Consider the following 259412-nt stretch of genomic DNA (forward strand, 5'->3'; position numbering starts at 1 on the left):
GACTGGTTTATCTTGGTTGTAAATATGGCTTTAAATGCACATTGTATAGATTCCTTGAATAATGGTATTAGACTAGATTTTAACTTGTGACATCGAAAGCAACGTTCTAATGAAGAGCGATAAGAGTGACTTCCCCTGCAGTGCCATTCAATGGGTTTAGTCAGAGGTATTCCAATACGTTTTATATTCAAATTTTCCGCGAAAATAAACTATCGGAATATCTCTGATTAAACCCATTGAATTACACTGCAGGGGAAGTCACTCTAGTCGCTCTTTACGAGGACGTTGCTTTCGATGTCACAAGACAGAAAGCGCCGGTAATTTTGGATTAAAATACTGCGTTTGACTATATAGACATCGTTTATATGCTTTTGCATGGTATGTGTGTGATTATGGATTATCGGAGGACTGATGCGTGACTATGACTCTAGGAAAAAAGGTATACTATTGTGAAAAAATTAACTTTAATCGAGGTGGGGGTAAAAAATCCAATATGGCGACTGTCGTCCCTTTCTCTGTTTTATAGTAAATACAGAAGTATCCCGATTTTTTAATAATTTTTCAAATCTCGTATTTTTTTTTTAAATCACATGACTGTCATATATAATCATCAGCCCATCCTCCAAATACATCCATTTTCATTGAGTTGGCCCCCTGTGGTATGGACATAAATTGTGAAAATGTGATTTTCCCCCCAATATTGGGCATTTGTTCATTGAGAAACCACACAGAGTGAATCTATGAACAAATTTGGATAGCCCTCCAGATGTGTTTGTTATTACAATGTATTCTCAGTATTGATTAAGTTAGTTTAACATCGCGGACTATTGCTTCTTAGATAAAAAAAAAATATAAAAAAATAATAGTGAAAAAAATGGGGGGGGGGAGACAAAAACCGACCAAATATTCAAAGTTTTTGTATAATTAGTATGGTTACCATGGCAACTAAAGTTGCAAAATAAAAAAAAAAAAAACTTCCTTTATAATGGCTGGTCGTCTATCCGTCCGTTTACAAGCGTTGTTACCTCTACTTCTGATAAAGCAGTAAACATGAAATGATCATTATGAAATTTGTGTCGTAGATTTCCTCGCCCCAGTTTCTTATTCTGTATATTCCATTTTGGGTGTGATAAAAAAACAACATTGTGTTTTATAAATAGCCTAATAGGGACAAAATATTTCTATAAGATGATGGCTTTGAATGGTGATTTTATTTCGCCTGGTAGAAGAAAATGGGAGTATCTATTTGATGAAATTGAATTAATTGGGACAAAATATATATAACAATCCTTTCAAGGTTGCTAACAACACAAAGCTACAATGGTTTCAATACAGGGTAGTTCAAAATATTTTAACAAAATTCTCATTTTTATATAAAGTAGGATTAGTTAATAATCCAATATGTAATCTCTGTAATCTTGAAAGTGAGAATATTGTTTATATTTTATAGGAATGCAGGGAAACTCAGAGATTTTTACAAACTATATAGAGACACTTTTAGATGCTTTGTATATCTCATTTCAATATAATAAGCCAAAATTTCTTTTTGGCATCTGTCCTGAATGATAGACCTTCTCCAACAAATAGACTAGTCAAGATACTATCAGCAAACTGTCAGGGTCTGTCGGATAAGTTATCAAGCGTAAAGATGTCTTTGCATATTTATAAGAGACAAAAGTTATAATATATACTGCATTCAAGACACACATTTTACCAAAGAAAAGGAAATACTAATACGCAATGAATGGGGTTATAACTGTCATTTCAATTCTTTTAAATCTAACTCACGGGGTGTTGCTGTACTAATTAACAATAATTTTGATTGCAGGATCAAAAAGGAAAAGATAGACTCGTCTGGTAATTTTTTAGCATTAGACTTGGAAATTGAAGGTAAAAATATAACATTAATCAATATTTATGGTCCAAACTCCGATTGTCCTGATTTTTTTACAAGAGTGGAAGATACTATCCTTGACTTTAATAATGATAAATATATAATCTGTGGTGATTTTAACTTAGTTATTGACCCTGAGCTGGACTATGACAAAAGCTATAAAAAAATCAATAATCCAAAGGCTAGAGAGAAAGTTTTAAATTTAATAGAAAATTTAGATATGGTAGATGTTTTTAGGGAACAGCATACAAATTTGAAACGTTATACATGGCGAAAACATTCACCTGTAAAACAATCAAGATTAGATTTTTTTCTTGTTTCTCGAAATATATTGTCAAGTGTTTCTGAAGCAAATATTGATGCAGGGTATAGGTCTGATCATTCTTTTCCAAAGATTGTTTTAAAATTTTATGACTTCAAAAAAGGTAAAGGGCTTTGGAAATTTAACAACTCATTATTACATGATCAAGAATATTTGAACCTGGTAAACAATACAATTAAATCTGTAAAAGCACAGTACTGTCTGCCAATATATAATCTTGACTCTATTGATAATATTCAGGATAGCAGCCTACAATTTATAATAAATGATCAACTCTTTCTTGAGACACTTTTAATGGAAATAAGAGGAAGAACAATATCATATTCATCTTTTAAAAAGAAACAAAAGAATTTAAGAGAAAACAATCTGAAAGAAGATATTAGTAAACTTGAAAATCAAACTACTGTTGATATAGATCTAGATGAATTGAATAGAAAAAAGAAGGAATTAGAAGAGATTCGTTTGGAAAAACTTAAAGGTAGTGTAATTCGGTCAAAAGCTTTATGGATAGAGGAAGGGGAAAAGCCTACACAATATTTTTTAAATCTAGAAAGTAGAAATTATTTTTCGTTGTTCGTTCTATTAATTATGGGTACTTAAATGGTCAACTTTCAATCACACAACGTCAGGGCATTATCACCTGTATTCCAAAGCCAAACAAATCAAAATACTTTATTAAAAACTGGCGTCCAATTTCTTTATTAAACATTGTATATAAAATAGCTTCTGGGACAATAGCTAACAGGATTAAAAATATTTTGGGTAAAATTTTGAATTCAGACCAGACAGGTTTTATTTCTGGACGATATTTAGGAGAAAATACAAGATTAATTTATGACATTATGCAATACACTGAGGAATATGATATCCCTGGAATGTTGTTAATAATTGATTTCGAAAAAGCTTTTGACTCCGTTTCCTGGAAATTTATTGATAAAACTCTAATATACTTTAATTTTGGAAATAGTTTAAGAAATTGGATAAAAGTTTTACATCATAATGCTAGCTCTGCAATTAATCAAGGAGGTAATTTGTCTTCATTTTTTAATATTATGCGCGGTTGTCGTCAAGGCGATCCAATCGCTCCTTATATTTTTATCATCTGTGCGGAAGTCTTAGCTATTCGTATTAGAAATAACAGAAACATTGTTGGTATAAATATAGAAAATTGTAGTATTTTAAATTCTCAATATGCTGATGACACTTCTCTAATACTTGATGGATCTGAAAACTCTTTGAAGGCAGCTGTTACAGAATTAAATATTTATGCCAAAATTTCAGGACTTAAAATAAATACAGGAAAATCACAGGTTATTTGGATAGGCAGTAAAAAGTATAGTAATGATACACTTATTCCGAACTTGAACTTACAATGGGGAGTTACTAAATTTACACTTCTTGGTATTGACTTTCATGTTGATCTTCATAAAATACCAAAAATGAACTTTGATAAAAAATTATGTAAACTAAAAAATTTAATACAAACATGGAACAAAAGGAAAATATCTCCTATTGGTAGAGTGTGTATCATAAAATCTCTCTTAATTTCTCAGTTAAATCATCTTTTTATTTCACTTCCAAATCCAGATGAAAATTTTGTAAAACATCTTAACACAGTTCTTTTTAATTTTCTTTGGAATAGCAACTCAGATAAAGTTAAGCGAGATGTAGTTATCCAAAATTATATAGATGGAGGTTTGAAAATGATTCATCTTTCATCGTTTATAGACTCGTTAAAGATAGGGTGGATAAGAAGAATTTTTAGATCAAATGGTAAATGGCAAATGATTCTAAAAACTAAAGTAAACTTTCTTTATCTGGCAAACTGTGGAAGTGAATATCTGAATAAAATTTTTCTAATTGTAAGAATGATTTTTGGAAGGATGTATTTACAGCATGGTTCAAACTAAGAATAAAGGATAATCAATTAGAAGCGGAAAAACACTCTGTTCTTAAGACACCAATTTGGTACAATAAAAACATTACTGTTGGAAATAAAACGATTTTCTACCAATCATGGTTTAGAAAGGGAATTTCAATTATACAAGACCTGTTAAAAAGTGTTTCTCCATGTTCATTCCTAACATATGATGAATTTTGTAATAGTTATGGTGTAATAAGTAATTATCTTCAATATAATGGACTGATATCCAGCATTAAAAAGTATCTGAAGAATATAAATTTACCAAATGAAATACTATTTTATCCAATTATTCCTTTTAGTCTTGAAATTATACTGAAAAACATTTGTGGAGTCCAAGATTTTTATAGAGCACTTGTCAAAAACAATACTGTAATAACTGGTCAAGCTAAATGGGGAACCTCTTTTGACTACGATCAAGAAACATGGAAAATATATATAATATACCCTTCATCTCTACCAATAATACTAAACTTCAGTGGCTTCAGTTCCGAATCTCCCATTATATACTAACAACTAACACTTATCTTTGTAAAATTGGTCTCTCTAATAATCCTTATTGTTTGTTATGTGCTTTAGAAAGGGAGACAATCACTCATCTATTTTGGGAATGCTCTGAAGTTCAGGATTTTTTAGCTAATTTTGAAAGTCTTTTAGATATTCTGTTTATACCATTTGCAATTAATAAAGAAACTATGCTTTTCGGAAAATTTAATCATAACGGAATATATCAAAGAATCGATAATGAAATTGTTCTTTTTATCAAACACTATATTTATAAAACAAGATGTTTACATGGTTCTTTAAATGTGACAGCTTTTTTAAACTGTATTAAAGACTATTATTATGTTCAAAGATATATAGCTTATAAAAAAGGAGAAAAAACTTTTTAAAAATTTACCAAAGACTGGAAAAAATGGATAAAGCTAATAGAACTCGCAAATCCCTGACAGTTGCACATATCTTATATTAAAATAGAATATATATTTATTTGTTGTCATACATACATGTGTCATGCTTGCTTTTGATCAGGATGTTGAGCAGTAATTTTTAATTCAATTGTAACTATCAAATATAGAATGACTATCTAACTCCTTGCCTCCTTCTTCTTTTTTCTTTTCTTTTTTTTTCTTTTTTTCCCCTTCTTTCTTTTTTTTTCTTTTTTTTCCCCTTCTTTCTTTCTTTTTCTTTCTTTACTTTTTTTTTTGTTTTAATCGTGTTTTCATTTAGTTGATTCATTATTCTTCATATAAGAATATATCTACATTTAAATATTATACTTCACGATCTCTCGTTTCTAGTTCATCCCATTATCCCTTCTTTCCTTCCCAATTCTTTGTTCTTTTTTATTTTTTTTCTCTCCCTCCCCTCTCTCTATAAAAAAAATCAAACAATGAAATTATAATGATGAATGAAAGAATGGCAGAGTGAAAGATGTGCATGGAAGATAACTATATCAATAATTCATGAATATGTGATTGATGTAAAACTGATGTATTGTTTGACAAAAAATAAAAAATTACAAAAAAAACAAATAGACTAGACAATGACATTTTAATTATAATAAAATTTAACATATATAAAACAAGATTTCTACATAAAGCTTTAAATCCACATGCACTTATTAATTTAATCTTATGAGCATTATACTTCTCAAATGCATATTGCTTGCAGCAATGATGAAACTGCACATCAGAAATGTAAAAATGAATGGAGGAAATGGGAAAAACTCATGGATTTCCTATATATTTTTTGTATGATTATATACATATACCGGTATATATTATTGCATAATTGTAATATATAAGAGCAGGCATATTCATTTTCTTGATTATTATTGATCTAAAATTCTAACACATACATCTTATCAATTCCAAGCAAAACTCATGTTCACCGAGCATAAATGCCACATTAATGGAAAAATACCAAAGGCTATTTTTAAATATTTTTTTTGTCCTAGCCCAGTCCCTTTCTCTTTGATCTCTGTTCTCTTCCTTTCTTTCTCAATCTATTGTTTACTACTTTATCTATCTTTTCCTTTTCTTGTTTCTTCTAATGTGTATGTATGTGTGTAAAGTTGAGTATGTAAGTGAGGACTTCTGACTATTCTTGTTTGTGAGAATACCAGAATACATGTACGTGAGTAGATGTATGTGCGAGTAGGTGCGTGTATGTGGTGTAAGTGGTATGAATACTGTGTGATGAAAATAAGGATGATCTATATATGATGATGGTGAATAATGATAATGATGATGAATGATGATAATGATATAATAATAAAGATGATGAGGATGATGATGAGCGATTACAGCATTGATGATGGGTGGCCATGATGATGAGGATGAGTGATGAAAATGATGAATTACGGTAAAAATTATGAGTAAATATAAATGATGAAAGGATTTGATTGGTGAAAGTGATGATGAATGGCTATGACTTATGAGAATGATTCTTTTGTGATGAGGATCAATTATGACTGATGAGTATGACCTTTTAAATGTGAATGAAAATCTGGTGAGAATGATAATGATGATAAGAAATAATGTGCATGATTAAAAGGAATATGATAAGCAATTTAAAAATAATTAATTTAACTGTTTTTGTCGGTATATATTACTGCTTTTTAAAAAAATAAAACAATTACAAAAAAAACACAAAAAAACAAACCCCAACATGGCCGACAGACGGTCATGTCACTGGTATTCTCAAAAAGTTACCACGGGATCTTTCTAAATTTTGACATGTAGGTTTCTCTCTAAGTTTTAGTGAGCATATTGCATTTTCAGACAGATGCGGCTTATATAGCGGATAAGCATTTGATGAACCAGAGTTACTTTCCTTTTTTTATCGCCCGCGAAACGCGTTTGCCGGGAATATTATTTTGGGCTCCGTCCGTCCGAGATCCTTTTCTGGGCTATAACTCAAAAATCGTTTAACGCGCCTCCTTGAAACTTTCTGTATACATCAGGCAAGTGCCCTAGTTGTGCCTTTTGCTATTGCGGACCTTCCATTTTTTGGAATTTTTCCCATTATCATGGAAACTTAATAAAAAAAACCCAAGTTACTGTTTCTTTTTGTTTCCAGGGTATATCTCCAAAACCGTTCAACGCAGCTCCATGAAACTCTCTGTATACATCAGACAAATGCCATAGTTGTGCTTTTTGCTATTGCGGACCTTCCATTTTTGGAATATTTTCCGTTACCATGGAAACGCTTAGTCAAAAATACCAAATTACTGTTTCCTTTTGTTTCCGGACTATTACTCTAAAACCGTTCAACGCAGCTCCATGAAACTTTCTGTATATATCAGACCAACGCCCTAATTGTGCCTTTTGCTGTTGCGGACCTTCAATTTTTGGATTTTTTATCTGTTACCATGGAAACTCACTCAAAATAACAAATTACAGTTTCTTTTTGTTACTTGCTGTTATTTTTTTTTACAGTTTTACAATACTCGCATACATTTAAAGTTATGCTTGAATAATTGTTACTTTGACCTTGATGTGTTTTGGTTTTATTCCAACTGCGGGGCGCGGGGGATAATGCCACGCTTTGCGGCTCCTTGTTCACTCACTCAGTGCTGTAAGTCAACTCTGGTTAGATCATATGCGGATAGACAGATAAATAGGTATGTAGTTTCAAGACTTATATCGACAGGTAAGATAAAATATGTTATAGCCGGTGTATGTGCCTATTTCGGATTTAACAATAATTAACTCATCGTTGTTATACCATTAATCTGTGACTACTGTTGACATATGATCTACTAATACTAACCCCCTACATACACACACACAACCATAATCCCAAATGCACCAGTGCATTCTGACGCCCTCAACCCCACTAAAGATGCTCTAGAATGGTATTTTTTACATCAAAAACAGGAGCAGTTAAAAGATTAACACCATTGAAAAGTTTGAACTTCTTATTTTAAATCAAGATGAAAATATTAAAACTAATTAGTTGCGTCCAGATAAATTCCATGCCCTATATGGAATTAAGTACTGATTGCACATACACCAAAAGCAAAATAATTTAATATGTTATATGCATTTTGTGTTAATTAGACACATTTAAACACGACTATACCTCAGATATTGTTCAAATGATCAGATTGGCATCGTTTATGCTCTGTCGGCGGTGGAACATCTTTAACATTATTTTTATTGTGAAAACTCCAAATGTACCAGAAACGTGAGATTTTATGCAAAAGCAGATACCGAACACGATACACTGTGAACGCTCATATTTTGATGCAATCGTTTTTATGCAATAACTCGCGCAATCACCATTACGACTATTTTTACAGTAATTTATCTCAACATTATTTTCATTTATAAATCTTCTTAGATGTACAAGATACTGTCAATTTCATGGAAATCGTTTTTAGTGGATTCGATCTGGAAACCTTTGGATACACACACTAGTATTGTAGTAATTGGTACATGTGCGTAAGTTAATTAAGACAGGTTGTAAACAGAGCTCGTCACGGTAGTATGTATACAGTAGATATTATTAATCATTTATTCAATAAATAGAAAATAACAAATACACAAGAATGAGACAAGAACTGATCATAGGCTGAAGAGGAATTCTTCAGAATGGTCTGACGATCTGAAAAATAAAAACAGATGACACACGATTATTGACTGTCGCATGTGATTAAGTTATATTAACATGCAAAATGTCAACAAAGTCATAGGTTCAGGAAACGATAAAGCTATTATTTAACAAAGACTAATTAAGGTTTAAGACCATTGTGTTGCTATGAAGTTGGGCATCGATCTCTGTAATCTTTAAAACTAGTCTCTGTATAGTATAGGACCGGATTTTTTGTTCTCCTGATTTACATTCATTTTCAGTGTGACATAGTCCTGGGGTGCATGTAATCACAGTGATATTAACCCATGGAATATCGAGGATGGTGATCTTACAACTGTGATATTAACCCATGGACTATTGAGGATGATGCCCTTTTATATATCTTAATCCAATATTAGCTAATCTCAATCCAGATAATGCTTCACTGTGACATAATCAAGAGGTGAGTATTAAGACAGTGATAGTAACCACTGGAGTATCGAGGATGGAATTCTATATACAGTTTAGACGCTGTCACGTGACAACTTTACCTGACTAATGGTCACCATGATGGAAACACCTGCATTGACCGTCCACACAGTGATACCTAGCGAAATGGCCATGGCAGTCATTGCCGCCACAATCAGACTGGGTTACACATCCTAAAACAAAATGGAGGCCGTAAGTATGATCAAACGAAATGATTTTCATTTACGCGCATCAACAACTGACAAAATAATGTAGAAGACCGCAGGATTTCATATGCATTTAACCACTGCCTCCGCTAAAGTTCGAACTCACCGGAAGATTTAGCATTTAGTCGCACTGCTCAAGCGATCGAGTTAAAGAGAAGTTTTCCTATATCAACCACAGGGGTTTGGCTCTGTAGGCATTTTTCTCTCTATAAATATAATACTGTGACAGTATTAGATATATATAGAGAAAAATGTCTACAGAGCCAAACGCCTGTGTATCAACTGAACTAGAATTCGAAAGGGTTAAAAGAAGTATTTAAAGGAACAGTTGTCAAAACAATATAAATAATCAATCTTTAAGGGTTTTTTTAATGTGTTTATAGATAAATTAAATGTATATGTTGACATCTTTCTTAGCCTAATCGCAACATCTGGAAATCTTCGGAAATGAAACATGATAATTTTAATTAAGTTTAATTTCCGAAGATTGCCGAAAATTTCTACGAGATATTGCGATTGGCCGAAATGATTTTCTCTTGACTCTAACTAACTTAGCTTCCATGTATGCAAATATCGTATCCAGTCTTCTTTTGTTCGTGTTTTTTGTTCTCCTTCAATCATGCCCCGGAAGAATGCGAAATCAGATAATCGTAATTATTCGGCAGTGTCCGTGAAAAGGTAAAAAGAAACGGCATTTACCACTTCCGCTGTTGGAGGTTTGGGACTCGCAGTAACAGGCATCGTTATGGCACGTGAGGGCATGGTTGGCTGAACATATCGTCAGACCGTTTGCACAGTCGGAATTGGTTTGACACCCTTCAGAGTGGACACATGCTGAAAGGAGCAGAAAGGAGAACATGATGAATATTTGATGAACAACAACAACAACAACAATCAACAACAAAAACAGCAGCAGCCACAATTAATGCACGGAACAGATGCATGAACAAAGAAACACCGCCACAAAACGATCACCAATCTTTAAACGGTCGCCGGCAGCCGGGATCGAACCCGCGACCCAGGACTTACTGGTCCGCCGCTCTACATACTGACTGACCTAAAGGGAATTCAGCTCCACTTACTTCACAACCCCCTTCGAAGCGAAGCTTAAAGTCGACCCTATCACTATTAACAATTTAAAAACCTCTATTATGAAATGATAATCTGAAAGCTGTCTTTGGGAACAAAGAATTACCAATACTTTTATTATAATATATTGTTTAGAACAAAGGTTTACGGCGCTCAAAAACTAAAAATACTATATATTTTTTGTGCGCGCGTCGTAAACCTGTGTTTAGAACAACACGCGTGTGCCTGCGGTCAAAATCAACGATTTATGTAGTATTTTGAATAGTATTATAAATGACATAGAATATTAATTTTCAAAAGGTTGATGAAACACACAGGAAAGGCTTATAGTTGGGGCTCGTCGCGGTGACGCCTATAAATTACTACAGAATCAAGACTTACCAATGACAGCAGCCAAGATGGCGAAAGCGATCAGAGTCCTCATGATGTTTGGTAGGTATTCTCGTCAACAGAAGTTCCAACAATTAGCGATGTTGTGTTAGTGGCCAGTTTTATAGTGGCCAGTTCAAGGCTTGATAACAAAGTCACGATTCTCAGGTCTTATCTCTTGAACACGTCTGACTAGCGCACGATTTAGGTGGAAAATATCTCGTGATTTAATGACCATTTAGGGTCAGTGGTCAATCTGAGGTAGTCGTTAAACGTAAAAAAGGATCTTACATGAGTGGCTATGTGATATGAAATTTATCAAATTTATCAATAATTTTATATAACACGAGCCTATAGCCTGAAGGCGAGTGGCATATCAGATTATTGAGCGATTATTTCATATCACATAGTCGCGGGTGTAAGATTCTATTTATCACATAAATTTAATTAATTGCGATATAAGTAAAAACGTCATTATAGTGTTATTACATACGTGTCTTACGATATTTATGGCATGGCTTGATGGCCCAGTTATGTAATAATTTCATCTTAAAAGACGACGAATGGCATTTTTCTCTAACAAAACAGGAGCAGACGAATTAGTATTTTTCTTCAGTTGCAAAAGTTACTTAATTTACTACATTACCAATATTTAATAAAACCTTTGAGCTTCTTAGATTATTTCAAGATAAAAATGTTAAAAAGAATTAATTGCGTCCAGAAAAATAGCATTTTTTGTATTAATTACAAATATTTAACATGACGCCAATTAATGTTGACGAGAGTCGTGCTCTGTCGGCGATGAAGCATCTTTAAAAGTTTGTTTGTATACAGATTTTAAGCCTGGGTTATATCGACAAAATGCTTTGAGACAATAAAAAAAAGAAAATATTTACAATATAAATGTTTATTTATTTTAAACAATGAAATTAAGGAAAACTATGGTAATAATAATGATATAACAACAGATTGAAAAGTGCAATTAACAAAAACAATTAAATACCAACATCATAAAACAGTTCTATTTAGTCTCCGTATTTTAAAATTGATCAGATGATCGCCATGCACGCAAAGAATAGTTACCATACATCGGGGCGCATATAGCGTCGATTATGGTATATAGGTATACATGACAGGACAATACACCTATGCCGCCAAAACAGTCGTATAATTGGTTGTTTATGTTGGGTTCAAACAAATATACTTCTATTCTTGGATTTGTGTTTGGTCCAGTCATTCCTGAATCTATTCCTTCTACTTGTTCAAATATCTTATTTGGATTATAACAAAGCAACTTTATCAGCAACTTCGCTAATGGTCCTTCTTATAGATATGACTGGTGCCGTTATTATATATATATATAACAATGCCCCAAATCCCAGAAACAACCTTTCCAAGCCCGGTCATCAGGTTACTGAAAAACCCTCCTTCGTTTTCAATTTCTCGCCGTGTGTCTGAGCGGTATTGTCTTTCCATTATTTCAATCTTCTGTCTATACACATGCAACACTGAATCGACCATTTTTGTGTGTTTCTTATCCATTTCCTTCTTCTTTTTATCTATAGCTGCATCTACAGCTTGCTTTATTCGTTCCTGAATCTTCTTTTCTTTTCTACATCTTATTTGAGTAACTCCTCCCTCCATTTGCTGATGTGATTTCAGCAACAACTTTGACAAGTGCCTCTGCATCTCGTTCACGCAGATGTTTTGATTGGGCGTTGTTAAACGAGAGATATCTCTGCCCACATTTCTCTAGGATTTCCTTAAGCTTTGGTGATGCTTTTTTCTACATAACTTTCTATTGCTTTGTGTTTCCTATCGAAAGCATCCCTATGAGTGAAAACCACTATCATATAACTAAACATGTCTTCCCCAAACAAATCGGAAAACTTTTTGACCATTTTTTGTTCCTCATCTGTAAATCTTGATATCAATGATAATACAAGGACAAGTGCATGCGGCCCTGGTGACGTCATTCCGACGCATTTAATAATTTCCTTTGTGACTTCAGCTTCGGTAATTCAGTATCGAAAATCCCCGGAGTGTCGACGACTACAATTTTCTTCCCGAAACGATCTGCTTCTCCCAAGCTGCATGTCTTTGTGACTGATTCGTCACTCAGTTCCGATGGAAACTCTTTCGTTCCGAGAATTGTGTTCCCCGTTTCACTCTTCCCTGAACCAGTTTTCTCGATTAGAACCATTCGGAGCTCATTTGTAAGCGGTTCATCTGAAACAATGAGAACATTGATATTTAACTCATTCATCCCTGAAATTCCATAATGGACTGGTCCAGTCTTTGATATAGAAGAGTCTAAATGTGTCTTCAGGGGTGAATGAGTTATAAAGTTTCATTTTTTTTATTCTGCATCTTCTAAACCCTATCTACAGAACGTATATGTAAGAATTATGATAATAATCCAGATATTACTACCATAGCTGCAATATTGTAGCTCAAAAGACTTTTACACAGAAAATGATGTCGTGAAAGGTATATATAGTAGGCCGGGTACTATATTCGTTCTATTACTACCACTGACTTTATATTCACCCATGGACTATGCCATAGCAAAACTGAATGTTCTATGGGCGACAACAGATGATACATGTAGTTTGGCCCATTTATGTACATACAAAATAACGGTGCACTAAGTTGACTGTGTGGCTTTGAAGTTGTGTAATCTTTAAAGGAAATAACTACAGGTCTCATCCTCGGTACTCTAGGGGTTACTATCACTGTCGTTATATCTACATCCTCGATACTCTAGGGGTTACTATCACTGACGTTATATCCATGTCAGTTAAAGTAACCCGTGGAGTATCGAGGATGTTGCAGGACTGTGCTTGGTCAGTTTTCCTCCTGAAATGCCTCCACTTAACGACAGTGATAGTAACCCCAGGAATATCGAGAATGTAACGACAATGATAGTTACCCCTGGAATATTGACCTATATCATATGCTGTATTGCATTTGGAAAATAAAAAACTTGAAAACTTGATAATATAACAACAGTGATAGTAACCCCTGAAATATCGTGAATATAACAACAGTGATAGTAACCCTTGGGGTGTCGAAAATATAACGACAGTGATAGTAACCCCTGGAGTATCGAGGATATAACGACAGTGATAGTAACCCCCTGGAGTATCAGTCATGCCACAAAAACTTACAATGATCGGGAGTAGGTGCACGTGGCTGCCAGACATCCTCTGGGCCGAGTACCTTAATTAAGGACAGTGTTAGGTTTTAGTGTAGGCTAGGGACGTTGACCTCCGACCTCTGCACCATCAAGCAATACGAGCATGATATCATCCTCCCGAAACTCTTTCCGACCTGGACAGAAAATAATCACATCAAATTTAATTTTAATTTTAAGCATTTTAATGAGTGCTTCAAATAATTATATGGTAGAAAAAAAAAAAAAAAAAAAAAAAAAGCATGTAAATTTCACATGAACACTGAAAAATATGATAAATTTCATTTGAACGAGAAAAGTTATCTTTGTATGAATCTAATTAAAAAATTGTGAAATTCACATTTAACACGTGGAATTATTAAACATTCAATCAGTTTCCAGACTGTTCTAATCGCACCTACAGCGCTATTTAAATAACTATTTTAATTAAACATATTATTTCAGTTACTTTGCCTTTGTGCAAAACTTCATTTTTTTGTGTCTAATCACATACATATAAGTATTATGCATTTGCATATTACAGAGTTTTTTGCACTTGTAGGGGCGGATTCAGGTTTTGAGGTTAGCGGGGGCGTGGGAACACATTTCCCAGAACATAATTTTCATGTCTAGTGTCATATTTTCATTTTAAGCTTTAATTTAATTTTCCCATTTTATTACTTACAGAATTGCAATATCAAAATTTTAATATTTACATAGACATAAAGCGAAGAAAGGCGGGGGTCTGGGGGCCGCGTAGGCCCCCAAGAGATCTCGAATAAATGCTAATAAATCTGAGAACTTCATGTACACATTTTCCAGAAAATAATTGAAGCCATGTAAACATGTTAATTTATTATTTTTGATGTCTAATGTCATATTTTGAATATAAAGTTACAGAATTGCACTTCCTAAAATCTGAATATTTATAGAGGCACGAAGCAAAGAAAATGATGGGGGTCTGGTGACCGCCTATTGTAGGTTTTTATAGGACTAATAAAAATGTGTGGTCCTATCTTATAATATTATCTGTGGCACCCTGTTATCTTTAAGGCGGCACAGACAATGGGGACAACCTACGTCACCGGAAGTGATATCGGGAACACAAAAACAATGAAAAAACGCCCGCTTCAAGATGAAAATCGGGTGAAATTATGACATAAAAGCAATGCATCCTCTAAACCTATCGTGCGTCAAAGACAGTGTATTGTTTGAGACTCTGTGAAACTATAAGATATCGTCAAACTAGCTCAGATTATGCAAACACCTCGACACAATATATTTTACTCACTAAAACATTATCAATTGCAAATAAATAAATTTTGCTGCCACAAAACTGTCCCGTTTACTAATATGTAATAAATGACTGTTGGAAGAAAATATTTCATTCATTATATCTGATAGTGGAGAATCATATACGTTACTTAATTAGAAATTATGAAAGTGATATCGGTCACACTTAGAACTTTATGGGTAACGGTCACATCCAAAGTTACGAAAACTGTGGATAAGGCGCCAAAATACTTTTATTGAATTTATCTGATCTTGAAAGACGACTTTTTAACCCCCTATCAGCAATTGGTTCACGAGCTATTGAAATCGCTTTTCGTCTATTGCTCATCATCCGTCCGTCTTTTTTCCCAAAGCGTGGCTAATATGTCAAGTGTATTTTTTTTTAAACTTTATTGTTATTTACTGATATAAAATACCTTCTATTTCAAGTATACCTGTATAACCTAGTTGGTGGTTTGTTGTTTTTAAAAAGGATGTCGTTCACAGGGTAACGGTCACATCCAAAGATTTTTAAATGGTTTGTCGCTTCGTAAAGATTGCTGAAGTATTGCAGCGTTGTTTTCCCTAACTAATCATTCAGGTAAAGAGGAAATACTACCGAGATACATGATACATCATTAACTATTATCGTAACTATTTTTTTATTTTTTTTTTGCTGAATACTTTGGTTATTCGTACACTGTATATTGTTTCGTTTTTGTCTATACATGTATTTGTACACACCCTTTGTTCGTTCTTGCATTGTCTTTGCGTGGAATGTTTGCTGAAGCAAAGTAGAACTGAGGCAACCCTTACCAAGTAGACAAATTACATCTCCATGGAGTACCATTGTACTATTTTGAAGTACGTATCTGTGTTAAAGTAATTATAATTTAAAAACTTCGCAGTGACAATATACAAGAAACTACATAAAACTTAAAGATGTAAACAAAATGAAAAGCACACTGATCTATAAGCTACAGAAATGCGTGAATACATGATACACAGGATCACTGAGGGTTCTTAGCTGATAGCGTTAGTACAGTTCTACATGTCAGATCACTAATAATTTCTACACAGACTTAACACACAATAACGATTGAAAAGGTACTTAGAATATAACTTAACAACAATAGCACAAATGATCATATGCAACCAAATTATAAAAGCAAATCAGTTGATAACAGGAGGGCCAAGAGATATCGTGACGTTTACCATTGTATTTACAAATCGGTCAATTTAACATGTTGGTCCAATATCTTTAGCGCTTCATGTTGAATTAACAGATGTCCAGTTGGCATTCATACTCCCCTAATTGTCAACTGAATGCAATTTAATGAATATATTTTCATTTGATAACACTTATATGATAACATCCCAAGATATTTGTATCTATAAAGAAAAAAATCAATATCGTCAAGGACGAAACAGCCATTTCTGTGATCGATGGCACAAAAATTATGACATCACATAAAAATAAGCGGATAGCAGATCATGCACCCCTGAATGTCAAATGCGCTTGGTAAGTATACATATTAGGGTTGCAGTGAAAAAGTAAATATATGTATATGAATGCTATAAAGCACCGTGGTAGTCAAATAATTTCAAGATAGCCAAATATTCATTATTTTGTAATCTTATCTGTCTAAAAAAATGAGCATTAATAAATACAATCCTATGTTAAAAATGCTTATCAAAATGTCTATATCGAACAAGATATTTGATAAATTGTATGTCTACATGGTAACGAACTTCAAGTTGTCGACTACCGCGTTTTCCATTGGTGCATTATACACAACAAGAGTAAAGAGAGAGATACATGTAGTACTTATAAAATTCCAGAAAGGTTAATTAAGTATGAAGCTCACATGTTGAATTTGAACCACAGCAACAAGTCCATCTATTAGAATCAAGAAAGATGACTTTCTAAACATGAAATTTGAAAAAGATCCTTAATACTCTCTGGCAAATACATGTAACGGTATCGAAATAAATCGATTTCGGATTGATTCCGAAATATATTATACATAACTGGATCTACATATGAAACCCCTCCAGTACTTTCAGAGAAATAACAGAAATAGCGGACCGACGGATGACGAGCTGTGGGGGAAGGCTTTTTAAAGCTCGCCAACCATTTGCTGATGGTGGTTTAAAAAGATAAATTTAATAAAAGTATTTTGACGGGGTATCCATTTGAGTTGCATGAATTCGTAAATAACGACTACATGTACAATGCTGTAATATTCAGTTTTCGTAACTTTGGATGTGACCGTTACCCCTACAGTTCTAAGTGTGACCGATATCACTTTCATAATTTCTAATTAAGAACCGTCTATGTTTCTCCACAAGCAGATATAATGAATGAAATATTTTCTTTCAACAGTCATATATTTCATATTAATAAACGGGACGGTTTTGTGACAGCAAAATTTATTTATTTACAACTTTTAACGTTTTATTGAATAAAATGTGACCGATATCCCTGCTGTCGAAAAATATTGTGCCGAGGTGTTTGCATTACCTGAGCTAGTTTGGCCATATTTAATAGCTTCATAGAATCTCTAACAATACACTGTCTTTGTGTCGCACGATAGGTTTAGAAGATTCATTGCTTTTATGTCATAATTTCACCCGATTTTCATCTTGAAGCGGGCGTTTTTTCATTGTTTTTGTGTCCCCGATATCACTTCCGGTGACGTAGGTTGTCCCCATTGACAGAAGTGACACGAAAAATATTTTTTTAATGTAGGACAAAAAAAAAAAGGTTTTATGTAGGGTGAAAATTTTTCTTTTTCTTTTACGTGCTCACGTAAAACTTATTACGTGAGCACGTAAAACGTTTACTTGCTCACGTAAAACACTTTGTGTAAGACAAGAAATATTTTTTTATGTATGGTGAAAAAGATTTTTTTATGTAGGACGAAAAATGTTTTTTTTAATGTAAGACAAATTTTTTTTTTTTTATGTAAGGTGAAATATATTTTTTTCTTTTACGTGCTCACGTAAAACTTACTACGTGCTCACGTAATACTTATAACGAGAGCACGTAAAAGAAAAAAAAAACTTTTTGTCTTACATTAAAAATCATTTTTCGTCCTACATAAAAGAAATATTTTTCACCATACATAAAAAAATATTTCTTGTGTTACACAAACTGTTTTACGTGAGCTACGTGCTCACGTAGTAAGTTTTACGTGAGCACGTAAAAGAAAAAATATTTTTCACCCTACATAAAACCTTTTTTTTGTCCTACATTATAAAAAATATTTTTCGTGTCACTTCTGTGCCGCCGTATATCTTTGATTATATTAATTGTGTTGGTTTTATTTTATGGGTTATATGTTCGTATCCCATGTTGTTATTATCCCCCTTTTGATACGCGCTTGACTTGCAGGTAAGTAATTGATTGTGACAGACGTCACGTGTTTGTGAGCGTATCGTCATAATTTTTAGGAGACGTAAATTGCGCTCACGAAATAACGACGTCACAATGGATACCTACTCGCAAGGGAGCTAACTCTTTAATATCCAAAGAGGATTACAGTCAAGCACACCTGTTTCTGAAATCGATCTCTCAACATCTGCATATAAATGCCATTTTTATGTTGTCCATTTAGTGTCCTTCATACATATGTTGACTGTATATATATATATACAAATAAAGTATGTTTGATAAAAATGCACCGATGGAAATTTTTTTTAAAATGAATACTCACAAATAGTAAGACATTCTTGGTAACTAGAGCACGTGATCATCTTCGCGATGGGCTGGTCACATGACACTATTTTCAGTGTCTTTAGTTTGTAGTTCTTTCTACCAGCCATAATTAATTCTGGACTTTGTTTTATAAAAATAACAATGTCAACAAATAAAGACATTTCATGTTGAATTATAAAATCACAAGAACTTAAGGGGACAGTTAAGCATTAAACAGAGGCAAATTCTACATTAATTTTTGCTTCTGTCCACTTGGCATTCATTTTGGCTATGAATACCAATTGGATATACTTCAATGCTTATATTTACATTTGGTCACTTTATGATGAAATCCCAAGGGATTTTCACTGAATATGTATAAAGGGCATATCATCCACAATATTCCAGAGGTTACTATCACTGCCATTATATGCACCCCTGGACTATGTCACAATGAAAATAAAGGCAATTACGGATGAAAACCTGACCGATCTCAGGCCTGTACAGTATTTCATTTGAAGAATACAGAGAGCGATGCCCCGTCATTCGATTATTTTGATCTGTTGACGCAAACAGAGTCTTCAGTGTAACTATGAGATTGTCCCGAGGTGGATCATCCTCGATACTCAAGGGGCTCTGATCACATACGATCTCTACACCACTATCTCATAGTAAAACTGAATCAACAGAATAGAAGAGGTAATTTGGTCATTTCATGTACATCAAATGAGCCGTATAATGGTAAACTGTGTTTGGCTGTGTGCTTTTCAAGTGTGTGTCACTCTCTGTAGTCTTCGCTAATGATAATGACACCAATGATAAAATGTAGTAACCCATACATTATTTCGAGGATATGCAGTTCAGGTGTTTTCATTATTTCCACCTTGGTCTTATAAATACAGTTCAACTTCAAATCCAGTTCAGTTCAATTTATTTTTGTTTCATACCAGTTAATCCTAGTTCCAGATAACAGCTGTTAAGCTTATTAATGTTATACAATATACATTTGTTAATATTTCGAACAAGCAATGTTTTAATCAGAATTTATATACATGCTCGGCCTACTCTACCATTTTTACCATCCTTGATACTCCAGGGATTACTATAACTGACGTTATATCCAAACTATTTCATAGTAAAACTGGAGGCAACAGAACAGATAATTAAATCGTTGGATGTACATCAGAAGAGCCGTATAACAGTACACTGTGGTTGACTGTGTGCACATGTCTTTGAATATGGGCGTCTCTTTCTCTCTCTGTGCACAGGTTTTCGACCCGCAAAAAAAAAAAAAAAACAACTAAAAATACTGTATTTTTAGTTTGTTTGTTTTTGCTCGTCGTAAACCTGTGCTCTGTGTAGTCTTCAAGGGAAAATTTTTGAAGGCTTATGATTGGTTCAGATTTTTCTACCGAGCTGCCTTCATTTTTACAAAGAAATAGTCCAAGCGTGAATATAAAGTGAGATAGTAACCCCTGGAGTATCGAGGATGTTTAATTACTGCTTAGGAAGTCTTTGACTACAAGTACACTAATTGTTTTCAGATAATTGTTAAACACTAGCTCTTATCTTATTGATGATTGGAATGATGTTTAGGCTAAAAGCAACTGTTTCGTTTTCTAAATCGGTCAACATTTAGCAAATAAAAAAATTAACCACACGCATTTAAAGTCAATAATTGTGTGTCATTCATGTTTTTATTTTTCAGATCGTCAGACCATTCTGAAACATTCATAGCTGGCCTATGATCAGTTCTTTTATCATTCTTGTGTATTTGTTATTTTCTATTTATTGAATAAATAATACAAAACATCCACTGTGTACATACTATCTTTCTTAGCTTGCTCTTATTTTAGAGATGCATACGAGAAATCGGTAACCAATCACCAACACTACTGTGTAACCAAATGTATGGAAAGCCATAGCTGCCTTATATTATAAATGTCCATTATATAAAGATACGTTCTCATCATTATATGATACAAAATCATCATTATATGATACAAAATCATCATTATATGATACAAAATCATCATTATATGATACAAAATCATCATTATATGATACGACTTTATTTTTATATGATACGATATTGTCATTATATGATACGATTTCATCATTTTATGATACGATATCGGCATTAAATGATACGACATTGTCATTATATGATACGATATCGGCATTAAATGATACGACATTGTCATTATATGATACGATATCGGCATCATATGATACGACATTGTCATTATATGATACGACTTATCATTAGATAATACGAATTTATCATTATATGATACGAGTTCATCATTATTTGATGCGATATTGGCATTATATGGTACACGTTGTAATTATATGATGGGATATTTACATTATATGATAGGATACTGTCATTATATGATACGATATTGCCATTATATGATACGATATTGCCATTATATGATACGAATCCCCCATTATATGATGCGATATGATGCGAATTTAGCGTTATATGATACGATATCATCATTATATGACGGGTTTTCATCATTATATGACGGGTTTTCATCATTATATGATACCATTTCATCATTATATGCTAACAAAATATGCTAATGAGAAGCGTTCACGTGGCCAGGGCCGGTACAATTTTTCGGGATAAATTCACCTGTGCACCTGCATCAGCCTCCGGAGACAGAGGCGGCTCGCCTGACAACTGAAGTTCTCGGTCTTCAACTTTTTTTTTAAAATGATCATCATAAATTTGTTAAAGTACTTAAGAAATCTTTGACCTTGATAATGAATAGATGCCATTAAAGCTATTGCAGAGGATTTTTTCTCAATCAACTTGATAAATATGTTTATATCATTCAAAATATTAAATTAAATTCCATGTTCATATTAACAACATAAATTTTAAATGGAAATCTCGGGCATAAATTAACGAATTAGTCAAATCAAAGAGTCGGATTTCATGGGAAAAGTACAGATTACAAAAAGGAAGAAGGTTGCTAAAGCTGAATTTTTATTGCAATATCACTTATGATACATTATAGTTTTGTGTGTATTCAATTCTCTAATTTATGCCAAAGATTTCCATTCAAAATTAATGTTGTTGAGTTAAAGATGTTCCACCGCTGACAAATGGTATTTTTTTCACTATCAAAAACAAGAGCAGACGATTTAGTATTTTTCTTCGGGTAAAAAATTTGCTTATCACCATTAAAAAGTTTGAGCTAATTTTACTGCAACTTAAAATAAAAAAAAATAATTGCATCCCGAAAAAATTCCGTGGCACTATATCTTATATGGAATGAAGTAATGATTGCGAATGCATCAAGGGCGAAATCGATTATTTTATGTTATTTTTTGTGTTAATTAGGCATATATATACACGATTAAACACCAATTTTTGTTCAAATGATGAATATCACTTATGCTCTGTCGGCGGTGGAGCATCTTTATTATTAACGCAATAGCCATAATGGTATATATACTATTCATTATCAAGGTCATAAGTCAAAGATTTTTTTAAGTATTTAACAAATTTATGATGATCATTTAAAAAAAAGTTGAAGGCCGAGAATCACAACTAAACTTACCAACTTCAATTGTCAGTCGAGCCGCCTCTGTCTCCGGACGCTGATGCAGATGCACAGGTGAATTTATCCCGAAATATTGTACCGGCCCTGGTCACGTGAACGCTTCTCATTAGCATATTTTGCTAGCTTATAATGGTGAAATGGTATCATATAATGATGAAATCCCGCCATATTATGTCAGTTTATCAGAATGACGAAATCCCGTCATAAAATGATGATATCGTATCATATAATGGCAATATCGTATCATATAATGGTGAATTCGTATCATATAATGGCAATATCGTATCATATAATGGTGAATTCGTATCATATAATGGCAATATCGTATCATATAATGGCGAATTCGTATCATATAATGGCAATATCGTATCATATAATGGCGAATTCGTATCATATAATGGCAATATCGTATCATATAATGGCGAGTTCGTATCATATAATGGCAATATCGTATCATATAATGACAGTATCGTATCATATAATGACAGTATCCTATCATATAATGTCAATATCCCATTATATAATTACAACTTGTACCATATAATGCCAATATCGCATCAAACAATGATGAACTCGTATCATATAATGATAAATTCGTATCATATAATGATAAGTCATATCATATAATGACAATATCGTAATATATAATGATGATATCGTATCATATAATAATGATTTTGTATCATATAACGATGAAATCGTATCATGAAATGGACATTTATAATATAAGGCAGCTATGGCTTTCCATAAAAATGCTTCCAGTTCGAAACCATTAACATCAAATGTCTGTGGAATTAATGCTTTTCACAGTATCTTTTGCATTCCAAAATATCTATAAACCAAAATATTGATGAGATAAATTCTATTAATATTGTAAAAAATAGTCATTGTGGTAATTGCGAGTACGTCCACAGTATAAAATCTTACGTAAGAGCGAGGCTGGGAGAGCTGAAAACATTATTTTTGGGACAATTTAAATAGTGCTAAAGAGGAGGGGTATATATATATATATATATATATATATGTGTGCATTGGTAAAAGTAGTACATTGGTAAAAGTAGTACATTGCCGAATACCTCTAGTACATATTTACTGTGGCAGTCTTAACAACGTCCTCAATACTTAAGGGGTTATTATCACTTTCTTTATTAAAACGACAGTGATAGTAACCCCTGGAATATCGAGGGTTATGAAAATGGTGTTAAATGAGAACTACATGTTATATTGACACAAGTCAATCATTGTCGATTTTCCTTGGTACATACTTAGTGTGGCAGCCTAACCTATGTTGATTCGCTTTTTCGTTGTGTCTTCTCGCGAAACACTTAAAGGCCCACTACCTTTCCGAAACGGCTTTTGATTATTAAAATGAAAATGTAAAACGAGATCGATAATTTTATAGTGTCGCAAAAGTTATTAACTTACCGTTAATATTACACGTATCATCACCTTCATAGGCCTTCGATATATATTTTCTGATGTTACTTATCTTTATGTTTTGCTCAGGAAAGGTAGTGGGTCTTTAAAGGGTCAATTCTATGAGGCTAATTCTGTTACATAACCACAAAGCAAAATATGTATAAATGTATTCTTCTGCATTCCTTATGAAAAATGTAACAAGAAATATTGACAAATTCCATGACATTGTTAAGTATTTTGATTATCGTTGAAATTCAAAATCGTTGATCAATACGAGTAAGCAGGTATAACATGTATGCTGTACCCATACCCGAGCCAAAGTCGCGTAAGTTAATCAGATACAATACATAACCACTGAGGAGTTGGTGAAATTATATTTAGACAAGAACATGCACCTAACAACGTAATCAAACTACTGTAACGGCGATTTGAGTAGTTCTAGACAACAAATCTTTACTACACTGGCAAGGGTCAGGGTTTGGCATACAAGATGTCCAACCACAATGTGTAATGGAGGACAGCGAGCGAGTTTGAACATTTCAAATACATTTCACTACAGTAGGCTTTTCTGGCTTATCACAGTAAAACCAACTAATCTAATTTCTATTAGAACTAGTTTGTTTCCTGTATATATACAAATTGTATTGTATTTTTAGACTTAATTGCCCCTTTAATAACAAGGAAAATACATATGAATTCTACAAAGCGGTAACAAACTTAGATATAATATCCTGAGATTGTCGTATATCATGGGTATAATCTCTAAATCTTGAAAATGCATAACGGTATTTGATCTATCAGAGTTCGCAATATTCAAACATGTAACCTGGATGGTATTTCCATGCAAATCTGAGAAAAATGCGTGCGAATATGAATACATGTATATCTCAAGATATCGGATGCATTTCTTTAAGGTAAGATGTTGAATGAAGAATTAGAATAGAACAAAAACTATCTATCACTTCAAATTTATCATAAATACATCCTGTGTGCCATAATCGATGATGTTTAGTGAACATATTTAGACTATAGTGCACGTGTTTGGTACGTACAAAATTCCGGTTTGATATTCATTAGTATACGGTTTGGTATAACAACATGGTTAAAAATTTGAATCACAAATAAAAACATAGGATAACTTGGACGGTATTATCATTTCGGGTAGTCAAATTAACATATTACACCCCAAAAGCCGATACATAATTACCATCATAGAAAAAAGTTAAATTTATATACATGTAAGTTTGTAATCCTGGTGTTTGGTAGCTGTTATATATATATAAAGTATGTAGCTTCGTCATATCAAAGTATATATCGGGGAAAGCCGAAAAAAACACCACACGCTATAAAAAGTATGCAACAATTAATTATTAAGCATTGTAAATACAAATCATTCTTAGACACCTTTATATTTCCATACTCATGCGTAATGTTTACTCATGATAATTTTGGTTACTATGTTATTTTATTCACCCACAGGGGAGGAGACACATTATATTTGTGTTCTATTTACAGATACGCATTTTATTACATATAAAAATAATATTGATGTCCTTATATTTTTAAACCAATTTATTAACATTATAATCTCTCCCGTGATGTTATCTACAGGGCGAAACAAACGATGCTTATTCAAGTGTTCATTTTTATGAAACAGCTTATATCCAACTCTCCATATATACTGGCTGTGGTGTCATTTCAGTTGTTCGACTGCCCTACATCTATTTAAACTAAGGGCGTATATGAAATCCTTGGAAAGACTTAGCATCAGGAATCCCTCAAGGATCCGTGCTGGGCCCACTACTGTCCGTAATATTCATGAACGATCTACCAGAAATGTATATTTATCTGCTGATAATGCTAAAATATTCAAAATTATTAAATCATAAAGAATTTCGTATGAAAGTAGTCTGGTCAAACCAAAACAAAAACAAAAACAAAAACAAAAGATTTTTTCGAGAGACCTTTTTTGCTTGTTCGTTACTTTGAACGTTTGTTCGTTCCTTCAGTAAATCAGATTTTATTATCCCATGCGAAACGCGTTTTCTGTGTATATATCAGACAAGTGCCCTATGCTAGTGCCTTTTGCTATTTCAAACCTTCCATTTTTGGTATTTTTTGTAGTCTTGGAAACTAGTCAAAATACCAAATTACTGTTTATTTTTGTCACCAGCTGGGTTTTTTCTTCAGTTTTACAATACACGCATTAATAACTCTTAGTTTGAGCTTGATATCTGGGTTTTCATACCATCTGTGAAGCGTGGGGATTATGCCACGCTTTATTTGCGGCTCCCTGTTTGTGATTAATATTTAACTAGCTTGTTATACCAAACCGTTACTACTACACTAATACACAAATGGATATACCAACCGTACACAAATGGATATACCAAACCGTACACAAATGGATATACCAAACCGTACACAAATGATATACCAAACCGTACACAAATGGATATACCAAACCGTACACAAATGGATATACCAAACCGTACACAAATGGATATACCAAACCGTACCAAATGGATATACCAAACCGTACACAAATGGATATACCAAACCGTACACAAATGGATATACCAAACCGTACACAAATGGATATACCAAACCGTACACAAATGGATATACCAAACCGTACACAAATGGATATACCAAACCGTACACAAATGGATATACCAAACGTACACAAATGGATATACCAAACCGTACACAAATGGATATACCAAACCGTACACAAATGGATATACCAAACCGTACACAAATGGATATACCAAACCGTACACAAATGGATATACCAAACCGTACACAAATGGATATACCAAACCGTACACAAATGGATATACCAAACCGTACACAAATGGATACCAAACCGTACACAAATGGATATACCAAACCGTACACAAATGGATATACCAAACCGTACACAAATGGATATACCAAACCGTTACACAAATGGATATACCAAACCGTACAACAAATGGATATAAACAAACCGTACACAAATGATATACCAAACCGTACACAAATGGATATACCAAACCGTACACAAATGGATATACCAAACCGTACACAAATGGATATACCAAACCGTACACAAATGGATATACCAAACCGTACACAAAATGGGATACCAAACGTACAAACAAATGGATATACCAAACCGTACACAAATGGATATACCAAACCGTACACAAATGGATATACCAAACCGTACACAAATGGATATACCAAACCGTACACAAATGGATATACCAAACCGTACACAAATGGATATACCAAACCGTACACAAATGGATATACCAAACCGTACACAAATGGATATACCAAACCGTACACAAATGGATATACCAAACCGTACACAAATGGATATACCAAATACCAAATGATATACCAAACCGAAAAATGGATATACCAAACCGTACACAAATGGATATACCAAACCGTACACAAATGGATATACCAAACCGTACACAAATGGATATACCAAACCGTACACAAATGGATATACCAAACCGTACACAAATGGATATACCAAACCGTACACAAATGGATATATACCAAACCGTACACAAATGGATATACCAAACCGTACACAAATGGATATACCAAACCGTACACAAATGGATATACCAAACCGTACACAAATGGATATACCAAACCGTACACAAATGGATATACCAAACCGTACACAAATGGATATACCAAACCGTACACAAATGGATATACCAAACCGTACACAAATGGATATACCAAACCGTACACAAATGGATATACCAAACCGTACACAAATAGATATACCAAACCGTACACAAATGGATATACCAAACCGTACACAAATGGATATACCAAACCGTACACAAATGGATATACCAAACCGTACACAAATGGATATACCAAACCGTACACAAATGGATATACCAAACCGTACACAAATGGATATACCAAAACCGTACACAAATGGATATACCAAACCGTACACAAATGGATATACCAAACCGTACACAAATGGATATACCAAACCGTACACAAATGGATATACCAAACCGTACACAAATGGATATACCAAACCGTACACAAATGGATATACCAAACCGTACACAAATGGATATACCAAACCGTACACAAATGGATATACCAAACCGTACACAAATGGATATACCAAACCGTACACAAATGGATAATACCAAACCGTACACAAATGGATATACCAAACCGTACACAAATGGATATACCAAACCGTACACAAATGGATATACCAAACCGTACACAAATGGATATACCAAAACCAAATGGATATACCAAACCCGTACACAAATGGATATACCAAACCGTACACAAATGGATATACCGAAAACCATACACACAATGGATATACCAAACCGTACACAAATGGATATACCAAACCGTACACAAATGGATATACCAAACCGTACACAAATGGATATACCAAAACCGTACACAAATGGATATACAAACCGTACACAAATGGATATACCAAACCGTACATAAATGGATATACCAAACCGTACACAAATGGATATACCAAACCGTACACAAATGGATATACCAAACCGTACACAAATGGATATACCAAACCGTACACAAATGGATATACCAAACCGTACACAAATGGATATACACCAAACCGTACCAAACCGATATACCAAACCGTACACAAATGGATATACCAAACGTACACAAATTGGATATACCAAACCGTACACAAATGGATATACCAAACCGTACACAAATGGGATATACCAAACGTACACAATGATATACCAAACCGTACACAAATGGATATACCAAACCGTACACACAAATGGATATACCAAACCGTACACAAATGGATATACCAAACCGTACACAAATGGATATACCAAACCGTACACAAATGGATATACCAAACCGTACACAAATGGATATACCAAACCGTACACAAATGGATATACCAAACCGTACACAAATGGATATACCAAACCGTACACAAATGGATATACCAAACCGTACACAAATGGATATACCAAACCGTACACAAATGGATATACCAAACCGTACACAAATGGATATACCAAACCGTACACAAATGGATATACCAAAAACCGAACAAGGTACACAAATGGATATACCAAACCGTACACAAATGGATATACCAAACCGTACACAAATGGATATACCAAACCGTACACAAATGGATATACCAAACCGTACACAAATGGATATACCAAACCGTACACAAATGGATATACCAAACCGTACACAAATGGATATACCAAACCGTACACAAATGGATATACCAAACCGTACACAAATGGATATACCAAACCGTACACAAATGGATATACCAAACCGTACACAAATGGATATACCAAACCGTACACAAATGGATATACCAAACCGTACACAAATGGATATACCAAACCGTACACAAATGGATATACCAAACCGTACACAAATGGATATACCAAACCGTACACAAATGGATATACCAAACCGTACACAAATGGATACAATACACAAACGTACACCGTACACAAATGGATATACCAAACCGTACACAAATGGATATACCAAACCGTACACAAATGGATATACCAAACCGTACACAAATGGATATACCAAACCGTACACAAATGGATATACCAAACCGTACACAAATGGATATACCAAACCGTACACAAATGGATATACCAAACCGTACACAAATGGATATACCAAACCGTACACAAATGGATATACCAAACCGTACACAAATGATATACCAAACCGTACACAAATGGATATACCAAACCGTACACAAATGGAATTACCAAACCGTACACAAATGGATATACCAAACCGTACACAAATGGATATACCAAACCGTACACAAATGGATATACCAAACCGTACACAAATGGATATACCAAACCGTACACAAATGGATATACCAAACCGTACACAATGGATATACCAAACCGTACACAAATGGATATACCAAACCGTACACAAATGGATATACCAAACCGTACACAAATGGAATGGATATACCAAACCGTACACAAATGGATATACCAAACCGTACACAAATGGATATACCAAACCGTACACAAATGGATATACCAAACCGTACACAAATGGATATACCAAACCGTACACAAATGGATATACCAAACCGTACACAAATGGATATACCAAACCGTACACAAATGGATATACCAAACCGTACACAAATGGATATACCAAACCGTACACAAATGGATATACCAAACCGTACACAAATGGATATACCAAACCGTACACAAATGGATATACCAAACCGTACACAAATGGATATACCAAACCGTACACAAATGGATATACCAAACCGTACACAAATGGATATACCAAACCGTACACAAATGGATATACCAAACCGTACACAAATGGATATACCAAACCGTACACAAATGGATATACCAAACCGTACACAAATGGATATACCAAACCGTACACAAATGGATATACCAAACCGTACACAAATGGATATACCAAACCGTACACAAAATGATATACCAAACCGTACACAAATGGATACACCAAACCGGATTTTTTTTGCGTCCCAAACACGTACACTATTGTCATAACATGCTCACTAAACATCATCGATTATGGCAAAAAGGATGTATTTACGATAAATTTGAAGTGGTAGATAGTTTTTGTTCTATCCTAATTCTTCATTCAACATCTTATCTTAAAGAAATGCATCCGATATCTTGAGATATGTTCATATTTTCACGCATTTTTCTCAGTTTTGCACGGAAATACCATCCAGGTTACATGTTTGAATACAAATTGAGAGACTTTATTCTCATTTTCACATACAATGCTTGGACATATTCAAATTTTAAGCTTTCACTGTTCTAATTTTTGATAGGTTACAATAAACAAATGAAATACTATAGAGATTTAAAGTGATTTAGCACGTACCCCTCTCATTTATTTAGGTACGATTTTCCCGGAAGTAGATACCAAACAACCTGGGCCGGATCTCGTTACCATACAGTGTTAACGTGAAAACAAGAAACAAAACAAAGCAAATAGTAATTTACAAAATATGTACAAGTTCAAGTCTAATAATTAGTAATTAGTTGAGATTACTCAAAGCAATAAGGATCGCATGCTTTCAGGAGTCTATACAAAAAAGACACATTTCCTAATCTAAACTCCTCTAAGGCACTATTTGAGAAATCGTACGCAAATTCTTTACCCAACAAGGTGTTACATAAATCAAAATCTGTTAAATTGTGAATCGACGACATGAATTCTAATCCAAAATTATTCACCAAAAAACCCCAGTACTCGTCACGAATTTCGCTATTTTTATCACAATGCAAAATAATATGGGTAACATGGTCATTAAAAAGCATTCCACAATATTGACATAATTCTATACAATTTGATATTCGTGAGTTTACACAAACATTCCAAATACAATGTACATGGTTATTATACTGTGGGAACTTTACAGCGAGTTCCCAAAGAAAGTGCAACATATTATTAGGATGAATACATTTGAATCTAATAAAATCTATATCATTTGACATACTTTCTAGACATGATCTTTCATCGAATTTGTAAACATTTTTATAAACAAGTTTTCGCCAATATTTTTTACTAGGAGAAGTACCAGATTTGACATAATTAGTAAAAGAATCATACAATGATTATTTTCGTAATATACTTATGATGTCTGGTATAAAACCTTGTTGTTTTTCTGCATTCAAAAAATACGTAAAAAATCTGGTGACAAAAATTTTGTTAATCAAGAATCCACTATCCATGGCAATAATTCTTCTTATAAACAATAATTTTCTTATGTCAATATACGATTCAATGTAACCCACCCGAGCAATGAAATACACATGTCAGTCCTGGTCCTCATCCTAAAGCCTTGAACACATTTGGCAATAAAATTATGCGCTCGTTCTAGCATATTTATCTCTGAGTTATTAAGACGCCACAACTCACATACTAATAGAGCAGGTGGATAGATCTTAATTTTGACCAATTTGGCAATAGTTGCAGGGTTAAGAGCATTAAGATGAGCACCTGACTTTAGAAGTGACATAATACCAGTGTTTAACTCACAACATGCCCTTTTAGTTCTTTCGACACTATTTCTATAGTGATTTACCAACGTGTTTGATTTCAGTAACTACTGGTAGAACACAATTGTAAAGTAAAATATTAGATACATTATACTTTGTGCGTTTATTGGAAAAACCATAATATTACTTTTAGTTGAAGAGAACGTAAACCGCCACTTCCGACTATAATTTTCACATATGTTAACCATGTCTTGCAAACTTTAATAGTTTTTACTTAAAAGACACAAACCGTCTGCTTGAGTGAGTATTTTAACTTTCAAATCAACAATTAATGTGCCTTTACCACATTTTTCTATTTCGTTTAATAATTCATTTATGAAAATCAGATACATTTTGGAAGAGAGCGACCCCCTTGTAAAATTCCTCTCTCCATTAAAACACTTTTGGACATCAAATTTTTATACATTACACACCTCTTAACATTGGTATACATTTCCTTGAGGATAACCCATATTTGCCTATAAGCCCCATTTCATGAATTTTGTAGAGCAGACCGGCGTGCCACACAGTGTCAAACGCCTTGTTGCTGTCTAAATATGATACATAAACATTTGAATTGTGCTCTAAATTGTAATTAATACATTCATGTAAATTAAAGGATGTACATAGACTACATAACTGGCTTTGGTACGCGGACTGTTGTCTGTTTGGAAAGCTCTTCGAACATAAATCAGAGCTTTTTCTGTCCGACACTATCACCTCAAACAACAAATTCACTGGTAATAATGTAATGCCCCTATAACTGTCCGGATTTTCTTTTGGCTTTCCTTGGCCCTTATATAAGGTAATAATCAAACCTTTTTTGCAATGGTTAGGTACATACTCGTTATCTATTACCATATTAAATAAACATGCAATATAATCAAAGAGTTTTTTGCCACCATATTTAAAGTGTTCGTAAACTATGCCATCATGCCCTCCAGCCCTGTTGGTGTTTAGTTTTTTTTACATAAATTAGATATTTCTACACTTGTAACAGCGGAAAAAAACATTCGTTCTCAGCTTTGACATTAGCCGTTATATTTTCAACTTTTGTATTGATAAAGTTTGCAAATATAACATTAAATAAATGACTATGATTGTCTTTAAATATTGTGCTAAAATGTGAATGCAACGCATCTAATATATCAGAAGGTTCCCTAGAGTTTTTCCATTATAATTCAATTCTGTTATAGTATGCGTTGTTTTCCGTGCTTTTCTATTGTAAAGTTGCCAAAATAGAGTTTGATTTAACTCGCCACATTTATCAAGTTCAGAAAACTGTGTTGACATATACTTATCGAATGCAATTCGTAAGTGCCTACGGAAAGTACATTTGCTTTCTTTATAGCTTAAGAAACCAGCGTCATCTGATCTTGGCCTACCATTTGTAATCCAAAGTTTCCTTTTAAATGTCATGATACACAACTTCATATAGATTCATGTTTTGTATAAAATATATATAGAGATCGCCCAAACTGTCAAATTTGAATATATTTCAAATGTTATGATGAAATATTACATGTGTAGAAACGTATGTTTAAACAAAAATTAATTATTAGATTTAGATATCAATAAACTGACAGTACAAGCCAATTAGACTCATCAACACGGCCCGTGTATGGATCGATTTCGCAAATTTGATTGACCAAATCGTCCCGATCGCACAGCTGTGTATGCACGATGTGCGAACGCAGTTTTTGGAACGTTGTGCGGTCAAACAAAACTGTAGAACTTAAATCAAATATGCGTTTTAATTGTACAGTAATAGTTTTTTTCAATCCAGCTTTGTTTTACTGCTGAAATAATTTGTCGTCGGAGAGCGTTATTAATTTCATGACCCCTAATTATATAACTCGTGTAAGATAATCTATTTACGTTTAACGGCTACTTCAGATTTACCACTGACCCTAAATGGTCATAAATTTACGTAATAATTTCCACCTAAATCGTGCGCTAGTCAGACGTGTCCAAGAGATTAGACATGAGAAGCGTGACTCTTGATCTGTTATCATTCCTTGAACTGACCACTATAAAAGTGGACACTAACTGACCATCGCTATTGTTGGAACTTCTGTCGACGAGAACACCCACCAAACATCATGAGGACTCTGATCGCTCTCGCCATCTTGGCTGCTGTCATTGGTAAGTTTGTAGTTGTGTTGTGATTCATCCTCGATACTCCAGGGGTTACTATCACTTATGTTATATTCACCCCTGGACTACAAAACTGGAGGCAAGACACAAGCAATTTGCTGCTTTGATGTACAGTGGTTGACTGTGTTGCATAGAAGTTGGGTGTCACTATGACTCTCTGTAATCTTCAAAGGAAGTCTCTGCAGACCTGTGATTGCTCAGTATTTTCTTCTTCTGAACTGCCTCCAGTTTATACAATGAGATAGTTTCAATTGCACATAGTGGCACTGTCGACTTCTACCTTTGCTTCGCTATTAGCTCAGTCAGCACGTAGAGCGCCGGGCCAGTAAGTCCCGCTGCCGGTGTAACGTTGAAAATAGACCTTCGTTGAAAATTGTTTTCGACGGCATTCTTGGTTATTTTTCAACGTTGAAAAATGACCCAAGGTCAGTTTTCAACGGGGATCCATTTGCAACGTTACACCGGCACATTAGTCATTTCGTTATGTAACACACATGCTCGTGATTTTGACCGATGATCGTTTTGTTGCGACGTTTCTTTGTTCTTGCATCTGTTCCGTGCAGCTCTTGTTGACTGTTGTTGTTGTTGTTCATCAAATATTCATCATATTCTCTTTTCTGTCCCTTTCAGCATGTGTCCACTCTGAAGGGTGTCGAACCAATTCCGACTGTGCAAACGGTCTGACGACGTGTGCAGCTAACCATGCCCTCACCTGCCATGAGAATGCTTGTTACTGCGAGCCCCAAACAACCAACACCGGAAGGGGTAAATGTTGATTCCTTTTACCTCGATCGGATCCCCTTGGAGAAATTTCCGGTAATCTTCGGAAGATTGACGGAAATTACACCGAGATGTCGCGATTGCCGTTTACTGTTTCATGGAAATTGCCGAATAATTACGGTTATCTAATTTCGCATTCTTCCAGGGCATGATACCAAAAGAACAAAAAATATATACAAAAGAAAATTCGATACAATATCTGCATACTTGGGAGTAAGTTAAGTGACCTGAGACGATCATTTCGGCCAATCTTGAAGAAATTTCCGACAATCTTCGAAAATTATCATGTTAATTTCCGAAGATTTCCAGAAGTTGCGATTAAGCTAAAAAATGTCAACCTATGCATTAAATTAATTTATTTTAACACATTTTCAAATACCTTTAGATCAATCATATTGTTTTGAACACTCGTTGTAACCCTTGTGAGATTATCTCGATCGGTTGAGTATACGACTACAAAGCCAACGATTCAGGGTTCGGTCCTTACCAGAGGTAGTTTTTATAGGAAATTGTGCACTCTGTCTTTTGTCATGCAATTGTTGTTGCGCGTGAAGGGAAATATTTTCACTAGATCATGTCGCTGTCATTGGTTACGGCCTCCATTTTGTTTTAGGATGTGTAACTCAGTCTGATTGTGGTAGGAGCGATGACTGCCATAGCCATTCCGCCAAATATCACTGTGTGGACGGACGATGCAGGTGTTTCCGTCTCGATGATAACTAACCAGGTAAAGTTGTCAGGTGACAGCATCTAAACTGTATGTAGCATCTCATCCTCGATACTCAAGGGGTTCCTATCACTGTCTTAATAACCACCCCTGGACTATCTCAAAACAAAAGAGGAGGGAATGACTGGAGATTAGCTTATATTTGATTTCGCCTGAGTATATCTAAAGGGCATCACTCTCATTATCCCGGGGGTTACTATCACTGTCGTAATCATATTCACAAATGAAATATGTCATAACAAATTCAAAGATTTAAGTACTTGACTGGATTAATATGAGGCTACTATAGCATATTGTATTTTCACTAAATATGTATAAATGGCATATCATCCTCGATATTCCAGAGGTTAGTATCATTGCCATTATATGCACCCCTGGACTATGTCACAATGAAAATAAAGGCAATTACGGATGAAAACCTGACCGATCCCAGGCCTGTACAATACTTCATTTGAAAAATACAGAGAGCGACGCCAAACTTCATGTTGTCACACAGTGTTCCGTTATTCGATTCTTCTGATCTGTTGACGCAAACAGAGCCTCCAGTTTTACTATGAGATAGTCCCGCGAGGTGGATCATCCTCGATACTCCAGGGGTTCCGATCACATGCGATATCTACACCCCGTGCTATCTCATAGTAAAACTGGAGGCAACACAATAGAACAGGTAATTTAGTCCTCTGATGTACATCAAAAGAGCCGTATAACGGTACACTGCGGTCGACTGTGTGGTTTTCAAGTGTGCGTCGCTCTCTCTGCAGTCTTCAAAGAAAATTTTGCTGACCTGTAATTGATTGGTTCAAATATTTTCCCCTGAGCTGCCTTCAGTTTTAATACGAGATAAGCCAGTGGTATAGAGATAGTATATGGAGTTTCGAAGATGGAGGTGGATATTACGCCAATGATACAATGTAGTAACCCATACATTATTTCGAGGATATACAGTTCAGGTGTTTAATACAGTTCAACTTCAAATCCAGTTCAGTTTAATTTATTTTTGTTTCATAAGAGTTAATCACAGTTCCAGATAACAGCATTTATGTTAATTAATTTTATACTATATACATTTGTTAATATTTCGACCAAGCAATGTTTTAACCAGAACTAATATACATGCTCGGCCTACTCTACCTTTTTTACAATCCTCGATACTTCAGGGGTTACTATAACTGACGTTATATCCAGACTATCTCATAGTAAAACTGGGGGGCAACAGAACATGTGATTTAGTCGTTTATACATCAGAAGAGCCGTATAACGGTACATTGTGGTTGACTGTATGCACATGTCTTTAAAGATGAGTGTATCTCCAGATCTCTCTCTGTAGTCTTCAAGGGAAATATTTTGCAGACCTGTGACTGGTTCAGATTTTTCTACCGAGCTGCCATCAGTTTTACTATGAAATAGACCAGGATTGGATATAACGTCAATTTTAGTAACACCTGTATCGAGGATGTACCTGCTAGTAAGTCTTTGGCTACAAACTACAATATTGTAGTCAGATAATCGTTAAACACTAGCTCTAATCGTATCGATGATCGGAATTGTGTTTAGGCTAAAAACAGCTGTTTCGTTTTCTGACTCGGTTAATATTTGGTAGGTTAATAAAAAAAATAACCACACGCCTTGAAAGTCAATAATTGTGTGTCCTCTGTTGTTATTTTTCAGATCGTCAGACCAATCCGTAGCAATCATTGCCGGCCTATGATCAGTTCTATTCTCATGCTTGTATATTTGTTATTTTCTATTTATTGAATAAATGATATAAAACATCTACTTGAGTACATACTATCTTTCTTAGCTTGCTCTTATTTTAGAGATACATACGAGAAATCGGTAACCAATCACCAACACTACTGTGTAACAAAATGTTTGTAGCTCGAAACCATTAACATCAAATTTCTGTGGAATTAATGCTTTTCACAGTATCTTTTGCATTCCAGAATATCTATAAACCAAAATATTGGTGAGATAAATCCTATTAATATTGTAAAATATAGCCATTCTGATAATTGCGAGTACGTTCACAGTATAAAATCTTACGTAAGAGCGAGGCTGGGAGAGCTGAAAACATTATTTTTGGGACAATTTAAATAGTGCCAAAGGGGAGGGATATGCATTGGTAAAAGTAGTACATTGTCGAATACCTCTAGTGTATATTTACTGTGGCAATCATAACTACATTCTTAATACTTAAGGGTTAATATCACTTTCTTTATTAAAACGACAGTGATATTAACCCCTGGAATATCGAGGGTTATCAATCTGATTAAAACACAGATCCGTATAACCACTCCGTTCAAAAGAGGATCTGACAATATCCCATAAGGGTTCACGTCCAGATGACCTTTATACCACGTGTACTTCAGAGCAAATGCAGTTTCTACACCTTACAGCATTAATTGAAATCGTCTTTTCGCCCCAGTATAATTATACAATTAGCTTTGCTGTGCCCAGTAAAGATTCTGGCAGTGCCAATTTGATTGGCTATTTCAAAAGGTCATCTTGACGTGACCCCTAATGGGATGTTCTCAGATCCTCTTACCCAACGTAGTGATAATAAGGATCTGTATTTAATCCGATTGGAGGGTTATGAAAATAGTTTTAAAGGACAGCTACAGAATATATTGGCACAAGTCAACCATTGTCGATTATCCTTGGTACATACTAACCTATGATTACATCATAGTATACCACGTGTCTTGATTCGCTATTCGTTTTGTGTCTTCTCACAACACACTTTAAGGCCCACTACATTTCCGAAACGACTTTTAATTTTTAAAATGGAAATGTAAATGGAGACTGATAATTTTGTAGAGTCGCAAAAGTTATTAACCTTTACGTTTTGCTCCGGAAAGGTAGTGGGCCTTTTATAACATGGAAAAATACATATGAATTCTACATAGCGGTACCAAACTTTGATATAATATCCTTAGTAAATCGTATGTCTCTAAATCTTGAGAATGCCTAATAGTATTTGGTCTATCAGAGTTACTTACCTTCGTTTCAAAGGGAAGTAACTCTGATATTTCAGCCAGATACACATTCGCAATGTATACATGTAGTTGCATCCGTCCAAAAAATGCAACGTGCACACCAAGGCTTAGAGAAAAACCTACGAGTCAAAGTTATAAAAGATCACTTCGTAACCTTTTGGAGAATATCGACTACAAACGTATGCTGTAAAGATTAACGATGACCGCCTGTCAACCATGTTTTGATTAGTCCGCTAAACCTGCCTATATTATTAGGCTTTTTTTAATTTTTTTTTTTTTTTTTTTTGCCTAATATATAGTCAGCTCGCGGTACCTCTTAAAAATGTGAAATCGTAGGCCAGATTTGGCCTACGCTACGTCAGCGGCATATTTCTAATATATCGTCCATGCAATGCCGGGAAAACGTACACATACCTTTATATTAGGATCTTATGTACTCCTTTGCCCCCATGTTACATCCCATTTATGAAATTAAACAACTGTGTACAATGAAATACTTCCGAGACTCTTCTATTTCACACATTTGTAATGGCCGCCGTATACACATTTAGAAGAGCAAACGGCAGCCAATCAACTTCGCTTCCGGTTTTATTTTTTAAAAAACCACGTGTAGTTGAAAGATAAACAAAATGCTAGCCAGTTAGAGTTTTTCTGTAAAAATCATGGTCGACATACACGACATGTTGTCAAATATTCAAATTGAACACGACTATTGCTGGTACCGCATCACTTTCGCGATATTCACGTTGCATATACATGTAGCATATACACGGTAGAATTTTGTTTATCTTTCAACTACACGTGGATATTTAAAAATAAAACCGGAAGCGAAGTTGATTGGCTGCCGTTGGCTCTACTAGATGTGTATACGGCGGCCATTACAAATGTGTGAAATAGAAGGGTCTCGGAAGTATTTCATTGTACACAGGTGTTTTATTTCATAAATGGGATGTAACATGGGGGCAAAGGAGTACATAAGATCCTAATATAAAGGTATGTGTACGTTTTCCCGGCATTGCATGGACGATATATTAGAAATATGCCGCTGACGTAGCGTAGGCCAAATCTGGCATACGATTTCACATTTTTAAGAGGTACCGCGAGCTGACTATATATTAGGCAAAAAAAAAAAAAATAAAAAAAGCCTAATAATATAGGCAGGTTTAGCGGACTATGTTTTGATTACTCCGAAAAAGGAATATACACTACAGAACTAAGACACGTGGAGCGGAAATCTACGAATCGAATTTTATAATGATCATTTTGACTGCTGTATCAGAAGTTGAAGTAACAACGATTGTAAACGGACGGCCGGACTTGTAAAGGGACGGTCGGACAACGAGTCAACGGCGATTTAATATAGATCATCAGGTGATGGTGGGCTAAAATAATAAAAGAAATGCACGACCTGATTGTTTTCATATATATCACATGTTTATTCTATAATCTCCATATCAGTAAAAGCAACAGAACATCATGTACAAATTGTGTCTTTTCTGTAAAATTCTAAAAGAATTAAAATTTTGCAATGAAGATAAAAGATCGATCAAATATGGAGCAAACACTTAAACATATCACGTGATTGAAGATTTCAACATTTACATTGTTCGTATAAAATAATTGTCATCGTTCTGTTAAAATATTAAATGTAGTAAATAAATATATGTTTATCTTTGTACACAATATACATGTCATTTTTGTAGTTAAAGCGAGACAATTAATATCAGATATGTGAAAGCAAAACTTTCGATTTGACGTAAAATAATGGTAAAAATATTGTCTTTGATGCATTAGCAAATTTCACTGTACAATGAATACACTCACTGTGTAAGCGTAAAATTAGCACTATATAATAATCCGAAAGTCTCAATTCCGAACTTAATGTCCGCTCCATTCGGAAGCCAGCGGCATCATTGGATCATTTCCTTGGATAGCATAGTAATTTCCGGGATAAGGATAGGCAAGGTCATGGAGTGCAGGATACATCACGTGACTAGACTGATACGGCGAGTAGTACGAGCTGTAGGAATCCGAATAAGACTGTGACGTCATCGGAACAGGGGAAATACGTAGCAGATTCTGTGTAGATGCCAGCAGGGAAGGTGGCGGCGAAGCTCCATGGTTGGACAAGGGAGACAACTCAAATGGACTCACGTGACCAAGATCAGGCAGTTCTGGCGTGACCCGACCTGAACTTTGGTACGAGGGCAGGAATGATAGATATGATGAATTGAGATTCTGTTTTGGTTGTTTCCAGGAAAACAAATCCGAGCCGAGATCTTCTGGACTAGATTCCAGTGTCTCGTGTCCACTGTCATTGACTGATATCGATAATGTGCCCGACGATTTAGGAGAAAAATCGTCATCAGTTGAGGAATTTCCGGTTTCAGAAGATTTTTCATCTTTAATCTTTGGAAGGAAACTGGAATCAACTTCATATCGTAAAGGAAAACTGTCTAAGCTCGCGTCGCCAGAACTAGAAGTCACATGATCCAGCACTTCCGGTGTCACGACAAGGTCAGGTTGTGGGATGACTTCCGGTAGAGAGCATATCTGAAACTAATGAACAGAGAGAGTTGTTTAAGACTAGTCTTTTTAATTTGAAAAAGAGTGTTTCTATCAGTATTGTTTGCTCCTACGTATTAAGAAACAAAAGCGAGCAAAAATATAGTGAGTATACGCGTGATGCAAAATCAATATATCTCTTTCACAAGAGCAGAAATATCTGCATTTAAAAACAAAAGTTCTGAGATAGTATGCATTATAGTTATTTCAATTTCCACGCCATATTATATTTCAAAATAAGATGGAATGCTTAATAGTCTAAAATTTACTAACCTTAACGATTTGTCTCGGGTCGTTACTATTGGAAACCATTGTTCGGAAGCTCTCGAATTTCTTCTCTAGGTATACCGCCACTTGGCTCCAGAACTGTCCAGCGTTCACTTTATAGTATCCCCATCTCAGCGTATTCATGCCGCTTTCTTTGTCTACAGACGGCCGGTAGTCTCCCCTGGCGAAACTGACGATACTGTTTGGCATTATACACCAAAGAAACGACGACCGGTTTGGCAATCCCGGAATTCCATGTCGTTTTCCGACGGCAATTTTCGTGAAGCATTTCGTCTTTGACAAGCTGTGTCTGACGGCATTTTTCCAATGACTTCTCTGTGAGTCCCGGAAGAATGTGAATCTGCTTTTGATGTATCTGTAGATTTCTGTAATGGGGAGACAAAAGTTCGGCGATCTCAGAATGGCCAGGTACACCAGTTCGGTATATGAGTAGTTCGGCTTCTTTGTGGGATCATCGCCAACGTCAAGCTTCTCATAGACTTGGACGAAATCGTCCATGACCTTTCTAAGGTCAGACTCGATTTGTTGCATCGATGCCGGAAGTGAACCATCTAATGCTGGGAGGTCATGACCCGGAAAATGGACAGGATCTTCTGTAAAAGCATTATAATATGTTTATAAAAGATCAAGAACATGAACACATGCAAAATTATATTGCAGATTATTATCATCTGAAATAAACAAGTAGTAGACGTTGTAAGTAAAATGTATTACTTCGTGATTCAGTGCTCCTGATAATTTTGGAAGATGACTCGATAAACAGGGTTGATTTTGACTTTTGTCAAAATTATCGTAAAAACAGAATACGTTTAATTCGTTGTCTAAATTACATAAAGTGAAGATAAAACTGTTGAGAAAACCTGTTTATCATTTTATAAATGTATAACTTTCAAGTTTTATTTTATCGACATGGCCCATGTTTCATTATTTGTGTGATTAAAAAGGTCGATGACAGGGATCAGGCATGTTTCCCCTATCATTTAAATCGACCTCTCCCCAAAATAACTTTCAATCATACCGAAATATATAAACATGTACAATGTATACTTGCGTATAACGATACTTGTATACCTTATTTGTCTGTCTTTTTATTGTTCCTTACTAGCCAAGGGTTTCACATCCTCGATGCACCAAGTGAACGATAGTGAAAATAACCCCTGGTGTTCTGAGGATGAGGGTTACAGCACAGTCATCTGATAATTAGTTACAGGTTATATCAATATGGACCCACGCGAATGCCCGAATGAGTCCATATTGATATAAACTGCCACTCATTATCAGATCCCTGTGGGTTTCAGGAGAGTATCGTAGTAAAATACGTAGTTAGCAAAGTTGATACGACGATCACGTATTCTTATTGTCATTTTGTTTTTTATTCTGAAAATGGACCTGGATAATTTCAGTGTTGTTATTTAGTATACAAAACAAATTACTCAACATTTACAACCACCAACTAACAAATGCATGTATCTTAGATAAGTGTGCTATACGATGATGGACGAAGGGAGGTAATTCTTGTTGAGAAAGACGCATTTAAAAATAAATTACCGGTTCACATTATAAAAAGGATTTTTTCTTGTATAGGGTGTTCTGCAGCTATTTATTTTAGCAGTTGGAATGTTTCATCGAGTTTAAATCTAAACCAGCCTATATGGTTTTTAAGTATTTTTGGTTAAATATTGATTCAGAATATTAGTTACATTTTGTATTTAAGATAACATCTTTACAGATACTTTTGATAATTATTCAATCTATCTAAAAGACCTAATCAGTATAATAGCAATGAATTTATGATGAGATATAAGTAATATATATTTACACTCCTGATATTATAAAAAATATTCAATTTATACACTGTATTGTAAATTGTAGTTTGTACACAATTTATTTTAAATCGTAAATTATTAAACAAAATTAGTTCTTACAAATTTTTATATCGGTTTGCCATTTTCTGAAACTTTAAAACTTCACCAAAATGCTGCCAAATTAACAGATGATTCCTTTGTCTGTGACGACATTGGAAAGTGAAATAAATCATACTGTCCGTCACACTTAAAGGCCCACTACCTTTCCGGAGGAAAACATAAAGGTTTCTTAAAAACATTAATAACATCAGAAAATTTATACCAGTGGCCTAAGATGAGGTTACAACATCAAACATATGCAAGATTTTCTGCGTAATGTTTGATAACAGCTGTTTTGCCGTCTGGCGCAGTGATAGTCAAGAACCGCGCGGTATTTAGGACAACGGCGGGAAACATAAGACGACCCGCGTTATGAAAATTAACATTTTATTTATTTTAATCAAATTGTTCAGAATGTGATGACATGTGTAGTATTAACGGTAAGTTAATAACTTTAGCGACTATAAAAAAATATCGATCTCGTTTTACTTTCCCGTTTTAAAAATTAAAAGCCGTTTCGGAAAGGTAGTGGGCCTTTAAAACTAATTATAGTCAATAGCGATACAATCATTTTCGCTTTTTAGTTTTCAGTGACGAAAAGATTCGAAATGAGATTTCTTATTCATTTATATATTACATATAAAATCAACATAGGTGACCAAATGGAAAAAAAATAAACTATGTCAAAGTTCACGGGGAAAAAAGTGAACCAAATTACTTTTTAATATTTCTATTCATTCGAGATGTTCATTGATAAATTATGCAACTTATATCCGCATATTTTACCGTAAAAATATGTGTTTCAAATCGATACCAAGACCCAAAATTATCCGGCACTGAAACTGTAGGTATCATGATAGATCCAGTACGTGTAAAAATCGCCTGTTGATAATTTAAAAAATTAAAAAAAATGATGCTGCGATCGCAGTTGTTTCCATTGTAATCGAATATAACCTATGAATGAAGTGACGCATAATACACCAGAGATTAGCATAAAAAATATTACATAAACATTGAAATAGAAATTATAAAAACAAACCTGTGAAGGCGAGTTTCGTTGGAGGTAGATCGCTCATGATTTCTTCCTCGTTTAAATCACACCTCTTTCTCTTTCCCATGGCTGTTTCCAAGAAGATTTCGTATCAAAACTATAAAATCGCTAGAATTCCAATGATGTTTTCCGATGTAAGTGAAAATCGGGAATGTAAATAAACAACAACGTTCGGGTGTATATGTAAATTCAGTTGACACCTTGTTTTTACAGTACCTGAGTTCTCCGATGGCATAGTGAACTCATTTCAATCGCGCGTGAAGAACGTGAAACGAACATCTCTGTCACCTGTGTGACCGCTGAACCTTGACGTAGCAGGGTTCACGACCTCGTGCGCCGGGTCGTGTTGTGATTGGTTTGTTTTGATTATTGATTAACGGAACAGGTTAATTGTCCCCGAGTAAAAACATTCAAGGATTTAGTGAACGAAGTGTGATCATTAGCGAGAGAATGAGATAGGATTTTATGATAATGACTTGAACTTTCCTGCTCATTTCTCTACAAGATGACGGTTAGATGTGTCACCTTTCTGTCAGAACAGTTTTTACTCTTTCTCAATAAAGGCACTTGGTAGTTAGTTCAAATTTGTAATCAAACTTAAGTTAAAAAATATTTTAGCTCCTGAATAAAAATCATGATGTCAACCTTGAAATTGAACTCAGTGGCCATTTATCAAAGTTTTTTTCCCTATTAAATATTACAGCTATGACTTTCCTGAATAAAAATCACGATGTCAACCGACAAATTAAACTCAACACTGGTCATTTATCAAACTTTGTTTTCCTATTTAACATTTTAGCTATAATTTCCCCGAACAAAAATCATTTAGTTATCACAATTTTGTTATTAATATGTAATTTTCCTGGTGTCAGTCAAAAAAAATTGAACTCAGTAGTTATTTCAATATTTAGTCATCAACGTTTTTAATATTCTATAATTTTCATGAGCGGAAATCATGATGCCAACCAATGAATTTAATTTGTATTTCTTTTGAATACTTTAGTTATAATTTTCCTGAGCAAAAATCTTGATGCTAAATGCCAATTTTTGTCACCATTTGCCATGACGATATTTTACTTTATCTCAATGTGGTAGCCAAATTGTTAGTTTAGATTTAGCCTCTAAGAATCATTTTGAAGATTTTGGCATGGAGCAACAGCATCATCTTCAACAATTACATGAAGACACGTAATCGTCCGCAAACAGTTCAGCATTAGTCTTGATTTTATAAATTATATCATATATAAAAACTAGAAAAAGAAATAGACCTAGAATAGAACCTTGTGGTACAATAGCGAAAATTAAACCATTTTATATCTTTCTTTATTTTTTTCCTCGGCCACTAATATGGAACCCCTACCCCCTCATGAAAAAGATTCTAATTTACGTTGAATTACATATGTATGTAATCTTGGTAGGTCGGTAATTTTTATATGCATTTTTGTGTTTTATTGTCTTCAAAGTACCACATAAGTTTTGAATTGTTTCATTAGTATTTGTCTAAATAAGCATCTTCATTTATCTATTTGTATGCATTCTGCCCATGTAAAGACATTGTTACACATGTAACTGGGTTTTATTATATGGCCGTTGCATGGTCATAAAAACTCCTGGAATTTCCAAAGATTTCCGAACATTTCTAACAGATAATTCGTTTGCAAATGATGTACATTATGTATATGTCTACACAAAATAAATGACGTACAGCAGTCTCAGAATATTTTACTTCCAAGGTTCGATTCAAAATATTTTATTGTACAGAAAGATGATAAAAAAGACAGTACTTATAATAATCTTCTCTTGAAGATACTCCAGGGGTTAATATCGTTATAACGACCGTGATCTACATGTCGTAACCCCCGGAGTATTGAGGACGAATGTCTAGGTGCGACAACAAGAAGGAGAACAGGTTATTACTTTCTTAAATACTTGAAAAAGTTCTAATGGATTTCAGAGCGTATTAATTTCAAATGTATGATTTGTGTGTGCGCGAATGTTGATATAATATTTATGTTTGAATAAATGGTGCTCACAATAATACGAAACTCTTATTGAAGCTTTTTTTAAAACTTATATGTACCATAACTGGGAGTGGGGATTCCAGGTACTATTTCTTCGGTAATCTATTGAAAACGATAAGGTTTGATGAAATAAACCGTAAAAATCATTATAATGAACAGTCAAACATATCTGATGCATTATAAACATTAGTTATAACACAGATTTTATTCATGTGTGAAAATCCTTGTTTTTATGCCTTACGCATTTTTGATAAAAACACACCTACATAGTTCTTTAACTAAAACCAGTATGTAGAAATGTGAAATGAAATTGTAGACAACATCTCAACTTCGCTAGCCAAGGGTATTTAGTCCGGTTCTCTTCCTACTACAGTAGTAGAAATATAGCTTAAACTCTTATTGAAGCTTTTTTTAAAACTTATATGTACCATAACTGGGAGTGGGGATTCCAGGTACTATTTTTTTCGGTAATCTATTGAAAACGATAAGGTTTGATGAAATAAACCGTAATAATCATTATAATGAACAGTCAAACATATCTGATGCATTATAAACATTAGTTATAACACAGATTTTATTCATGTGTGAAAATCCTTGTTTTTATGCCTTACGCATTTTTGATAAAAACACACCTACATAGTTCTTTAACTAAAACCAGTATGTAGAAATGTGAAATGAAATTGTAGACAACATCTCAACTTCGCTAGCCAAGGGTATTTAGTCCGGTTCTCTTCCTACTACAGTAGTAGAAAGAGAAACGGCTAAATACCCTTGGCTAGCGAAGTTGACAACACATGTACTCATTTTACTGCACTATAGATGTAAATATGACGATTTTGGCAGTACTGCTAAACCTCATTTCCAGCTCTTATTTGTACTTGTAAAATTAAAACCTATGCATTGTAATCATGTAGAGAAATTCTAAAAATGTTGGTAACTTTTGGATGTGAATAACATATTAAATATTCAAACAACCATTCTTTGGGGAAAACCCAATTAATTCAGGGACTGCACAGATTTCCACGTATATGATATGGAGTTGACAATAATTATAACCCATTCCTTATGTGTATTTTACGCTGGGTTCGTTCCCATAACTAAAATACATGTACCCCACTGAATATATGATAGGTATTCTGAGTGATCTAAATCGTTTGTATATTTTTTATTGCAGGTATATGGTCCTTTTATCAAGCCTTTGAAAACAAGTTTTACATGTATTTCAAGTTATGTGTTTCACAGATATATTTTAATTCCTTTTGATAGCTAATGAGTGCTAGGTTGTAACTTGATATGCGAAAATAACGTCGGTTTCTCTAAAAAAAATCGTAACATTACGCTCACCAATACTAAGTGTTCAATTCATAAACTGTACTCAAGAGAAGATAACTTCGTTCACGCAACCCAATTGCGACATATCGGATTAATTTCCGTCAATCTTCGGAAATATATCACCGGAAATTTCTCCGAGGGGATCCGATTACACGCAAACGTAACATCTCGGAGAAAATTCCGGAAATCTTCGGAAATTCCGAAAATTGTCGGAAATTTCTCTGATATATTTGCAATTGTGTACTGACCAATTGAAACAAAGCGAAATAAACAAAAAAGCATTTTCCCCACCAAGTTCACATTTTAATAAAAGTAGGCTGTAGCGACCTGGTCGCCATGTTCATAAGTGACGTCATAGGATTTGACCGTTATTTGGTGTCCATCCATGTTGAAGTTACAGTTGCTATTCTTTCGGACGAGAAAGCATGTGGTCAGAACGGCGAGGTCAAATTCCGGACTAGTCCCGACAAGAAGGGTGGTCAATGGTTTGGTTTTGTCGAACCAAGTGAAATGGACACCAAGTTTTCGGGGCTGTAAAAATAAATAATCAACGATCATATAGGATAACAGTTCGATAATTTTGTTCGACTCTGCTCGTTGAAAAAAAAACAGTCGTGGTGTTCCACGAATGCGATTTTAACATCACCGGAAATAGAGAATACCAATTCTGAGCCCAGTTTTATTAGAATCACATGTAGTTACAGTAAGAATTATAGATAATATCGCTGATTATTATTTTTCTGGATTTTTTGTCACTTCTCATTGGTCAAAAACATGCCACGTGATCACCGATAAAAAAACTATATTGCACGATTTTTCCGGAAGTAGTTTATAGAAAAAGTATATTGCACGGTTATTTTTAGATAACGTTATCATCTATGTTACCAAAACGCTTCGTGTTCCTGGCGCTATGAAACAAACGCTTTGGTGACCTGAGTTTGAAGCGTAACCATAAAAAGACGACGTTGATTGTTTCGGTTTCTATCAAAGATGATGATGACTTCCAGCTGATGACTACAGTTTAAACTTTTAAATTTCCAACATAAACACGGTAGGAGAGTAGGAAATAATTGAATAACATTCATTAAGCATCTGGAGCCATTGAATAGTGAATACGTTTTATATTTATTTTAAAAATTCCACCTAGACTAGTAACAACATTAGGCATAAGCTAATCCTACTGTATGTATACGATTTTATTTTACAGAATGGAGTACTAAGCGTAAGAGAATGTATCTTCATGTCAATCTGAATCTTTTATTGTATGTTTGGCCTCGAAGTGGATTATTTCAACGGAAAACAAACTATACATTTAATTGACTGTGTCCGACATGGAGCTACAGGTATAATGGAGTACATGTACATGTATGCAATTTACAAACACGCATGCACTGGGTGCATGTAATAAAAGCGTGAAGTGCGTCAATTGATACTGTGTTCATATGTTTTTTTTTTAAACTAAACTTGTTACAAAATTATAAGATTGTAACTGTCTTCACGAAGCAGAATTCACAATGCGTGCTTATTTAGTTTCACGCTCATTTCAAAATGTAAAAAATCCAGAAAAATAATAAAACAATTATAGCATTTTGATTTCGGTCAATACATGGTTATATCGACCACAGAAAAAATATCGACCTCGGACTACGTCCTCGGTCAATAGTTTTTCTTTGGTCGATATAACCATGTATCGACCTCGTGGTAACCCTCGACAAGCCTCGGGTTTTACTACATTTTGTGACCCTCGGGCAGAATATCCCTATCCTTGATATCCTCATATGAAAGAGTCTTATAGTATCGACCTCATCAAAATGCTATATTTGTATAATATAGTGATCTGGACCATTGACCAATTTTAGACGCTTAACGGATCTAGATTAGAAATCGGTAAAATTTGTATTTTACATAGTACCACAGGGAATCAGTTACAGTTTATATAAACATAAGTACATTTGGGCCCACTAGAGTGTCCATAGACCAGTTTTAGACGCTTAAAGGGGATCTAGATTAGGAATCGGTAAAAGTCATGCTCTTTATTTCGCATGATGTTCTCCTATTATACAGCAGGTAGACTATGAATTTTACCGATCTTTGTTAGATCCATACGCCTTTAAATGACATAGAAACACGCTTGTTCCAAATATTTATATATATCTTGTAGTTAATTCTCAGATCCCTGTGATTCCGAGGTTGTTTTTTATTTTATTCTAACTTCTGTATATTTATGTTAAATAAGTGAACAAACTATGTGTGATTCTTAACATCATTCTCATCTCGCAGAGTTACTTCCCTTGATTTCACTTTGGAACGAAGGGAGATAACTCTGATAATTCAAAATGCTTTACACAAAAGTTGAATTAATTAGATTATACAATATGTAACTTTCTAAAAATTATAAGGAGAGAGCTTATATAAGCTATGCTAGTTGTTCAATCCTTTTTGAAATGAAATTTGTTGATTTTGAACATTTAATGAAAAAAAAAAATATACTGAAAATGGATCTATGATCCAGTCTTCAAATTCCCAGACTATGTACAAAAATACTATGTTACCTGTTTGGTGTAGATGTAACCAAGATAATTAACATGACCCCTTTTCTCCTCAAGGTAAAATTGAATCCAGTTATGGAAACCGGAAACTGACGTACTGGATGTCTCCCCGACGAACACGTGCTCGAACCCGTTACTTCCGTAGGAAGTTCCGGAGCGCGAGTACTGAGTGAACCAGAGACTCTTCAGCATATCCCGGAAGTCGGAAGTGGAAGTGGTGTAGCCTTAGATAAGCAGAAATCAAACGTTAAAATGTATGCATGTATATTGGAGATCAATCAAGTTAAATAACTCTTAAGTTTGTTTTGCGAACAAAAATGTATGTTTTTTTTCTTTTGCATTTTTTTAATAAATCATCACCTTGAAAAGGCCTGAATGAATAGCGAAAAAACAATTTTGTACCTCCTGATATGTGATAATACTATTTTGTCACTCGTTTTTAAAGCCACTATATTGATGTCAATCGCCTCAAGGATATATATTCATTGTGTCAACCCCAGAGCTAAATTACGACTAAAATTGAATATAAGGATTATGACACATGAACCGAATGATTTTTGGAAATTACACGTTTTACATACATATGTAACATGGGAAAACAACATTACTAGAATTGCCAACGTATTTAAAAAAAAAACCACTCAGTTTTACAATGGCCATAACTACGGCACAATATTTACCAAATTGGTAAAATTTCATTTGAAGTTTTGACAAGCCTGGTAAAGTTAACAGACAGACTAATACCTTAATATGTTTGATTTTGGTAGGGATCTTGTAAGATACCTTTTCCGTGGAGAAACTGGTAAGTTTCTGTCATAACGGATGTGCGCATTACTTCCGTAATAAATCGGTCGATCTCGGCTGTTTCCGTCGATGTCGTGTGTTCCGAGTGAGCTGTGTTCTTGTCAAAATTATCAAGCAGCGCAATAAAGGCAGAGTAGGTTGGCTTTGTGAAAAGATGGTTTTCATTGACATATTGGAATAACCTGAGACAAAAAAATCAAAAGATATTTTATAATAAATATACAAATATTTACACTATCACGATAATGACAGAAAGGAAAATATTATGAAGATCTGTCGAATATCTTCGAAATAGAAGAGCGACAATAATGACATATTCAATGCGGTTGTATTGCTTCTTCTCTATCGACCGGTTCCAATAAAACTTGAAATGTACGTAATATGTCGAGCATTGACGAAAATCACAATACAAGATGTCTTAAATAATAGAGTAAATTTCATGACAAAATGAATGATTGTAGATATTATACATCCCTGACCTATGATGGGCGTGGTCTGTTGTGGTAGATGTTGACGTGTGTGATTGGATGCTATAAGTGACGTCAGAGTAGCTAGCTCCATTGGTGTCATCTTTCCATATCCCGGTGATAAAGGTCGATAACTCTGCGTTGGAAACGCTACACGAGGCGATAGAGAAATCTACAAACACAAATCATGTTATTAATTTTGCAGACATACAAAAATGTAACAACGTAATGCATTCGTCTGAAGATTTTAACCAATTCAACAAGTAACCTTGACCGACTGAGGTTATTCCTATGTACAATTTCGGTAGCCCATCAGCCCACCATGCCTGTGGTTCAAAACCGAGTCCCTGGGCTTATTTCCTATTGACAACGATTTATAAGTGACAACTAGACTGGTTCCCGCCTCAGTTACCTCCATTGCGTACGCTTCACTGATCGGAGCGCACTCTTGTGGAGAGTAGAGAACTAAGGGAAGGGAACCAGTCTAATCATCAACGTCTTTAGTTATTGACAAATTTGACCCCTGTGACATTAAATAAAGATCAATGACACGTCTTTGAACAAAACTGGTTACCATTTTATCCTAGCATGCTGCAAATGCAATAAAAAGTCTTTAGGCTTCTGTTTTGTTTCAAAAAGAAGTTGTCTAAAGGAAAATATTGATGAGAGCCGACCGGAAGGACGACAAGGCAACACACGGACCACGCATGTCAGTGCCGCGTGTCCTTGAATAGAGACGAATAACTCGACGCAATCAAACGAACCTCTTACCGTGCGTTCGTACCAGTTGTATCGATACGAATGGAACGCACCGTACCAGCAGAACTGTACCGGTATAAGTGGTTCGTTTCACTTGGATCCAAGATGGCGGACTCGAGATTTGTTATTTGTGATAGAAATGTTTTCTTTGTTGAAACCCAGACAGAGGGTATATTCGATGAAATTACTTGGATTATTCGTTTCAATGTATGCCGAAACTATTAAGGTATTATTTTTATATCTGTTCTATTGTTAACACCAAACATACTTGACTTTTATACTTTTACTTTAAACATATTTTATTTACCAAAAGGAAAAAAGGATCTGGCTCAAGTTATGACAACCTTTGAAGCCATCTCCTTACAATATACAAATATTTTATGGATTACTGTGTTCTAGTTCATAATTTTTAACCCCATGTGATGGTAATCATAAATGTTATATTGCATGAGGCCAAAGGCCGAGTGCAATATGACATTTGTTGATTACCATCGCCGAGGGGTAAATATTATGAGCTAGAGCACAGTAACCCATAAAATATTTTTTTTGTCACATAATCAATTAATCACCAGTTTTTTTAGTTGATTTTTGATGAATTCCAAAATCACAGATCAAAATCTTCACCACCATACCGTACGGGAAAGCTTCAAATCAAATTGAAGATTGGCGTCCAGTCCACGTACTTCATGGCGTAACTTCACTTTTCATGTTGTATTGCATTCTTTTAAATTATTAGACCTGTATGCAGCCTTTTAATCCAATACATTCGTCGTGTTGGTCCTCTTCTTGATAAAATGAACTGTCAAGCACAGACAGCAATGTCTATGGCGTGCTTGATCCGAGAGCGCGAAACTGAGCGTGAAGCTTTTTGACGTCATAATGACGTTTATCCCGCCTCAGACAAGAATCTTGTATTCCTATTGGTTAAAATGATGTCACGTGATATTCAATATATAGTCGTATTAGGTTATTAGTAGAAATCATATTAGGTTTGGACGAAAGAGTTATCGTTCCTTGCCCCTAACGTCATTAGCAACAAGATGGCGGTCAAGTAACGCTTCGCGACGACGGCACTCAACGAGATGGAGACAAAATGTTTGAATGATAGCGCTGATGACCACTTTCAAAGCAAACCGAAATCGGGAACTCAATGAGGTGAAAATTGTTTTAAGTTTTGAGTCGTTTTGGTTTCCATACTCAGTACATAATGCATTTTGCAGTTACTTCATTGAAAGGGTCTTCGACGGGATAAATTCGTTACACAGTTTGTTAGTGACCTAATACGGAAAACATTGGGTCTAAAATAAATATGTCTCAGGCTCGGCTTCGCCTTGCCCGATACAAGTTTATTTTAGACCCAATATTTTTCCGTATTAGGCCACTAACAAACTGGGTAACTAATAAACTCACTGTTACGCGCGATTCCTCGGAGGTTTTCTGCAAAACTAGACAACAACGGCGAGGTGTTCCAAAAGCCGTGCAATATAACATCTCGAACCGTGCAATATAACGTTCCAGGGAAGCGTGCAATATAACTTCGAACTGTGCAATATATTGAATATAACAATGTTTAATTGAACGGACGGGATAATAGTTGGAATTGTTATATGACTGTGAGTTTTGCCGTTTTCTGATTGGTCTATACCGCTAGGACAGGTCTTGACAAAATGCAATGTCAACTTGAGACAATGAACACATGTTCAGAGGTTGACATTGCAAATCCGGTAACCTTAATAAACACAGGGAATTCCCTGTCTTTTCCACATTTTTGACCACTAAAAATAGAGCATTGCCAATCATCGGGCAATATAGCCAAATCCAACATGGTAGTCAGCAGTGAGGTAAGATTAGGAAAGATGATTAAACACATTTTAAATGTATCTATATGTTAGAAAATTATATTGTGAAGAAGTACAGCAGAAGTACTAAAAGTACGTTATTATGACGTCACAAAGGTTCACGCTCGCGCTAGTTTTATAGATCTCGAATCAAGCATGTCATGTAGATGTTTATCGAGTAGAGGACTGACACGGCGAATGTATCATATCAAAAGGCTGCATAGAGGTCTAATAATGTTAAAGAAGACAATAAGACATCCAAACCGGAGTTACAACGTGACGTACGTGGGCTATACGTCAAACTTCAACAGAATTTGAAGCTTTTCCGTACGGTACGGTGCTGATGATAGTAGCATAGTTTTATGAAAATATTCAACTGAAAAACTGGTGATTATGTAAAAAACAAATATTTCATGAGTTACTGTGCTCTAGTTCATAATATTTAACCCGAGGTGGTGGTAATCAACAAATGTTATATTGCACGAGGCAACACAGTAACACGTATTGTATATTATTACATAATTTGTTTACACCAATCCATATATGATGAAATATAATATTTTCAACTATTACACCGACCGTTCAATAAAACCTTGTTATATGCACGCTTTCATGGAAACTTTATATTGCACGGTTCGAGATGTTATATTGCATGACTTTCGAACACCTCGCTGTTGTTGTCTAGTTTTGTAGAAAACTTCCGAGGATTCGCGAGTAACAGTGAGTTACGTTATTATGACGTCACAAAGGTTCACGCTCAATTTCGCGCTGGATTTATGGATCTCGAATCAAGCACGTCATGTAGACGTTTACTGTACCGAGTAAAGGACGGACACAATGAATGTATTAGATCAAAAGGCTGCAAGCAGGTCTAATAATGTGAAAACAGACAATAAGACATTCAACGTGACGTTCGTGGGCTATACGTCAATCTTCAATAGGATATTCGGGTTTTTTTCCGTACGGTACGGTGTTGATGATTTTGTTAAGTGATTGTTGTATTCGTTTTATAAAAAAATATTCAACTGAACACTGGTGATTATATAATAAAACAAATAATTCATGGGTTACTGTGCTCTAGTTTGTAATATTTAACCCGGGGTGGTGGTAATCAACAAATGTTATTTGGCCTCGTGCAATATAACATTTGTTGATTAAAAGGCCTCGTGCAATATTACATTTGTTGATTACCATCACCTCGGGTTAAATATTACGAACTAGAGCACAGTAACCCATGAAATATTTGTATAATATATACATTTATGAAGTAAACATGTTAAAATATTCCGCTGGATCATATGAAAATATGCACTTTACTAAAAACATCACAATCTACTTCCAAAGACATATGTTCATTTCCAAACAATAATCAATCAAGAGATAATGGTACATGTAAATCTAAATTATTTAAAGATGTGCGAGCAGCTAAATATGTTTGAGATTCAAAAAGGTAGTGGGAGGCATTTTCACAATAGTTACCGCAGCTTAAACAAATTGAATCTGGGGACAGGTTAGCGTGGTAGAGGTCGTACTTAAGAGAGCTGCATTTATATCTTAATCTGGAATGAAGTATAAGTTTTCTATCCCCATGTACATACAGTATTGGCAGTAAATTTCAACATGTGATGGCTGATTTCATCTCCTCCTGAATATTTTATTTTGAATTAGTGCAGGTGTTACAAAAATGCTCTCGGTCTTCTTTTCTATGAAAGGAAGATTAGAGTTCAAATCATCTAAATTTGTAATACTGTAAAATAAGAATTCAATGAATTAGCTTTTTCTTTATCATCTAACAAATGATCCGATATAGGATCACTTAATGTAGGGATAGTGTGTGAAGCATCAGTACTGCCCATAAGTTTTTTAACAAGTCGCCAATAGTTTTTTGGGTCTGATGAACGGTAAAAGTCTATAAAATTTCCAACAATTTCATAAAAAGGACTTCTTAGCATACTTGTTCATATTGTTGACTTTTTTTCCACTGGATTTGAATTTCGTGATATCCCGTAGATGGTTTATTATAAAATATCCCGATTTTTTAAATAATTTTTCAAATCTCATATTTTCTGAAAAAAATCACATGACTGTCATATATACTCATCAGTCCATCCACCTAATACAAAAAAAAATATGACAATATCCATTTTCATTGAGTTGGCCCCCTGTGCCACAACTGGCACGAATCCGCAAATGGGTCGCGCGGATGGTCTATCACAGGTTTTCGTTTCTAATATACACATGTAAGTATATAAATTATAATACTGGGTCGTACTTCTATTAGAAACGAGAACCTGTGTCTCTACATCCTCGATACTCCAGGGCTTCCGATCACTTACGATTTCTACACCCCTGGACTATCTCATAGTGAAATTGAAGGCAGCTCAGCGGAAAACACTTGACCAATCACAGGCTAGCAAAGATTTCCTTTGAAGACTACAGAGAGAGCGACGCCTAACATCTAAGCCACACAGTCAACCACAGTGTACCGTTATACGGCTCTTTTGATGTACATCAAATGACTAAATTACCTGTTCTATTCTGTTGCCTCCAATTTTACTATGAGATAGTCCAGGGGTGTAGAGATCGAAAGTGATCGGAACCCCTGGAGTATCGAGGATGGTGTCTCTATCAAACGTCACAGTAGGTGACCTAAGGCGCCGTTGATATAATTTAACCTTTAGCGATAACAGGTAATATATTTTATATACGCGTATATAAACAACAGGTAAATGTATGTGTTGACATAATCAGCTGATACTAAATAGAAATAATGTACGTACAAGTCAGACATGGAGAAACCAGGCCATGACTCTGTACAATATGTTAGACTAAATAGCGGTTAAGGCTGGCTATCTTCATGAAAGAAAGCAAACAATAATTAAATAATGAATATGTCCAGAATGTAGTGTACTTACAGTTCAAAACCAGCAGAGCTGGAAACACACGTAAAGCTCCTGCCATCTTGCACCACACGACATGGACCGGACGATGTGTTTCTATATATAGATGGTACGTGTGTGACCTTATTGTGTTATCAACAAATAATTGTCAAAATCTGTCCGTTAGAACAAGGCCCATTAAATATGTCAAGACCTTAAACATAAGTCTAATCTTCAAGAGTAACTTTCCTTCGTTTCACCCCCTCCGACTGTTTGCAATTTGAACCTTGATCTGCGGAAATAATTAAGACGTCTAGTTACACAAATCACAGCTTGTCAAATTGTCTATAGATCATTTTCAGACTTTTTATGGTGGGTTTAATCTTAGATTAAAAATCGTGTATTTGCTGATTATAGCGATCTGAATTGGCGGGAAGGTTTTGGTTTGTGACGTCATGTTTTTGTGAGTGCAGCGTCATATTTGTTGAGAAAACGACGTGATATACACACACGAACTATGACGTAACGATCGGTACCTACCCAAGGAATAGACAACTCTTTAACACATAGAGATTGAACAGTGTTTTGATTGCGTTAAAGGTGGTATGAACGCAATGGGATACAGACATATTCAATGTAGCGCGTTAGCGCTACATGTAGAATATGTCTGTATCCCATTGTGTACATACCACCTTTAACGCAATCAAAACGCTGTTCAATCTTTATATTTACATAAATAAGTCTACTTTTACGTCAAATTTAAAACGGTGATGGTTGCTAAGTTGGGTAACTACGGTAGTCAGGATGACCGAAGATATAGTTCCGATTGTTGAATGTTATAGCTGCAGTTTGATTTGAAATATAACAATGACACCTTTAATTATTTTTAAATTACCTGGTATATTTTTTTCCGATTTGATAATGTATCAATAATGTCCATTTTGAATAAAAATTGAGATAACCGAGGCGGAGCGACTACCGGTATCGTTGTCAGGGTAGTGATGCGGTTCGAAGTGGAGCGAGCCGCCATATTTGATTTTCAACCGAGGAAAGTAACTGCGAAATAGTCTGTTGATCAAATGGTATGACTGTTGAGCTGCTGAATGTTTCTAATGTATGTGTCGGCCTACGTACGCGCTATAGACTAAATTCTTCATACTCACGACTTTTATTTTATTGTACGGATGATAGACGAGTGTTTGCATGGCTTAACTATCCTTAAACATTCCTGAGGAAAGTCCCCGGTTGTAGACCCGACCAGCGATTCTTTGTGTTGTTTATTACCGTTACAATGCTTGAATACATATTCTGTCTTGATGTCAAATACATTTTAATTGGATCTAATAACAACTCTTTATTATTATTTTGAATCCGATAACGATGAAACTTTGTTTACATTTCATACAGTAGGCCAACCGAGTAGGCTAATGACGAGCATGTCATTGTCTGTGCCGCCTAAGGATCAGTCTTGAGACAAATAGAAGACCGAAATCGTTTTTAGTTTATTATTAATTCAAAGCAAATCTGTCATCTGTGAAAAGGTAAAATGTAAATTAAGTAATTATAGTTTATTTAGATTACCATATGACGCAAAATCTTACCGAAGCGTGAACTAGAAATAGGCCTAGTCCGATCTTACTTTGGGTTTGTATTCATACGTCGTTGCGTTTACGCTAATTTGAACGCAACTCCCCTCCCGTTGACTATATAGAGGCATATGTAAATATAGACACATACATAGAAACACGGTTAAGTCGAAGCATCGAGTAAGTCGAATAATTTTTGCCTGAACCCGTTGACTTCGACTTATCCGTGTTTTACTGTATTCATTCACTAATTATGCCTGTAATTCCAAATAATCCAAATCAGCTGATTGTATTCCTTTTTACAACAAAAGCTATTTGAGAACAACAAAGTTCATCAAAGTGATTAATCATACGAAAACAAAACATGTTTGCCAATTAAGCCTTTCGAAATCATCAAAATCCTGCGTTGTACCTCTTAAAATGATTGTCTATATTCATAACAACAAATGTATTCCTATATTAATGCATAAATCAATGTCAAATGTAAAAGAAAACATCAGTACAATTTGGTCCATTGTGCCTCTTTAAATTATAAATTTTTCATCCTTAAAGGTGCTCCACCGCCGACAGAGCATGCATGATATTTATCATTTGAACAGTAATTGGTGTGTATCAAGGACGTATCTCTCTTATAAATCCTTGGTGTGTATGTATTTCTGACTAACACAAAACATTATATGAAATAACTAATTTTGCCTTTGGTGCATGCGCAATCAATACTTCATTCCATATAGGATATAGTGCCACGGATTTTTTTCGGGATGCAATTAATTAATTTTGTTATGTTTTTAACTTAAAGTAAAATTGGAAGCTCAAACTTTTCAATGGTGGTAATGGTGAAAAGTAAGTAACTTTTGTAACTGAAGAAAAATACTAAATCGTCTGCTCCTGATTTTGATAGTGAAAAATGCCATTTGTCAGCGGTGGAACATCTTTACAAGTATTTTTTCAAAATAAATATAGCAAAACTTTAAACGCTTTGCCCTAATCCTGGTTCATTAGGCCTTTTGAAATTCCAAAAAATCAGCATTTCACCCCTTAAAATAATTGTTCATAACCATCACAAAATTTCAATTCTGTATTTATGTAGAATTAAATATAACTTGGTATAATTTATTTTTATTTGTTTTCATACTAAATCCAGCTCTCTGATTGGCATATCCTTTTTCTTCATATACTATGAAGAAAAAATCCGAGAATGGCGCAAAAATCCGCCGTATTCATGACGTCACAATAGATACGTCGACGTTGCGTATAATCTGTCTTTGCATGTTACAGAATTAGCTCCCTTGCGGGTAGGTATCGATTGTTACGTCATTATTTTATGAGTGCAATTCACGCCGTTTTTTCACACAATACCTACCCGCAAGGGCAGATAACTCTGTATTATGCAAATACGGAATTGCTTTAGGAAAAATAATCCATTGGATATTCAATGGAATGTACTTTATGTTTTCAAATAGCAAATACGCAGATTCACACAGTTTGCAAACAAAATTTCTTTCATACCTCTATGAAGTTAAAAAATAGTAACATCAATGCTTAAATTAAAACCGAATTAAACAACTTGCTCAAACACCTTAACAACGTCGACGCCAGGGTGTTCTCTTGAGTCCCCCTCTCTTCAAGAGGCCAGCTAATAAAAACAATACACGTGCGTAAGGTTTATTTTAGTTTTCATTTATTGATATATATTTATGGTATATACAGTGAACGTTTGAAAATATTTACAACAAAACAAGATAAACAATATATCTTATCATAAAGTAAGTCTTTGTTGGGTTCTGAAATCACAATAAAATAGTGTATATTAAAATACAGTCTCGATAAAATGAAATCAATGAACATATATTTCAACAAATAATCAATAATTTGTATTTTAATGAAAATACACACAAAGGAAATTCAGTTATAAGACATATTTGAATATGAATGCAATCCATAATACATTTTTCTGCAATCTAATCCTGACTGGCTCATTCATGTCCCTCCCTGTAAACTCTCGCGCGAACGGACTTGTTTATTTCTATATTAGCGCCAGTTAAAATAATTCCAAACTTTTAAGAAAATTGCAAATTGTGTCATACTTTTTTTACTTAATTGTTAATCTCTTCAGTTGTTGACTTAGGTATCCGCCTAATATTTACGAGAAAACGATTTGATATTTTAACACAGGTCCGTCCGTACATACACTGGCCATCTAAACATCCCATACATTACAACGCGACTTAAAAAATAAACAACCTGGAGCTAAAATACTGATATCATAAACTCTAAAATTAAAATTCATGATTGTATTAATCATGAATTTCCGACAATATTCAGATCACTAACGAACACCGGAAATGTCTCCGTAATATTGCTATAATTTAATTTAAAACAACAAACTACAATCGCCTTAAAATGAGATGAATGAATGAGATTATTAACATAATTAGGGATTATTCAAATAAAATCGCAACATGTCGAAAAATTTCCGCCAATGTTCGGAATATATTTCTGAAGATCATCGGAAGTTTCTCATAGATACAAATATAAACTGACGAGATATTGTGCAATAATATTGTGAAAAAGCCTCTGTTTTTTGTCTAAAAATCAAATACATTTAAGCATACCACAATAAATTATTGCTATAACGAGATCTTTTTTAATAATTCACCGGGAATTGTCATTCAAACCGGGAAAATAAAACTTATAATTCCACAAATGACACTCCAATTTTTCGCGTCTTTTTGGTAAACATTGTAAAAGTATATGCGGGGCTCTTAACATTCATCACTTTGCTACCCGGGCTTCTTATAAAATATTTTGATTGTTATTCTACACAATTCATAGAAAAATGATAATGAATGATGATAATAAAAAACCCAGCTAATTATAATACAACAATACGTTGAAATATACAGTATTACTTATACCTAAAATCTTAAAGTGATGACTAATGTATCAATTGAAGTATATTTCCGTAAACACCAAAACAAATAATATATTTCATCGGACCATTTTACAACATACCGGGTGTGTTTTTAAAAAAAAAATTTCCTGGACAGAAGCTTACTCATTTATCTACCAACAGCTTTACACATGACATATTTAAAATGGTGGCCTGAGTTTCACTGACCAATAGAATAAGATATTTCCGTACCTTAGTTTTCTCTGACCCTATAAAACCATATAGGTAATTCTGGCAGCTGTCTGGTGCAGCCCGAGTTTCCTTTGACAAAACTTAGGCATTCTGACAGACAGACAGACACCTACACCAATAACGTATTCTGGTTTCAAGGTCTGAGGAAGGTTGCGTTTATAAAATCGGTTTAAAATAAAAACAAAAATGCACATGACACAGGGAAGTGAGAGAACACACATGCACCTATTTACCAAACATTAAATACGTAATCAAAATTTCATGTCCCTGTGTATAACGTATAAAATACATACAAGGGAAAAGCACTAATCATTATCTACAATGACAAAAATATATATATTTTCTAAAATAAATCCATATGCATAAGAGTAAATCTACAGATTTAATTAACCATCACCCTCCACCAAAGATGCAGATTTTTTTTTAAATTTCGGCAGATAAACCAGCATGCGGAAATTTGCCGGAATCAGCCGAAGTTATCGTCCAAATTGAGAACGTTCAGAGTTTCGCAAATGATGTTAAGGCAAAACGCTGTATCTAAAAGATTTTTTAAAAACTAAATCGATATACCATCACGGAGAGAGATGTAAACATTCATTATATTTATTTCTCTTTTTCTGGTTATAAATTCAAATATAAACTTAACATGTAAACAATAACAGCATGATTGCACTATACATTTATTCTGATCTAGCAGAGTTACTTCCCTTCATTTGACGGAAGGGAAGTAACTCTTACAGGCAATGACACAAAGGGAAGTAAAGGGAAAGTGAAAATATAGAGAAAGGAAAGTGGTACATGTTAAAAGAGGAGTACACAGCCAAAATATTTAATGCCCTCATCAACCAAAATTTGTTTTACTACATGGAAATTAACTCGTATATAATATATTTTCTCGATTTCTTCACGCATTCAATATATATTTGGATACTTCTTTCTGTAACAAGACAAAATCACGATCTATATCTCTGTGTCGAAACCAAAGTTGTGCCGACAACTCTGTGTCGAACAAATCCGGTTGTGCAACACTTCGAAGGAACGGTCATTTCGAGAAATAATTACCGAAATATCTCCGAAATTGTGCAATTTAACAAGATCGTTTACGGAAGTAACAACAGATTCCGATTGGTTCGAGCGTAAAGGAAGATGGACAATGTGACAGGAATATCATATTATCAAGACAGAGGATAAAAACTAGCAAGAAGGAAAGATTAATCAAATTAAAACCATAATTGGCACGAGGGAAATTTGAATGACGTAATCTGTCGTAGCACGTGCAGTGAAAATCAGAATAATTTGCCAAACATTCAGAATTAACAGCATATACTGAAGATCTTGATTGGTGGGAAATTTTAGAAGGACATTTCAAATTTCTGTGACAAAAATAAAATAACAGAAAATAATCGGCTGTAAATATCAATATACAAGCATTATAAATATATTACATAAGAAAAACATGATGATGACTGTAGTTCATTTCTATACTAAAACAACAATATTTAAACATTAATGATCACAAGTGGCAACAAATAGTAATCAGCAATTCAGCATCATAGTTATATGAAAGACGTCGAGAAAGCGGCTCTCCCTCCATACCAAGAATAGACTGGTCGACTATTCATGCAGATTTATACAGTTGGGCGAGTCTACATCCACAAGGAGGGGAAATGGGTTATGTTTCCCCTGATATCACAATTAAGTGTGTAAAAGTATCGGAAACAAAGGCAGATGAACATTCTGAAGTATATAATATACCAAGTCTGTTTACCTGTATTTGACTACATATACCATGACCAGAATAGGACAGTTCTAAATGAGATCATTGACTGAGAGTATTTTATTTTTTATCATTATTGTCTGTAATTGATTTGAAATGAATTGAGTTTTACGTGCCGTCACGTTATCGTTTCTGGGCACGCGTATTGTCTGTAGGAATCCACACTTTTTAATATTCTTCCTTGAAACCAGGATTGTTCTAATATCAGTCACCCCTAAAACTTTATAGTGAACTATTCCGGCGTTTGAATTGGAAGAGTTCAAATGTGTCTTCAGGGACGATTATCAATGATCGAAGGCAAGACCAATTGGAACATCAAAACATAGTTAAATTGAAGATTAGAATTACGAAAACATCAGCTCGAATGCGAAATCGATAATTTAGTATCATGATGGAGTTACTTAAAAAAATATATCTGATGTCGTTCTAAAACTTTCAACTTCAGAAAAAAATTCTAATAAGACCAAAAACGACATCCCAAAACTTTCGGCAAATTGTCATTACAGATGGAAAACAGACACCGAATTGTTAACACGAAAATAATCCATGTCATCGTATAGAAAAGGAACGACAACTCTCGGAACAGATTGCGATTTGCTAAACTTTGGTTATCGCCCTTGGTGTTTTATAAATGTATTGCGAAACGACAATCACATTGATTGGAAAAAGGGATTTTATCAAAAATAGAGATCCAGGTTATTGACTCATTACCTGAATGTTCTACATCCGTATTGACTCATTACCCGGATGTTCTACATCCGGGCTCTGTGATATGGGGGATGGTGAATTTACAAATGAGGTTCGGCATTGTAGTGCTCAGTGCATAGGTTTATTTTACACTGGTTATTCCCTGAATGTGGTTTTTCATTGTGCGCATGATTCTCTCAATTTGTTTAATATATTCAACCAATGTCCAGACCAATATTCACAACATGATATCAACTGACCAATCAGATTTGAGCTTTCTTATGAAAGACTTGTCTGTATACAATAATTTTTTAAAAGGTACTGTCTGATTGGTCAATAGAATGTGGAATGAAGTCAGCAATAGTTACTTATTCCTTGTCGTTTGTGTCCACAGTTATCGGCCAACAAAATGTGATCTTTCACTGGGAAAGATGTTAAAACGCTTTTGATTGGTCGCAAGTTTTTCACTCCTCAGTCTGAAAATCGAGAGCAGGCTTTCTTCCATTTACACTGTGTACACCACATGTCTCTGTTCTCCATCCCATAAACCTTACGGCACTTCCGGACTTCACTTCGAGGCTTCTTGTGAGACGAGAAAAGGTGAGATTTCGGGGACTGTGCTTGATGTTGCTGCAGACGCTCCTGTGGAGAAGGTTTGGACGAGCGGACAGAAGGAGACATCTGTAATCAAAAACATCAACATTAACGTACATTTTATATGTACTTACTATATCTGGGCCCAGTTTCATGAACATTCCTTAAATCTAAGGAATTTCTGAGCTTCAGATTCTCAATAAATCTAAGTTAAGGAGCCTTCCTTATAATCCGTAATGCTCTCCTTTGGAGAATTTTAAGTTAAGGGATTCCTTGAATTTAAGGAATGTTCATGAAACTGGGCCCTGAAAGATTCGTCATAACAGAAATGCACAATGCTGTTTAATATACGTATGAAAGAAAATTTGTACTAGTAGTTGCAGAATTTTGACAAACGGACGGAACGTAATATATTATAACAGACTATTATTTTAAGTATGTAGTTGATGCATGCACTCGATAATCTTTGGCATACCCTACCCGTAAATTACAGTTATTTTAAGTATGTAGTTGATGCATGCACTCGATAATCTTTGGCATTACCCGTAAATTACAGTTATTTTAAGTATGTAGTTGATGCATGCACTCGATAATCTTTGGCATTACCCATAAATTACTGTTATTTTAAGTATGTAGTTGATGCATGCACTCGATAATCTTTGGCATTACCCTAAATTATCTAAGCCTACAGAAAGTGCCGAAGATTGCCGAGTGTTGTAATAGTCTGTGAATCCTTACCGATAATCCGGATGAAGATGAGGTATTGTTATTTTGCCAGGAGAGTGACCGTTTGATCTGTGGCATAGTGATTGGAAGAGATCCGGATGATGTCATTGGTTGAAATCCACCAGAAGGCACAGAGGAGGCAAACATGTTGCTCACATTTTGTCTGTGTTCCTGTAAGTAAGAAAGGAAAAAACACCATTAAAACAAGCGACCTATTTCCAAAGGTTGTAAGTTTATCCAGACCACTATAAATAGAGTTAAATGCCGTTTGTTTGTTTCGTAGTAGGTCCTTGATTTTCTGTTTTCTAAATTTAAGACATCTTGATATCAAAACCCTTTTTCTTTCCAAATTCACCTGTTAGAGTTATTTCCCTTTATTCATCCAAGAGAGGGGAGTAACTCCGATATATCAAAAGTGAGACACCAAAGTGTGATGAATGTTATCACTGAAAAGAAACATATACATGAGAAAAGATCGACAGAAACTTAAAAATAATTTAAAACTAACCTTTTTCTGGTAATCGTGGTCGGGGATTGGTCTGCCGAAATCAAATCCGGCTGATTCCGGCGGTGATGACGTACACATATCTGAGAATTTCTCTGTCACGTGATCCATCGTAACCTCGATCTCAGTATAGTAAAATTCTTCTTCATGATCAAGAAGGTTGCTATCGCTTTCTGCAAACCTAGAAACAAACAAGAGCGTTGTTTTTATTATTATCTCAAATCTCTACTTTTTGGTTTATCAGTTACTTTGTACGAGGGGGTCATTTTGGAAGGACGGAATTGTGAAACTGTTAGGGGAAGAAGAAACCTACCCAAGATGCGCCGTCCGGACGTGTGCTTCAATACTGGACACCGTGTCGTGAACTCTGTTGCATTTCTTCCACGTACATTTGAAGACAGTCTTTTTGTTCCCCTGAAAAGATAAAATTACTTTTTTTTTATGAATTTACTTTTTTATGACCAAACTGATATGCATAAAAGCAAATTCCGATGAACAACAAAGAATACTCCCCACCCAATCATCCATTCAGTAAAATTTTGAAAACAGTTTACTATATGATAGACAGTATACATGATAGCTCTTCCGCCCTAAGATAATGTACCATTCAATTTTCAAGTTGGAAGTAGATCGTTCTGGCTGCAGGCACCAGCCTAACTGTTTCTATATTAAAGTGAATAGTCGGACAAAGAAAACCAGTCTAAATGCGTTCATTGGCCTTTCAAAAGTTCTCACATATTAATACGACGGTCAAATTCTGCTTTGTTTCCCAGTTCTGACCATTAAAGTAAAGAAAAGTTGAAAGCATTGAAAGCGAGGCTGCGTGGAAATGTAACCTAGGACATAGTGAGCCGGGAGGACGTTTTAGAATTTCCATACTTTAAATTAATTTCTTCGTACGCAGACAGATTTTGACGAGAGATTTTATTTTTCCATTTCATAAGAAATTATACTGGATACATTCACACCATTTTTACCGACTTTAGCCATCCTTGCCCGACTGTTCACTTTAAGGTCTAATTATAGTTTTGTTTCTTTTTAGAATATTAAGTAAATCTTTTCCTTAAAGAGTTATAAGAGCGACATATTTACTCAATTCAATGATAACTTATCTTATTTGTAATCCACTGAAACATTTTCTTTGATTAACAAAATCAGTAGAAGTCAATACAGTGTACATACGGCTAGGTATTCATCATTGAACAAAGACAACACCACACGGTCAAAACCATCTCCTGTCTCTACTTCGTATAAGTAGCTTCAGGCAACAATTAAATGACGCCCCTATCATTTTTATAGAGCCATCCAACCTTATCCTGAGTGTGGTCAACATTTAATCTATAATGCCTCCTATATTGACCATTAATGAGGGGGTGGACAGTGGTCAAAGACCACTTCGGCCATTCAGTCAGCTTAAAACTAGAATGATAATGCTGACAATTATACGCCCTGCTATTAAATGTCTACATCGCTTCCAACTCGACAATCAAACACTCCACCCAAAATCCGAAATCGAAATATTGATCGCTCGAAGTAGCAAAAGAGTAAATCGGAATCGAAATCTAGAGATGAAGGAAAGCGTCTAGAAAACTTCAGAGTAAACATGTGTATACGAGGCATATACATTTCTACGGTGTAACGATATGCTTTATTAATATTCTTTATTTGCATGTTATACATTGTATACATGTACTTGTAGTTTTGATTTGAGGATAAGTATACATATTATTGTTTTAATCTTGTTTTTTCTGTGCCAAATGCCGCCATTTTCTCTGAATATGTGACGTTATGCTCCAAATCAAGTGACGTAACTATCAAGGTCTTCCCACAAGAATAGATAAGTTTAAACATTTTGAAGCAATATGCAAATACGGTGTCTGCATTAAGAATTAAAAACCCATCTGAGTTATTCCCCTTTTGTTTCTAAATAAAGGACAGTAACTCCAATATATCAGTATGGGTTCCTAGGGATAAATGAAATAGGATATAATATACATTACTTTTTTTTTTTTTTTTTGCAATGATTCAGAAACAATGAAAACATTTTTCGCGACTTTGTACTATTTGTCGGCTAGATTTAGATAATATTTGCGGTCATGCATCATGAGAATTCAGTCAGTCACGCATGACAGTTGTTTCCTTATACAGGCCATTCTATAAATAAATACATGGATAAGAACGCTGTTAATTAATACACATAATGATATCGTTATAATGTCTACTTGAACAGCTGTCTGATGACAGCATGGCGTTTTAATATTATTCATTTCCGGTTTGCCGGTTCACACATAACTTTTGATTGACAAATGCGCCCGGGGTCATTTCGGTGTAACATTATTATAACTGGCTTATAACATCGAATATTGGCATCACGTGGTCACACGTTTCTGAAATATTTTATAAACTTTGAATAGAACAGAATTTTTTTATCCTACTTCAATTTTTGTTCTTGCTGAATTAATATATTGTATCAAGGGTTAAATCCTTGATTGTATATACTTGAAAAAATACACATGAAAAAAAGTTTTGTTTACTCATGCTGGTTTCCAATGATACGAAAGTTATACGAATTGTTTTGAAGATAGTAGGAAATGCATAAGTTAGAATATGTTGGTATATATTTATTGCTTTCATCTGTTACCATATTTAATTTTAAGATAATGTCAATATTACCGAGGCAATCATATATATTATTGTTTTTGATTGGATTATTTTATGTGCAATACACTTCCGGTGTTTTAGCTGTTTCCATATCATGTACGTATATTACAGCGACGTAGATGTATTTTTCTATTTTTGAAGGGATTATTTGATGTGTAATATTAAACCACACCAATTTCTTTGTAAATGTACATGTATTCCATTCTATACATCAATTGATTCTTAACAGTTTCCATATCATGTATGCGTGTATGTATATGTGTGTCGGGGAAGTGGTCCTTAGTGATTTCACCTCTGACTAGTGATGTTCGCCACGTGCACTGTGCCGTATTTAAAGCCACACTATACATTACCGCAGGTTGTCGCATGTTGATGTGAACAGCATATGTAGAATCATGCAAACAAGTTTTGTATTGCATAATATACATATGAATAAGCGCCACGGCTAATGTTTCATACACATAGCCCGTCGTCATGTTGAATATCATGAGTTTTATTATTATAAATGGCATTAATGTTTACAAATGAAATATATTGCTTTACACACGTGTCTGCCAGGCAGTTTGGTAATGTCAAAATGTGACAAAATATTTAGATACAAAATAGTGTAATGGGGAGAGGGTACGGATCACCTCCCTTTGCAAAAGTCGTTTCGTTATTTCATTATAAAGTGCAGAGATCGTAAGTGATCGGAACCCCTTGAGTATCGAGGATGCCCATCTATGGATGCGTGTTATGATATCCTCAGACTCTAGGTACTATCTACCCATGGAATATGTCACAATAAAACTGTGTTCAACAACGGATGGGCAGGTATTTTGTTCATTTGATATACGTAATCGGATAACGGTATCGTTTGGCTTTGAAGAGGAGCGTCGTTCTCTGTCTATATAATAAATATCTTCAACAAATTTTTCTGCATATAATGTACAATGTATATTGCATGCATATTGTAAAATGCACCAAGAAAATAAAACGTCGACAGCTCCATCATCATGAACCACAACCCATACCGGCCAATTACAGTAAAGTCAGTATATAAACAACCTGACATTATGTATACCAAAGTCTGGTCAAAAAATTTTTAGAGGAAGCTCGGTGTATACATCCCTGATCCTTGTGAACATTTTATGCGCTAAGAATGTATGTCACAAGAATACAATTGATAAGTTTTAGTAATTCACATGAATACTTGTTTTGTGTTTCAAGTTTTAACAATAGCTTCTTGGCATAACTTCGGCTTGTCGTTAAGTTGTATTCCTGGTCCGAGCGTCTAAGGTTCAGTGATCTCTTCATTTACATGGCCGGCTAAAGCTGTATACATGAACAAGCAGAGCATACCATGGTGTTGGTATTCAATTCAGTTCAACGACCGCAACCTGGTGGTTAGGATCTAGGTTAGTGTGTAAATGGGGCGCGAGCGAGTACATAGCTACAAGAAATAGCGGGAGTTCTAGTTCCCCACGCCGGCCGGCCGGCATTGCTGGGGGAATGACGAACAGTAACGTTCGCCAACTGTGGTGTCTATTATATATACATTTGTATTTTATTTCGCCTAACTGTTTAGCCTTCAGCATTGGTTTATGTTTTGTTCATATCCAGTACAACAATTTAATAATTATCGCAATTAGATACAGGCAGATTTGTTATATTCATTTTGTATCACGATCGACTGGATCACATCAACATATATAGATATATATCATGATAATATTGACAATAGTTTATTAGTGTGTAACTGGTTTAACGTCCTTTCCATAGCCTGGGTTGTGTTAAGGTCGTTTTGAGGGAAGTCGTAGGAGAAAATCACCGACCAGCGGGTCAGTACCTGGCAACTGCCCCACATGGGCTTCGGTTACAGGATATGGGGTAAACATGTAACTATCTAACTCGTACGGATGTCCTCTCGGTTGCTAGGTAACGGTCAGTCCTAGCTGGACATGTGTATTATATATATGCCGGCCGGCGGACTACGGTACATAGACATACACTGACCGGTATTACGTCACAGTCCAGCTGGGGTGTGAATGTTTCCAATCAAATTCCCGGCCGCATGCTGACCACCGGACACTGCCGACTCAGCATGTCGACCCGTCCGGGTTATAGATGTTTTATAAGCCAATTGTAAACGACAGTGGGTAAATTTTATCATTCCCAGGCTTTTCATCAGACGGATTGATTTGCATGAGTTGCTATTTCCACATGTTTCATTCTCACACGCATTAGACTGATTTGCTGGACATGACTAGATTTGCTGTCGTAATCTTACCATCTTCCCAGACTTTTCAATAAAATCCTGAAACATTTCTACTTACAGTTACCGTTTGCACATATTTGACTCTCAGTTACATTAAACCAAAGGACAAAGATGAGAGCGATTTGCATGGCTTGATGCAAGGATTTATAAGTGAGCATATACGTCCTTGCTTGATGTAATATTGATATTTTGTAATTTTGTATGTTTACAGGAAAGTAATTTTAGATTTTCTTCTTCGTATTTGGCAAAATCAATTCTTATAAAAGTTCATTCAGAGATTAAGTGATAATATCTCTATACAAATCCTGAAAATATTTTGTAAAAATCGTCATCAAATGTTAAAACGTGGAAATATTTTGCGTGGCATAGGTTCAAACTTACATGTAGATACCTGTTACTTTGATATTTTCAAGGTCATGGCATAGGTTCAAATTTTCAAGGTCGTATATGCTCAAAGGCTTGGCGCGTAACATTAAAACATATACGACACCAGATTGACCATTTACGAAAATCGTGCAATATTTTGTAAGCTTGAGTATATACGGTCACGTTTATTTAGCAACAAATGTCCGGACCGGTCAGTTACACTGCACTGACCGGTACTTGACCCAAAGTGGACAGTTGACCACCGATATTTCGGACAGGTGTATATATAATACACCCCCTGCTGTGACAGTGTCAATATCTTACACAAACAACATCAACAAGAAATTCGGTGATAAAATCACCACAAAAACTGTCATTTTATAGTTTATGCTCCGGCAAGTCCGTTTGTCCACTTTCGTGCATCCTTCCATCTTTCGTTTGAGATAATGAGATGAGGCTTGCATACCAATTTACAACAATTTGTTAGCTTAAAGTGCTCTCAGGACATAACTTTTTTTTTCAAGATTTGACTAAACTTTTGAAACTTATTCCAAAAGATGGTCACACGTGCATGTCCACAGACTTTGTCCAAATTCCTTTTGAAGTTTAGTGCGAGTTTTAAAAGTCATTGATATCTTCAACAAGTTTAGTTTTCGACATCAAATGATTTCATAAATAATTCGGCAAACAGAACCGTTTTTACGAAGCTGCCTTTGAACGGGAAGCTTATAATAATAGTTAAAGATGCTCCACCGCCGACAGAGCAAAAATGGTATTCATCAGTAGAACAATAATTGGTGTTTTATCTTGTATATAAATATGTCTAATTAACACAGAAAATAATATACGATAATTTATTTGCCTTTGGTGCACGCGCAATCAGTACTTCATTCCATATAGGATATAGTGCCACGGAATTTTTTCGGGATGCAATTAATTATTTTTTACATGTTCAACTTGAAGTAAAATAAGAAGCTCAAACTTTTGAATGGTGGTAATGGTGAAAAGTAAGTAACTTTTGTAACTGCAGAAAATATGAAATCGTCTGCTCCTGTTTTTGATAGTGAAAAAATACCAATTGTCAGCGGTGGATCTTCTTTACTGAACAACTTTGTGATAAATGCATAAGATTGAGAAATATAATTATGTAAGACAGAAAACAAAAAGGACTTTCAAACTTATCGATATATCTTACTTTTAAATAGTGACATGGAGAGAAAACAATACTTTAAATATTTTAGCGTAATGGTGATTCTCTCTACAGATCGTGTGATGAGTGGATGGGTGAAGGAGGTGGTTTGCTTTTTTTCACACTTGTAGATAAACTGTACATCCAATTGTTTAAACTGAATGCTTGAACTTCAAAGCCAAATGACTAAAACTAATAGTATTGTCTATACATATCAGACAAGGGTGATTAATTTTATTTTAATTATCAGAAATAATTACATACATGTTTGTAGTGCCGTGCTTAATTACCATTCGGAACGACGTCAGAACTGTCGGTCGAACGACCAACTATCGTATGTTATGTAAGTTCTGATACGGTTAGACCCTATCATATTGATTTCTTATATAGTTCCCATCCTTGCCTAATCAAATTGACAAACAAAATATTACGCTCGGATTCAGCTACATCTGATATTTGGGGTCATACAAAGTTAACATTCACCACTGAAACACTTTACCGATATAGGGGATTGGCATTTTGTTTTCATACGCAATAACAACGACAGAAAAATGTTGTAAACAAGTCCCTCATACTGCACCTATCACACAGATGGAATGGGGGGATGTCAATTCACGGAACAGCGTAAACAACCGGTAGCTAATAGCCTAATACACATTTCAAGCTGCCCGGCGCTATAAATAGATGCTCTGACATGCGGTCACGTGGTAATGATTGATCTGTGCTGGGCATTGAACCTGCTCTCGGGTCAATTTGCCGACGTCACCGGCTTTATTTTATGGGACACATTATCACAATATTTTACGTACATTAAACAAAGTTTGTGATACGAAAATGGCTGTGAATATTTGAAGGCAATAGGTGTTGGATGTTGTTTTAGAATAAGTGTTTAAGGGACATACAACATACATTAACAAAACAGCTAGTAACGTCAGCATGACCTAGGCTATTAATAGACACATCAGCAAACGATCAGCTGGCGGAATTAGGTCACGAGCTTCTAAAATATACGTATATCCATAGGGCTTATAACAAAACCATGACATGTACTATACACCTGGATTTTTACCTGCGCGCGAGATTGCCTTATACGACCTACTTTTCAGCTTTCGTTGCTGATTGGAAACATATATACGGATCAAGAAACAAAGTAATTTTAGTCAAATATATATAGTTATAAGTAAAGGCAGTATGATATCAAATGCAAAACAATAGGAGGTTAAAGTTCGAGCTGTACTGTTTATGCTTCGTATGGTTCAAAGTCTGTGGCCCATTTCATAAAGCCATTGTTCTCTTATCATGACAATACACACAAAAGGATGAACTCGCCTCGGGCATTTCTATATTTGTGACACCAAAAAACGTTTGACGCTATCATATACCTCTGTTCGCTACACAATTAAAACTGGAATATAACAGTTTACACACAAAGATAATGCTCATAAATTATTCATATATTATTATAAAAATTGCATTTTAAAAGTATTCTTTTATTGGCGATACCGATTCTCATTAAATTTATTTTCATTTTGTCGAAAATCTTTAATTTCAAATATTTTCATTTTTTCGATCTTGCATCAAAGTTTCTTTTCTTGTGATTTATAATATTACCAAGTTTCTTTTTGCAACGAGTTAAACCCGTTCTATTCCAAAGCTGCTTTAAGTGAGGAATGTGCATATTAATTGACTGATCCTTGTACACATTCAGTAATAACTTATCTCAAGGAGAGCATCAGAATCAGCTAGGACGGTTGTATACAAACGTACACACAGAGGTTTTAGGTTTCTGCCAAGCTTGCAGTCTATACCTAGAGGAAGGGATACACTAGGTTCACTATATATATATGTGATGACACAGCGGAATCGCTCCCGGATTTAATTGCACAACAACCCGGCAAAATATCCGGATTAATATATTCTAAATTATATCAGTGCATTGCTGTTAGAGATCAATTAATAATGTCTAAACTCAATCTATGATGGGCAACCAAGTTATTTCGACCTCGAGGAACCTTTGTAGACCGACTATTCAAAGCTTGCAAGTATAGAGATCATGTACCTGAAAATAGAGACCACCAATCATAGCTGTATATAGAGACCTTACCTGTGTATAACGACCGTTTAATTCAGACTAAGTTTGAACCTAATTCAATACTCATTCAAAACTAATGTAAAACGACCACCTTTAAAACTTGTGTAAAGCGACTGTAAGTAAAACCTGTATAAAGCAGTCACTTTTAAAACTTGCATATACCGACCATGTGTAAAACCTGTGTAAATCGACCTACCTCACGCCCGTGACTCTCGACCCTCTTCCGTTTCGGTTCCATATTTTCCAGATCGTCGTATTCATCGTCATTTTCCTCCAGTACAACTCCGTCATCTTTCGTATACGATCCAAAGAACCATTCCCCGGACGCCGCGGGGGCGCTCTCGCTGAGGTTACTGGAGAGTGGGGGTGAGGGATCACTTCTCTCAGAGTGGAAACCGCTACTGGCCACACTACTGGACAGAGGGGCGGGGCTCCTGTTGGTCAGATCTGGCGAAAACAAAGGTGTGGTCAGTTTGGTCGTTCTCTGAACCGTGATCGCAATATGATATTAGCATGAGCCGTTTTTCAATAGGTGTATAAAGATATGAAGCTCACATACAATATACAACGGATGATATACAATTGTAAATGAATAAATATCAATATAGATTATTAAATGAGATACATCTGTCACCAGTGAAATTAACGAACGAAGTACAGTGTACTGGCGTACCACAGACACATTGGATTCGCCATCGATCAGTCCCTATAAAGTATAGGTATTGGCAAAATTTATCTTTATAATTTTTGTCACTCTACAATTTAACTGAATTAGTTTGAGAAATTCTTGATGAACTTTACAATTCGTGGTGATATATAACCACCAGGTCACAACATCCGGGTTTCGAGTTCGAATCCTAAATAGGACAGGTGCCAGTTTATGACAGCAGGTCGGTGGTTTCTCTATTGATATTCTGGCTTTTCTTCACTTCCTTAATCTGAAATGTCCTTAAATGACCCCTGATGTTAATAGAACGTAAAACAATAAACAGTTGTGATATTTCGTCAAAATCACCTGTAAGCTGTGAGGACTGGAACTTGGGCGACTGTGGACTACACGACAGACTCGTCAGTACCATCGCCGCTATCGTCTCATCCATCATCTCTACGTCATCGCCCTCCGTCTGTCCGCCGTCATCGTCGTCGCTACTCGGCCGACGATACCGTCTGGGGGAGGAAAATAAAGGAAATATGAATATAGCACACAGAGTCACGTGAATGATAAACTAAAAAAGCTTGCCCACAATACCGTCTTGGGTAGGGTGGTCAGGGGCGGGTATATATATGTGTCATGAATAGGAATAGACAGTGTCATTTATAGGCCTAATAAGTTCGATCATACTTCAAATTGTTGGGCGGAAAAACGTTATTGCTTTTATTTTTCGATGTCGGTACTATGTATCTCTCTCAAGCTGCATTTATCCTCAACAAGATATGTTACCTTTCAAAACAGAACAGTTCTAGAGATGTAAACTACCATGGGGAAGGTTAACGGAGTCGGGAGGGGAGGGGGTTAGACAGGGACAACTTTGGCATTCTACCACTATAAGAATTAATGAGCTTAATTTATAGTACCATTCAAATATGCCACTAAATTACTTGATTTTCAATACCTACTACAGTGTATAAGTTGTCTTAAAACAACATGGGAAAATCAACCGATTCATTGAGTTCAAAGGTCAAGTTTAATCCATATCTAGATACAATAGTGAGAATACGTAATTACTATTAGTTAATTAAGGGATATTGTACCGAATGTATTACAGTACCGGTACTTATAATTAATAAGGCTATTCAAGTCTAGACCTGTCCCCTGAAAGGGAAATTCATCTTCAATGTATAACAAAAAGAACGATAAACATAAACGGAAATTGCTTTTAAAATGTTATAATTAGGCACTTATTGATGTCACGTAACAACAGTTAATTGGATCTAAGATAAAAGTGATGATAATTAAAAGTTTTTAGTGTTTATATAATTACCGTCGAGTAAGTCTAGTCAGACTGTACGTAGTACGTATATGCCGTACAATTTTCTTTTTCCTTTTCCTCGAATATGACGTTCCTTCCTTTTCAAAACGATGATTAGTTTGACAAAAACGACACTCTTGACATCCAAGCAACATATTTCGTTTTCGTCTGAATAGATAACTTTTTTTAACGTCTAAAATTATCTAACTCGAAATTTCCAAATGGGTTTAAAAAAACAACAACTAATTTTTCACTGTCAACTTTCCTTTCTTGACTTATAAAACTTCGATACTGAATACAAAATAAGAAACTCTCGGTAAGTAATCGGTTGTCCCTTATGACCATATTAGTACAATGTGTACGTATATCACTATGGATATAGGGTCGGAGTCCGCGTCGACGTGCCGGCCGGTGTCTATTTATAGGGCAAATGTAACTAACCGGCCAGGGTTTCACCATACACCGTAACGTATGTATTATGTCATTGATTTTCACCTGAAAAACTCAGGTGTATATACACAGGTAATAAAAGATCATTAACCCCAGGTAAAGAGTTATATATATGGGAATACACGTAATATGTACATGTGACATAAGTAGAGTTTCGACCTGAAAATAGGAATATCCAACTATAGATATAGAAATAGAAACTTACTGCGACTTTGATGGGACATCGATGACGTGAGATACTGTCCTCCTTTTGTCTCCTTGAACATTCAAATCGGCAAGTTTTGAATAGTCTGTAGCCTGATCAACCAATCGGGCAGATTTTCTGCTTTCCATCAGTCGCAAATCGTCTATTTTCCGGATAAGTTCAATCCCGTCCCCGCTCTGTGTGGGAACAATTATAATGACCTCGTCCTGTGAGCGATTGTGTTCGGCTACTGAGCCCTGAACCTCTCGCCCGTTCAGCGTCAGATAAACTTTTTGTCCGTGCTTTAAAGTGATCGATGAAATGTTATTAAATCCTGGTCCCACAATGTCACTGGCCTTAACGTCCCTCTGATATCCGTCATCAAACCGAATCGTGTATTTTGACTCTCTGAATACGTCCCCTTCAGCTGGGTGATTCTGGATACTGCCCGGGTAATATCGGCCATCTTGCCAGGCGGCACAGATTTTCGTGCCTATAATTGAGCGCTTTGCCAGTCTCCGATTTCCAAACATTGTGAATAAGTCACATTAATAACATCCAAAGAATAAGTTCACAAAGTTTCACGTGAAAATGTGCAGTTATTAGGCTGCATTGGACTCACAAATATCAGCTGGTCGTTGTAAACATATGCCGGTATTTTGCGCCGGTTTGTTTTGGTACTAGGGTGGGCGGAGCTTATTTTCCGGTATCAACAAAACCTCGTGATTGCTATCACTGCATTGATTGGCTCGTTGAGACACACCTCCGTGTTTTCATTAGTCGAAGGAATTTTTCGCCAAGGTCATGGCCGAAGATATATTTGACAATTTAGGTAAAAGACATAAACGGGGCAATTTCAAGTATATTCATGTATTCAAATCCCTAAAATATATCCCAAAATATCAAAATTTTTAAACGCCGATAAGAACAGAGACTTACAACACATAGAATCGACAAAAATATTCTGTGTTGACTCGGCGATGAATCTGTCAATCAAAAAAGTTGCATCACAATGTTTATGGTGAGTGTGACTTACATACATCCACCATAGCACGTACACATGACGTGTGCGTTTTTGAAACATTAAGTTTTAAAATGTCCCCTTTTGCCTTACAGTCACTTCAACTTGTAATTATCGAACCCTATCATTGTAAATTTGTATTTATATTTCATACAATAAAACGGGAAACAACGAAGTAAACACCGAGTACCGAGGGAGGATCGACAGTGGATGGAAAGGCCATTGTTTATATCGCCCTAAAATGCGGTTGCCCACGTGACAACTGTCAAACTTGGAGAATGTAAGCAAATCCCACAATGCATTTGTCCAAGATGGCAGCGCCCATTAACAGGGGCCCGTTGTCGACTTCGAATGTGTTTTATTATGTTTTTACGTTGATTTCGCTATATTTTAGTCTAGATGTTGTTGGAACTGTAGCAGATGATATAACAGGTATGGAATTCACAAAATGTCACGTTCGCTATTCACAGTTTTTTCTCACTTTATTGCTAGAACCGGAAACAGGTAAAAGGCATGCAGAAAGATTTTCATGTCATTCAGAATTTGCTAACATGAGTAGATGAAACATGTCTAATCAATTTTCTGAAATTTTCAAAATATTTCCTTGGTGATGTTCACTTTACATTATAGGAATTTAGCCAACTGGTAAGTCCAAAACCAACTATATTACTATATTATAATCCATATTTATTTAAGATGAGATTCTCAAACAGGTTATTAACATCATCATGTTTTTTTCTGCATTTATTAGGCCTAACATATAAACCATATCACATATGGTTACACAGGTCTTAAAACTAGTAGAAACGGAAAATTGCACGGGCAGACAAATAATTACCAGACATTTGAAATTTCCATGTGGGTAATTACCCGTGTTTAAACTTTTAACCTCAATGAAAGTCTGCTTAGTAACCCCCTTATGAAGAAATTGAAGTTTGATTTTTGCATATATATACTGACCTGTTCTTTCTGATGATAAAGTCAGATGTTTGACATTTTGAATTTTATAGACTTTTGACTCGCTAAAATGGCCTAAAATGGGAGTAGTCGCTCTCCAAAAGTTTGCAGACATACTCTCTGTTTAGTATAACACAAAACTTTTGTTGTATGTTGTAATTGTCATATGTAATAATGTAGCATTAGGAGGATGGCGGGACAAAATGGCCGCCTTTGCTGGATTTTTGAAATACATTTTAACGTGAAATTCTTTGGTATGTAGGTATATGGAGTTATTTGAAAAAAAGTATCTTAAATTTGTGTTCATTTCATATGAGATTTTATGAAACTTGTCTAGAAGTTTTAATTTTTGCTTGCCAAGGCTCGCAAAAATAGAAACTTTTTAGACCCGTTTCATAAAATCTCATATGAAATGAACACTCATGTATGATCCCAGATTTATACTATATACTGTGACTGGGTGGGGTGTGTTGCTTGGTGTCTTTGGCGGCTTGCTTCAGTTATATAGCACTATAAAAAAAAAGGCAAGAGTTCCACTATACAAGAAGACAGAAGATGAATATACCACAGTCCTCCCAAAACTTGCACCACACACTTCATACAGTACACGCTACACACCACATACACTTAAGGCTGTCCTTACATGACATTGGCTGTAGTCCAATTTTGCTACATTATAAAAAAAATGTTACCTTGGTATCTGTTGTCATCTCAACTATCAAACAGACATTATGGCAATATCTTCATTCTTTTATTTTCATATCAAAGATTTCTTGCTGTGTCGGAAATGTGGACATGAAATTGTCCGAGCGTCACAATTAATCAACTTTCCAAGCAAAGTGGCCCTCAAACAAAGAAATTCAACTCTAGGTGGTGTTCCAGAAATTCTAATTCAACAATTCAAAAATCCACACGGTATGTATAACGGTTCAAACTTGAGAACTATTATCTCATGTCACAGTTTCAAGAAGAAAATTGTGGCTAATTTTACCTGGAAAATATTTCATGTGTAACACATGTAAGTCTGACATAAAGTATTTCTTTAAGGTGCTTTACGTGCTTCACTGCAGATGAATTGTAATCTTTATTTGTTAAAAACAGGAACAGAAAAATTCATATTTATCTTTCATATCAAAAGTTAATTATTTTCTTTAATTTTCTGTTGTTAATGTTTCAGGTGCACATTTTGAAATTATAACAACAATAAAAGCAGATGTGATAGAAGATTTACAAGTAAGTTATAGGTAACAGGGTCAATGAATCATTGTACAAATTATCTTGTAAAGGCCAAATATGTCTCCAAAATAAAAATTGATTAAAAAATAAGTTTAATAATAAGTTTATATCATTGACAATGATAACACCAGAACATTGATATCAATAGCCTAATATTCTATTATGGCCCTTTCCAGAGGGAACTGTTCTCCTATAGTGTTGTCTGGCGAGGTATAGTCCCCGAGCCAAAGACGAGGGGACTATACCTAACCAGACAACACTATAGGAGAACTGTTCCCGAGGGAAAAGGCCCTAATAGATTTAGTACGTCACATGACATTCATTATGACGTCATATATTTGGTCGCGTGCTCATTTCCGGGGGACTATACTTTAGTATAGTTCCCGTATTCAGGTATAGTCTCTCATAGTCAAGAAGGACAGAGAACTGTCGCAAATTAGACCATGGCTGTTATCCAATCGCATTCCTAGTAATTATCATGTGATGTACTAAAATGAAGTTATAGCAGGTAAAACCAAACAAAAGCATTTTTCCGTGTGAAATTGTAATTTTTATGTTTGTTCATTTCGCTGTACTGTGTAGTTGCTGATATTTGTGTGGATTTTAATAATTTATGGAACTTAAAATCTAGCAAAAGTGTTAGAAAATCATGATTTTGCATGTCACATCGTATCTCAAAATTTAACAACTATACAATACTGACATCTTGATGTCTATGTAGCCTAAGGCTCACTAATAATAGTTCTCGCTTTGTCTTACAGAAATACAGTGATGATACATGGTTTCCTAACTATAGTTGGTGGATCACCACATGTCCACACTGTGGTCAACACACAGGCTGGTGAGTATGGAATTAATAATGATATGATTAGACTGACCACACACCAGACCCCAAGGCCACGAAACAATCGGAAGTCTTAAACAGTAGACTGACCATTAGGCCCTAGCTAAGATCATGACACAGTCTGAAGTCTAAAACTGTCTAATTAGGTTTAGACCTTACTTGTCGTAGATGACGATACAAATAGTTGACTTCATTATTGATTGACTGTAAGTGAAAATAGAGTCTTGGAACAGACTTGTATAGGCTTTGCCTGTTATCCAATGCATTCGCTAATGCATTGTACTTTATTATATTTATGATCTATATTTTAAATATGTCTATATTTTTTGTATTACCAATAAAATATTTTAAAATTAAAAAATAAACTAAAGTCTAAGGCTGTTTTATTGATCCTGTGGCCAGACCATTACCAGGGGTATATGCCATTACTAGATTGTGTCGCCTTAGTTGATATTACTTGATTATCTCCCCTTAGTTTCTATTTCCAGATTATCTCTCATTTGTTGCCATTTCAGGATTATCTCCTCCTTGAGAATTGTCTAGCGGCAAAAATGATCAACCCAAAATTTAAACTATAATGTTAATTATATGTTGACAAGCCTGAGATATATAATATATGATTAGTAAATATATAAGATAGCTGAGCCCTGCAGGTAGGGCGTTAGAATTGAACCTGCTGCCCCTATTGCATGATCGTAAAAGGCGACTAAATTGAGAATCTTATCTTTTCTCTTCTTCCTAACTGACTTTATGTTTCCTAATGCCTCCCTTGGCACCGACTCACTTTTGGCCTTGAGTTGATCGTTCGCCCTTGTGAGAAAGGCTCTGGGTTCTGTCCCCTGGCCGAGACACACCAAAGTCTATGAAAGTGGTAGTTTCTGCTCCTGCTTAGTACTCGACAAACAGGGAGTGGGACGACTGGTTGGCCCGTTGTCAGTATAATGTGACAGGGTGGGATGTGTTGCTTGGTGTCTTTGGCGGCATGCTTCAGTGATATAGCACTATTAAAAGGGCAACAGTTCCAATATACAAGAAGACACAACAGGAACATACTGCAGTCTCCAAAAACATGCACCTTGCACTTCACACACGCTACACACTGCATACATGAGAGGCTGTCCTTACATGACCCTGACTGTTAATAGGACGTTAAACTAATCAAACAAACAAAATAATATAGCTCAAAAGGTGTTCTTCTGGCTGTAAATTGTACAAGTAGGCATTCATCAGAGATTAGCAGAATTTATTGTACTTTAAGGGACCTGCTCTGTTTTGAAATCTGTCTAATTTTGTTGAATTTTATAAATCACCTTCATAGCTTTCCCAACAACAATGCAGTAATAGGAACCATTTTCTGTCAAAAATGGTTACGGGGTGTACGACTTAAATCTTTCACAAATCAACAGAGCTGAAATCTTATACCAGATTATATCACCTACTTTAATTTCTTTAGTTTACTAGGTTATCTTCCCCTAGTAACATTAGGTTATCTCCCCCTACCTAAACTATATATTATCTAGATTTTCTCTCCCTTTGGCAACAAGATTATCAACCCCATAGTCTTAACAAATATATCAGACATGCGGTAAGGACAATAAGTCACCAAGACAAAATTTAGTGAAACATTTAATATTGTATTGGCTGGTGGTGAGTATTTTAAGAGCACTGTGGACAGTTTAATCTACTGGTTGTTGGTTAAGAAATCTTCTCTTGGAACTCCAGCGTTTGACCTCCATCTGGTTCAATGGTACATCGATCATCAAAGCATCCTCCTATATTTCAGGGATTACTATCATTGTCATTATATCCATACCTAAAATATGTCATAGCAAACCTGAAGGCAGTTCAGGAAAACAAAACTGACAAATCACAGGCCTACACAATCTTACTTATAAGAATAAGATTACGTAGACATTAATGTCCAACTTCAAAGCCACACAGTCATGCAAACACATAATATTGTTATCAAATTTGGCTAATGTACGTATATATGTTATACATCAAAGAAACATACTACCTATCTCATCTATTGCCCAACACAGAGCCTTGAGTATTGCTATGACAGTGGTATAGTATCCCCTCAATAGTACTAATGAATGTCAAGGATGTCATGATACATTGTAGGAAAAAATGGTTTTTTAATGCTGGCAATGAAAAATAAAAAAGTACTATAATGTGTGTACTTTTAGTACATAGCATTTAGTATATTATGACAATTTGTGGTTTTGACAGTCTTACAATTAAAAAAAGTACTATAATGTGTGTACTTTTAGTACATAGTATTTAGTATAATATGACAATTTGTGGTTTTTACATTTTTACAGTTAAAAAAATTACTATAATGTGTGTACTTTTAGTACATAGTATTTAGTATATTATGACAATTTGGGTTTTTTACAGTCTTACAATTAAAAAAAACTAAAACAAACAAAATATGTTTTTAGGACATACAGAATCAATTCAAAGGTAACATCAACAGACGGCCAACCAGAAGAATTCTATGGTCTTGTTCTGGACAATCTACTGGATCTACAAGGTATGTTACTTACTCACTCTCATGTTTTCACAATGGACTGTTCCAGGTTTAAAATTTGAAGAATCCAGTAGTGTGATTATGACGTTTCATTTAAATATACATTACAGTATCCAATATTTATCATTGTCGTTTGTCCGCTGTCGTGTGGTGTTAAGGCCCATTGGGCCTCTTGTTTTAAATGAGTGAGCTTGATATTTATTCAAGGTCAAAAGGGTCATATAGCCTAAAATATTTAAACAATTTGTCAATAACTAAAGGACTAACTGTCACATAGAAACCTGCTATTGAATTTGTAGCATGCTCAACAATGAAAGGCTCTGTAGAGACCGCAGAACCAAATGATTTCGCTATATTAGATATATTAAAGATGCTCCACCGCCGACAGAGCATAAATTATATTAATCATTTGAACAATAATTGGTGTTTAATCGTGTATATATATGCCTAATTAACACAAAAATAATATAAAATAATTTATTTCGCCTTTGGTGCATGCGCACTCAGTACTTCATTCCATATAGGATATAGTGTCACGGAATTTTTTCGGGATGCAATTAATTATTTTTCAAATTTTTAACTTGAAGTAAAATTAGAAGCTCAAACTTTTCAATGGTGGTAATGGTGTAAAGTAAGTAACTTTTGTAACTGAAGAAAAATACTAAATCGTCTGCTACCGTTTTTTATAGTGAAAAAATACCATTTGTCAGCGGTGGAGCATCTTTAACGTTTGCCACTGTCCAGGTTAAATGGAGTTTTCAAGTCTGGTCACCTGTCACTAATTTTGAATAATGGCATCTGGCATACCTGTGAATAAAAAGAAATAAAGATCTACCATCTTGCTAAACTTTTATGTGGGGGGTTACATCTTATGTTGAATTCCGCACCAAAAATTGACCAAAATATTCATGAAATTCCAATATTGATTACCTCCCCCTGTCAGACACACACTTGACAGAATTTTAAAATTTCTTTACATATTTTACATCTACATGTATTGCCCAACCCACACATTAAACATTTGAAACTGATGCGCCCTGAATACCCAATCAGCAGGCTCCTAAACATTCACCTCTCTATGAAATCTTGTGCCCAAAAGGGGATTTCCAGGAATCTATTTTTGGTTTGATTCTGCGGTCCCTGTTTACCTTATGTTCAAGGTCACAGGAACAAATACATGTGAAATACATTAAAGTTTGTTTACTTGAATAACCTTGACCCACTTCCAAATTCGACAGTGGTCAAATATGTATGAAAAAATTAAGTGTTTGGTATCTTGTAAATACATTTAACAGTACATGAAGTGATTTAGTTTGTAGTCTATCCTGTCTGAGCTGATATTTATTGGATATAGTTCATATTATCTGATAGAAATTGAGGAAACAAACTCTAGCTCTATTCGTGAAATGGAAATAGCCCATTCCCTCTTTTACATGTATCTATATAACGATATTCATAATCATTTTGGTCTTGTTGCATGAATGCATCCGGTCTTTGCATATTACAGAGTTATCTGCCCTTTATGTCTTTATTTTGTGAGCGTAACATCACACTTTTAAGATAATACAATGTGAATTTCAAGTACAAAAAATGGTATCACAATGAATACCTTCTCACATTGGAGCTAACTCTCTCAAAGGCGGAATTTAATGACTAGAAAACTTTTGTTTTATTAATAGTATTTGTTTCTCCTTTTTGTAGAAGCAGAGTCATTGATCCATTTTCCAAAGGCCTATGGATTCTGAGCAGAGTTAATGCCCCTGGACAGTTGAGCAACAGCTCCAACCCTATGCAACAGAAGGTTCTACAATAAAATGATATGTGATGGTTGTAACATTCTTTAACCTGGATGCTTTTGATATTTCCAAAGTTATTTCACTCCATTTCCTTTTAGTTTTGAGGTATTTTTTTTAATATACTGAATTTATTGTGGTATGACAAAATAAAAAAATTCTTCTAGGCTAAAGAGTGAATTTTTAACTGTATGATTTTATATTTTGGTAGGGCCATGGTAAAAGTTTTGTTGGCATGGAATCATCAAACTGACAAGATCTGTATATTTTTAGGTCACCTGAGACGAAGTCTCAAGTGACCTATTCTAATCGCCTTTTGTCCGTCGTCGTCCGTCGTCCGTCGTCGTCGTCCGTCGTCCCGTCGTATGTCCGTAAACAATTTACATTTTCAACTTCTTCTCCAAAACTACTGAAGCAATTTCAATGAAATTTTGCACAAACCTTCTAAGGCATAAGGCCAATCAAAATTGTGAATTACATGGTCCCCCACCCCCCCCAGGGGGCTGTGGGAGGGGCCAAAAGGGGTAAAATTGAGTAAAATTTCAAAAATCTTCTTCTCTACTCACAGATGTGGTAGAATCAAATACTCTTCATAGATAGAAAGGTCTTAAGGTCCTTTACAAAAATTGTGAATTATATGACCCTGGGGTCTCTAGTTTCCCCTGGGGAGGGGTTAAGTTTACTATACTTTATATTGAGAAAACACATTTTTGCGCATTATTTGGTCATTTGAAATAGGAAATGAGTCAAATGTTGTCAGAATTATCAGTATGAGATGGCCATTTAATCCTGTTAACAAATTTTCTATGACTGACCCCCAGGGGCCTTAGGGGCAGGGTCAAAAGGGGTCAAATAGGCTAAAACTTCAAAAATCTTCTTCTGAAATTCTGGAAATGTTAGAATCAAATACTTTTCATAAATAGAAAGGTCTTAAGGTCCTTTACAAAAATTGTGAATTATATGACCCCTGGGTCTCACGTTTCCCCCTGGGGAGGGGGTCAAGTTTACTATAGTTTATATAGGGAAAACACATTTATGAGCATTTTTTTGCTCAATTTTCATTGGAAACTAGTCAAACTTGATTAGACTTATTAGCCTGAGATAGCATTTTAATATCATATCCACATTGATTCTGGCCGACCCCCTGGGGGCAGAGGGGCGGGGCTAAAAAAGGGTCAAATAGGCTAAAACTTCAAAAATCTTCTTCTGAAATTCTGGAAATGGTAGAAACAAATACTTTTCATAAATAGAAAGGTCTTAAGGTCCTTTACAAAAATTTTGAATTATATGACCCTGGGGTCTCACATTTCCCCCTGGGGAGGGAGTCAAATTTACTATAGTTTATATAGGGAAAACACATTTATGAGCATTTTTTGCTCAATTTTCATTGGAAACGAGTCAAACTTGGTTAGAATTATTAGCCTGAGATAGCATTTTAATATCATATCCATATTGGTCAAGGCCGACCCCTGGGGGCAGAGGAGCGGGGCCAAAAAAGGTCAAATAGGCTAAAACTTCAAAGATATATTCTTTTAAAATTCTGGAAATGGTATAATCAAATACACTTTATAGATGAAAAGGTCTTAAAGTATGTTTATAAAAATTGTAAATTATATGACCCTGGGATCTCCTGTTTCCCCCTTGAGGAGGGAGTCAAGTTTACTATAGTTTATATAGGAAAAACACATTAATGAACATTTTTTGCTCAATTTTCATAGGAAATGAGTCAAACTTGGTTTGAATTATTAGCCTGAGATAGCATTTTAATATCATATCCACATTGGTCCTGGCCGACCCCCTGGGGGCAGAGGGGCGGGGCTAAAAAAGGGTCAAATAGGCTAAAACTTCAAAAATCTTTTAAAATTCTGGATATAGTAGAATCAAATAATTATAGATGGATAGGTCTTCAGGTGTTTTATAAAAACTGTGAATTATATGACCTTGGGGTCTCATGTTACCCCCTGGGAGGGGTCCAGTTTACTTTAGTTTATATAGGAAAAACATATTTGTGAACATTATTTGCCCAATTTTCGAAGGAAATTAGTCAAACTTGATTAGAATTATTAGCCTAAGATATAGCATTTTAACATCCATATCCGTCCTCGATGACCCCCTGGGGGACCAGAGAGGCAGACCAAACAGGGTCAAATTGATTAAAATTTCAAAAAATACCTCTAAGTTCACAGGTTTGATGGAAGCAAATACTCTTCATAGTCTAAAAAGGTCAAATTTATAAATCACTGACCAACTTCAAGGCCCAGCATATAGTGTTTATATGTCTTTAATTTGTTTCATTATTTGTTTTATTATATATTCTAACTCAGGTGACCGTTAAGGCCCATGGGCCTCTTGTTGTGAAATGCAATTACAGTATTTTATCCCATAACTATGCATGTTTCACAATGGAAAAACCATTTGATAAATTCCTTAGCAGTTGGTTATCAGTTATATTTACACACTCCATGTGTGTAAACACCTACGACGCCTCTGATTGGTCAATTCAAAGGTCTCATGATTCTGATTGGCTCTCAACTTCGGACCACTTTTCAAAGCGCATTTTCTTTTAAATAGCATTGTATTCACTGTTAAGCAGGTAGATGCTTAATCAAAGTATCAAACAATTCCAGGTTTCCAAATTTTATCTTTTTTGGATTTGTTATAGATTGCTCATTTTAAATGTATATAATATCCTTTGTTTATGATTATCCTAAATGGGGCTAATATACGAAAGATATATTAAAAGAAATGTTATATCTGATAATGATTCCAGTATAAAAATGTAATACATGTATATTTTTTATAAACTTGCAAATTTTGTGTCTCTATATAGGAACTATGTTTTGTTAAAGTCTTGTTAAGTAGATCATTTGAGAAGAGGTTGTAAAATTATTTAGATGTTAAATATATAGATCTGTGTGTATGTATTGTGCTAATGTCGCATCATGATATTTTGATTCAATGAAATCTAATTTTATTTTTTCAAAAAGTAATGCAATTAATCAAATGGTCAAACCAAAGTAATAAATGTTTTTCAGCATGTATTGATATATCTATCAATCACAGTATATGGTGGTATACTACCTTTGTAGAATTAAATGAAAATACTGATTGTGTAGCCCGAGGTCATTCTTTAAAATTTAACCAGGGTAGTATAACACTATATCGACTGAACCAAAGGTTCTTAAATTCTATATCTGATACCGGTTATGTAGTTCCTTTGACAAATGTATTATCATCTATTGTGCATGTTTTAAATTACAAGAAAAAATGATGGTCATAGAACACCACCCTGAAGAAAGTTTTGGCAATAATGTTAACAAAAAGAATATTGACTTTGTGTTTCTTAAAGAGAACTTTCAAAAACAAGTTATAAGAGAAATCTGTTTTATTTATAATATTGTGCAGTTTATGTTTTATACCAGATATATTATTTCAGGACATAAGGAAATTCATGTTAACTATCTATACTTATTGCCATTTTTTTGACTTTTCCATTTTGCATTAACTCATATAGTCTCTTTTAAGTCAAAGACTAGACCATAATGAAGTTTCAGAGGTGAACGTGTTAACAATCTATCTGCCTTTATGGTAAGTATAGAATTGGAAGTAATTACATTCTTTACTAGTAACTCGTAAGTGAAAATTACATAATGTTACATTCAAGTATCTCTTGAGATATTTCAATTGGACCAATTTATACCTACACACAAGGGCAAAAATACTCTGTAAAGCGAAAATGCTAAAAATGTCAATTTCTAGATACCAACATAATCTTGGTCAACTATGACTTCTTCTCAATTAGTTCCAACTTCCTGTGATTATGATTGCGACATCATGGTATTCTATGATTTTTATGACGTTACAATAACCAGGAGGTGGGACTTATTGATGGTATTTTTGTACATTGTACTTAAAACCCAAGTCGTTCATAAACAATAAATATTAATTACAAACCGCTGTATTGCTAAATATAGATTGATAGATAATTTTTGTTTGTGTATAAAATTGTGTATGAAATGACTAAATGTTATTGGTATTATTGTCTCAGAAATCCATATCTATCGCAATATTATGATGCTGTTAATATATTAATAAATACATATGTCTACAAAAACGGTTTTTGTTTTCAGAAGACATTTGCAGAGTTTTATATATAGTTAAACTATTTTTACAGAATGCTTTAATACACATTTTATCAGTAAAATGTTTTTTTTTCTTTAAACTGTTACATTTTTTAAATGTCAATGGTCAGAGTGTATGTCAAAGAGATTTTTTGGACTTTTGCTATCTAAACTTTCAAATTATTTTTTTCAGGCACCTGAAAAACAATTAAAAAAAATTATGAAAGGAATCCTTTTTGAAGTGCACAATATTTCTTTCTTCTATTTGTTCTTCCGTAATTTGTACAGCTTTTATGAAAAATTTATATAAAAATTAGAAATGTTTGACAAACGTTTGTGTTCAAATGTACATACATGGCATGACTTGGAGTTATCTCCCCTGATCTGATACTGAACTGAGTTAATTGTTGTGTAGATTTTTAGCCTTCTGTGCACTTTTCAAGTTTCAAGATTTCTATATAATCAGCCCACCTGGTTATCAGTTTTTCAGAATTTTCTGTTATCATTGGTTAAAAATCCTCCACCGCCGACAGAGCATAAAAGATACTCGTCATTTCAACAATAATTGGTGTTAAATCGTGTACGTTTATGTCTAATTAACACAAACAGAAATATATAAATTACTTTATTTTGTGTTTGGTGTATGCACAATCAGTGCTTCATTCCATATAGGACATAGTGCAATGGATTTTTCAGTATGAAATAAGGTATTCTTAATATTTCTTTCTAAAAGTAAAATTCTAAGCTCAAACTTTTCAGCGGTGGTAATGGCGTAAAGTAAGTAACTTTTGTAACTGAAGAAAAACACTACATGTACTTAGTCTACGCCTGTATTTTATAGTGGAAAATATACTGTTTGTCAGTGGTGTAGCATATATATAGAAGTTGATGGAATCATAAAAATAATACTCAGTATAGACTTAGATATGGAGAGATCCTATCCTTGTATTACTTCCCAAAAAAAGTTCGAAAAAATAGCTTTGTCTCCCAGAAATTGTATTTTTATGCTGAAAGGGTCAATTGTGTGTGTATTTAATTTTTTGTGTGTGCCATATCATTATCTCCCTTTAATACTGCAATCAATGTTGATGTGTTCATATCTGACCCCATCCTTGATATTTCAGGGGTTACTGTCACTGTTTTTATATTCACCCCTAGGGCTGCATGTCATAGTGAAACTGAAGGCTCTGTGTGAGTCAACAAATGAGACAGATAGTTTGTTACTCTGATGTATATCAACGGTACACTGTTTGATTGTGTGGCTTTGAAGGTGGGTAATGCTGTTTCTGTCGGGCCAAAAGAAATAATATGTCTGCAAAAACAATAATATGTCTGTTTAGGATTACCCAACCGATCTCGATTTTTTACCCCTCACCCTATTTTTTTCCATTTTTATAGGATTTTTTTTTTTAGAAAAGTCAGGATTTCCACCTCAGACTCAGATTCCGGCCATTATTTTAGAGTGAAAGACACATTAAAATAATAAAATGATAAAACTATCAAACTACTGACCCTATTTTTTTAGCCAATGTAACCCTAAATAGACATATAATTTTTTGGCTAATCTTAAAACGAAATCGCTGCAGGCCTGTGATTGGTATATTTTTTTTCTGCTGAATATTCTTCAGGTTTGTTGGCATATAGTCATGGGATGGATATACCGGTAACAATGATGTTGATAGAAAAACCTGGGGTGTGAGGGAGGTTATTATCCAGTAAATTAAAAAAAAATACTTGTTAGGGAATATACAGTTGTTGGTGATAGTAACCCCTGGGGTGTCAAGGAGGTTATTAAACAGTTTTTTTAAACACTTACTAGAAAATATACAGTTGCTTTATTGGCTTCATTGATGCAAACACTCCGTACAAGAATGTATTCAGATTTTGTTTCAGAAAACTGATTGTATTTTCTATTTATATTTGCTCTTGGGCTAATATTCGCTTAAAATATAAAAAGGGTAAGAGACGCTAACAGTGTTGGAGGTTTATTGTGCATTAATTAAGAGTTTCTGTGAATGACATTACTTTTATACGTTCCAAATGCTGTTTTTATCAATAAAAATCATAGGTATATATATATATTTTGATTGAGTTTGTGTTTTGTTGAAAGTAATCATAGATCTAATTGCTTGACCATTCAAAACAAAGGGAGCGATAACATAAGTTAAAACATAATACAACTTAAGACATATTGGAACCAAGATCCCTGTAACAGCAATGTTCTGTAACCAAGGAAATCCCTTATTGAAAACATATTGAAAGTGAAATACCTCTTGTATAAAGATTGTTTACATCTGCGTTTGAAGGCTTGAGGGATATCAACAAGACTGGTCTACCAGGGATGTTCCACAGGGGGCCAACTCAATGAAAGGGATGTTCAAGGCATGGTTATTCCAACAAGGACTACTGACACAGCTACCTTGGCTTTGGTGTTATCAAGAACATATAAATCATTGGTGTTATATACAAGTTTTTCCTATTGAGGGAATAACGAGACGAATGAATAAACATCATTTAAGATGGCTCTGGATTGCTCAGTGCTTCTCACCTAAAAGAACTAACAGTTGGTCATCAAAACTACAGCTTCTGTTAACATCATTAGTGGAGGAGTTCAAGACTGGAAAAGCAAGACTTGTGACACTCAAAGACTCCAGGGACGAGAAAGTAAGACAAGCAGGAGTAGAGGTGAGAACAGGAAGGAGGTGGTCAGCCAGCAAGACTGTATCTGAGGCAGAGAGCAGACTTCTCCACATGCATATTGTTGGGACAGTCTGCATAGGAAGACAGGGGCTGGGAAGAGGTCAGACAACTAGATGGAAAGAAGCCAATGTAACAGAGAGAATACAGCAAGTAAAAAGAGATTAGGCAGAAGGCAGAAAAGGCGAGAGTAAAATGAGTAGAAATGGGAAGCCAGGGAGCATGGACTACATTGTAGATCAGAAACAAAAGAAAGCAAATTGTCTTGGGCAGAGATCTTGAAATACACACTATGGCACTAGTTCTTCTGAGCGATACGCGTTTACTTCTTTCACCAACTAACTTTCACAGATGGGGAGTGATGGGTTCATGCCAGCAGGATGACGATGCTTTAAGCCAAGAACATATGATGTCTTCGTATGAAGTGGGACTGACTCAAGAGCAATCAAATGCTTGAAGGCATGACTAAGTGTTCGGACACCATGGAAAGAGAGAGGAAGAAGACAAAAGGAATACATAAAGAACCAACAGTTATCCACTTTCAAAAGACCAGAAAACACCCGTGAAAACAGAAAACAAGACCAATCAAGACATTCTATGTTGTACAGGAGACTGGGGGATGTGTGTCGGCTTGGAACGGCCTTCCGAAAGGTGATGGAGACAGTACTGTGACCATGCAGTGCTGATACCTATAAGCCAGAAGAAGCTGGTAATGGTGGAATTGGTTGTTCCCTGAGAGATAAGAATCGGTCAATGAGTAGAAAAAGAACAAAATATGCTGAGTTGTCGGGCGAATGTGGAAGAAAAGACCAGCAGGCTTGGAACCTCCGGTAGAAATAGGATGTCGGGTTAATTTCATCCCTTGGGTGGGAGTGGGGGGTAAGAGAATATCAACCCGATGGTTAAGATGGAAAACATGAAGTTTTGGCGTGTGTTTAACAGCTTAAAATCTTAACTCGAAGATTGAGATCTCACGTCTAACCCCAAAGAGCTAAGGGTGAATAATTCGTTTTCTCTTACCCTATGTTAGCACATCCAATATCTCGTGTAGACTGTCTTTAGCCTAGGTTGGGATAGAAAAATCTCACATCTGTAAAATTGCGGATATCGCTGTCCGGGAAAAGAGAATACCAAGTCAGTCGTACTTTAGGATGTTTGGAGCCCCAATAATCACGGGAAAAACGAAAAAGACTGCCGCTAGAGAGTTTGGGGAAGGGGGAGTTGGAAAATTCTGCTAGCTGTGGATACCAATCATCGCAGAGTAGGGATTGGTCGTCCCTAGGCCTATTGACTCACCATACACAGAAAGTTCCAGGATAATGGTTGAAACCCTTGAAGACGGAGGGACATGGCTGATGACGACGACGATTAAGCAGCAACACCAACAGGTCTATTACTATTATGTGTTTGCATACATCAACATGTAAAATCTTACGAGAATTTTTATTTGTTTTATGTGTGACTTTAGTCAAAGTATCAGTTATATCTTTGCAAATGGACAGAGTTATCTCCCATGTACCTCACAGGGATCTGAGTATAAGTTACAGATTATATAACAATGGACCTGACCAGAGTGCCCTAAGACCATTTTGTGATGTACGTTGGTTTAAGGTAATCGTCTTCCATGTGTAGAGTTTGACTCTCCAAAGAACGTTACACTCTGCAGCATGAGGCTGGCAAAGGCAAAAAACACAGTAGGTATAGTATGTTGCGAAATCCGTCCAGACTGTTTGCTTTGGCGGATGATTCTGGAAGTCTGTTCCAGTCTCGGATGATTTAGAGAGAAATGATGTGTTGTAGACATCTTTCCGGGATCATGGTATAATGATGGCATGTCATCTCCTTGGTTTGAAGACCCTCTGTACAAGATAATGCTGTGACGGGATGGCTATAAAAAATGCATGGTGTTATAGATATAAGAATTGCCTGGTGGTATAGGTATAAGATTCGACTAATATTGATGTACAAGATTTATATATATATAAATCTTGTACATCAATATTAGTCGAATCTTATCCCTCCTGATTGGTAGTGATTCTCATCCCAGCTGCTGTACGTAGCAATGATGTCATCATGCCCTGTTCTCTATTTATGAAGTTTCTGGTGGTGATTCAAACTGATTGATTTGGATGGTTGTTGGAGGGTGCAAGACCGACCATGCAGGCATATATATGAATCAAGTGCTGACTTACATATTTGTAAGTTGGTGATAGAACAAATTTTAGATATGATGACAGAAAAAAACATTATATACTCAATGTCTTTGTATGTTATGTGTATAGGTTTTTTGTTTTACAAACTTTGTCAATTTGAAAGTGATGGACAAAGGACTTCCCCTTGGTGTAAACCGCTTAATATTTGAAAAGCAAATGCTCTTTGAATGTGGTTTCTGCATATATATAAGCGCGATTCAGATACAACATATTGATCACTAAGCTTAGACGTTTATCTTTTTAAATGCCTTTTAATCTTTGTTAACTTGGGGATTGTGTAACGTCATTGTACCCAAATTTATACTGTACCCAAATTGATACCTTAATTGAAAAAAATACCTAAAACATTTGTGTTGTTAAAGTTTACCCCATTTCTCAGTGGTGATACCAAAGATGCATCATTTATTGATAATTACGCTTCGTTTTATGTAACTATTTCTGTTATTTTCTCTGAAAAACAACTTTGAAATTGATGACTCTGTCTGAAACGTGTTAATCCCACAGGGGGCCAACTCAATGAAAATGGATGTTGTCATACATTTTTTTTGTATTTGGAGGATGGACTGATGAGTATATATGACAGTCATGTGATATTTTTCAAAAAATACGAGATTTGAAAAATTATTAAAAAATCGGGATATTTACTATAAAACATCCTCCAAATACAAAAAAAAAAATGTATGACAACATCCATTTTCATTGAGTTGGCCCCCTGTGGTTAATCCCTGGAAATGTGGCCGTGCGACAATTATTCTTTGTACTATAACAGTGGTTTTTTAAAGCGTAAGGCCTCCTCAAAGAAAATTTTCTTTAATAATGAAATTTAAGATATAAACACTTAACAGAAATAGATAAAATATAGTTGCCACACATTATTTTTTTATTTAGTCACGTGCAAATTGCTCTTTGTATAGCGTTATTTCTCCATCTTAATTTTTACTAAAACTGACTAGATTCAAGTATTTTGTAACTTGATTGATTCATAATTATGTTTGTAGATTTTTTACATTGAAATTTTATACAAGTAATTAACTAAGTTCGCAAGGAATATGCCCACCTTAAATATTTGTAGCAGAATAAAAATCAAGCACACTGATCCCTTATTCTTATGGCGGTTTATTAGAACAGCAATCCCTTACATTTTGAACTGTAAAGTTTTAGAAGAAAAAAAATGTAAAAAAAAAAGTAAAAACAAAATCCGCTTCGTTATTTGAATCAGGGTTGTGGGGAAAACTTTTAGCAAATGCAGATGGTGCAGGCTGATTTGAAAAAAAAAATATGGAATTTTTTGAGCTAAAGTCCTTGCATTTTATTCACGAAAAACTTGAAGAGTTGTCTATCCCGCTAAAATTTTCCGTAAAGCGTCGCTTGTAATCCGCTCCAAAACGAGCCTGTCGTTGGTCGTCATTTCATTCACTGCGGAGGTTGCATTAGTACAAACAAGATGGCGGACTACGAAGGTAAACAATTTTACTCGCTTACCATTTTTACAAAAAATTGACTCATCCATTTAACAAAATGTTGTCGTAACTTTTAAATACGTACAATACGTAACGGTCATTAATGACCTTTGCAGATTTTGTATTTACTGTGCTGTTTTGTGTTTTATTTCAAAACATGCACCGGGCAAGTTCACATACGTTTTTGACCGGTAGCTAAGGCCACACATAAACATTACCGGCTCAGTGCTGTAACCTATCCCGTGTCATACGTCAGTTTTCTCCAGTTTTTAATATTTGGCCGTTTTTATCTCAAATTTTATTAATGATCTTACATATATTTAATGATAAATTATTTTTATATGTTGTTCATGTTGACAGTTTTGTTCCCAAACGCTAGAGAGATTTAGGCTAGCTTGGTCATGAATTTGCTCCTGATTTAAAATGAAACAATCACCCATTGTAATATGTTAATAGACCATTAAAATGTAGTTTTTCTGGTGTTTCACTGCTGGTATTGTGTATGTATATTGATCAGACTTGACAGTCTTAACTTGCCACAGCCCGCTCCTTAAAAAGAAAACACAATAACAAATTGACATTCCACTGAGGTAACATGTGTGTGAAAATCAATGATTCCCTTATTGTATATGCTTATATGTACATTCCATTAGATATATATACAGTACCTTTATCTGCACTAACAGTTCTTGACACAACTCGATGATGAATCAGTGCATGGCAGGGTATGAAGTTAACACTCACCAACTGGCCAAATGCAAGTTGAATTTTGAAATGGGGAATTGAAAAAATATTGTACTTGCAATTTTTTGACGAGAGGGTGTATGGTTTGTCATTTTCAATAAAGAGACAGTCAGAGGGCCAAAACGCTGTACCATACGAATCTGAGAAAGTGACTTATTATTTCATGGCAGTTATCTAGTCTACATATACGACTATCAATCCAGCTATTCATTATATGAGCTTAGAAATAAGCAAATAAATGATACAAAGTGCCACATTCTGACAATGAATTGTTGTTACACTACACTAAAGTGACGCAAAAATGTTCACTATTTATTGTTATCTACAGTACATGTAAGTAAATAAATTTTGTTGTTTTATAATTTCAAGACGGCAAGCAAATTCTTGATTTGGCGAGTGAAAATTTTACCAACTTGCCAAAAACGGATAGTCTATGGGGGCTCACTAATCTGAAAATATAAATGAAATACATGTAGATTCTGAGATTGAACAGTTGAAAGGAAATATCATAAACAGTAAAATCAAAATGTTGCTTTGAGGTATTCAAGTATTGAGTTCAGATTATATTTGAAAGTTGTACTTAAATTATAGATTACAATTTAGTTAGGATCAGTAAAATATTTTGAATTATCAGTAAACTGAGGTCCTTGAGTTTATAATATCAAGACCTATTGTCGCAGAGGCCTTTGGAATTGAAAATTTTAATTTGTAAATAGTGAAATTGAATACATATACATTCAATTTCACTATTTACATCAATAAGCATGCAGTTACTAAACTGATTTCATACCTAATAGAATCATTTTATTTATAAGTATATGCATATGGTCAGATCTTTTGTGATATTTAATCATTTTAATGCATCAGTATATTTACACCGTACCTGGTAAATTTTGAATTTGAAACATCAATTTGGAAAATTAACTGCTACCAACTGGGAAAACTCATGGTCATTTTTGAATGGTAACAGGTCCTACATAATGTATATTGACCACAAAATTTATTCAAGAATATATACATATGTAGGCCATGAACATACATGTTCAAGTTAACAAAGTACATGGTAAAAACTGTACAATGTGTATATAATTATCATAAATTAGATGATTCATTGTCCAAAATCTTTATAGTTAGTGTTGAAAATGGGACACAAAAAAACACATTTCATTAATCGAACACTCAAAACCACATTGATTATTTATAGTTCAATTGGTTGATGAGGCATCATGTTATGAAAAAAATTAAGAAGGAGTACTGTATATACAGTAAAATACAGTTATAAGGGACTTCTCGAACCAACGAAATTGCTTCGTATAAGCATAATTTGTTATACACTTATTGTATTTTAAGGCCCTATGCAAGGGAATAATTAAGAATTGAATACAAAATAATATCTTCAAGTCCACTTATTTTGCTCCGTCTATTGCTTAGATTACATGATTTGGCAACAATAAATGTGAAATTATTGATTTGATGACAGTTGGCCTAGCCATTTGAAAGATGTAAACCAAAAAATAACAAATAATAAAATACAAATTTACAGATTCTTAATGTTGGTGCTCCACCCTTCTTTATACATGTAATACATCTAAATGTGAATGAATTATTTTGAACTATCAATAGAGACTATTTAAGGTTTCAATCAATTGTCTCTGACATATCTATTGATCTAATCAGATCCATTGATATTAATTTATAGAGACAATTGTCCCAACACTATAACTAGAACAAATTCTCTAAAACTCACTACCAACTGTCAAGAAGTTATATACACTTTTTAAGTGCTTTGGCCTAACTAAGATGCCAGTGTGGAAGGAGCAGATCAGTGTGGGTTGAGTATAGCATTAAATTCAGTTCTTTTTTGGGTCAGTCGAGAGAGCGTTAGTTTATCAATTATTATGCAGAAGATGATCAGGTCCGGGTTTGATTTCTGGTTGGGATACTTGACAGGAAATGTGTACTTCCCTTGTTCCTTTACAAAATGTGTTAGTACTTAACATTTTGTTGCAGATCAACCATTTAGATTACATGTACTTAAAGGGACGATTTTTTGAAGCCAATTTTCACACATAGCCATGAAGCAAATTATCACATGAAACTGTTGTTCAATATTCCCTTTGAAAAAAATCAATCCAATACCACTTTTAAATCATTTTTAAGAAATATAATTGACATCATTGAAATTCCTGACCATGTGCATGTAGCTATAAATTTCTTTTACATAAATTTCACATACTAAGGTCCTTTTCAGGCCTAACTTTTAATTGATTTAATGTAATATGTATGAAATAGAGAAGGCTGCTGTATGACATCACTTAAAAATTCATACAAGAAAAGAGGAAATATTTTAAGGGGACAGACCTATATTTGATTTTTAAAACAACAGACATTATCTAGATTGAGTTCTCCTTGAGTAAAATTATGAAAGGTGAGGCCAAGTACTCTTGGTAATTAATGTTTTTATGTTACATTGAGTGTTAGCAATAGTCAGTCTATCAATCTGATATAATTGATCAACTGAACTTATAGAGAATCATCTTTCAAAATTGCTAAAATGTCAAGACATAAATGGATAATAAATCTATAGTTTGAAAACACTTTTGATAAAATTGATCAGCATGAACTTACTAGATGTAGTCTAGATGTATAATTTTTGATCTTGTATAAAAGCCATGATAAATGGGTTTGTTTGGAAGTGTTTTTATGTCCTCGCAACAGCAAAGGAGCAAACATGTGATAGGGTTCACTGGTAAGGATATGGTAGGGGTAATTTAGTACCTATAAGGTTGAGTGTATAGCTGTGTATATTACCTGGCTTTTAGTTTCACTGATTATGAAGTGGAAGTTTAAAGGTCTGTTTGCCAATGAGATATCGGAGTAGATTTTTTGTAAAGGACATTTACATTGGAGAGTCAATATACGTTCTACTCAACAGATATATACATATTACTTGGGTACATTAACTACTGAATCCGTATTGTCAACTTGAGGGGTTAACAACAAATAATGTCAGTAAGAAAATGGATATGAATTCATTTACAAAATCAACATTTAATTATCTTATATTGTAACTTCTTATACCTGTATATTTTTTTCTGAGACTTTTGGTCATTGTTAAGATGATTAAATTAATAGTAAAGAGTTTATATATTAGCTGAAGAAAACTCTGAAAATAACTGAAATATGTTAAGTAGTTCCTAATTCTTGACATGAGTTTGAGAAAGTTCTGTCCTTCAAATGCATATCTGTGGTGTATATGGATATAGATTAGATCTAAAGTGATTGATGACAATATATAGCATTACCTTTTTCCTGTTTCACAGTGTAAAGGTTGGTTCTGAATTTATTAACAAATGTACATTTAAATCTATAAAACATGGTAAAATCTTTCATATTGTAGCATGTTGGCACATGAAATGTGAAAATGTAAAAATAAAAGGTATTTTATGATAGCAAACTGTCAGAAGCCTGTAACCAGGTACATGTACAAATTGTATATCAATATCGACAAGTAGAAATTTTTGTTGTCAATTTAAATGCAAAGTGCTTTATTATGAGAACCTTACTTTAAACTTGATCACTTTTATGGGTGTGTCCACTTCACATGAAGATTTAAATCCTATGGTAATCTTGTACATTAGTCATATATTTGATTGTATATACATGTTTTTGATAAACATTTATTTTATAGCTGGATCATATTTATTTTGCTATGTTACATTACAAATATTTTCTTCTGCCTATTTTTAGATCATCTGACCCGAAAGACCAAGGGTACTGACATTTGATCTGTAGCATGCTGGGATGCAGGGCTACCAAGTTTGTTCAAATTAATGACCTTGACCTTCATTCAAGGTCACAGGGGTCACTTAGGCTAAAACTTTAAAACAACTTCTTGTGAATAATGAAGAGGCCTGGACACCTGTTATTAAGTCTGTAATATGCTGGGATGAAGGGCTGTCAACATTGGTCACAGGGGACAAATATGCTACAATTTTAGAATACTAAACTTCTTGTCAGTAAAAGAATATATCTACATTTAATTCTTATTCTTTACAATCTCTCCTTTCTAGTTCATCCCATTATCCCTTCTTTCCTTCCCAATTCTTTGTTCTTTATTTTATTTTTTCTCTCCCCCTCCCTCTCTATCAAAAAAATCAAACAAAGTAATTATACTGATGAACGAAAGAATGGTTGAGTGAAATATGTGTATGGAAGATAACTATATTAATATTTCATGATTATGTAATTAATGTAAAATTGATATATTGTTTGACAAAGTAAAAAAAAATATAAAAAAAAACCAAAAACCTTCTTGTCAGTAAGTAAGAGACTTAGGTACCTGATATTGGGGCTGTAGCAATCTGGCTACCTTCACCAAAATGAATGACCTTGACTTTCATTCAAGGTCATAGGGATGAAATAGACTACCATCTTTAAACAACTTACTATGTACTTCAGTTCTACTGTATGATGTATTTTCTAATAGATAGTCAGACAACTGTTCAGGCCCATTTGGCTCTTGTAAAGGGGTAGTGATAGTCAACTATCATTCGGTAATAAGGAGGACATCAGGAAACTTAAGACGACCTGTGTTTTGAAATTATGTATTTAAAATTGTTATGGAAGTGATGATGTGCTAATAGTATTGATAGTCAATAAACAACTCATGAATCTCAACAAAATAATTATCAAATTTGTTTTAAAGTAAGTTCATGAAAAAAAAATGTGTAGTTTCGGTGAAGATGTATTATACCCCGTAACTGTTATAAAAATTATTCTACAGTGTTAAGCATTGGGAAAAAACCTCAGTTATTTTTGTATAGTAACAAAATAATTATGGTTTATGCACATTGTGACACAGTAGTATTCACCACATGTATGTTTGTCTAGTCGATAATGGCCAGGCGCCGTAGGTCGGAAGGTTGAGGCCCAGATGAGGCATAAAATTGTCTTCCTTGTCATTTGTGTTTCTGAGATATGTATAATATATTATATAATATTATATAATAATGTTCACATATATATAACATTATATAATAATAGGACATAAAAATAAACAAACCAAACACATATATATAACATTATATAATATATGATATACACCTACCGTATGTATAATATATAAATATATTTAATATACACTTGGGCAAAGTTCTTGTCTAGTATTCTCAGTTTTATGTATCCACTGATAAAAACAAGGATTTTCTTATTTAGATTTTCATACCAAGCTTAAGAAATACAAAGTTACATTGTGTAGATTTCTGGCTAGGATGAATGCAGTTGAAGCATAAGGCCTTCAACAAAAATAGAACCGTATTGGCCCATATATTGATTTAAGCCCATATGGTACACACAATGAAAGTATACATTTTATATTCTACTGTTAGTAATGGCCTGATGCATTTATTATCCTGACTTGATCTGGCAGGCAGTTTCAGTCGGAAAAAAATTTGGGTGGTTTTTAGCGATCAAAGGACACTTAATTGTCATTGTTCTTCATGGTGCAGCAGTGTACACATCATTAGACAATCAAATGTCATGTGTAAAAATTACATAAGCCATACTCTCCATCCTGAAGAAAATGTGTAAGATACATATAATGTTTCCTGTATGTGATGATCATTGTCTTCAGAGTTACCTACCATGTAGCAATTTCATCCTTGATGCTCAGGTTATTATCATTATTGCATATCCACCCCAGGATTACACAGGCAAACTATTTCTTCACTTGAAATTCATGTAAAGAAATATTTGCTGTGTATGTCATTACTATCGTAAAACTTTCAGGAGGGAAAAAAACCTGACCAATCACAGCCCTGATAAGACTTCATTTGAAGATTACAGAGAGAGACACCAAATTACAAAAGTATCAAAACCTAAATCATAGGGTACCATTATACATTCTTTTGATGAACAAAATACCACAGGTCTCATCTCATGTTGCACGCAGAATCTTAAGTTTTGCTATTAAGTCCAAGGGTGAATGATAGCAATAATCCATGTAATATCGAAATAGAAGTAATTTATGAAGTTTTTTTTTTAGCAGCAATTTGTACTATTTTTAATTTTCTCTTTGTAGCAAATGTCAAAGTTCACCGAAAGCCCTGTAAGATCTGTGGGAGGCAGTTTGTGCCAGAGTCTTTGGTAAGGACTGCATACCTATGAATTCATGATAGACTGGTCTAGTCTTTTACTTAGAACAGCCCAAATTTGTCTTTAGGGACATTTATATTTTTTTCTTTCTTTTTTTTGATATAATGAAAATGTTTTAATGTACAGTTTCAGTAATTTTTTTCAAATATTTTGATATGGATTTCAAATTCAGTATGCAACATTTTTACACCATAGTGGTACGGTTTAAAAAAATTTAGATTTAGGAAGAAAAAAAAAATCAGTATGAAAATAAAGAAAAAATTATCATTAAGTTTTGATATTTATGTAGTGTGACCAGTTTGATTAATTTGGAACTTAAGTTGTAAAAGAAGAATTTCATGTATAGATATCTATATTTGCATATTACAGAGTTATCTGCCCTTGTGGGTAGGTATTTATTGTGACGTAATGTGTTCGCAGGCATTACGTCATACTATCCAGAGAAAACGATGTGAATTTCACTCACTAAATAATGATGTAACAATCAATACCTACTCACAAGGGAGCTGACTCTGTAATATGCAAAGATGAAAGTAGTGTTTCTATCATTAAATCGATATTTCTTTTTCTAGGCCAAACATCAACCTATCTGTGCAAAAAGCGCGAAATCCAAGAGGAAGGTGTTTGATTCTACTAAACAGAGAGCTGAAGGAACAGAAATCAGCTACAGACAAATGAAGCAAGCACAGAAAAAAGTAAACATTTTCCTGACATGATATCTTTTATCAATGGATTTTATGCATATTATCTGATTACAATCATCCTCGATTTTCTAGGGGTTACTCTCACTATTGTTATATCCACCTTTGGATTCAGTCATAAATGAGAGAGAAAAATTGACCAATTACATGCCTGCAGAGACTTATTTTGAAGATTACAGCGAGTGATACCCAACTTTAAAGCCATATATTTGACTGCAGTATGCAGTGATTAATATTTGAATGTTTTGATGTAGGACCAATCTAGTCCTGTCTCATCTGTTGTCATTTGCAGGCCTATGATTTGTCAATATTTTCCTTATGTACTGCCTTCAGTTTTACTTTGACATAGTCCTAATCTAATTTAAATTAGACTTGTAATTCTGCTCCACTACTACCCTACTTTACGTATACGCTCCAATACAAGATCTAACGATGCCCCGTTCGGGGTCACCCCAGCATGACCCCTGTGGTTAGCCAATCAGCATCTTGCCTACGGAATCTTCGGTGTGGTTGATTCGTTTGGAAGTATGAAAGGCTAATACTACGTCCTGAGATGTTCCGATTCTAAGCCAGGGGTCATGTTGAGTTGACCCCGAACAGGGCATCGTTAGATCTTGTATTGGAGTGTAATATAGGGTATCGTAGTGAAGCGGAATTACAAGTCTAATTTTAATGAGATTGACATAGTCCAGGTGGATATTATACAGTGATTATAAGTAACCCATGGATTATCGAGGATGGATCACCAGAGTACCCAGGATACAAAATCTATTATTTAAGCATTATCTGGTAAACTATCTTCCTATGGCATCTATGATCTATATAGATGCCAGAGCTTTGCAAACAATCTTCATAATGTGCGCTAGCGTTATATAATCATTTTAGGGTCTCTGCATTAACATTGTTTAAGCTAGTATATTCGTTTAATTTACTACAATTTTTTAATCCACAAGATGTAACAGCCATTTTGACGGTTATCAGTTGACGTCACCACGACAACATTCGTGAATCATAATGGTGACGTTTTAGGTGTCAGTTATACCGTCATGGTGTCATATACCTCAATTTGTCTTGGGTAATTTATATAGTAGAAGTGACAAGTTAATGTAAATATAACAAATTTAGTGGACCCACAAGAATACGGACACTGATAGTGTGTCTGGAAGTTTCACAATATACCATAAACTACTTAATTAAAGTAGTTCTTAAATGAAAGATTTTTGTTTGATGGTTACTGAATACATTATACATTTCAATGTATGACTAATGTCTCATGATATTGATAACACAGAACCAACACTTATTTCTTCTGTACAGGAAGTGAAACCCCCGAGGTCAAACTGGAGGGCACAGCACCAGGACTTCATTAATACCATCAGATCAGCGAAAGACGTTACCAAAGCTATGGAACGTGGAGAAGCACTGCCTCCCCCACCCCCACCATCTATAAACCCAGGTGTGTTGTGCATAATATCTTAACCCCCCCAACCCCCCGACCCCCATCACCATCTATAAACCCAGGTGTGTTGTGCATAATATCTTAACCCCCCGACCCCCATCACCATCTATAAACCCAGGTATGTTGTACATAATATCCCTACCCCCCCCACCCCCGACCCCCATCACCATCTATAAACCCAGGTATGTTGTACATAATATCTTAACCCCCCGACCCCCACCCCCATCACCATCTATAAACCCAGGTGTGTTGTGCATAATATCTTAACCCCCCGACCCCCATCACCATCTATAAACCCAGGTATGTTGTACATAATATCTTAACCCCCCAACCCCCCGACCCCCATCACCATCTATAAACCCAGGTATGTTGTACATAATATCTTAACCCCCCCCCCCCACCCCCATCACCATCTATAAACCCAGGTATGTTGTACATAATATCTTAACCCCCCCAACCCCCCGACCCCCATCACCATCTATAAACCCAGGTGTGTTGTACATAATATCTTAACCCCCCGACCCCCATCACCCCCCAGGTATGTTGTACATAATATCTTAACCCCCCACCCCCATCACCATCTATAAACCCAGGTATGTTGTACATAATATCTTAACCCCCCGACCCCCCACCCCATCACCATCTATAAACCCAGGTATGTTGTACATAATATCTTAACCCCCCACCCCCCGACCCCATCACCATCTATAAACCCAGGTATGTTGTACATAATATCTTAACCCCCCGACCCCCATCACCATCTATAAACCCAGGTATGTTGTACATAATATCTTAACCCCCCCCCCGACCCCCCATCACCATCTATAAACCCAGGTATGTTGTACATAATATCTTAACCCCCCCCCCCCCCCGACCCCCATCACCATCTATAAACCCAGGTATGTTGTACATAATATCTTAACCCCCCCCCAACCCCCCGACCCCCATCACCATCTATAAACCCAGGTATGTTGTACATAATATCTTAACCCCCCGACCCCCATCACCATCTATAAACCCAGGTGTGTTGTACATAATATCTTAACCCCCCGACCCCCATCACCATCTATAAACCCAGGTATGTTGTACATAATATCTTAACCCCCCCCAACCCCCCGACCCCCATCACCATCTATAAACCCAGGTGTGTTGTACATAATATCTTAACCCCCCCAACCCCCGACCCCCATCACCATCTATAAACCCAGGTATGTTGTACATAATATCTTAAACCCCCCCCCCCCCGACCCCCATCACCATCTATAAACCCAGGTATGTTGTACATAATATCTTAACCCCACCCCCTGTCCCCCCCCATCACCATCTATAAACCCAGGTATGTTGTACATAATATCTTACCCCCCCCCCCCCCCGACCCCCATCACCATCTATAAACCCAGGTATGTTGTAATAATATCTTACCCCCCCCCCCAACCCCCCCCCGACCCCCCGACCCCCCATCATCATCTATAAACCCAGGTATGTTGTACATAATATCTTAACCCCCCCCACTCCCCGACCCCCATCACCATCTATAAACCCAGGTATGTTGTACATAATATCTTAACCCCCCCCCCCCCCGACCCCCATCACCATCTATAAACCCAGGTATGTTGTACATAATATCTTAACCCCCCGACCCCCCACCCCCATCACCATCTATAAACCCCAGGTATGTTGTACATAATATCTTAACCCCCCGACCCCATCACCATCTATAAACCCAGGTATGTTGTTAACCCCCCCAACCCCCGACCCCCCATCACCATCTATCATAATATCTTAACCCCCCCGACCCCCCGACCCCCATCACCATCTATAAACCCAGGTATGTTGTACATAATATCTTAACCCCCCGACCCCCGACCCCCATCACCATCTATAAACCCAGGTATGTTGTACATAATATCTTAACCCCCCGACCCCCTGGACCCCCATCACCATCTATAAACCCAGGTATGTTGTACATAATATCTTAACCCCCCCCCGACCCCTGACCCCCATCACCATCTATAAACCCAGGTATGTTGTACATAATATCTTAACCCCCCCAACCCCCCCCCCCTGACCCCCATCACCATCTATAAACCCAGGTATGTTGTACATAATATCTTAACCACCCCCCCCCCGACCCCCATCATCATCTATAAACCCAGGTATGTTGTACATAATATCTTAACCCCCCACCCCCCGACCCCCATCACCATCTATAAACCCAGGTATGTTGTACATAATATCTTAACCCCCCGACCCCCCGACCCCCATCACCATCTATAAACCCAGGTATGTTGTACATAATACCTTAACCCCCCCCCCCCCGACCCCCATCACCATCTATAAACCCAGGTATGTTGTACATAATATCTTAACCCCCCCCCCCCCCCCGACCCCCATCACCATCTATAAACCCAGGTGTGTTGTAAATAATATCTTAACCCCCCGACCCCCATCACCATCTATAAACCCAGGTATGTTGTACATAATATCTTAACCCCCCCCCCCCCCCGACCCCCCATCATCATCTATAAACCCAGGTATGTTGTACATAATATCTTAACCCCCACCAACCCCCCGACCCCCATCATCATCTATAAACCCAGGTATGTTGTAAATAATATCTTAACCCCCCCCAACTCCCCGACCCCCATCACCATCTATAAACCCATGTATGTTGTACATAATATCTTAACCCCCCCCAACCCCCCGACCCCCATCACCATCTATAAACCCAGGTATGTTGTACATAATATCTTAACCCCCCCCGACCCCCATCACATCATCTATAAACCCAGGTGTGTTGTACATAATATCTTAACCCCCCCCAACCCCCCGACCCCCATCATCACATCTATAAACCCAGGTATGTTGTACATAATATCTTAACCCCCCCCAACCCCCCGACCCCCATCATCATCTATAAACCCAGGTATGTTGTACATAATATCTTAACCCCCCCCCCCAACCCCCCGACCCCCATCATCAATCTATAAACCCAGGTATGTTGTACATAATATCTTAACCCCCCGACCCCCCTCACCATCTATAAACCCAGGTATGTTGTTATACATAATATCTTAACCCCCCCCAACCCTCCGACCCCCATCACCATCTATAAACCCAGGTATGTGGTAAACAGTACCTTAACACATCCCCTCCCCCCAGGCATGACAGGAGTTCCGTTTACAAAAATAATGATCAATACCTTTCCTCAAGGGAAATAACTCTGTATATGCAAAAACGGAATTGCATTATGTTTAAAATTATTGTCTTTTGAACAGACTACATACAGTGTCCCCATTGTGGAAGGAGATTCAATCAGCAGGCTGCAGAACGTCATATGGAATTCTGTAAAAATCAGCAGAGGAAACTTCCTTCAAAGCCGCAACCTAACGCCAACGCTAAGGCAAAGATGGACGCCAGAAATTCGGTAAAAATAACTTAATATTTTGCTCACATCATCGTACAATTTAATGACTTTCTTCAAAAGATAATTATATGTAATTAAAAGTAAAAAATTATTTTTAATTAAAGCTGACATACAGTCTTAGAGAATGGTAAAATTTATGTTATTCTTTGCTTAAAAATTTCCAGCATGGGCGGAGTTTATATACTGTAAGAGTACTTATTTTAGCACAGTCAAATTTTAGCACAATTGTGAAAACTGTAAATTATTTTTTATTGGCACAGATATCAATTAATACAATTTAATGGATTGGCCATTTACAAAATTTAGCGCTGTAGATGAATTAGCGCTTCAAATACAGCACGAAAAGTGTTTAGATAAAACTACCGCTGAAATAATTTTTACAGTATTAGACAGATTTGATTGAAAATTGTTTTTTTCCTTTTAAAGTTTGACTAAAACTTTTAAAACTCTTACTTTAGTACCAGCCACCGAAACTAAAGGGCCGGGGAGTTTCTAGTGGAATGACATCATCACCATCAGGATACAATAGCCCCGGGGCCAGGGGCATGACATCTTCATCAGGATACAGCAGCCCCGGGGTCAAGGGTACTCCAGCTTCTACACGAGGGACACCAGGGACTAAAGCCTCACCTTCAACAGGTAAGAAAGGTCAAGCATGTATAGGGTGAGAAGGTTGCTTGTTAGGGTAAAAGGTCAAATATGGTGCTTTATTTTGTCTTACAGAGTTAGCTCCCTTCCAGATAGGTATCTATTATGACATCATTATTTTGTGGGTGCAATTCACATCAGTTTTTTTTCCACTCGCACACACATGATACATACTACTTGCCAACTTTTCCAAAATTCTCATGGGGGAGAAAGTGCGTGAACGTGGAACGACATTTTCCAACCAAAACAATGTTGTCCTCGCGCAAGGTACAAATTTTAGCATAAATCAAGGGTGAGATAATATTAATTATTAAAGAAAGAAGTTTTTTTTTTTCTATCTAATGCAGTGTATGCAAATATGAATGTTGTTCTGTACTGCTCTTTTTCTTTAAAAATAGTATCTGATAAATATAAGTTAGAAATTTAGTCAAGGCAGAAACTTAAAAAAGAATAAAAATATCATAACTTGATTAAAATTGTATCATTTTTTTAACCAGTTTTTTATTACCGGTAAAGAATCAGTTGTATTGATGGTCCATGGTCCAATTTTTTTTAAAAATTTTTTTTTCTTTATTAAATGTAAAATGCATATACATGTGAAGAGTTAATCTGGCTGATAGTGCAATATCAATGGAACAAATATTTTAGTGTTCCTTTTTTGAAAATTATATTTAACTAAATATTGCATGAATTTTAGATCCAAATTTCCAAAGTAAGCTTATACAATGTAACTATTATTATTAACCAATTAATGTATGTTTAGTTTTTAATCCTGACTTATTCTGAACACAAAATTAACCGAATCACATCACCAGAAAATGATGGAATGTCAACTCCGAGTAAAACTGGGAAAATATCCCGTACATCTTTTTCTTTGATCAAATTTAAAATTGAAGTTGTTTCATTTAAATAATGCATTTAAAATGCTTAAACCAGTCCACCATCAACGATTTGTATGACGATTGGCATGGCACGTTTACTGCTAACAGCTTGTCTTGATTGCACTGTACTGCGATCGATAGTCTAAATGTTACACAGGCCATACATAAATTTTCATAAATTAAAACAGATACCTACAGTCAATGAAGTGTCAGGTATCGTTAGGGGTCCAGTGAACAGGTCATTAGCGGATCAACGAACTGTTACAAACCATGAGCTTAAACGGACTAGTGGTTTATCTCTGGCATCTTACCTAACCGTTGATGGTAGAAAGGGGCCCAATACGGGGGGTTTTTGATATGATGGACTTTACAATAATCGGGAGAGAAATTATTTATTGTCTTTTTGAACAATTCGATCGGGGGGAGGGGGGGGCGGGGAAACGGGAATAGGGAGTTCTGAAATCGGGGGGGGAGGGGGAGGGGGAATTTTCCCGACAGATCATGGAGGGGAGGGAAAGTTGGCAAGTACTGATGATATCACACTTAATTTTTATACACAAGGGCAGATAACTCTGTAATATGCAAATACAGAATAATAGTGATAATCAATTAGTACAGAGACCTCTATATGTCATTGAATGTAGAATAAATATGGTGGTTATATTGCAACACACTTAACATATGTGAAAAAAAGTTTACATATCGAGTATTATTAGATATTTAAAGATGCTCCACTGCCAACAGGGCATGAACAATTCTCATCATTGAACAATACTATTAGCGTTTACTCATGTAAATATATGGCTAATTAACTCAAAAATAATATATAATGTAATGCTTTGCTTTTGGTGGATACGCAATCTGTACTTCATTCCATATTGGTCATAATGCCACAGAAGCTTTTTTGGACACAATGAATTATCTATAATATTTTTTCAAAATAAGAAGCTCAAACTTTTCAATGTTGTCAATGGTGTGAAGTAAACAACAATTGAAGAAAAATACTAATTTGTCTGCTTATGTTTTTGATAAAGAAAAACTACCAATGTTCAGCAGTGTAGCATCTTTAAAGAAGTTGCTGGCCTAGCTGAAACACAGGTAAACCGGCTGTGATCGACAGCGGTGGGGGACCGTCTAATCTTCAGCGACAAGTTCTAATCTTAAACGACAAGTCCTAATCCTGGGTGACCGGTCCCATTCCTGGGTAACCAAGTCCTAGAACTCGTGAATGGTCCTTATATAATAAAACTTGTCCTAGTCTACAGCGGAAGTCCTATAAAATAGGACTTTGCGTAGTAAATTAGGACTTTTCTATCTCCTAGTGTTTACATACCTTTGTGTCTGGGTTGAAGTAGCCCTGGCTTACCCACCAAGAAGGAGGAATATCAATGCTATATTAGGTTTGTGACAATATAGACAAGATAAGTTCCCAATTTCAATAATTAATGACGTCAGACATCCGATTAATTTAATTATGCCATGATTAAAAGGGCACTTGTGCCTATACAGAACAAGGGAGGGTACTAACTATGAGGAATGTGCTTGGATTGTGTAGGTTTAGTGAAAGAAAAAAACCCAGAATTAATGATTATAGAATAGTTGTTATTTTCATTGGAATGCTTACAATGTTGGTTAGTACAGAAAATTCATTCATGTACAATGATACTTGTCACAATATGTCACAGGATTAACTCGGGTCTTGTAGCACACTATTCACAGAGTTATTGCCCTTTATAAAATTTTCAATGTTGTGTATGTAACGGTCATATTCAAATTATGTAATTATTTATGTTTAATCATCCATTTTGACTTTACATTTTATCATCCATTTTGTCAAATTTAAACCCATTCATCCCTGAAATTCCATAATGGACTGTCCCATCTATTGAAATAGTAGAGCTCAAGGTGTGTTCAGGGGTGAATGAGATAATACAAGATGTCCTAGGCTCGATAATAACAGGAGCAAGGATTAAGCCCCATCAATCAATCCATTTTATTATCATATAATTATTTTATAATTTATGTTCAATGTTTGACACATCAATTTCTTGACATCATCAGTCTATTTGAAAATGTTTTAATTGAATTGGTAAGGAAGAAAGTAAGAAATTACATTGATTGAGGAGTTGGGGGAAATTCTCAGCTTTATTTCAAATTCTCAGCTTTATCAGCTTTATTTCAAATTCTCAGCTTTATTTCAAATTCTCAGCTTTATTTTCAGATTACGGTGTTTTTCAGTTGATGGACCTAACTGTTCTATAAAATTTTGTATCGTTTAAATATACAAATGTATATTTAGGTATAAAGTTCCATTTTTTTATGACTTCCATCGAAAAAGAAATTAAATGAATTGGGCAACACTTTAAGGAGTGTCGCTCATGAAATGAAGAGATTTCCTATGAGGACTTAACTCTGGTTGATACCCTTAAAATAAGTCATTTAAAGATTTTAAATGTTTTGATCCCAATGACTACGACCTTGAATGAAAGTCAAGGTCATTTAAAGATGCTCCACCGCCGACAGAGCATAAATGATATTCATCATTTGAACAATGATTGGTGTTTAATCGTGTATATATATGTCTAATTAACACTGAAAATAATATAAACTAATTCATTTTGTCTTTGGTGCATGCGCAATCACTACTTCATTCCATATAGGATATATTGCCACAGATTTTTTTCGGGATGCAATTAATTATTTTAATTTTCATACTTTTAACTCGAATTAAAATTAGAAGCTCAAACTTTTCAATGGTGGTAATGGTGTAAAGTAAGTAACTTTTGTAACTGAAGGAAAATATTAAATCATCTGCTCCTGTTTTATATAGTGAAAAATACCATTTGTCAGCGGTGGAGCATCAAGAATATGGAAATTAATTTTGTAGATGGGAATTTCCATTTTGTAATGCCAACCCCAAAGGATCTTGAAGGAAGGATCACAATAGAAAATACTGATGTATAACCTAATATGTACTCGTCACAAATTCTACATATAGAAACTTCTATGTGGGCTTATTACTGAACTAATTAAGCTTATGATGCTATTCAGCAAAACTACCAACAAAAAAAAATATGAATATTTTAATTTCATGATTGCTTTAATTTAAAACCACAGAGGAAATTTTAAAGCTCAATGAAAATTAATTTCACTTTCCAAATTCAAACATTTTTAATACCAACTTAGCTTCTTGTTTCTGGCAGCTTTATTTTACAAATGCTTGTTTCTTCTATCCATTTTACACATAAAAACAAATTTCCATTGTAATTTTAAATATAATCCTGAAGCAGTTAAGAAGGTAAAATTTAGAAAATGAAAATTTATTTCTTTAAAAGAAATTAATAAATATTTAATATCATTAATAAATATTTAATATCATTACTGGTTTTTTTTTGTAAAGTTGCATTCAGCATCTTTTCTTTATGGATTAGATTATCAGTGGGTCTCATAAATTTTGTTCTGAAGTTTTCCCAAATATTTTCATTATTGATTTAAGAAATCATCAAATATTCAAAGACTTTTGAATAAAAAAAGTTAAAAGAAATGTTTTTTTTATATGTTAAAGAGTAATCTCCCCTTGATTCTGTTTATACTCTGTATCTAGGCAACGAGTCCCGCAGTTGTGCCATCTTATGACAAGGTATCACACGACCTGTGTGTGTAATAACTGATTGGTTTGAGTAACTTGTAGGGTAGATTAAATATTTGGATTCACTCTTTCTGGGACACATATCCATTTACATAAGGCCAAAAAAAAAAATGTCTGTTTAGAGTTACATCACATAAAAAAAAAGGGTTGATAGGGAGGATTTTTTTATCTTTTATATAATTTTTTTAGTGTTTTTCACTCTAAAATGATGGCAGGAACCAGAGTCTGAGTTTGAAATCCTGACTTTTTAATCTTTTTTTTTTTGGTAGAAAAGTGGAAAAAAAATAAGGGTCGGGGGGTAAAAAATTAGGGTTGATCGGGTAGCCCTAAACGGACATATTTTTTTTGGGCCTAATACATGTATGTGAATATTCTTTCTGTAGTGTAATTCTTATTTTAGTGAATTGTATTTCAATTTTTCAAATTATATCATTCTGTATTTGCATATTAAAGAGTTATCTGCCCTTAAGGATAGGAATTTATTGCGACATCATGTATTTGCGAGCATAACGTCATACTTTTCAACGAAAACAGCGTGAATTTGGCTTAAAAAGTAATGATGTAACAATCAATACCTACCCGCAAGGGAGCTAACTCTGTAATATGCAAAGACTGAATATTCCATGGATGGGTACATAATCGGTTTGTAATGAAAAATGTTAAAATTTTAAGTTTGATTTGAATTTAGATTTATGCATAAATCACATTTACTGCCATTTCATGGGAGCCTATGCTGTATGACTGAAATATATATATATTTTTTTTTGAGATTTAAAAAAAGAATCTTTTTTCTGAAATTTGCCCATGAATAAGATCTACACTGAAAATGACTAAAATCTCTTGTCCCAGAAAGAATGAAAAGCTTTGTAAAAGAATGATATTTTACCAGTATTTGTTTTTATATTCTAGTAGGATATATAGTTCTAGTTTCTGTAAACAGCATCTATCTTAAATGATTAACTACTGTAAAAAGTCACATTAGATTTGATTTAAAATAAAACATATAAATACAGTTGTACACAACTAATACAGTTGTAGCACAAAGCTATTTGTGTAATACTAAAAGCTGTTTCTAGATTCTCTGTAGATAGAAAATTTGGTTACCTTAAATATTTAAAATAAGTTACAAGGTAATATATCATTCTATGCTAAAAGAAATACTGTATTTCAAATCAAGTATCATTTTATCCAAATAACAAGGTTTCAATTTCTTATTTTTCACTAATGCTAAATATTCTTCAATAATATGGTAATGGAACTGATCAAGTTCACTAACTCTGTGTTTTACTCAAACAGTCTGTCTTTGTCACTTTATGGTATTGCAGAGTTATGTGCCCTTGTGTTGTGTTATTGGTTGTTACATGATTTATTTTAAACGTATTTTCAGGAAATTAGAAAGAATGTAATTTTCTCACACAAATTAGTGAACAATTGATATTCTTGCTCAAAGCACCTAGCAATTGAATGATGAATTTACAAGGGCATATATCTCTACAAAAGACAGATTAATCATTTTCATGTCAATAATGTATGTGAAATAATTCAGTACAGATACAGACAGATACATACTAACTCTATATTGTAATGAAAGAAGAATCAATAAGAAGAATTGAAATAAATAATGAGACATTTTTGATACCCAATAAACTATAATTGCTAGAAATTGTTTATTTTTGCTACTTGAATATCTTTTCCTTTGCCAGTGTGCTAAAAAAATACATTTATTTTGAAAATAGTCATGCAAATTCTAAGAAATAGAATCTTTAAGAAAGAAACTACACTGTATTTCTTAGGGTATTGAATCATCCTGTTTCTCCAAGTTAGTCATATTTAGACATTAAATGCTGTAACTAGTAAATTATGATAATTTTAAATGCTAGAAAGGAATTGTAAATAAATGAAAAAATCTTTTCATTTATTGTTTACTGCTTAAATATATGCAGCTGATAATTGCTATTGTTATAGATTGTATTGTGTTTTGTTTTTTGTTGTTGTTTTTTTGCTTTAAAGATAATAAATTCATTTCAAAGAATTTCACCATCTAATAATTAATGCTTTTGCCAAAATATTGTTAATTATAAAACAATTTATTTATTTATTTTGATTGATAAATTATGGAAATTAATTATTTGTTTCACTTGCAAGTAGAATTTATAGATACATAGATTTCACAATTTACTATATTTATAGTGATTTATAGGTAAAACACAATTTTATACCTATTTTTGAGATGCCGTCTTGGTGGCAGAGTGGGACAAATGTCTCAACATACTACCACAATTAAGCCCTCTACCTCTGGGTCAAATGTGGGGCAGTTGGCAGGTACTGACCACTGGTCAGCCGTTTTTCTCCGCGGCTTTCCTCCACCAACAATCCTGGCACCTGTTAATAGGACATTACTAAACACAAACAAAATCTTTTGCGAGAGCAAAGACGGAATGGGACATACAATTAAACACAAACAAAATCTTTTATGATAAATTTAACCACACTCCTTCTTTGTTCTATACATTAGAAAAAATATGTAAACTTCAATTACTAAAGTTACTTTGTCGTAAAAGGTCAACTGGGTTATTATTATAATTATTGTGCAAATATATTTAATATAAGAATACATGTCTTTGCTGAGTAATATAGTTAAAGGTGTTTTTAGTTTCATTGGTTAAAATTTGGACACCGAACATATTTAGATATTTATAATTAACTAATTAATAAACTCCTTTTAGACATGGGGTGAAACCTATAACCTTCAATGCAGCTTAATTTATGTAGGTAATCTAAAATGTCAACAAAATTTATAAAATCCATCGTATTGACTTTTCAATGTGTCATACCAAAAGACAACATTGGTCAAATTCAAATGTTGAAAAATATTTTCATTTATCTTCAATGACATATTCATCTGTCGTGCCAAAAGACAAGATCGGTAATAAATTTGAAATCTTCAAAAATTAAAATAAAAAGTATTAAACACCAGATGACTCATTTAAATTTCTTTTGGTTATATTAGTGAGATCAATTTGGGATTTAAAGATATAAAATCAAGATTTGAATTCCTTACGACTTGTTGTTGACAGGAACTGGAAGGACGCCTATTAGTACAACTGGGAGTGGATATGGGAGTGGAAGGACATCTACTGGTGCAACTGGGAGTGGGTATGGGAGACAACCAGCATCAAGGGGGCGTCCTTCACCCTCAACAAATCAGTATCAGGTCAGTGTTTAAACACATTCACCCCTGAATCTTCATAATAGACTGGTCCAGTGTTTGATTTAGAAGAGCCTAATTGTGTCTTTAGGGGTGAATAAATTAGTTACTTGTTTTCCCCTGAAATTTCATGATGAACTGGTCTAGTCTTTTATTTAGAAGAGCCTAAATATGTGTTCAGGGTTGAATGAGTTGCAATTTATATATTAATATACAGTATAACAATTATATTTTGAGCTTTTCCTCTGTGAAGGATGCTTGCTTTAGCATTATATCGTATAGCCAGTGATTTTTTAGTGGGAGTGTACTCGCTCTATTATTTTCCTTGTCGGGTGTAGAGTCTGTGTACATCCGCTATAAGCGCAGATTCCAACTGCGCACGCGAAACCAGAAGTCGGTGTCTCATACTTTTTAATAGATTTGGCCATGATTTTAGTGACACCAACCTTTCAAAAACATGTACTTAGACAATTACTTGGTAGCGATAATCTACTATAAATTAAAAACAGTGACGCATTTGTTTTATGCAAACTTCAAGTGGCGTATCATACAAACTCTTGCATCAGTCAGGATATTCTTAGGATCTGATCGACTTCACAAACTTCCGGAACAATACAATGCAAATCAGGTTTAAATAGTCAATAAAAGAAAGTGACGAAACGGATAACTTTTAGTACAGGCCACATATTTAATTTATTTCATATCATCCTAGTCCTAGGTGTACGTTCCACTATCACTTACTAAATCCTGTGACCACAGTCCGCATTTACTACAATTCTAAGAAATATTTCTAAAATCAACCATCCTTGCATAAGAGAAACAAGAAAAGACAATGTAAAATATCAGTCTGGGTGTTTGAGCTCTAGATCTAATGACCCCAAAAAGACGTTCAAGCGTGGCACAGGTAAGTCACCACGTGCACAGAGACTGGACGGTGTTCTAGCGAACGACTTTTTTGAACAGCAAAACAAGTTTATCGTATCAATATCTATATAATAATAAACACACTTAACAAAGGTCAAAGGTATTTCACATTTAAAGTTCTGATGAAGTAAAGGAAAGTATTTATTACAATAAACCAAGGGCGTAAACCATCTCCTTGCAATAGTCCCAAGGATAATGAGTGAAAGTGCTACGTACACGGGGACCCCTGTTGCCGAGGATGATTTCATACTGGAAATTAAAGTTAGGAAGTACATATGTAGTTAGCGAGCACTTAATATTTCTAGTTTAAAGTTTATGATATTTTCATATTTCACATCAATCTGGGTGTGAAAGTTGTCTTTGTCAATTAATGATTTAAACCGCAATTTTTTTTTTTTCAATGAAAATAGCGATTTTTTTGATCTTCGGAAATAACTGGCTATACCATATTCAATCTATTTTTAGATTGTTATTAATCCCTTCTTTTTTCCATTAACAACCTTAACTATCGTATCTATAATAAGTGTGCTTCTATTGTTTAAATCTTGCTATCTTGACTAACATGCAATTTGTGATGTCTTCTTATGCAGAGTACTGTATTTGACCCAATAAGCGCCCCTGTCCTTATTCCGAAATTGCATATTACAGAGTTATCTGCACTTGCGGGTAGATATTGATTGTAACGTCATGTGTTTGCGATCATAATGTCATATGTTTCGGAAAAAAGGATGTGAATTGTGCTCACAAAATAATGACGTAACAATTGATAACTACCCGCAAGGGAGCTAACTCTATTATGTGCAAAGACAGAATAAGTGCCCCTACTCCTTTTTGAGGCCTCAATTTCACTTGCATTGAATTTAATGCAGACTGAAAATGTAAAAACTGTGTATGTTTTTGTATTGATTTCTTTTGCAATTTGATTAATACCTTACTATGTTTAATGATTTCGTTAAAGGTTAGCCCAAACATTTTCATTTCTTCAATTTTTATAGCACCTTGGGTGTTTATTGGGTTGAATATGGTATTTATTTTCAGATTTACATGATTATGCTTATCATTCAAGTCTTGTACATAAAGAAATTTGTTCAAACTTCATACAATAGTAACATAGGAGAAAAAATAGCTTGGGATTGAATTTGGAGGTCAAAAGGTCACTGTTACTAAAAATAGTTAGTATCATAAATTTTCGTTTCCGGTGATAACTTGTGAGAGAATTTGTTCAAACTTCATACAATGATAACAATATAACTAAGCAATAATAACTGGCCATAGATTAGAAAAAATGTCATTGATGGTAGGGGACGTGTGTTGCTTGCAACACTTAATGTAAGCTTATTATTCTACAAATATTCGTTAACAGTTAAGTTTTCAGTTGCAAGATAATTAAAGATACACAATCGTATTTACATGTAAAAGTAATACAATAATTTGTGTCAAACAGTTATTATTTCATATTCAGACAAGTGAATTTACCTTTCATGTTCCAAAGGAAGGGACAAGTGCATTAAAAGTTAAAGTCGACCTCTGTGTATCTCTATTTAAAATAAAGACAGTCTGAAAGAAATTATCAGCATAGTCTTTCACTTGAAATATACAATGTTTATTTAATAGACATGAATATATTGCGTCTTTGCATATTACAGAGTTAGCTCCCTTGTGGGTAGATATCGGTTGTTACTTCATTATTTTGAGAGTGCAATTCACATTGTTTTCTCCCAAAAGTATGACGTTACGTTCGCAAACACATGATGTCACAATCAATACCTACCGGCAAGGGCAGATAACTCTGTAATATGCAAATACAGAATATTGGTTTGGGAAGTCTCAATGATTATTAGTAGTGATAAGAAAAAATATTGAATATAAGAATGTTTTAGATCTAGACGTTTTGATTAGAATAAAATAAATTACCTGAAAAGTTGATAAACTAAAGAAAGGTTTATAATATCTTAATCATTTTATTTTTATCTATTTAGTATTTACACTTATTTACAAAATCTGTAGCCTTGTAGTATTTCAAAAGATCAAAATTGCTTTTTAAATTATCAACGTATTCATCATTTTTTTAAATATATCAAATAGATATTACCGGTATATTTTGTAGTGGTTTGTAGATAATTTTTGTCTATATTATATGGAGTAGTATTTCATTCTAAAGTTTCTTTTGTATCCAAAAAAAATTTGATTAAAAATTGTAGCATATTTTTTAAACTCTTTCTCATTTTGAAAACGTTGTATTTAAGTGTAAAACTTAGTGTAAATTGACATAAGATTCCTCGATTCCTGGATACTTTGAAATGGGGCTAAATATTTGGTCAATATAGTTAAGTTTCTGGATTGTACAGTTTGTAAATTTAGAAGGAAAATGCGAGACAGTCGGAATAATCCACGAACCACCGATAGTTACTCAATAATATCTGTGTGGGACTGTTGTGTCTATTGGTGATGGAATGACATCAAAAGATCTCGCACTAACGTCATTTCAGCGGAATAATTACAAATAGTTATGTTTCATCACGACTGGAGATATTAGTCCCGCACAAACGCTATCGGGTATCACGTGAATTAATCCCATTACATCAGAATTGAAAGAGATTAGACATTAGGGCCAGTTTGGACAAGTTATACAATACAAAAAATAACAGTAAATACTGTATACAACCCAATTAGTGCCCAGATTTTTTAAAAAAATGAAAAAAAAATATAAAAGAAATTAAAAAGTGTTTAATAAAGCAAAATTATTGCAAACCTAAACAATTTTTATTTATGCCCGGGCAATTGAAATTGAGGCCTCATAAGGGGTAGGGGTGCTTATAGGGACATGGGCGCTTATTGGGTTGAGTTTGGTATATATTTCTGTGTATTTAGTGTCCTTGCTTATAGTTGCTTGTTTCTCTATCACCCTGCTCTATTGCCTTCACCCTAGGCTAGTGACTACGACGATTCTCCTCCCATCGGGTTAGAGGGTAGTGCGGTGGGTCATGCCCCCGCTGGCAGAGTTTTTAGGACAGGGCGTAATTCTGCAGCATACAACGATGCCAAGCGAGGCTCTAGACCAGGTAGCACCGGAATGCCTAAGTCTAAATCTTCCTCGAGTGTCAGGTATTCACTATTTTGATTGTAAAAATTGAGTTATTTAATTTTAATATTTCATGTTTGATGAATAAAAGAAATTCATTTTTCTAGCTGCTGCTGACAAGATTATCAATGTCACTTTGTAAATAAGATTGTCAGCTGGAAACTTGCTGCTTTGAATGAATCAATTTAATTTTCTACTTGGAGTTCAATCAGCGAATCTATTCTTCTCTTAACTGAGTGATCTCCCCTTCGATGTATCTGAAGTAAATCATAAAAGCGTTCCACTTGCAGTTCTGTTAATCTTCCACTTTTCTTTTCTAAACTGAGTGACCTCCCCTTGTAATTGTATTCCATGAGATAATTTCACTTTACACTGTATGTATACTAACACTTAACTAATATTCTAGTATATCACATGTCATCAATAGTTCATTAGTAAGAGAAAATGTTGGTAAAATTACAAATTGATTATAAATTTCTTAGAAAAACAATTGATGCCACCATGAGCAATGTTTGTCTCATCTTTGGCAATAGTTTAGGATGGTACTCAATGTATACTCAAACGTGTTGCCTTACCTGCATCAGTGTCGTCATTGGCATCAACATTTAACCCTTTCACCACTGTAGGCCATAATGGACTCATCCAAATCAATGGATGGTAGAGTCTACTAAAGTTACATAGGGGTGAAAGAGTTAAACCAGATTGACCATCTCTCAAATTAACAGGACTGAAATTGATCATTTAGCTAGATAGTATCAGCTACTTCCAAGGACAGATAACTCTTTCCGGTATAAAGATCATAATTATGAATACATACAGTAAACTGCGAGAAAAAAAAAAAAAATTCTGCAACCTCTAGCGCTTTTGCAGCTACCCCCGCTCTTCAGGAGTAAACTGCATATTGAAGACAGAAGAAAATTTTTAAAAGTTAAAGTTGAAGATTTACTTTGTGATTATGATTTGATAATTTGCTACATGTATTTTAAATTCATTAGATAATAATCAATCAACATTTAAAGTCTTAAGATTTACTTCATATTATGATGTAATTATGTAATTAGCCATATATTTAAATTGATTTTAGTAATTTATTTACATTTCATTGTCTATATTTACAGAGTCGTGGCGGGCGGTTCTAGATCCCCTGGCTTTGGTACAAGTAGCCCGTCAATGCCTTCTGGATTTTTGGGAGGAATTTCACGGGAAAGCGAGTCCGGATATTACAGCAGCAGTTCAGAAAATGAGCTTCATAGTCAGTACGGAAATAAACAAAACGTGTCCCGGTTCTGCCATGAATGTGGTACAAAATACCCAGTCAGTACGGCCAAGTTCTGTTGTGAATGTGGTATAAAACGCTTAGTCATATCGTGATCGAAATATTTACTGTTATAGTACTAGGTTATTAAATGTGGGAACATATTATATAAACTTAGTGTTAATCACACCCTCAATTCTGTATTTGCATATTATTACAGAGTTATCTGCCCTTGCAGGTAGGGTTTGATTGCGATGTGATGTCATGTTAATGTCGTACTATTCAGAGAAAATGACTTGAATTGTGTCTACAAAATAGTGACATCACAAATGGATACCTACCCATAAGCTAGGGCGCTAACTCTGTAATATGCAAAGACGGATTAATTCCAGAGGTTTCAATCACTGTTGTAATGTCCACTCCTGGAATATGTTGTCGGATAATAAAACTAAAGGCATTTCAGGAGAGAAAAAAAATCACAGGCTTACAGTCTTCCTTTGAAGATTATGTAGAGTGTGACGCCCAACTTTAAAGTCATAGACTCAACCACAGTGTATCATTAATCGATTCTTTTGATGTACATCAAAGGACCAAACTATTTGTCTGATCTGTAGTCACCCACAGAGCCTTCAGTAATATACTAAAGCTTGTCTAGGAGTGGATATATAACAACATTGGTAGTAGCCCCTTAAATATCAAGGATGTGTTAATTCAGCACTATTCTGTTTTGAGTCTAAACCAACTCTTAATTTTTGAAATAAGAGATTAATCTGGATATTTTAATAGCAAATAAAATATTTTATTTTTAAACTTTTAGAAAATTCTTCATTCCATTAACTATAGTTACCACCAGTTTCTTGTGTGTTCATATGTTTATCTATAAAAGCTCACTGTCAGATTATCCTATATGGTGTTTAATTTATCAAAACGTTTTCATTTATAATGAATATCCTAAATCTGATGATAATTCTGTGATTGTAATTCACCTTGGTAATTAAGTTAGTCTGTGTGTCTGGTAAGAAGCCTTGTATAATATATGATATTAAGACCTTGACTGGAATGTAATAATATTTAGTAATAAGCCCATATCTGTATGGAATATTAAGCCAATGTCTTGTAATGAGCTCAGTTATGATAATGAGACCATTTCCGGTAAAACAGCCATATTGAAACTACACTGTTCGTGCCATTATATTGCGGCCCAAAAAACTATTACTATAACCGTAAGTGCAACCCAGTTCTAATTCAATAATCCAGGGTTATGATTACACTATTGATATATTGAATGATACATAACATAAATACATATAACCTTGCCACTAGGTAGATTTATTTAAGTTTTTGAGTAACATGTGTTGATTTATTTGTTGCTTTATTCATCACACATATAGATTTGTTCGACAGTAGGACTACACAGTAGAAGTATTGTCTATAATATGGTGAAATGAGAACTACTTGTATATTCATAACTAAGTGCTGTCTGGAACTTATTTACATATCATTCTATTTTTAATCTCCGTCCAATTATATCATGCTTTCAGAAACTCAACACGATACTTTTTCTCTAATATTGATATTGTAAATGTATAAATAGCAATAACAAGTTATCTCCCTTGTTTAAGATTTAAATTCTGCAATTTGAAAAAGAAGATTTATGTGTTAGAGATACTTATTATTAAGTAATTATATTGTTTCCTTACGTTTTCTTATTCGGCTATACTTATTACTGTTTGTTTATGAATAAGATATTGTTATTTACTTGTCGACAAAAACATCTTTGTGTATGGACTGTTTTCTGTACTGTTGCTGTAGATGTCTTCATGTGATTATTTTTAATTATTTTACTTATAAATCTTGTGGGCGAAGTACATGACGAAAAGTTCAAATAAGTAAAAATCTTCACTTACATGTATAGTTGTATTGTTATTTTGAACTTTGGATATTTTGATCGTTTTATAAAATTAAACCCCAAGTATGATAGCTATATATAGATGCATACAACTATTAAAGATTTTTTCTTAATTTTGAACATAAAATTTCTATCAATAAATGTGTTTAATTAAATTTAATTCACTCGTGTAAAATTTCTGTATATGTATGAGTTTGTAAAAACAGGAATGTGCTATGTTTCAGTTAAATGGAAAATATATTCTTGCAATATATATTAATCAAGCATAGATTAGTAACATATTTTTTGTGAAGAGTGTGTCAAAATATGTATAATCGGTTTTCATATATGGTGTGCTACTGTCTCATCAGTTATTGTAATTGTAAATTATTTAATTAATTTCAGTTGTGATGTCTTTTCATTTATTTGTCAGGATAATCATTTGATGGCTTTCTGTTTCTCATCTGCTAAAATAGCAGATTTGTTATTTGATAATGTCTAAAACATTCCAAACATGATGTTATATGTGATTCATATACATAGAGATTGTACAATTGTAGCTAATATCAAAGTTTTTAAAACTATAAAAAGGTATTTCAAGAATTCAGAATAAATATAGAATTAATATGTATACTAACAAAATGGATTTATTAACGACATAATTATGCAAAATTGACCGTCCAAGATATTTTTACAAACTAGTCATTAATTAGTGACGACAGCTGTGATAGACTGGAAAATGAAACTCTTTAGATTGAGATATATGCACATTGTATGGTATAATTTCTAATGATTCAGGTGTATACAGAGTTATCTGCCCATGACATCAAAATGCATAAACCACATTTTCTCTCAAGTAAATACGAGAAAAACATAGTTTTCCAACACAAACAATTGACATCCAAATCAAGAAAAATTAACTCTGTAAATCAAGTAATGATTTTTTTTTCAATGAATCCTACCTTTCTGTCTTTGCATATTACACAGTTACCTCCCTTGCGGGTAGATATTCATTATGATGTCATTCATTATTTCGTGATCGAAACACCTCATTTTAAAAAGTTTGATGTCATACATTCACAAACACATAATATGACAGTCAATACCTATCTGCAAAGGCAGATAACTCTAATATGCAAATACAAAATATGCCAACTCCATTAGATTATATTTCAGGAATAAATTAATTCATTTACATCATCTCCTTATTTGATAAAAAAATATGAACTTTAAATTAGTACAATGTTCATATCATAAAAAATGATATGAAATATTAATTTGATTTATTGATTGTCCCAAGCTTATGGTTATGGTCAAATTAATGATAAAAATATTAGAAAATGTGATGCCTGTCTTAAATTTAGATTTTTCACTCATAGAATTCACGTCATTGTAGGTTATAGCTAGTTTAGTAAAAAATTGTTTGTGTTATATTTATAAATTCGAACTCAAAATGGGTGCTACTTTCAGAATTGCTAATGTTACAGGCATTATTTAGAATTATATTGCTGCAGATTTCAATCACCGTCCATTTTACATACCTGGTATATGTATTTTGGGATTACCTTCAATTTGCGTGTAGATAGTTTATGAATATTTCATACCAAAATTTTATTTTAGTTTTACCTCTTAAACATTCCATTTTATGCAGAGTAGTGTGAAATTATCAATTAAATTTAGACCAATTGAAGTGTTTTGAGAAAATGAAGATTTTTTACAGCATTTTGTCATAAGTATATTGTAAAGGGACCCCAAGCTTTATGTTTTTCGTAAACATGTATTGTGATATTTTTACTGGTAGCTTTTAAGCTTGTAGATATAGTTATTATTTTTAAAAAAAGTGTTGATAAGCAAGTTGCTGCAAATCCTACTTTTATCATTATTCCATTTGTGTATACATGTATTTATGCAAGATTTCTCACATTATATAACTGCACAGAAACTCGTCATGATATTGTGACTTATTGCTTTAAAGCCTATAGGAACATGCTGTCAAACATGTCTACAAAGTACACTAAAAGGACATTCAACATAATGTCCTTTAGAGACAGGTGTCCTTTATGCAGAGGTTAATTATAAAGGTAATTTCACCAAATTAGGGTTTATTTTTAGAGACCAACCAGAATTACTTCCCTTGCTTTCACATCAAGATGGAGTGAAACAAAGGGAAGCAACTCTGGTAGATAAGAATTATATAGACAGCAGACACTTAAACGTATAGCCTCAGTCACAATCTTATTTATTATCACTTTTATTGTTTAATTATAATAATTTAAAATTTAATACCCTATGTAATAAAGTTTCATATGGAGAAAAAGATTTGTTTTGTTTCAAATTTGTTGCATCTGTAAAAATTGAATCATTTATTCTGGTTGTCTGAAATGCCAGCCGCAATTAGCACGGATTATCTCTGCTGCATGTAGGCTGAGTGAAAAATTTCAAAGACAGGTTATATAGTCTTGGTAACCAGATGCTTGCCATCATGCATAATCCCACCTTTGCATATTACAGAGTTAGCTCCCTTGTGGGTAAGTATTGATTGTTACATCATTATTTTGCAAGTGCAATTCACATAGCTTTCTCCGAAAATTATGACCATACACACTGGAAAGCACATGACATCACAATCAATGCCAATCCAGAAGGGCAGATAACTCTGTAATCTCGTATGGATGGATGGACGAGGCCCAATTTAATGGATAAACAAGAGGCCCATGGGCCTTAACGGTCACCTGAGTTAGAATATATAATGAAACAAATAATAAAACAAATTAAAGACATAAAAACCCTATATGCTCTATTGCTGGGCCTTGAAGTTGGTCAGTGATTTATAAATTTGACCTTTTTAGACTATGAAGAGTATTTGCTTCCATCAAACCTGTGAACTTAGAGGTATTTTTGGCGAGGATCACCTCGCCATTGTGATCGTGGTTGCAAAATTCTCTTTCAGTCAATTTCCTCAATATGATTGGCTTAGAACTTGCTCGCAGATACTAGCGCTCCTAACGGCAGTGTATTCAACAACTTTGATTTTACCGGGAATTTTAAATTTAGCAAATTTTGAATGTGAAAGTTACTGAAATAAGCGTATCTGTAATGTTGAAATAGGAGAAGTAGATAACTGCTTTCATATCCTTACCATATACACTATCCAAATGATCTTAGATTGGAAAATTTTCACTTGAATTGTTTACAATGTATCTAGACTTTCCGTCCCGAAAATGTTGTTAACAATGCATGAAGACGTTTCGTCCCGAAAATGCTTCGCTTCGCCCCACGCGTTTTGTCCCTACTAGTGACAATTATCCCGCAACGGAAAAAACGAAATCAATGTTTCACCTCAAACATCAAAATTTTTACAATAATGATTTTTGTAATTTGAATCATATTAGTTCGGGAGCAAATAAATCTCAGGACGAAATGGAGATTTGTTTATCACGGCTGCGTTATGCCACATGTACGTGTAAATCCACAATGGAAGAAAGACAACTCTAAGAAAATTTAGGATAAACTTTGTAAACTGATCAAATAGCGCGTGAGAGACGATGAACATTTTCTAAATGTCCAAGGTGGCGTAATCTTCCAACTTACGGCAGTTAATAAGGTATGAATATTTACCACATCCATAATTATCGATAATTTTATAAGCACATGTATACATTATCAGATTATATATACATATTAAAGCACGTATAGAGGTTGTCACTAAAGACATTTTAGCCACTTTCATCACATGTAGGCCTACAGGAGCTTGACGCTCTGATAATATATATAACGTATTCAGTAAACTACGTAATTAACGAAGTATTTTTGGTCCGAATGACAAAAATCATACATGTTCGTATAACTCGAAGTGAGATTTTCTTGGACTACTTCATTTGTAGATCGATGAAAATGCCGATTTCTTTTTCATAATTCTTCCGTAGAACGGCACTTAAAAAGCTGTTTCAATCTACAACAAACGTGGAGAAAACGGTTAAATGTTTAGCAATTATCCTGAGTTATATTATCAACAATCAGAGATTAGTTATTAAAACTTACATAAACATACTCCCGATTCTCACTTGCATTGTGTGATCACTCGAGCGGAACTAATCTCTACCACCTGGCACAGTCTTACAAAGGGGTGTTCTCTTAACGCCAACATATTTATCAACAACAGGTAGGTGTTGTTTTAGGAAACAATAGGAAGGCAATTATATACTGTTTCATATAAGCTGTCTTTATTTTCACCTGTAAAGTCACTTGAGATTTACCTGTATTTCAATCAGTATCATAGGTAACATTGGTGGGTTTTGGACAAAAATTCCTTCAATATATTCCGTATTATATACAACGTAAATTATTAATCAAAGATAATCAGTGCTTTAATATGCTAAGAATTAATATGGAGCTACATGTGGATTATTAAGAACGATGCATTTTGAGTTCCAGGTGAAATATTTTTTTACAAATCATATCTTAATTTTATCAGAAAAACAGGTTTCTTGATCAGTGTATATTCTAATGTAACAGTATTTTGTTTTGACATAGGAGCTCCAGTAGGGCTACATTCTTAGCCAACTTTCATTTCTTGTGACCATACATAGTTGCGCATGATTTCTCTTATCGCATAGACGTACACCGTGAAGTATTTGGTTAGAAAATGAGTGGAGAAAAAACAATATCACAAAAGTTTAAATTAATATTGTCGGAAATTTTGACCTGTTGATTATAGTTTAAGTTGGTAATCTATTGAAGCCGACACAAACACACATATATGATGTTTTATAAACATTGGTAATAATATATCATTGGGGTTTAATGCTCTATATGTATTTCTGATACAAAATATTTTTAGAAGTCACTTAATAATGTAAAAATACTAAATGAAATGAGATTGAAGACTGTTACTTAGGGTCTTAACCATGTTCATTTTAATACACATTATAGATGTTAATATTGCAATACTGGCAAAATTATTTCAAGTCCATATGTTGAAGGTCTTGTAATTCTCAAAATGTTGCAAACTTTTAGTGCTCAGAATACCAAATTAACAGTTTTCTAATTTTTTCTGTTTAAAGATTATAGTACATATACCAATTTGTATCTAGTAACAATGTTTGACCGAAATTCAACCATAGGAAAGAAATTTATATGTTATTTCTAAAATGCAAAAAAATATATAATTTTACTGCGCTGTTAACGGACAACAGTTTAATTATTGGGTGCTCTTTTGCTATAATGATATACAAATGTACATGTACATTTACATTGTAATGTAACATCACGCTGATCTAGAAATACCATCTTAGGATAAGAAAGCAGGAAAATTATATAATTATGATAAATGATGCATCCTAATGCAACTTTCAAAATATATTGTATGTTCTGTTAACTTAAAAAGGTCAGTCAAGTACAAGTAAAATTTGGAAATCATATTTGACATAAATTCACTTACTCTTTGGTAGGTTATTAACGCAGATGTTACATGTACATGTACTATATATGTATATAAGGTCACTTAACAGACATATATGGAAGACCTTGTGGGAATATATCACGTTTCAACAGGCAAAAGGCATATATTATTTCAAACTTTTAATCAAATTGGTGTTACACTAAGTTGAAATTGGATAATTCCTTTTTGGATTTTTTCTTTGATATTATTGAATGGTAAAGTTACTTCCATGTGAAATCAGTTTCAAAGAATTTTGCTTGATTTTAGTATCAATCTATTGAAAATCTAATGAGAGTTATACCAGAGATTTTAGATATATCAAGGAAATCTTTAAAATTCTTGAAATAAAATCATTGTGAATTTAATTTAATTTCATTCATAGATTCTATTGTTATATTTTCATAGATATTAACAGAAACATATTATGTATATATGTATTTGATATTAAATATGAACACTTATTGAAATGAAAATTAATCAATATACACTAAGATAAGTATCAACACCGGTAACTTTTACAGGTAAATTTACCTGTGGCATTGGGTCTGCCTTTAGGAAAAAGACTATAACCACTGTCACAACAAACTACCCTACAGCTAAATCCAAAATGTTGGCGTTCAGAGATACACCCCTTACAAATGCAATCACACAAAAGCCTACACGATCACTGTTTTTGGTGCGATTACATCTTTGAGTATGAACAATACTAGTTCTTTGAACTTTTTACTCGGGAAAATAAACTTATCACCGTGCCCATGCACACATGCATATGCATATACTTATACTTCTGTGTGCACATTATCAGATACATTATATGACAACTGCTGTATTACAATCAATTTATGAAGGACAAAACTCTAAAGAACAGGAGGACTAAAGAACAACAGAAAATAAATTTCAATAATATTTACTCTAAACTGGTATTGTTATTTATAAAAAAAAGTTTTAATTATATGATATTAGCCTTTTCGGTAATTACTCTGTTAATACATTTATTGTTTTCTATGTTTTACAGAATGTCTACATGCAAGTATCATTTCAATTGGAACCAGTCCAGGAGAAAAATAATGTGTGAACAAAATGAAAGAAATCATTTTCAACTGTGGTAGCTTAATACTGTAATGTATAGTTTTTTTTATAACTGTGATAAATTAATTTAAGCATCTATCTTATTCAAACTCCATTATAATATAATACATTTAATAGTTTTACACACAATTTGTGATCTCTACATAATTTTCCACCCTTCATCCATTCTGAGGAGCATTATCCATATATACAATGACTCTACACTTTATAGTGTTGATGATTTTGTGAATTTTAACATTTCTACTAATGCATCATACTCTGTAGGGGAGGGATGGTTTTTAATTTGTCGTATCGAATCAAAATGGAGGTCTACGATTGCTTGTCAAGGGAGAATAAAGAAAAAATAAAATAAAACATTTTATCATTTATTACACAACATATGTACATTAGTTGTTTAATATCTTATTAGGGGAAAAAACATATTAAGACTTAAATGTTAATAATCACACTAATCGACATCTTCGGCATACTGAGTTCATGTCAAATGTTAAATATATAGATCTATAGATAATTTGAGAGCATATCAGCCCTGGTTTGAGTCCTTATGTTTTTAACCCTCCTTGACTGATTCTAATCTCTATCTCTGCTAGCACAGTTTTTTGTTTTTTTTTTTTTGTTTTTTTTTTTTTTTTTTTTTTTTTTGGTTTTATTTTTTTTGTTTTTTTTTTTTTTTTTTTTTTTTTTTTTATTAATAATCCAGCAGGTCATGGTTAAGGGGGTCACCGGGCCGGTCCGTGAAACATGGGTGATTTTATTACCTTTGTTCCGGTCCCCGGTTCGCACAGTATGAACTGCCCTTAAATTCAATTATATCCAATGCAATGAGACAAACTGTCATTTATTATAACGCTGTACAGGGCAAAATTCTTTCAAGATACAGCTTACATTGTTAATTATTACATTGAACATATAGCGTTGCACAGCATAGGTAGCCTTAATTTATCATCTCCCTTTCCTATTTTCAATATACCTTGATGACTTGGAATCTTATCTGGCGGAAAAAGAATGTTAATTGTCTGACAACTATTGACAAATTATTTACAGATAATATTGAAATGTATCCCAAACTTTTATCATTTTATATGGCGATGACACTGTTCTACAACAAATGTTAAACGGATTTGAATAATATTGCATTACATTATTGCATTACATGGAAATTATAATCTAATATATCAGAAAGATAAAAGTTGTAATATTCTCAAAACGTTAAATTGGCCCAACAACACCAGTTTACGTTTATGGGATATAGAATTATTTTGATAAGAAGGGTATACATATCTATGTATATTTTTTTAACATTAATGGTAGCGTTTTTTAAGAAAAGGAAAAAAACTGCTGAGTATGCGCTAAACACTTCATATCGAGTGTCTCCTCTATTTTAGTATATAAAGAATAACAAAGGAAAATTATTTCCCGTTTCCTGTATTGTTCTTTAAACTGAAAATATTTTACGGATCACTGAGTAAATTCCATTTATGTTTTATCCATCACCATCAGAATCTATGGGGATTAGAAAAGAATACTCATATATTGTTGACAAATGAGCCGATACATTACTCGTATCAGCTTATACTCTATCAGAGTGTTTAAAACAAGTGAGTATAAGAAAACACATTCATGTGTTTTAATCAAGTCGAGCTAGAAAGACATCACCTCAATTGTGCGGAAAGAATATTATTGTTCTCACTAAAATGATAGCTAGAATTAGGATTACTTTTTTTGGCAATAATTGTTCATTACTTACACATGAAAATAGACTCTAAGGTTGGACTTTTTAGCGTTTTTAGCTCGCCTATTCGAAGAATAGGGGGAGCTAATGTTGTCACCCCGGCGTCGGCGTCAGCGTTGGCGTCCCATTTCACGTTAAAGTTTTTTGAGCAAGCTTCTGTTTCGTCAATTGTTTAAGCTTAAGTCATCATAAATGTTTCTGATTTTATTTTCTTAATGTGTATGGATGCTGAACGTGATAATACAACCAATTTTGGGCCCTATAGGTTTTTTTTGAGTCTGTTAATTTGTCATATTTCACGTTAAAGTTTTTGAGCAAGTTTCTATTTTGTCTATTGTTTAAGCTTAAGTCATCATAAATGTTTATGATTTTATTTTCCTAATGTGTATGGATGCTGAACGTGATAATACAACCAATTCGGGGTCCTTTAGGTTTTGTTTTAGTCATGTTAACACTTTAGCGCAGTAGTTACCATGTTATATCAGTTATATATCTGAGCAAACGTTTCTATTTTTGTCAATTGTTTCAAGCATAAAATCATCAATACACAATGTTTATTGATTACTATCTTTCCTAATGTGTATGGATGCTGAACGTGATAATACTCAAACCATATTTTTAGGGCCCTACTAGGTTTCATTCTCTGATTATATAGTTCTGTTAATTTGGATTCATACTTTCCCATGTTTATTCATAGTGAATACTTGAACAACAACTTCACTTCTGAAACTAGGCGGAATTGATCGATTATGGTATGGCTGGTTCTACCCATACGCGACTCGCTATACTTGTTTAGACTAATGGCAGGTAAGATGTTTAAGATATTAGTTCATTCAGAGCTAGTTTAAAATCATGTTTGGTTATTATTAAAACACTTGCTGTTTTACAAAAGACTAATTACATAAACTTGTTAAAAGTAGACCAATTGACCAGTTTATCATCAGAAATGGTATGACTATATTGATAAGTCTTCTAGAGGACTGACATATTCTTATTTAAGACATTTTTGGCATAGAAAAATATGCCTCTCTTGTCTGTCTCTGCTGCAAAACAGATACTTGTTAACTGATACTTTGGTCCCAGGAACTTTATGAGAATAGCAATTCAGAATGGATATTTGAATTGGCATCAAATTAACAAAGAAAAGGTTTTAAAGATGCTATAAAAGTCATTTGGCATATAACACCATAGGAAATATTAGAATGGGTTCCTAAGAGTGTAGTATATGTTTCTTATTTAACACCATTGTGGTGTCCATAGGAATCCTCAAAAGTCCAAACTGGAAGGAACAATAGCAAACTTTTTTTTATTTCTTATTGTCCAAAAAAATTGTTGACTTTAGAAATATATCCTCCAATCATTGAGACCGAGCCATTTAGTACTTTCAGTACTTTGATTTGAAATTTTAATCAATTTGACCCTGTTTGGTCCTGCCCCTCTGGTCCCCCAGGGGGTCATCGAGGACGGATATGGATGTTAAAATGCTATATCTTAGGCTAATAATTCTAATCAAGTTTGACTAATTTCCTACGAAAATTGGGCAAATAATGTTCACAAATGTTTTTCCTATATAAACTAAAGTAAACTTGACCCCTCCTCAGGGGGGGTAACGTGAAACCCCAAGGTCATATAATTCACAGTTCTTATAAAACACCTGAAGACCTTTCCATCTATAATTATTTGATTCTACTAAATCCAGAATTTTAGAAGATTTTTGACAGTTTTAGCCTATTTGACCCTTTTTTAGCCCTGCCCCTCTGCCCCCAGGGGTCGGCCAGGACCAATGTGGATATGATATTAAAATGCTATCTCAGGCTAATAATTCTAACCAAATTTGACTCATTTCCTATGAAAATTGAGCAAAAAAATGCAAACATGTTAATGTGTTTTTCCTATATAAACTATAGTAAACATGACCCCCTCCCCATGGGAAAACAGGAGATCCCAGGGTCATATAATTTACAATTTTTATAAACAAACTTTAAGACCTTTTCATCTATAAAGTGTATTTGATTATACCATTTCCAGAATTTTAAAAGAATATTTTTGAAGTTTTAGCCTATTTGACCTTTTTTGGCCCCGCCCCTCTGCCCCCAGGGGGTCGGCCTGGACCAATATGGATATGATATTAAAATGCTATCTCAGGCTAATAATTCTAACCAAGTCTGACTCGTTTCCAATGAAAATTGAGCAAAAAATGCTCATAAATGTGTTTTCCCTATATAAACTATAGTAAACTTGACCCCCTCCCCAGGGGGAAATATGAGACCCCAGGGTCATATAATTCACAATTTTTGTAAAGGACCTTAAGACCTTTCTATTTATGAAAAGTATTTGTTTCTACCATTTCCAGAATTTCAGAAGAAGATTTTTGAAGTTTTAGCCTATTTGACCCTTTTTTTAGCCCCGCCCCTCTGCCCCCAGGGGACGGCCAGAACCAATGTGGATATGATATTAAAATGCTATCTCAGGCTAATAATTCTAACCAAGTTTGACTCGTTTCCTATGAAAATTGAGCAAAAAATGCTCATAAATGTGTTTTCCCTATATAAACTATAGTAAACTTGACCCCCTCCCCAGGGGGAAACATGAGACCCCAGGGTCATATAATTCACAATTTTTGTAAAGGACCTTAAGACCTTTCTATTTATGAAAAGTATTTGATTCTACCATTTCCAGAATTTCAGAAGAAGATTTTTGAAGTTTTAGCCATTTGACCCCTTTTGACCCCGCCCCTAAGGCCCCTGGGGGTCAGTCATAGAAAATTTGTTAATAGGATTAAATGGCCATCTCATACTGATAATTCTGACAACATTTGACTCATTTCCTATTACAAATGACCAAATAATGCGCAAAAATGTGTTTTCTCAATATAAAGTATAGTAAACTTAACCCCCTCCCCAGGGGGAAACTAGAGACCCCAGGGTCATATAATTCACAATTTTTGTAAAGGACCTTAAGACCTTTCTATCTATGAAGAGTATTTGATTCTACCACATCTGTGAGTAGAGAAGAAGATTTTTGAAATTTTACTCAATTTTACCCCTTTTGGCCCCTCCCACAGCCCCCTGGGGGGTGGGGACCATATAATTCACAATTTTGATTGGCCTTATGCCTTAGAAGGTTTGTGCAAAATTTCATTGAAATTGCTTCAACAGTTTTGGAGAAGAAGTCGAAAATGTAAATTGTTTACGGACATACGACGGACGACGCACGACGCACGACGACGGACAAAATGGCGATTAGAATAGGTCACTTGAGACTTCGTCTCAGGTGACCTAAAAAATCCAGTTAGGTGCGATATGATAATGGCAGATATAGGTTATATATGTGATTGTATCAGTTGTATTGATATCTAGGCTTCTTGTCTGAAATATCACTTTCCTTACATAACAACTCAAAGTTAAGCTTTCACAGCTCTATAAAATATTTTTATTTGGCACCAATATCACAGGTAAATACAGTAAATCAAGGTAAAGGCATAAATGACATAAAAAGTAGAAATAAATTAAAACAACAAAAGCTTCATGTCTGGTGAGCCAGCTCACAAATCAACATGTAGGAAGCACCAATCCTCAGGGTCCACATCCTCTACACTCCAAGGGTTACTATCACCCCTAGACTATATTATATTTCATAGTAAAAGCGGAGAGGCAATAGAAGACACAGGTAATTTGATACTTTGATATACATCAAAGGGATTGTGTATAATGATACGTTGACTCTGTTACTTTAAAGTTGGGGGTCCCTCGATCTATCGTATAGTAAAACTGGAGGCAACTGAAAACAAATTTAGTGCTGTGATGTACATCAAAAGAATCGTATAATGGTGCACTGTGGTTGACTGTTGCTTTGAAGTTAGGCATTGGAAAGTCTCCGTAGGTCTGTGATTCTTCAGAGTTTTTAACATGAGCTGCCTCCAGTTTTGCTATGAAATAGTCCAGGGGTAGATATTGTGTCAGTGATAGTAACCCCTAGAGTATCGAGGATGCAGGGTCCAATGAGAAATAAAACTCTGTCACATAGGACCACTGTATTGTGTAGAATCAAACAATTCTTTAAGGTTACACAATAACGCAGTATTTCATTCTACGATCATTGTACACCAGATTCAGTTTTACACATACTGCGTAAATATCTTTCAAATTTCTAATTTTAAATATCAACTTTTTTGTAACAAGAATTAATGTTCAGCACACAGGGGCTTTAATTAAAAACAAAATAGCACTATGAAATAAACGAAACTCAAAGGTAAAAAACATTTCAGTTTAAAACTGAAAGGTTTTCAAATCTACAAACAAGTTTTAATTCTATTTCAATTCTTCAAATTCCTTCAGATTTAAATAATCAATTAGAACAGACGGTAAGTCTAGAGATCGTGCGAAGGAACAGACCGGTTTCCTAATAGTGGATCGGATTGTATTACGACAGCAATTCTTCAGATTTGTTGGATTGCGAGCAAGCATCTGTAGGGATCTCATTTCCTCAGTACTAAAGTCAGTTTTCTGGGCTGACATTGCCTCCAACATCGTAAACTCATTATCAGAAATGACTGCTCCTGTTACTATAAATAGCGTCATCATCCACACATTGGGATATGGCTGAAGAGCTACCCTAAAGGGAGATAATCCATTCTTTGTTCTTTTGTTGACATCACAGCCAGCCTAAAATGTAAAATCATTTTCGTTACTAAAACGAAATTCCAAATCAGGGAAATAGGTGTTAAAGTGGAAAGTTATATATCAAAGTTTTTCATGAAATTTTACATACAATCAGAGACGCCATTTTACTTGCAGTACTGAGTAAAGTACAGTTGAATTTTCCATATTTCCCTAGCAATATAGAGAAATCCCCCTTAAAAAATTTCGTAAACATCTTTCAAGCACAGGTTCAGTTTAGTTCAGATTGCAAAATTAAAAGGACAATTCAGTGACACTAATTCTGTTACATAACAGGTAACCACGAAGCCAAATATGTTATAAATGTATTGTTCTACATTCCTTATGAAACATATAACAAGAAATATTGACAAATTCCACGTCATTGTTTAGTATTTTGATTGATACCATTGACATTCCAAATCGTTGATCAATACAATAACATGTAAGCAACATGTACGCTGTACCCATACCGGAGCCAATGTCATGCACGTTAATTAAACAAAATAGATACCAACTGAGGAGTTGATGAAATTATTTTTAGACAAGATCATGCATCTAGTAAGGTACAGGTAAACACTATACTACTGTAAGAGCGATTTGAGTAGTTCTAGACAAATATTTCTTTACTACACTGGCAAGGGCCAGGGTTGCGCATATGATGACATCCACTGATTCCAACCACTATGTGTAATGGCAGACAGTAAGCGAGTTTTCAATGTACACTTCACATACATTTCACTACAGTGGGCTTTTCTGGCATATCAAAGTAAAACCAACAAAATTAATTTCTATTGGAACTGGTTTGTTTCTGAAATATGTGCAAATTTTAATGTACACTTATACTGAATTAATTGTCCCTTAAAGTAAATCCCTAAAAAAATTGTTGACATTTACAGGTTACTGCAAATGTGAAATGAAGTTACCTTGAAATAAGTTTAGTATACAGTTATTAAGCAGAATCCCATCTGGACGGTTATTTTTTCCCCAGCACATCGGTTTAATGGGAAAATTTGATTTGCAGAAAATTGAGAAATGGATGAATTATATATATGTAATACCTTTGTAGTCAAATTGCAAATTAAAAACAAGAGGCCTAAGAGGCCTTGATTTACCTGAGTATTGATTTACCTTGATATTATATAATGTCAGTCAAGACCATCATGAACATTTCATATCTAATTGCTATCCAATAAAATGTCTTGTGGACTTAATAAAGTTTACCACCTCCCCAGGGGAGAGACATTCTGCAGGGACCCCAGAGGCATTTACCCGGTAAATCAATTTTGTTTGAAAGGTGTGAGTTTTCTATATGTGAAGGGAATTAGATAATGCTATTTGTTGAAAGAAGATTTTTGAAGTTCAAACAGTTACATAATGTATCACCTATTTGGCCCCTTTTGGTCCTGCCCTTCAGACCCCTGGATGTCAGTCAGGGAAATTTTGTCAATGAAGTTCAACAACCATTTCATACCGATAATTTTGACAACATTTGACTCATTTCCTATAACAATGACTAAATAATGCGCTCAAAAATGTGTTTTCTCAATATAAACAATAAAAAAAACTTGACCCCTCCCCAGGGGAAACCCGCTTGTATAGATCTGGTCCCAAAATGCCATATATGCCTAGGGATCCGTAGGGAACCTACCTATGAATATTTGACAAAGATTCCAGTTACTTTGGCATGACCCCTCCAAGAAGGCTCTGCCAGTCGGCTAACTTGTTGATACCGGCCCTGCAACAACTAGGGAGGTCATGATGAAATTTGAGAGAAGTCAGTACCTTTTGTGAAAATAGCGGGTAACAAACTTTAACTATTCAAAAATATCTTGTTTCTATCGCCAAAATGCTATTACAAATGACCAAATAATGCTTTAACAATCAAAAATTGCCGCCTGTGTCGCCCATGTTGTTTTATGGCACCTGGAGGCTAGAGTACCATAGCGGTACAGTATTTCACAATTTTGGTTGATCTTTGGTCATTGAGAAAAGAAGTACTTTCTTCTGCAAAACTTTGCAGATGACCGCCAGTCTACCATTTGGTCGCCAAAATCAATATGCACAAACAGTAGGAGAACCGTTTTAGAAAGGAATCAAAAAATGTAAAATTGACTACAATGGACAAATGCATTGAATATAACCTGCCAAAATAACCTGTTATACATGTAATATGTTTTTCTCAAAACTATAAATATTGAAGCTTACCTGAACAAGCATATAGACGAGGTCAAGGTAGTGGAAGTGGGTTGCCTTTATTAGGGGCGTGGCTCCGTAGTGGTCAGCGTGGTTAAGGTCCGCTCCCGCGTCTATCAACAGTCGAGCGATCTCTGTTTTCTTGAGTTCAACAGCTTTTAAGAGAGGACTCTTCATTTCATCATTCTCAGTACTTATCTTATTTACGTCGCAGTGATGGGAGATCAGAATTCTGACTGTCTGTAATCAAAATAAGGGTATAAATGCATATATATACATGTAGCTGAAACTTAGCCTAAAATTTCTGAAAGCAAAAATTGAAAGTTTATTACAATACAGGCAAGGTGCAGCAACTCCCTGGGTCTGTTCATAAAATAAAATTAGGGTCAAAGAAGTAATATTAATAGGATTTTCCAGATCCCAGGATCCCATCAAACGTAAGTCTGTAGGATACAAATTACTTCAAATGATAAATATGGGACAAAGAATTCCAACCGTGTGGACAAAGAAAATGTCAAATTTTCGTGGCGTTTTGCCCCTTTATCAAGACACACAAGACGAACCAATGATTACAGTAATATTGATACGAATACATAATATAGCAGCACAATGGAGTGCAACAACATTAGTAGCAATATTTCAGCAGACACACTTACGTGATGAGCAGTGACTAGAAAATGTACCAAAATGTGATCGTTCAAATGTTTTTGCGAAAGTTATATGTAGTGCCCGATTTGTATAGGATCTACCAAACATAGTCAGCCATGAGTTTCATTATACATACAATATGAGCAGTCAATAGTAAAATAGTGACAAATGAACAGTGATCAGAATGTGTAGCAGCACAAGATATTGTCCGTGCCACGTATAGGATACAAAACCTTTCTTCCTACTGGTATGCATACAAACATTGGTCTTATGGTCTAGTAGTGCCTTTTGCTATTTTTAGGTTTTCGTTTTTTGCATTTTTTTCCGTAACCATGGAAACATTGCTGAAAATATCATATTTTTGTACCAGGTTAATTTCCGGAGCATAACTCTAAAACCAGCAGAGATATTCCCACGAAACTTCATAGACACATTGGTCTTATGATCAAGAAGTACCTTTTGCTATTTTAAGGTTTTCACTTTTTGTACTTTTTTTCTGTAAACATGGAAACATTGCTGAAAATGGCAGATTTTTGTGTAAGAATCGTTTCCGAGCACAACTCTAAAACCAGCAGAGACATATTTCCATGAAACTTCATAGACACATTGTTCTTATGGTCTAGAAGTGCCTTTTGCTATTTTTAGGTTTTCGTTTTTTGCACTTTTTCCGTAACCATGGAAACATTGCTGAAAATATCATATTTTTGTACCAGGTTCGTTTCCGCAGCATAACTGGAAAACCGGTTGAGATATATGCACGGAACTCCATAGGCACATTAGTCTTATGGTCTAGTTGTACCTTTTGCTAGCATTTTTTCCGTTACCATGGAAACATTGCCTTTTGCAAAACTCATTGTGTATATAGTCTAATATAAATGTCAAGGCTGTACCTGATTCAACAATTGCAGCCCCGCTCTACTTGAATTATACTACATCTTTCTTTAGCTCAACTTCCTTTTTCCTGTTTTTTTTCCATACACATAAGTCTCCACAATCAAACTTACTTCAGCTTTGATATCTCCATTGGCGGGGGATCTAAATGACTATGTCCTTGTATTACATTACGACAAAATAAGTTATACAACTTTATGCAAATCACTTTCAATGGCCCTTATGTAAGCACGCGAGGGGTTTTAGTGTGGCATGGAGAGACCAAATTGCCCGAGAAAACCCACGTGATAAGGCAGGTGACCCCTTACCTTTTCACGTCCGTGCCAGGGATCGAACCTGGTCTGCTAAGTGAAAGGCGAGCGGCTTAACCACTACACCACATGATCACCCGAGTCTGTTTTATCATAACTATCGGAATAATCTTTGTGTTTTCATAGCTGATTTAGACAGGTAGAATGCTCTGCACATATTTAGTTTGAAGTACAAATTATTACTGCGGTAAAATGTAATTCTTTAATCTTGCATTAACTTAACTAAAATATCATAATAATAATAATAATATATGTCACAGTAGTTTACTAAGTTCCAGATAACTTACAATTTGACGTCCTGCATATAATATTCAGTAACACAAAAGATCATAGACCATTTAATGTTCTAAAAATATACATCAATGATTTGTTTGTAAATTCATGCTTGTTGCAACTACATATTTGATCACCAGACTTTTCCCTTAAGACTTAGTCTAGTAAAATGATTCTAACATAGTGTCAGTGTACAAGGTCCTTAAATATAGTATTAATTAGCTTTCCCATAACACTATATATACATCATTGCATTCTAACCCGTTGCTCAGTAATAAGCCCCCCCCCTCCCCAAGGTCAATGTCAAGAAACAAGCCACACCCTTCCTATTTTCTACTTGTTTCTGTTTTCCATTAGTAATCTCGTTCTGAAAACAGACATGCAATTGACCAATCTATTTAAGATGATCGATCTACGATACGCTCCAATAAAAGATCTAACAACGGTGCATTCCAGGTCATCTCAGCATGATCCCCTAGAATTACTCAATCAGCATGTCTGCAATAAACTCTTCTGTGTAGTTGGTTCTGGCGGAAGTATAAACAGCTAATAGAATGTACGTACCAACATGTTCTAATTCTCGACCAAGAGCAGATAACCCTGAACGTAAAGTTGTTAGATCTTGTATTGGAGTGAATAATAAAGCATGGTAGTGGAACTGGACTATAAGTCAGAATTATTTAGCAGATGATGAAACCAAATTTATATAGAATTCTCCATTCTATCATCCTCGATACTCCAGGGGTTCCGATCACTTCCGTTCTCTACACTCCTGGACTATTTCATAGTAAAACTGGAGGCAACAGAACAGGTAATTCGGTCCTTTGATGCACATCAAAAGAGCCATATAACGGTACACTGTGGTTGACTGTGTGACTTTGAAGTAGGACGTTGCAATCTCTGTAGTTTTCAAAGAAATTTTTTTCGGGCCTGTGATTGGTTCAGAGTTTTTCCTCTGAGCTGCCTTCAGGTTTTAATTACCAAGAGATAGTCAAGGGGTGAAGAGATCATAAGTGACCGAAACCTCTGGAGTATTGAGGATGCCATGCTCTGCACCTTGATTGATCCACTTATGCAGGCGATATGGATTGCCGTTCGATCATTTCCCTGGATCACTGTATCGACGTCCACCCCAGACTCGATCAGGAGTTTGATGATCTCCTCACTGTCACTGGCCGCAGCAAGATGTATAGCACTGGGACCGACACCGCCTTTTACTGCAAACATGTCTGCTCCAGCCCGTATCAGTTCCTTCAATCAAATTAGTAACCAGTTATACACCATCAGACCACCAGGGTGCTTGAACAAATTATTTGTACAATAAGCACATGTACTTTGAATCTCTTCCTCAAAGGCATGCTATTATCAGGCAAATATGAATACCATGTATACGAATTTTACACAAGAAATTGTTATATATCAATATAGTCATGGCTCTACCCTTAAAGCGGCCACGGTGGCCAAGCGTTTAAGATGTCCTGACATATTATTAACATAAGCCCTCCACCTCTGGGTTGCGAGTTCGAATCCCATGTGGGCAGTTGCCAGATACTGCATGATCACTGGTCAGTGGTTTTTCTCCAGGTACTCTGGCTTTCTTCCATCAACAAACCTGGCACATTCTTACCTGACCCTTGCTGTTAATAGCACGTACGTTAAACTAACAAAACAAACTTCTACCCTTAAGGGCCCAAAGGGTCAGCCCACACATTTGTACAATTTAGAATCCCCATCCCATGCTATTAATGCAATATAAGTGCTATCAAATGCTTCAAATATCTTGATCCTTTAAATGCAGATTGGCGACGTTACCTTAGCGATGTTGACATGGCCCTTTAAGGATGCCATGTGTAGGGGTGTTTCCTTCCCGTTTGTCCGATCATTGACATCACAGTCTGGCCGGGACAGGAAGTACTGTACGATGTCCAGGTGTCCATTCAGACAAGCTTCGTGAAATGGGGTGTTACCTACAGGGGTAGATATACTTTAATTATAATAGGATTAATGACCACCTAGATTTTCAACTATTGTTTAAATCAACTTTACCTATACGCTATTTAAACCAAAACTGTAACACCTGTTGTGTTGTCTATAATTGACAAATAAAATACTCAACGCCATCTTCACATGAACACATGTATTGAGATAACTGCAAGACCTGGATGGGATGATACATATTACAAATTGGACAATACATATAGAACGCACTATCATACATACGGAAAGCACTACTATAAACATATACAACATCCCCTTCTTACTAACAAGAGGCCCAGAGGCCCTGTATCGCTCACAAGAGGCCCAGAGGGCCTATATCGCTCTGGATATGTATAGGTTCATTGTTTCATTTCTGAAGGAATTTGAATATTTACCTCTAATTCCCCTATTGGGCCCCATCCCTCCTGCCTCCAGGGGGTCAGAGCCAAAATTTATACAAGTTCTGTTCCCCTTCTCCCAAGGATGTTTGTGGCCAAATTTGGTTACAACCCATGCAGAACTCTAAGACAAGTAGCAATTTATATGATTTACCTCTATTTCACCTATTGGACCCCACCCCTCCTGGCCTTGGGAGTTCAGAGCCACAATTTATACAAGTTCTGTTCCCCTTCTCCCAAGGATGTTTGTGGCTAAATTTGGTTACAATCCATGCAGAACTCTAGGACAAGTAGCAATTGATAGGATTTACCTCTAATTCCCCTATTGGGCTCTGCCCCTCCTGCCCCTCCTGCCCCTTGGGGTCAGAGCCAAAATTTATAAAAGTTCTGTTCCCCTTCTCCCAAGGATGTTTGTGGCCAAATTTGGTGAAAATCCATAGAGAACTCTAGGACAAGTAGCGATTCATAGGATTTACCTTGAATTCCCCTATTGGGCCCGCCCCTCCTGCCTCCAGGGGTTCAAAGCCAAAATTTATACAAGCTCTGTTCCCCTTCCCCCAAGGATTTTTGTTGCCAAATTTAGTGAAAATCCATGCAGATCTCTAGGACAAGAAGCGATTTATAGGATTTACCTCTATTTCCCCTATTGGGCCCCGCCCCTCCTGCCCCCGGGGGGTCAGAGCCAAAATTTAAACAAGTTCCGTTCTCCTTCCCCCCAAGCTAGGATGTTTGTGGCCATATTTGGTTACAATCCATGCAGAACTCTATGACCAGTAGTGATTTAAAGGAAATGTTGACGGACAGACAACGGACGCCACGCCCTTCGGGCCAGGTGAGCTAAAAATTCCCATTTCTACATTTTCCATCATTAATTCCAATCTTTTTTACTATTCCTACGCATGTGTCCCAAGAAAAAACTCTATACTTTGCATTTTATTAAATTCAAATTTTTTGCAAACATTGCATTAATGTAATAGTATATTTATGTAATTAAGATGATAGATTGACACTTTTGCTATAAATCAATTGTATACCCGGTATATTATATTGCTGTATGAAGAATTTTAAATAAAGAAAGTTTAAAATAATGGAAATGTATATTGATGGCCTAAGATGATGTTACAACACCAAATAAATGCAATATTCTCTCCGTAATCTGCATTCACAATTAATGCATGAAGATTCATTTCGCTGTTTTGTCGTCTGACACGGTGATAGTCAACTAAAGCATGGTAATTAGGACGACTGCAGGAAACTTAAGACAACCCACTTTATGAAAATTAACATTTAATTTATTTTAATCAATTTGTTCAGAAGATGATGATGAGTGTAGTATTAACGGTAAACTAATTACTTATGCTACTCTACGAAATTATCATTTATCCTTTTCTATATATATTTATATAATTACATTTCCTTTTTAAAATTAAAAGCTAGCTGTTTGGGAAAGGTAGGGAGCCTTTAAATGCATTTAACTGGAGTTACTTGAAATATTATTATGGTTTATGAAATTCTCGTTTTAAGGGCCATACCTTTCCGAAACGGCTTTTAATTTTTAAAATAGGTATGTAAAACGAGATCAATAATTTTTGTAGAGTCACAGAAGTTATTAACTTACGTTTACTAGCACACTTATCATCACCTTCAGAACTGTTTAATTAGAATAAATAAAATGTTAATTTTCATACGCGGTGTCGTTTATTTTCCCGCCGTCGTCCTAATGCCACGCGTAGTTGACTATCACTGCGCCAGACGGCAAAACAGCGAAATGAATTATGGTTTATTGAAATTCATATGTTTGGTGTTGTAACTCTCTTTTTAATGGAATGTTTCACGGAAAGTAGGGGCCTTAATTATGTCACAAAAATGATTTCAGTTATGTTTTTAAAAGAAAATGTATATAGGTTCTAAAAGAAATGAAGATCATTGATTATGGCACAATACTGATCCGTTCACTTAAAGTGAACAGTCGGGCAAGGATGGCTAAAGTCGGTAAAAATGGTGTGAATGTAACCAGTATGATTTCTTATGAAATAGAAAAATAAAATCTCTCGTCAGAATCTATCTGCGTACGAAGAAATTAATTTAAAGTATAGGAATCCTAAAACGTCCTCCCGGCTGACTATGTCCGTGGTTACATTTCCACGCAGCCTCGCTTTCAATGCTTTCAACTTTTCTTTCTTTTAATGGTCAGAACTGGGAAATGTAAGCAGAACTTGACCGTCGTATTAATATATGAGAACTTTTGGAAGGCCAATGAACGCATTTAGACCGATATTCTTTGCCCGACTATTCACTTTAAGAATCCAAATCTATGAAAAATAATTGAAATAGAATATATTCAAAACGTATTGTAACGAAACGAATCGTATGAGAGCCCTATACTGCAATACAAATGATCAATAGTAATAAGAAACATTAAGTTTTGATTTTAATATTTATTTTGTACTATGTATAATATTTTAATGTATTATAAGTCAACATATGTTACAGTCCTAGCTAAAGTATATACTTTAGTTTATTAAATTGCAAATGCATGTATGTATGTATTTTATGTATTATTAAATATTGATAATTAAAATGATACACCTGTTTCACTAAATGATGTACAGTATATATTCACCTGCAGCATTTCTCAGTGTGGTATTCGCTCCATGTGAAACAAGGAGTTTGACAAAGTCAAGATGTCCGCATCTTGAGGCTAAGAAAACTGGGGATTTTAAGACCCATGCTCCTACGTTGATGTCACAACCATGCTTGATTAACAGTTCCCCAATTTTACAGTTACCAATCTCTGCTGCAGCCCCTAAAAATACAAGTAGAGAATGATGAAAGTGATGAATAAAATTTCAAAGTAGATTTTATAAGTTTTAGAGAAATAATAATTATTTTCATTTCAAAATATTTTATTGATAATAAAAGAATTATCAACTTAAATACTGTATAAATCTTAAAATAATAAGGTATTTAACAAATGGATCAGACAAAATATTAATTAAATAATGATTACGGTGGATACGGTAAAACTTCATATTATACATTCAACATGAGCCCACAAAATACCTGGGGTTTCTTTATCTTTCAGGAGAGGCAGTACAATTGCAATTTCAGGGTGTAGTTTTCTATACTACACATAGTATATTTATGTATAATTTAGCCCAAATCAGGCAGTACCACAGCCATGGTTTAGTTACCAGCAAAAATTATCATCTGGGTACCACCTGATATTGAAACCCCTGAAATTCACACAAATTACCAAGAGCAGCTTTGTTGTCCAGTGTGTAGTTGGGGTCATCTTTCTGTTCATCATTCTGTAAAATCTTATTAACAGCAGTAAAGTTGTCCTCTTTAATTGCCGTGTGAAGTTTATATACCAAGTTTTCTGACATTCAAGATCTTTTACAGTTAACAGCAACCTGTAATATAGCAAACACCATCAATAATTGTTTAAGTACACAAGAAGTAACAGCAGAGACCATAAAAAATACTACATATATACATAGAGATTGGCAACTCCACTACAGGTACTGTATGTGCTAAGGGGTTTTTAGATATACTTTTAAATAATTACATTTGTATATACAGGAGAATTATTGTAACTTTGATATGTTGCAAAAGTTCAGTAATTTTCAGATGGTTTGAGTATGATTTTGGAAAGAAAATATAATATTTTTACTTATGTACTAACAAAACAAAATGCACTTCCAGTTTTGAATGGCTGATTTTGCAATTACTTGAAATTTGGAATTGGGTGTTTTATAATGTATACATGTTCATATAATGTAGGGGTCAAAGAAGTAATATCAGCAGGATTTTCCAGATGACATTGAATCCTATCAAACGTAAGTCTGTAGGATATAAATTACTTCAAATGGTAAATATGGGAAACTTTAAGAAGTAATTCCAACCGTGTGGACAAAAAATGTCAAATTTTCAAGGCTATTTGCCCCTTTTTCAAGACACACAAAACGAACACAATTACATGTAACCCTGGTCAATACTAGCCGCAATATATCGCTTGGCTAGAGACAACTTCTCTAGAGCTCGATCAGTTGACCATCAGACTAGTAATCCAGAGGTCCCGAGTTCGATCCCTAGCAGAGGCAGGTATTAAATTTATTGCAAATCCTGCACCATGTTACATTGGCGCCCATGTAGGGACTCGGGAATGATACTATATAGCTTCACAAACCTGTGAAGGAATCGTTGTGACCCCTGGAAACTACAGGACAAGTTGTTTCCTGGAGGTGGAGTATGAACATGTAATGTCCTTATTGTCAATACTAGCCGTAATATATCGCTCGGCGCATATAGAGGGAATTAACTTCTCTTTAGCTTGATCGGTTGAGTGTCAGACTAGTAATCCAGAGGTCCCAAATTCAATCCCTAGCAGAGGCAGGTATTAAATTTATTGTAAATCCTGCACCATGTTACATACATATTATGATACAAACAGTAATACAGGACAATGAAAGTAGATATTGTCGTGAGACAAACATTATCCTTGAAAGGTCATATAATAATTCAACTTTTAAGGTGCAACTGAAGTTGATTTGAACCTAAAGTTTTTAACACCTGTGACCTTGGATGAAGGTGAATATCAATCTGACCTTCAACGAAGGTCAAGGTCATTCTTATGAACAAATTATTAAAGATGCAGGTCAAGTATCAGATCAAAAAGTTTTTTTGTTGGATGGTTAGAAACTTCAGAACAAACAGTCGGACGATGAAGGAATGGGGGGCTCACCAGGCAGCTGGCCATGGTACACGTGAGCTAATGATTGACCCAGTTAAAGACAACCTCAAGGTCACACATTTGACATAATGTCAAGGTCATTAAATTATATTGAAATGCAACAGCTTCTTATTGCAAAAACCTTGCTCATATCAAATTAGTTAAATTTCACAACTGATTTTCTCTATCATTGTCCTAAGAAGTGAAAGTGTGTTTTTCAACCTGCACTGGTCATGAAACTACCTTCAAGATGATGGGCAATCAAACCGGAAGTGTTTGAAAAATTCCGGAAATGAAAGTACAATGTATTAGGTTCCCCGAAAAGAGTTACACGTTGTGCCCAAGTAGTGTGATATATAACTCTTATAACACGCAAAGTGTTTTGCAATCTTAAAAAATGTTCTTTAATAAACCCCATGATCTGGAAACATTTCAAATAATTGCGTAAAACACCTTACGTAAAGCCAGATTTTTGTGTTACATAAATCCTTCGCGCATGCGCGTTATTCAGTTCCTGTGAAAATGGCCAATGTGTTGAAGCTGTCCTCTCAAACGGCTCACAGAGCTGTATTGAAAAATTTAGTAAGTATGCTTTAGTCTTGATATTGTTTACTGTTTCACATTGTTTTAAAATAACTTTATACATTTGAATAACAAATGTTGCAGTTGACAAAACATGACAAATAGTTCGGACCAAGGTTCCAAACGGTTCGTCGTTTCGTAACGTAAACAAGTGTTTTTTTTAGCAGTCGATGCTTTGATGTTTCTTCCAATTAACTAGATAATAACGCAATAATGAAAGGAGTTATTGGTTGTCATCTTAAATTTTCTGTGGTTTATTTATCAAGGAATATTATATAATACTTCAGAATATCACATTCTTACAGTTTATCCTTAAATTTCAATCTGACCTTGAGGGTTCGTATACATTGTATTTTTTTCCAGATTCCACAGTGTTATCATCTAAAATGACAATCTAATGCATTTTACATATTTAGGTTTTTATCCATTTACTGCCAATGATTATGAATAGTTCATTACTCTACGTGTGCCATGCTTTAGCAATATTGACAACTATTGTATTATTCAGCTGTTATTAAGTTTAGAAAATGTTATCCAGACGTTTCGCCCCGGACGGTTAGCCCCGAAGTTAGTTTGCTTCCAGACAGTTTCCCCCAAAGACACTGACATTTCGCACCAAATTTCAACAAGCATATATGCCATGTTACGGGGGAAATCCAAATGCAAACAGGCTTAAAATCAATGAGGTCTCGTTTCTTCTCATAAGGTTACAGTCTGTATAGCATGTTCATTATCAAAAAATAAAGTTTACTGACGTCTTTCAACTTGCGAGTTAAAATTGGAAAATGTCACCTGGAGAGGGCGCCATTATAAATCATGATGGCCGTGATAATGTTTCATTTTTCAGTGCAATGATAAAAACAGTTGTTTTGTCACAACACAGTTGATGTGCTCTCGTGGCTGTCCCTTTAAATTTGATCAAATAATCAGTCAGGTATAATTGACAGGCATGCGAAGTGTATGGCTCCTACCCCATGAAATATCATTGGCTAGCGAGCTTTCACCACAACTGTCAGTCAATGTAATTGATTCAGGTGATTGACAAGGTGGCCTTCCTCATTGGTTCCTGCACAAACAGACTGGTGTCCCAGCTACATGTATTTTGGAAAATACTTCCAGATTTCTATTACGTTAGAATATGGATATTAGACACTTTCAAACTGATATGTTTCTAGTAAAATAAATGGCATAAATCATGGTTCACCAGAAAATCTATGACTAGAATGTGTGTCCTAATACAGAAAGATATCAGGCAGGTTACCTAGTGGAGGCCGCGATATCTGAAAACTAATATATTTCATTTTTCCTTTAAAATGCTGTCTACATATGATTTATTTCTTATTAAATCCTTGAATTTTACAGTTAATAAACACAGCGACACCAGCAGTAGGCTCAAGTCAGAGAAATCTCCATTTTAATATACAAGGTCGTAACAATGACGCAAAATCCTCAAATGGACAGTCGGTAAGGAGTATATAGAGATAACATTTAACATGATCACCTATTGTCGATAATTTTTTATATATGACTCAACTCTTTTTGAAAATAAAAAATTAAAGTTGATTGCAACATTTAGGTACCTTTGCAGTTACTTTTAAGTTTCTTTTGAGAAAATTAAGAGATAATTTAAATTAGTTAATTCATATATATATCAAATATAATATATTATATTTGATATATATATATCTGAACTAATTTAAATAATTTTTTTATAAATTAAAAAATCATATATAGGTACTTTATGAGTTGAATTATTATTATTCATATTAGTACAATGTATTTATAATTGAACTCTTCAGTCTCATCTGAAATTGTTAAATATTTATAAATCTAAAATAAAAGGAGGGTTCAATTTTTTATGAGGAAATTGGCAGCTGTATTAATATTTTGAATAGATATTAATTACAAATGTATTACAATATTTGATTGGCAGCTGTCCAGAAAATATCCTGTGATTGACCATACGTATGATGCCGTTGTCGTCGGAGCTGGTGGTGCTGGCCTCAGGGCTGCCTTTGGTCTGGCCAACGAAGGCTTCAAAACAGCATGTATCACAAAACTCTTCCCCACACGATCTCATACAGTCGCTGCTCAGGTTTGTATCGAGCTTTCCCATCAAGAATTTTCGATGTATTATATCTCAATGATACTTGTCATGACCATTAATTACTCCTACAGGAATCACCTCCTGTAGTAATAGATAGGTAGAAAATAGAGTTTACCTGTAACAATAGATAATCTATACTGTTTCTGATCGCTGGATATGTTGTAAAAATAGTTACTGTACAGATAGCTTGTGTTTCCTATGTTTCAGAATTTGTGTATTATATTGATTTAAAGATTGAACATAAATGTTTATAATCAATACCTGTTTCTGATCATGTTGTAAAACCAAAGGATTTATTGATTACTAGTCTTGAGTAGGTTGACCTTAATTGGTCACGGGCCTATGTATTACATTAATGATATTGTCATTTCCAGGGTGGTATCAATGCTGCACTTGGACACATGGAAGAAGACTCGTGGCAGTATCACTTCTATGACACAGTGAAGGGTTCTGATTGGCTGGGAGACCAGGACGCCATCCAGTACATGTGTGAGGAGGCTCCTAAAGCTGTAATTGAGGTAAAAATCAGTAAGCATAGATTACTATTTCATATTAAATTATCTCCCTTTAGTGTATGAAGTTGATACATTAAAGCCACACTATACGTAACTATCAACAAAATTTCAAGTTAAATTCGACTCCGACATTGTTAGTATTTGTAGATGTTGTTGAAATTAAGATTATATTGAAGAGTTTATAATGTTTTTTTTTTATAACTTTGATACAACAGTTGACGAAAGTTGATACATGTAAACATGCCTTCATTTTAAAACTGGTCGCCATAGAAGTTACAATTATTGCCGAACGGAAGTCAGAAAGTTCATGACCCGTTTTCGGAAGAGTTCGGACAGACGTTACGTAGTTACGGTAGTCACATGACGTTCTCCGCAACGTTTGACTAAGTGGAACCCACCTAGCAATGTTAAATATTTATATGATTTTTATTAAAATATTCTGAATCATTATCGCTCATCTTGACTTCAATTCAGTCCTGTCTCTATGATTAACAAAAGGATTTTTTTGTCAACATTCTTCTAAGTCATGAAAAAAATAAGAAAGATACGGATATTGGGCCTTTAAAGGGAGATAATTTAATGTATTAAGTTTATACATTTAAGGAAGATAATTTCATATAGATAATTAACCTAAGGCTAATTAAATGTTTTCATTATAGTCCCAAGTTTTGTTTCAAACATTTCTGAAAATATTATTCTCATGATATCTTGAAGAAAGATATGGTTACCAGATAAAATGTTTTGAATAAATATACCTACTTGGGTGAGTGTGTGATATGAAATACAATGAATTGAACTGAATCACCTATTGTTAAAAAAAGAAGCTAGCCTGAAGAACAGATTTGTGAAGTATAGATATTACGGACGGACTGCAGCCCAACCAGTCACTCAAATCTAGAAGTGTAGATATTAACCTTGTTTACAAGCTGAAGACTTATTATTCATTTATTTTAACACTTTTCAGTTGGAAAATTATGGGATGCCTTTCAGTCGACTGGACAATGGAAAGATTTACCAGAGAGCTTTCGGAGGTCAGAGTCTGAAGTACGGAAAAGGTGGACAGGCCCATCGGTGTTGTTGTGTCGCTGACCGAACTGGTCACTCTCTTCTTCACACTCTTTATGGACGGGTAAAATATCTCACGGATTGAGCCTGGTCCGACCCCTAGGGTCAGAGGGGCGGGGCCACAAAAGGGCATATTTTCTTAATTTTAGCTTTAAAATCCTACTCCTCCTTTTAGGTTTTTGAAACATCTTTCCTTAATTTTAAGCATATAAAATCCTACCCTCCCCTCTCAATCCTTCGGGGATGTGATTTCATCCATATTTGGTGGGAAACGTCATGAGGTAATGGACATTCGATTAATCGAGAAATTTGAGATAGGAGTAGTGACCCTTGGAGGCTTAGAGGGGTGGGTTGGGGAGCGCCAAAAGGAGTGCGGAAAAGTTTCGTATTTTTAAAGCTTTAAAATCCTACTCCCTCCTGTCAATCCTTGTGAATCGGATTTCATCCATATTGTGTGTGAAAACAATATTGTATGAAGACCAAATCAAAATTAGGATTAAATAAAAATTGATGCATGGCACGAACCCCAAGGCCTGACTGCGTTGTGGGCCCTCAAAAAGTGCAAATTTTTCTTATTTGTAGCTTTACAAAAACATTACTCCTCTTCATCCATGGTTGGATTTACAAATCTATTTGTGGTGTGAACACCTTCATTTGGGAATGGACATATCATATTTTGAAAATTACATTAGCCTCTGGTCCGAACACACCCTAGGTGTGGTCTGTAGCGGTAAGGCGTTCGCCCCAAAAAGTGAAGGCAAATGGTTCCTTAAATTTAAAGAGACGCGTAAAAATACCGTACTCTCTCATTCTATTCTCCATATCCAATCCTTGGTAGAAGATTTCATGCCATAGTTGTATGTGAAACTTTATTTGGAACGGGACAATCATATTTTATATATTATGAGCGTGCGGTCCAACCACCTGATGGGGCATGAGGGGGTGTGGGGCCCAAAAATTGAGGCACAATTTATTCCCTAAATTTTAGCTTTAGAATCCTACTTCCTCCTTTCATACTTTGGATGGATTTCATTATATTAGTGTAAATACGATTATTGGGGAAGGATAATCATATTTGATGGAAATGAGCATGGTCCAACCCTAGGGGCTGAGGGGTGGGGCCCCAAAATTGGCAAATTTTCTTAATTTTAGCTTTAAAATCCTTACTCCTCCTTCATCCTTAGATGGATTTCATCCCATATTTGATGTGAAAACATCATTGGGGACGGACCAATCATATTTGATATATAAATGAGCCTGGTCCAACCCTAGGGGCTGAGAGGTGGGGCCCCAAATGGGGAAAATTTTCTTAATTTTAGCTTTAAAATCCTTCTCCTCCTTCATCCTTTGGATGGATTTTCATCCATATTTGTTGTGAAACATCATTGGGGAAGGACAATCATATTACAAATGAGCCTGGTCCGACCCCTAGGGGGGCTGAGGGGTGGTGCCTCCAGATTGGGGAAATTTTTCTTAATTGTTTTTAGCTTTAAATAAGTCCTACCTCCTCCTCTACATCCTTGGATGAAATTTTCTACCCATATTTGGTGTGAGAGGCATCATTGGGGAAACACTAATGATATTTTATATATATGAGTCTTGGTGTTTTACCTAGGAACTGAGGGCTGGTCGCCCCAAATGGGCAATATTTTTCTTAATTGTAGCTGACTCACTTCCCTGTTTTTAAAGGTTTTCAAGGTCTCCGATTCTCAATAAAAAATTGGCTATAGGGGTTTTACTCTGATGACGGAACAACATGCAATCATCTTTCGGTATAGATTTCTGGTTATTGTCCACGATAACCGCTGGCCGCACTTCACTGTTGTCTAGAAGGTTTTCATGGCACCGAATCTCATTGATAAGTTGGTTCTATAGGGGTTTTAATTGATGCCGGAACAACATGCAAACATTTTCGTAAAGATTTTGGTATTCCAAGGATGGGGCCCCGGACCCCACCGCTGGCCCCACTTCCCTGTTTTAAAGGTTTCATGTCTCCTGATCTCAATAAAAATTGGTCTATAGGGGTTTTAATTGATGCCCGAACAACATGCAAAACACTTTCGTAAAGATTTTGTTATTCCAAGATGGCCGCTGGCCCACTTCCTGTTTTTAAGGTTCAGTCTCCGATCTCAATGAAAAATTGGTCTATAGGGGTTTTAATTGATGCCGAAACAACATGCAAACACTTTTTCGTAAAGATTTTGGTATTCCAAGATGGCCGCTGGCCCACTTCCTTGTTTTAAGGATTTTCAGTCTCCGATCTCAATGAAAAATTGGTTCTACTAGGGGTTTTAATTGATGCTGAACAACATGCCAAACATTTTCGTAAAGATTTTTGGTATTCCAAGATGGTCGCTGGCTCACTTCCTGTTTAAGGTTTCAGTCTCCGGACTCAATAAAAATTGGTCTATAGGGGTTTTAATTGATGCCGAACAACATGCAAACATTTTCGTAAAGATTTTGGTCTATTCCAAGATGGCCGCTGGCCCACTTCCTGTTTTAAAGTTTCAAGTCTCCGATCTCAATGAAAATTGGTCTATAGTGGTTTTGATTGATTCAGAAGGGGAACTTTAGGTAAGGGACAATCATATTTTATAAAGGATCGAGGATAAGACCCATGGGGATAGTATGACCGTGGTCCTCAAATGGGTGGCTTTGTTATACCAATTTACATACATTACTCTATTTGTATGTTTCACTGTTTTCTTGTGATCATGAGTATAAGTAGTGATTATGATGTCATGTCATTGCAAATATTATATATTACTTTACAGATAGTAAACAATTTCAGTTTGACATTCATAAGATAAATTGATAATGATTTCACAATGGATAGGGGATACCTACACCTGATTTAGATACACCGATTGAATATGTTATCCTAGAGTTAAGTTTGCTGCCCCTTCAACAGAACCAAATTTCATTAAATTATTGCACAAAGTAGGCCATACATCAATTAGCAAAAGTCAGAAAACAAATTGAGGCCTCATTAACAAATTGAGGCCTCAAAAGGGGAGATGAGCGATTATAGGGACGGGGACACTTATTGGGTTGAATACAATAATATCACAAAGTTTTGAAAATAATACGTCTTTTCATTGCGTTACAAAGACCCACTTATCTCAATATGTGTACGTTTTAAGAAGCTTGCAATATGTCTAAAATGCCTACTTTTCCTTTGCAGTCACTGAAATATGATACACATTACTTTATTGAATACTTCGCTTTGGATCTGATCATGGAAGATGGAGAATGTCGCGGCGTTGTGGCCCTTTGCTTAGAAGACGGAACTATTCATCGATTTAGATCAAAGAACACTGTATTGGCTACAGGGTAAGGACATATTTATATCTTAACACCAAGTTCTTGTTTAACATATTGAAATGAATATATTTACTAGTATTTATAGAAATAATAATATGTTATGTAAATGTTGTTGTTGGTAACACCTAGCAACATTTGACATGGTGGCTATTTATTGCTCGAGTGAAAAATAAATTCATGTACCGTATTTACCCTAATGAGGGCGACGGGCGCGCGTAAATGGCCGAGGGGGGGGGGGGCGTTAGTCGTTATTTGAGACCTTTTTTAGATGGTTTTTTTTTTCTGAAACAGACTATAGTCATCTTGCTTTTAGTTTCGTATTTTTCTGAAAATTACTATAACCAACTTACGTTTTGAAGTCAAGTAAGGATTGAAATTACATAATTATGAAGAAGTGTATGCACAAGAAGTATTAAACATTGGTTAATATGTCTGTTTCACGGAATTTAATCATTTCATGCAAGCCTGTTTGTTTACCATGCGGTAAACAAAATGGTGGACGGTGCTTTCGGACGGTGCTTTCGATGGCTGCTTTTGTTTTGTGGTAGATGGGAAATACTGACAAGAGCACACAATAAAATGCTTAGAAATGATAACATTCCTGTTATTTAGGAACCTTTATCATAGATATACAGTAAGTATTCATAAAACCTGTAAAGACATCGCTAAAATGTTGTTGCCAGTTAGTCTTCATCCATCCACGTGTGTGGGGTATTCAAGTGACACATTTTGTTTTGAACATGGCGTTCTCGCAGTTTCTATGTGTAAACACTTGGCAAAGATGTCCTAAGTTGTCCAATGCAAAATCGTCACAATCTGGCACAAAAATTGTATGAAATCAGTTGATTTTTTTCAGCAAAAAACGTGGGGGCGCCCTTATTAGAGGAGGTGCTCTTAATAGGGAAAATACGGTAAATATGTTTATGATATTCCTCTTTAGTAAGACCTAGCTACCATTTTCTAAATATTTCTTTATAATGATTGATATTTTCTGTTTTAAATTAAATTTGAATTATTACAATTCATGTTCATGTTATTTGTAGTGGTTACGGCCGAGCCTTCTGTTTTAAATTAAATTTGAATTATTACAATTCATGTTCATGTTATTTGTAGTGGTTACGGCCGAGCCTACTTCTCCTGTACATCAGCTCACACCTGTACTGGTGATGGTACTGCCATGGTAACGAGGGCAGGACTCCCTAACGAGGACATGGAGTTTGTACAGTTTCATCCCACAGGTAAGTCTAACAAAACAGTCTTAATGGTATGTCGGAATTCAATGGGGGTCAACCTTAATAGTGAATCAACATTTAGATAACGTCATCCTTATGTAACGGTGTGTCAACATTTGATGTTGCCATCCATGCCAAATACTGTAAACCAAATTTCTTTCACATGTTATTTAGCTTATGAATTTTGCAATCCAAGTAAATTTGTGAAAGTTTATCTCTGCAAACAAGCATTTACATAATTGATTGTGATAGAAATTTCTGGACAATTTATAAATCTGTGAATGTGAATCTTTGTGCACCTGTATTATAATGAAATTTGCGGTATTTAGTTGCCGCAAAAGAGAGTTGGTTTACAGTATTGATGGCTGGTCGGTGGTTATTCTGGGGTTTTCTTGCTTTGGCATTTTTGCCACCAATACAAACCTGGTATATATGTTCTTAAATGTGACCCTTTCATTAGACTTAAGTTTTATTGGTGATAAGACACTGAAACACAGACAGGTGCTATTTTGAGTTCAAAGATATTTTACTGAAATGGATTATCCATGATCCATATAATATTTGAAAATGTTATTAATATGTTAATTAACGACATTTCGGGGATCTATTGATTCATATGTTGTAAATATACAATGTCATAATTTAAGGGATCTATGGAGCTGGATGTCTCATCACAGAAGGGTCTCGAGGAGAGGGAGGAATTCTGATAAACTCCGAGGGAGAGAGATACATGGAACGTTATGCTCCGACTGCTAAGGATCTGGCTTCTCGTGATGTCGTGTCACGGTCAAGTACCATTGAAATCCGAGAAGGAAGGTAGGTGTAGGGACCTCTTGCTATTTGCTGTTATTACATATATGAACATGTGTTTTTGCTGTATTTTGACTGGCCTGAGGTCATATAATTTTCTTGTTTTGATAAATTCATGTATTCACATGTGAAAAGGTCGATAAATGTATCTTATTTTCTTTGTTCAATAAATTAATGTATCCACCTGAAAAAAGGTCCATAACTGTACATTATTCAAAGTGTTTTAGTTTACTCTTGGTCTGATAAGTATAGTGCATGGCCTTATTTTCAACTTATTTAAAATGTAAATCTGAAGTTTTCTTGAATGGTTTTTAGATATTTTCCAAGTGCAAGATGGAATTAACTCTGTGACATGGGTGGTGATTTTCTTGCATTTCCTTATATTAACTTTCAGTATATGGTATTTTCATAACTTGTATATGTCATAGTTTCAGTACTACATAAATGCACCTAAAATTGACCTTTACAGACCGTGTGTAATGATAACATCAATCTTTATATATAATCAAAGGGAAATAACTGTAATATATATATATATTACAGAGGGGTTGGACCAGAGAAGGACCATGTCTACCTACAACTGTCACATCTGGACCCCGAGGTGCTGAAGGCAAGACTTCCCGGTATTTCTGAGACAGCCATGATCTTCGCCGGAGTCGATGTGACACGTGATCCCATCCCTGTCCTGCCTACTGTACACTACAACATGGGAGGTGTACCCACTAACTACAAAGGACAGGTAAAATTCCATTTCTGGAAGTAAAGCAATACAGTTGTAATAAGAAAATTCTAGTTTGCTAAACAGTTGTTATTTTGCTTGCGAGAGATTTAATTTTACTATGTTTGCGATAAATACCTTCAAGTAAAGTTGAACTGTAAAATAACCTGTTAAGCTTATATCTTTCGTAAATTCACAAACATTTCTCCTAGCAAATAAGTATCAAAAAGAGAAGCTTGCGAAAAAAAATTCTGCAAAATTAGATTACCTTAACAGTAGACAAAGTATTTTCTACAAACGGACTTTAACCAATTAATCAATACTTGATTTGTATTTGAATGTGTAAATGTTTTAATGACTGTTTAAGTAACGTGATCTCATAGATGATGGGGAAATATTGTCACTATAGTATACAACAGTGTTATGACTGACATGTCACTGACTCTTCCAGGACCTTCCTTATTGAAAGTGAAGCAAACAAAAAACAAAATAAAAACAAAACAAAAAAAAACAAAAAACAAAACACAAAATTGAAAAAATGAAATATTCTGGAGAAAGCCTCTTTAATTTGACAACACAACTTTCTGAATATTTCAGGCGATCTATCAGAAGGATGGACAGGACGTTGTTGTGCCTGGTCTGTATGCCTGTGGTGAAGCAGCCTGTGCTTCTGTACACGGAGCCAACCGTCTCGGTGCTAACTCTCTTCTCGATTTGGTCGTTTTTGGTAGAGCATGCGCCAACACTATCAAGGAAGAAAACCGACCAGGAGAACCCATCGGAAATATCAAAGATGTAAGTATCAGATGGTGTGCCCTGGAGTGTATGCTCTGGTGAGGTAGCACTATAAAGTTAGTGTCACAAGTCTCTGAAATCTAACAGGTGCCAACCTCTTCACTGCATAAGAGTTTGAATGCTTTCAACTGATTACATGAAAAATAGCATCACATGTATTGCTTTTAAACAAATTCTCTACATTGTGGTTCAAAATGCAATTTATATCATTTGGTACACATTTATAGGATATTTCCTAATATTGAGTTTCTTGAATCAGCTTTTCTGTAATATATATAAAATCTGCACTTGTAAATGAGTAATTTTTCATTCAATCTAAATTTTAAAATCAAACAATTTCAGACTGTACTTTAAAGTTAAGTAGGGCAAAGGTATTTCATATAATATGAAGTCTCCAAGTTACAAAAGTTTAAGAAACAGAAAATTAAAGTTGAGTTTAAAAACCATTACCAGATATATTAATAACAGTATAGATAAATGTTTGATAATTATGAGTTGAAATTTTGATACATTGTAGAATGCTGGAGAAGAATCGATAGCCAACCTGGACAAGATTAGACATGCCAATGGAAGCACACCAACAGCTGACTTACGACTCAAAATGCAAAAGGTATTACAGAAGTGTATTTCAGGGCCTGCAGATTTTACCATTCCCACCATACCGCAGGTATTACTCGGTTGTAAAAGTCATCATAAACATGGCGGAATTTCAGGAGGAAAAAACTGACCAATCACAGGCCTACAGGGACTACTTTAGATTTGACGATAACGTAGAAATGATGCCCATCTTCAAAGCCAATACAGTACATGTATTCCATTATACAATGAACTGATTTCTTTTGATGTACATCTAAGGACCAAACTACCTGTCTCATCTGTTGCCGCACACAGAGCCTTCAGTTTTGCTAAAACATAGTGCAGGGGTGCATATAATGATATTGATGATAATATTTGGAGATCTTAATTTTTTCTTTTTTGTTTTATCTATATACATGTTTGTGATTTCTCTGCTATATTACAGAGTTACCTCCCTTGCGAGTTATTACAGAGTTGCCTCCCTTGCGAGTAGGCATCCATTGTGACGTCATTATTTTTTGAGTAAAATTTATGTTGTTTTCTCTGAAAAGTATTAATAGTTACGCTTGCAAACACATGACGTCATAATCAATACCCTACATGCAAGGGAGATAAGTCTGTAATGTGCAAATTCGAAATATAAGTAATGCTCATTGGTAAAAGTGGACAGTGAAATCTTTGTGATTAGTTCATTAATTGAATTAAGTTTACATTTGTTTTTACTTTTTTTTATCATAGGTTATGCAGACTAATGCAGCAGTGTTCCGTGACGGACCTATTCTGAAGGAGGGAGTGGACAAGATGACTGAAATATATGAACAGATGGAAGATCTCAAGGTATCTATCATCTTTGAATGTTACGGAAAAGTTATCATGTCAAGTTCAAGGTTTCAACTAACACAGTTGTATAAATCAGTTTTCAGAGTGGTTCAATAGAGACAAGATTTCCGAAAATATGGTATTAATTTGGATATGTGAGAGTCTTGATGACTTATTTATAATTGCTTCACCATTGACCCACCATTTTGAATGAAAGACACTGTCTGAAACAAGGATATTCATTATTGCTTGCAAACAAACAAATACTGTCAGCAGACCTATTATTTGGTGCAATCAAATTTTAGTGAAACTTTGATTTTACTGTGTTAGCATAGTGACGAATTTGTGCATTCGTTGTATTGCTCTTCTTACAGTATGGAGAACATACTAAAAGCACAATTTAATTTTAATTAATATGTCTTGTGCATAAATTTTTTTTTACTAAAATCTGTTTTCAGCTAAAACGTTTACGTTCTCAGTAAGTTAAACTTTTGATACAACAGTCTGGTATTGAAAATAATAGATGATATTAGCAATGCTCAACAAAGCTGTAATAACTCATTCACCCTTGAAACTTCATAATGGACTAGTCTGGACATTGATTTAGAAGAGTCTAAATGCATCTTCAGGGGTGAATGATAAAGTTAAAGAAGCAGATTTGTCTATCCCAGATTTTATTGTGCATTATTGTAATTTCAGGTATCAGACAGAGGTATGGTATGGAACACTGATTTGGTAGAGACCCTAGAACTCCAGAACTTGATGTTGAATGGCATGCAGACCATCGTCTCAGCTGAAGCAAGAAAGGAGAGCCGAGGCGCTCATGCCAGAGAGGATTTCCAGGTAGTTACAGTGGAACTTATAAAGAAAGATACAAATTTCAAAAAAAAAAAAAAAATAAAAAAATAAAGTTTTCAGTATGACATGTGAGAAAGAGAAAAGAAAGGGTGTAGTTAGTATGGTTTAGCACGGTTCACATCATGTAGGCATGACTATCTATAATCAAATGTCAATATGGGGGTTTCAAGATCCCAAAACTATGTGGGTAAAGTACGATTTACTGTTAATTAGTCCCACCTTCTGGGGAATTTGACGTCATATTTGACGTGAGGTTTGTGACATCACAATTACGGTTGGGTGGGATCAATTGACAGTAAATTATACTTAACTCACATCGAAACAGGAGACATGTATTGCTTCAGCAACAACTAGTGTACTGTTATTTGATAATAAATAAATTGTATATTCTATATTTTTCAGGACCGAATAGATGAGTATGACTATAGCAAAGATGTGGAAGGACAAACACCTAAACCTTTCGAGGAACATTGGAGGAAACACACTCTCTCATACCAGAACCATGAAACTGGAAAGGTAAATTTTACACTTAATTTAGGGATAGTCTTATTTTAATTTTTACTGTTAATTAAGTCTTAATCTCAAGTACATACCTCTACCCAAAGGAAAGATTTTGGTTGGTCAGCACAAGTCATGTCGAGTACTGAACTGCAAAAATCGTTAATGAGGGTTAAGATATACCTTTCATCGTCCCGAACCCATGTAGGGTTATTTCTCTCTCATATTATAAAGGCAGTAGTGATGAGAATTTAGATGAATTTTAGCAGCATTGTCACTGTTCAAAAGCATAGGATTATCATTGTTTGTTTCATTAGTAGACCTCACTGACAATGTACCATTACATTTTTTCTTAGTTATTCTCAAAATTTTGTTGTTTTTAGCATGTTTCAAATCTTGGTTATCCCCTATGTAATAATATAAGACTCTTTCGTATGTAATCATGGAGGATAGGGGTATTCCACCCGAAGGGTCCTAAAATGTGGTAAAACACAAGGCTTGCCAATACTTGAAGTTTTCTTTATACTTAACAGGTTTATCCTACATTTACTCAACCTTTGTGTAACATTTGGCTGTCTACCCTCAGCACCTTGTGTTGACTGGCCAAATCTTAAACATGTAATTGGGTTGATGAACCCTCCATATTCGGGTGACAGACTAAATTATAGATTCTATTTACCATTTTCCTAGCAACTGATGGATAAAGTTTTGAATTCATTTTGAATAATCAATAAATTGCTGTATTTTACAGGTGACGTTGGATTACCGACCAGTCATTGATGATACGCTTGACAAAGAAAAATGTGACACCATACCACCAGCAATCCGATCCTATTAAGTTTTGACATCCCAATTGTCTGTAAGTTAGAAAAAGAAAGATTTTAGAATTGTCTGTAAGTTAGAAAAAGAAAGATTTTAGAATTGTGTATTGTGTTGAAAGATTTTAGAATCACATAAATTCTAAAATATGTTAGAATTGCGTTAACATCCATTTTTGAACATATGCTTCATCAAAATCCAAACTTTTGATGCTATAGTACAGCCCAAATGACTTTTGATTTCTTAAACTTTTACTTTGCCTAATTGAAAAAATGGAACTGAAATTGATGTTAGGAGCATTCAGACTAACTAAAAATGACTTAATTCTAGAATTTATCTATTAAACAGTTTCCTCTAAATTGCATATTAAAGTATTTTCAGTTGAGCACTTGTATAATCTCATTTGGATGCTATTGGATTGCACAAGATGTTTATTAAGAAAATTTAAAATAAAAAATGATTTAGTAATTAAAAAAAAGCTTCTTTATACAAGACAACTGAAATATTGTACCCTAAAAGTTTATATTTAAAAAGATCATTATTTTCTCTTGTTTTTCAGTTTCTAATATTGATGCAAATCAGCAGCACAGATTTGTTTGAAGCATGTTGGCATAACTGATTTTTGAATCTGATATCTGGTTCTATGGAAATTATCATCGCTGCTGTATTGGACCCTTCTGTTCTAGCCTTGGACATTGACACTTGTATCGTGTGATAATCATGTGACCAGCGTGAAGTTTTACAACTTGTACACAGTTCAGGTCACTGCTATAATAAAGTTGTTATTTCTGGTTAACTTGCTCACCCCTGAAATTTCATAATGGACTGGTCCAGTCTTTGATTTAGAAGAGTCTAAATGTGTCTTCAGGGGTGAATGAGTTAATGATATATCCACCAGATATGAAAGGCTACCTCAAGTGGATTGTTCGTTGTTTATGAATACTGCAAAAGTCCTCATTCTATGTGGAATATCAGGTTATTAAAACACAAATACAACACATATGGTAGACAATCTTCATCAAGATTTTTTGGATTTTACCTTTAAATTTAATAAGGTATTTTCTTACATCAAAGATATACTTAAAAAAAATCAGGTTCTTGAAATTTTTCATAAAATTGGAATGTAGGTATGCATATTGATAAATCAGATTTAATTTCATTTTAACAAATTTTATTGACAACTCAAGATGTTATTATCAAAAGGATATTCTGTCTTTCGACGGATCACGTGTAATATATGAAATATGAAATCAGAAATAATTGTCAGTGTTGTTGTGGTATATGTGGATATTACCAAGGACACAGAAAATACTTTTTCTTATCTTTTCTCTGCTACCTAGCATAGGAAAAATAATAATGGTGCAAAAAAAAAAAAAAATCAAAAAAAATCCCAGTGCTTGTAGCTCTACTTACCAAATGCCCATCACCTGATAACATGCTGGGTTGTATGTTAAGCTGCTGCAGTTTATATTGTAATTAAATTGTCGAATTCTTGCTTAGCACAAAACAATGGCTCTTGTATGTTTCACTTGGTAAGCAACAGATAATGGCTAATTTTGTGTTAAATTTTGTATATTTATGATAAATAACTGTGAACTGTGTTAGATTTATCAAATAAATTATGTATACTATGATTTCTGTGAATAGTTTCTTATTTCACAATAAAACGATTAAAATCATTTATTTATACACGTCTCACAATTCCTGTTTTGTTTTACCTATAGAAAGTTGTCTGTAGTTTAAAGATGCTCCACCGCTGATGAAAAGTATTTTTTCTCTTACAAAAACGAGAGCAGACGGCCGATTAGTAACTGTCTTCAGTGACAAAAATTACTTTCTTTACACCATTACCATCACTGAAAAGTTTTTGCTCTGTTATTTTACTTCAAGATAAAAATATCAAATATAATTAATTGCGTCCGGAAAACTATGTCTTTTTGCCCTATATGGAATGAAGTACTGAATGCGCATGTACAAAAAGAAAATAAACTGTGCTATTTAGACACAATTATACAGAGGATTAAACATCAGTTATTGTTAATTTGGTGAGTATCGTTTATGCTCTGTCGGCGGTGGAGCATCTTTAATGTATTACTTTTCCATCTTTTGAGCTGAACCTTAGAAGATGTACACCTCTGAGAAGTCAGAATTTTCTTGTATTAGCTACAATCATCCTTGGGGGAAGGGGAACAGAACTTGTATAAATGTTGGCTCTGATGCCCCCAGGGGCAGGAGGGGCGGGGCCCTATAGGGGAAATAGAGGTTAAATCCTTTAAATCGCTACTTGTCATAGAGTTCTGAATGGAATGTAACCAAATTTGGCCACAAAACATTCTTGGGGGAAGGGGAACAGAAACTTGTATAAATTTTGGCTCTGGTCCCCTGGGGGCAGGAGGGGCGGGGCCAATAGGGGAAATAGAGGTTAATCCTTTAAATCGCTACTTGTCATAGAGTTCTGAATGGAATGTAACCAAAATTTGGCCACAAACATCCTTTGGGGAAGGGGAACAGAACTTGTATAATTTTTGGGCTCTGGTCCACCCGGGGGCAGGGAGGGGCGGGGTCCAATAGGGGAAATAGAGGTATGTAAATCCTTTAAATCGCTACTAGTCATAGAGTTTTACATGGATTGTAACCAAATTCGGCCACAAACATCCTTGGGGGAAGGGGAAACAGAACTTGTATAAATTTTGGCTCTGGCCCCCCCCCCCCGGGGGCTGGAGAGGAGGGGCCCAATAGGGGGGAAATAGAGGTAAATTCTATAAATCGCTACTTGTCCTCTGAGTTTTGCATGGATTGTAACCAAATTTGGCCACAAACATCCTTGGGGGAAGGGGGAACAGAACTTGTATAAATTTTGGCTCTGATCCCCCGGGGACAGGAGGGGCGGGGCCCAATAGGGGAAATAGAGGTAAATCCTTTAAATCGCTTCTAGTCATAGAGTTCTGCATGAATTGTAACCAAATTTGGGCCACAAACATCCTTTTTGGAAGGGGAACAGATACTTGTATAAATTTTGGCTCTGGCCCCCCAGGGGCAGGAAAATAGGGGAATAGAGGTAAATCCTATAAATCACCACTTGTCCTAGTTGTTTTGCTTGGAATTGTGACAAATTTGGCCATAAACATTCCAGGGGAACAGAAAACTTGTATAAATGTTTGCTCTGACCACCTGGGGTGCTGGGAGGGTGTGGCCCATAAGGGGATTTAGAGGTTAATAATAAAATTCCTTCAGAAAAAGTAAACCTCAGAACATTACTTGGCATTTGAGCGATACAGGCCCTCTGGGCCTCTTGTTGTTTCTCTTACAAAAACGAGAAAATTAGTAACTGACAAAAAATTACTTTCTTTACACCATTACCATCACTGAAAAGTTTTTGCTCTGTTATTTTACTTCAAGATAAAAATATCAAATATAATTAATTGCGTCCGGAAAACTATGTCTTTTTGCCCTATATGGAATGAAGTACTGAATGCGCATGTACAAAAAGAAAATAAACTGTGCTATTTAGACACAATTATACAGAGGATTAAACATCAGTTATTGTTAATTTGGTGAGTATCGTTTATGCTCTGTCGGCGGTGGAGCATCTTTAATGTATTACTTCCATCTTTTGAGCTGAACCTTAAGGATGTACACCTCTGAGAAGTCAGAATTTTCTTGTATTAAACTTTTTTTCTCATATAGATTTTTGGAAAAAGGAGTTCATACCATAAAAAAAATGGAAGAAAAAACATATGTCCGTGTGCTCGTTTTTGAGCTTTTGTCACTCAAAGACACCTAGTTGACAAAATATTGGATTTTATGGGAATTTTGCCGTTTTGACCACATAAGATAGAGATTAAAGCCATAATTTCCTAATGAGGTGTTTGATATGTATGAATGTTTGTAGAATTCATTTTCTGGTAGTCTTCTTTAAAATATACCAGTTTTGATCAATTAGACTTATATTTTCCGCAGAATAACAATATGCAACCCTTACCCCTTAATTTTGTGCTACAAATTGCACCATTTTCAGCCATTTTTGCAAATTTAACCCTGTATTAAAAAGTTCTGGTATTAAACTTTTGTTATTATTTTGCATATCAATAGGGGGTTCTTTCTAAAACGGTTGTTCTTTCTAAATCAGGAAGATAAAATTGGGAGTGCTCCACCGCCGACAGAGTGATATTCTTCATTTGAACAATATTTGTGTTCAATCGTGTATGTTACTTAAAACAAAAATAATTCCATATAGGCTTTTGGTATAATGCCATCGGTACTTTTTCCATTTCGGGATGCCAATTTTATTTTTTTCATATTTTTAACTTAAATAAAAATTAGAAGCTCAAACTTTTTAACGGTGGTAATGGTGTAAAGTAAGTAACTTTTGTAACTGAAGAAAAATACGAAATCGTCTCCTGTTTTTGATAGTGAAAAAATACCATTTGTCAGCGGTTTGAGCATCTTAAATGTAAAATAGCGGTAATGATTTTTAAGTAAAAACAATGCGCGCGTTCATTTAAGTAAAAACAATGTCAGTAAAAAATGGTAAAACTGGCTCTACTTAAAGCGAAAAAAGACACAATTTTAAAATGGCCGCCAAATGGGCCATTTCTTAAAATCCCCGTATAAAAAATCTACTAAAATAGAAATGTAATTTTTTGACAAAATTTGCATCTGGCAACTTGCTACAGATACTGATAAATTATATTTGAAAATCTCATAACTTCTTTGGTCTATGTTGAAACGAGACTTCAACGGGACTGAAACCTCAGAAGAATACATCCTTAAAGAGCTACTACATTTCCTAAACAAATATTTGAGTAACAATTATGACGATAGAACTTGATGAAGTTGAAATTAGTGCGGTTGTGTTTTATAATGTTCACAAAGGGTAACCAAACTTAGGCATCTGCTGTTACCCGAATACAAGCATGAATGTGATGCAAAAAAACGCTTAGCCTAGTAAACCGTAGTCTGTTCTCAAATAGACTGGTATTATAACTGACGTAGATCGATATATATTGTGACCCAACCTCTATACTTCAGGGGTTACTATCATTGACGTAATATCCATCCCTGGACTACCTTAAAGTAAAACTGAAGGTATTAAAAAATAAAAAAATAAAAAACGGACCAAATATGCATGCAGAGCTTGAGAGCGATGCCTAACTTCAAAACAACACGGTAAACCACAGTGTGCCTTTATTCGATTCTTTTGAGGTACATTAACTGACGAGATTACTCGCGTTATCCTTAGTTATGGCATATTCCTGGGTTGGATATAACGACAGTGCTAGTAACCCCAGGAGTATCGAGGGTGTCGGAACCATAATGTTTGCCCTCGTGAAACATTTTTGACATCAAAACACGTATGTTATTACGATTAAGTCTTGGATTTTGAAAATAAATCAACGTTTATTCTCAACATTTATTACAATAACATTTTAAACGCTGTCTCGAGATAAAATTATATATATATACAGCACGTACTTACAAATATAACTCAATACCATATCAACGAAAAACGATGAAACAAAACAAAAAGACAATAGTTTTTGGCATCCTAAACCGTATTGACAGTTTCGAAACCCAATAATAATGTTCTCTCAACCACCGGAGGAGTGAAGACACCTGACACTAACGGTCGCTCTCCTTGAAATCCGTAGAGACCACAAGAGCACAGAGCTTCTCATCAGAAAACTGCCCTTCCAGCGCCTCCATATAATAGTTCTCAGAGTTGATCTTTTATGGATAAAGCCTATACTTAGATTATGAGACATTCTATCAACGTACTGGCCGAACGTTTTATCACATATTAAAACTGGTCATTCACAAGGATTGGAAAACACTTAGCCTTAGTATTCGCATATATTAATGTCAATGTGAGTATATCCGTGAGTTTAATTTCGCGATTGGCATGACTGTGTAAACATTTCGCGATTTGCATGACTGTGTAAACATTTCGCGATTGGCATGACTGTGTAAACATTTCGCGATTTACATGACTGTGTAAACATTTCGCGATTTACATGACTGTGTTAACATTTCGCGATTGGCATGACTGTGTAAACATTTCGCGATTGACATGACTGTGTAAACATTTCGCGATTTCATGACTGTGTAAACATTTCGCGATTTGCATGACTGTGTAAACATTTCGCGATTTACATGACTGTGTAAACATTTCGCGATTGGCATGACTGTGTAAACATTTCGCGATTGGCATGACTGTGTAAACATTTCGCGATTTGCATGACTGTGTAAACATTTCGCGATTTGCATGACTGTGTAAACATTTCGCGATTTGCATGACTGTGTAAACATTTCGCGATTTGCATGACTGTGTAAACATTTCGCGATTGTGCATGACTGTGTGTAAACATTTCGCGATTTGCATGACTGTGTAAACATTTCGCGATTGGCATGACTGTGTAAACATTTCGCGATTTACATGACTGTGTAAACATTTCGCGATTGGCATGACTGTGTTAACATTTCGCGATTTACATGACTGTGTAAACATTTCGCGATTTGCATGACTGTGTAAACATTTCCCGATTTGCATGACTGTTTAAACATTTCGCGATTGGCATGACTTGGTTTAACATTTCGCGTTGTTACAATTTTCGCGAAAAATATACCTGTATTTTTTTGGCTTCATATAAACAAGAACAAACATTGCGCGCATTTGCGTGATTATGTATAAATTTCCCCATCACGTATATTTCCACGTTTAGCTTTCATTTCTATCTTTAGCAATATGCAATCTTCACACAATATCCAAGCACAGGTTTACGACACGCAAATTTAAAAAAAAAAACCCAGTATTTTTAGTTTTTTTTTTGTTTTTTTTTTTTTGCGCGTCGTAAACCTGTAATCCAAGCGTGCACAAGAAATTTCGCAATTTAACACTAACTATATATACTGATTATATTCAGACAGCCACCCGTACATGGATAAGAAATAACTTAAAATTGAACATTGATTAAAGGAATTTCGATTGTTCGTGGCCTATATCTTATGACCGACCTCATTTGTTCGTGTCATTCAGTAACTACATTATGCCATGCGTTAAACATCCATGTACATATGCACGAGAAAAAATGACGATAAATCACAGTTGTGAAAACGATAAATGTTTGTTTAAAAACTCCATATTTTTCGGCTTTCGTTAATGAAGATCATTGACTTCGGATAATCTTCAAATCGATGTCTTTTTCTTTGTTGTTTTCATCAGAATCATTGTATCTGTCCTGTCGCGTCGCTATAAAGAATGCAATCATATTTAGGATGAGTGAGCATGCGCGACAACTGACGTCAACGGCGATCAGTCGGTAACGCATGTTTACAATGTCATAAAGGCCGCACGCGCCTCTCACACCACACGTGGATTTCCATATAAGGCAAGTACTGTCGTAAACCTTCCCGAAAGCAATGGGAGTAGGAATAAAAACTGAAATAGACAAAATGATTGAGGTTATTCGTGGCAGCTTTATTTTATAATAAAAGATTAGGATATACACTGATCTTAACATTAAAACAAACAAGTCTATATGAATAGTACTATAACCTTTTAAAGATTTAATTTCTTCATTCTGTTTTTGCCTCTAATAGTCAAGCATGAACATATCTGTTTTTAAGATGTATGGCGCATATCGGCCCGTTTCGACCTAAAGGTGACCGTTTTCAAAATCCAAGCATAAATATAAAAATATTTCGTTTCTGAATGCATGCACCTAGCTTCTGATACATAAATGATGATTTTTTTTTTTTTGGGGGGGGGGGGGGATTTTTGGGGGGGGGATGTGTTGATTACATATGCACACAAGTACACTAGACAATTCATTAAATGACCATAAAGTTGCATCATCATCCGATTTGCGACTTTCAGTGGGGGTTTCCCATCTTTCTCACTTTTTGTACAGAGCTCATCAGAGGAGCAACTTTCGCTATGGTTCATTTTATTTTCCGAAAAAGTGGTCTTTCAAAGGACATTTTAAAACTTACCAATTAAAGCAACCGCTGCCGACAGAATACCTAACGCCAGGGCTCGGCTTTCTTCTGGCACCGATCTGAAACAATGTCGACAGAGTTGTGAGGTTAAACTATACATTTTTATTTGTGGTCTAGAGCCATGTGGCCCACTTAGTTATGAATCTAGTAATTTGTTTAAAGATGCTCAACCGCTGACAAATGGTATTTTTTCACTTTAAAAAACAGGAGCAGACGATTAAGTATTTTTCTTCAGTGACAAATGTTACTTACTTTTCACCATTACCACCATTGAAAAGTTTGAGCTTCTAATTTTACTTCAAGTTAAAACTATAAAAAAAATAATTAGTTGCATCCCGAAAATAAATCCACGGCACCATATCCGATATGGTACGAAGCACTGATTGCTCATGCACAAAAGGCAAAATACATTATTTTGTAATATTTTTTGTATTAATTAGACATATACATACACGATTGAACACTAATTATTGTTCAAATGATGAATGGAGCATCATTAAATGCTTGTTACACATGTTGCTGTTGAGAATAGACTTTGTACCTAATTCCATCGCATGACAACAAAATATGTTTGAACTAAATACAACTTTATTTTTTGCTTTCTTACATCCATACGAAAGGATCGATAGCAACACAGTAGATTAAAACAACAACTTCGACATTTATGAAGTCAGCTTTCCCCAGTTCAAAGGACTTTTTAAAGATAAAGAGGCCTAAATCCTGTAGAAGGTGTAGATCATGAGAGCACATGAGTCGTATCAAATTTTCAAAATCTGTTAGATGATGGTTAATTACATCGTATTAAAGACCTCTTGCTTACCTTAGAAATACGAGGTATATTGGCATAATCGACATAGTGGCAACTAGCGTGGATACCATGGAAGCGGCGACATATGGAATAAGGAAGACACATCCGGTGTCACAGATCCCGGGCCGTGCTGTCTGGTCACCTGACACGTACTGACAGTCACTATAGATCTGTAAATACAATGGACATATAATTCAAAATCTATTCTGCTGGTCAAGAACTTCTCCCTTTGCGTGAAGTATATTTGAATTGAGTTTCTTTGTAATAATGTTACTGTTATCCTTTTTTTATATAGTGAAATGTTGCTGACACATATTGTCAAATACCACACCCTATCACATCATACTGACAGACAACAGACGAAATGGGCTAGTTGTTCAACTACATAAAAACTATGTGCATTTGTGTTTTACGCAAACGAAAAAAATACAAATTCATTGGCAGAACTCTTGAAAGCCTTAAGTTTACAAGTGAACGCTCTAACTTAAAGCCAGACATTTAGTGAGTGTACATAAAGGACGGTAGGCGATGGAAAATGAAAAAAAGCTTCCTTTAAAAGAGATCATTTAATGAATGCTTGCTTAGTAGGATAAATGAACGTCATATTGGCGTCCAGTGTCATATAAGGACGACCACTAATGTATGCGATGTGTAGCGTGTGTGAAGTGCGTGCCTTTGTTGGGAGACTGCGGTATGATCGTGTTGTGACTCAGCGTGTATGGAGTGCGTGCCTTTATTGGGAGACTGTGGTATGATCGTGTTGTGACTCAGCGTGTATGAAGTGCGTGCCTTTGTTGGGGGACTGCAGTATGATCGTGTTGTGACTCAGCGTGTATGAAGTGCGTGCCTTTGTTGGGAGACTGCGGTATGATCGTGTTGTGACTCAGCGTGTATGAAGTGCGTGCCTTTGTTGGGAGACTGCAGTATGATCGTGTTGTGACTCAGCGTGTATGAAGTGTGTGCCTTTGTTGAGAGACTGCGGTATGATCGTGTTGTGACTCAGCGTGTATGAAGTGCGTGCCTTTGTTGGGAGACTGCGGTATGATCGTGTTGTGACTCAGCGTGTATGAAGTGCGTGCCTTTGTTGGGAGACTGCGGTATCTTAGTGTTGTGACTCAGCGTGTATGAAGTGCGTGCCTTTGTTGGGGGACTGCAGTATCTTAGTGTTGTGACTCATCGTGCGTGAAGTACGTGCCTTTGTTGGGGGACTGCAGTATCTTAGTGTTGTGACTCAGCGTGCGTGAAGTACGTGCCTTTGTTATGAGACTGCGGTATGATCGTGTTGTAACTCAGCGTGTATGAAGTGCGTGCCTTTGTTGGGAGACTGCGGTATGATCGTGTTGTAACTCAGCGTGTATGAAGTGCGTGCCTTTGTTGGGAGACTGCGGTATGATCGTGTTGTGACTCAGCGTGTATGAAGTGCGTGCCTTTGTTGGGAGACTGCGGTATGATCGTGTTGTGACTCAGCGTGTATGAAGTGCGTGCCTTTGTTGGGAGACTGCGGTATGATCGTGTTGTGACTCAGCGTGTATGAAGTGCGTGCCTTTGTTGGGAGACTGCGGTATGATCGTGTTGTGACTCAGCGTGTATGAAGTGCGTGCCTTTGTTGGGAGACTGCGGTATGATCGTGTTGTGACTCTTTGTGATAGCGGATCTCCATTTGTAGTACTATTTCACTGAAGCATGCTGCCGGAGACACGGAACAGGCATACAGAAGCTCTAAGTTCTTATCTGCATGCTCATTCGTTACAATACATTTGACATGCAGATTTTTAAACTACAGAACTTACGTTTCCAGTGACATTCCTACAGCCGGCATGACATGGTGTACTGAACGTCCATCCGTCCGACCCACACACAGCCTGGTACGGTACATCGTCACAGTTACATGTCTGGACGGACGTCGGCCTGCAACACAAACGCCTGGAACATTATATACTGGCAACGAGAAAATTTTTCCGTCATTAACTAAGCTAAAGAAATTAAATAAAACTTTTTCAATGTCCTGAATCAAACAGATGACGGGAATCTATACAGATCCGCCACGTCAACATCTTCAGGATCATAAAGTATATCATATAAAGATGTTACACCACCACGAATGGTATTTTTTATCTATTTAAAACAGAAGCATATGGATAATTGTGTTTCTTCAGTTACAAAAGTTACTTACTTTACACTATTAACAACATTGAAAAGTTTGAGCTTCTTATTTTACTTCAATATGAAAGTACTAAAAATAATTAATTGCATCCTAAAGATATCCATGGCACTATGCCATATATGGATTGAGATCCTGATTGCACAGACAACAGATCGAAAACAAAATATTTTATACACTTTTGTATTAATTAGACATATACACGAATTAACATCAATTATTGTCCAAATGATAAACATTATTTGTGCTCATTTGGCAGTGGAGCATCTTTAATAATTAAGTAAGGAAGAACATCGTCATACTTACAGCATATTATCCTTAACTCCAGACCCCCCGATTGGCGGATTTTCACAACCAAAAATGAATTCGAGGCTAGACAGTGCTGTTGTCAAGAGGCTCAAGATGATGACCATTTTCAGACACGCCCGTCTATCCATGCGCATGCGTGAAGTGATGTACCCACCAAGACATATACCGACTATACCTGTGCCTAGCTTTTCAACTCCTGAAAGTAAAGAACACACAAGTGGCTATCCATTGTCATTACAGGAATTCCATGTCGAACAGATTTTCACAATGCCAGACTGCAGTTGGACATTTACGGTAAACCCATAACTTGATCGTTTTTCGTTTCCTGCCTCTATTCGAAATAAAAAAAGTGAAATATCCTTAAAGTAATAATAACATAAGAACATTGATTTCGACGGCCTATTGAATTCTATAACAATAAAAGTATTGAAGAAAACGATGACAAATTACAGGCATCATATATGTTGCTACATGTATTGAAGATGATCAAAATTAACCGGTTTGATTAACATAAAAAATGATAACGAAAGCGAACAACGATCTTAACCTCCAACAAAATGGCACTTTAAAAAGATATTTATGTTTATAAAAATGTATAAATTCTTACTTTGTTCTACGTATACCTACCTAGAATCATATTTGCTTTCCATGTAGGGATGTTGAACTGGTTCTCCAGATATTTCGGTCCAAACGTTGTGTTTCCCATGGCCCCAAACATCAGACACAAAATGGCAACCAGGCAAATGTCAAATACAGCACATCGGAATACCTTATATAAACCCCGTGGTAGGGCTGCAAGTAAAACAAAATCTGGTGCATATTTCCGGATTTAAAGATATATTGATTGGCTTGAGAGGGAGATAGTTTCATTGGTGAATACACCATGATCACCGTAAGGAATGTAGTATCTAGTTCATGCATATATACCGGAATCCTAAAACGCTTTAGTAAGTAAATTGCTTGATGATCAGTTCTGTTACAAACACAGACATCTAGATTTCTAGTTGATTTGTTGATACAAGAATCGCCTGATCATTTTTTTGTATTCACTAATGGTCCTCTTATAGATACACCAATTTCATCATTATGGACACTTTTCAACGAAATATCTAAGACATAGCGAATAGACCTATTACATTATGTTGCAAAAGGTACAATTGAAACAATTTACTATAACGTAAGTTTTATAAATGTACTAATTTGGTAAAGTAATAAGAGCGCAGCTCAGCCGGAGGCCGCGTAGAGCGAAGCTCTACTAACCATAACATTAAATACATTCCAGTACCCCTTGGACTTTGAAATCGTGTGTCCCGCGGGAAAAGTCTTGCGCCTCCATGCAGGCAGCCATGTTTTAATTCTCGTTATCAGCACGACGAGATTTTTCTAAAGACAAAATGTATCACCAGGATACACTTTGAAATTACTGTAAGTAGTTTTAGATAACTACACAAAGCATACGAACGATATAATAAATGTACTTGTCAAATAATATACTGTCTGTGTGTTGTCAAGCGCACCGTCAGCCGTGACGTCAGGAAGCTTGGTGCCAAAGATGACGGCACATATTCCCGCGCTTTTTTGATACATGGCATGTTGCCAAGTTTTCCGCCTTACAGAGAAACAAGAGCGAAAGGAAATTGAACTATTCCAATTGAATGTGCCTTCTGGCCTGTATATGACGACTGTCAATATATTGCTAGACACAAAACATCAATCTATAGTATTGAAGAATAGCATTTAATAAAAATCAATGATCGGACTACAAGTTTAAACAGTTTCAATCTCGTTCTGAGGTTACAATCCTAACTATATTTACATTTTACCATGTAGCTGCGCTCTTATGAGGCTTTGCCTTTAAATTCATATTAAGAGCGTAGCTCTCTACGTAGAGCGAAGGTCTACTAACCACACGTGTGTAGCATATAGATTCAAATACATTCCAGTACCCCTTGGACTTTGAAATTGTGTCCCGCGGGAAAAGTCTCGCGCCTCCATGTAGGCAGCCATGTTTTAATTCTCGTTATCAGCACGACGAGATTTTAAATTTTCTCTGTAGGCAAAACGTATCACCAGGATACACTTTGAAATTACTTTAAGTAGTTTTAGATAACTACACAAGGACAAGAACGACACGATAAATGTACTGGTCAAAATGATATACTGTCTGTGTGTTGTCAAGCGCACGGCACCGTCAGCCGTGACGTCAGGAAGTTTGGTGCTAAAGATGACGCCACATATTCCCGCGCATTTTTGATACATGACATGGAGAAAAACAAGATCGAAAAAATTGAAATAATCCAGTTGAATATTTCTTTCTGATCTGTATATGACGACTGCTAGACACAAATATTGAAGAATATCATTTATTTAAAAAAAAATGATCGTTTAAAACAGTTTTAATCTCATTCTGAGATTATTATCCTAACTATATTTACATTTTTTATATGTAGCTGCGCTCTCTGAGGCTTTGCCTTAAATTCATATTATGATAATGGTTTCGTTGTAAAACGATGGAATGAATGTCTGGCACCTACGTGTACAAAGACCATAGATTTACTAAAAATAGTTAAATATTTATATTTACATTATTTACTCATTTGGATGTATTTGCTGTAACGTTGTTGAGATTAGACCAAGGTAATGGATTATCAACAGTATTTAATCCACATTTTTTATGGTGATCAATAGAGACGCCGTACTGTTTTTTGATGTCACGTCACTTACATTACCACTTCATTTTGCCTCGATAAGTTTATATCGTAATTGTGAAAAAGTAAATGCAAATATTCGTTTTTATACTCACATTTCAACTTGTCAAAGAATGACTCTTCTTTGCTATTTTCAGTCTCTTTCTGTCCTTTCCCATTGGCGTTTGCAGACGAGGCTAAGTGTCGCGGGAAAGTGGCCAATGGCAGTGCTGCAAGCAACGATAAAGCTCCAAACACTAGAAACCCGATCCACCAAGCTCCTATCCATCGGGAGTCCTCGGGCGTCATTGTTGTAGCTGTATAATTCGACATGACATTAATTTTCTTACCGCTTAAATGTGTTGTTAATACTTTGATAAATGGTGCTGCATCCTCGGTATTTCAGGGGTTACTACCACCGTCGTTATATCCACTCATGAAATATGCTATAGCCATACTGAAGGCTGTGTGTGCGACAACAGACGAGACAAATAGTTTGATGTACATTATAAGAATTGAATAACGGTATACTGTGCTTGGCTGTGTGACTTTAATGTCGGGAGTCCCTGTCTCTAAATCTCCAAAGGCAGTCTCTTCAGACCTGTCACTTATCTATTTGTTTTCTCCTGAACTGCTATAACATAGTTAATGGGTGGGTATAACAATAAGTAATTGTAACCCCTGAACTATCCAGGATAGAAGTCGTATTTCACATATAAATGTGTAATAATTTCGAATGAGTGATTCTGTTTTCGTTGGTACCAAAAGAAAATAAACTTACGTTGCAGATCCACTGGTATTTTACCAAACATTCCTCCCAGTATCAGAGCAATGAATGGCCCCATCATCCCCATGGCAGTCGTCACACCTACAAAAGTATTCATAAAATACGTCACGGAGGCGTGTCAAAATTCATCTTGAATGAAGTACTGATGTAGTTTTATTTTGCGTAGTTGTTATGGATAATCAGTGTACAGGATGCATGTTTCAGTAATGTTAAAAGGCTAGGACATTAACTATCTTGTGATAATGTTTAGTTATAAATTTGAGTAATGTTAAAAGGCTAGAATATTAACTATGTTGTGATAATGTTTAGTTATAAGTTTGAGTAATGTTAAAATGCTCGGATATTAACTATCTTGTGATAATGTTTAGTTATAAGTTTGAGTGTTGAAAGCCTAGGACATTAACTATTTTGTGAAAATGTTTAGTAATAAGTTTGAGTAATGTTGAAAGCCTAGGATATTAATCATCTTGTGATAATATTTAGTTATAAGTTTGAGTAATGTTAAAAGGCTAGGATATTAACTATCTTGTGATAATGTTTAGTTACAAGTTTGAGTAATGTTAAAATGCTCGGATATTAAACTATCTAGTGATATATTTTGTTCGGTTTATTAGGTGAAGCATCCTATTAACAGACAAAGTAATTCAAAGACGTCTTTCTCATATATGCAAAAATGCTGCAATGTGTGGATGTATGTATGTTTTGAGAGAGTGTGACATATTCGTGTTGTGTTCACCCCATCTGTTTACATTATACAGGCAGCGGGCAAACCAGTCCAGTCGTCACACTCCCTTTATGATGTGCGCCAAGCAGGACCAGAAACTACCAATTTTATATACTATGGTGTACCTCGCCCATGGTACAGAACCTAGAGTCTCCCTCACAGAGGCGAACGCTCATCAAATGTTCAAGAAGTGAGAAGGATTTAAGGCATACTAATTATATCGTTTCAAATTGATAGCCGCGTAATAAGGTTAGTATGAAAAGTCATTTCCTCTATCACGTCAAGCTGTTTTTCCAGATTCATCTGTCGGTACTAACAGTTTATACAAGGTGTGGTGTTACAGGTTATTACACCCAGCTGTATAAACTGATATACCAAAGTTATATACAGTACTAACGGATATTTATCACAAGACCAGACTTTCAGGTGATGTATTTTTTCCGTATTATTGATCTCATAGAGATGAAAAACAGTATGGAGTGCTAATGAAATTGAACTTTGGGTTGAATATATCTTGAATATCATATTACCACGAACTCTCCACTATAAGGTTTCGAGTTCGAATCACATCGAGGGAAACTGCGGGGTACTGACTGTAGGTCGATAGTTTTTCTCCGGTTCAATGGTAGCTCGTTATTTTGCTGACTGTCGACTCTCATTTCCGAAGGCCTATTTCTTTGATGCAGCTTCCGACGTCAGATGAAGGCGGAAGGAAAAGTGTAATAATATCAATATTTCTTGTGTAGCGGGATTGGACTGGATCGATCATCGGTGACCAGGTAGCTCAGTCGGTAGAGCACTCGGCTAGTATTCTGAGGGTCCCGGGTTCGAATCCCGGTCTGGCCGCTACATTTTCTCCTCTCCTGTTACAGAATTGGCGCCCAACTAGATAACCCACGGTGGTGGTGTTTGGAAGGGTCTCGTGTGTCTTCGAGGGCGAAGACGTCGAGAAAGGAGGGAGGAGTGTAGCGGGATTGGACTGGGTCGATCATCGGTGACCAGGTAGCTCAGTCGGTAGAGCACTCGGCTAGTATTCTGAGGGTCCCGGGTTCGAATCCCGGTCTGGCCGCTACATTTTCTCCTCTCCTGTTACACTTGCTCTAACAGTGATAACATTGATGTATACTTACAGTTTAGGTATTAATTATCCCATTTATCTAGGAAACCCATAATTTGTGGCCTCATAAAATAGTATTTTAGCGGATTAGATATGATGAATCCCTTCCGTAACATTTTGACCTAGTTTTAAATATGGCGGCTGGTTACTACAAAAAACGGAACGTTAATTCAAGCGGGCAGAATGCAAGTAAAAGTAAAGGCAGATCAAGCGTTTTGGGGACTTTGCAATTCGCTTTTTCTATTTACCGGGCGGATAGCTTTCATCATGAAGTTTTGTCTGGGTCATGAAAGTTTACGTTAGGAGATGTAAATATTTGTTTTTGACGGATTTTACGGCTGATTTTGTCAAAAAAATTGTTGATTAATGAAAAAGAGGTAGGTATTTGACATTGATGACGATTTAAATATGATTTAAACGTTTTATATTGTCACAATCCAAACTTTGAAAATGTTACCCTCAGCATCGGGTAAATGGCCTATCGGAAGTTAGAGGTTAAACACGACGTAATGTTCCAAAAGTGTCTCGTCGTGCTATACCTCTAACATTGTTGGAGTAACATTCACTGCACTGTTAGCACTGCGCAGCATGTTTTGTATTTGAAGCTACATAGATTGCTTTTATGATAAAATTCAAACCATTTAATCTTGTACATGAAAAAAATTTATCAATCTCGCCGATTTTAATCTTACCAATGTCCATTTACTGTTCTATATTTATGCTGCCCTGGCGATGAGAAGAGCTGACTGACGGCTGTTCTGCCCCTGTACATACAATGTACATGTACGATAACTCGATTTCATTTACCGCCAATTTATCCGTACGCGTTAAAATGACGTTCATACAAAACTGAACATCAAATTAGTTGGTAACGTAATATAGCAAACACGCAACGGAGATGTAAATTTATGCCGCCTCAGACAAGAATCTTGTGTTCCTATTAGTTAAAATGACGTCACGTGATATCCAATATATAGTCGTATTAGGTTAGTAGAAATCGTATCAGGTTTGGACGATAGAGTTATCGTTCTTTGTCTCTAACGTCATTAGCAACGCCTCGCCCGATACAAGTTTATTTTAGACCCAATATTTTTCCTTATTAGGTCACTAACAAACTGTATAACTAATAATATTGGCTATGAATGCCAACTTAAATGCGTTCAATGTTTCTTTTAACATTTGATAACAATTTCATGATGAAATTTTAAGAGATTTTGCATCTATCATGAATCAACAACTCGTTATCATTAAGGACGGAACAGCCATTTGAACAGCCATTTTCTGTTATGGCAGTTAATAGGCTGATGGTTGCCAACTGCGCTTGGTAAGGTTACATGTACATAGTGGGACTGCAGTGGCAATGTAGATATAAGTCATTGCACTTACTCTGTATTACATTATGCTGTATTATGTCTCAATTAACGCTGCGTTTGTTGCTAGTGTGTGTGTGGGGGGGGGGGGGGGGGGTGTGTGCCGTACATACATTTGTATGTATGTAGGGACCGTATTTAGGGACCGAGTGTTTAAGATGTCCCGACATATTACCACAAGCCCTCCACCTCTTGGTCGCGAGTTCGAATCCCATGTGGGGCAGTTGCCAGGTACTGACCACTGGTTGATGGTTTTTCCCCGGGTACTCCGGTTTTCCTCCATCAACAGACCTGGCACGTCGTTAATAGGACGTTAAACTAATAAAACCAGTATGTATGTATGTATGTATGTATGTATGTATGTATGTATATTTACACTTGTTAGGCTTGGTCACTATACGCTAATACTAGCCGATTTTGTTTACCATAACTGCATGGTAACATTGAACTTTGAACTTGCGTATGAAAATGTTCTGTGCAACGTAAAGGACTACTTTTTTAAAAGAAACACATGGCTTTGTTTACATTTTGACGCAACATTACGTGTATATTGTTGTTTTTCATAGAATTTTGGAAAAATGTAAACAATATATACATGTTTTATATTTATATATGATTCAATCAATTTTTGAATTAACAATTGTATAAAGAAACGTAAAAATATCCCGACCGGGGCGACGTGCTTTCATTTTTGTTAAAAATGATGGGTGTCAAATGTAAACATTACCTCTGTGCCTATGTTCGTCCTACGATCGAGCCTTTGAGGTGGACGGGCGTGAGACCCTCTGATAGAGGTCAGTTATAAACATATCCTCTTGTCTTTGTTCTTTGAGAATTTAATCATGTATTATAAAACATGCACCGCTAATAATCCACGTGTTGACAGTTACGCGTCACCACAAATACATTGTATCCATCGAACACAGGTGAATTTGTTTCATCTATCGATGGCGATATGGATCTAAGCGTAGATTATATAATCACATGGCTCACAAGGATGTAATATCGTCAAGTCAGACGACATCTCAAACACATTGAGCTACTTGGAAATCGGTGTTTTGACAACTTCGGCAAACTCAAGTGTTTGTTTATTTTTACGTCCTATTAACAGCCAGGGTCATGTAAGGACGTGCCAGGTTTGTTGGTGGAGGAAAGCCGGAGTACCCGGAGAAAAACCACCGGCCAACGGTCAGTACCTGGCAACTGCCCCACATGGGATTCGAACCCGCTTCCCAGAGGTGGAGGGCTTGTGGTAATATGTCGGGACATCTTAACCACTCGGCCACAAACTCAAGTGTGTAAGCGTGCGTCAGCTTCGCCTCGCTGCACAATAGCCTAACGGTCACCGAGTTCACACATGTGGCCGTGTACAAATTCTTTATGTTATTACGCTATATATTAACTTTTAGCAAAATTGAATATATATTTAAAGTTCTGATCTGATTAAATAAAATTATCTCTGAAATTTAATTTGTTTGTCATGTTTATTTTACACTAAAATATTGAACTTTTTTGTCGTCGCGGATGAATAATTCTACCTTACGTGAAGCGTCATCATTCGCTGTTCAATTGAGTAAGCTCCTCCCACTTTTGACCGACTTTTATTGAATAATTAAGTCACTTTCAAATGACGATTTTATTGCATAAAATTTAAATAAAAAGTCGTGTGAGTGTAAATATAGGGATTGGATTTCGTTTTTATGTTTACCATGCTTGTATGGAGCAATTCCTCTAAGAATATATTCAATATGGGGCGCTAACGCGCTCCATAGAATATATTCTTAGAGGAATTGCTCCATACAAGCATGGTAAACATAAAAACGAAATCCAATCCCTATATGTATGTTTGTGTGACAGGGTAATTAATTATGTAATTAATTAAGGAACTAATTAGTTTATGTAATTAGTATTAGTGTATTGATGTATAGTAATAAGTTAAGCTGCACCCCCGCACTACATGTATGTGTTGTCCCAGTACTGTCTATATGTCACTGTCTTGTTTACCTGTATACCTGTATATTACCTGGAATGAGAGAGTGCATGGATGGATGAGCACATTCTTTGTCTATAGGTATGGGTAGGTTCCAGTCAGGTGACTTACCTGGCTGGTCAGCTGATTGTTTTTATTGATTTTATTGGTTTATAGATATAATAATGTGTGTTTTTATTGGTCAAACTTTCCCTCCAAAATTCTATCTTTGGAAAACTTTCCTTTGTCTCTGGGCAGTTCACAGAGAGAGTTTCATGAGAACAGTTGTGTTCTGGTCTCCCAGATATTTAGTTGAAATTTTGGATTTGTCTAGGAGGAATTTCTTCTACTTCTGTAAGTCTCCTTTTTCTATTTCTTACTAATATTGTATATCCTGTGCAATGTTCATAAAGTAAACTATTTATATTTATTTGCCTTATTTTGGTAAAATTATCAGAATGTGTTAAACTATATTTTTGAATAAGCATAAGTATGTATTTGAATTTAAGAGTAATTGTCTATTTATATAGACAATTTGATATAAAGTGATATGTATATATTGATCTCTATTATAACTGTTATAGAGATGGAAAATCGTGTTTTATATGGAGATATTTTATTAGTTTAGACCTTTTTGTGATATTATATATTTTATTCATGTATAGGACCCTGGGTCGAAAGATTTAAACAATGTAACAAAGATCGAAGCCTAATTGAGTCGGCCCATAGCCAGGTGTGTATTTATATAATGTGTATATCTTTGTATTTGTATTAGAATATGATGTAAGTAATGCATTGATAGTGTTATATGTTGTAGTGTCTAAGTGGGTAGATTATCTCCCCTTAGACTAGAGTAATTTATTGTATAGTAGAAAAGGGGCGAATTGTCCCCCCCTGATATCATATGGTATAGAGGAGACTGATTGTCTCCCCTTATTTTAGATCATAGAGGGAACAGATTGTCTCCCCTAATTAGTGTAAAGTATAATTTATAATAGTTGTTCTGGAGTTTATAAATAGATTAACTCTGATATTATTTATATATATTGTGAATCTGATGTTGATATACTGTAGGCTACACAGGGATCTTGTATGTATGTATGATTTATATGAATGTTATGTTATTATGTATTATTGAAATGTGAACTTATACTTAATGAGTCTTATTTTATCTTGTTCCAGACTCTACACTTCTACGCTTCTACGTTTATACGCTTCTACGTTTATACGTTTATACGTTTATACGCTTCTTCGATTACGCATGTATAGAGACAATAAAACATCATGACGTAGAAGATGGTTGTGTCATCATTTTCTAACAACATATCATCTATATCATCTGGGCCTAACTCAACCCAGCAACAATGGCGCCCATGTATGGGCAGTTCACAGAGAGAGTTTCATGAGAACAGTTGTGTTCTTCAGCTCTTCAGGTATGCAGAAGAATTAAGATGTATTATTAATTTCAGATTAAACGTTCTTTATTATTTGTTTTAAAAGTTGCAGATGCCGGGGACGACATCCTTAAGCAGGGGGAGAATGTGGCAGGGTAATTAATTATGTAATTAATTAAGTAACTAATTAGTTTATGTAATTAGTATTAGTGTATTGATGTATAGTAATAAGTTAAGCTGCACCCCCGCACTACATGTATGTGTTGTCCCAGTACTGTCTATATGTCACTGTCTTGTTTACCTGTATACCTGTATATCACCTGGGCCTAACCCAACCCAGCAACATTTGTTTGTTTGTTTGTTCTTGGATATTCATGTAAATATTATGTTTTGTATCCAAAACTGATGAGCTTATAAGCTCAAAGTAATGAAAAAACCTCGTGTTCTGTCTTTGTATTCTGTGTAGCATACACAAGGGAGGTAACGTAGACGGGATCCAGTATACAATGTAGTTGAAACTGAATTCGGTGTCGGACCTTATTTTTTCCATTGTCAGTTGGTGTAATGGGGCGCCTCTTAAAGAGGAAAGATGTGCCATTTCTCATCTATATAGACTAGTATACACAGTAGTATTCGCCATTTCGGATGATATGGTAAAGTTTCCATTTCACGAATTTGAAGATATAGGTGCTTTCACCTTAATTTAGTTTTGACATTTGTTTGATTCAGCTATAATAGAGATTGATTGTTTTTCTCAGTGCGTTTTTCTCGTCCTTGGAATCCATAGCTGAGACCAAGCCTTCATCGGCCAATTTATTGAATGCTGAAATAGTAAAGTCTTGTACTATTGCAAGTTGTCATGGCGGGGAAATACACGTTTGAACTGTACTTAAACATTAGGCGGCAAACCAAATCAGTGGTACGGGACCATCTGGGCTTCTTGTTACATTACCATTGTCCTCTGTATAAACTCGCCTTTTCTGTTCCACTATCGTTAGTACTTGACGTAATACTAACCAATATAGTGTTTTATTATTCATTCCAGATTGATAGTAATGTAGTCGCAATGATGACTGATGACCAATTGAAAGAATTTATACCGGCATATGGTGACAGAGTGGCTGTATTCACATTTTGCCGCACATGCGCACAGGGTGGCGATCGGCAAACGGTGTCTGCTTTTGGACAGTCGTTGGCAGAACTCAGAAAAAAATGGCAAAGCAAAAAGGGCTTTAAAAGCGGGAACATGTGTGCCAAGAAGGAAAGCAGACGTGTAGAACTCGGTTGGATGGACTACGATACAAATGGCTTCAAACAGGTCCGACAAAAAGTGGTGGTGGCGTTCGCTATCTTAGTGTTAATAAGACTCTCCCATTTGATGGGTTGATGACGCATGCGCGTGAAACTTTTTTCCCAAATGGGGAAAGTCAGAAAGGTAACATGGAGGACTTTGATATCTCATTAAAGGACTTCAAAGGTGCTGATATCAATCCAAATTCAACAGTGACAGACCTGTATTGTGAATCCAAATTAAGGATCCTTCGGGTCTATCTTTACACGAAAAGAAAGGTAAGCATTTCTTCTAATTTAAAGAGTGAGCGTCAGCACGACATGTTGAAATATTTGTAAAAAAAATGCCGTTCATACACAAGCGAACAACAGAAACAAAACAAAATTCCTATATTTACATTTCAATTTTTTTTCTGTATTTGCCTTGATCTCATTTACAGTCAATGTATTCGTAAGAGTCAAAATGACGTTTATACAAAAAATGAACGTCAAATTCGCAAGTAACGTTATATAGCAAACACACAACGGAAATGTAAACATTAGTACATAACAGCGAGATGACGAAAAATTTTCGTACTTCCGGTCGAACCTCATCTAGTTAAAGAGTTGCTTCGAGATTACTTACCGCAGCAATGATTACATTTTGTACATTTATGTAAATGATATTTCGCTAATGCATGTGCATTAATATGTTTTTTTTTTAAATAATGATAGTTAAACGTTTGAAAATTTCATTCTATAAATGATTTCAAAAGTAACTTAAACGTTCTACCAAGCGAAGATGAGCACAAGGAATCGTGACGTCACATGCAGGTCAACAATTGGTACTAAATCATAGAATTCGCAAAGCGGACAGTGATATTAATTTGGAGTCGCAAATCAGGTAGAAGTAACATTAGCTCTCCAGAACTATTTTTGCTACCGAATCAAGGCCTGCGGCACTGTATGGAGACGGGCGAAGCGGGTACCTGTAAAGTGCGTAACGAAAGCAAAACGAAACGAAATGAAAAGGGACGAAACTGAAACAATTAAAATCACCTTAAAGTCCAGACAATTTAAGTCTTTTTTCTTGTCATACTAATAAAAAATTGATACAAACTCTCGTAACACTTCGGTATGACTATTTCACATATCAATATTTATTCGGTCAAAAACAATGTTTTATATTTTGATATATTCATTGGCTAGCAAAAATTTATAGCATGCGATCAGATTTCTGAATATTAAGGAAGTTATTTAAGAAGTTTAGGAAAATTCCCTTTTTATCGTCTTTTCTTTATTTCGCATGACTGTCCTTTCTTTTAATTAAAAACCCATTTAATAATTCACAACATTTTAAACACCCATAACAAATCAGAAATCATTTTACAACGACATTGCTTATTTGTTTCCTCTAATTATGTTTTGAAACTTGTACTTTTGTTGTTTTTTAATGCTATAGTTTGGCCCTAAATTTACTGGCTGTCGATGGGGCGTTAAACTTCAAACAAACAAACAAAATAGGAAAATCCCTTAACTTAGATATTTTCGTTAATTTCAGAAATGCTTTCCTGTGAATAATACGTATGTATTATTGGATAGAAAAGTTCCTATAAAATTGCAGATATTTCTACCACAATTCTTACTGCGCTTAACAGCGTAGAGTTAGATTTAACAAATTGCACAAAAAACCGTAATTATTCGGATTTGCTATAAAATATTCCATGGCTGGATTTAACGACATTCGATAAAGTAAATTAATCGATTTTATCAAAATAATAATATTTTCAAGTGAAGCTATATGTCTTGTATTTCCGCAGGACTCGGTGATCCAACGGACAGATGAAGAGGTAGCGACGACATCAGCTGTTGTGAATGTCCAGGTAAAGAGTTCATACACAATTATGTTGATATATTGTCATTAGTTTGTCTCGCACCTCAGATAGGGAGAGGTAGGTTATTGAATGCTTTGTCACGCCGCCTAAAAGATGTAACCTATCACGAGGGAAATAATTTACTTCGTCAACCGGCTATATTTTGAATGGGAATACTAGTCCGACATTTTGTATCGCCTCATCGCTACCAATCTCTCCTGGGTATGTTTGTCTGGGTTCCATGAACCTGATCTTTTTCACGCCAATAGTCGATAAAGATGATAATTTGACAATAGTAGATAAAGATGATAATTTGACAATAGTATGATAATTTGACTAACATACAGATGAGGCAGATGCAAAGTGGCGGTCGTATGATGACGCAGATTGGTACCCCTGTTCGTAGCCTTTTACCCCCTCATTGTTAGGTCATCTGACCAGTGCTTCGGCGTCCGCCGTAAGTAAACTTCTCACATTTGCCACAGGTGGGATTTACCTGAAACATGCCTGAAATGATCCTGACCTGGTCCCGATCAAGTGTTGATATTTTGAGGTCGTTCCAAAACCAGGATGGTGGCAATGACATGTATCAAAATAGTTTTCTATTGGTTTGTTGCCAATGTTGTCAGATGACCGTAAAGGCCCTTGGCCTCTTGTTTTTGTACGATAGGCACATAAAGGAGGAACGGGCCTTGACATATTCAACCTGCATACATTACAACGTACCTGTGTTCCCTCTTAAAAATGAAGTGGCCGGTTAATATCGTAAATGTAACCAAGTCATGAACATATAGCATCTAGCATTGGGAATGACCATCATATATAATCTTGAATAGATATAGCCAATCATCTACTTGTGATTTGATACAATATGCTTGTGTGTATGATAACATAATAAATATATTTAAGTGAAAACGACAGATTGCATTTTAGCAACTATGAAATATATTCTCAAAATATCAAATAAATTCACGTGTTTAAAATATTTCAATGATTCTTCAATTACTGAAGAAAATGAATCGCTATCAGCAAAATGATAATATTTTCAAGTGAAGCTACATGTTTTGTATTTCCGCAGGACTCGACGATCCAACGGCCAGAAGAAGAAGCGACGACATCAGCTGCTGTGAATGTCCAGGTAAAAAGGAAATACAAATTTGGATATCATATAAAACAAGTTTTTGATCGAATTCAAAAACTCTATTTATTACAACTACATGTAATAAAACGATCTTCTCCAAAGGTAGGTTTCGCCCAACAAAATATAATGGCAACGAAATTGGAATTTCCCCTGTACTTAGGTAATATCTTCAGATCATTTTCAATGCTACAGCGAAAACTATGGGTGGTCATTTGATCAGCTCGACCGGAAAAACACTCGTCTATAAATAGAGTTCAGTCAAGCTTTACAAAGGACAGTTACGTCATTTATTTCCAAAACTAGGTCGTATCAACAAATAGGAGCGTACAACAAAATGTCAGAGAACTAGTGGCAGTCCCGACACGGAAGTGACAGTAATCATCAAAGCAAACAGTACCTTCTATGAATCTGAGGAGTAAATCAGAATTAAAATATTGCATTTTTTGCCAATTCTGATAAAGCTCTTTTTCTCACACGTTTTCTGTCAGCCATTTTGTTTACATCTAGAACGCCAAAATGCGAATGTACCAAACTTCGAAAACCCAAACCCATTGATACTTCATTTGCATATTATCAAGCCAGCCTGACAGAGGAACTAAAACAAGGATTTCATTAAACAGTGTACTAAATAAGCATTTACTTAATTTCGTACGCATTGAAAAATCAAATTGAGGTAAGTTTCATATTCTTTTTTGTTCTTTTTCCCGTTCATCGGATTTCAGAAAAAAAAAGAAAAAAAATGAGAAAAGTTTCTTGAAAGAGATATATTAACATATGAAAATTGGTATCGATGGCATCAGATGCAGATCAACCTGAACACCAAGCAGATGCAAGAACTCTTACGTAATCATTATTAACAGTCGCTGCTTTACCGTCTGGCGTAGTGATAGTCAACTAACACGCGGTTATTAGGACGACGGCGGGAAAATTAACATTTAATGATTTTGATTAAATTGTTCAGAGGGTGATGATACGTGTAGTATAAACGTTAAGCTAATCGCTTTAGAGTCTCTTCAGAAATATCAATATCGTTTTAAATTCACATTTTTAAAATCAGAAGCCGTTTTGGAAAGATAGGATAAAGAGACCATTGCACAATAATAACAATAATGTTGACATATTGTCATGCGTGTATCATTAGGGGAGTCATGTTTTCACTAAAAGCATAGCATAACCAACCAAAGGGTGGCCTTACCTTTAGGAGAGTACCAAAATGTAATGACTCTGAGCGTACAGACTAAAGTACCAATTCGACTAAAGTATTCCACTATTTAACGTAGCGCGTACGCTAGTCGAGGCTTGATCAAAACGTGGAAAATATATCTTTTCGTAGCTTAGCGTTTTGATTAATGCATATAATGCAGCAACGCCTGCTTCAACCTACATAAACCTTAAGCGAATAGCGTACATCAGCACAGCTCATGATCATCGCACAATAATGTAATGTGACGTAGTGTAGCCTAAGATGTATGTGTGTCTACGTTACGATAGTTAATTAATCGAGTTTGAAATCTGAAGACATAATTTAAAAAGAAAATTTTGAAATGATTATTATGACTTGCTTAACCTACCACTTGCCTTTCACCATTGAGATCTAACGGAACTTTTTTCCAGATATGGCAGTGTTCTAAGAAAATTAATCGGACACCTTTATTTAACCACATAAATTTTGTTTTTAAAAGTTCTAAATAAAGTAAGGATATTGATTGGTTGATGATTAGATTTACGTCCTATTGATGTGTTGCGTGGATGAGGTGCACATAGTGAAACTATTGCCTTTTTTATTGTTCTATAGCATTAAGTATGCAGTCAAACAATCTTTAAAATTCAATATAAATTCGACGGGTTAATTTGAAATTGTGCGAGAAATCAACACATTTTTTTTACACTTATCTATAATTCCATAAGCCTATCCATTATTTAAAGGACATCAGCACACAAGACAGCAGTGATGAGTTCGAGGCCACGGATACGCCACCAATTAGATTTAGGAGGCGGGGAATATTGCAGGTGACATTGAATTTTTGACTTTCTACGATGAAAATATAAAAGTCAAACATTGTAATTAACACACATGTACATTATTTACACAAATTCAATGTTATTTACACAAACATTAAGAAATATGATAAGACGTACAAAATATTATTTCTAAAATTTGTAAGAAAATAAGATTGCAAACTTCAACTAGTTATTCATTATTTCCCATTTTTAGGAAAGACTGCGACTGCAACGGAGATCAACGGAAATTGATGTTACAGGAAGTAGTTCATTCGACGGACCGTGAGTATCTAATGACTTTAAAGAAGTCATAGTAAAATGTAACGAAAATGCCCATGTATATATTTTAACAAATTAATACTTGGGAACAACGGAACTTTCTTTCTTGTTAAAGTTTTGTATGACCCGTGAAATGCAAAAACATAGCATTCGCGTGGCCTTATCTCAATCCTTTCTTACGACCTATCTCTATTTGTACTTGTACATCCGACACTGACAAGTTCTTTAACGGATATTTACCCGAATGCTGAGGAGAAAGCTATAAGTGTGAAGTAGTGATGTTTACCAATATTTAGTATATTAAAGTCACAATCTATCGTTTGTTGTCTGTTTGAAGTCATTTACATATTTCAAAGGAGACTTTACGTATGCAAACATGATAAAGAGGTTTGCTAACAGTCTGCATACTGTATGGCCCATTATTGATCTTCTACAATAAAAACCTTAACGCGAAAAACAATTGCACGAGAAAAAGTTGAAATGTTGATTGGAGAAGCCTGGAGCCCATGTCCAACTTGGAAGAAAAAAGATATGTCATAACGTGTTGGCGATGTAAAAACCTTCAGGCAGTGATCGGGATGTTGCTGTATGGATTTAACGTTATAGATATGAGTTCATGAATTAATCGATAGCAGGCTAGGTGTCTATCAAACAGTATATGGTCATGTATCATGCATAAACGTATGATACGAAGTTCATTGTTCTTTGTCATTTTGGAAAGGACATGGAATAAGTTTGATCAGATGAAATGAACCTTTCGCAAAGATTGTTATATGAAACATGCGATGCTCTATTACATTGGTATTTTGATGCTGCATGTAAAGGTTAAAGAACTTGTTCATCCTGTTAATGTAAGGATATTCAAGTCCAAAGAGTGAACATGAATGGTATATGAACTCATTACCTCATTTTAATAAACATTTATACATATATGACACCGTAGACTACCATGTTGAACCGGTTATAGTTTCAAGATTTTATTTAAGCTCATTATTTGAAAACTTTAACGTTTCTGTTTGTCTTTAGTCTTATATTCTTCAACATAAGCATTTCGTTATAGTTAAGTTAAGAGATTTTTCTTATTTGTTCAATTCAAGACTCGTTCCGAAAAGGCTTTTGATTTTTTAAAATGGGAATGTAAAACGAGCTTGAAAATTGTGTAAAGTCGAAAAAGTTATTAGCTTCACGTTTATACTGCACTTATCATCACCTTCTAAACAATTAAATCGAAATGAATTAAATGCTAATTTATTTTCATAACGCGGATTGTATTATGTTTCCCGCCGTCGTCCTTATTAGTTGACTATTACTACGACAAACGACAAATGAAATGAACTAAAATTTTATAACCACATCTAATAGGTCATTGATGTAATTTTTTACAAGTGTCTTTTAAGAACCTTACTTTATTTTTTTCGGAAAGAAAGTTGGCCTTTAAGTTAATATAAACGCATATGTTTTTTTCTTAACAATGAGATTGTGAAGTACATTGTATATTAATAATATGTACAAGATGTGTGCTGTTGTTGGCATATCAAGAACACATTAGTTCAGAAAGGACGGTATTTGCGAAGCAAGGGATATATTATAGCATTTTTATTGCATTTAGAGTATGTGTTCCCCGTAAGCGGTATATTTTAGTTGTCATAATACTTGACGATTTAGCCATGAAAACTGAAAGTTAATTTTGGCGAGTGAAAATTTGCTGATTTGTATATATTATGCAGATAAGCATTTTAGCCCAAATTATATATGATGTCTTCCGAAGAAGCACAATAAAATCTATCAGTTTGGTATCAATTCATAATTATATATTCATAATGTAAACCTGTCTAACAGAGTCAAATAAAATATATATCAATTTAGTTTAATTCTACTGTAATGTATTTTTTTTCTCTTTTTACGTTTGTACACAATTAAATATATTGTAGATCTGAACTGAATCAAGTTGGAATCCTGCGATGGTGGCGTAACAGGACATTATTAACAGAAGAAACAGCCACAGAAATGCTAGTCTGTCGTTCAATGTTACTACAATCCACCTTGAGACGAGTGAGAAGAGATGATTTCAATTTCTGCCGGCCTTTTAAGGTGAATTTCAACGGCGAGGACGGCGACGACCTCGGTGGACCTAAGCGAGAGTTCTTGCAGTAAGTTTGATCTATTGAAAATTATGGATTATTTCAATTTTAACAAAATATAAAACAAACAAGAAATAGAAATGATATCATCAATAATAATGTGTTAACATTGATTTTCAATATGTCATTACCCCTTCACCAACTTACCAATATCCATTGATTATAACTACCGAGAAGTAAATAATACTAAATACGGAAAAAATGTGTAAAAATATAAAAAATATACAAAATGTTTATCGAACCAGATGATGGTAAATGAATTCGAAATCATAGCATAATAAGAATTATTTGTCGATATGTATATACAAATTATTAACATATATACTGCAAATTAGGCCATTGCTCTCTACATAATAATAAGTACGTCATGCAATTCAGAGCTTTAGATATGTTCATGTTAAAGGTACTATAACTCTGGAAATTAGATATACATTAACATAATCTAGTATGTGAAATAATAATAATTGCGGCTACACCTGTTTTGTTTTGTTCTAAAAACGATAAGTTAATGAACAGTAAAACAGAGTCTTGTTGACCTGTCCAGGGAGGTATGAGGCCATTACATGAAATGTATCGAAACAATTCAATAATTCACTTGAATTATATGCAATTCGACGTTTGAGCAATGTAACGATCGTCATAATTGCAATAACGAATCGGTGTTCCTAAATTTGGAATGGGATGCTTAATATCGACCTCCATGTGAACATACATTAGCCCATGAATTCACTGGAAAACACAGCATGCTTCTGCTTTATTAAAGATATGAATGTGTTCTGTTTGTTAGAAGGGAAAGCACACCAAAAACTACATATTGTTGGAGTGAAAGATGTCGTTTATTATTTAAGTAAATGATAAAAATGCTTTATGTTATATGTTATATACATTCAATGGAATAAAGGAAATCCCTTGTACAAAGATGGGGATCAATTAACGCCACAATATATCCAGACATATTTGACAACGTTCCAAACTGTATGGATATATCCCCAATCCACATATCTAATACAAATATATTAACATTAATTAGTCGTGTATAACCCTTTGTTTTACAGATTATTGATGTCGGAATTAAGTTCAAGTGTACTCCAAGGTACTACTGATAGATACTTCTTCAACCATAATATTGAAAAACTGGCAAATGGAGTTTATGAGATGGCAGGGAAGCTGTTTGCATTTTCCCTTTTACACGGAGGGTCAGGAATGCCAGTCATGCATCCCATTGTTTATGAGCTGATTGTAAATGGAGAAGTCAAAAGTCCGCTTCCTAATGTAGAGGAATGTGTAATTGATATGGAAACAAGGGGGAAGATTTTGCGGGTAAGAAATCTTTTATTACTACCGTTAGTTTCTATGTAGTAGAGTCTTTCCATAAATTTTGCTTATTGGACACGTGTATTATAACCTATCACTTTTGCATTTCATTATTTTGAATGAATTATATTCCTATGCTCGGGACACAATGTTCTACTTATAGACGAAAACAATATATTCTGTAAATAACAATTCAATAACAGAAATCACATATATTAAAAAAAGATGAAACAATTATGGCATAATAAACTAAATAAATACAATACGGGGAAAAACTAAATGATCCTTTAAAAAGGACACTTGATTGATTGTTGTAGTTTTGTCCTATCAATAGCCGGGAGGCTGAAGTTGGTTCCGAGTTCCGAGTTCCGAGTTCCGTTTAAGGAAATTTTCTATCATTTTAGATAAAATCATTCAATATGCCAAAGACATATGAGAAATGTTACCTGTTGTCATTTTTCATGGGTTACTAGTGGCAAATCCACTTTAATTTAGTTTTCGATCGACTTTCATTTCCCAGTTCCGTTTAAGTAAAACGGAACTCGGAACCAGTTCCGAGTTCCGTTTAAGGAAATTTTCTATCATTTTAGATAAAATCATTCAATATGCCTAAGACATATGAATAATGTTGCCTGTTGTCATTTTTAATGGGTTACTAGTGGCAAATCCACTTTAATTTAGTTTTCGATATACTTCCATTTCCCAGTTCCGTTTAAGTAAAACGGAACTCGGAACCAGTTCCGAGTTCCGTTTAAGGAAATTTTCTATCATTTTAGATAAAATCATTCAATATGCCAAAGACATATGAATAATGTTGCCTGTTGTCATTTTTCATGGGTTACTAGTGGCAAATCCACTTTAATTTAGTTTTCGATCGACTTTCATTTCCCAGTTCCGTTTAAGTAAAACGGAACTAGGAACCAGTTCCGAGTTCCGTTTAAGGAAATTTTCTATCATTTTAGATAAAATCATTCAATATGCCAAAGACATATGAGAAATGTTGCCTGTTGTCTTCTTTAATGGGTAACTAGTGATTAATCCACTTAAATTTAGTTTTCGATCGACTTCCATTTCCCAGTTCCGTTTAAGTAACTGGTTCCGAGTTCCGTTTAAGGAATTTTTCTATCATTTTAGATAAAATCATTCAATATGCCTAAGACATATGAATAATGTTGCCTGTTGTCATTTTGTCATGGGTTACTAGTGGCAAATCCATTTTAATATAGTTTTCGATCGACTTCCATTTTTCCGAGTTCCGTTTAAGTAAAACGGAACTCGGAACCAGTTCCGAGTTTCCATTTAAGGAAATGAAAAATTTCTAGGAAATTTTCTATCATTTTAGATAAAATCATTCAATATGCCTAAGACATATGAATAATGTTGCCTGTTGTCATTTTTCATGGGTTACTAGTGGCAAATCCACTTTAATTTAGTTTTCGATCGACTTTCATTTCCCAGTTCCGTTTAAGTAAAACGGAACTCAGAACCAGTTCCGAGTTCCGTTTAAGGAAATTTTCTATCTCATTTTAGATAAAATCATTCAATATGCCTAAGACATATGAGAAATGTTGCCTGTTGTCTTTTTTAATGGGTTACTAGTGAAATCCACTTTAATTTAGTTTTCGATCGACTTCCATTTCCCAGTTCCGTTTAAGTAAAACGGAACTCGGAACCAGTTCCGAGTTCCGTTTAAGGAAATTTTCTATCATTTTAGATAAAATCATTCAATATGCCTAAGACATATGAGAAATGTTGCCTGTTGTCATTTTTAATGGGTTACTAGTGGCAAATCCACTTTAATTTAGTTTTCGATCGACTTCCATTTCCCAGTTCCGTTTAAGTAAAACGGAACTCGGAACCAGTTCCGAGTTCCGTTTAAGGAAATTTTCTATCATTTTAGATAAAATCATTCAATATGCCTAAGACATATGAATAATGTTGCCTGTTGTCATTTTTAATGGGTTACTAGTGGCAAATCCACTTTAATTTAGTTTTCGATCGACTTCCATTTCCCAGTTCCGTTTAAGTAAAACGGAACTCGGAACCAGTTCCGAGTTCCGTTTAAGGAAATTTTCTATCATTTTAGATAAAATCATTCAATATGCCTAAGACATATGAATAATGTTGCCTGTTGTCATTTTTCATGGGTTACTAGTGGCAAATCCACTTTAATTTAGTTTTCGATCGACTTCCATTTCCCAGTTCCGTTTAAGTAAAACGGAATAACGGAACTCGGAACCAGTTCCGAGTTCCGTTTAAGGAAATTTTCTATCATTTTGGATAAAATCATTCTATATGCCTAAGACATATGAGAAATGTTGCCAGTTGTCTTTTTTCATGGGTTACTAGTTGGCAAATCCACTTTAATTTAGTTTTCGATCGACTTCCATTTCCCCAGTTCCGTTTAAGTAAAACGGAACTCGGAACCAGTTCCGAGTTCCGTTTAAGGAAATTTTCTATCATTTTAGATAAAATCATTCAATATGCCTAAGACATATGAATAATGTTGCCTGTTGTCATTTTTCATGGGTTACTAGTGGCAAATCCACTTTAATTTAGTTTTCGATCGACTTCCATTTCCCAGTTCCGTTTAAGTAAAACGGAACTCGGAACCAGTTCCGAGTTCCGTTTAAGGAAATTTTCTATCATTTTAGATAAAATCATTCAATATGCCTAAGACATATGAGATAATGTTGCCTGTTGTCTTTTTTCATGGGTTACTAGTGGAAATCCACTTTAATTTAGTTTTCGATCGACTTCCATTTCCCAGTTCCGTTTAAGTAAAACGGAACTCGGAACCAGTTCCGAGTTCCGTTTAAGGAAATTTTCTATCATTTTAGATAAAATCATTCAATATGCCTAAGACATATGAATAATGTTGCCTGTTGTCATTTTTCATGGGTTACTAGTGGCAAATCCACTTTAATTTAGTTTTCGATCGACTTCCATTTCCCAGTTCCGTTTAAGTAAAACGGAACTCGGAACCAGTTCCGAGTTCCGTTTAAGGAAATTTTCTATCATTTTAGATAAAATCATTCAATATGCCTAAGACATATGAATAATGTTGCCTGTTGTCTTTTTTCATGGGTTACTAGTGGCAAATCCACTTTAATTTAGTTTTCGATCGACTTTCATTTCCCAGTTCCGTTTAAGTAAAACGGAACTCGGAACCAGTTCCGAGTTCCGTTTAAGGAAATTTTCTATCATTTTAGATAAAATCATTCAATATGCCAAAGACATATGAGAAATGTTGCCTGTTGTCTTTTTTCATGGGTTACTAGTGGCAAATCCACTTTAATTTAGTTTTCGATCGACTTCCATTTCCCAGTTCCGTTTAAGTAAAACGGAACTCGGAACCAGTTCCGAGTTCCGTTTAAGGAAATTTTCTATCATTTTAGATAAAATCATTCAATATGCCTAAGACATATGAATAATGTTGCCTGTTGTCTTTTTTCATGGGTTACTAGTGGCAAATCCACTTTAATTTAGTTTTCGATCGACTTCCATTTCCAGTTCCGTTTAAGTAAAACGGAACTCGGAACCAGTTCCGAGTTCCGTTTAAGGAAATTTTCTATCATTTTAGATAAAATCATTCAATATGCCTAAGACATATGAATAATGTTGCCTGTTGTCATTTTTCATGGGTTACTAGTGGCAAATCCACTTTAATTTAGTTTTCGATCGACTTCCATTTCCCAGTTCCGTTTAAGTAAAACGGAACTCGGAACCAGTTCCGAGTTCCGTTTAAGGAAATTTTCTATCATTTTAGATAAAATCATTCAATATGCCTAAGACATATGAAAATGTTGCCTGTTGTCTTTTTTCATGGGTTACTAGTGGCAAATCCACTTTAATTTAGTTTTCGATCGACTTCCATTTCCCAGTTCCGTTTAAGTAAAACGGAACTCGGAACCAGTTCCGAGTTCCGTTTAAGGAAATTTTCTATCATTTTAGATAAAATCATTCAATATGCCAAAGACATATGAGAAATGTTGCCTGTTGTCTTTTTTAATGGATTAATATTGGTAAATCCACTTTAATTTAGTTTTCGATCGACTTCCATTTCCCAGTTCCGTTTAAGTAAAACGGAACTCGGAACCAGTTCCGAGTTCCGTTTAAGGAAATTTTCTATCATTTTAGATAAAATCATTCAATATGCCTAAGACATATGAATAATGTTGCCTGTTGTCATTTTTCATGGGTTACTAGTGGCAAATCCACTTTAATTTAGTTTTCGATCGACTTCCATTTCCCAGTTCCGTTTAAGTAAAACGGAACTCGGAACCAGTTCCGAGTTCCGTTTAAGGAAATTTTCTATCATTTTAGATAAAATCATTCAATATGCCTAAGACATATGAGAAATGTTGCCTGTTGTCTTTTTTCATGGGTTACTAGTGGCAAATCCACTTTAATTTAGTTTTCGATCGACTTCCATTTCCCAGTTCCGTTTAAGTAAAACGGAACTCGGAACCAGTTCCGAGTTCCGTTTAAGGAAATTTTCTATCATTTTAGATAAAATCATTCAATATGCCTAAGACATATGAAAATGTTGCCTGTTGTCTTTTTTAATGGGTTACTAGTGGTAAATCCACTTTAATTTAGTTTTCGATCGACTTCCATTTCCCAGTTCCGTTTAAGTAAAACGGAACTCGGAACCAGTTCCGAGTTCCGTTTAAGGAAATTTTCTATCATTTTAGATAAAATCATTCAATATGCCTAAGACATATGAATAATGTTGCCTGTTGTCATTTTTCATGGGTTACTAGTGGCAAATCCACTTTAATTTAGTTTTCGATCGACTTCCATTTCCCAGTTCCGTTTAAGTAAAACGGAACTCGGAACCAGTTCCGAGTTCCGTTTAAGGAAATTTTCTATCATTTTAGATAAAATCATTCAATATGCCTAAGACATATGAGAAATGTTGCCTGTTGTCTTTTTTCATGGGTTACTAGTGATGAATCCACTTTAATTCAGTTTTCGATCAACTCCTATTTCCCAGTTCCGTTTAAGTAAAACGGAACTAGGAACCAGTTCCGAGTTCCGTTTAAGGAAATTCTCTATCATTTTAGATGAAAACAGTCAATGTGCTTTGGACATATTAGAAATGTTGTCTGTTGGCTTTTTTCATGGATTACTATTGGTGGATCCACATTGATTTAGTTTTCGATCGACTTCCAGTTCCGAGTTCCGTTTAAGTAAAACGGAACTAGGAACCAGACCCGAGTCCGTTTAACACGAATACTTTGCAACGAGCCGAGTTCCGTTTAATAGGTTTCCTACCTCAAATTGCATGTTTAATTACATATTGTATATTGGAATCGAACTCTGGATTTTGCTGCAATGATACAACTCAGAATTAATCACTTTAGCACATAATGTATTTTCTGAAACATATCTAACACCCATACCCCAGTTCCGTTTAAGCTTAAACGTAACTCGGAACTAGACCCGAGTTCCGTTTAACCTCATGCTTGCATCCTTGATCAGCGAGCGGGGTTCTGTTTATTATTAATTCTATTTATGATAAGATGCGTAATTACAAATGTAATCAATTAATTGTAATTGAAGCATTTATCATCGATAAACAGTGGAAATCTTCAGCGTTGAGTTTTTAAATGAAGCTGACACACAAACCTGAGTTTCGTTGAACCTTTTACTAAACTAGAAACCAAACCCGAGTTTCGTGCAACAGCTCACCTGACCCGAAGGGCCGGTGAGCTTATGTTATACCGCGGCCTCTGGTTTCCGTTGTCAGTCCTTCGTCTGTCAACTTTTTCACAAAAATCTCTACTAGTCCTGAATTGCTTAATGAATTTTGACGAAAATTCGGCTGAAGCTTCCTTGTGTGAACGGTGGCCCTGGCCCCAAGGAGGCCTGAGGAGCGAGGACTAGTAGTGGAAATATTGCAAATTCTTTAAAATCCATTTTCTTCTGTAGGAATGAAGAAAAGTTTTAATTTAGTCTAAAGCTTCATTGGAGAGATGTGGAACCATTTTTTTTATAAACGGGGGGTCTGAACCCAAGGACGTAAGCTACACCATTTGCATAATTTTGAATCCCCATCCAATAAAGATGCTACCATTGCAATATGACTTATATCCTGTGCTTAGATTCAGAGAAGAAGTCTTTCATATGTACATTTGAGGTGTATCAATGTAAAACCACTCTTCATGATATACAGTAATATTAACCATACGTTTAGAATGCAAACACGCTATCTGTCCAATCTTTGTAGTCTTGACAAAAATAAGATTTGTGAACCCCGTTACCCTACCGTACCTTATCTCGTATTTGACGAGAGTAACATAGAGTGGTATCCCTTCTTCTAAAATCTTTATGTAGCCATAAGAGGAAAATGACTGAGGAGGAAAGGGGATAAACTACTGTGGGACCCCATAAAGTATTACATTGTGAAAATTGGTTTTTCACTGAAAAATCTCAATTTCAGTTCAGCAATACGCTACCACAACTTTAGTATACGAAAGCGTCTTTCCGTAGTAGAGAGTCCGAAGCAAGTCAGCCTAGTCAAATGGCAAATTAACCCCCGAAGGAAAGGAATAAAAAATGGATATACCTCCTTGTGAAAAGAGGTGCACCATTGTGAAACCTGCTCGTATACAGTTAAAAACCACAAATGTATATAATGTCTACTGAGGAGGAGCAGTCAGAGACTGAGTCACCACAACCGCACCCAAGGAAATCTGCCCATCTGATTGGGAGGACAGAGACAGTGAAGGTCAGTGAAAGCAGACTGACCACGTCAACCGGCAGATGATGTCATGGAACAAGGACCCATCGAGGAGAAACGACATGATAAGTGAGAATGGTAATGGCAGAGGTATCTCTAGCCCAACGAAGGCGCGAAGAGCGAATAGGCAATGCATATATATCACTCCTCCCGCGGCATCAGGCAAGAGTAAGAAGGAACACAGTCTTAAACGTTACAAACATTATGGTGCCCCCATAACACGTGTTCTATGTTCCACTGTGGAGCTAACTACTGTACCATATGCCTGTCGAGACTGAACCCCCAAATCAAGGCAGACAAAGAAATGGAAGTTTCTACCTCTGGTCTACCATGAAAAGTACACTGGCAGTATCTGTGCGATAGTCTGCAATACTACCAGGGACAGGGTGGCGCTCACTAGTCAACAAGAATAAGGAAACTCGCAAGCAGCTGGGCAGAGGCCATGACCGGATCAATCTTTCTGAAGATACACCACTCACAGAAGATCTTTCATCGTGACTGGTAGACGGCAGAAGAGGAAGACCTAATTGATCGGGCGATGCGAGCTGACATATCCGAATAAAAGCCTGTCTGAGAGAGGACTCATGAAAAAACTTCCATGAGTGAAGGTAGACGATCTCAGGACGTGAATGTAACGTCTCGGGCCTAGGCTTGCGCAGGAGCATGATTCTGGGTGGGAAAACCAAAGAACATCCACCAGAAACGACAAGAGCTCCGGAAACCAGTGTTGTCTCGGACACGGTGGCGCTATCGGAAGGAGGGACAATGATGCTTTCGATATGTAGAACCCTGTCCACCAGGTTGAATGACGGGAATACATAAGCATGCATTGACGGGACTGCATAAGCATGCAATTCCTACCAATTCAGAGATAGTGCGTCCACAGCCCAAGCCATTTGGTTTGGCACTGAGAGACAAATGTTGGCAACTGGTTATTCAAGAAAGTGGCAAAAAGGTTTATGTGAGGCATTTTCCAAGCATGACAAATGCCCTCGAAGATCGAAGGATTTAGTTGCCGTTCTGTTAGAACCGGCTAGTGGCGCCTGGAGAGATTATCCGCCAGATCATTCAACCTTCCTGGAAGATGCTTGTCTAAAATAGTCAACTGCATTTCCTGACAGATGGGAAGAATACGGAAATACGTATAGCGAGGGCACAAAGGACGTGATATCGTATCTCCCTTTCTCTCTATATACGCGACATCTGTAGAGTTGTTCGTAGTCACACAAACCCCTTGTAATGCAGAATCTTCTGTTAAGTATGCAGAGCAAACAGAAAAGCCATCATCTCCAGCATGTCGTTGTGCTCTGTCAAGGTAAGCCAACAACCTTCCCGTGAACGCATCCGTGAACATGGTCATGGTTGGAGCTGGCCTACACAACGAAACCCCCTGCAGGATATTTTAAATTGCCTTTCAGAGTACACCACCGAGAAACCCCATGCGTTGATATAACACAAAACACTGAAACCAACGAATATTGACGTTGGACCAGCCGAGATGAAAGTAAGAGGCATTTTCGAATTTCTCCAAAGGTGGAAGGACAATACCCTGAATTGTGTTGAAACGGTTTCTGAAGACAAAGTCCTGGAAGGGTACATCTCGGAGTCTTGAAGGAATGAAGTCGACTTTGATCAAACGTTTCAGGACCAGACGGGTGTTCCGCTCCAAAGAATAGATGTGAACATGTCTTCCCCGTAGTGCAGAAATCCCGTAAAAACTAGCAGCTTCTGATAGGACGCTCCCAACTTCTTGTGGATAAGAAACATTCTTGAATAGAAGCCGGATGTATATTCTACCATAGGTACCTCCTCGACCGCACCCTTTTAAAGCGTGGTCCTTACTTCCTCCTGAATGGCAAGTGCTTTCTCTGGATCCCCCGATGGATGAAAGATGATAAACCTTGACGCAAATGGTGGATCTCGTGTGTGATTTCCTTCTAATGACTTTGGGAGGAAGACGAACAGCCGATCTGCTACAACAAGATGGTGACGAGGAAGATAGAGACCCTCCTAGGTGGGAAATTGTTTCCTAACCCGAAGACTCATCTGCGGGAGAAGGAGCAGTATCTGAGTCCTCCAGAAGAGACCTTTCGTATGGAACGATCAAGGAGGGGAAAATTAATCAGGAACTTTTCTTCCTGTCCCCTTGAGGATTTCTTACCCTTCCTTCTGTTGCCCTTGAAGCAAGGCTTGGACTTCGACCGCACAGTACACTTGGGAGCTGAAGATCTAGCCTTCTTCTTGGGTGGTGCTGACCCCTGCGAGGTAATGGCCTTCAATGTCTGAATTTTCTTCAAAACAAGACAGAAAGGACCGAGTCCTCATTCAAATCAGCGTGTCGCATGCGAAATCTTCGGTGTGGTTGATTTCCTCGAAAACGGCTACTGGCTGCATAAAGTATATCCCGATATGCTCTGATTCTAGGCCAGAGGTCATGCGGTTTGGCTAACCCATGCGTGCGAGATGAAGAAGAATTCGTCTTCAAAAGAGTTTAAATATGAATGACCTTGACTGTTATTCCTTGTTGGATAAGAAAACGTCAAAATTGTCCAATAAAATATTCTAATTAAACATTTGGGAATCATAATAAACGAACTCCGCTCATTGGCAAGTAAAAAGCACGTAAACTTAAAGCTGACAATGCAAGTTGAAAAGCATGCATTTGAAACTAAATAAATATACATGTATATATATAATGAAATATTTTTGTCGAAAATTGTTTTTGAGATATCCCCTAGTTACATTGTATAACGGTGCTGTATCCAAGAAAGTGGCAGCCATTTTTCTTTTGCTCTGCTTAGTAACCACCACTGGCCACCCCTTATAAAAAAGCACGGGACTTGACACACGTGCATCATTCTAAACATACCTGGTCTAAGATACACATGCCGTGATATTGCAAATAACAATGTCAAACTGAAGATAAACATTGCACTCACCTGACAAGATTTCAATGAAGAAATACATAAATGTGTTGTCAGCTAGATCCCAAAATATGTATAATACGAACTAATAAAACACTTCAATATATACAAAATTTACACTTACATCGACACGTGTGTGTCCTTGGTAGTTGTCGCCCGTTTGGGACAGCTACGTCACGTGTATATAGCCAGTCGAGAGCATCGAGTACGATGATATACGTGGAGATTTGTGGACGGATTATCAATTTGGATTTCTATTCACTTGTGTTGGAATTTTATTTTGTCAAGCATCTAAATGACAACTTAGAGGATTTGACATGTATTCTTGCTAAAATAAGCCCCACACAGATTTACAGGTAAGTGGGATTTTTACGTATTAGTAGGTGATACACAGTGGACAGCTGCTTGGTCTATATGTACATGACTGAGCGCAAGTGTGTTGATCCATGCGCTTTATTTAGGGACCGGTAGGCGTGTTCTATCCAAGCAGAGTTCAAACAAAATGGCGACTGCCCGTCCTTAGAAACGCAAAGGGTTGTCTCAGAAACGATATTTGAAAAAAAATTATTGTTTTAAATCTCAAATGTATATTTTTTTAAACTTGCATCGTCAGCTTTAACATGGAATTTGCAAGCATGGGGTTAAAAGGAACTCAGGTCTGGTTCCTATTTTTGGTATACATGTAATCTAAAACGGAACGGGGACCTCGTTATTGGCTCCGTTTAAGAAATCGACGATATATAGAATTTTACTGTGACTTTATGTTATTGAAGGTTCAAAAGACGATTCCTGTAAAAAAACTAAAACACTGACATATCAGAAAAGGCCCCGCTCAATCTACATTACGATTAGAAAATGGAATATACAATTGAAGCTATCACTCGAAAAAGATTGATGACAGTATAGTACAAAAGGTCCCAGAGAATTATCGGCGCCTACCAAAGTAGTATATATTTCTGACAATGGAAAAAGAGATCTTTTCTTTTTTTAAACTGTAAATATCAAAATACAAGATGGCTGCCTCTTGGCCATCTTGATGAATTTGCTTGAACGAGTTTTATGGCCCATCGACAACTAATGTCCTTCAGAGCCATTGTTTTAATAGATCTATCCAAAAATGTCATATGCACAACAAGATCCTAAGGGAAATCTACCTATAAAATTTGAGACCGATCCAGTTGGTACTTTCTAAGATAAAAGGGTAACAATTTTCAACTATCAAAATCCAAAATATATGCTTATCGGCCATCATGTTGACCAATTGGTCCCAAAATGCAGTATACAAAACATGGGCGCCGGGGTAACCTACAAATGAAATTTGAAACAGTTCCTTGTCTTTTGATAAATAGTGGTAACAAAAAGCGAGACAGCCGGACGGACAGGCGGACAGACAACCATACAGACGGACGGACCGATCGACAGGCAGACGGACAACCTGATTACTAAAAGGCACCCGTATTGCGATGCGATTATAAGCATCAGGATATTCAGTCTTTAACAGCAATGTCTACGCCAGCATCGGCCTAAACGGAACTCAGGTCTGGTTCGTAGTCTATTCATTAAAAAATTCTTCAACGTAACTCGGAACAGGCAACAATTCTATTATGTCCCAAGCACATTGACTGCTTTTATCTAAAATGATAGAAAATTTCCTTAAACATAACTCGAGTTCCGTTTTACTTAAACGGAACTCGGAAATGGGAGTTGATCGAAAACTGAATTATAGTGGATTCATCACTAGTAACCCATGAAAAAAGACAACTGGCAACATTTCTCATATGTCTTAGGCATATAGAATGATTTTATCCAAAATGATAGAAAATTTCCTTAAACGGAACTCGGAACTGGTTCCGAGTTCCGTTTTACTTAAACGGAACTGGGAAATAGGGAGTTGATCGAAAACTAAATTAAAGTGGATTCATCACTAGTAACCCATGAAAAAAGACAACAGGCAACATTTCTCATATGTCTTAGGCATATAGAATGATTTCATCTAAATAGATGGAAAATTTCCTTAAACGGAACTCGGAACTGGTTCCGAGTTCCGTTTTACTTAAACGGAACTGGGAGATAGGAGTTGATCGAAAACTGAATTAAAGTGGATTCAACACTAGTAACCCATGAAAAAAGACAACTGGCAACATTTCTCATATGTCTTAGGCATATAGAATGATTTTATCCAAAATGATAGAAAATTTCCTTAAACGGAACTCGGAACTGGTTCCGAGTTCCGTTTTACTTAAACGGAACTGGGAAATGGAAGTCGATCGAAAACTAAATTAAAGTGGATTTGCCACTAGTAACCATGAAAAATGACAACAGGCAACATTTTCATATGTCTTAGGCATATAGAATGATTTTATCTAAAATGATAGAAAATTTCCTTAAACGGAACTCGGAACTGGTTCCGAGTTCCGTTTTACTTAAACGGAACTGGGAAATGGGAGTTGATCGAAAACTAAATTAAAGTGGATTCATCACTAGTAACCCATGAAAAAAGACAACTGGCAACATTTCTCATATGTCTTAGGCATATAGAATGATTTTATCTAAAATAGATGGAAAATTTCCTTAAACGGAACTCGGAACTGGTTCCGAGTTCCGTTTTACTTAAACGGAACTGGGAAATAGGAGTTGATCGAAAACTGAATTAAAGTGGATTCATCACTAGTAACCCATGAAAAAAGACAACAGGCAACATTTCTCATATGTCTTAGGCATATAGAATGATTTTATCTAAATAGATAGAAAATTTCCTTAAACGGAACTCGGAACTGGTTCCGAGTTCCGTTTTACTTAAACGGAACTGGGAAATAGGAGTTGATCGAAAACTAAATTAAAGTGGATTCATCACTAGTAACCCATGAAAAAAGACAACTGGCAACATTTCTCATATGTCTTAGGCATATAGAATGATTTTTATCTAAAATGATAGAAAATTTCCTTAAACGGAACTCGGAACTGGTTCCGAGTTCCGTTTTACTTAAACGGAACTGGGGAAATGGAGTTGATCGAAAACTAAATTAAAGTGGATTCATGCCACTAGTAACCCATGAAAAAAGACAACTGGCAACATTCTCATATGTCTTAGGCATATAGAATGATTTTATCTAAATAGATAGAAAATTTCCTTAAACGGAACTCGGAACTGGTTCCGAGTTCCGTTTTACTTAAACGGAACTGGGAAATGGGAGTTGATCGAAAACTGAATTAAAGTGGATTCATCACTAGTAACCCATGAAAAAAGACAACAGGCAACATTTCTCATATGTCTTAGGCATATAGAATGATTTTATCTAAATAGATGGAAAATTTCCTTAAACGGAACTCGGAACTGGTTCCTAGTTCCGTTTTACTTAAACGGAACTGGGAGATAAGAGTTGATCGAAAACTGAATTAAAGTGGATTCAACACTAGTAACCCATGAAAAAAGACAACTGGCAACATTTATCATATGTCTTAGGCATATAGAATGATTTTATCCAAAATGATAGAAAATTTCCTTAAACGGAACTCGGAACTGGTTCCGAGTTCCGTTTTACTTAAACGGAATTCGGAAATGGGAGTTGATCGAAAACTGAATTAAAGTGGATTCATCACTAGTAACCCATGAAAAAAGACAACTGGCAACATTTCTTATATGTCTTAGGCATATAGAATGATTTTATCTAAATAGATAGAAAATTTCCTTAAACGGAACTCGGAACTGGTTCCGAGTTCCGTTTTACTTAAACGGAACTGGGAAATAGAAGTTGATCGAAAACTAAATTAAAGTGGATTAATCACTAGTAACCCATGAAAAATGACAACAGGCAACATTTCTCATATGTATTAGGCATATAGAATGATTTTATCTAAATAGATAGAAAATTTCCTTAAACGGAACTCGGAACTGGTTCCGAGTTCCGTTTTACTTAAACGGAACTCGGAAATGGGAGTTGATCGAAAACTGAATTAAAGTGGATTCATCACTAGTAACCCATGAAAAAAGACAACTGGCAACATTTCTCATATGTCTTAGGCATATAGAATGATTTTATCTAAATAAATAGAAAATTTCCTTAAACGGAACTCGGAACTGGTTCCGAGTTCCGTTTTACTTAAACGGAAATAGATGTTATTTGAAAACGTATTTAAACTAGCTCTATCACAAATTATCCATGAAAAAACACAACAGAAAACATTTGTAATATGTTCAAATTACATAAATTGAATTTTTTTTTTAAATTTTGTTTAAAAAACAAAATCCTTAAACGGAACTCGGAACTGGTTCCGAGTTCCGTTTTACTTAAACGGAACTCGGAACTCGGAACTCGAGTTCCGGAATGCATGTAAAATCCTGACAGAAGTTTAGGAACCTTACTCAGCACAAGTAATGTTTTTCTAATGACTATACAAGTAGTTTTCTTAAATTATGGATCAAAAATTAAACTGAGCCACGACAGAGTAACATAAAATTGTCTAAATGTGATTCTTCTGTTTTCCAGTGTTGGAACTAAACGTCTAAGAATTTGTTTTTTTTCCCCTTGTGAAAACCATTCCTCATGAATCAAAAGAATCTATAGTAGTTTTTTGTTCAAAATCGCGATAATCAGCTTTGGCCGTTCATCGTAAACATGACGATTCAAGTTATGTATATTGATACTATATCCAATATATAATATGTTTATCCTTTTTGCATATTTTGTATGATTTATTTCAACTTTCGTTGTTACTTTTCCTTTATAATTAGTCTGTAGACTTAATGTTGTCTTGCCAAAGGCAAAAATTAGATGTGATGACATATTTGCCTTGTTTGTCATTTCATATCGAGTATTGCTCGACTACGTATTATGACAGGCCTAGTGACGTCATCGTCAACACGTGCCTATTTATGACCTATATAGCCACCTCAGCATATATACCGGTTACTAATTCATAGCTAGGGGATGTTTTAAGCTGAATTACATGTAAGAATATAAGACTCTTTCATATGTGGATATAAAGGATAGGGATATTCTACCCGAGGGTCACAAAATGGTGTAAAATCCGAGGCTTGCCGAGGGTTTTGCAACATTTTGTGATCCCGAGGGTAGAATATCCCTATCCTTTATATCCACATATGAAAGAGTATTTTTCATTCATTCCTAGGCGTTTTATTGCAATTTTACTACTATGATTATCCATCCTTTTTAAAATAAACTCGGAAAAATACATGACTGCAAGGTAATTCTCCAGACATGAAAAATGTTTGTAATTTTCAACGAAAATCTTGCTGTTTGCATCTTTTAATGTATAGATCTAGCGGTGTTGTTGTTCTAATAGGTATTGTTACCTATTGACGTGATCTGTCATAAATTCACGTGTTATGACTGTTCGGGTCACAAACCGTACTTGACCTTCACGGCACCGATCACGCAAATACATGGCGAGGTAATTATAGATATCTTAATTTCCGTGCTCCATACTAATTCCATACTAATGAGGCGAAGTTTGATATTAAATTTATTTAACGCAAATTATCAGAAGTATTTTACTTTAACCTTTAGGGCAGATGTCCTCGTCAGTCAGTGACATTTTATTGCTAAATCATAGCAATTTTTATCATTGTGTCAGGATATTTGTTATACATCCTGTGAATCTGTCTTGATTCTTGTTTTCTCAATTCTTGTACAATCTTTCATGTGAACGGTAAACAACTTTATCTCGCGTATAAATGATTTTGTGTCTTTGTTATTCTAACATATTCTTGAATGTTGTCCATGCACACTATTGGAATTATTTCTATTGTCGTTATTACAATTGTTAATAATTGTAAGGATCCATGATATCCGAAAATTCATTCATTTATTTGTTTTAAAATGAATAGAACTTGTACCACAAGTTTAAATATATTTGTGTTTGTAAGGCACTGTAAAACTAAAGTGCACTATGTACTTTTATTATGTATATTAATATTTTGTGCTTATTTTAGTCTTTTGAAAGATCTGTATGCATAGTGTATTTGAGTTATTTGTCAATATTTCGATGAACACAATCATGTTCCTTGTGATGGCCGTTGTATTAATCATAGTCTTACCATACAAGACTGTATGCGTATACATATACAAACATATACTAATTAATTATAGACTACGAGAAACTGAAACAAAAACTATTTATATTCTAGTCGTGTCGACCTGGAATTTTCACATTCTTTAAGTTTTACAAGAAAATGTTTAAAAGTATGAAATATAACAAAAATGAGAAACATCTCTCAGCAAAATAAATATACAATACTTACTTGTTCTCCATATTGTAGAGATCCTTGTCTCTTTCATAACAGGTTCTTCCTTGCAGACATAAAATCACGATCTCTTATATCAAATAAACCATTGTACTATCGCATGATAGAGCAGAGCGAAAGTGAAAACACAGGTAAAATCACAGGTAAGCCACAGGTAAGTCATACAGGTAAAAAGAGATGGCGCATCACTCAGGCGAAGTATGTCTCGATGATACATTAAGTTTGAGGTCAGCAATGACAAACTGTTGATGGACAAGCCGTTACATATAAACACAGTCGATACAGATACTTTTGAATGGAGATGTTTTACTGTTATTTTATTTTCGTGTTTATTCTGTCAGCCAGAATATAAAATGGTCTTATTGAATCTGTTCTAAGAACCGTGTAACTGTCATGCCATCATCTTGTGATTGATAGAACAACACAAACAATACAATTGTAAGTATATAAAGTTGTGTTCTACAATAAACATTATATTGTGTTTTTACACAAGATATCGTTGTAATGGGTCTAACTTGTGACGAATAAAAAATTTAACAAAAAAAACCCACTAATGTCGAACACAGTAGAAGTATTTCGTTTAGAAACATTATTTGTGTTTTATGCAAATATATGGTAAATAGTACTTATATTGTATTTTTAAGCAGTGTTCAAAATTAATTGAAACACGTGATGTAGTGGTAGATGGTGCAATGAATACAAAAGATGTTAATTCGTACATGTATATGTTGCAAAAATTGCTGGCAGGAACGTGTTCTCTAGATCATATTGATGCAGATACACATAAAACCAATTTGGCAATTACTATGCACTATCTCATTACATCAAAGCCGAATATGAAATACGGTGATAGACAAGCTCAGAGGCATTTTAGTACATAGTTATCATTACTGTAGAACAGAACATTTATCAAGATGATAGAATGTTGAGAAATCACACAAGGTCCTTAAAGAAAGGGGAAGTAAAATAATGATTTGGCGGTGCGTTCCATTTGCAATTGTATACGAGTATGTTACAGTTTATATATCAAATGGAATGCGCCGTTCCAGTAGACTTGTACCACTACATGTGGTTCTTTTCATGAAGCGTTTCACTTGGTGTTGTGATCCAAGATGGCAGATATTTTAGTTGTAATCGAAATATTTTCTTTGTTGAAAAAAAACAAGACAGAGTATTTATATCCCATGAAACTAGCATTTATTCATTGTATACCAAAACTATATATCCATTTCATTGTTCACAATATTTAACTTTGGGATAAAGAAGTAATTCCAACCGTGTGGACAAAAAAAATTGTCAAAATTTCGAGGCGATCTGCCCCTTTATCAAGACACACAAAACTTGGTTTGTTTAGTTTTACGTCCTATTAACAGCCAGGGTCATGTAAGGACGTGCCAGGTTTGTTGGTGGAGGAAAGCCGGAGTACCCGGAGAAAAACCACCAGTCAGCGGTCAGTACCTGGCAACTGCCCCACATGGGATTCGAACCCGCGACCCAGAGGTGGAGGGCTGGTGGTTAATATGTCTGGACATCTTTTTTTTCCAAAAAAATAATTGGACATCTTAAACACTCGGCCACAGCGGCCCCACACACAAAACGAACACGATTACATAATATGATGCGATCAGTTAAACGGGACAAGAACGTAGACTACTATTTAACAGCACAATGGAGCGCAATTAACTCTTCAGCAAGTGGCAGCCGAAGGCCTGATCTACCAAAATTTAGCCATCATGTTCGGCATGTAACTTTTATATTCGAAGCGTATCTATCAAATGGATGCCGCCATCATGGACCAATTTTAACGCGTTCAATCAGGCGGTGCCGTATCAATTCAGTACAACTGGCACGAATCTGCAGAAGGATGGTATATTAATAAAAATGTTTCAAATATTACATTCACTATACTGGAAGTATTCATTTCTTCTGTATTTCATTTTTTGAGTATATTGATGCACGGAGCATCATTTCCATTCACTAAAAAGATGTTTTACCGAATACTCGCTAAACTTATTTGGTTTTTACATAATAAACAGAAAACCACTTTATTTCAGCAAGTGAGCTCGAGCCGAATTCAAATGATTGCATATTTTTATATATTTACACTTGCTAGGCTTGGTCACTATACGCTAATACTAGCCGATTTTGTTTACCATAACTGCATGGTAACATTGAACTTTGAACTTGCGTAAGGAAATGTTCTGTGCAACGTAAAAGGACTACTTTTTTTTAAAAAGAAACACATGGCTTTGTTTACATTTTGACGCAACATTACGTGTATATTGTTGTTTTTCATAGAATTTTGGGAAAATGTAAACAATATATACATGTTTTATATTTATACATGATTCAAACAATTTTTAAATTAACAATTGTATAAAGAAACGGAAAAATATCCCGACCGGGATAAAAATGATGGGTGTCAAATGTAAACATTACCTCTGTGCCTATGTTCGTCCTACGATCGAGCCTTTGGGGTGGACGGGTGTGAGACCCTTGATAGAGGAGTTATAAACCCTCTGATCTTTGGTCAGTTTTAAACATGTGTATTATAAAACATGCACCGCTATTAATCCACGTGTTGACAGTTCCGCGTCACCACAAACACATTGTATCCATCGAACACAAGTGAATTTGTTTCATCTATCGATGGCGATATGGATCTAAGCCTAGATTATATAATCACATGGCTCCCAAGGATGTAATATCGTCAAGTCAGACGACATCTCAAACACATTGAGCTACTTGAAAATCTGTGTTTTGACAACTTCGGCAAACTTAAGTGTGTAAGCGTGCGTCAGCTTCGCTCGCTGCACAATAACGGTCACCGAGTTCACACATGTGGCCGTGTACAAATTCTTTATGTTATTACGCTATATATTAACTTTTAGCAAAATTGGATATATAGTTAAAGTTCTGATCTGATTAAATAAAATTATCTCTGAAATTTACTTTTTTTTGTCATGTTTATTTTACACTAAAATATTGAACTTTTTTGTCGTCGCGGATGAATAATTCTACCTTACGTGAAGCGTCATCATTCGCTGTTCAATTGAGTAAGCTCCTCCCACTTTTGACCGACTTTTATTGAATAATTACGTCACTTTCAAATGACGATTTTTATTGCATAAAATATAAATAAAAAGTCGTGTGAGTGTAAATATAGGGATTGGATTTCGTTTTTATGTTAACCATGCTTGTATGGAGCAATTCCTCTAAGAATATATTCTATGGGGCGCGAACGCGCCCCATAGAATATATTCTTAGAGGAATTGCTCCATACAAGCATGGTTAACATAAAAACGAAATCCAATCCCTATATGAATGTACGAATGTTTGTAAAATGTATTCATGAATATGGCTAAATAACAAAGACATGGAATAGCGTATACATGAAATGCCGTGATTTTTAATACATATGAACAATAACGTTGATCATACACAAATAGTATGAAGATATCATATGATCATATTATGTAGTGTTTTTACATGTTATGATATTTGAATAAAACCAGTATCGCATCAATGGCATGCTATTCCCCTATTTAGGCCATAGAGCTAGCTTGGACTACATTGTTAACAGAGCTTTATCAACATTTTGTCTAACCTAAGTAGCTCATTGTTTGATTGCGGTAACATTTAACTTGATTTATTCTCGTTTCTTGACTGATGTAAATTCCAGCTGGCTTTGACATAACAAACGCATTCAACGACATGTTTAACGATATTAAAGTACATAAAATTTTGAATTAAAAAAAGAAGTCTGGAAAATTGTCACGCTGCCAATGTACTTGCTTCGTATTCATTCACTGTTGTGTTTACCGCATAGTCGTTGAATTACTCAATGCAATTACAGGTTCTGTAAACTTCATATTGACCCAATTCCATATTTTTATTGACCTCGAATTATTTGTCCCGTAGAATTTAGTTTTTAAGTTGTAGCTTGTTGTTCGGCTTTTTGTACTGTAGCACTTCTCTATATCAAGCTCGAATTTCTTTGTCTCTGTTCAGTTTTCGTCTTGATAACGGCTTTGTTGTTCTAATGACATTGATGTAAACCATCTTTCGTGTGCGATTAACTTCTGCGAATTTCGCAATACAGGTAATGATGTCGTTTGTTTCATTTTAAAATGACACGAAACAAGTTGTTTTCAAAATGTATGAATCCACAATGTGGTTTATTATTGCAAACGTTTGCAAGCATATTGTTGCCATATATCGATAATTTTTAATTGACATCATCAGTACTTATACATATTCCCATGTATGATTAAAATGATTTATCACTGGAAATGTTTCCCGAAGCAAATTGAAATACCAATGCCCTATCATTTATGAAAGATAATTCAACTGGGGAAATCAGCAAAAGATAATTATAACGTAACGAATATCTACCATTCGTCCAGGTATACAGCCGTTAAGGGTTAGTACAGTATGGGCCAATTTTAGCCCCAAGAAATGTACCCTTTATTTTATTTAATATTTGCATGATTAAACTGTCTAAAACAATGAATTGTGACAAATAATTGTTCCTCCGCATGTGTCTATGTGTTTTTAGGTGTTTAGCTGCTGTGTTCTCTACAGCCTGACTTCTATTTCCATTGAAACAGTAGATTTCCGGTATCTTGGTCAATATTCGGAGATAGCATATAATATTTAAGTGTGCATGCAAAACATTTATCCCTGCATTCCCGGAACTGGTGATTTAAAAGTACTTATGTCCGTACATACGTTGCACTGGTTATTTTTTTCTTATTGAATTCATGTGTCAATGGTCAATGTTGCAGATTTCCCTGCTGTAACGTATGCGAATCCAGAACCCCTAGTGCTGTAAATTTTGTTTATTCATTGTGCATATTTGTGTAATTTAAATTTCAACATGCTCGTTCGAGATGCTTATTCTAGTTTATATGAATTCAACCCTGTAAAGACCCCTATTCCGAAATTAAAAAATAATGTTAATAATCTGCGCGTCCGTTCATAGTGTTTATTCCAGTTAACATACATTCATCGTTTTAACTTTCTGTAACACCACAGCACATTTCGAAAACAAAAAATAAAGATAGTTATAAAAACTATTCTAAAAGTCATAAAATTTTTAAATATCTACATTTTGCATAACGAAAGCCTTATATGAGACGTCAAAGCAAATCCAAGACAGTGTACAGTAGCGTAAAATATTATTGTCAAGAGTTATCCCCCGTTTCACAGCATGATAAATGTAATGGAAGATCAAGATGTACGTCAAATATGATAATGTATACTAGTAGTAAAAACAGCTAAAACATTTGTTAGAAAATTCGTCCTAACATCTCAAATAGTCTAATATTGATGATTTTTGAAAAATACATTTGATAAATAGGACATCGGTTTTATGTTGTTTTTTTTTTGTTTTTTTTTTTTTTTTTTTTTTTTTTTTGCTGTAAAAATGCAAAACGATTATTAAGGAGCAAACTAATTTCGGTTTCAAAATTTGGATGGATAAATTTTCTACCCTAACTAATCATGAATGAACCTAAATTGTACATGTATGTCGAGGTATTACATACATATATATATATACATCATTTAATGTTTCCGGAGTCACAAGTTCACATAAAAAAGAAAGAACGAATTACTGACAATTAACTTTGCCTCGCAAACATCACCTACAGGTTGAATACGATCAGATACATAAGCACATCGCAACCACGAATACGGTGTTCTTCTTTGAAAGCAGGTGATGCCAGTGAGTATCAGGTATTTGTTTGTTTTTGTTTCAATCGTATTCACATGCATGAATTAGCACAGAAAATAGCCAAATCTTAAATTGTACATATTAATCATATCAATACTTTTGTACAGGTATATTTTACAGTTAAATGGTTACATTTATATTTCTCGGGCATGTTTTCATAAATTGTCCAAATCTACTGTTTATTGCCACCTGTGTATTGTGATTAATGTTACAATTCGGGTTTCGTTTTTACAGACATTTGTTGTTTTATGTTAAATTGTGTCAATTTGGACCCTCCGGTGGCAATGACTGACACGTATCATTAATCAGGTACCTGGGGACAATTTGTCATGATACAACATGAAATGAAGGTCAGGTCTGAGTTTCGTTCAAGTCATGTGGAGTTAAACAGGGAGGGTTTTTTGTTTGATCCAATTTTAACGAATCCAAATTATGTTTTAAAATATTTTTTACTTAATTATCATACTTTTGATGTATTTAAAATAAAACAAATATAAAAGTGTGACCTAATTTCGGAAAGTAGGTCACTGTGACGACTCCTTTCCAGTACTCCCAGTAACAACATACCACAAACCGTGTCATAGTAATCGATTAAGGTTTTAGATTTTACTTCCAGTTTGTCAATATTTTTTATGTGTTTCTTAGATTTCTCAAGTATTTAAAACACGTGTAAAATATGTTGAAATCATTTGTATGCTGCATGATGTAGGGCGATCAGACAAAAATGTACATAGTAAGTTTTATATTGGCATTAATTCAATTTGAAATCAGATCGTACAATAAATGGTTCAATTTCATCGAAACGCTGACAGATACAAAACAACATGGTTACTTGAGAAAACTGAGCTATGGTAAAATTTTCAGTATTATGAGACTACATAATGTAATTTTCATACTCTTTATTCAATAAATAAATAAGTTGATAAATAACATAAATAACAATAATCCGATGCCAATTTTCATGTCGCCATCAAAGGATCAGATGTACTGAAAAATTGAAAAAGAGACAATGAATATTTATTTCATAAACAAATATGAATCTTCGATTTCTTTTCTGCATTAGATTTGTTTGTTGTTAAATAAATTGATAAAATGTTTTTTTTTAATCTACAGTGTAACTTGGTTGATGCGAACTCGGATAATTCGACAACTCGGCTTAATACGAATATATTATTTGTTAGCGTCATAAATGTGTACTTCTGCAATGCACACATCTACGTCTATTGGCATATAACAGTATATGAAAGCATACCAGAAGCACAAAAATCTGATGTAATAAAAATCTTCATAAAATTCTTAACTTCTTTTATTTACACAGATTTGTTTTATTGATCTCGTATTTTAAGAGTCTCTATAGTCTCGCTGCTATATGAATTCAGCCAAACGCGGCGAGTCTCGACAGGACGACTGTTTTGAAATTTAAAAGTTGACTTTATTTCCGAACAAAGAAAAAATGAAATAAAATTAAAAGTTCTTGAAAACAATAGAAACATAAGAAAATATATGTATATTGATGTCCTAAGATGAGGTTAAATAACCAAACAAATGCATGATTCATTTCGCTGTTTTGCCGTCTGGCGCAGTGATAGTCAAAAGCAACATGCGTTTATTAGGAAGACGGCAGGAAACATAAATCATAAAAATTAACATTTGATTTATGATAATTGAATTGTTCAGTAGGTGATGAGAAGTGTAGTACTAACGTAAGCCAATATCGACTATTCTTTTATAAATCTCGTTTTACGTTTCTATTTTGAAAAATCAAAAGTCGTTTCGGAAAGGTAGTGGTCTTTTAAAATTTCTTAATTTACCTGAATCACTTAAAAGTAGAAACATCTGCATCTGGTATCAACGCAGTGGTAGTTACCACGTCCGCCATGACAATTGGCTCTGGAAGGACAGTCGGCCATTGTTTGGCAGCCTAGAAACACATGTATATGAGTCAGACAAAAAAAATTTGTGTTGTGAGGTTTAACAAGCAAGTGCCACACTGATGGTTTTTTTTTTTAACACGATAGCACTTAATTAGTGAAATCGTTGTCAAATTATGACTCTGGGAAAGTAGAAAATGTCATGGAAAGAACAAAGAATGAGAAAAAGAGAACGTGCTTTCATTTATTTTTATCTATAACTTAATAATGGTTCATAGGAACTTTTATATCAAATTCTACCATTTAGTGACGGATTAAAAGAGTTTCTCAGCAAATCTAAGGATACTCTGTCAATTCCTTGGTCATTTTATCGGGGTTTTAATTTCACTGAATCAGCGGAATCATCCAAATTTTCGGAACTTATCAGCGCCTGTCTGTCCTTGGAATGACGATTTCAAAGGCTATAAATATGATTAGCCAAAATAATCCTCCGAAAAAGATAGTCAAAAGTCAAAATGGTAATATACTTACTAGATCCGGTGTTGGTAGTTTGGACCTCACAGTAACAACCACGGTTATGACAGGTAAGATCGTGTCCGGTAGCACATGAGGTCAATCCTCCTTTGCAGTCATCATTGCTTCTACATCCCTCAGAGTACACACAGGCTGATAAAATAGTTCATAGGTCGGTTAGTCAATTGGATTAACGTTATATTAACTGCTAAGGTCATTTATGGACGTGCATGTGCATGTTTTGGGAGGCTGCGGTATATTCGTTTTGTGAGTCTTTATAATAGTGGATGTGTTAATCTCTTATAGTCATATGCCCCATCCCATGATACATGCTACCAGAGATTAACGTCCTATTAACAGCTAGAGTCATTTAAGGAAGGCCTCCCATGTATGCAATGTGATGCGAGTTGAAAATGCGTGAATCTGTGAGAGACTGCATATATCCATGTTGTGACTCTTTGTAATAGAGTAAAGTCTGGACCTTTTATAGTCATGTGTCTCACTGGACAGCACACCCCATCCGGTCACACTATACAAACAAAGGACAAACCAGTCGTCCCACTCCCTTAATGCTAAACAGGAGTAGAAATTGTCACTTCTACAGACTATGGTGTGTCTCGGCAAATGGAAAAATCAAGGTATATACCAAAACCGAAACGGATTTAAATATCTATCAAGTTTGCTAATCTTTGTAGTATCAAAAGTTTTTTAGCATACCCATGACACTACGCTTATCGTCACTTCATGAACAATATAAAATGTAATTTAACGTCTATGATCTGTGTCTTCTTATGCTTCCCGAAATCGTCCTGTACTCGATGATAACCAAAATAGGGAACATTACCTCCATGTATTTCAATATTTATTGCAAGCATTTTCATTGGCTTAAAAATTTACTTTATCAGCCCATAAAGGAAAAAAATACCGGCGTTTTTAGTAAACTCGCGGTCTATTTAGACTTAAACTCATATTTTTGGTTTATATCTCCATAACAGGAAAAATACATGTATAATCAAATTAATCATTATAAGTCAATTTACTTGCCTTAATACCTTCACAATTCCAAAGAATTTAATTTAGGACTATTTTTTCTGTGAAATCATTACGCCGTAATCTCGGCCAATTAGAAACGACGCTATGGACGTTATTTTTAACTTTTCTGTGCTGATAAAGGAATTTTTTAATCAACGAAGATGCTTATTATAAGCAAACTTCAATTATTAACACATATATGCATAGGAAATCTTGCATTTGTGGTAACTTCACTATAGGTCATAGACATTATGACGTTATAATTGGTATTGCTATTTTTTCAGAAACACACTGGTCCCTTGGCGAAAAGCAAAACTAGATTATAGAATATGATAACAAACTTATCACGCATGCAAATTAAAGCTGATAAAGAATTTAATGAATAAACAAAATAAGGAAAATAATTTGTCCTAAAGTTTGACAATAGACTCGATTATCTTAATTCTATTAAGGCGTTTCTAAAACACTGGCCTATATAGATGAGTATAGATGGCTTCCATATGTGCACTCAAGTTTGATTCTCCACGACAAACATATTTCATTTTGAAATATCGTTCCAAATAAATTGTTTTAAATCCAGTTGAACACAAAAATAATTGAAACTAACAATACATTATACATATCAACTTTCAGAAATCTCTGTTATGATGAGTAGAACGCCAAAATAATTATCGTGTTTTTCATTGGCTATATAAAAAGTGAAAAAAAGCGAAAATGACCTTTTTTAAGAATGGTTTTGAAAATAATTTAGAAATATTAGAAAACTACCGTTGCTAATAATTGAAGAAAAAATATAATCAAATTGAAAGAAAGACTTACCGATGAGAACAGCCAAGACGGCGAGAGCGATCAAAGTTCTCATGATGACTGGATTGTTTTCTTTTTAACAGAAGTTCAAAGAATGACAATGGTCTGTTAGTGGCTTACTTATATAGTGATCAGTTCCTGAATATCACATGTCACGTTGCCCACGACTAATCGCTTGACCCCGACTAACCACATTACATAAGTGGAATTACCTAGGTAAAAGGTCAACAACAAGCCAATGGGATACATCAGGTAGATCAGTACATCAGGCCTAACGTTACGTATGAGTTTACTATTGACTCGTTAATTATTATGTTGTTTCTAGATTTTGACAAACTAAGCAAAAAGTGTATATTTCAGTTTTGTAAGTTCACATGGTTTGGTATATATTTCTGTCACTATCACTAAAATAACCATTAACCACTACTTCATGTTTGTTTTGATGTGAGTGGGTGATTGTGTATGATTACCTTGGACGAGTTAATAATATATTGGTATACTTAATTAATGCCGATGTGAGTATGAATGATGATCATTGATGAGGCTGAGGGATGTGAATGTGATGGTCAATTTTTGAGGATGATTATAATACATGAAGATGGCAATATATTGAAATTATGCTGAATATAATGTGAGTGGGTGTGTATGGTGTGAGTGAGATAACCATGTATCTGTATATGTAAAATCTTCGAAAATAAAATGAATAAAAAAAAGATTGATTTGAAATTAAATGACAAGTGACATGATGTGGTATGTATATTACTAAAATTATTAAAGGTATAAAACCTGCAACGAATACACTTTATTAGAACAGTTATTTTATTTAAAAGTTTTCCCCTCTGAAAGTAACTTTTTTTGAATGGATGTGTAATTATAAACAATGAATTATCTAATTAATGTGAAAGTGGTGTAAGTGCATATTTGAAATACTAAATTTAAATATGGAAATTGGTATGGAAGTCCTTCTCTGAAAGGAAAACATTGTTATTTACATGCATACATTGAATAATTGAAATTAATAATAATAACCATGCCGTTATGTTTACCAGTGTCTATAGCATGTACAAGGAGCACTGGTTCGACCAGTCTCTACTTTACAAAAGCATACGCATCAAGTCTTTTTTGACATTGTCATGCGAATTGCGATTGTGTTTTATATAATGCAAATGTGGCGTTTTAATCATCTCAAAATTGGCCATAAATTCCTGTCAGAATCTTCGATATCAATATTAAAACTTTGGCGAATTTAGTTGGATCGCGAAATTCAAGAAAGGAAATTGTCCGAGAAAAATGGTTGTGTAGCGTAATGAAGAATGTCGTTCCAATTTTATATGAATTTTAGAAGACAAACGAAATGATGATAACTATACTTTTGGCGTCATAATCAATATATCGCGTCGCATAACTGTCTCTGTAGACGGAAATTAACATTCCAGGCAAGATATCGTCTCTATGATATTAAAACGAAATTCAAAGTTTTGCCTATAATTTCATTTAAACAAGTTGTGTGATATGCAATATGAAATGTTACACTTGTTAACTTATTTGATATAGAACTCGCATGAAAGCTGATTGTGTATCAAATTATTAAATTCATGCAATAAATTTTATATTATATAGCACTCATGTAAGATAATCTATCTGTCTTTGTTGTTGAGTAGTGTTGGATAGGCTATGTATACATGTAATACATTAAGCCTATGGACATTACCATTTAAGTCACTAATATTCGCTTAATTACATTTTAGTCAATTTTATTTTTTTCTAATGCTAACAATACATCAGGCTTCTTGTTTTATAACCGATTAGAAGTAACAAAACCAACGCAACTATTCCAAAAATATGTAAGCTTTGACTATGTGAAAAAAAGAAAGATTATTCACTGAAATATTTACTTGCATGTGAAACTGAGTTCATACCAGAGGCATGTCAATCAACACGGACTCCAACACGACGTTTCTATTCTTATAATATTCTACACGATAAGGCAGGTCAACCTGATATCATTCGTGTTCAGATGGGCTAATTCGGAACTGATGCGAGAGTCGTGGCTCTGATAACATGCCACATGTGAATCTAACCCAATGTTCACGAATTCAACACTCGTGTGAGTTGTAATTGGAAATTTAGAGCATCAATTTATTTTGACACATCTCTGAAAGGAAAATAAAACAACTGAATTCCTCAACAGAAATGCGACAAAAATGTAACAATTCTCGTCCTCAATCTAATTGTCATTTGGATTTCGTCTAAAATCCATGTTTATCATGAATACATTCATGTATAATATTTCAGTATACAATGAATTTAACAAACATACTTGTATAATGAAAAAAGTTCAATTTGTTTCAAGAGGATTTCAATTCTTTATCCCACAAAATCGACAAAAGCAAAATCCTTGAATAAAACAATATATTATATATAAGACATTTTAGGTATAAACACTTTTTTGATAATACATTATTTTATATTGAAAGATTATTCAATATCTAATACATTAAATGAGAATTACATATTTTTGAAGAAAAACCCTTTGGCCAATTGTAAACAAAATTGTTTGAAATTGAAACAAACTATTTGTGTAGACTATAGAAGGAGATATTGCTAATTTATATAATGAAGTTATTGATAAAAAATTTGTCTTAAAGTCAAATAGATTGAGCAAAAACATATGTCATATAAATATTTATCTGAATAAGGACGCCTATATATCATATTAAGGGAAATACATGTATAGTGAAAGTGCCGGAAGGTTTAAAGTGAACAGTCGGGCAAGGATGGCTAAAGTCGATAAAAATGGTGTGAATGTATCCAGTATAATTTCTTATGAAATGGAAAAATAAAATCTCTCGTCAAAATCTGTCTGCGTACGAAGAAATTAATTTAAAGTATGGGAATTCTAAAACGTCCTCCCGGCTCACTATGTCCGTGGCTACATTTCCACACAGCCTCGCTTTCAATGCTTTCAACTTTTCTTTACTTTAATGGTCAGAACTGGGAAACTTAGCAGAACTTGACCGTCATATTAATATGTAAGAACTTTTGGAAGGCCAATGAACGCATTTAGACTGGTTTTCTTTGCCCGACTATTCACTTTAAAGTCTTTTTAATCTACGGCACTCGTTAAAAAATATTAGCATCTAATTCTAATCGCGAATACAAATCCCGAGGATACATCGAAAATATTAGACATTTAGAGCAGCAGATAACATAGTACACAATATCTTCAACTAAATGAGAGGGATCGCGGTAATGTTCGTCTGAAGTTTATTGAATGTTAATAAGTCTACGAAAACTATGTAGCCAAAATCAGAACATGCATATCTTCAATTAAATCTGAGAGAATGCGATGATGTCAATCATCGATTTGTTAAAGTAATAGAAAGTCTGTATTTCCAGGAATATTTGTCATTCTCCTTTTTTATTTGTAGTCAACACCTGACGACGAATATCATCAACCAAACAGTTAGATGGAAGACAATGATATGGACATGGTTTTGTTAAAGCATTATTTAGTCTACGTCTCCAGGAAGAATCATGTCCCCCAACGACGAATATCACCAACCAAACAGTTAGACGGAAGACAACGATATGGACATGGTTTTGTTAAAGCATTATTTAGTCTACGTCTCCAGGAAGAATCATGTCCCCCAACGACGAATATCACCAACCAAACAGTTAGACGGAAGACAACGATATGGACATGGTTTTGTTAAAGCATTATTTAGTCTACGTCTCCAGGAAGAATCATGTCCACCATTTTTGTAGTAAACATTAAACGTTGCATATCTTCAACTAAACAGATAAGAGTGAACGCGATGATATGAATTTATTAAAGTATTATTAACTCGACATCTCCAGGAATCTTGTTTTCTTTTATTTCTGTAATCTAGACAGATAATGAGGCAGCAATTGTGTTAATCTTGATTTTATTTACGTTCCATTTAGTCTACATCTTGAGGAACACTGTGTCCCTCTTTATTCTGTAGTCAACGCCCAACGATAGATAACTCACTAAACAGATAGGAGGGATCGCGATGACGTCGGCTATGATCACAGTTTGAAGGTAAGAGGGTTATAATTTGGTACGTCAAAATGTTCTTCTTGCGATAACTTTATAATGTTGCTTCACCGCGAAGCACACCATATCCCAACACTTATACTTTAAATATGGGATCTATTTATTATAACTTCCATCCTTAGTAGGTAAAAGGATTGTGTTTAGTGATGCTTACGCAAGGAAGTTGATTGTGTTTAGTGATGCTTACGCAAGGAAGTTGTCATTTAGTAAAAAGTCAAAATTTGTAGGTAGTCTGGCCAGCGCCTTAGGACGTAACCATTAAGTTAAATAAGGAACATTATATACCTACTCTTCAAGTATTTTCTCTGCCCCCCCCCCCTCATTTTTGAATTATTTCAGAATGTAGCTTTAGAATGGTAAGGGAGAAAACTCATGTTTTTATGCAGACGTATGAATTATTATGCAGACGTATGAATTATGACAGATGTTTCATGATCTTCAAGCATATGGATGACTATTACTTAATATATGACACGAATGAATGCATTTTATTCAAAATAACATCAATAACCCATCATCCTTATATTGCAATTTTATATTAAATTTATGATTTTATTTAAGACATGTAGACGATGTTAAAACAGGACACGACTCTTTAATCATCACCTCCTTATCAATGCCAAATTACGGTTTTAATAGTACTGGAATGTTTTATTTTGAAAAAATCGTTGGATTTTCTTGATAATTCACAACATAAATTGTAAAAGCAAGCACACCGAGTGTTTTTATGTTAATTTTCTGTAAGAATTGAACAATTTTAATCTGTTTTCATTTTTGTTAGGATTGTTTAAGATTTTTACGTTTAAATACTTAATTGTTTACAAATGTGTTAAACAATACATATATAATTGAAAATTTCGTTTTAGACTATTTCATTTGTCTCCGACACATGTTATTTTTCATGTACAGAAAATGTTAGATATTTGAATTTTAATATCAATCTAGAAAAAAATGATAGACCACGTATCTACTTAAGAACAATTAGAAAGAGTATTGACCCACGGGAAAAATTAGTACATGTATGTGACGCTATCACCTTAATACGCAGGACAGTATGTTTAATGACTTATTAGCGACAAACCACTATAATAATCCACATCAGGGATATATACCTGTTAGCCATGTTGTTTTGCAATATGCATAACATTACTAAGCTCCGGTTGGAAACTGCAGTCATTGGTCATAATACAATACGCAAGTGATTTATTTTACTATATATTCTTAGTTATTTTGTATGTTTAAATCTCCGTCTTCCGAAATTGCAATCGTAAAAACTGTTTACAGCCTAAAAGCTAGATAGACCTTTGTTGAACTCCATTTGGTGTTGTATCGCCCGAGAAGAATAGATAAGGGCGTAGCCCTAGGTCATTAATTTTATTCCACATGGGTAATATAACACCATATGGATCGAAACAGAGGTCCTTATAACATATGTCGTTTCATTAACATGTGTCAAAATGAGTATCAATTACAAAAAAGCATTGGTAAAAGAAGGCCACCCTGAAGAATGCAGCGTTTGGGCAATGCAATTTGGAAAGGAATATTGACTCAATGTTTCTATAAAATGGAAACACCGAGTCAGTATTGAACATCACGTGACCATGTATTGACCAATGAAAACAGCGGAAATCAGAGCATATATAATATATGGAAAACATGTAAATATTCTTCTGTTGCAATATGTCCGAGTTGTGAGCGATTATATCCAAACAAAGCTAGATGTCTACAATTAAGATATATTTCTCGGTAAGCATGGTATAGAGAATATCATGGGTAAATAATATAGGATGCAAAAATGGTCCTTAGTCAGTATACAAAACCGTGTTACGATTGCGTGAAAATGATGTTAGGAATAAGAATTAAACATATATAAATTCCATAGAATATAGGCTATAGCACAATTTTCGCTCTCGTACCGTATACACTAGTCCCTGACTATATATATGGAATTGAGGTAGGTTCTTTCTGAATCAGTACTTTCTGAGGTATAGCGGAAATAAATTTCAATTGTGAAAATCAAAGATATACATGTAGCTGCTTGTTGGTCATCTTATTATCCGACCAATTCCAAAATGCTATATGCATTTACTAGTCACCAAGTGTAATGTGTGGATGAAATTTCAGGATCCTTTCAGTACTGAGAAATAGCGTTAACAAATTTTACATTGTAAAAATAAAAGATGGTTGCTTGTCGGCCATCTTCTTATCCGATTAGTTCAAAAAGGTAATTTGCATGGCACCATAACGCCAAAATGCAATGTACATATGAATTACGAAACGCACTCTTCTGTATTCTCTACTAACATCAATATAAAAAAAAACTGTTTACATACGAACGGATAACTGAACTTAATAGCTCATCTTCATAATAAACATTTACTGTTTATTAATTCTTTATTAAAGTTCAAGTTAGAAATAACAGAAACAAATCCACGCTAACATTAAACTATAAATTTTATGAAGTAAATTTTATTATTATCCATAATTGTTTCTGTCAGTGCCCCTGTGCTTGTCGACCATGATTCCCGATTATCAACTCTAATATTATAATGAGATGAAAAATGGCCTTTTTCAGTCCAAAATAACACCAACATCGGTACCTATTGACTTACTTTTCATATTTTTGAACAGCAATACATAAAAAGAGCTCGTGTAGCTGAAGTTTTAGTTCTTCTTGTTTCTCGAATAATTTCATCCACACATCCCTCTCTCTATGAGTTAGGGAAACTGATGCTATCAGGGTTTTGATCATGTGGCTAACATATGGAATCATAATAAGATAAAAACTGTATAAAGCTAGTATATTACTAATTCGAAATAAAAGGCCAAAATAAATTCAAAATAAAATCAAAAATTATTTCAATGGAATATATATTCAGCCACTATAGGTCCTTCTTGAGTCCAAAATAACACTTACAACTCTTAGCTGTTTCGTTAATATGCGGTTTATAATCTTTTTCCTATTCCGTCTTTGCATATTACAGAGTTAGCTCCCTTGCGATTAGGTATCGATTGTTACGTCATTATTTTTTGAGCGCAATTCACGTCCTTTTCTCCGAAACGTATGATGTTACCCTCGCAAACACATGACGTCACATTCAATACTTACCCGCAAGTGCAGATAACTCTGTAATATGCAAATTCGGAATGCTCTAATTGAATGACGAAAAAGTGATAGTATAACCACGTGACTAAAACTTATTTAGTTGAATTAATGCGATGTTTGTGACCAATTAAATCGAATTGTACCTTTGCTGTAATTGTTCACTATTCACATCGGCTTATACATTGAACACTGTCACATGGAGGTTTATATTTAAAGTATCGACTCGCATTGAAAATTTCATTTTTTAGAAACACCAGGTAAATAAGGCGATTGTGACGCCATAATATCCCGAGGAGGATGCATTTCGGGCTATTCTTGGAGGATTTCAATAAATGTTTGGTTTACCAAATGAAGCCGACATTTAAAAAAATTATCTTATCCAAAAATAAAAATTAATGCCATTTGGTTCAGTAAATATGGTGTTACATGTGTATGCTACCCAGACAGAACTTGATTTGTGATACCGCTCGAGTAAACTATCAAATGATATACCTTTGATCTACGTCATTATTAAGCTCTGCCAGGCCTAGAAGATCTACAATGTAACACCACATTGACCCCATCAAAGGTCCAAAATTAATAGTTAAATGTTAAAAAGATAATTTACGAATTTCTACCACAATACGTCGTGTTATTCCACTCTCAGGCCATTGTATAAATGTGTTGAGTCTTGGATAAATATATTGATATTCCACTTGTGGAATAACACCTTCTGGTCTTTCGATTGGTCGAGATTTTAAACTTTGTCCGGAACTACATTTTTATGTACTTTTTTTTAATAGTCACGTCACAAATTGTTGACACCATCAATATTCGAATGCCATCATTTTGCTCTACTCCGATCACTGCTTGCAGAACAAACTGGTATTGAAACTGGAAGTATGACGGCATCGGATTCGTTAATGTTTTCCGATTCGTAGCGTAAACTATCGACTCAAAATTTATAATTATATTTTGTCTAGTGGTGTATTATGTCATTCGAGGACCCTTAGGTGATTTTTGTAGAAATAACGCACCAAGACCGGACTTAAACTTGGTTACAATGGTTTGATGATTATTTACCGTCCAAATGTAGTTGTTACTTTACCGTTAACATGTCCAAATGTACTTTGACAATGATTAGCTTATTGTTCAAGTAGCCATAGAAATCTGGATTCAAACATATGATCGGTAAGTAGGTATGCATGGTTCACAATTGAAATAATTTGTTAATAATAATATAATACAATATGTAAGCGATTAATATTTTTGAATATCAATGACTGCCTTTTTGTTTATGATGATATTACTACACCTTATTTGCATATGTTGGCAAATTATGTTATCTTATTTTGGCATTCATATATATGATATCGTTGTGGTAGACAGGTCACACAACTCGGGGTTGTTGGAAATGTAATTTATTTTACACTCGCTAAATCTCGTGTCTTTTTGTAACTTTTAAAAAATAACTCGCACGTGTGAAATAAATTCCATATCCAATAACCTCTCATGGTGTAACTTCGATATATCAATAAAACAAGGTCCATTCTCCAGCATTTTATTTGTTAACCTGTAATGGTACAGACAGATATTTGTTAAATTCGTCCACTGTATCTACTGCCACGCATGCGTGGACTGATCCCTGTTTACCAAGAAACACCGCGTCATCATTAATAGGGTACACAGGCTGATGCCAGATGTTGGCGTGGATCTGGACCCCGAAGGATCCATCAAAGTAAAAGGCAACAAAGTCTTCCGGTTTGACATCATCACCAGGAAGGGCCAAAAGTGCTACGAAAGCGTCGCCATTTTGTGGAAAAAATATCTGTCCTCCGTCTGGATGGTAGTTAGCCTCTCTTGTCAGTACGCATGTGCGATTCTTAGTATCCGCTTCCGGCGGAAGCCGTCCTGTGATGTAATCTCCACCAACAGCCTTGTTGATAGCTTTACAAAGGTCGCCCTCCCATTTGTAGATAAAGTCTCCACTGACTATACCTCCACCACTTCCGGTGTCTGGGCATAACTTCCGCCAACCATTAACAGGCCATGGAGTAATTTCAACTTCCGTTTTATCAAAATCCTTAACAATAGTTCCATGTCCTTTCAATGTGTTTTCATTTGCAACGATAAGCGGAACCGGATGTGGTGGGTCGTACTTCCGGTCATGCGCATCGTGGTATGAAGCATATCCACTCATTATAGTTTTTTTTCGATCTGTAACCTGTGAACAAAACAAAAATATTCTTTAAATTTCAATGACGTTATTAATTTGTTTAGTCTGCGATTTGAACAAAATACTGTTAAACATATGAAACATCATTGGCGTCTTTAAATAAGCTCATATATTGACAAAATAGATACAGTAAAGCTCTCGTGGATTTTACAATGCCCACTACCCCGTCACGGGCGTGGGCATCGTGTACCCAACGCCCCCACCGGATGTGACGGTCCGCGACGTATAGAGTGGGCATAAACAGTGCCCACGTAATATTGCGGTACGTGACGATCTGCGATATGTAGTGGGCTTAATTCCAATCGAGGCAGTGTGTCTCGTGGCGTTCCCTCATACAGCGTGGGCATATGCATGCACATTTGAAAAAGGGAAGTCCTTCGCGGTCCACGATATGCCGTGGGCAAGAGCTGTTTTTAGTTAGTATATGATATATATCAGTTAACTCTCTTTGTCTTATGGTATCGATACCGACCAACAGGTATTGAATAGAACAAGAAAAGATAACATATTGGATCCGCTGGGTCGAGGTACAAGTAAATATATTTCTTATCGCAATCAACATCATGAATACTGATGGAAAAGTAGAAAATGAACTTTTCTCGTACGTTTGGTGTGCGAAAATAAGGAAATTGCTAAACTCTGAATTTTATTTGTAATAAAACAATGTACTATTATCATGAACAGGCTATTTTGTCAATTGTGTAATAATTGTTATGAAGTTTCTGTAACATATATTCTATGATGCATATAGTAGAAGTTAAAATAAAATTTGAAAAAAATATCCGTCAATTTCATTTTGAAATCAATAACATTCATAATGAATGAGAAGTCATTACAAGGGCTTTCTAATATTCACAATATAGAACAATTACGTTAAAAGATGTTCTTATGTAAGATGTGTTATAATTTGCTTTTCATGCAAATAAGAAATTATAGCAATTACAATATACCCGGTATATGAATGTGCAAAACTGATATCCGGTATATGAATGTGCAAAACTGATATCTTACCATCTATAAACCTTAATAAACAAATATACAAATATTTCAAAAAAAAAAAGTGTTGAGGTATATTTATGTTTAGATCAAAATGTTTAAAAAAATGATAGTGCAAAGTCTACCACCACCAAACACTGCATGCTATAAGAAAGTTACATAATTATAAATCAACTATCAACATATTTATACGATACCAGCATATCTCTTATTAAAATTATCCTATGTTTTTGGTATTTGCAGAAATGTAGAATTGAGAAAGAACGTCACAGATGGCTGTAACAAACCTCAATCTAGTCACAATGTCCTATGAAAAGAATGTTAAGTGATAAGTGATTCTCGACCTTTCATTGCCCTATATTATCCCACTGACCGTGTTTGACCAATATATGCTAGCTTATAAGTAATACTTTCAATTCACGAAAATTTATCTCCGTTAATAACATCATATTTAGTAATATAAATTGCCATCCAAAAGATTATTTACATTTCTCAATGATATAAGCGGCAAATTTGTAATGTCTTAAGGAACACCTGACAAAATCGCGTGGTTGACAGCTGTTGTCAAAATGGTGAAGCACTGTCGTTTGTTATCTCTAACCTTCACGATAACATATGGGTTGCTATCAGTATTCCCATACACATATTAAAGCTGAAGGCAGTTCCGACCACGTGCAGACCTACCGAGTCTTCCTTTGAAGATTACAAAGAACGAGACGCCTAAGCTATATTAAGCATTACAATCAACCGCACATAGCACCGTTAATCTATTCTATTAATGTGCATAACATGTAACAAAATAGGTTGGCAATTAGTATAGAAAATTAAACATGTAGTTATTCAAAAATGCATAATTTAATTTGAAATAGTTGATCAAATGGGAAAGTAAAAACATCATTATATTGAATATTGATAGGTAGGGACCTGTGATGGGCAGTAACAGGATAGGCTAGCGCTGTATCACCGAAGTATGTCAAGTAGTTCAGAGAGAGACTCCAAAATGTAGGGGACAAGTGACATCTCCCAGACGGGGGTTCTAAGGTGTTAGGAGGGAGCCAGGCATGACGCAGGGAAAGAGCTACCACGTGTATGCGATGTTATGTCACACAAAGGATCAATTTACTTGCTTCATCTGCTGTCGCACACAGAACCTTCATAATTTCAATGATATATTCCAGTAGTGGATATTACGACAGTGATAGTAACTCATGGAATATCGATGATGCCTTTCTTTCTATCATGTTCTTTCTTTGTAAATCTTTTCATTGTCGGCTGTTTTTAAAACCACTATGCATTTTTTATATTCGATATGAAGTAATGGCGAAATCGTTTGTATTACCTATATGTACAACAAATGAGCATTTGAGGATAAACTAATAAGTGCTTACGCTAAACGACGATTTCCGATTTCGTCGTTTGCTTGATCCTTATTTATACATGTATAATTTAGACTGGACAATGTGATAATTATATTTTCCATGTATAGAGCATATATATTGCCCAGTTATTGGTTCATTGTCATTTTTCCTTATTTTGATTTATATAATTTTGACAGGATAATGTGAAAAATATATTTTCCATGTATATGGTCACATGCATATTGGCAAGTTATAGTTTCATAGACATCTATTTGATTTTTATTAATATAATTTGGACCAGACAATGTGCACATTATATTTTCCCGTGCATATAGGTATATATATTTGCAAGTGATAGTTTCATATTTAACATACGTAAAAAAACACCCGTTCATTCTCCAAAGAAATCGTAAAACATTAGCAAATACCATGACAAAGGAGGAAAATAAAAGAGCTTATATCTCATTGAAATAAGGTAAGAAAGTGTAAACAGACATATCCATAGTTTTCATCACAAAAGTGTAATGAAATACCTATCACCATTGTTTATATATAAAACATGCATATTTATGCAACTGACTTTGTTAGATTTAAAAAACATGAAATACTTCGCGAAACAAAGTCGCGTTTGAGGTCTCGTGCAATAACGATAAAATATGTATCTCGCCGAAATAAAGTAGTCTACAGTATTTTTAGTGTAATTTTAAATGTTATTTTGCCGTCCTAACTTTTGATCTCATACTACAGATCGGTACAGTTCGAGTCGGTATCGAATTCCTGAGTGATGCTCAACGATTTACCTTTAATTTTGATTCGTAATATTGTGCAATTTTAAGATGGATGCAGCTGATGTATCACCTATATAGACCACTGAATGGTGTATTTTTTTTTAATTCACAAATGTTTTCAAAAGGTGATAAACCGCCGACGAATGGTAAGTATCTATTAAAACCAGGAGCTGATAAATTAGTATTTGTATTCTGTAACAAATGATACTGACGTTACAATATTACCATCAATGAAAAATTTGAGCAAGCTTCGACATTATGTATCTTGACATGTGTCCCAATCGTTGGTTACCCACGGAATCAGCCTACACTACGTTGCGGAGTGGTGATTAGACACTTTGGTTTCCATAGTGTTGCAAGCTGATACGAACGAGAACTCTTGTATATCTCATATTTCTCCTTTTGCCTTAAAAACCTTCCGCGGTCTTTTCTTTGAATTCCCTGACCGCCAAATTGCCTTTTGAAACTGTGGGAAATTTTTTGAAATTGTTTAATTGTATTAATTATATATAGTGTACGTGTGTAAATTAAGCTTGCAGCTTTTTCTATTAAGACATTTGGCTGTAGTAACAATGTTTTAATATGATGTCATCGTCAACCACTGATTTGCATAGCATATCTTAAATACATCAGTATCATTATCCATTTATCAAATTAAATGTAGTTATTATTTCATTAAAGTTATGAAAGTGACAACAAATGTGGAATAAAGCGTTGCAAAACTTTTATTTCTGTGATCTTGAATAAAAACAGGGGTCACTGGTCAATGTTCCAAGGAAAAAAAACACTTTCTGAAAATTCACTTTACTTTATAGCTAAACAAAAAATATAAATCTATTAAAAATCATCTGCTTAATATGACCGCTTTCCGATTTTCTAAATTGACATTTTCATACAATTCAACCTGTGTATAAAGACCACTTGGCTATAAGGACCAATTTCGCTTTGTCCCCTGGTTGGTCTTTATAGAGAGGTTTGACCGTTACAGTAGCTGAGTAAGCGACTAAGCATTAGTTATCACGGTGATTATTTTCAAAGTAACTTGTCATTTAATCAAGAGACACCAAGTACAAACAGGGTCCAATACAAAATATCAATAGAAAACAAGAGCTGATACGGTAAGCGTACTACAATGATATAATATTATCTAAATATACATGTAATGAGATTGACATTCAACACACCATGACATTTATTGAGATACGTTACATTGGTTTATACATTTACTCAATTATCTTATAATCTGTAACTTAATTATTGTAACACATTGATTTAGAGGTATCACGCTTGCATTATAGAGAACAACCAACTAAATAATTTTATTTAGACCACAGTGTAAAAGTTTTTTTTTATAAAGTTTTGTAATGTATTATTAAAACAAAGGAACATTATTAAAGGAATAATGTATTATTAAAACAAAGGAATATTAGTTAGCTATTGTGTTCTATAATTAAAGTCTATGTTATCATTTATCATATAACACCAGGTAGAAAAAAAAGTTTGGGTCCTTCAGCTCAAACTCCGACCAGGGTAGCTATATTGAAGTCCTGAAATTCTAATGTTTTTACCAATTCATTATCAAAATTGATATTTGAACCTGAATCTCAATCTGAATTTCCAAATTCATGTCAAGGTTATCTAGGAATAATTAGCGTCAGAAAACATTTTAACTTTTGAAATTCATAATTAGCCAGCCAATCAGCGGCCAGGTTAAAATTCTATCTTGGGCTCAATCTTGTATACCAGGGCCATTTCGAAGGTCTTTTTACATTTAGTAAGTTGTTCCATATAACACAGTGAACATTTATTTAGAATATGGCGTGCATTTTAATTCTATTTAGAGATATCATCCAGTCATAACTACTGTACATTCGTTGAGAGATATTGTAGTACATCTTTGGTTATATTAAAGAGGCTTCACCGCCAACATAGCATAAATAATATTCATCATTTGAACCATAATGGGTGTTTAATCGTGCATATATATGTCTTATCAACCCAAATGATAGTGGTAATGGTGTAAATTAAGTATTTTTGTAACTGAAGAAAAAAAACCTAAACCGTCTGCTCCTGTTTTTGACAGTGAAAAATTGCCATTTGTCAGCGGTGGAGTATCTTTAATTAAAAGATATTATCTTAAAATAATAAATTCATTCAGAGGCAATTTACATCAATTGAAAGACAGGGAGTATTCTGACTACATACATTATGGTTATTTGAATCTAATTACATATTATATGCATTTAGAGAAATAAAATCTATTGGTTCTATAATTTAAGTATTATAAATAGGAAACGTACATCAATTAATTAACAATAAACCTGACTCGATGTCTCTTAAAATCAGACATGTTTACTAGAAGATTTAATTTATCTCATTCACCCCCTAAAGACACATTTAGGCTCTTCTATATCAAAGACTAGATCAGTCTATTATATAATGTAAGGGGTGAATTACTTAAAGCATGCATTTTTAATAATAAGCTGGTAAAGTTTATGATCCAATTACAGTTGTCTTGTTGTAAAATACAGCATGTATCCTAAAACTTGAAAATAAGCCGACCTTGACAATAAGCGGTACTCGAAACAAAGCCTGTAACTACCTTCGGTATTACTGTATAACATAGAATATTCGTGGTGTATAAACCTTTGTGGTTTTCGTGGTTGCTTTGAAATCACGAATATAAAAAAACACCAAAAGCTGTTTTATTCGATATTGGAATAATTGCTTAATCGACCAACCACGAATATTTCTAAACACGAAATACTTTAAAAGATCTAAATCACGAAAGTAAGAACCCACGAAAAAATCATGTTATACAGTATCTCCCGATCTTTCTATAAAGTTTATAAAACATACAGTAAATGCTAGGCGTTGATACTGCATCTTCTGGTAGACTTAACAGCTCTGTGACATTGTAGCTGTAATGACAATGCGTTTTTTCCATCATGTTGAGTGTTTGTGTTTTATGACGATGGGATTCACACCTAGTCAATATATACTTACGTGTTTGATCAGGTGATCGTCCTAATAACAACCCGGGTCATCAATGACGTGCTAGTGTTTTGATTAAGATTTAAATGGCAATTTTTGACAATAGACATATATAATCTGGATATCAGTGAAAACATTGATATAATCCTGAATTTCATATGACCTAACACCTTCAACATACTTTAACAATCAGTTGACATTGTCCAATGTGAGAGGAACTGATAAGTACTTGTTAAATTCATTTGCTGTGTCCACACACACGCATGCGTAGATCGCTCCTTGTTTTCCGAGAAACACCGCGTCATCATTAATAGGGTACACAGGCTGATGCCAGATGTTGGCGTGGATCTGGACCCCGAAGGATCCATCAAAATAAAAGGCTACAAAGTCTTCCGGTTTGACATCATCACCAGGAAGGGCCAACAGTGCTACAAATGCGTCGCCATTTTGTGGAAAAAATATCTGTCCTCCGTCTGGATGGTAGTTAGCTTCTCTGGTCAGTACGCATGTGCGATTCTTTGTATCCGCTTCCGGTGGAAGTCGTCCTGTGATATAATCTCCATCAACAGCCTTGTTGACAGCTTTACAAAGGTCGCCCTGCCATTTGTAGATAAAGTCTCCACTGACTACACCCCCACCACTTCCGGTGTCTGGGCATAACTTCCGCCAACCATTAACAGGCCATGGAGTAATTTCAACATCCGTTTTATCAAAGTCCGTAACAATCGTTCCATATCCTTTCAATGTGTCTTTGTTCGCAACAACAAGAGGAACTGGATGTGGTGCGTCGTATTTCCGGTCATGCGCATCGTCATAACATGCATACCCACTCATGTTGATTATAAGCTAGGTGGATGGCACAACTTATCTGTAAATAAAATTTTCTGATTTAAAGAGCTAAAACCAACATTTGCAATGTTTATTTCTTAGTACAATGTTTATTTATTAGTAGTGAAATGGTCAAGCCATTCACCGGCCTCTCATCTAGCTGCCCGGGGTTAAATCCCAGGCAGGTCAGGGGTCCCGTTCTCCACCAAGTAATTTGTTTTCGAGTAGTTTGACATCATCACCAGGAAGGGCCAAAAGTGCTACACATTAGGACACATCGTCCTAAAGAACATCGTCCTAATGCTACACATTAGGACACATCGTCATAATGTGTAGTTTCATTCAGTCAAGTAAGTAACAATAGGCAGCTACGATGTAACGATGGCTGGCTACATGTAACTCCTGTTTCTGGAACTAAATTACGAGGGTAGAAAATTGCATGCAACACCCAGTACCACATTTAAAACTACATAATGTAGATACATTGCATGTACGTGTATAAATGAGAATAGTGCAATAAGGCGTGCTCTAAATTTTCTTACCAAATACTTCTATGCGAGAATTAGATTACTACTACAGAAACAGTCTATTGTACTCACGTTTCCCCGTTAAGAGTTTGGAGTAAATTCTGAACAGACCGGAAGTGTATTATGTGTTCTTGGAATTCATTCCCTGTGGAAAAATGCCCCTGATCCTGCTGTGAATATTATTGCGTTCATTATCTAGTAAATCGACTAGTGGGTCACACCGAAAGGTAAAAAGAACAAGGTTATCTAATCTAAAGTATCTCTTTTAAGAAAACAAGTTCGCAATTGAAAAAAAAAATGAAAAAAAAAAATTTCGGCTAAGCAGAATAATATATGTTACATGTATCGGCCATAAAACTTTACTTATTTTGCTAGTTCTATTATCGGTGATGTATTCGCGAATTTGCGGGAGCTTACTACGATCGTAAAACATTGATCCGCGAAAAATTTAAGAAATCGATAGTTGAATCCAAATAATGTACCCTGAAAGCCTAATCGCGAAACTTAAAACCGCTATAATTATATTTTCTGATTTTTACTTGAAAACACGAAAAGTTGTATCCTCGTAGATAACCGGTTATATGGTAAATAAAGCTGATTTGAATATTACTGTGAAAGATTTTGGCCGTCAACACTCGGCAAGCCTCGGGTTGACCAGCCGAAGTCTTTCACTCGGGTTGAGACATCCCTGTCCACCTGACAGGCCCATGTAAGATTCTATTAATTAATCTCACTGTATTGGCTATATTTTGTTTATCTCATGATATTAAAGGGACAATTCACTCAGGCTAATTCTTTTACATATCCAAGAAGCAAAATATGACATAAATGTATTGTTCTACATTCCTTATGAAATATATAACATAAAATATTGACAAATTCCACGTCATTTTTTAGTATTTTAATTGATACCGTTGTAATTACAAATCGTTGATCAACGATTAAGCAGGTACAATATGTATGCTGTACCCATATCCGAGCCAAAGTCACGCACGATAAACAAATGAACTACATAACCACTGTGGAGATGATAAAATAAGTTTTTAGACAAGACAATTTACCTAATATGGTGAACACTCTACTGTCAGAGCGATTTGAATTGTTCTAGACCAAAGTAGCATTACTCTACGAGCAAGGGTCAGGGTTCGGCATACAAGATGTTTGACCACAATGTGTAATGGCGGACAGCGAGCGAGTTTGAACATTTCACACGCATTTCACCACCATGGGCTTTTCTGGCATACCACAGTAAAACCGACTGATCTAATTTCCATTAGAACTGGGTCTTTTCTGATCTATGTACAAATTTTAATGTTCTGTTAGACTGAATTGTCTCTTTAACTCTATTTTTATATTTTGATACTTATACTGAAATCAACAGAGGTTTGAGATAACCACTGTGAGGCGATGTATGTGTTACATAGTTGAAATAGCAATGAAAGATGGAGCCGCTGTTCAATGGAAAGATCACAAAAGGATGACAGATGATGTTAAAGACAATGTACGAGATTATCACTCGTTTCCACCTCTACTGTTGACAACACAAACATGGGCGTACCTTGGCTAAACCTAAGGAGACGGACAGCTCAATATCTGACATACCTTTTGAACTTAACGATATCATTGACAGGGTGACCTCTTTACTAGTTATATACTAAACTACTAGTTATATGTGCCATACTTGGCGAAAATTTTGACATGTTAGTGTTTTCGATAATCTATTGATAATCATCACGTTTGATGTATTAAGCCATGGAAGTCATTCAAATGGATAGACACATATGTATGATGCCTTACAAATATTAGTTCCAACACATAATTTATGATCTATGAAATTCTTGCTTTTTGTTTAGATGGAAACCTACCTGCAGAAATCACCTTACCATTGCTAATATTAATAACACTTTAAAATTTTTGCCCTATGGTCTGAACTATGTAACCTTTGCACTGCATTTTAGTTGCAATAATAATGGTTTTTTGCAGTGCTGCAAAAACTTATTTTCAGCTCATATTTGTGCTTGTTAAGTTGATATGCATGGTAAGTATTGTTATTATCAAAATGTTAGTATGTGGTCGTAGTAAATATCATATTGAAAGCTCTCATTGATCCGTGAGTAGAAAAATCAAGACACAGACATCTTTAAAGACTAGAAAATCGCATGTAGCCGGATTGTTTGAACAAATTTGTATATCCGCGTAGTTTATATCTATTAATTATTTCAATAACATTTTAAAGGCCGAAGACGTGTTTCATTTGAAAGTGATTCTTGCTAATTACTAAATTACGTCTCATTATTGGGTATTTCATAAATCATTATAATGTTCTTTTCTGACTATTGTTTTGCTATTGATAGCTTGCAATACATGTTGGCGCTTTCGTAAATTCAAGAAAACTACGTGCGAGTTCTCTAGTAGTTAAATCCTAAAATGACGGGGTCAGTCACAACATGTTAAAATTCATCCTCAATGCTCCAGGGGTTCCGATCACTTACGATCTCTACACCCCTGGACTATCTCATAGTAAAATTGAAGGCAGATCAGCGGAAAACATTTGACCAATCATAGGCCTGCAAATATTTCCTTTGAATACTATAGAGAGAGAGCGACGCCTAACATCAAAGCCACACACTCAATCAGTGTACCATTATACAGCTCTTTTGATGTACATCAAATGACTAAATTACCTGTTCTATTCTGTTGCCTCTAGCTTTACTATAAGATAGTCCAGGGGTGTAGAGAGCGTAAGTGATCGGAACCCCTGGAAATATCGAGGATGGTTAAAATACTAAACATTCAATAACTTAGCCTTATTTCTTTAATACTTAGATCTTCTTTAGACACTTGAATCTTCCCACAACAATTAACACTCCAGGGGTTACGGTCACTTCCGATCTCTACTCTAATTGACTATCTCATAGTAAAACTGGAGGCAACAGAATATAACAGGTAATTTAATTATTTGATGAACTTCGAAAGAGCCGTACAACGGTACACTGTGGTTGACTGTGTGGCTTTGAAGTTGTGCATCGCTCTCTCTGTAGTCTTCAAAGGAAATTTTTAGCGGCCTGTGATTGGTTCAGATTATTTTCTCTGAGCTGCCTACAGTTTTACTATGAGATAGGCCAAGACTGTATAGATCATAAGTAATCGGAACCCCTGGGGTATCGAGGATGCGGTAATGTATTTGTTTTTTTGTATTTTTACCCGTGACTCCCACTCGACCTATTTACTGATTAATGACAGGTTAGCAGAGATTTTCGCTGAAGATTACAGAGAGCGACCTTCGATTTCAAAGCCATAAAGTGTACCGTTATTAATTTCTTTTGGTGTACATGGAATGACCAAACTACCCGTTTCTTCTCTTGTTGCACACAGAACCTTTAATGTTGTTATTACATAATCCAGTTGTGGTTATTACGACAGTGATAGTAACCCCTGGAGTATTGAGGATTTGGGTGTCTATAATGACCATAAAATATGTTAGCCACATAACGTCTTATATTTCGTAAGAAAACACTCAATGTCAGATGACATAACGATATGCATTCTAACCTTGTTATTCAACACTTTTAGGTTTAATATATTCGCTGATGAGTGAATATAAAACGTCAGTTCTAGAATATAGTCGTTACCTTTAAACAAGAAAAAATCACTAGACGAACGCCGGCGAACATGGAGAAGATTCTCATTATGATAGGGGAATTCGGATTGTACTAAAAACACATATATCTTCTATTGTGTATCAGCATATGTCTTTGATACTGCTGTACTCGTCCCTGATCACAGATAAAAGTCTACTAAGGGGACGATAGTTATATAGTTTTCGTTTTGGGAGTGTGTATTAGGTCGAAACCTAATGTAATTTAGTTCCATGTCGATTGTCACTTACACACTATTAACATTGTTTGTTTAATGTTATATTATTTTTGAGTTAATCGAAGTAATATGCGGGATCTGTCTTAATTTATATTAAGCTTACTATATTCTGATGAAAGCTGCATATTAAATTACTCCCTTGTAGTTCACGGAGTATATAACGCTATAGCCAAATATACGTGAAATATATTGTTTAAAGATGCTCCACCGCTGACAAATGGTATTTTTTCACTATAAAAAACAGGAGCATATGATTTAGTATTTTTATTCAGTTACAAAAGTTACTTACTTTACACCATTACCACCATTGAAAAGTTTGAGCTTCTAATTTTACTTCAAGTTAAAAATATGAAAAATAATTATTTGCATCACGAAAAAATTCCGTGACACTACATCGTATATGGAATGAAGTACATGTACTGATTGCGCATGCACCAAAGGCGAATAAAATTATTTTAAATTATTTTTTGTGTTAATTAGGCATATATTGTTCAAATGATTAACATCATTTATGCTCTGTCGACGATGGAGCATCTTTAATTATTTGCGTAAAATTGTGGCAGCTTTTGAGATATATTTTTGTGTTAGTCAACCGTTTTATAGTGTTTATATAATAAACTTACACTAACATACGAAAAAGGCCAACTTCCATAATTACATACAGAGATAATTGGACGCAATCGAATGTTAACAACCTGCACAAATTAGCGCTAGCCTAATTCACAGTCATCAATATAGTCTAGTGGCCTACGTGGGGATTTCGGGGTTCCTCGGGCTTTACTTGATGAGGCTTGACATTATATACCAAATAGAAGAAAAGGGCAGGGTTAAGGTGAGGGGGTCAAAGGTCATATTATCAAATATGCAATAGAGTAACCCCGGTTTCGGTAGCCAAACAATTTTAAACAAGTTTAAAAATAATAAAAAAAAGGTTAATTTAATTTTAATTTAGATGTATTAATGTAAAGCGAGATGCTATATAACATATTTGGATAGATGATTGTCCAAATATTGCTATAAGAATCAATATGGGTCATTTTAGGGAAAATTAAGGGTAAGTGAAATACAGTCATGTAACAGTCACAATCTTGGTTATACACACACATATATATAATACATGTAAATTTTGTTCTGTTACAAAAGTTTCTTACAAAAGCTGAGAGAAGCAGAAATAAAATACATCTTATGCCATTATAACATAACACAAACCTGCTTAATATAATGGAAATGCACAACCAATGTTTCTTAAGCTTAAATTGACCTGAAATTGACCAGAATTTCTGGTTAAAATTTTGTTCTGAAATTAAAAGGAACAAAAAGTCAATTTCAGGTTAATAACCTGAATTTGACCTGAAATTGATTTGAATTTCACATTAAATTCAGGTAATGAAATTTTAGCTGTGTAGGATGTTTTTTTATTTTTTTTATAAAGCAACGATATCATAATTTGTCAAACTTTATGTACACACCACTGAGTGTCAAGGTAAATTATCAAATTGATAGTCATTGGAAGCCATTTAAATTCATTTTATGCAAACATACAGTCATTTTTAAATGAAATTTATGCATGTCATTCGAAGTTTTTTAATGTCTTTTTTTTATCAAATTACAGGTGTTGAATTAGTTGCACCACCGAAGAGAAAGTACGCATGCTTGTTTTTTTTTAATATTTCTTCACGCTTGGATTGATAGAGTTACCCGGTGTCAGCTATTTCATTAGAAATTCTTTCTTCTTCAACATCGTTTGTTCTGTACCAGCTGTATTGTTCCTGACATATTGGTGGTATGCACAGGGAGTGAGACTTGTTCGCCCGATGTCAGTATAATGTGACCGGATGGGGTGTGTTGCTTGGTGTCTTCTGCGGCATGCTTCAGTGATATAGCCACAGGTTTACGACGCACAAAACAAATACTAAAAATACTGAAAGGTTGTCATCTCCGATTTGATACAAGCTCTCTGATTGGTCCACTCGCTACTAGGAGTCAATCAGAGAACTTGTATCAAATTGGAGACGACAGACGAAAAATGGCCGAGATCGATGATCATCTGTTCTGCATGACAATAAATGGAGCGTGGGGATCGCTAAGGGATATCAATGTGCAATTTTTATAAATAAGTGAGTATATATTGAGGATCTGCACTTCAGGGAAGCATTCGTTGAATAGATGGCGATTTTATTCGGGCTTTGTTCATTAGGGAATCGTGACCTGGGGATGTAACGTGTATTTTTCCGACTAACGATTTTTACACGAATCCTCGTAATTAAACTTTCAATTTGAAATAAAATCATATATAAGATCATATACAATAGTGACCAGTAAGGAATTGACTTCAATGTAAGCTAAAAAATATTCAGTTCGGATGATTTTTGTGGTGTTCAGAGCATTTTAAAATTAATTACCCCATTTTGTGGAAATGGGATACAGAGCTAAGTAAACAACCTTTCAGTATTTTAGTAATTTTTTTTGCGCGGCGTAAACCTGTGATATAGCACTATAAAAAGGGCAACAGTTCCACTATACAAGAAGACACAACACGAACATACCGCAGTCTCCCAAAACACGCACCTTGCACTTCACACACGCTACACACTGCATACATGGGAGGCCGTCCTTACATGACCATGGCTGTTAATAGGACGTTAAAATAATCAATCAAACAAACAAAGCATTTAGGTGAACTATAATTTAGTATGTCTATAGCAGATGTTGAGGTTGTAATATTTGATTTGATGTTTTTGATAGTTTCCTAATATGGAAGTAAATTTACCGCATAGTCGGTTATGTAAGGCGAGTTTTAATTTTCGCTACTGTAAACTTCCTTTGGCGGCTATTAGATTTCTTGATTTCCATATTTAAAGGCACACTAACTTTCCGGAGCAAAATTTAAATGTTTCTTAAAAACGCGGTATTTAGGACAACGGAGGGAAATATAAGACGACCCGCGTTATGAAAATTAGCATTTAATTTATTTTAATTAAATTGTTTAGGAATTGATAATGATTATAGTATTAAAGCTAAATTGATAACTTTTGCGTTTCTAAAAAAATATCAATCCCATTTTACATTCCCATTTTAAAAATTAAAAGTCGTTTCGGAAAGGTAGTGGGCCTTTAAATAATTTCGCGAAGACTAAAAATCGCGGATTTAAAATTGAATGGAAATTTCTATCAATATGAATGGTGTAGATAGCCACAAATTTATTTGGATCGCTATATTTGCAAGAAAACATCGAACGCGAAAGAAAAAACAAGAAAATTGGTTTACGCATATGCGCTTATAACAATGACCAAGAAATCAAGAAAAAACGAAGAAAATAAATATATATATATGTATCTATCGGCTTACGGTAGATGTGACGTTATTATTATACTTGCTAATCAAAACAAGTTCTTATGTTATTTAACACCAAATATAACCAACATTTTGAGCATTAGAAAATCAAACTGAAGTACATGTATTATAGAAAAAAAAATCATGAAATTTACGTCTATAGTCCAGTGAAATGTTTCACATAGTCTAAGCAAGAAGCCAAGTTATAGTCTACAATTTCGTTTCACATTTTTTTTCAGACACATAAGTAATTATAAGGTGACTTGCTCAGTTTGTTTTCTTATCTAAACATACATAAAGTATTAAAAACAAGAACTGTAGTCAGTGCATATAACCCGTGTTGATGCAGATGCGTATAGAGTATTACAGCTTAATTCATGAAAAAATCCTGTTTTCAATAAAAAACTGAACAATAAAAGTTAACAATTTTTCGATGGTAACAACACATTCATTTTGTTGTTTTGTTGAAAAAATATTTTTTGATTAATTGAAAATATTTTTTTTCGTCGAGGTTTCTTACTGAGTCACCACGTTGGCTAATCAGCAAACATCGATATCAAGAGGCTAAAAACATTTTAGAAAGGATGGCTAATGGGAATAAGAAGATAATCACAGAAGTGACTTTAGACAATCTAGAGATAGAGAATGCTACACAGAGTGGTGGAAACTTGTGGCATTTCTTCACAACGCGTGTCCTCTTGATGTTAACACATCAGTCGTGTATATAAAGCGTATCTTAAAAGTTTGCATCCTTCTATTATGTGGCAATATCCATCTAAATCCAGGCCCGAACCAATACATTCAGCTAAAAAAAAATGTCACATCAATATACATGTTTATTGTTATTTTTATTGATAACGATATTGCATTCGTGAATTATGGTCAGGAACTTAAGAGAGATAGAGATAGCATGGGTGGTAGTGTACAAATATACGCTAAACATAACATAAACATTAGAAGCAGGTTAGATCTTGAATGTGATTGTCTTCAATTTATATGGTTTGAAATCAGAAACCAATAACAAAACTATTCTTCTTGGCTGTCTGTATCGGCCCCACAATCCCTTAGTTAATTACTGGGACCTACTTGATGATAATTTTGATAAAGTTGTCGACTATAGTCGTCAGGATATTGCCCTCCTTCCCCTCATTGTCGACTATAGTCGTCAGGATATTGCTCTCCTTCCCCTCATTGTCGACTATAGTCGTCAGGATATTGCTCTCATTCCCCTCATTGTCGACTATAGTCGTCAGGATATTGCCCTCCTTCCCCTCATTGTCGACTATAGTCGTCAGGATATTGCCCTCCTTCCCCTCATTGTCGACTATAGTCGTCAGGATATTGCCCTCCTTCCCCTCATTGTCGACTATAGTCGTCAGGATATTGCCCTCCTTCCCCTCATTGTCGACTATAGTCGTCAGGATATTGCCCTCCTTCCCCTCATTGTCGACTATAGTCGTCAGGATATTGCCCTCCTTCCCCTCATCGACTTGTCGACTATATTGTCGTCGACTATAGTCGTCAGGATATTGCCCTCCTTCCCCTCATTGTCGACTATAGTCGTCAGGATATTGCCCTCCTTCCCTCATTGTCGACTATAGTCGTCAGATATTGCCCTCTTCCCTTTTGATATAGTCGTCAGATATTGCCCTCCTTCCCCTCATTGTCGACTATAGTCGTCAGGATATTGCCCTCCTTCCCCTCATTGTCGACTATAGTCGTCAGGATATTGCCCTCCTTCCCCTCATTGTCGACTATAGTCGTCAGGATATTGCCCTCCTTCCCCTCATTGTCGACTATAGTCGTCAGGATATTGCCCTCCTTCCCCTCATTGTCGACTATAGTCGTCAGGATATTGCCCTCCTTCCCCTTGCCCTCCTTCCCCTCATTGTCGACTATAGTCGTCAGGATATTTCCCTCCTTCCCCTCATTGTCGACTATAGTCGTCAGGATATTTCCCTCCTTCCCCTCATTGTCGACTATAGTCGACATTCGACATTTTGGAGTGATATTTTTCAGCTATACGTTAAGTTGGTTATTCCCTATAACGTCAGCTTTACTACACTGTACTAACTGTAAAATGTTATTGTATAATATTAGGATCGATGCATTGGCCTTGGTGCAAGACTTGTTGAAACCAAGACGGATGAGGAAGCTAGTTAAATCATGAACTCTCTCCCTGGCTACGTTGGTAAGATTTATGTGTTTGTTTTTGTATTATTGCATTTGATTAAAACACGAAACAATTTAACAATTACATGTATCGTGCCTTTGTATACCATTTGACCACATTGAAATGTATCTAGTGATTTATTTCACTTTCGAACTCGGGGCCATCCGATCACTAACCGGATGTTCTTCCAATTGGACTGCCTTGTCGTATGTTAGAACCATTACATCACCAATTAAAATGAAACCACTATAATATATATTTCAGGGAGAGTTGCCTTTTTTTAACTGGACGGTGGATGAATGATAACAATGACTGGGTGTTTCTCAGTAACGTTGAGGAGGTGGATACGTCTGTAAGGACCTGGGGGGACGGGGAGCCTGACGGTGGTTCTCAGAGATGTGGATGTACAAGAAATTTAGGTGACTTTAAAATGTATGACTGCTATTGTGGTGTGAATAATCCCTACACCTGCGAAATTATACGTTAGCTGTTGGTTACAAAAAAAAAAAATCGCCAGTATCACCAAATAATGGAATCCATTTGCAGGGAACTTTATGTTTATAATTCGCTAATTACAGGCAAGATGTGATACTAAGTCATACACTGAAACTGATCAGTAACCGTATTTTATTAACACTGTTTCACTCCTTTATTGATACAATTCTTTGCTTTAGTGTTAAATTAAATGAATTATGAAGAAATGAGCCTTTTGGTTTTGTTTATTTCTTTATATTGACATTACCGGTTACAAAACCGGTTGGCACTTTTTTAAACCAATTTTGAAAAATATAGGGCCTAAATCAGGATATTAAATAAAGTTTATCACATAACTGGCCCGTCTAGCCATGTCATACGGCCATGTCATAAATATCGAATTGTGACGTTAGAGGTAGATTTGACGTCATAATCTTTATATGACGTCGCATGATTGTTTCAGTAGACGGAAAAGTAAAATCCGAGCTAAATTTCTAATGTTTTATATAGAGACAAAATTAAAATGTTTTACTTTTATTTCTAGTAATAAAAGTTATTATGTGATAAATAGAATCTTACACTCGTGACTATGTAAAATGAAATTTATCAAACTCGTTAAATAATTTGATATGCCTCTCGTGTAAAGGCTCGTGGCAAAATTTCATATCACATAGCCATTCATATAAGCGTATTGTGAATTACAGACAGTCGTAATTGGAGGAACAGGAGACCTGAAGGGAGCGGTAACTAAAGGTGATATGTAAACCGTTTACCTGGAGTATTACCTCTATAACCACCCATCGAATATAATAAGGGTTTTATGGTTGAGAGTTTGGGCTTCCATACATAGATATGTTCCTCGGCGTAACAGAGGCTGTCTCAAGTTATCAATTGGATGTATGGTTAAAAACGGTTTTGCCAAGCAGTCCTGCCGCCATGTGAGAGTCGACCTTTCGATTTTTTTCTTTACAATGAGAGGATATGGTAACTCCAATGTGTATAGCTTGCTTATTCAGCTTATTTCCAGATCTTTGCAGGATAAAAGGGTTTGTCTGTCCGTTACATTGCTTTGGTACATGTATTAGGGTATTATCTATCTTCTAGTTGGGAATCCATGTGTCTTGCATATTCATTAAACTCTCTAACTTGAAAGAAATGCTTTGCTGAATTTCTTGATAGATGTGTCAAATTATGGCATCCAGGACATCCTTAAGAGTATGTTATTGACTCTCAAAAATCATATTCGACTAATGGGTTTGAAGCAAATTTCTATGTCATATCTTCATATTTATGAGAAATGATTATTTGATTCTAAAACTGCTAGACGTCAATTGATCAAGGATGAACTGGATGCCTAGAACAAAATATACGTACCCGGCCTACTATACATATATTATTTTTGTTCAAAACAAACCTATTAAAACAACCTTTCTCAATATCTACCGTTTTGCTCACAAGACGTCAAATTCACAATTTGTGGACTTGTCGTATAAATTCCGTTCAGAAAAACCTTCATATGTATTATGTAAAAAAAATAATGCCTCGATGAGATTTTGATAATTTATGTGGTTCAGTTTTATTGCCTAGCATGTAAGCGATATCAAACAAGTAAGATAAAATGCAAACAAACGTTTTATAGTGGTTTGCATAACCATTACTTTGCTCCATTAGCAGTAATAGGCACCAATTGTAGCTCTAAAGACTTTTGAGCTACAATATTGCATCTATTGGATGCCCTACAAGTGGTCGGTTTTTGGTTGGTTGTTTGATTGGGCTTACGTCGTATTAACAGTTAAGTTCATTGATGAGGACGGTCTCCCTAGTATACAATGTGTGGCGTGTGTGGATGTCTGTATTTGCCGAGAGGGTCCTGCCCTTCTTATTCCGAATTTGCATATTGCAGAGTTATCTGCACTTGCGGGTAGGTATTGATTGTGACGTCATGTGTTTCGGAGAAAACGACGTGAATTGTGCTGACAAAATAATGAAGTAACAATCGATACCTACCCGTAAGGGAGCTAACTCTGTAATATGCAAAGACGGAATAGCGTAACCACAATGAAGTATGCCATCAAAGACATTGAGTTGCACACCCCACCCAGCATATCATAACGACATTGCCACACTGCATTTATGCTGAGCGATGATCAGGAGCAAAACCTACCACTTTTATGGACTTATATGTGTCTTGGATAGGGGACAGAACCCAGAGCCTTCCTCACAGGGATGAACGTGAATGTTCAACTCAAGTCCTAAGGTCACCTTTTTGGTTTCCTATTTTTTCACAGTTCTTCTATGATTACTGTTTCGCTTGGAAATGTCTTCTCTAATGATTCCTAGTATGTAGAGACAGAAATCATTGATAAGATAAAATAGCATACACAGTTGTACATTGATACAATTTTTATTAAGATAAGGCTGAAGCCAAATTGACTAGATAGAAGAAATTGACACATTATTACATTATAAATTACATTTTTTAAACAAAAATAATTCATGTTCCTCACATTAACCTTTACTAGAAATGCCTGTAAGATATAAATGTGTCTGTAGCCTCCATAAATCACTGTGATACAGAACAGAACAGAATCTACAGATCAGAGTTAAAACAGATGTTGGTAACACCACAGGGCCATGATTAGTTTCTATATGAAAAAATAGCCAGAAATACATATGAAATAACACTTTATATGTATTTCTGGCTATTTTTTCATATAGAAACTATACATGGCCGTGGTAACACCATCTGACCCTCATTTCATGGTGTAACAAATGATTTAACTTGATATATTCTGTCACAATTTCAAAATCTACATTTTATATCCAGTCCAATGTATCTGATGCAGTAGCAATGAACGTTACATGTACGTAGATACCGACTAGATTAAAAGCTCATCTCATACAAAGGGAGATAACTTTCACAGATTTTCTTAATTTTTCTTTATATAATTTAGCCAATTGAATCAATGTTTTGATGGAATCTAATTACAATGTATGTGGTCTGCATAGATGCCAGAGCTTTTTGAATGTACTTGAAATGCTCTATTGTCTATCAAGATAAGTGTCTGCAAAGCTCTGGCATCTATATATATAGACAATAAATTTCATAAAAGAGATAGTTTATTAATACATCATGTAATTAGTCATGTTTGCAGAGTAAACATTCAGTGAATTATGTTTCAGGACAATAGATTTTTAAATCAAAATGAGGTGGATGATGTATGATTTTATCCTAATTAATTCCACCTTCTGGTAATTGCGATGTCTTCTTTTGGCATGTTTTTTTTATCATCACAATCGCCCAAAGATGCAACAAATAAATGGTAAATTGAACTTTTCCAACATTGTTTTTGTATCTCAAAACTCCTGTATTAATATTAATTATTTTCAAAATGATGTTTTCTTCATAATCATTATAATGACAAAAGTCATTGCAATAACTGACTCTAGTGATTATAGATACCCATAAATAAAAAAAATAATGTAAGGATAATGTACAATGATACATGTACCATAACTATTCATTATAAACAAATGTTTAAGCCCCTTTGGCAGTTTTAATATATTATTGTTAGTACACACATTAGGGATTTGATATATTCACATGACCAAGTAAATGTATTGAATTATGTTGTCTGAATAAATGAACTGGACATATTATTATTTTTTTGCCATAGGAATGTGTCAGATCCCTATATTAAACAATTCTTCTTTGTTCTATTTGGTTCAACACCTTATTAATTAATAGTCAGGGCCAATTAAGAACATGCCAGGTTTGAAAAAGTAGCTGAATATAGAGGAATAAGCCAGATAAAAACCGAATAACATTTAGTACCACTGGCAACTGATACACAATATATAGATTTCAAATATGCAACACAAAGTTGGGGGCAGGTAGGGCTACAGGGTCATGGTGGCCAAGTGGTCATATTACCACGAGCCCTTCACCTCTGGATCGCATGTTTGAATCCCATGTGGGGAGGCTGCAATATTGTAGCTCAAAAGACTTTTTGGCAGATAATGGTGTCGTCTTCAGAGCTTCAATTGGTGCTAATTACTGCTAATGGAGCAAAGAAATGTTTGTGCAAATCATTATTAAAACGCCTGTATGCATTTTATCTTACTTGTATTGTTTTATATTATATTACTTATCTACTAGGCAACAAAACTGAACCATATAAAATATCAAATTCACAGCGAGACATTATTTTTTTCACATATAAATATGATGGTCTTTTGCGAAGGAAAATGATATGGCAAGTCTACAAATTATGAAGTCTACAAATTATGAATTTGAAGTCTTATGAGTGGTAAGAATGGTGGTTATGTTTCTTTTGGACAAAAAATAATATACAAATGCATGTATACGCTTGAAATAATTGGAAACCTACAACAAAGTATAGAAAATTGTGCCCAAGTGATTTTCTGAGGCAGTGCTCCACTACGACATATAGGGATCATTTCTTACCCAGCTCAACGGTATAGTAGGCCTTGTACGTATATTTGTTCTACATGTGGAGCAGTTGCCAGGTACTGACCACTGGTCAGTGGTTTTTCTCCGGGTAATCCGGGTTTCCTCCACCAACAAACCTTGAACGTCCTAACATGGCTGTTACCAGTACATTAAACTAATAAATCTCCGAACTCAAAGTAGGGCTAATGCCAATATATAGTGGCAATGTCTCTGGGCATACACAAATTAACCAATTGGCTCAATCATGAGTGTTAAACACTATGTGAAACAAATAAATAAGTTACTTTTTGTTTTTAATGTGTTGAATTACAATATGCCTCTGCATGTTAAACTTCGTAAAAAATTCAGAACCACACAGATCACACTTGTAAGGTTTCACATGTGTGTGTGTCATTTGATGAGTTCGTAAATTACTCAACTGATTAAATTTCTTTTTACACACTTCACACTCATACGGCATCGAGTTCGTGTGAATTCGACGATGTGTTTCAAGGTTTCCTTTCCGACTAAAATCCTTCCCACAATCCTCACACGTAAATGGTCTATCGCCAGTGTGAATCATCATATGTTTATTCATCGCGCTGCGGTACCGGAACGAACGTCCACATACTTCACACGAAAACGGTCTCTCCCCATTATGTGTACGATAGTGCATCGTCAAACTTCCACTGGCGGTGAAGGTTTTATCACAGATATCACATTTGTAAGGTTTCTCCCCAGTATGGGTGAGTTTATGCGACCGAAGTCCGGAACTTTGTGCGAAACCCTTGTTACAAAGGTCACATATATACGGTTTGAATCCTGAATGAATTCTAAAATGAACTTTAAGTAGATATGGTTGACTGAATGTTTTTCCGCAGATCTCGCATCGATTGTCGAGATTTCCGTTTGGTCCATACTGAGTTGGGTCCAGATCCTGATGTTGAGATATTGCAGCAGAACATGGACTTATATGATCACTTGATTCGCCAGATTCATTCCTGTATATCGAGTTAGAACTTCTAAGACTTTCTTTATCCATTCCTGAAGCCCTCTCTATGTACATCTTTTTAGGACCCAATTCCCATTCCTCAGAGTCACAACCAAAGCTACCATGTTGACGATTTTGATGGAATGGTGAAATATTATTTTGATTGTTAGTATCCCGTTCCGTCCCATCTGTTGAACCACATTCCAAGGAACAAGCAAACTGGTTACTTTTTCCAAGTAGAAAACTATTTTTCAAATCACTTATTTTCTTTGTCATGCTCATATTTGGTTTCATTAATTTATTTTCTGCACCAACAATACTTGATTTATCCATTGATGATAGATCTAAAGAGCTGGACTGACTACTAGGTAAATTTTCCTCTTGTCTGAGTTGAAACTCTTCATCCCTAAAATCATCCTGATCAAGAATTCCATGTTTTAATGGCTGACGAGTTTCCTTTGATCGTACAATTATAGAATCTTCCGGTTGAAAGGCACCATTGTAACTAGATAGGTTATTTGCAGAAACTCCCTCATCCTGTACTGTACTGGCAGGAAATTCCATAACTGTTTGTAATATCAAACTGAAGAATTATACACTTTCACTGAGTGTTCTCTAGCTGTTGTTTAGTGGCTCTCCAATGATTTCCAGGATTAGAGGTTCATGATACCTAGAATGATAATACAACAAATATTAGAAAATACATCACACAATTTAATACAGTGGATTCGAGATCCCAAAATGATGTGGGTAAAGTACTATTTACCGTTGAATATTTACAATTGCCACTGTTTCTGTATCGATAAACCATGTTGGGACAGATCTGTTATTTATCAAATAACTTGAGTGCAGAATGACCCGATGTATACCTGTAAACATTGGCGGACTTCCCTTGACATTCCACAAAATCATATGTCAATATTTAATCTTTAAAAATAACAAGTGTACGAGACAATCGGAGACATACAATTAAACACATTTTTTTTAATGTATTATTGCTATTTGAAATGAATAAGATAACTGAAATATTAGAAATATTTTTTGTGACGTCATGGAGAAAAAGGGCGGGATTAAGCAGTCAGTCTACAGCACGCTTATTTGAATGGCTGGTGTGCATGGATCAACATAACAGCAGAATAAATTTGACGGCGAATAGCACACGGTAAATGATTGTATCTGATGTTGTTGTTTATTTTATTGTTAAAAGAAAATATTGTAAATACAAAGATTGACCTCTTACTTTGTTTAGTTTTTGAGATGATAAGCCCAATGGAGCAGTCGGTAAATTGTACGTAAACAATACGCCGATTCCGGGATACAAGGAACTCTTCTGGGTGGGAGGTAGAAAACGTTGATTTGGTCATGTGACCGCGAAAAATTTAGGGCACATTTTTCCGTCATGGCGGTGACACTTATAGGCAGAGAATACCAATGTCCGGGTAAAGGTCATAGTCGGTAATACTTGCTCGATAACGGAACTAAGATAAACTGTTATGTTTTGTGTTTCTTATTTGTTATTGATTTTTGGGAAAATGCACCAAGGTAAGTTATGAAATATTTGTGAGTGAGACGTCAGATACCGCTGATTTCCAACTGCTAGGCAACAGCTCCATTTGATGCCGTAATTTACATGTCATTTCCTTATGAAGTGTCTTAATTCAATTTTCGTGCATATTTAGATTAAATTTAATACAATATGTTCTGATAATTAATGTTAATTGTTCTATCATGATATGTAATTTTCCACCCGTGTTCAATCATTACATATGCCGCCATTTTGTTTCAAATGTGCCCTAAATTAAGTCACGTGGTGATGAAAGTCACGTGGTGATGAAAGTCACATGACTAAACTGACTGAATGTTGTATCCCGGAATCGGCGTATTTACCTCGTGCTCCATTAGGTTTATCACCTCATAAACTAAGCAAAGTAAGTGGTTAATCCTTAAGTAGTCCCACCTTCGGGTGATTTTGATGTTATCAATTGACGTGATTTTGTGACAGGGAGTATATAAAACGATCAGGGCCAGTCAAAATATATGATAGCTTAGTGAGGGAATAGGAAGTGGGGGTGGTGTGTTGTATAGTGACCATAAACTGATAATATTATTATGGTTCCATATATACATTGTAATATTGTTATACCCCTATAAAATACTTTCTATATAAACTCTATTGACAAAAATGCCAATAAATGAACTGTTCCGTCGAGCAGTCCAAAGTACTGTTAAAATCAACTGTTAAAATGTGCTGGTGGACTGGAGTGATGTCACAATGGGGTATAAAAACAGTTTATTAGATCTCGACAGTACACTATGTATATTGTGACAGTCTCAGCTTTTAGGTATCTACAATAGTATTTTGTACACATAACATTATAAAATAACTACAGTATGTAATTTGCACATTTTTTTACATTGTGTACATTAATATTACATGTACTTGTAAACTTGTGAAATCTCATGTAGTTCTGATTGTAATATCTTTTTTTAATAATTTCTAGATTCAAAATACATGTAAATTTCAACATTACTAGTAAGTTACAATATGCACATGATCTTTGTAACAGAAGTTTTCTCATCATACCCAAGTCAGTGACTCACAGGTCTAGACTGAGCGAGGATAACGTGATGTTACAGATGTTTGTCTTTCACATTTTAATATTACCTCTATTTTGACGTATCAGTGACTATCACTTACTGTAAATACGCCAATCCTTCTCCTCTGTGAATGCTTTAGTGATGTCATCAACCCGTTAGCATTGTTTTCGTTCTCAAATCCATCATCTGTCATTTCAGCACAAGCCTTCCGGATATTATAAAACTACAGCAATATGCGAAACGGATTTGTACATAAGATCCGGAATCCGACTATTATACAGTATAGCGCGTTATCTAGTAGATCTCATATCGAAATTAGCAGACTAAATGATTTAAAAATATATTCTATTTGGATATAAAGTTCATTAAAATATTTACAAGTTTGGAAATTAATTTTAATAACATCTTATTTAATTTTTAAAACCCAGTTTTACATGGGTTGAAACTCAGTCGATGATTTGTACAGTTTACATGTATTCAACGAAACGTGCGATTGTATGTACAATATAAATGTAGAAAGATATCTATATGTATATATAGAGATTCGGAAATACTTCAATGCATTTGTGTTGATAATTCAAGATATCATCAAAAACATTTTTTCTAAGGACGAAGAATAATAAAGTTTATTATTAATGATATCAAAGATTGGAACCCACTGTTCTCATAGTAACGTTTGATTTGTGAGGCTATTTCTATAGGTATAAGTCAAACCTACTATAATTTATTAAGGACACAGGTCTCTATACATGTATATAAAGGACAGACTCATCAACCCCATCTTGTACAATTTCTGTACTATATAATTGATCTACATTTATGTATGTATAAAGGACACCTGTCTATAAAGGACACCTGTCTATAAAGGACACTTGTCTATAAAGGACACCTGTCTATAAAGGACACCTGTCTATAAAGGACACCTGTCTATAAAGGACACCTGTCTATAAAGGACACCTGTCTATAAAGGACACTTGTCTATAAAGGACACATGTCTATAAAGGACACCTGTCTATAAAGGACACCTGTCTATAAAGGACACCTGTCTATAAAGGACACCTGTCTATAAAGGACACCTGTCTATAAAGGACACCTGTCTATAAAGGACACCTGTCTATAAAGGACACCTGTCTATAAAGGACACCTGTCTATAAATGACACCTGTCTATAAAGGACACCTGTCTATAAAGGACACCTGTCTATAAAGGACACATATCGATAAAGGACACTTGTCTATAAAGGGCACCTGTCTATAAAGGACAGATTAATAAACTCCATTTGGTACAATTTACTATATAATTGACCTCTGTATAAAGGGCACTTGTCTATAAAGGACACCTATCTATAAAGGACACCTGTCTATAAAGGACAGATTAATAATCTCCATTTGGTACAATTTACTATATAATTGACCTCTGTATAAAGGACAATTGTCTATAAAGGACACTTGTCTATAAAGGACACCTGTCTATAAAGGGCAGACTCATAAACCCCATTAGGTACAATTTACTACATATTTTACTTCTGTTACAGCATTCTAGATTGTACATACTGTAATCTAATAGGGTAAGGAAAATATAGAAATAGCAATGTGTTATAATGAGTAAAATTAGTGACGATTCAATAATATAACACAAAACTCTAACGTTAATAAAGTCATGGAAGATATTTCAACATCAGAGAACAGTGATTTTAACGTATTCTTGTCATTTTATATATTCTTATGGAAATTCTGAAATGAACCATATGCTACTGTAACTTATAGTGTACACTGTAGGTTATTTTAACAAGACAATATACATGTATATATTGGATCCTCTTCTAAGCTTTATGTGGAATACATGGCATATGCTTTGACATGTATATATAGTTTATTGTGTGTCATTAGAGTTTTGACATTCTGTTTTTAAATAATACCGACTTGTGGATTGTTCGATTGGCAGTTTGATTGACTGAATACGAATGAACGAACAAACAAACGAACGAACGAATTAATTAATCAATCAACTATACTGAGGTTCTTTGTGATTGTTATTCCGAATTTGGATATTACAGAGTTATCTGTACTTGCGGGTACATGTAGGTATTGATTGTGACGTCATGTGTTTAGGAGAAAACTGCGACGTGAATTGCGCTCACAAAATAATGACGTAACAATCGATACCTACCCGCAAGGGAGCTAACTCTGTGATATACAAAGACGGAATAATGCGATTAGTAGATCTATACTAAAAGCAACAAACTAGTATTATAATGTTGTAACATTTGAACGGTTGTTTATCAGTGAAATTATTTTACACGTACATGTGGCAAATGAGTAAATGGTTTAAAAAAATGTTTTTGTTTTTTCCATGTCATAGCAGTTGTTACTATACATGTATACTGTATATGGTATGTCGGAGTGAATGTGTATGTGCCTGTATTATGTGATGTACTATAAAATGTCTTGAAAAATAATAAAAATATATGTAAATGGGTATTAAGTCTATTGCCGCTGTCGACGGACTACGGCGATGATTAACAATGAGCAGTATTACCGATAAGCGGATTAACTGTAAATCGTCTCCTCAATATAAAATTCTTGTACCAGTAGAGCACAGAGAGTTACCTACCATATAATTAGAGAGAAATATAAGAAAAAATAAAACATTCTTATTTTACACAAAGGTAAACAAAATGTAATAAATTTATAAATGCTCAAAAATTACAAAACTACGTCCTATTAAAATGACTAGGGTTAGGAGTGAAACAGAAATAAATAGGGAGCTGTTTAAAATATGATTATTGAATAAGATCGTCGATTCCTGTCATTTAATCATATGAAAAAGTTTAGATGACGGACTCTACCATTTCATAAAGCACAGGTACTCAATGTACCAACGTGTAATCAAAGCTCCCCTAAACCCTGATTGGCCTTCCCGTAGGTTTACTCTGAAACAAATTTAGATTGTTACAGTGTCCTTATACTACACTTACATCTACTTTTGTAAACTTTCCTCTGGATACTCATATGATAGAAGTGTGCCCACTTTTGTAGGTATTTCTCCTGTCATTATTAGGTGTTTCACTGGAAAGACCCCTCCAACTATAGTATGAGAGAGAGGGAGGTATTGGTAAAGGGAGAAAAGGGAGGGTGAGAGAAGGGAGAGGCAGGGAGTGAGAGAAGGAGATGTAGGGTGTGAGAAGAGAGGGGGAGTGGGTGAGAGAGGCAGGGAGTGTGCTGGGCGATAAAGTGGTGCCGATTTGGACTTTATCTTTTTGTAATAAAAATCAATTTTGTCATAACGAAATCATTTTCGTCTTACAAAATTATCTTCCAGAACACAAAATTCATTTTTGTCTACACAAAATTCATTTTTGAGGAAGAAATTGAGTTTTGTTAGACAAAAGTGAAAATTATACATAAAATTCAATTTTGTCTACACAACATTCATTTCTGTCAACGACAAAATTTATTTTTGTGGACGCAATTGAGTTTTGTTAGACAAAAGTGAAAATTAAACACAAAATTCAATTTTGTGTCACAAAAGTCAATTTTGTCACCGAGTTCAAATATGGATAAATGCAAATGAACTGTCTCATCACAATTTTGTTACGTGGTCTCTCATTGGATATAGTGACTGTTGGTATGGCACGCGAACACGGTCTTAAAGATGCTCCACCGCTGACAAATGATATTTTTGCACTTTCAAAAAACAGGAGCAGACGATTTAGTATTTTTCTTCAGTTACAAAAGTTACTTACTTTACACCAATACCACCATTGAAAAGTTTGAGCTTCTAATTCTAATTCAAGTTAAAAATATGAAAAAGTAATTAATTGCATCCCGAAAAAATTCCGTGGCACTATATATTATGTAGAATGAAGTAATGATTGCGCATGCACCAAAGGCGAAATAAATTATTTTATGTTATTTTTTTGTGTTAATAAGCCATATATGTACACGATTAAACACCAATTAGTGTTCAATTGAAGAACATCATTTA

General features: G+C 35.0%; 12 protein-coding genes, 1 long non-coding RNA gene and 2 pseudogenes across 17 annotated transcripts; 5 read left to right on the forward strand and 10 right to left on the reverse strand.

Annotated features, from left to right (window-relative positions):
- Positions 1 to 8638: 8638 nt before the first annotated feature.
- Positions 8639 to 11030, reverse strand: LOC138309074 (serine protease inhibitor Cvsi-2-like). The gene is made up of 4 exons (XM_069250206.1): positions 10884 to 11030; positions 10113 to 10247; positions 9270 to 9380; positions 8639 to 8751 (listed from the first exon to the last, which is right to left on the reverse strand). The coding sequence occupies exons 1-3, from the start codon at positions 10924 to 10926 to the stop codon at positions 9274 to 9276; spliced, it is 285 nt and encodes a 94-aa protein (XP_069106307.1). The 5' UTR covers positions 10927 to 11030; the 3' UTR covers positions 8639 to 8751; positions 9270 to 9273.
- A 23135-nt stretch (positions 11031 to 34165) lies between these two features.
- LOC138309053 (serine protease inhibitor Cvsi-2-like) lies at positions 34166 to 37564 on the forward strand. Its single transcript, XM_069250174.1, has 4 exons — positions 34166 to 34271; positions 34914 to 35048; positions 35677 to 35790; positions 37459 to 37564. Exons 1-3 carry the CDS (start codon positions 34229 to 34231, stop codon positions 35784 to 35786), a joined length of 288 nt encoding a protein of 95 aa, XP_069106275.1. The 5' UTR covers positions 34166 to 34228; the 3' UTR covers positions 35787 to 35790; positions 37459 to 37564.
- Positions 37565 to 39913: 2349 nt separating this feature from the next.
- LOC138309192 (forkhead box protein I3-like) lies at positions 39914 to 44854 on the reverse strand. Its single transcript, XM_069250338.1, has 3 exons — positions 44583 to 44854; positions 41625 to 42232; positions 39914 to 41345 (listed from the first exon to the last, which is right to left on the reverse strand). Exons 1-3 carry the CDS (start codon positions 44659 to 44661, stop codon positions 40665 to 40667), a joined length of 1368 nt encoding a protein of 455 aa, XP_069106439.1. The 5' UTR covers positions 44662 to 44854; the 3' UTR covers positions 39914 to 40664.
- A 3372-nt stretch (positions 44855 to 48226) lies between these two features.
- LOC138309201 (uridylate-specific endoribonuclease-like) lies at positions 48227 to 57426 on the reverse strand. Its single transcript, XM_069250351.1, has 5 exons — positions 57280 to 57426; positions 51780 to 51939; positions 51280 to 51482; positions 50500 to 50720; positions 48227 to 48478 (listed from the first exon to the last, which is right to left on the reverse strand). The coding sequence occupies exons 1-5, from the start codon at positions 57323 to 57325 to the stop codon at positions 48251 to 48253; spliced, it is 858 nt and encodes a 285-aa protein (XP_069106452.1). The 5' UTR covers positions 57326 to 57426; the 3' UTR covers positions 48227 to 48250.
- Positions 57427 to 63043: 5617 nt separating this feature from the next.
- Positions 63044 to 78356, reverse strand: LOC138309383 (zinc finger protein 704-like). The gene is made up of 7 exons (XM_069250572.1): positions 77454 to 78356; positions 75844 to 75995; positions 75025 to 75275; positions 66577 to 66677; positions 66267 to 66444; positions 65771 to 65929; positions 63044 to 65119 (listed from the first exon to the last, which is right to left on the reverse strand). Exons 1-7 carry the CDS (start codon positions 77963 to 77965, stop codon positions 64910 to 64912), a joined length of 1563 nt encoding a protein of 520 aa, XP_069106673.1. The 5' UTR covers positions 77966 to 78356; the 3' UTR covers positions 63044 to 64909.
- A 399-nt stretch (positions 78357 to 78755) lies between these two features.
- On the forward strand, positions 78756 to 86457 carry LOC138309384 (protein cereblon-like). Its single transcript, XM_069250573.1, has 6 exons — positions 78756 to 78885; positions 80179 to 80325; positions 80588 to 80643; positions 81408 to 81487; positions 83935 to 84026; positions 85725 to 86457. Exons 1-6 carry the CDS (start codon positions 78765 to 78767, stop codon positions 85766 to 85768), a joined length of 540 nt encoding a protein of 179 aa, XP_069106674.1. The 5' UTR covers positions 78756 to 78764; the 3' UTR covers positions 85769 to 86457.
- Positions 86458 to 95730: 9273 nt separating this feature from the next.
- On the forward strand, positions 95731 to 126646 carry LOC138309742 (zinc finger C2HC domain-containing protein 1A-like). 3 transcript variants are annotated; one of them, XM_069250960.1, is made up of 10 exons: positions 95731 to 96307; positions 100802 to 100825; positions 103134 to 103198; positions 103780 to 103902; positions 105226 to 105364; positions 108646 to 108794; positions 109253 to 109433; positions 117050 to 117186; positions 121034 to 121209; positions 122305 to 126646. In XM_069250960.1, exons 1-10 carry the CDS (start codon positions 96292 to 96294, stop codon positions 122555 to 122557), a joined length of 1263 nt encoding a protein of 420 aa, XP_069107061.1. In that variant the 5' UTR covers positions 95731 to 96291; the 3' UTR covers positions 122558 to 126646. The 3 variants fall into 3 exon arrangements, with proteins under 3 accessions (XP_069107061.1, XP_069107063.1, XP_069107062.1); XM_069250962.1 differs by having other exon boundaries at positions 95732 to 96307; positions 100802 to 100870; XM_069250961.1 differs by lacking the exon at positions 100802 to 100825 and having other exon boundaries at positions 95732 to 96307.
- Positions 126647 to 135999: 9353 nt separating this feature from the next.
- On the reverse strand, positions 136000 to 148958 carry LOC138309729 (putative ankyrin repeat protein RF_0381). 2 transcript variants are annotated; one of them, XM_069250946.1, is made up of 7 exons: positions 148921 to 148958; positions 147199 to 147358; positions 146566 to 146748; positions 143380 to 143534; positions 142624 to 142818; positions 139457 to 139684; positions 136000 to 137254 (listed from the first exon to the last, which is right to left on the reverse strand). In XM_069250946.1, the coding sequence occupies exons 2-7, from the start codon at positions 147329 to 147331 to the stop codon at positions 136901 to 136903; spliced, it is 1248 nt and encodes a 415-aa protein (XP_069107047.1). In that variant the 5' UTR covers positions 147332 to 147358; positions 148921 to 148958; the 3' UTR covers positions 136000 to 136900. The 2 variants fall into 2 exon arrangements, with proteins under 2 accessions (XP_069107047.1, XP_069107048.1); XM_069250947.1 differs by having other exon boundaries at positions 148900 to 148940.
- A 156-nt stretch (positions 148959 to 149114) lies between these two features.
- Positions 149115 to 165089, forward strand: LOC138309728 (succinate dehydrogenase [ubiquinone] flavoprotein subunit, mitochondrial-like). The gene is made up of 16 exons (XM_069250945.1): positions 149115 to 149259; positions 150622 to 150723; positions 151193 to 151354; positions 151741 to 151884; positions 152846 to 153010; positions 156131 to 156279; positions 157384 to 157508; positions 158150 to 158318; positions 158856 to 159051; positions 159628 to 159825; positions 160343 to 160435; positions 161140 to 161238; positions 161920 to 162063; positions 162481 to 162594; positions 163328 to 163435; positions 163955 to 165089. The coding sequence occupies exons 1-15, from the start codon at positions 149200 to 149202 to the stop codon at positions 163412 to 163414; spliced, it is 2007 nt and encodes a 668-aa protein (XP_069107046.1). The 5' UTR covers positions 149115 to 149199; the 3' UTR covers positions 163415 to 163435; positions 163955 to 165089.
- Positions 165090 to 169758: 4669 nt separating this feature from the next.
- LOC138309151 (solute carrier organic anion transporter family member 4C1-like) lies at positions 169759 to 178471 on the reverse strand. Its single transcript, XM_069250304.1, has 8 exons — positions 178140 to 178471; positions 177475 to 177675; positions 175299 to 175463; positions 174669 to 174867; positions 173992 to 174109; positions 172214 to 172371; positions 171388 to 171452; positions 169759 to 170833 (listed from the first exon to the last, which is right to left on the reverse strand). The coding sequence occupies exons 1-8, from the start codon at positions 178240 to 178242 to the stop codon at positions 170562 to 170564; spliced, it is 1281 nt and encodes a 426-aa protein (XP_069106405.1). The 5' UTR covers positions 178243 to 178471; the 3' UTR covers positions 169759 to 170561.
- A 9894-nt stretch (positions 178472 to 188365) lies between these two features.
- LOC138308635 (uncharacterized) lies at positions 188366 to 195121 on the forward strand. The gene is made up of 7 exons (XM_069249675.1): positions 188366 to 188470; positions 188941 to 189000; positions 190930 to 191013; positions 191219 to 191286; positions 193215 to 193433; positions 194480 to 194744; positions 195056 to 195121. The coding sequence occupies exons 1-7, from the start codon at positions 188366 to 188368 to the stop codon at positions 195119 to 195121; spliced, it is 867 nt and encodes a 288-aa protein (XP_069105776.1).
- A 22175-nt stretch (positions 195122 to 217296) lies between these two features.
- LOC138309496 (uncharacterized) lies at positions 217297 to 220756 on the reverse strand. Its single transcript, XR_011206290.1, has 4 exons — positions 220648 to 220756; positions 218815 to 218949; positions 218224 to 218333; positions 217297 to 217399 (listed from the first exon to the last, which is right to left on the reverse strand). It is a non-coding gene; the product is annotated as an uncharacterized lncRNA (long non-coding RNA).
- An 8592-nt stretch (positions 220757 to 229348) lies between these two features.
- Positions 229349 to 230448, reverse strand: LOC138309050 (uncharacterized; annotated as a pseudogene).
- A 3433-nt stretch (positions 230449 to 233881) lies between these two features.
- Positions 233882 to 237801, reverse strand: LOC138308887 (uncharacterized; annotated as a pseudogene).
- A 12180-nt stretch (positions 237802 to 249981) lies between these two features.
- Positions 249982 to 255714, reverse strand: LOC138309088 (zinc finger protein 723-like). Of its 2 annotated transcripts, none has more exons than XM_069250226.1 (2): positions 255527 to 255714; positions 249982 to 253498 (listed from the first exon to the last, which is right to left on the reverse strand). In XM_069250226.1, exon 2 carries the CDS (start codon positions 253390 to 253392, stop codon positions 252139 to 252141), a length of 1254 nt encoding a protein of 417 aa, XP_069106327.1. In that variant the 5' UTR covers positions 253393 to 253498; positions 255527 to 255714; the 3' UTR covers positions 249982 to 252138. The 2 variants fall into 2 exon arrangements, with proteins under 2 accessions (XP_069106327.1, XP_069106328.1); XM_069250227.1 differs by having other exon boundaries at positions 255494 to 255714.
- Positions 255715 to 259412: the final 3698 nt, after the last annotated feature.

The sequence above is a fragment of the Argopecten irradians genome, chromosome 15 (assembly GCF_041381155.1).
Source record: "Argopecten irradians isolate NY chromosome 15, Ai_NY, whole genome shotgun sequence".
Taxonomy (NCBI): Eukaryota; Metazoa; Mollusca; class Bivalvia; order Pectinida; family Pectinidae; genus Argopecten; species Argopecten irradians.

Bases quoted from the DNA above. Each gene is read 5' to 3' on its own strand.
- LOC138309074 (XM_069250206.1), bottom strand. From the start codon at position 10,926: ATGAGGACTCTGATCGCTTTCGCCATCTTGGCTGCTGTCATTG. The intron at 10,248-10,883 runs GTAAGTCTTGAT...TGCTCCTTTCAG, and splicing joins CATCTTGGCTGCTGTCATTG to CATGTGTCCACTCTGAAGGG. The intron at 9,381-10,112 runs GTAAATGCCGTT...ATTTTGTTTTAG, and splicing joins AACCTCCAACAGCGGAAGTG to GATGTGTAACCCAGTCTGAT.
- LOC138309053 (XM_069250174.1), top strand. From the start codon at position 34,229: ATGAGGACTCTGATCGCTCTCGCCATCTTGGCTGCTGTCATTG. The intron at 34,272-34,913 runs GTAAGTTTGTAG...TGTCCCTTTCAG, and splicing joins CATCTTGGCTGCTGTCATTG to CATGTGTCCACTCTGAAGGG. The intron at 35,049-35,676 runs GTAAATGTTGAT...ATTTTGTTTTAG, and splicing joins AACAACCAACACCGGAAGGG to GATGTGTAACTCAGTCTGAT.
- LOC138309192 (XM_069250338.1), bottom strand. From the start codon at position 44,661: ATGGGAAAGAGAAAGAGGTGTGATTTAAACGAGGAAGAAATCATGAGC. The intron at 42,233-44,582 runs GTTTGTTTTTAT...ATGCTTTTACAG, and splicing joins AACGAAACTCGCCTTCACAG to AAGATCCTGTCCATTTTCCG. The intron at 41,346-41,624 runs GTTAGTAAATTT...TCTGTTCATTAG, and splicing joins ACCCGAGACAAATCGTTAAG to TTTCAGATATGCTCTCTACC.
- LOC138309201 (XM_069250351.1), bottom strand. From the start codon at position 57,325: ATGGCAGGAGCTTTACGTGTGTTTCCAGCTCTGCTGGTTTTGAACT. The intron at 51,940-57,279 runs GTAAGTACACTA...TTGTGTTTGTAG, and splicing joins AGCTCTGCTGGTTTTGAACT to ATTTCTCTATCGCCTCGTGT. The intron at 48,479-50,499 runs GTAACATAGTAT...TTATTTTTACAG, and splicing joins GTTACATCTACACCAAACAG to CCCCGAAAACTTGGTGTCCA.
- LOC138309383 (XM_069250572.1), bottom strand. From the start codon at position 77,965: ATGTTTGGAAATCGGAGACTGGCAAAGCGCTCAATTATAGGCACGAAA. The intron at 75,996-77,453 runs GTAAGTTTCTAT...TTCCTCCCCCAG, and splicing joins GATGTCCCATCAAAGTCGCA to ACGGTATCGTCGGCCGAGTA. The intron at 66,678-75,024 runs GTAGGTCGATTT...TTATCTTTTCAG, and splicing joins TCGAGAGTCACGGGCGTGAG to GGGAACAAAAAGACTGTCTT.
- LOC138309384 (XM_069250573.1), top strand. From the start codon at position 78,765: ATGGCAGCGCCCATTAACAGGGGCCCGTTGTCGACTTCGAATGTGTTT. The intron at 78,886-80,178 runs GTATGGAATTCA...TTCATATCAAAG, and splicing joins TGTAGCAGATGATATAACAG to ATTTCTTGCTGTGTCGGAAA. The intron at 80,644-81,407 runs GTAAGTTATAGG...TTTGTCTTACAG, and splicing joins ATGTGATAGAAGATTTACAA to AAATACAGTGATGATACATG.
- LOC138309742 (XM_069250960.1), top strand. The intron at 100,826-103,133 runs GTACTGACATTT...TTCTCTTTGTAG, and splicing joins TCTGACCCGAAAGACCAAGG to CAAATGTCAAAGTTCACCGA. The intron at 121,210-122,304 runs GTATTCACTATT...CTATATTTACAG, and splicing joins AAATCTTCCTCGAGTGTCAG to AGTCGTGGCGGGCGGTTCTA.
- LOC138309729 (XM_069250946.1), bottom strand. From the start codon at position 147,331: ATGTCAGAAAACTTGGTATATAAACTTCACACGGCAATTAAAGAGGAC. The intron at 143,535-146,565 runs GTGAATATATAC...CTACCCCTGTAG, and splicing joins CACACTGAGAAATGCTGCAG to GTAACACCCCATTTCACGAA. The intron at 139,685-142,623 runs GTGCAGAGCATG...TTTTGATTACAG, and splicing joins GCATAAGTGGATCAATCAAG to ACAGTCAGAATTCTGATCTC.
- LOC138309728 (XM_069250945.1), top strand. From the start codon at position 149,200: ATGGCCAATGTGTTGAAGCTGTCCTCTCAAACGGCTCACAGAGCTGTA. The intron at 149,260-150,621 runs GTAAGTATGCTT...TGAATTTTACAG, and splicing joins GAGCTGTATTGAAAAATTTA to TTAATAAACACAGCGACACC. The intron at 153,011-156,130 runs GTAAAATATCTC...TTTCCTTTGCAG, and splicing joins TTCACACTCTTTATGGACGG to TCACTGAAATATGATACACA.
- LOC138309151 (XM_069250304.1), bottom strand. From the start codon at position 178,242: ATGAATACTTTTGTAGGTGTGACGACTGCCATGGGGATGATGGGGCCA. The intron at 175,464-177,474 runs GTGAGTATAAAA...TTTTACTTGCAG, and splicing joins ATTCTTTGACAAGTTGAAAT to CCCTACCACGGGGTTTATAT. The intron at 174,868-175,298 runs GTAGGTATACGT...CTTTACTTTCAG, and splicing joins GAAAGCAAATATGATTCTAG to GAGTTGAAAAGCTAGGCACA.
- LOC138308635 (XM_069249675.1), top strand. From the start codon at position 188,366: ATGCCTGAAATGATCCTGACCTGGTCCCGATCAAGTGTTGATATTTTG. The intron at 188,471-188,940 runs GTTTGTTGCCAA...GTATTTCCGCAG, and splicing joins ATCAAAATAGTTTTCTATTG to GACTCGACGATCCAACGGCC. The intron at 189,001-190,929 runs GTAAAAAGGAAA...CATTATTTAAAG, and splicing joins CAGCTGCTGTGAATGTCCAG to GACATCAGCACACAAGACAG.
- LOC138309088 (XM_069250226.1), bottom strand. From the start codon at position 253,392: ATGGAATTTCCTGCCAGTACAGTACAGGATGAGGGAGTTTCTGCAAAT.